General features: G+C 45.0%; 2 protein-coding genes across 4 annotated transcripts in view; one reads left to right on the forward strand and one right to left on the reverse strand.

Moving 5' to 3' along the window:
• gtf3c2 (general transcription factor IIIC, polypeptide 2, beta) overlaps positions 1-16001 on the forward strand; it is a 163802-nt gene extending 147801 nt beyond the window's left edge. Inside the window, exons 18-19 of one of the 3 annotated variants that reach the window (XR_011593856.1) lie at positions 272-648; positions 15884-16001. Coding sequence is in view for 1 of the 3 variants with exons in the window: in XM_070885142.1 (XP_070741243.1) it covers positions 272-505 (234 nt within the window). In the remaining 2 variants the exon portion in view is untranslated. Of the gene's footprint in view, positions 1-271; positions 5330-15883 lie in introns of those variants that run through there. The other 2 variants (XR_011593855.1, XM_070885142.1) reach the window with 2 other exon arrangements.
• Positions 16002-26849: 10848 nt separating this feature from the next.
• slc30a2 (solute carrier family 30 member 2) lies at positions 26850-196866 on the reverse strand. The gene is made up of 8 exons (XM_070884415.1): positions 196787-196866; positions 133391-133599; positions 124179-124325; positions 43074-43227; positions 37155-37371; positions 33181-33286; positions 30036-30170; positions 26850-26995 (listed from the first exon to the last, which is right to left on the reverse strand). Exons 1-8 carry the CDS (start codon positions 196864-196866, stop codon positions 26850-26852), a joined length of 1194 nt encoding a protein of 397 aa, XP_070740516.1.
• Positions 196867-288358: the final 91492 nt, after the last annotated feature.

Below are 288358 nucleotides of genomic sequence, written 5' to 3' on the forward strand. Positions count from 1 at the left end.
TTGCTACTTCCTTTTTCCAATTTTCTGTTTTCATCCTAGATATCTTTTTAAAGAATTTTTAAAACGTTAGTACATTTTTATTTTATTGATGTGCTGTCCCAGTTTCCAGAAGACTTTTTAAAGCTTTTTTGTTTACTTTGTTTTACTACTTTGCACTCTCTCAACTTATTACATTACTATATCTTGCTTTGGCAATTTCCTTGATTTCATGCATAAATCACAATTTAGCATTTCACTCAGTTTTGACGCCCATTATTTTTTTTCCACCCAGGTCCGTTTCAATCCCAATCTTGATGCCCACGGATGGGTCCTCTCAGCTGGGCAATCAGGTATTGTCCGAGCACACTGTGTGCGGAGCCTTAACACACACGTGAGCAGGAAGCTGATCAAGGAATATCGAGCACAATTTAGTTCTATGTTCCAACCTACAGAAGCTGAAGCAACTGAGAATCCCATTTTCTCTACTGTCGCACACAGTGTCGAAACAACAGTGCAAACAAAATGATGTGCATCAGCATAACTAGAGGACATAAAGACACAACTCTACTGGTGTGCCAGCACATTCAGTCTCCCAAGCAACAAATGCAATCGTGATGTGAAGCCCACCCACTGGTTCCTACCAGGGCACAATAACTGAACATGGCACAGGTATGCTTCTCTGCCAGTTCAGCTGTGTATTTTTTTCTAAAGTTTGTTATATAGAATAATATGTCTTATTTAAATGTGTTACTAGAGCTCAATCTGTTGAATCAGACACATGATTTTTCAAATGAAATAGGCAAACAAGTGCTTCTTTCACTCTCATCTTTTCAATTCTGCTGTAAAATTGAGGAAGCTCTTTTTTTTTAGTCCCTGCATTATACTTTTCTTGAATCTTAGTGAGATGTTTTTTTTTGGTGGCTTTTTTTAAACAAAGCTTAGACAAATGCAGTCTATTTGAATCTGTGTCTGATTTCACACAATTGGCTTTAGGCAGGTTTTTAGCTGCTAAGAACAGTTTTACAAAACCACTGTTGTTAAAAATCATGAAATGTCTCAATTATATTTACAATTTTTTTTTTTAAGTGAGCCAGAAACAGTGGTCCTTGTTTTCCTGTCCATTGGCAGAAGCCAGCACCCCCAATTTATGGCCAGCCATTAAGTATTCAGGTTCTTCTATGGTACAAAATCAAACGTCATTCGGTGCAAATAACTACGTTTTGTGGTCCAAGAGCTGGTTTTGTGGTTGGTGGCCTATTTGGAACCTGGTATAAGTAGACAACAGGTCAGATTTGTATTTAAGGAAGAAAACACAAATTTGAAGATTACCAAGAAAACATGACGTACAGGATTCTAGTTTTTTATAATAATGACTGCATTTAAAGTGAAATAATATTGCATTTGCATGGAAATAAGTTTAATCCTTTCTCTTGTCTTAACAATAATTGGTAGTGCAAGGTGAGAGACCAGTTAGCAAGACTCTTGAGAATTAGGTGCACCCTCTCTACATGATTGTGCCATCTCCCTGGCGCTATGCAGGTGGAAAGGGATTTGTGCCACTGTGGATGCATCAATAAAGTTTACTTTAGTTTCAGACAGAAGTGCCATTTTTCCTAGAATACATTGTTTTTGCCATTGTAGAAAAGTAATTCTGTTTTTGGGGAGTGTGGCGAGTCAGAACATGCTAGAGGGGAACCACTACATGAGGCATCAGTGTTTGATGTGCTTTGTAGCTTTTGTTTATTCTTAGTAAAAGTATGAATATTAGCTACACTAAAGGATTTCTGTTGAATAGATATTGCTGGAAACTGACTTTCCTTTTATATGTTGATCAACATTTTATGATTTTTATAACTTGGTTATTGTAAAACAGGCAATGGTCAATTTGCTCACACTGAGCATTGCTGTCATTTCCATACTGCTTTTTCAAGGTTAAATAATGCACTGTGTGTAAAATTAGGCTTTTAGCTGTGAACCTTTCTAAAGAATTTCTTGAACAGTTCATCCTTCCCCTCTTCCTCCCGCGACCTTGAAAAAAAATCCTGTAATGTTAATTCTGAATTTACAATTTTTCAAATCTTTTGTAAAAGTGATCTGTTTTATAATAATTATAATATAACCAGTGATGTATAACTTTTTAAATTTCTCTTGGATTTCTTGTTTATGTTGTGTATTTCATTTATTTGCTGCTGCATGTAGGTTGGGCATTCAAAGATCAGTAAATCTGTAACTTACTGATGTAGTTGGATGCATCTTGATGTACAACTACCTCAAACACAGAAAACAATTTAGACTTTTTGTAAAGTTTCATACGTGCTTTATTGTGATCAGAAGATGCAGAATTACTGGACTACATCCTTAATGATGTTTGTACATCCTACTCTTCAATTGTTTCATCGTACTATCTTTCCCACTGAGATTGCTTTATTCTGGGATACAAAAGATAGTTCACATAGTGCTTCCCTTGTGCATGTATGGCACACTTGCACACAGATGTGTGTTGAATGAATGGGAGAGATCTATATAATTTGTATGGCTGATGCATATCCCTCCCTACACTTCTATCACAAGGACCACCTGTCATATATTGAAATTTTAGATGCACTATGATCAGTATAGGTTTTTAATTACTGTCTCCTCTGCTGTGGTAAAATCACAACTTAATCATATTTCATTGTAGATACAGAAGCTGACAGAGACCTGCACTTTCAATACAGATGCATCTAAACTACCAGATATATACAAGTTGTTTTTTCTCAGTGTACAGTATGACATTAAAAACTGCTCTATTTTTGAAGGTTCTACCTAACTGCAGTAGTATGATTCTTTTTAGATGTACTATGTCATGCAACATTTTAATCTTTAATAATGTATTCACAACAGACTGCTATATTGAAAGAAAATTTGGCTTTATTCCTATTTGAAAACTCTTTAGATGGACAGAAGGCGCAGTTAAAATACAGCATGTGGCGAGGTAGTCTGATGGCTTAGATATCTCTACACCGGTGCTTTGTCCTACAGCATGGTATGCATTTCATTTATGCATTGATTTCCCCATCGGTAAATTTTCAGTCTTAGTAGGAAATACACTCACAATCTGTTGTAAATGCATTTCAGGTGCACATTAATAAATTGCATTTCTCACATTTTGTTACTTTTTCACCTCTGATCCTCCCTGGGCAAGACATCATACAGGTGACTTGCACCCAGGTCTCTGCCAATGCAGCTCTGTGACCATCCACGAACTGCTGATACATGCTGGCCCAGGGAGATGTTCCCCCTCACAAGTCCATTTGAGAGTCCCCTTCCTGGGTGATGTGACTGAAATCAAAAACTTCTGGATGTTAACCTACATTCTACCACTCTGAGCGTAGCATGTTAATAAACTAACACACTGCTGCTAGAATGTACTAAAAGTCTTGGTTGAGATAAGTACTGTACTTCCATTTTTTATAAATATTTTTTTCCTTAAGTACTGTCTGAATTCAGAATGATGCCTTGAAAGCTGGGTCAACAAAAATTTCAGCTTTCAAGAAAAAGTTAATCATTCCATTAGTTCATGTGTTAACAGAGCTCAGTCCCAATTGTTTTAAACTATGTGCTATTGTGTATAAATAAAATAATTTTCTCTTTTTTTTCCCTTCCCCCCCCCCACCCATTATTTTTGATTAACCACACGGGATCGTTCCCCTTTCCTCATTTGGCTGATCAATGGGGATATGACAATTGTGGGATTTAAAAAAAAAAGTATTCCATACATTTTTTTGCCCAATGTTGGTTCCACAGTGCGGCAGATGACTTATTTTCCCTCTTGTACTTTAAATGCCCTCCCCCCGCCACCCCATACTTTGTCAAGTTGAAGCTCTGTTTAATTTTATTTTCAATCTCGTCAGTATTATATGATTAGATTATGATTTTTTTTTTCTAGAGTTCCCTGAAAAGTTACAAATCACAGTTCCATAGTTATCACCATGTCAACATGCGCTGCTGAAAGGTGAAGAGTGGAATGTTACAAACTCAACTTCTTCATAGCTTAGATGCGCATGATTTAAAACACATGACAGGGGTTGTGTTGACACCATCTGTTAAAGAATTATTTTCAGAAATCGCAATGTTGTGGATGCAGTATGGAGATTAAAATGTTCCAGTATTGTTTCAGAAATATTTCTGATCCATTATAAATATGTTGTGGTCCAGTGCATAATATGCTTCTCCGTTACAACTTCAGAGAAGCTATAATCTGTGGTGCACTGGAATATTGGGCATGCTTGTTGATTGTGTATACATAAGGCTTTTGCATTGTTGGATAACTGGCCTTAATAATGAGGTGTAGCCAACCAGGTGAATTTGACTTTGAAATAGTATCCCAGGTAACAAGTATATAACCTTTTAAATATTTAAGTATGATTCTTATGAAAGGGTCAAATGAACCCTCTAAACAAATATCTGGGTAGTTACCATAAGGGTTCAGTCCAATACATTTTTAATTTGCAAAGTTTAATACTTTCATTTGCAAAGTCTTCGTGCAGTATTTTCCCCAAAATCTATATTTTTTATTCTTTATTTGTTGCAATGCTTGTCTTCAAGTCTTTTTTTTCTTTTGAAGTGATTACCAGTGGTCAGTAATTACCCTGCTACATTTAAAGGACACTGGTGAATCTTTCATATTGGTATGGTTTAGTTCTGTTATAAATATGTATAATGCATCAAGTCATTTATTAAAATATATCTTGGAGATACCTGTGTTTATTTAGGAACAAGAGTTTTAGATTTATTGCGCAATAAGACACCTTTTAAAATACTAGGTCAACAGGCCTAATTACCCTTATTTCCACAATTTAGTTAAAATCCCAAACAATTTTGTTGGCAAGATGGTAGCATTCTGACAGTTACATTACCCAATTCAGGATGTCTGATACAGTTGCTGTCCTGACTACAGAATTCTTCAATGCAACTTTTATTTTCGTCAAAGAAATTTCGAAGTATGAACAAAAGAGAGTTCATTTGAAAAGGGAAGTAGAAAAATTAGGTGAAAATTGTTATTTATTTCCATCACACATAATTTGTAAAAGAGAAAGATGGTTTCTGGTTGGCTATAGCCAAAGTAAATGCCCACCTATTTCCTAATTTGGTTTTGCTGGTTACTAATCCATGAGGATTTTATCTGAGGTCAGGTTATTTAATTTCCAGTTAATTTCTCTCCTGACTTGACATCATGTTCTTGTGATATTTACTGTAACTATGTCTACCTATATTTTAGTAATTGGAGTATGATTCCTACTCTGACATACTCGGGCTTTAACACTGTCTCAAACTCAGTGCTTATATCTTTTTATATTTAAATGTTTCTTTTGGCCCCGAAGTCATAATATACAATTAAAACACTTTGTTTTTTTTTATAAATCTGTCTGCTTTTTTCCCCAAGTTTATTTGAGTAACATTCTAGTGACTTACTAACTAAGATGCTGATTGTTTTTGTTATTGCAGGGGGTGACTATGGCCCTGCAATATATAGACGGGGCCATTGGCAATCATAAATAGAGTTTTCAGCCCTCCTGGAGACTCCAGGAATTAAAGATTTAATCTTGGGGACATTTGTTTAGCGTACCACCTGGAGAAAATGGGCTTTTTTGTGAATTGGGTTTAAAATTTTAGACGTCTGCTCCATAAGTGTGCTTTCTGTGTGAAATTGATTCATAAAGTCCAGGAAGGTTTATAACAAAAGAAATAGGAACACGAGTAGGCCATACGGCCCCTCAAGCCTGTTCCGCCATTCAATATCATGGCTCATCTGATCATGGACTCAACTCCACTTCCCTGCCCGCTCCCCATAACCCCTTATCTCCTTATTGTTTAAGAAACTGTCTATTTTTGTCTTAAATTTATTCAATATCCCAGCTTCCACAGCTCTCTGAGGCAGTGAATTCCACAGATTTATAACTCTCCGAGAGAAGACATTTCTCCTCATCTCAGTTTCAAATGGGCAGCCCCTTAATCTAAGATCGTGCCCTCTAGTTCTAGTCTCCCCAATCAGTGGAAATATCTTCTATGCATCCACCTTGTCAAGCCCCCTCATAATCTTATACATTCTTCTGAATTCCAATGAATAGAGGCCCAACCTACTCAACCTTTCCTCATAAGTCAATCCCCTCATCTCCGGAATCAACCTAGTGAACCTTCTCTGAACTGCCTCCAAAGCAAGTATATCCTTTCGTAAATATGGAAACCAAAACTGCATGCAGTATTCCAGGTGTAGCCTCACCAATACCCTGTATAGCTGTAGCAAGACTTCCCTGCTTTTATACTCCAACCCCTTTGCAATAAAGGCCAAGATTCCATTGGCCTTCCTGATCACTTGCTGTACCTGCATACTATCCTTTTGTGTTTCGTGCACAAGCACCCCCAAGCCCCGCTGTACTGCAGCACTTTGCAATCTTTCTCCAATTAAATAATAACTTGCTCTTTGATTTTTTTTTTTCCGCCAAAGTGCATGACCTCCCACTTTCCAACATTATACTCCATCTGCCAAATTTTTGCCCACTCACTTAGCCTGTCTATGTCCTTTTGTAGATTTTGTGTGTCCTCACACATTGCTTTTCCTCCCATCTTTGTATCGTCAGCAAACTTGGCTACGTTACTCAGTCCCTTCTTCCAAGTCGTTAATATAGATTGTAAATAGTTGGGGTCCCAGCACTGATCCCTGCGGCACCCCACTAGTTACTGGTTGTCAACCAGAGAATGAACCATTTATACCGACTCTGTTTTCTGTTAGTTAGCCAATCCTCTATCCATGCTAATATTTTACCCCCAACCCCGTGAACTTTTATCTTGTGCAGTAACCTTTTATGTGGCACCTTGTCAAATGCCTTCTGGAAGTCCAAATACACCACATCCACTGGTTCCCCTTTATCCACCCTGTTTGTTACATCCTCAAAGAACTCCAGCAAATTTGTCCAGAAGGCATTTGATAAGGTGCCACATAAAAGGTTACTGCACAAGATAAAAGTTCATGGGGTCTTGCTACAGCTATACAAGGTATTGGTGAGGCCACACCTGGAATACTGCATGCAGTTTTGGTTTCGAAATGTATAAGATTATGAGGGGGCTTGACGAGGTGGATGCAGAGAGGATGTTTCCACTGATGGGGGAGACCAGAACTAGAGGGCATGATCTTAGAATAAGGGGCTGCCCATTTAAAACAGATGAGGAGAAATTTCTTCTCTCAGGGTTGTTAATCTGTGGAATTCACCACCTCAGAGCTGTGGAAGCTGGGACATTGAATAAATTTAAGACAGAAATAGACAGTTTCTTGAGCGTTAAGGGATTATGGGGAGCGGGCGGGGAAGTGGAGCTGAGTCCATGATCAGATCAGCCATTTGCAGGCCCCAGTCTGTACTGATCTTAGCCGGGGTGGACAGAAGGAAGGTACTATTGGATTTGCCTCAATCCCTGGGGGAAGAATCAGCCAGGATTCCCTTTTGTGATCATCCTGTTACTCCTGCCAGATCAGAGGTCATGTCTCAATATCATGTGAGGACAGTACTGGGTTTCACTGTAATGTAGAGAGAAAGGATCTTCGCTCCAAAAATCAAGAAGTCGAATCATTTTGGGTGCAGCTAAGAAACAGCAAGGGTCAGAAAACTTTGGTGAGAGTTGTTTATAGGTCCCCAAACAGTCGTTGTAATGTAGGGCAGAGTATAAATCGGGACGTTAGAGGCGCATGTAACATGGGTAATACAGTAATCATGGGGGACTTTAATCAACATGTAGACTCGGCAAACCAAATTTGCAATAATAATGTTGAGGACAAGTTCATAGATCAGTATGTTGAAGAAGCAACTAGGGAACAGGCTATTTTAGATCTACATAAGAACATAAATAGGCCATTTGGCCCCTCGACCCTGCTCCGCCATTCAATAAGATCATGGCTGATCTGATCACAGACTCAGCTGCACTTCCCTGCCCGCTCCCCATAACCCTTTAATCCCTTATCGCTCAAAAATCTGTCTATCTCCGCCTTAAATATATTCAATGACCCAGCCTCCACAGCTCTGCAGGGCAGATAATTCCATAAATTTACAATCCTCAGAAGAAATTCCTCCTCATCTCCGTTTTAAATGGGCGGCCCTTTATTCTGAGACTATGTCCCCTAGTTTTAGTTTCCCCTATGAGTGGAAATATCCTCTCTGCAGCCTCCTCATTATCTTATCTTATATGTTTCAGTAAGATCACCTCTCATTCTTCTGAATTCCAATGTGTATAGGCCCAACCTACTCAACCTATCGTCATGTCAACCCCCGCATCAGTTCAAACTGTCACAGGATGGGAGAGTGGAGAGCACCAGTTCCAATTGTCACAGGACAGAGAGTGGAGAGCACCAGTTCCAACTGTCACAGGACGGGAGAGTGGAGAGCACCAGTTCCAACTGTCACAGGACAGAGAGTGGAGAGCACCAGTTCCAACTGTCACAGGACGGGAGAGTGGAGAGCACCAGTTCCAACTGTCACAGGACGGGAGAGTGGAGAGCACCAGTTCCAACTGTCACAGGACGGGAGAGTGGAGAGCACCAGTTCCAACTGTCACAGGACAGAGAGTGGAGAGCACCAGTTCCAACTGTCACAGGACGGGAGAGTGGAGAGCACCAGTTCCAACTGTCACAGGACGGGAGAGTGGAGAGCACCAGTTCCAACTGTCACAGGACGGGAGAGTGGAGAGCACCAGTTCCAACTGTCACAGGACAGAGAGTGGAGAGCACCAGTTCCAACTGTCACAGGACAGAGAGTGGAGAGCACCAGTTCCAACTGTCACAGGACGGGAGAGTGGAGAGCACCAGTTCCAACTGTCGCAGGACAGAGTGGAGAGCACCAGTTCAAACTGTCACAGGAGCATCCAGTCGTGCCCCGGTAGCTGCCCCCAAAGGAAGTGGAGTGTGGGAAATTGCACTCCGCTTCCATTGAGGGGTGGTAAGGCCAATTCTGCGGCGGGAGCAGGACTTCCACGTTGGGGGCTAAAATTCCCGGCCCCAGAAGGTTACCGCCCCCAAGATGGGAGCCAGTGCGGGGAGGCAGAGGGAAGATGAGGGGAGGCGGGGGGCGGGGGATGGAGGGGAGAGTGGTGGAGGTGAGGGGTGGAGAAACCCAGGGCGCGGGACAGGAGGGGCCACATTGCAGCGAAGGTCTTGGGGGGCGAAGTGTGTTGGAGGGGCGGGCCTGGGGGCTCTGTGCCTCGGTGCGGGGAGTGTTCACAATGGGGTGGACGGGTTGACTGCACAGATGGCGGTTGATGGATGTGGTGTGGTTGGCATTGCGGGGGCATGGCTCCGGGGTGGCCGGGGCTGGGGGCTCGACATCCGGGGGTGTTCTGCATTTGGGAAGGATTCTGACGGGACAGGGCGGGTTGGGTGCGGGGGAAGTGTTCCCAGTGTTGGGTGGGTCCAGAGCCGGTGGGGGGGTGGGCTGTTTGGGACTGGGATTGGGAGACTTCTTCACTCGGGGAGTTGTTGGCCTGTGGTGTTCCCTGCCGCGGAGAGTTGTTGATGCCAGATCATTGGATGTGTTCGGGAGGGACTTGGATGTGGTCCTTGCGGCTGGGGGGTGTGGAGGAGGCGTGAGGGGAAGGTGCTGGGGTGGGTGATCAGCCATGAATCTTGTTGAATGGCGGTGTAGGCTCGAAGGGTCGAATGGCCTACTCCTGTACCTATTTTCTATGTTTCTAACTCTGGAATCAACCTAGTGAACCGTCTCTAAACAGCCTCCTTAAATATGGAGACCAAAACTGTACACAGTACTCAAGATGTGGCCTCACCAATACCCTGTGCAGTTGCAGCAGGACTTTTCTGCTTTTATAGAAACATAGAAAATAGGTGCAGGAGTGGGCCATTCGGCCCTTCGAGCCTGCACCAACATTCAATAAGATCATGGCTGATCATTCACCTCAGTACCCCTTTCCTGCTTTCCATACCTCTTGATCCCTTTAGCCGTAAGGGCCATATCTAACTCCCTCTTGACTATATCTAACGAACTGGCCTCAACAACTTTCTGCGGTAGAGATTTCCACAGGTTAACAACTCTGAAGAAGTTTCTCCTCATCTCGGTCCTAAATGGCTTATCATTAGATTGTGACCCCTGGTTCTGGACTTCCTCAGCATCAGGAACATTCTTCCTGCCTCTAACATGTCCAATCACGTCAGAATTTTATATGTTTCGATGAGATCCCCTCTCATTCTTCTAAACTCCAGTGAATACAGGCCCAGTTGATCCAGTGTCATCTCATATGTCAGTCTTGCCATATTGGGAATCAGTCGGGTGAACCTTCGCTGCACTCCCTCAATAGCAAGAACGTTCTTCCTCAGATTAGGAGACCGAAACTGAACATAATATTCCAGATGTGGCCTCACCAAGGCCCTGTACAACTGCAGTAAGACCTCCCTGCTCCTATACTCAAATCCCCTAGCTATGAAGGCCAACATGCCATTTGCCTTCTTCAGCGCCTGCTGTACCTGCATGCCAATTTTCAAAGACTGATGTACCATGACACCCAGGTCTCGTTGCACCTCCCCTTTTCCTAATCTGTCGCCATTCAGATAATATTCTGCCTTCATGTTTTTGCCACCAAAGTGAATAACCTCACATTTATCCATCCACATTATACTGCATCTGCCATGCATTTGCCCACTCACCTAACCTGTCCAAGTCACCTCTTAGCATCCTCCTCACGGCTCACGCCGCCACTCAGCTTAGTGTCATCTGCAAACTTGGAGATATTACACTCAATTTCGTCATCTAAATCATTGATGTATGTTGTATGTAGCTGGGGTCCCAGCACTGAACCCTGCGGCACCCCACTAGTCCCTGCCTGCCATCCTGAAAAGGACCCATTTATCCCGACTCTCTGTTTCCTATCTGCCAACCAGTTCTCTATCCACGTCAATACATTACCCCCAATACCATGTGCTTTAATTTTGCACACCAATCTCTTGTCCCCCTTGCAATAAAGGCCAACATTTTATTTGCCTTCCTGATTACTTGCTGTACCTGTATACTAACTTTTTGTGTTTCATGCACAAGGTCCCCCAGGTCCCTCTGTACTGCAGCACTTTGCAATTTTTCTCCATTTAAATTATAATTTGCTTTTCTATTTTTTCTGTCAAAGTGGATAACCTCATTTTTCCTCATTATACTCCATCTGCCAAATTTTTGCCCACTTACATAGCCTGTCTATATCCCTTCGCAGATTTTTTGTGTCCACACACTTTGCTTTCCCATTCATCTTTGTATCATCAGCAAACTTGGGTACATTACACTCAGTCCCTTCATCATTAATATAGATTGTAAATAGTTGAGGACCCAGTACCGATCCCTGCGGCACCGCAGTAGTCACTGCCAACTGGAAAATTACCCATTTATCCCGAGTCTCTGTTAGCCAATCCTCTATCCATGCTAATATATTGCCTCCAACCCCGTGAACTTTTATCTTGTGTAATAACCTCTTGTGTGGCACCTTAATCGAATGCCTTCTGGAAATCCAAATATACCCCATCCACTGGTTTCCCCCTTATCCGCCCTGCTCGTTACATCCTCAAAGAACTCCAGCATATGTGTCAAACATGATTTCCCTTTCATTAAGCCATGTTGACTCTGCTTGATTGAATTATGCTTTTCCAAATTTTCTGCTCATGCTTTCTTAATAATGGACTCCAGCATTTTCTCAACGATGTTAGACTAACTGGTCTATAGTTTCTTGCTTTTTGTCTGCCTCCTTTTTTTAAATAGGGACATTACATTTGCGGTTTTCCAATCCGCTGGGACCGCCCCAGAATCCAGGGAATTTTGGTAGATTGCAACTAATGCATCCACTATCTCTGCAGCCACTTCTTTTAAGACCCAAGGATGTAACCCATCAGGTCCAAAAGGCACTTTTCTGCCTTTAGTCCCATTATTTTACCGAGTACTACTTCATTAATGATTGTATTAAGTTCCTCCCTCCTTATCTAGTATTGTGCAATGAGAAAGGGCTAATTAATAACCTTGTAGTAAAGGGGCCCTTAGGGAAAAGTGACCATAATATGATAGAATTTTATAAAGATTGAAAGTGATTTAGTTAAATCTGAAACTAGGGTTATAATTCTAAACAAAGCAAACTATGTAGGTATGAGGGGCGAGTTGGCTTAGGTAGATTCAGAACTACATTAAAAGGTATGATGGTAGTCAAGCAATGGCTAGCATTTAAAGAATTAATGCATAATTTGGAACAAATGTACATCCTTTTAAGGCATAAAAACCCCACAGGAAAAGTGGTCCAACCGTAGCTAAAAAGAGAAGTTAATGATGGTATTAGATCTAAGGAAGAGGCTTATAATTTTGCCAAAAAAGAGCAATAAGCCTGAGGATTGGGAGGATTTTAGAATTCAGAAGAGGACCAAGAAATTGATATATAATATAATGAGTAAACTAACGAGAAACCTAAAAACAGACACTAAAAGCTTCTATAGGTATGTAAAAAGGAAAAGATTAGCAAAACTAAATGTGGGTTCTTTACAGGCTAAGACAAGAGAAATTATAATGGGGAATAAGGAAATGGTAGAGAAATTAAACAAATACTTTGTGTCTACCTTCACGGAAGAAGACGCACAAAGCCTCCCAGAAATAGTGGAGAACCAATCTAACGAAAATGAGGAACTGAAAGAAATTAGTATTAGTATTAGTATTAATAAAAAAAGTACTGGAGAAACTAATGGGACAAAGCTGATTAAACCCCCGGGACCTGATGGCCTACATCCTAGGGTTTTGAAAGATGTGGCTATAAGAGATAGTGGATGCATTGGCTGTCATCTTCCAAAATTCCATAGATTCTAGATTCTGTAGCAAATGGAACCCCCGATTTAAGAAAGGAGGGAGCAAGAAAATAGGGAACTGCAGACCAGTTAGCTTGACATCAGGGAAAATGCTAGAATCTATTATTAAATATGTAATTACAGAGCACTTTGAAAATAATAATAGGATTGGGCAGAGTTAACACTGATTATGAAAGGGAAATTATCTTTGACAAATCTGTTGAGTTTTTTGAGGTTGTAACTAGCAGAATAGATAAGGAGGGACCAGTGGATGTGGTGCATTTGGATTTTCAGGAGGCATTTGATAAGGTGCCATGCAAGAGGTTATTAAACAAAATTAAGGATTATGGGATTGGGGGGAATATACTAGCATGGATTGAGGATTGGTTGACTGACAGAAAACAGTAGGAATAAACGGATCATTTTCAGGTTGGAAGACTGTAACTAGCGGAGTACCGCAAGGATCAGTGCTTGGGCCTCAGCTATTCACAATCTATAATCAATGATTTGGATGAGGGGACCAAATGTTGCTGATACAAAGCTAGGTTGAAATGTAAGTTGTGAGGAGGATGGAAAGAGACTTCAAGGAAATATAGACAGGCTAAGTGAGTCAGCAAGAACATGGCAAATGGAATTTTGGGCTCAATTATGGCCCACCCCTTTTTTTGCACACTTACTGGAGATGCGGCACTTTTCTCCGTTGATAATTGCTCCCCACTTTGGCTGCTGTCTGGCCTCTCCTCGGTTGTTGCGCAGCGTGGCCAGTCGAGTTGGGAGCGGACGTCTGCACATGCATATTGGAGTTGGGTCGTGATGTCCACGCATGCGCAGTCGCGCTGAAATTTGACAATCGACGATTTTTTAAAGGAAATGCTTGTGTTTTGCTGTCCGGTGAGTTTGCTTCCTGCAGCCTGTGTGTGCTCTGATGTCGGCAGTTCCCGCCCCTCTCCCTGGCCGAGTAGTCTCCCGGTCGTCCCGCCCCTCTCCCTGGCCGAGTGGTCTCCTGGTCGTCCCGCACCTATCCCAGGCCGAGTGGCCTCCTGCACCGGCTGGCCTGCTGTTGAAGTAGCTGCTTGTGTTTTGCCCTTGCTGCAGCCTGTCCGGTGAGTTTGCTTCCTGCAGCCTGTGTGTCCCTTCCCGGGCCGAGTTTTCAGATGAAGGTAGGACTTTGTTCTATTTTTTATTTCTTCTTGAAAGCTTATTACTTTTTGTGCTATGTTTTGTGCTTTGTTTAATGCTTTGTTATTCTTGGTGCAAGGTCCTCTCCGCTTCCCTTCCCGCCCCTATCCCAGGCCGACTGGCCTCCGATGTACCTACCTGCGCTGATTTCTTAACTCTCCAAGGGTTTTCTGAAGTGGCCACATACGCTGGCCTAAGTAGATTTGGAGTAATTATTAGCTGGCTAAATGGCCAAAACTGGCGTAGGTGGCTGGTAATGCCCCCTTTTGAGAAAAAAAATTAAACTAAACTAAAAAAAATCCTAACTAACTCACTTACACTGGCGCAAATTGAATGTGCATAATGGGGATTTTTAAGATACTCCAGAAAAATCAAGTTGCTCCAAAAAAAAACCGGAGAAACTCCTGGCCAAAATTGAGCCCATAATGTGGAGAAATGTGAAGTTATCCACTTTGGTTGGAAAAATAGAAAAGCAGAGTATTTGTTAAGTGGTGAGAGATTGGGAAATGTTGGTGCTCAGAGGGACCTGGGTGTCCTTGTACACCAATCACTGAAAGTTAACATGCAGGTACAGCAAGCAATTAAGAAAGCAAATGGTATGTTGACCTTTTATTACAAGAGGATTTGAGTATGAGTGAAGGGGCTGAATTTTCGGCTTCCTTCCGCCCTGTTAGCGTCCCAGATGGAAGGCAATGGCGGCGGTAAGTGCTTCCGGGCAAGCAGCTAGCTTCCAGCTGGGACTTTCGGTTGCAGTTTTGACGGGGCGCAGAGCAGTACCGCCCAGAAGAGGTGAGCCGGTGTGCAACGCCTCTGGTTGCGACACCAGCTTGATTTCTGGCTGTTGCCCGATCTGCAGCACTCAGAGCGCCCGGCTGGAACCACCTGTGAAAGCGGGTGGTTTGAGCTGTAGCGGCTGCAGTGAGGTAAATAATGTCGACCTCTGGTAAATGTGATTGTTTTGTTTGTTTTTTTTGCGATTTATGTTGTGGTGATGTGAGTTATTGGGAATGTTTTTGGTGGGGTTTTTTTAAGCTTTTTATTTTGCCCCCCAAGCACCCTCTTACAGCGCTCCGAGGCTGGCTGTTTAGCTCGGGATTTTCACTTGCTCGGCCAGCCAAGCGCTCTAAGAAAGGTGTGTAATGCCTCCCTTAGCACTCTGCCCCACACTTGGGGCCCAGCTGACGAATTTTGCTGACTGAGGTACAAACTGTTCCTGGGTTCAAACTTTACCATCCCGAAATGAGCAGAACCGAAAATCCAGCCCATGATGCCTTATTGCAATTATATAGGACCCTGGTGAGACCGCACCTGGAGTATTGTGTATAGTTTGGTCTCCTTACCTAAGAAAGGATATACATACCATAGAGGGAATGCAACAAAGATTCACAAGACTGATTCCTGGGATGGGGAGATGGTCCTATGATGCGAGATTGAGTATACAAGGCCTATATTCTCTCGAAGAATGAGAGGTGATCTCATTGAAACATACAACATTCTTACAGGGCCTGACAGGATAGATTTAGGGAAGATGTGGCCCCTGACCGGGGAGTCTAGAACCAGGGGTCACAGTCTCAGAATAAGGGGTCAGCCATTTAGGACTGAGATGAGAAATTTCTTCACTCAGGGTGGTGAATCTTTGGAATTCTCTACCCCAGAAGTCTGTGGAGGCTCAGTCTTCGAATATGTTCAAGGCAGAGATCACTAGATTTTTGGATATTAAGTGAATCAAGGGATATGGGGACAGTGCAAGAAAGTGGAGTTGAGGTAGAAGATCAGCTGTGATCTTATTGAATGGCGGAGCAGGCTCGAGGGGCTGAATGGCCTACTCCTGCTCCTAATTCTTATGACGAAGGGTCATTGACCTGAAACGTTAACTCTGCTTCCTCTCCACAGATGCTGCCTGACCTGCTGAGACTTCCAGCATTTTCTGGTTTTTTCCAGCATCCGCAGTATTTTGCTTTTGTATTGGACTGGAACCCCTCCTCCCTGCAACTCCCCTTTTTGCGTCAAATCCACATTAAAGCTTGATTCTGGATCTAGTGGGCTAGTGGAAGCCCTTCCATGGCGTGCCTTGGAATTCCAGGCCATGAGGCAAAACCTTTTTAAACGCATACACTACAAGCTTTACCTGCTTTGGGATTTTACTCCAATATACTTATCATTGGCCATCATAAGTTTACATCATGAATTCCAGCATACATTGCCATGATTTTCCCATAGCGCATAGTTGGAAAATTAGTCCGATTGTCCAGGTTCATGCATGAAGAATGATTAGTTGAGTAAGATACTGGAAGGAAGGTCAGCATCTTTGTGTCTGTAACTCAGCACGAAGGGAAGAACCTTGGAAGAGAAAACAAAGTCCACTCCAGCAGCGGTATAACAGCAGCTAATTTACAGCATCTGGCAGGCCGAGAGTACCTCCTTCAGTGGTCGATACAAAACAAAAAAGCATGCTTCATTTTTGTTACACCTGCACGTAACTGGAATGATCCACCTCATTAACAAATGGATAATCATTTTCTCTATAAAACATGATAAAATGTTTATTTAAAATTACATGCCATGCAGTTTATTCCAGATACATTTGATAAACTACAATTGGAAAAACTTGGTATTTCTCAGGTTATTAATGAAAATTGTTTATATTAAGCGGTACCAGAGAAAACATCCAAGAGTTTTTGAGACTTTATTGTGACAACAATCTATTGAAAATTCATGTCCAACACATATGAAGTTAATCTGCAATTGCTCAGGAATGGGCTCATCTGGGATTGCAAGATTGGTAAATGATAATGGGAAAACTGACTACTGTGAGCAATCATTTTTATTGACATGAAAATATTTTGAAAACACACAACATCTGATGTACAACACTCCTGTGCACGTGTACACCCACATATAAAACAGAAGGACATTCACCTCCATTTACAAAAACAGTACAACAGAGAACATTGGCTCCTGTAGAATTAGACAACCTTGTGTTACATGGGAAACCTCCTATACTTCAAAATTTGACGCACGGAACAAACACAGCACACACTTGCATAAAATTCACACCATAGTCATCGGACAGGAGCATTCACAAATAATACAAACAAATCCCAGTTCTTATTTGGCCACAGCCCATGGTTCAATCTAATTTTTGATTCCATACTATGTTACTTTTTTTGCACCTTGTACATGTTTTCATGTGTGGGTAAACTCTGAACACACCTACATGCATTACATTGCCTAAGATGGAGGAATTGACTCATTTTACAGGCTTCTCGCAGTTTCCTTTTAAAACAGTTAATTTTAATTTGAATGGGAATTAATTTATTTTAAAAGCAGTGTTTGAGTAATAATCCTGAATGAAATGCTGATTATAAAAGCTTTTATAGATTAAAAAAACTGCTGTTCCTGATGGAACTCAGAGGCTATGCATTTGAACCCCCGAACATCCTTTCTGTACAGACCTTCCCTAGGCATCAAAGATCAATAATAACAAGTTATCCTCCCTGTCTGGATTTTTTCAGTCCTGCAAAATATGCATAGATGCAGGAGCCCCTTGATTTGTTTAGTTTCGCCAGACATCTCTGCGGAGTCTGGCATTGCTGGGACTTAGTCTGAGAGATGTATGATTGCCCAATTATGATGGGGAGAAGTGATCTTGATCCATTCAGACCAGTATTTATCCTACTTTTTTTTTACTATTCATCCTTTTATAATCTTTGATGTAATAAACGCTGGCTTATATGGTACTAGATGTGACCTCAACACAGTTTCTGCAAAACAAAATACTCTGTGCAAGGTGAGATGTGCATCTTCTGTACAAATTTTGACTACATTTCCTTCTGTTCTTTTACTGTTCTGATTTGTATCTCCTCTGCTTTGGATTTTGTTCTATTTTCAACTATCTTGTGTATTTAAGTTCTACCTTGGGTAGGGTTTACATGAAATGATATAAAAACATCTAAGTCAATATGATCTTCTGGAATCAACATTTGGAAAAGGTGAATTGAGATTTGTAAGAATGAACATCTCTTTTTTTTTTTTAAGTGTTTGTTTTCTGTTAACTAAAACTAAATCGATGGAATAAGACTGACCATTTCAATTCCTCAGAATTGACATTTAGTTTGAAATATGGTGTTACATGTCTTATTGTACTTCAATAATATCACACTAAATTATTTGCACAACATGGATTGGATAGTCTCTCTAACTGAAAAATAAACAAAAATACTTCTAACTTCATAAAGTAAAGTCTTCATATATCAAAAATTAAATGAATTGGGCAAGAAACCTTGATCAATGAAATTTGTGAATATTGAGATATTGCTAGGAACACATTGTATGAGTGTATTCACAGTTTTGAGAAGTGACTATTTTGTAATAAACGTTCAGTGAACTGTGTTTAACAATAAACAGGTTTGTGTAAATGGATTTAAATGCAACAACATGTACCTGGCTTATTTCAACTGAGCTAAATAGTGTATAGCATCATACTATGACAACATAACTAGTGCATAGCATACTGGAACTGGTTTATTTAAACTGATCTAAATAGTGTATAGCAGTATACTGTAACAATATACAGTAACTGGTTTATTTAAACAATGCATAATGTAACTAGTTTAAATAGTGTATAACATCATACGATAGCAGCATAACAGATTAAATCATTCTAAATATTGCAAAATATTTATCATACTAGGCAAGGCTCTAATCAAAAAAACAATTATTTTGCTTGCCTTCTAGCAGGCATTTATTCTTCAATTATTCTTTGCCCAGCTGTAATGTGCTGAGGCATGTTTGCATATTGACATCATCATTTAAAGTTAGAAGAAAATCTGGATAGGTTTTCAGCATTGCCAATGCCTCATGCTTACCACTGTCACCGTCATCCTATTCCTCCTCACGTTAAACTCTTTCTGTAGTGAGGAACATAAATAATTTCTCAATCTATATCTCAACCCGCTGAGATTTCCAGCATTTTCTGTTTTTATCTCAATCTATATGTTCAGCTCAAATTTCAACATGTCCATGTGTCAAAGCCCATTTTGTCTTGTATTTAGAGGCCTCTTGCCTTAATTTACATTCTCAACAGCATGAGAAAGTACGTGAAATTGAAGTGACAGTAATAATTTTTCATGGTTTGCTTATCCACCTTGTTCTATATAGAGACTAATCTCCATTGCCTGCAAGATACCAGTGCTGCTTGTCTTTTCTCATTCTACGGTTGCAATTGTGTTAATTGTCAGTTGGCGCTAGTGTAAACACTTGAAATTTCATACCACGCCTTGATTCATTGGCCAAGGGTAGCTGATCATGTTCAGGGGCAAGTAGATGATCTTTGTTGCTCCAGTATACAAAGTGTCTTTCAAGTGAATGGGACAATTATCTGTGACTAAGTTAATCTTTCTTTTCTGTCTTGCTGTGCCCTTATTGAAGCCCTAGATTTACTGTGAAATGTTCTGTCATCCAAGCCTTTTTGCTATTATGTGTCATTGATGGTGTCTATGATCTTGAAACATCATGGATTCATACATTTTCCAATGCAAATTGGAGGTATTTTGTCATCATCCATGCTGGCATACGCCAGAAACACATGTTTTTTTTCCCCTCCAATCTAGGCATTTTTCTCCTTTGACACCAAGTGTTGTTTTTGAGAAGAGTTGGTGCAACAGGCCAAACTTGTCTATGAAAACATGCTCTGGACAGTAAATGTATAACAATGCACAGAGCTTGGTGTGGTGTCAATCTTCAGTCATTATAGTGTCCATTTAGCTCAGTAGTAGCACTCTAACTGAGTCAGACGGTTTTGACTGCAAGCTCCAATATAGACTTGCACACAAAATCTGGGCCAACACTTTAGTGCAGTACTGAGGGAGTGCTGCATTGTCGGCACTGCCGTCTTTCAAACGAGATGTTAAATCAAAGCCCTATCTCCCTCTTTTGCTGCATAAAAGATTCCTACCATTTGAGGAAAAGCAGGTTGTTCTACTATATTGGCCAACATTCCTCCCTCTACCACTACCATCAAAAACAGATTAACTGGCCAATCATATTTGCTGTTTGTGGGGATCTTTCTACATGTAAATTGGCTGTGTTTGTAAACTTAACAACAGTGATTACATTTCAAAACTTATCCACTGACTGTAAAACACTTTGTGACTTCTAGAGAATCTGATAAAGCTTTATATATTCGTGCAAGTTTTTTTATTTTTATTACTGGCATGACAGTTGGCCTCACTGCAAACCGTTTGAAACACTATCCCATATCCCCACTTAAAAATATGAATCTAGCCAGTGCTGCCTCTGCATTCATCACCAGAAAATAAATCTGTAGCATGAACTGTTTTACCTTTTTCACGAACAAAACACCGATGATGAGTATTTCTTCTTCATTCTCATTTGGGTAAAGTATTTTATCATGACTTCTTCCCCTTGTGGAAATTGACTACATCCTTTGCTTGTCTGAGGCTACCATCAACATTGGATCCTCGCTACAGTTTCACCATGGTTTTCAGTCACTTCAAAAGTGTATTCGACACCATGCTATACTTCTGAACTTAAGTTTTTCCCCCCCCCCCCCCAGCACTGCTGTAATTCTTCACTGTCTACTGTGATAAAATTCCCACATCCTTTGCTTCGCAATTTGTCTCCTGTCTCAAGATGAAAGTAACCAGAATTGGATTGCATATCAGATGGATTCTACAGTTCATAATAAACTTTGATTTTGAAAGTCAAGTGGACATTTCACCCTTTAGCTGCCTTCAATCAGGTTCTTGCATAACTACAAATAACAGCTCAGTGTGGTAGGCCACTGACTACACTGTCAACATTCAACTTGGCTTATATCACTTAACTGTGATACATGATGAGTAATTGACAATGGAGCCACAAAATACTTTGATACATCATTGTTATCTAGAGCATAGGCTCATGCTAACACTTTAATATATTGATAACTATCATATTTGTTACTTTTTTTATATATATATTATATATAATATAAATTATATATAATAGACTCCACTGCTTATCTGATTTACATTTATGGCCATACTGAAATGAACTAATCAAGTTATTGAAATGCTAGTTTAGGCATAATGATTAACCTACCTTGGGTTACACATAGGCAATTAAATCTAGAACTGGCAACTGGCTGTTGAATTTATCAACCATTTACAATCGGATAATTATTCAATGATTGGAATCTGATAGAGCAATTTAATGTGACATTCTAAAAAATGTTGTCTTGTCACTTTCGTATTGAATCAAAGATGGTAACTATATAACACTCCTATACTGAGACCCCTGCTGTAAAAAAATAACCTGGTAAAATCTTCCCAAAAGAAGAGAAATGTGATTAAATATTCCTATTGTCGTGCATCACATTGAAGCTCTAACATGCTGCTTCGTGGACTGTAGGATTTGGGTTCAGACCCAAATCGTGTACACGAGTTACCGTTCTCGGCCATGCAAATGTAAGGTTTATGGCAAGTGGCAGCAAACCTGATCCTCACTAAGAAGAAAGGGAAAGCCGGGGCTATCCATCCACAGTTCTTATTGGCTGATGGCAGAGTGACATTGTTGAGAGCAGACTGAGATCTCATTTGGCAATGTTGTATGGTGCAGCAAGTTTATAAGAAAGGGGAATATGAGAAAATATTTTTTTTTTAAGAAGCTTTGCTGTGAAATGCACCTCTCACTATTGCACGGTTTTTATATAATTTAATGTAGGTTTCCTGCATTACAGCGGTAACTACACTTCAAAAGTACTTCACTGGCTCTAAAGCACTTTGGGACATCCTGAGGTTGTGAAAGGTGCTGTATAAATGCAAGTCTCTTTATATCGTTGCCAATGAATAGTTCATATTTATTTGAAATTCTTCACCATTTAACGCCCCACCCCACCCCTGCTCTGTCCCATTTGTAGCCTGTATCCTTCAGATGGGAGGAAGTCAGCCTGAGCAATGGACATTGATACTAATTTCTGTTGACTAACTTAAGGCGCACCTGGGAGAGAAGGCTTGATCGCACTCATGCACACAATAGAGACACATGAACATCAAAAATAAATATCACTGCTGTGGGATGGGAAGGTGGTCAAGAAATGTAAAGGTGTTTGATATTCATCTTCAATCACTTATAAATTATTCTATCAATTCTTAACCATTTTCTCATCTAATAGTCTTTTATACATTTCATTAAATCTGTTTTGACAGGTTAGTCTATTGAGCACAGAATTTATTTTACAATGGGTTCCTTCCCAAGGAGGTATATGAAAATCCACAGGTATACAAAGGCACAACAGTACATGCATTATTACTAAGATTCATTTGGAGAGTTGGATTCCAAAATTGTGTTTGCAGTACATGGCTAAAGTTTCAGATTGACCATCCATTCAAGTAAGAAGCTGCCCAGATCTTATTGAGAACTGAACTGAGCTCTGTTAATATAAATACATCAATGTGACTGCTGCAGTTGTTCTGAGACCCATAGATTTCCACTGTGGCTACCCTTAAGGCACTTTTACATTTTGGTACTTCAGTAGTTAGGATCATGAAGGAGCCTTGTTCATGAACCAGCGCACATACCTCCCTCCCCCCCCCCCCCCCCCCACTATTTACGAAAGGATATACTTGCTTTGGAGGCAGTTCAGAGAATGTTCACTAGGTTGATTCCGGGGATGAGGGGGTTGACTTATGAGGAAAGGTTGAGTAGGTTGGGCCTCTGCTCATTGGAATTCAGAAGAATGAGAGGTGATCTTATCCAAACGTATAAGATTATGAGGGGGCTTGACAAGGTGGATGCAGAGAGGATGTTTGCACTGATGGGGGAGACTAGAACTAGAGGGCATGATCTTAGAATAAGGGGCCACCCATTTAAAACTGAGATGAGGAGAAATTTCTTCTGGGGGTTGTAAATTGTGGAATTTGCTGCCTCAGAGAGCTGTGGAAGCCGGGCCTTTGAATAAATTTGACAAATAGACAGTTTCTTAAACGATAAGGGGTTATGGGGAGCGGGTGGAGAAGTGGAGCTGAGTCCATGATCAGATCAGCCATGATCTTATTGAATGGCGGAGCAGGCTCGAGGGGCCATCTGGCCTACACCTGTTCCTTTATGTTCTTATTTCCAATACTAAAGTTATCCCAATGGCCTTATCCCAACAACAGAGTCATAGACACATGAAAATGTGGCTTTATGTGTTACTGAGCCCAAGTGATGTGAGATGAGTGGTGAACCTGTGGAATTCTCTACCACAGAAAGTAGTTGAGGCCAATTCACTAAATATATTCAAAAGGGAGTTAGATGAAGTCCTTACTACTCGGGGGATCAAGGGTTATGGCGAGAAAGCAGGAAGGGGGTACTGAAGTTTCATGTTCAGCCATGAACTCATTGAATGGCGGTGCAGGCTAGAAGGGCTGAATGGCCTGCTCCTGCACCTATTTTCTATGTTTCTATGTTTCTATGACACCCCTGAGGGGGTCTCAAACCATTGCACCTGTATCAGGAGATTATTTAAGAGTTAAATGGTCACTTAAGTGTTGCTGTAAACTGGAAACCTCAGAAGTATCAGTATAACTGCACTCTTAGATACAAGATTTCTTAAAATAAAACCTATTTTCAAAGTGCATCCATAAATTCTTGATTTGGTCCACTATTCCCAACAAAACACCACCGAATAATCAGCCTTGGCAAGACAATGATTGGAGGTAATTTGTCAAAGGTTATTTGTTTCTCTATATTCGGTGTCAATTTGTGGTTCACATTCATTCACTGAGAAATGTTTAGCCATATCCTTTGTGGACTTGGGATAAAGCAGTGTTATCTGTATATAAATAGACTTTGAAATGCGTACAGACTTTTGGCAGGTCATTAATGTTACAAGGGAACAGTAAAGGGCTTAGTTCCCTGAGGAACACCAGAGTCAATCACATTTGTGTTATGCAGTGATCCGTTGGCAACAACTCTGCTGTCTGCACAGATAAGATTGAAGCTATTTTGCCCCATTACTTGAGAAGTCAATTTCATGGAGTTTATTACAAAGTATGGCATGGATGATTGTTTCGAAGCCTTTTTTTTTTGAATCAAGAGATTATCTGTCGATGCCATAGTAAATCTGACTTGGTAAACTAACACAAAATGTACAAGTACAACATCTTTCAGAAAGCCCATCAATAGCCTGATTAATTTTGTGTTGTGTTGCTAAATGTGATTGTTATGTTTATAGTGTACTGTTTTCAGTTATTGCAGATCATTTAGTGGCCCCAGTACTTGGAATATTAACTAGGACACAGTAAGCTCCCTTTAAATATAAAAAACAAATAACCTATTTTACAGGTTGTGGAAAATATTACTGGAGAAAATACTAAACCACAGGAGATTACAGATCAAACCCACCAGTGCTGTCAACAAAGCATCTGCAGGTTATTGTGAAAAAAACCCGAGTTAAATATTTTTTAAAATTCAATTAGAGATTATTAAGGTGGGTTTGACACAAACTATTTTGAGATCTGCAGTATGTGTTCTACCAAGTATGTGTTCTACCAAGTATGAGTCCTGGCTCAGTGGGTAAAAATACAACTTTGTGCAGCACTATGTAAACAGACCAGGAAGACTCCAGTGTTCATCCCTGGTCTATGCTGAGTCACCCAGGATGGCACTGGTGATGCAATCTGATTTCAATATCCCTAGGGTAGGAAAAGGAAAAATAAATAGGGTCAAGCTTTTTGCTCCTGATCAGTGTGTAGACACTGGTTGAGAATAGGATCACCTTGCATTGTAGATCATTGATACTGACATTCACTGTGCAGGATTACACTTAAATGGCCACTTGTAAAAGGTACGATCACTGCCTTCAAGAAAAAAATTTAAAAATCAGAAGGAAAATTGGTTACAGGAAAAAGGTCAATTTAAGTAATACAGAACGGTTTCAAATGGAAGCTGTTCTGCCTGTCTCGGCTTTTTTTGATTTGAATCTTTTAACATGATTCGACCACAGTAATCTTCGACCTTGTTTACATTTGATTGGTCTCAGAATCTACCGCTAATCAACCTCCGTATGATCCTGCACAAATGTACGAAGGCTGAAAGGTTTACAGCTCTGCCAGTTTAATTAGACTTCCTTATAGGGATTTTGCATTTTTTAAAACTCCAAACACTAGATTGTGACCATTAGTAACCCAATGACAGCAGTGATCATTGTGGCCTGGAGTTATATGCAACATCAATAAAGATGCTGGAACCCTTTTGTTTTGGAAGTGAGGTCTTTAATAAATTGAGGTAAGCTGCGAGGTTAATAGCTGGGCTAGTTGGAATCTTACTTTACCAGCCTAGGGGGTTGGAACTAAAATTAATGTCTGCTCTACTGCTCCCAAGATGTGGATCTAGTTACAGAATTTATAGACCAGCAACCCTCTTTGCTGGCAGCCTGCACATACATGCCATATGTGGTCTCTGAGCTGCTTCTGGTGAAGTACAGATCAGCAGAGAGGAAACCAGTGCTGTTATCCAGGTTAGTGTCTTTCCATTCTACGTTTGATTCAATGGGGTAAAAGCAGGAGTGTTCCTCACAGCTTCACCGCACCCCTGAGGGCTGCTGCCCGCAGCATGGTTGCCAATTGTGGTTGGATGTATTCCTGGAGGTTTGATCAAATGATACTTGCCCACGGTTTGCAACTGTTGTTGCATTTACCAAGATAAAGTTAGGCCGCATGTGCTAAACGATTTCTTCCAACTGTTCAATTTGAGAGGAAACTCTGCTTTTCCACGTCTGGAACTTTCCCAAACTTCTTTCAGAAATCCCTGTCCACTATTAGTCATTCAGTATGCACTTACCATCTAAGCTGTATTAAAAATTCTTGGGGCCGTAGAGAACATTCGGGGTCACTCCACCCCCAATCCTCCCAACCCATTAAAACGTCCCCTTTTAAATCTACAGTGTTTATTTCGGAGCTTCACTCCAATCCCTCGGTCGCAAAGGATTTTGTAACTAGAACTCTTCGAAATGACGTGTAAAATATGTAAATATATCCAATTAAGCCCCCGCTACCGTTCTCCTCCCTTTCCCGGCCCCATCACTTCTGTGAGGGCTTCTGCTAGCAAGGCAGGTGGCCCAAATTGGATCCTTCGATACTGGGGGGGGCAGGGGGCGGCGGCGAGCTCCCCCTAAAGGCACAGCAGACACCAGCAGCTTGCCCAAATTATTCACATGATGCCCAAGGCGCAACTTTGATCATTCCTTGTGCCCAGTTCGCATGGCCTCGTGGCAGGAACGAACTTCGACCCCAATATACCTTCGTACCTTTATTTGGATTATCATCATCAATACTCTAAGTTTACAAAGTATATTTTTTATCCTGAACAAACCTAATAAGATTTTGTTTGTGCAGTTGGATATTCCAAATGTCACAAAAATAGCTGATTCAAACCAAGTCTGTGATGCTAAATGATGAGCAAAACAGGAATCTTTGAGTTCTTTTGTCTTGGATACGCTGCTTGTATTTAGGTAATCAATTTTTAGATCTTGAATGTATGCTCCCTTAAGTTGTGCCTAATAACTAATATAATATTACTTACCAAGAGTTGTTGAACCTGCACAATGCAATAGTGACCTCCACCCCAGAAATATCAAAAGTGCTACTAGTTTGGCTAGGGTTTCTACTTGCTCTGGAATCATTTGACCTGCCCTTCCTTTTTTTTTCTCCTTCTGTTGATTTTTTGCTTTGCAGAGGGAAATTGTTACTAACATTGTGTATTCCAATGCCCTTGGAAGCTGTAGTAGGTTTTTGGAAATCATGGAGAATACAGAGACAAATATACAACACGACAATAAATGGCACCTCCTGGGATCTTGAATTTGAAAGAAATCTCAGTCTTTTGGGTCTTGACACTGGCTGCAGTCTAACATGTCCTCTGAGAATGTTTCCACTTGAATTGTTGTGGTATGGAAGGTAAACTTGCTTCGAAGGATGTCTGTGGTTTCCTTCAACACAGTTTGAGCATCTGCATTCTCTTCTGTAATGTCAAGAGTATAATTATCAGACAGGCAGTGGATAGTTGTTCCAAGCTACAGATTTCTCTGGTTTCCTCTCCAAGCTCCCTCACTCTGTTTTAAAGAGATCATCTACAGAAATAGCTATTTGTTCCTTATTAGTTTGTAAGGTAAATTACTTTTGTTCTTTTGAGACAGACATTATATAACTGCAGCTAAAGAATTGCTAAGTGATACTAATCTGCTTAAAGAGATTACTGCATGGATTGCACTGTTGATACTAATTTGCCCACTCATTGAGAGAAATCTTCCATTAGACCACTGCCTTACACCCAGTCCCAGGAGGCCTGGCATTTCCCATTAACCACAACCTCATATAGGGAGCAGTGTCACTTCCAGATGCATCCTTCATAGAAACATAGAAAATAGGTGCAGGAGTAGGCCATTCGGCCCTTCAAGCCTGCCCCACCATTTTATAAGATCATGGCTGATCATTCACCTCAGTACCCCTTTCCTGCTTTCTCTCCATACCCCTTGATCCCTTTAGCCATAAGGGCCACATCTAACTCCCTCTTGAATATACCCAATGAACTGGCATCAACAACTCTCTGCGGTAGGGAATTCCACAGGTTAACAACTCTCTGAGTGAAGAAGTTTCTCCTCATCTCGGTCCTAAATGGCTTACCCCTTATCCTTAGACTGTGACCACTGGTTCTGGACTTCCCCAACATCGGGAACATTCTTCCTGCATCTAACCTGTCCAATCCCGTCAGAATTTTATATGTTTCAATGAGATCCCCTCTCATTTTTTTAAACTCCAGTGAATATAGGCCCAGTCGATCCAGTCTCTCCTCATCCTGTCAGTCCTGCCATCCCGGGAATCAGTCTGGTGAACCTTCGCTGCACTCCCTCAATAGCAAGAACGTCCTTCCTCAGATTAGGAGATCAAAACTGTACACAATATTCCAGGTGAGGCCTCACCAAGGCTCAGTCCAACTGCAGTAAGACCTCCCTGCTCCTATACTCAAATCCCCTAGCTATGAAAGCCAACATGCCATTTGCCGCCTTCACCGCCTGCAGCACTTGCATACCAACCTTTAATGACTGATGTACCATGACACCCAGGTCTCGTTGCACCTCCCCTTTCCCTAATCTGCCGCCATTCAAATAATATTCTGCCTTCATGTTTTTGCCACCAAAGTGGATAACCTCACATTTACCCACATTATACTGCATCTGCCATGCATTTGCCCACTCACCTAATCTGTCCAAGTCACCCTGCAGCCTCTTAGCATCCTCCTCACAGCTCACACCGCCACCCAGCTTAGTGTCATCTACAAACTTGGAGATATTACTCTCAATTCCTTAATCTAAATCATTGATATATATTGTAAATAGCTGGGGTCCCAGTACTGAGCCCTGCGGCACCCCACTAGTCACTGCGTGCCATTCTGAAAAGGACCCGTTTATCCAGACTCTGCTTCCTGTCTGCCAACCAGTTTTCTATCCACAACAATACATTACCCCCAATACCATGTACTTTAATTTTGCACACCAATCTCTTGTGTGGGACCTTGTCAAAAGCCTTTTGAAAGTCCAAATACGCCACATCCACTGGTTTGCCCTTGTCCACTCTACCAGTTAACATCCTCAAAAAATTCTGGAAGGATTTATCAAACATGATTTCCCTTTCATAAATCCATGCTGACTTGGACTGATCCTGTCACTGCTTTCCAAATGCGCTGCTATTTCATTTTTAATAATTGATTCCAACATTTTCCCCACTACTGATGTCAGGCTAACCGGTCTATAATTCCCCGTTTTCTCTCTTCCCTCCTTTTTTAAAAAGTTGTGTTACATTAGCTACCCTACAGTCCATAGGAACTGATCTAGAGTCGATAGACTGTTGGAAAATGATCACCAATGCATCCACTATTTCTAGGGCCACTTCTTTAAGTACTCTGGGATGCAGACTATCAGGCCCTGGGGATTTATCGGCTTTCAATCCCATCAATTTCCCTAACACAATTTCCTGACTAATAAGGATTTCTTTCAGTTCCTCCTCCTCGCTAGACCCTCGGTCCCCTAGTATTTCCGGAAGGTTATTTGTGTCTTCCTTCGTGAAGACAGAATCAAAGTATTTGTTCAATTGATCTGCTATTTCTTTGTTCCCCATTATAAATTCACCTGATTCTGATGGCAAGGGACCAACATTTGTCTTCACTAATCTTTTTCTCTTCACATATCTATAGAAGCTTTTGCAGTCAATTTTTATGTTCCCAGACAGCTTTCTCTCATACTCTATTTTCCCCCTCCTAATTAAACCCTTTGTCCTCCTCTGCTGAATTCTAAATTTCTCTCAGTCCTCAGATTTGCTGCTTTTTCTGGCCAATTTATATGCCTCTTCCTTGGATTTAACACTGCCTAATTTCCGATGTTAGCCACGGTTGAGCCATCTTCCCCATTTTATTTTTACTCCAGACAGGGATGTACAATTGTTGAAGTTCATCCATGTGATCTTTAAATGTTTGCCATTGCCTATCTACCGTCAACCCTTTAAGTATCATTTGCCAGTCTATTCTAGCCAATTCACATCTCATACCATCGAAGTTACCTTTCCTTAAGTTCAATACCCTAGTCTCTGAATTAACTATGTCACTCTCCATCTTAATAAAGAATTCTACCATATTATGGTCACTCTTCCCCAAGGGGCCTCGCACAACAAGATTGCTAATTAGCCCTTTCTCATTAGACATCACCCAGTCTAGGATGGCCAGCCCTCTAGTTGGTTCCTCGACATATTGGTCTGGAAAACCATCCCCAATACAGTCCAGGAAATCCTCCTCCACCGTACTGCTACCAGTTTGGTTAGCCCAATCTATATGTAGATTAATGTCTGATCTGAATTTGCATTACATCCTAAACCAGTGTTGACAAAAAAATCCAAATATCATAACTCCCGTAATAATGATCGCCACAATAAATACTTAACAAATGTTTCATATCTAAACAGGAAGATAAAATGAAATGGTAGTAACAAAGTGTGATGTCAGCATCACTCACCTATGGCAATGTGAACAGAAAGTACAGGCTGGTTTAAAGTCAAAGCCCAGAGCTGGAGACTATGCATGGCTTTCACTCCTTTAGTCGACAGAAGAACTTCCTTCACTGAATTGAAGTCCATTCCTTTTGGGGTACCTAAGCAGGAATAGTAGGATTTGTTTTAGTCATTTATTTCAAAGAATAAAAAGATTTGTTCAAAATAGCAAGTGATGCAAATAAATTTTCTAGTCAATTTTTTCTCAAGGAATTGTAATCCAAATTGCCATTGCCTTCTAAAATCATAGCAAAATAAATAAAATGTCTGACACCAGCAATTTGATCAATAGGGCATTAAAACAAGCTCACGATAACAAAGCCTTTAGTATATCAGCTGTTTATAATTTAGATTTTACTGTTCTTCACAATTTTGACCATCATTTGCACATTGTAAGGGTATAGGATGAGGAATTATAAACATTTCCTTAATTTAATAAGTATTAGTGTTTATGAGCATTTAGAGGGATTACTTTATGGTGTGATTAGCAACATTATGCAGCCACTTCTAGTTTAGATATTCTGTCAACACAGGAATGTACCCATGCTGACCAATGATAGTTGGGGAAAATCTAACACAATTCAGCATAATCTCTCCCCGCTCCCTCCTCAAAGAGAAATAAGAAACCATGCTGCCCTGTTCCAGTCAGCAATCTAGATGCATGCTTTCTGTGGCCATCTGTGTTAACATTAACGCAGTGTTAGCACCACATGCTACAGCTCCAATATTAGCACTTCAGGCACAATTACCACTGTGCATTGAGGGAACTGTGGGGAGTGTTAGCACTGAACTGTGGGGAGGGTAGGCACTGTGCATTGACTGAACATAAGAACATAAGAAATAGGAACAGGAGTAGGCCATTTGGCCCTTTGAGCCTGCTCCGCCGTTCAACAAGATTATGGCTGATCATTTACCTCAACTCCACCTTGCCGCACTATCCCCACATTCCTTAATTCCCTTCGTTCCCCAAAATTTATCGACCTCTGTCTTGAATATACTCAACGACTGAGCAACCACAGCTCTCTGGGGTAGAGAATTCCAAAGATTCACAACCCTTTGAGTGAAGAAATTTCTCCTCATCTCAGTACAAAATGGCTGACCCCCTAATTTGGGACTGTGACCCCGTGTTCTAGATTCCCCAGCCAGGGGAAGCATTTTCTCAGCATTAACCCTGTCAAGTCCCTTAAGAACTTTCTATGTTTCAATTAGATCACCTCTCAATCTTCTAAACTATAGGGAATATAGACATAGTCTACTTAATCTCTCCTCGTAGGGCAATCCCCTCATCCTAGGAACCAGTCTAATAAACCTCTGTTGCACTCCCTCTAAGGCAAGTATGTGCTTCCTTAGGTAAAGAGACCTGAAGTTTGCACAGTACTCCAGGTCTGGTCTCACTAATGCCCTGTATAACTGTAGTAAGACTTCTTTACTCTTGTACTCTAATCCCTTTATAACAAAAGCTAACCTACCATTTGTATTCCTAATTTGTACCTGCATGTTAACGTTCTGTGATTCATATACAAGGGCACTCGGGTCCCTCTGAATGCCAACATTTCCCAGTCACTCACCATTCAAATAATCTGCTTTTTTTGTTTTTCCTACTGAAGTAGATAACCTCACACTTCCCCACATTGTATTCAATTTGCCATGTTCTTGTCCACTCAATCAACCTGTCTATATCTCTCTGCAGCCTCTTTACATCTTCCTCACAGCTTACTTTCCCACCTAACTTTGTATCATCAGCAAACTTGGATATGTTGCACTCAGTCCCTTCATCTAAGTCATTAATATAGATTGTAAATAGCTGAAGCCCAAGCACTGAACCTTGCAATACCCCACTAGTTACAGCCTGCCAACCCGAAAAAGTCTTGTTTATTCCGACTCTCTGTTTTCTGTACAGTAAGCAATCCTCAATTCATTCCAATATATTACCCCAATCGCATGAGTCCTAATTTTGTGTAATAACCTCTTGCTTTGCACCTTATTGAATGTTTTTTGAAAATTCAAATACACTAAATCCACTGGTTCCATTTTTTCCATCCTACTAGTTACATCTTCAAAAAACTAACATATGTCAAACATGATTTCCATTTCATAAAACCATGTTGTCTTTGCTTAATCATATTACGATTTTCTAAGTGCCCTGTTACCACAACCCTAATAATAGATTCTAGCATTTTGCCTATTACTGATGTCCGGCTAACTGGCCTATAGTTCCCAGTTTTTTCTCTACAGCTACCTCTTTTAAAACCCTAGGATGCAGATCGCTGGTCCTGAGAGTATTCGGGGTCACTCCACAAGTCGCCACTTAGTCCCATTCATTTCTTTTGACTTGTACTGATTTCTTTGAACTGTGGGGAGTATTATCAGTGTGCATTGTAAGAGAAGTGTAGGGTTACCAATCCTCCTGGATTGTCCGGGAGTCTCCTGGAATTGCCGATCAATCTCCCAGTCGCCGCTGCTGGCATCCCAAGAGAAAAGTACTTGTTGAATAGTTCGCTCCTGCAAAGACCTTCTGCTATACACTACCTTTATAGTTGGACACGAGAGGACTTGATTTTTCCCACAAATGCATTCATTACTTGAATACTTAACAATGTAATAGTTCGGCAGAACCAGTCAGAATTGAAATGGAGATGTTTGTCATTATGGGGTCTGTAAGTGAACAGGAGCTGCTGATTGATGTTGTATGTAAAGTTGTTTTAAACCTTAAATCTACTTTTTGTCATTCAATTTAGTATTGTAATGAATATTAAAATAAATTAACTTAAGAGTGCATGCGCTTGGTGTGTTTACTCTTTTTACAGGGCTAATAGTTAGATTTTCTTTAACCGCTAGAAATCTGTATTTAGGTTTGGACAAATTGTATCCTCATAGCTAACTGTTATTTTAATCTTAACCACAGTCTCTGTACTTTTAATCAGTTAGTGCAATATTTTATACATGTTGTTTGATGAAGTGCATACAAATTACAATTAATTCTTTTTAAATGTAAGTAAACATTGATGATATATATACTACATCTTTTTCATTGACACATTTTCCTCCCAACCAAATCATCAATGTATGGATTGTATTTTTCTGAAGAAATTGCATCGAAGTATGTCCTACCTTCCATAAGTACACGGAAGACATCCTTTAAAATAGTAATGGTGGTACCCAAGACAAAAAAGGAGAAAAAAAATGTAGAGATAGGATCTGCGATTTTATAAGCAGGCTGTGATTGAAAAACAAACAATAAAAAAACAGGCTAGCATGGTGCTCATATTCAAAAAAGCTAACAATATAGACAAAGGCAACTACAGACCCCCATTAGTCTTCAGATATCATGTAAAATAATAACATGGATTATAAGGTTTATTTTCTCCCCATCTCTCCTGAAGGTGTGGCCTCCTTACTTGGGGTATGGGCAGTGATTCCCATGGACAGCCTTGGCCACATGTTCATTATTCACATGTATGACCCTTGACAGTGAATGTTGGTGATTAACCACAGGGGACATCACCGCTCAGGCAAATCCTGTTGTCACATGAAGTCTACCCGAGTCATTTCAACAGGGATCACTAAATTGCAATCAAGAATGAGAATTCTGCCAGATTTTCCCTTCCTAACCCAGCAGAGGTCAGATAACTCATCACAGGTTAGGGATCAAATCAAAAACTTTCCTGGTCTGTTTTGGTTCAACGGTTCACTGGATAAATCTGCTGAACCATTGGCTGAACCGGGTTTTGTTCATTCTTTTTACAGCACAATAACAACTTATCATTATTCTAAGCATAGTCATGCATAAGGCCACGTATATCAGATCACACGTGCTTCAGTTATTTCTCAGAAGAAGTTAATTAAATAGTGAATTCACCATTTCTTACCGATAATGAAATACTCCAGAATATGATAGAAATCTGAATGTTCTCCTCTCTCATCCAGGTCCTTACCGTTTAGTTTACAAGTAACTCCACTAACGGCGGTGTTTTCATCTGCTTTTAATGAAGACTAAAGCCAGTACAACCGCTGTGCTCATTTGGAGGTCGGCCAGCAGGGTGCAGTGGAGGACCACCCCCATTTTGTTCCCAGGAACCTATGTCACCCGCCTTCGGCCTGCAAGTCGGGCCGTGCCCAGCTCGGCCTTTGGGCCAGGTTTGTCGGCAATCCCCAGTTCCCAGCTCAGTCCCCTTCTTGCCAAGTCGGCCAAATCTGTAGTTCAAACTAGCCCCACAATTGGTGAAACCTAGCTCCACCACTGAAGAAAGAAATTTGCTTCTTTTCCTTGTCCTCTGAGAGATCTAAATATTTGAGTCCTTCCTGCTGGATTTCTCATTAACACTTGTTCAAATTTCAGGGTCCTTAGCTTTTCCCCTCATCAGATCTTGATGGAAAGCCTCCTTGTTTGGATTTATCTTCTAATTTTGGGGGCTCCTTCAACTGGTGCAATGGGATCTTTGACATCCACCTGAACAGGTAGGCAGGACTTGTGTTTAAAATCTCATCTAAAAGACAGCATTCTCTCAGTACTGCACTGGAGTGATGGCTAAGGTCCAGTCTTGGTGTAGGGTTGTCAAATTGAGACTGCTCTTTTAACAAAATACTTATTGTATGAGTTCCTGGATTCCCTATACCTTGAGGCTGCTCTAACAGCCTGGTTACTAGACAGCAATGGGGCTACATTCCAGGGGGTTAAATGGATTTTAAGGGCTGTCTTAAGATAATGCACAAAGAAATTTTATACAAGTGTTTAATTATTGTGCTAAAGAACATGATCTATGGAATTTCAGCCCAGTTAAGGTATTTAATATCTTCCCAGGATCTACCCTGTTGAATAACAAAAAAATTATTCCTGATTTCACTCCTAAATGGCCTAGCTCTACTGTTAAGATTATGCTCTCTTGTTCTGGATTCTCCCACCAGAGGAAAATGTTTCCCTGTATCTACCCTATCAAATTCCATTATCATTTTAAACACCTCAATTAGTTCACTCTTCTAAAATCAAGGGAATATTAGTCAAGTTTATACAACCTGTCCTTATCATTTAACCCTTTAAGCCCTGGTATCATTCTGGCCAATCTGCGTTATACCCCTTACAAGACCAATATAACCTTCCTGAGGTGCAGTGGCCAATACTGAATGCAGTACTCTAGATGGGGTCTGACCAATGCTCTGTATTGTAAGGGTTAAATGTTTCGTAATCAAGGCACAGCAAGAGGCCACGGACTAAAATGGTTTAAAAGAAAACCTGTGGGACTGTTGGCAGGAGAAAGAGTGCCAGCCTGGGGCAGGTGGTGACTCATAACTGATTAATGCAATTTCTGTGGTCAGGAGCGAGACCCTATTACCATTGAGACAGAGTTTTGATGCAATCAAGCAGAGAAGCCCATGGATTAATTGACTGGAGGGGAAAAACCAGTTCCCTATGGAGACACCAAGTCTGCGAAAATCAAGGACCATAAAGGATCCCACAAGACGTGCATTTTTGGATAGCGAGGCACAAAAGATAAGGAGTTATCTTTTGCCCTGCCGATTCCATGCACAGAACGAGGTGCGAATTGTGGCCATCCAAACCGATCCAGATCCATCATCACAGCCATTGAGACTCATCCAGGCGCATTAACTGAAAGCAGCCCAGCCGGAGACTTGTATAATTGACTTGTATAATATATGAAGGAGCCCACAGAAGTAAAACCGGTCAGAACAATAGGTCGAAGAAACATGTAAGAACATAAGAAATAAGAACAGGAGTATGCCATATGGCCCCTTGAGCCTGCTGCGCCAGTGAATAAGATCATGGCTGATCTGATCATGGACTCAGCTCCAATTCCCTGCCTGCTCCCCATAACCCCTTATCCCCTTATCATTTAAGAAACTGTTTATTTCTGTTTTAAATTTATTCAATGTCCCAACTTCCACAGCTCTCTGAGGCAGCGAATTCCAAAGATTTACAACCCTCCTCATCTCAGTTCTAAATGGGCAGCCCCTTATTCTAAGATCATGCCCTCTAGTTCTAGTCTCCCCCATCAGTGGAAACATCCTCTCTGCATCCATCTTGTCAAGCCCCCTCATAATCTTCTGTGGTTCAATAAGATCACCTCTCATTCTTCTGAATTCCAATGAGTAGATGCACAACCTACTTAATCTTTCCTCATAAGTCAACTCCCTCATCCCCGGATTCAACCTAGTGAACCTTCTCTGAACTGCCTCCAAAGCAAGTATATCCTTTTGTAAATATGGAAACCAAAACTGCACGCAGTATTCCAGGTATGGCTATAGCTATACCTCAGAACAACAGGTCAAAGGAACAACGACTACGAAACAAGCAGCTGGGACCCAACACCTTCCCTAGCTCCACGAGCCTACAATCGACAACAGCAGCAACTGGTTGGATGGGTGGGGGGGATTGTATGTCTTTGATCAATTTCTAAGAAGTCTTGTTCTGCAATTTTTAGTTGTTTTTTGTGTAATAAACTAACAGTTGGGTTTAAGCCTAAACTTTGCATTACGTGTGGTCCTTCCTGTATATTCCCGAGGTCTGAATCAAAGTAGAGTGGAAAACGAACACCCTAGAGTATAACTGAAGCTTCACTTCCTCATTTTTACATTTGAATCCCCTTGAACATTCCATAAGCCTTATTGATTACTTTTTATATCTGTGCAGTAGCTTTGTGATTTATGTACATAGACACCTAATTCCCTTTGCTCCTCCGTAGCTCTCAACATTTGGAAATATTGATGTATAAATGTTACTCTCCAGAGGAACTTAGCATTGTAAGAATTAATAAGAAAGTTGTAATTCCTCAGTGCTCTATTTTTAGTGCAGTGGTTAACACGATCATAGCAAATTCTTATAAATGCTAGCTTAGCAAAAGTGTTAACCTATTTTTGACTTCATTAAAATTGCATAGAGGGATTTGATGAAAATGCATTTACCAGTGGACCAAGAAGAGATCAAAGGAATTGCAATCCCTAAGTGTTCTGAACTACAACCGACAATATTTTTTTGATATTTTATCACTGAGTATTCGATTTACCTCACTGAAATGAACTCTTATAACTAAAATACAATATAAATACAGTTATTAGAGTACAGCAGGAACCTTAAAGAAGATGACAGTGGCTGCCACAAACACTCCGATGCTTTGAAACAAATCTCCAATGACGTGTATGAAGGCCGCTCTCACACTGGTGTTGCCCAGATGGTTTGGTTGGGAAGAGTTTTCATCGGCTCTGCTGTTTTCTAACTCCTCGTAACCAAATGCATGGCCATGGCCATGGCTGTGGGCAGGGTTTGATTGATGGAGTATGATAGCCATTCTGCAACACAAAAAATTCTTTTTATTTTCAAGGACTTTGGTGGATTAAATTTTGAGCTATTTCAGCATTTGAAGCTTTCACATCCCACAAACAATTTCAATGATGTGTCAAATTCAAAGACTATTGTATTATGATGTATACTAGCCTATCAGTGATATATTTTGTGATTCTGAGGCACTTTGAGCTATCCTAGTAGCATTCATCTATTTGACACATTTTTTGTTTGAATATTCTTAAGAACATAAGAACATAACATAAGAATTAGTAACAGGAGTAGGCCATCTAGCCCCTCGAGCCTGCTCCGCCATTCAACAAGATCATGGCTGATTTGGCCGTGGACTCAGCTCCACTTAACCACCCGCTCCCCATAACCCTTAATTTCCTTATTGGTTAAAAATCTATCTATTTGTGATTTGAATACATTCAATGAGCTAGCCTCAACTGCTTCCTTGGGCAGAGAATTCCACAGATTCACAACCCTCTGGGAGAAGAAATTCCTTCTCAACTCGGTTTTAAATTGGCTCCCCCGTATTTTGAGGCTGTGCCCCCTAGTTCTAGTCTCCCCGACCAGTGGAAACAACATCTCTGCCTCTATCTTGTCTATCCCTTTCATTATTTTAAATGTTTCTATAAGATCACCCCTCATCCTTCTAAACTCTAATGAGTAAAGACCCAGTCTACTCAATCTATCATCATAAGGTAACCCCCTCATCTCCGGAATCAGCCTAGTGAATCGTCTCTGTACTCCCTCAAAAGCTAGTATATCCTTCCTTAAGTAAGGTGACCAAAACTGCACGCAGTACTCCAGGTGCGGCCTCACCAATACCCTATAAAGTTGCAGCAGGACCTCCCTGCTTTTGTACTCCATCCCCCTCGCAATGAAGGCCAACATTCCATTCACCTTCCTGATTACCTGCTGCACCTGCAAACTAACTTTTTGGGATTCATGCACAAGGGCTGGCGCCAGTCACGCTGGCGCGGCGCCTAAATTCTGCCAACGTCCGCCGCGCGGCCGATGCCATCGAGTCGCTAAAAACAGCTCTGGGCCCTGACTCCGTTAGGTGTATCGAGGAGGCTCAAGCACGTGGGGAGATCCCGTCCGAACTGACCCCCGTCCGGACGGAATTCCTCATCGGCGCCAAACCCCGGAACCTCCCTCGGGGGCCGGCGCCTCACAACTTGAGCCGCCTCGGGGAAATCCCCTCCGTGCCTTTCAGTTCCGCGCGGAGGGGTTTCCTGTACGGGCTGCTCCTGCACACCCTCAACTTTGCCATCCTCGCCGGCCGTCCGGACACGCCATGGCGTACCATCTTGCCGTCCGGAGGAGGCGGGGGTCCCCGATGGAGGGCACTCTACGCAGGGGTCCTCCCACTATTCATCGGGGACTTGGCCTGGAGGGTGGTGCACGGAGCAGTGCCGTGCAACAAATTTTTAAGCCGGTTCACGGACTCCCAGGCCGCCTGCAATTTCTGCGGTCTGGAGGAGTCCGTGTTCCATGTTTTTATGGAGTGCACAAGGTTGCAGCCCCTGTTCCATTATTTGAAGGGGCTGCTCCTGAAATTCTGGCTGCACTTCAGTCCCACTCTCCTGATCTTTGGGCACCCTGTGCGGAGGGGAGCGGGTAGGTCCGAAGGCCTCCTCGTAGGACTGCTCCTGGGCACGGCCAAGGGTGCCATCAGCCGGTCCAGGCAGCGGGCGGTCGAGGGGGTCGTTCAACCTGACTGCCTGCCTCTCTTCCGCTCTTACATCCGGTCCAGGGTGTCCTTGGAGATGGAGCACGCGGTGTCCACCGGTACGCTCGCGGCCTTCCGCGAGAGGTGGGCACCGGAGGGACTGGAGTGCATCATCACGCCCGGCAACCAAATTTTAATTTGATTTTACGTTTTTTTAAGTTTAATTTGTTTTAATTGCCGGTGCTTTTAGTGTCCCCCTTCCCTTTTATAGGGGGCACTGGGGAAAATTGTGAATTTAGTGCCCAAAAAAAAACCAAAAAAGAAAAACACAAAAAAAAACAAAAAAAAAAGGGGGGAAAAAAAAAAAAAGGGCCTTGTAATGTCTGGAGTGTCACCCAGGTCGGGTGGCACCGTTTAATGTTTTTATGTTTTGCAGGTAAACTTAAAAGAGTTTCATGCACAAGGGCCCCCAGGTCCCTCTGCACCGCAGCATGTTGTAATTTCTCCCCATTCAAATAATATTCCCTTTTACTGTTTTTTTTTCCAAGGTGGATGACCTCACATTTTCCGACATTGTATTCCATCTGCCAAACCTTAGCCCATTCACTTAACCTATCTAAATCTCTTTGCAGCCTCTCTGTGTCCTCTACACAACCCACTTTCCCACTAATCTTTGTGTCATTTGCAAATTTTGTTACACTACACTCTGTCCCCTCTTCCAGGTCATCTATGTATATTGTAAACAGTTGTGGTCCCAACACCGATCCCTGTGGCACACCACTAACCACTGATTTCCAACCCAAAAAGGACCCATTTATCCCGACTCTCTGCTTTCTGTTAGCCAGCCAATTCTCGATCCAAGCTAATACATTTCCTCTGACTCCGCGTACCTTTATCTTCTGCAGTAACCTTTTGTGTGGCACCTTATCGAATGCCTTTTGAAAATCTCAATACACCACATCCATCGGTACACCTCTATCCACCATGCTCATTATATCCTCAAAGAATTCCACAATGGAACTAGATAAAATAAGCTTTTCTATATAATGTATATTTAATGTATAGACTTGAACCTTTTTTATGTCACATTTCTGCATTTTACTACTAATAAAACTCACATTTCACATTGCGTCATACTCGGGCATACATCGCAGTGTTAAATAATTAATTAGGAGGGAAAATTGCATTAAACCGGAATATTGTTCTTGAATATTCCAGTAATTGGTGACAGAGTTCTGAAAGCATCCTGTAATGTTGCATAAAGCTGCTAATTTGTGACTAATCTTTGAAGTAGATACTGATGGGGAGCATACCTCAGTCAACTGCTTCCCAGATAGAAAAATATAGACGACGATAGTCTAACTTCAAACTGAATGTATTATAGTTACGATTTATAATACAGTAAGAATTATTTTTAGAATCATAGAATGATACATCATAGGAGGCCATTCAGCCCATCATGCCTGTGGAGACGCTTTGAAAGAGCTATCTACTTAGTCTCATGTCCCTGCTCTTTCCCCAAAACCCTGCAAATTTTTCCACTTCATCGGATTCTCTTTTGAAAGTTATGATTGAATCTGTTTCCACCACTCTTTCAGACAGTGCATTCCAGATCATAATAACTCTCTGCATCATTTTTTTCCCCCCGTCACCTCTGGTTCTTTTGGCAATTACCTTAAATCTGTGTCCCCTGTTTATCAACCCTTCTGCCAATTTTGTACTCCTCAGCCCTCATCTCACTCCTCATTCTGGCCATTGCAGCGTACTTCTGCTGAAGTTATAGTGGAAGTATGCTGGAACAGCCATGGATTTCGGGGCTGACATGTTTTTAAAAGCCATACAGAAAATGTAAGCAAAATTGCTGAGAAAATAAAGACAGGTTTCAGATCAGAAATGAGTAATGTCTGTTCATGTTTTCTGGGTAACCAACGTCATAACACTTGAGGCCTTTTACCTTACAGACAACTTGTGGAGAGTATTGCAATCAGACCATCATTTCTAGATGAGCATCTAAAGTGCCAAATCATTTTCAGAAAAAGATTTCTTTTCAACTTTATGCCTCATTGGGAAATACATGACATGGGGCTAGAAATTCCATTTTTGGTCATAGCGATATTTTTGGCGGAAAAATACCACTATGACTCCGTTATGATTTAGAGATCTAACATTCCGCTAAAAATGTGTCCAGCGGTAAACTTCGTCGTTGCACGAGGATTCATGGCGCAAACCGCAAATTTTCTGCAACTTTTCTCCGGGGCCGATATCGCTGCGAGTTGGGCCTAGGGAGGGGGGAAAACACCCCCAAAAATTCCAAAAAATAAAAAAATCACAACACATTCACAAGACCCTTTTCTATCGAATTGCTGCAAAAGAATTAAAAATTAAAAACTTGAACTTACCTTTTTTTGCAGGTCTTCATACCTACCGCCATTCCAAGGGCTGCAACGCAGGTGTTCCCGGGCATTTTTTTTGGTCCTATTTTTTTTTAAATCCTATTTGGGTGCGCTGCGAGCCAAATATTGGGCGACTTTTTCTAGTCTTGCACACTGGCGGTCCGCTCCCCAGCAGTATTTAAAAATCACCAGTACAAGATTTCAGGGAATTTTACGCCGCACCGTTTTCTGCCAAAAACAGTGAAATATTGCCGAAAAACTCGGCGCAAGTTTGGGGAATTTCCAGCCTATGGTGTCGTACTGAGCCATACAGCACATGAAGGTCCTGGGTTTGACCCTGGACTGTTAGGTTAGCTGATCTCAGTAAAAACTTGACGATCTAGAAATGACATAGCATCCCATTTGGGGCGAGAACTTTTGCGGGTGCTACCCAATTCCAGCAGATGCAAACTTCTGGTTTAGTGCTCCAGGAGGGCAATGGAGCACTAAATCAAGCGCTCCCACTTCACTTGGAGCATGAAAGCAGGCAGGAGGGGCGGTTGCGGTACAGCACTGCACAATGTCCACTGCAGCGCTGCTGGAATTGGAGGCGGCTTTCCCTCCCTTAAAGAGAAGGGGCACTGCTGCAGGCTCTGCATTAAATTGACTTCCATGCTCGCCGACTGCACCTGCGATCCATGATGATCAACCCCAAGCACTCTAACATAGCGCACAGCAAATCAATTGCGCACAACAAAATGGTGAAAAAATTATCTGTGGGCACAATACAACAAATTTTTCACTTCCCGAAGTGGCATTACCTTTAAATACCACTCCCCAAGCAGCCGGCCTATCTTACAACGCCTCCTGCAGCTGCCAGGGTTGAAGCCCGGCGATGCTGCAGGGGCAGAAGCGAAGTTTGCATCTGGGCTGTACCAGACCACTGTGCACCAGATGACGATACGATCTCCAAGGCACAGTAGACTGTGGCGTTTGGGGTTACCTTTGCTGTAAACCTTCATGGCAACTTTGCGGGCGTTGGTACTCTCGTCGTGCCCAGTCGCAGAACCAGTAGCGCCCCATTATCGCCCACCCCCCCTCCCCCCGGGGATGCTAACGGAAGGCACAAAGGAGGCCAATTTCTCCCGCTAAAACTGGCCATAGCCCTTCAGACTAGAGATGAAAAGAAAAGAAACCAGGGTTCCAATTCATGATTCCCATCCAGTGGCTCCTGCAGGAATGTGCACAGGTGGATGTCAGGTGAGAGAGGCTAGGCTTGACTGTGATCCCCACCTTTCTGAAATAATGTCCCAACACTCTTTAGTTTCATGTGAAGAAAATGAAGTCTCGGGCACCCACGGAACCATGCCCCAATATGAGTCAGCAACTTCAGCAAAATATGAAAGAAAATATTTACATTTGTTACCTGCCTTCTTATTTAATTGCAGCTGCTTCTTATGTTTTTATTTTGAAACGGGAAGATTGAAAGTAATAACATACTTGTGTACATCAGAGCCATTCAATTTCACCATCATCAATTTCGATTATAGACTACATATTTCTGTTGGTAAAACGTGTTATGCAATTTTTGTTGGAATTCTGAAATCAAATATTATTTGTGTGATTAAATGCTCAAATATACATTAACATTGCTTACATGATATTGACTCCTACTGCACACCCAGATGTTATAAGCATAACATGGCTTTCAATCTCAAAGTCTTTGTTGATCAGTCGCTGGATAGCAAGGTAGACCAACACTGCTGTCACTGCCCAGATTGACAGTACAGAAAGAAGAGCCCCCAGAATCTCTGTTACATAAAGCAAAAAAACAGACATTAGAGCAAGGCAGTCCTGTATCATAGTACAGATCCCCATTGTTTCCACTTTCAGATTCCCACCAAACATACATTAAGTGACAATCAGAAGACCTATCTACTGCACCATGCCATTTGTCCCAGAAACATTTATTATGAATATTTTACAATAACAATCTATAAGATAAGCTATTTTAGTAGGGATGTTAATCTATTTGTTTAAATTAGGTCAACAGTTTTGTCAAAATCATAGAATTATAGAAACTTGCAGCACAGAAAGAGGTCATTTGGCCCATTGTGCCTGTGCTGGCTCTTTGAAAGTGCACTCGTGCTTCGTCCCACAGGTCCGGTTTTTGTCCATAACCCGGTAAGTTTCTCATCCTCAAGTATCTGCCCAACTCTCTTTTAAACTTATTTCTGAAATCAGCTTCCACCACCTTTTCCGGTAGAGCATTCCAGATCCTGGCAACTCTGTGAAAAACATTCTCCTCATCTCCCCTCTCAATCTTTTGCCAACGATTTTGAATCCATAACCTCTAGTTATTGACTCACTCTCCAGAGAGAATATTTGTCTCTCTTTACTCTATCAAACCTCTCATCATCTTGAAAACCTCTATAAGGTCAACACTTAACCTTCCCTGTTCCAAGGAGAACAGTCCTAACTTTTCAACCTTTCCTTATAGCTGAGGTCCTTCATCCTTGGGATCTTCCTGGTAAGCCTCCTCTGTCTGCTTTCTAAGAGTGATGTCCAGAATTGTCCACAATACTCCAGCTGAGGTCTAATCAGTGGTTTATAAAGTTCTAGCATGATCTATTTTTGCTTTTCTATTCTATGCCTCTAATTATAAACCCAAATGCTTTTTTAACAACCATATCAACTTGCCTTCCCACCTTCAAGGATTTGTGTACATGGACACCAAGGTCTCTTTGCTCATCTACACTTTTCAAAATCATGCCATTTACAGTATACTGTCTTTCCATATTAGTCCTCCCAAAGTGCATCACTTCACACTTCTCTGCATTGAACTCGATCTGCCATGCTTCTGCCCATTTCACCATCCTGTCTATGTCATCCTGAAGCCAATGAATATCCTCATCACGATCTACTACTTTGCCAATTTTCATATCATCTGCAAACTTTATAATGCTGCTCCCTACACCCGAGTCTAAAAATTGAAAAGAGTGAAAGACTCAAAACTAACTGTTAGGGAACACCATTGCAAACCACCTCCCAGTCAGATAAACCTCCATCCACCACCGCACTTTGCTGCCTGTCACTGAGCCAACATTGTATCTAATATATCCAATATAAGAGATAGAGGACTGGATTTTCCTTTTAAATCGCCTCTGCCCGATCCTTGCGGTATTCCGGCGATTGCGTCTTTTTCAACTGCCGGAATGCCGCTGGTGCGCGCTCCCGTGGTTTTCGGGTGCTCCATGTCGGTGGCGGCGAAGCGGTACAGGAGCGAAGTGCAGTGGGCGGTGTACAACAGAGGAGGCCAATCGACTCGGGAATCTTCGGCTCCCAAGTTGTGCGCACGTGTGCGTGGCTGTCAAGCTCCGCCCCCCCCCCCCCCCCCCCACAAGAGGCACCGACGAGAGGCCAGAGACTGCCGGCATGAGATCGCTGTGGGGGTGGGTGGAGGCGGGGCGGGGGGGGCGGAAGAGAGTGAGATCGCTGTTTTGGGGGGGTGGGGGGTGAGTGAGATTAGTGAGTGAGCGAGACTAAAGGAGTAAATAAGGCTTTATTAGACCATTTATATTCTTGCTTAACACTAGAAAATACTACAATCTATTTAAAAATACATCAAACTGTGGAGAACTATAAAGATCTGTGTAATATCAAACAAACCTGTCAGATCTGTGTCCATACCGCCCACTTAAGATCCAGTAAGACCTGCTTTTTCAGGGCGGTATTAAGGTCTGGTGGTAAACGGATCTTAATGATGAAACTTCCATTTTGGGCGGTAATATATGGGCGGACAGTATCGAATACCGCCCAGTGGTAATGACTGTGGAATTTACCGCCGGGTGGTTATCTGGCCGGTAAATGTTTTTTCGACGAAACTTTCTGGGCGGTAAATGGGCGATTTGAGACGAAACTCTAGCCCAGAGGAATTTCAGATGAACAAGATAACACATTTGCATGATTACAATGCATAAGTGTAATTTCCCCCATCTGAGATTTCAGTTAAATTAACAGCTGAGCACTATTTCAGCTGAGCTTGCTGATCACAAATTAACATCACATTTTATAGGCTTTACTCCAAGCTGATTGAATATTTATTTTATTATGAGATGGAACATTAGAGTTCAATATTAAGTTAACAGCAGCAACAAATTGTATTTATATAGCGACTTTAATGTAGTGAAACATCTCAAGGTGCTTCACAGGAGTATTTTGAGATAAAAATTTGACACCGAGCCACTTAAGTAGAAATTAGCGCAGGTGACCAAAAGCTTGGTCAAAGAGGTATGGTTTAAGAAATGTCTTGAAGGAGAAGAGAGAAATTATTTAAATAACATAAATTATTTAAAACAAAATAATAGCATTCTTTTTTTCTAACTGCCTGAATAAGATATTTGATACCAAAAATGGGAGAAGATTTCCTTTGTTAACTATTTGTATCATCTCATTATTTATTGTACTATTCACTATTTCGATTGTAAATGCATTCTCTATACTCTGGTTTAGGATTTTGCAGCAAAATCCTAAACCAGAGAAAATCTTCTCCTGAAGCGATTCAACATTATAGAGGTTAATGAGTTTCATTTAGATTGACAATAGTGATGCTGGTTACAGACTCCCTTGCGGAGAGAGAGCATGCCATATATATTCAATCACAAAACCATTGCTCAGCAGGAGGTATTTATCTGTTGGCACATTGTTGTAGCAATCGCCTTATTAGTCAAATTCCAGCTGTGAATGAGTTCAAATGAGCAGAGGAATTTGAAATGAGATTGGCAGAATTCTCAGTCCACTCCTCAATCTTGAGCTGAAAAATAACTATTTTAGCTTAGTGGCTTAATGAGAGGGAATTCTTTCTCTCCCCATAACTTAGTCGGTTGTGCTTGTGCCAGGATCCCTAAGTGTGTCTGTTGGATGTAAAACTGCCAGAACTCGCCAGCACCAATGGCCCTTAAAACCTACTAGAAATGGGTCTTAATGTTTTAATATCAGTTCTAAGTTTACCTTTCACTAGTTTGAATCTATGTCCTCTGTCCTACTCTCTATTTAACTTAAAGTAATATTCTAGATTTACCTTTTCCATTTTGGTAACAATCTTGCATATCTCTATAAGATCACCTCATGCACCTCCTTTTGACGCTAGCAAACCCAGGTTGCTCCATTCTTTTCTCGTAGCTCAAGCCTCTAAGAGCAGAATCAGTCTTGTGCCTCTCCTCTGCACTGCCTCTCATGCTTGAGTGTGTCTCTTGTGACCTGGTGGCCAGAGCTGGATGAGCAGAGCATTAAGTCATTTGGTGACAAAGGTGGGTTGAAGAGATATGGGCAGTTTTCTTTGTCATGTTCCTAAGGGAGCTAAGTGTCACTGTTGGAAAGGTAATCAATTCCCTCTGGGATCGATTACATTTTGTCTGCCAAAAAATATTTTCTTGCAGCCTTTTCAAGGGCCTCAATGGAACTCATGCCAGCTCTCAGCTGGCGAAATATCCAGTGAGACCTTACCAGGAAGTAATGGGCAAATTCTTGAGGTATCCTGGCAAATCCTCTGATACGTACGCTTATCACTATAATAAATCGGACGTGGCCCATGCTGGAGCTGATTACATTAAACCTAAAGGTCACGAGGTGAACGCCAAAAGTGAGCACTGCAGGGGGAGCCTGCTTTATATAGGGAGGCAGCACAAGGTGCAGTAATGTTTGAATCCAGTGCTTTCCCCATCTGTTGGCTATTACATGTAATTACATGGTACAATGCATGGTACAGAGCATGGCTGCAAATACATCACAACACTTCTCCCCCCCCCCCCCCAAGTCTTAGATGCGGTTTACAGGTCAAGCCTGACCGGGGGTCGGCGCTCTCTGGTTGAGCTGCGTGTGGGCGGCCTGACCGAAGTGTCGCTGCGGTTCTGGATGGACTGTCCGGTGTGATGGGTTCTGTCTCCTGATGAACTGCTGGTTCTGTTGCTTGAGGTTGGAAGTCGATGTCACTGTAGTCATCCATCCAGCAGTTCTGGATCATCGATGAACCTCAATTTGGTTTGATCGATGTGCTTCTTGCAGGTTTGGCCATTAGTGAGTCTTGCCACGAATAACCCACTCCCCTCTTTAGCTACGACAGTGCCTGCGAGCCACTTGGGGCCCGGACCAAAATTCAGCATGAAAACAGGGTCATCAACATTGATACAACGCATTGCAGAGTTGCGGCCATGATATGTACATTGCTTAAGATGCTGGTTTTCAACAATCTCACTTAAAACCGGGTGCACTAAGGACAATCTTATTTTGAGGGTCCTCTTCATGAGGAGATCGGCGGGCAGAACACCTGTGAGTGAGTGGGGCCTCGTCCAATATGCAAGCAGCACGCGAGACAGGCGGGTCGGCAAGGGGCCTTCCGTCACTCGCTACATGCCCTGCTTTATGATCTGTACTGCCCATTCAGCTTGGCCATTGGAGGCTGGTTTGAATGGGCTGACCTGACATGCTTTATCCCGTTACAGCACATAAATTCGGAACTCGTAAAACATGGTCCATTGTCACTAACAAGGACGTTGGGCAGGCCATGGGTGACAATCATTGTCCGAAGGCTCTCTATTGTGGCGGTGGATGTGCTGGACGACATTATAACACATTTGATCCATTTGAATAAGCATCAATTACAACTCGGAACATTTTTCCTAGAAATGGACCCGCGTAGTCTACGTGGATGCGGGACCAGGGTTTGGAGGGCCAGGACCACAGGCTCAGGGGGGCTTCCCTGGGTGCGTTGCTGAGTTGCGCGCACGTGTTGCACCGGCATACGCACGACTCTAAGTCTGCGTCGATGCTGGGCCACCACAAGTGCGATCTCGCAATGGCTTTCATCATTATGATGCTGGGGTGTGTGCTATGGAGATCTTTGATCAATGAATCTCTGCCCTGCTTGGGCAGGACTACGCAATTTCCCCCACAAAATGCAGTCGGCCTGGGCGGAGAAACATAGAAAATAGGTGCAGGAGTAGGCCTTTCGGCCCTTCGAACCTGCACCACCATTCAATAAGATCCTGGCTGATCATTCCCTCAGTACCCCTTTCCTGCTTTCTTTCCATACCCCTTGATCCCCTTAGCCGTAAGGGCCATATCTAACTCTCTCTTGAATGTATCCAATGAACTGGCATCAACAACTCTCTGTGGCAGGGAATTCCACAGGTTAACAACTCTCTGAGTGAAGAAGTTTCTCCTCATCTCAGTCCTAAATGGCCTACCCCTTATCCTAAGACTGTGTCCCCTGGTTCTGGACTTCCCCAACAACGGGAACATTCTTCCCGCATCTAACTTGTCCAGTCCCGTCAGAATCTTATGTTTCTATGAGATCCCCTCTCATCCTTCTAAACTCCAGTGTATAAAGGCCCAGTTGATCCAGTCTCTCCTCATATGTCTGATATGTCCTTACTATACAGTATAAATGCACACAAGGCCCATACTTGAGAGAAGGTCACTCTGTGACCAGTTACCTTTATTACCAAGACCTCAAGAGATGAAGGTGGGTGTAGCTTCCCCTTTTATACCTGAAAGTCCAGGTTAGGGGTGTCTCCCACAAGTTCACCCCCTGTGGTCAGTGTTCTCAAGGTGCACAACTTAGGTCAGCTTGTACATGGGTTACAATGATAGTTGAATACATGACATCACCTCCCCCCCCAAAGTCTTACTGGGATCACAGGTTAAGTCTCTCTGGTGGTTTACGCTCCCTTGTGGAGCGCCTGAGTTGGGGCTCCGGTTGTTGGCCGCTGGCCTGAGTGTCTGCTGTTTGCGGTGCCTCAGGCCTGTCTGGACTGCCCACAGTGACTGGACTCTCCTCCACTTGGTTCCGGTATTCGGTCACCTGTGGTGCAGTAAACTCTACGTCGTGTTCTTCCTCTGCTTTTTCGATGGGGTAGCTGAACCTCCTTTTAGTTTGATCCACATGTTTGCGGCAGATTTGTCCATTGGTAAGTTTAACTACCAAAGCCCTATTCCCTTCTTTAGCAATCACAGTGCCTGCAAGCCATTTTGGCCCTGCAGCGTAATTAAGATACAAAAACCGGGTCATTGACATCAATACATCGCGCCTTCGCATTCCTGTCATGGTAGTCACATTGTGACTGATACCTGCTCTCAACAATTTCTTTCATAGTAGGGTGTATAAGGGATAACCTGGTTTTGAGCGTCCTTTTCATTAGCAGCTCTATGGGTGGAACCCCTGTGAGCGAGTGTGGTCGGGATCTATTGGCCAACAGGAGGAGTGATAAGCGGCTTTGTCGGGATCTCCTTTGGATTCTCAGCATCCCCTGTTTGATTATCTGCACTGCTCGTTCCGCCTGGCTGTTTGAGGCCAGCTTGAACGGTGCCGTTCTGACACGGTTAATTCCATTTCCTGCCATGAAGTCCTGGAATTCAGTGCTTGTGAAGCACGGGCCATTGTCGCTGACTAAGACATCCGGTAGACCATGAACGGCGAACATTGCCCATAGACTTTCTACTGTGGCAGAGGATGTGCTTGAATTTAAAATGGCACACTCAATCCATTTGGAGTAGGCGTCTACTACAACCAAAAACATTTTTCCCATGAAAGGACCTGTGCAGTCCACATGGATGTGTGACCATGGCTTGGCGGGCCAGGACCAGGGGCTATGTGGGGTTTCCCTGGGTCCCTTGCCCAGCTGAGCACACGTGTTGCACCTGAAAACATAAAGTTCCAGGCCTACATCTATCCTGGCCACCAAACGTGTGAGCTGGCAATTGCCTTCATCATGACAATGCCCGGGTGCTCATTGTGACGTTCTCTGCCTCTCTGGGGCATGACTACTCGGTTTCCCCACAGTAGGCAATCGGCCTGAATCGAGAGTTCATCCTTGCGCCTATGAAACGGTTTAAATTCCTCAGGGCATGCCCCGTACGTAGCTGCCCAGTCCCCATTCAGGACACATTTCTTAAGTAAAGACAGTAGCGGGTCTTTATTTGTCCAGAATTTAACCTGATGGGCTGTCACAGGCGAGCCTTCGCTTTCGAAAGCTTCAACAGCCATGACCATCTCGGCATCTTGCTCAGTTGCCCCCTCAGTGGTGGTTAGTGGGAGACTGCTGAGTGCATCGGCACAGTTTTCAGTGCCTGGTCTGTGTCGAATTGTATAGTCATAGGCGGCTAACGTGAGTGCCTACCTCTGTATGCGGGCCGATGTATTTACATTCATGGCCTTGATGTCGGCCAAAAGGGACGGTAGGTGTTTGTGATCTGTCTCCAGCTCAAATTTCCTGCCAAACAGGTACTGGTGCATTTTTTTTACTGCATATACACATGCAAGCGCTTCCTTTTCTACTATCCCGTAGCCCCTTTCTGCCTGGGACAGACTTCTGGAGGCATAAGCTATTGGCTGTAACTGACCATTGGCATTCATGTGCTGCAACACACACCCGACCCCATAGGACGACGCATCGCACGTGAGAACAAGTTTCTTACACGGGTCATATAACATTTAACAATTTGTTGGAGCATAACAAATTGCATGCTCCATCAAAAGCCCTTTCCTGGCTGTCCCCCCAGACCCAATCGTGACCTTTGTGTAGGAGCACATGTAGCGGCTCTAATTGCTTGCTCAATTTGGGAAGAAAGTTACCAAAATAGTTCAGGAGCCCCAGGAACGAACGCAGCTCCGTCGTGTTACGGGGTCTGGGTACTCTCTGGATCGCTTCCATTTTGGACGCAGTAGGTCTGATCCCATCTGCTGCTACCCTCCTCCCCTGGAATTCTACCTCTGGAGCTAAGAGGACGCACTTCGCCTTTTTCAGTCATAGCCCTACCCAGTCCAGTCTGCGTAGCACCTCCTCATACATCAACCTGGCTGCAGGCTTCCTGCACATACGCGCCAAGTGACTGCTGACGTTGCAGTTTCTGCAGGTACATTGCTGATACCTGCAAGCTCTGGCTGGGTGTTTGCCTCCACACCTCCAGCATGAGCTGGAGGCCCCATTGTTGGAAACAAAAGCTCTTTTACCAGTCGATCGTCTTTGACTGTCTCTGGAACTGTCCTTAAGCACACCATTAACAGGTGTTGATGGCCCCATTACTGGCCGCATTGTCCATTGCAATGGCATGAATCACCGTTCAGCTAGCCATTGTATCTGTTGAATTCCCCCTTTGGGTTCGACTACATGCTGGGGCATGTCCGATTGCCCTTGTCTGCCTAGAGAACTGTGTGCCGCGTTAACTCCCTGGTCATTTGCCGCATTTGAGACAAGATTTTTGTCATATATCATTCTGGTCTCTTCCTCCCCTGAGATAAATGTCTGGGCTATCAGAGCTGCCGCTTCCAAGGTCAAGTCTTTGGTCTCAATCAGTTTCCTGAAAATCCCAGCGTGCCCGATGCTCTCAATAAAAAAAGTCTCGCAGCATTTCCGCTCTCCATGCATCTGGGAACTTACATAGGCTCGCCAGTCGCCAGAGATCTGCCATGAAGTCTGGAACGCTTTGTCCTTCTCGCCGCCGGTGCGTGTAAAACCAGTGTCTTGTCATGTGCATGCTGCTCGCCGGTTTAAGGTGTTCCCCGATCAACTTACTGAGCTCTTCGAACGTCTTGTCTGCTGACTTCTCTGGCGCTAGAAGGTCCTTCATCAGGGAGTCCGTTCTGGATCCACAAGCCGTCAGGAGATGAGCCCTGCGTTTGTCGGCCGAATCCTAACCCAGCCATTCCTTAGTGACAAAACTTTGCTGTAGTCTCTCAATAAAGTCGTCCCAATCATCACCAACACAGTACCTCTCTTCTGTGATGCTAGTGGCCATGCTCGCATGGTTTGAATCCCATTTTCTCATCGTCAATGATATGTCCTTACTATACAGTATAAATGCACATGAGGCCCATACTTGAGAGAAGGTCACTCTGTGACCAGTTACCTTTATTACCAAGACCTCAAGAGATGAAGGTGGGTGGAGCTTCCCCTTTTATACCTGAAAGTCTGGGTTAAGGGTGTCTCCCACAAGTGCACCCCTTGTGGTCAATGTTCTCAACTTATACATGGGTTACAATGATAGTTGAATACATGACAATGTCAGTCCAGCCATCCCGGGAATCAGTCTGGTTCGCTGCACTCCCCCAATAGCAAGAACGTCCTTCCTCAGATAAGGAGACTGAAACTGAACATAATATTCCAGGTACAAGGCCCTGTACAACTGCAGTAAGACCTCCCTGCTCCAATACTCGAATCCCCCAGCTATGAAGGCCAACATACCATTTGCCTTCGTCACTGCTAGCTGTACCTGCATGCCAACTTTCAATGACTGATGAACCATGACACCCAGGTCTTGTTGCACCTCCCCTTTTCCTAATCTGCCGCCATTCAGATAATATACTGCCTTTGTCTTTTTGCCCCCAAAGTGGATAACCTCACATTTATCCACATTATACTGCATCTGCCGTGCATTTGCCCACTCATCTAACCTGTCCAAGTCACCCTGCAGCCTCTTAGCGTCCTCCTCACAGCTCACACCGCTACCCAGTTTTGTGTCATCTGCAAACTTGGAGATATTACACTCAATTCCTTCATCTAAATCATTGATGTATATTGTAAAGAGCTGGGGTCCCAGCACTGAGCCCTGCAGCATTCCACTAGTCACTGCCTGCCATTCTGAAAAGGACCCATTCATCCTGACTCTCTGCTTCCTGTCTGCCAACCAGTTCTCTATCCACGTCAGTACATTACCCCCAATACCATGCGTTTTGATTTTGCACACCAATCTCTTGTGTGGGCCCTTGTCAAAAGCCTTTTGAAAATCCAAATACATCACATCCACTGGTTCTCCCTTGTCCATTCTACTAGTTACATCCTCAAAAAATTCCAGAAGATTTGTCAAGCAAGATTTCCCTTTCATAAATCCATGCTGACTTGGACCGATCCTGTCACTGCTTTCCAGATGCGCTGCTATTTCATCCTTAATAATTGATTCCAACATTTTCCCCACTACTGATGTCAGGCTAACTGGTCTATAATTACCTGTTTTCTGTCTCCCTCCTTTTTTAAAAAGTGGTGTTACATTAGCTACCCTCCAGTCCATAGGAACTGATCCAGAGTCGATAGACTATTGGAAAATGATCACCAATGCATCCACTATTTCTAGGGCCACTTCCTTAAGTACTCTGGGATGCAGACTATCAGGCCCCGGGGATTAATCGACCTCCAATCCCATCATTTTCCCTAACACAATTTCCCACCTAATTAGGATATTCTTCAGTTCCTCCTTCTCACTAGACCCTCAGTCCCCTATTAGTTCCAGAAGATTATTTGTGTCTTCCTTCGTGAAGACAGAACCAAAATACTTGTTCAGTTGGTCTGCCATTTCTTTGTTCCCCATTATAAATTCACCTGAATCTGACTGCAAGGGACCTACGTTTGTCTTTACTAATCTTTTTCTCTTCACATATCTATAAAAGCTTTTGCAGTCAGTTTTTATGTTCCTGGCAAGCTTCCTCTCGTACACTATTTCCCCCTCTTAATTAAACCCTTTGTCCTCCTCTGCTGAATTCTAAATTTCTCTCAGTCCTCAGGTTTGCTGCTTTTTCTGGCCAATTTATATGCCTCTTCCTTGGTTTTAACACTATCCTTAATTTCACTTGTTAGCCACGGTTGAGCCACATTCCCCGTTTTATTTTTACACCAGACAGGGATGCACAATTGTTGAAGTTCATCCATGTGATCTTTAAATGTTTGCTATTGCCTATCCACCGTCAACTCTTTAAGTATCATTTGCCAGTCAATTCTGGCCAATTCACACCTCATACCATTCGAAGTTACCTTTCCTTAAGTTCAGGACCAGAGTTTCTGAATTAACTGTGTCACTTTCCATCTTAATAAAGAATTCTACCATATTATGGTCACTCTTCCCCAAGGGACCTCGCACAACAAAATTGCTAATTAGTCCTTTCTCATTCCACATCACCCAGTCTAGGATGGCCAGCCCTCTAGTTGGTTCCTCAACATATAGGTCTAGAAAACCATCCCTTGTACACTCCAGGAAATCCTCCTCTACCGCATTGCTACCAGTTTGGTTAGCCCAATCAATATGTAGATTAAAGTCACCCATGATAACTGCTGTACCTTTATTGCACGCATCCCATATTTCTTGTTTGATGCTGTCCCCAACCCCACTACTACTGTTTGGTGGTCTGTACACAACTCGTCCTTGCGCCAGTAAAACGGCTTAAAATCGCCATGCATCTTTCCATACGCAGTTGCCTAGTTTCCACTTAATATACAGTTTTTCATCTGGGACAGCAGTGGGTCTTGGCTGGTCCAGATTCTTATCTGGCTCGCCATGACGGGTGACCCTTCGCCCTCAAAGGCTTCCATGGCCATGACCAGTTCTGCGGGCTGCTCCGCTTCACCCTCGGTGGTGGCGAGCGGGAGCCGGCTGAGCGCATCTGCGCAGTTATCGGTGCCTGGTCTGTGGCGGATCGTGTAGTCGTAAGCGGACAGTGTTAATGCCCACCTCTGAATGCGAGCTGAGGCGTTGGTATTAATGCCTTTCCTCTCAGAGAATAACGACATGAACGGCTTGTGGTCGGTTTCTAGTTCGAATCTCTGGCCAAATGGGTACTGGTGCATCTTTTTTTACCACATACACACAAGCCAGGACCGCCTTTTTGACCATGCTGTACCCCCTTTCAGCCTTGGAATGATTGTGGGACGCATATGCTACAGGTTGGAGCCTACCCGACACGTTCGCTTGCTGAAACACACACCTGATCCCGTAGGATGACACATCGCATGCTAAAACAAGATGCCTACAGGGATAATACCGTGCCAGTAGTTTGTTTGAGCACAATAAGTTTCTGGCCTTCTCGAAGGCAGTTTCTTGGTTTTTACCCCAGACCCAGTCATCACCTTTACGGAGCAGTACATGTAATGGTTCAAGCAAAGTGCTCAGCCCAGGCAGAAAGTTACCAAAGTATTTCAGTAGTCCTAGGAACGAGCGCAGCTCAATCGTGTTGTGTGGTCTTTGGGCCTTCTGGATCGTCTATGTCTTGGAGTCTGAGGGTCTGATGCCATCTACTACCATTCTCCTTCCCAGGAATTCCACCTCTGGTGCCAAGAAGATGCATTTGATTCATTTCAATCTTAGACCTACTCGATTTAGTCGGCGTAGCACCTCTTCCAGGTTATGGGGGTGTTCATTGGGGTCGTGTCCGGTGATCAAGATGTCATCTTGGAAGACGACCATTCCCAGGACAGATTTCAGCAGGCTCTCCATGTTTCGTTGGAAGATCGCAGCCGCTGAACGGATCCCGAAGGGGCACCGGTTGTATACGAATAGCCCTTTGTGTGTGTTTATGCACGTCAGCTTCTTGGACGATTCCACCAGCTTCTGGGTCATGTACACCGAGGTGAGGTCCAATTTCGAAAACAGCTTTCCACCCGACAGGGTCGTGAACAAATCCTCCCCCTTGGGTAGCAGGTACTGGTCCTGTAACGATACTCGGTTTAGGTTACTTTATAATCCCCATAGATTCTAATTGTCCCATCACTTTTAAGAACGGGGACAATGGGACTGGCCCAGTCATTAAATTCCACTGGCGATATGATGCCTTCACGCTGAAGCTGATCTAGCTCGACTTCTACTTTCTCCCGCACCATGTAAGGGACCACTCTGGCCTTGTAGTGAATGGGTGTCACATCTGTACTGAGGTGAATTGTCACCTTGGCCCCTGCGAAGCTGCCGATGCCAGAGTGACGGAAACTTGCCTAAGACCTGCGCACACGTGGCTTTCTCCACCGACGATAATGTTTTTACATCGCCCCGTTTCCCAGTTAAAATTCCGTAGCCAGCAGTTGCCTAGCAGCGTGGGCCCGTTACCGGGAACAATCCATAGTGGCAATTTATGCACAGAACCATCATACAGCACCTGAACCATTGCACTTCCGAGGACCGGGATAATCTCTTTGGTGTAGGTATGCAGCTTCGCGTCGATTGGGCTCAGTTTGGGCCTGTGTGCCTTGTTTGCCCATAACTTCTCGAAGGCCTTCTGGCTCATGATCGATTGGCTCGCACCCATGTCCAGTTCCATCGGTACCGGTATGCCGTTCAGTTTAACGTTCATCATAATCTGGGGACTCTTGTTGGTAAAGATGTACACTTCATGCACGTGCACCCCATGTACCTTTTCCTCCTCGGTCATCTCTGCGCGATCCTCAGGATCTACGCTTGACCTCCCATCCTCCGCTATGTATCGAGTTGTAGCACGTTTACACATTCGTTGGAGGTGCCCCATCATTGAGCAATTCTTGCAGACATATTGTTTGAACCTGCACTGGTTTCCGCGATGAGCCCCTCCACAGCGCCAACAGCTTGCTGTGATGGACTTGTATTCCCAGGTACTGATCTCTTCGCATTAGTCCATTGTTGTGGTGAGTGAGTCATCTCAGGTCGAGCAGAGGTCACATTAGCCCAGCTGGGAGCACTTCTCCTGTCTACCGACGAATTTAGCTTATTCACAGTGTTTGGCCCCAGGTGATTCCGAAGTTGTGAGTAGAGTAGCTTTGTTTCTTCCTCTCTGGCCATGTATGCCCGAGCAATCAGGATGGCTTTGGCTAAGTCCAAGTCTTCCTCTGCTAACAATTTGCGGAAAATCCCTTAATGCCCGATTCCCAAAACAAAGAAGTCTCTTAACATGTCTTCAAGAACTGTCCCGAGTTTGCATGGCCCAGCAAGACGCCTTAGCTCAGCGATGAACTCTGCCACGTCTTGGCCTACTCCACACCGGTAGGTGTAGAAACGGTACCTCGCCATGAGCGCACTGCCTTTCGGCTTTAGGTGATTTCGAACTAGCTCGCACAGTTCTTCGTAACTTTTCTTAGCGGGTTTCGTCGGGGCCAGTAGGTCCTTGATCAATGCGTATGTCCGTGATCTGCAGACCCTAAGGAGGACGGCCCTGCATTTTCTGGCATTCGCGGCTCCAAGTCTTTCACGACAAAGCATTGATCCAGCCAGTCAATGAAGTCATCCCAGTCTTCCCCGACGCAATATCGCTCGATGTAGTCAACGGTGGCCAAAGCTGCGTGTTAGTATCCTATTCTCGTCGCCAGTTGATATGTATGCTTATCACTATAATAAATCACACGTGGCCCATACTGGAGCTGATCACCTCGTGACCTTTAGGTTTAATGTAAACTCCTAATCATTGGAGAGGGACAAGTGGAAGACTAGCCCACTAATCTAACTGGAATTTACAGCACTTCTGGCTTGGAGTTTGTGCTTGAGCACAGAGCTTGGAGACAGTGCTGGGTAAATTGCAAATGAAGTGGATCGCAAACAAAGTGGAAGAATTTGATGAACGCGGGAATTTGGTGGAAAGGAGGCCAGACAGGTTGCACCTCAATAGAGCTGGGCCCAATGTCCTCTCGGTACGGGTGGGGGTTGCTAGTGCTATTGGGGAGGGTTTAAACTAATTTGGCAGGGGGATGGGCACAAGGGTGTAGTATTAGAAAGGAGAAACAAGGTACAAAAGGATTTGGAGAGACAGATAATACTAGAGTAAGAAATAGTACAGTATTAGGTGGGGTCAGACTAAGAGAGAATACACTAAGGTCTAAGATAGGTTTACAGTTCATGTGTGTGAATGCACAAAGTGTGGTAAATAAAGTTGGTGAGCTGCAGGTGCAAATAGGCACATGGGAATATGATGTTGTGGTGATAACGGAGACCTGGCTCAAAAAAGGGCAGGATTGGGTACTAAATATTCATGGATATAAGGGGGGGGGGGAGGTGGTGAAATTGTCCCCTGACAAAAAGTGGTGCATCTACCTTTACCTTTGTTTTTTCTCTGTCCCAATCCATGGGGCGGAGAGTCGATTGATATTCAGCACTTTGATTTTTTTCCCGGTTGGGCTGGTATCTGGGATGGCTGCGGGGCGGAAGTGCCCTTGGATCTGATGACATCAGCGCGACACGGACGTGCCGCATTACGCTGATGCATCACAATGTCCCTCCCCTTCAGTTAAAGGGGAGGGCCGCTGCGAACTCTGCAGTTAGTTTAGTTTAGCCCACTGGGCCACCAGGGAGGGTTTTGGCTGGGCCACCGACCTGGTACCCGAGAGGCGATGCCGGGCTGCCTGTTGGAGGCCCAGCCGAACCCGTGAACGTTATTGTCGGGCCGACCTTGGAGTCAGCCGACAATTAAAATAAAATGGTGGACGCGCCGCCCAGCCACAGCGACGGCTGCTCCGTCGTGCAATTTCCCACGCGGGCTGGAAAGGGGTCACTGTTGGTCGGTAGGAGTTTGACGTGTGCCCGATGGGGTTGCATCATCGGCAGCATGGTGACGATCACCGCTGGAAAACAAATGGAGAGCAATTTCATAAATGTCGGTGACTCTGCGGCGACTAGGCGGTGCGTCCTTACCGACCTCTCTGAAGTGGTCACAGCTCTTAAAGAAAAGGGCAATTTCAGCCCCAAGGTGTCCAGGAAAGGTAGGGAAGGAAAGAAAGGAAGTGTGATGGCAATATTGGTTAAGGAGAATATTACAGTGTTGGCGAGAGAGGATGTCCTGAAGGGGTTAAGGACAGAATCTATTTAGTTAGAGTTGAGAAACAATAGAGGTGCCATTAAACTACTAGGTGTATTCTGTAGGCCACTAACTAGTGGGAAGGATATAGAAGAGCAAATTTGCAGGGAAATTACAGAGCAGTGCAAGAACTATAGAGTAGTGATAATGGGAAACTTCAATTATCCTAAATATAGACTGGGATAGTAATAGTATAAAGGGCAGAGAGGGGGAAGAATTTCTGAAGTGTGTTCAGGAGAACTTTCTTGATCAGTACGTTTCCAGCCCAATGAGGAAGGAGGCATTGCTGGATTTGATTCTGGGGAATAAGGTGGGTCAAGTGGAGCAAGTGTCAGTCGGGGAACATTTAGGGAACAGTGATCACAGTATCATAAGGTTTAGATTAGCTATGGAAAAGGACAGGGAGCAAACTAGAGTAAAAAATACTTAATTGTAGGAAGGTCAATTTCAGTAGATTGAGAATGGATCTGGCCCAGGTAAATTGGAATCAAGGATTGGCAGGCAAAACTGTAATCGAACAATGGGCTGCCTCAAAAGAGGAGACGGTTTGGGTACATTCCCACGAGGGGGAAAGGTAGGGCAACCAAAGTCAGAGCTCCCTGGATGACGAAAGAGATAGAGAGTAGGATGAAGCAGGAAATCATCATCATCATCATAGGCGGTCCCTCGAAATGAGGATGACTTGCTTCCACGCCAAAAAAAAGGATGAGTTCACAGGTGTTTCAAAAGAAGAACCCGAACTACATCTTCAAACATAGAAAACATAGAAAATAGGTGCAGGAGTAGGCCATTTGGCCCTTCAAGCCTGCACCACCATTCAATAAGATCATGGCTGATCATCCACCTCAGTACCTCTTTCCTGCTTTCTCTCCATATCCCTTGATCCCTTTAGCCATAAGGGCCATATCTAACTCCCTCTTGAATATATCCAATGAACTGGCATCAACAACTTTCTGCGGCAGGGAATTCCACAGATTAACAACTCTCTGAGTGAAGAAGTTTCTCCTCATCTCAGTCCTAAATGGCTTACCCCTTATCCTTAGACTGTAACCCCTGGTTCTGGACTTCCTCAACATCGGGAACATTCTTCCTGTATCTAACCTGTCCAGTCCCGTCAGAATTTTATATGTTTCTATGAGATCCCCTCTCATCCTTCTAAACTCCAGTGAATAAAGGCCCAGTCGATCCAGTCTCCCCTCATATGTCAGTCCAGCCATCCCGGGAATCAGTCTGGTGAACCTTCTCTACACTCCCTCAATAGCAAGAACGTCCTTCCTCAGATTAAGAGACCAAAACTAAACACAATATTCCAGGCGAGGTCTCTCTAAGGCCCTGTATAACTGCAGTAAGACTTCCCTGCTCCTATACTCAAATCCCCCAGCTATAAAGGCCAACATACCATTTGCCTTCATCACCGCCTGCTGTACCTACATGCCAACTTTCAATGACTGATGTACCATGACACCCAGGTCTCGTTGCACCTTCCCTTTTCCTAATCTGCCGCGATTCAGATAATATTCTGCCTTCGTGTTTTTGCCCCCAAAGTGGATAACCTCACATTTATCCACATTATACTGCATCTGCCATGCATTTGCCCATTCACCTAACCTGTCCAAGTCACTCTGCAGCCTCTTAGCGTCCTCCTCACAGCTCACACCACCACCCAGTTTAGTGTCATCTGCAAACTTGGAGATTTACACTCAATTCCTTCATCCAAATCATTAATGTATATTGTAAATAGCTGGGGTCCCAGCACTGAGCTCTGCGGCACCCCACTAGTCACTGCCTGCCATTTTGAAAAGGACCCGTTTATCTCGACTCTCTGCTTCCTGTCCGCCAACCAGTTCTCTATCCACGTCAGTACATTACCCCCAATACCATGTGCTTTAATTTTGCACACCAATCTCTTGTGTGGAACCTTGTCAAAAGCCTTTTGAAAGTCTAAATACACCACATCCACTAGTTCTCCCTTGTCCACTCTACTAGTTATATCCTCAAAAAATTCCAGAAGATTTTTCAAGCAAGATTTTCCTTTCATAAATCCATGCTGACTTGGACCGATCCTGTCACTGCTTTCCAGATGCGCTGTTATTTCATCTTTAGTAATTGATTCCAACATTTTCCCCACTTCTGATGTCAGGCTAACCGGTCTATAATTACCTGTTTTCTCTCTCCCTCCTTTTTTAAAAAGTGGTATTACATTAGCTATCCTCCAGTCCATAGGAACTGATCCAGAGTCGGTAGATTGTTGGAAGATGTCTGTGCGTGGATTTTTTTTAACGTGTGGTGGTCGTTGCATACCAGCCACCCCGCGGGCTTGACAGAGCTTGGTCTTGGTCCAGTGGCAAGGATTACCCAAGACAACTGGAGACCTGCTCTGCTACACGGACCCAGTGCACACACGTATCGCAGTGTGGGCTGGCCCGTGCTGCCCCTGGGCCCCTGGCCCCGAACTCAAACAAAGGCTCATCTCCCTGTTGGTTCTTTTGCCAATTACCTTAAATCTGTGTCCTCTGGTTACCGACCATTCTGCCACTGGAAACAATTTCTCCCTATCTACTCTATCAAACCCCTCCAAAAAAACCCTGGACCTCTCAACCTTCTCTCCTCTAAGGAGAATAATCCCAGCTTCTCCAGTCTCTCCACATAACTGTAGTCCCTCATCCTTGGTACCATTCTAGTAAATCTCCTCTGCACCATCTCCAAGGCCTTGACATCTGCAAGTAGCTTTGGGAGAGTCGGACAAGGAAATGACAGCAGCGAACTAGCACAATGGGCCGAAGGGCCTGCGTTGGTGCTGTAACGTGATTAACCATGCAGAGAGTTTCTTGTTGACCAGGGCTTGTGGGCTACAACATTGTGGAGACCTTGAAGCTAAATTAGGCATCAGAAAGGATGGGCTGTGGTAGTTTCCTTCTGAAGAATTAGGAAGACTCTCCATGGACTCTCCATGACAAGGGTTAATTTTCCAGTTGAGGCGAGGCCCCGCACCAGCCCTGCAAATTGGAAATTGGCCTGTGCATCTCTCCCGGATTTCTGCGCAATGCGAGCCCAAAGTTCCAAGATGCATTTCTTGCGTGTAAAGCCCCCTCCGTTGGTGCGGGCCAGTACAATTACCGCTGTGGGGGCCGCCATGGAGAGAAGCAGGAACAGGGGGTGTATGACAGATGTCAGGTTGAGAATACAAATGGAAACCAGGCTGAATATAGAAAATTCAGAGAGGAAGTGAAAAAGGAAGTAAGAGGGGGAAAAGAGATTATGAGAGTAGACTAGCAGCTAACATAAAAGGGAATCCAAAAGTCTTCTATAGGCATATAAATAATAAATGGGTAGTAAGAGGAGGAGTGGGTTGATTAGGGACCAAAAAGGAGACCTACACATGGAGGCAGAGATTATGGCTGAGGTACTAATGTGTACTTTGCATCTGTCTTCACCAAGGAAGAAGATGCTGCCAAAGTCATAATGAAAGAGGAGGTAGTTGAGTTACTGGATGGGATAAAAATTGATCAAGAGGAGGTACTAGAAAGGCTGGCTTGACTTAAAGTAGATAAGTCATCAAGACCAGATGGGATGCATCCTATGATGCTGAGGGAAGTAAGAGTATAAATTGCGGAGGTACTGGCCATAATCTTCCAATCCTCTTTAGATAACAGTCACTTGGACAAGAGTGATAATAAGGAAAGCCAGCACAGATTTGCCAGCAAAGTTGAAACCCATGGAATAAAAGGGATAGTGACAACATGGATACGAAATTGGCTAAGTGACAGAAAACAGAGATAGTGGTGAACTGTTGTTTATCGGACTTGAAAAAGGTACACAGTGGTGTTCCCCAGGGGTCGGTTCTCGGAACACTACTTTTCTTGATATATGTTAATGACTTAGACTTGGGTGTACAGGGCACAATTTCAAAACTTGCAGATGACACAAAATTTGGAAGTATAGTGAACAATGAGGAGGATAGTGATGGACTTCAAGAGGACATAGACAGGCTGGTGGAATGGGCAGACACATGGCAGATGAAATTTAACGCAGAAAAGTGTGAAGTGATACATTTTGGTAGGAAGAATGAGGAGAGGCAATATAAACTAAAGGGTACAATTCTAAAGGGGGTGCAGGAACAGAGACTCCTAGGGGTATATGTGCACAAATTGTTGAAGGTGGCAGGGTAGGTTGAGAAAGCGGTTAAAAAGGATTCTGGCTTCATAAATAGAGGTATAGAGTACAAAAGTGTGGAAATTATGATAAACCTGTATAAAATACTGGTTCGGCCTCAACTGGCGTATTGTGTCCAATTTTGAACATCACACTTTAGGAAGGATTGGAAGGCCTTAGAGAAGGAGCAGAAAGGATTTACGAGATTGATTCCAGGAATGAGGGACTTCAGTTACATTGATAGACTGGAGAAGCTGGGGTTGGTCTCCTTGGAACAGAGAAGATTGAGAGGAGATTTGATAGAGGTGTTCAAAATTATGAGGGATCTGGACAGAGTAGATAGAGAGAAACTGTTCCCTTTGGCAGAAGGGTCGAGAACCAGAGGACACAGATTTAAGGTGATTGGCAAAAGAACCAAAGGCGATGTAAGAAAAACTTTTTATGCAGTGAATGGTTGGGATTTGGATTGCACTGCCTGAAAGGGTGGTGGAGGCAGACTCAACCTTATCTTTCAAAAGAAGTTGGATAAGTATCTGAAGGAAAAAGATTTGCAGGACTACGGGGAAAGGGCGGGGGAGTGGGACTAGCTGAGAGTCGGCACAGGCTCGATGGGCCAAATGGTCTCCTTCTGTGCTGTAAACATTCTGTGATTCTATGTCTACAGACTGTTCACAGCACAGAACGAGACCATTCGGCAAGAGCACTTCAGCTAGTCCCACTCCCTCACCCTTTCCCCGTACCCTGAAATTTTTATTCTCTGCATATTCTGTCCCAAATTCTGTCTGTCTCAGCAGCCAATACTCCGCCCTCTCTGGCCCCTGGAATTTTGTGGCCTATAATTCTAATTGAATTGGGATGCCCTCATGGCTCGGTTGGTAATTGTGTGGTTCTGGGTCATACAAGTGAGAACATTGCTAAATTTGACCCTTGGTCTGAGCAGAATTAGTTGTTACTTGGAGAGACAATACAGTTGGACTCAGTATTTCCAAGAAGATAAAAATTGAAAGGATTCCTATGGGCTGCTAGATATTTGTGAATTGTACCCAAAACCCCTCCCCTTCCTTCTGCTCCTTTAAGACCCTTCTTAAACTCCACCTTTGATCAAGCTTTTAGTCACTTCTCCTAATCCTAGAATCATAGAAGTTTACAGCACAGCTTATCGTGTCCATGCCAGCCAACAAGAGGCTATCCAGCCTAATCCCACTTTCCAGCTCTAGGTCCATAACCCTGCAGGTGACGGCACTTCAGGTGCACATCCAAGTACTTTCTAAATGTGCTGAGGGTTCCTGCCTCTACCACCATTTCAGGGAGTGAGTTCCAGAACCCCACAACCCTCTGTGTAAAGAAATTTCCGCTCAAATCCCCTCTAAACCTTCTACCAATGATGTTAAATTTATGCCCCCTGGTTGTTGACCCCTCTTCTAAGGGAAATAGGCCCTTTCTTTCCATTATATCTAGGCCCCTCATAATTGTATATACCTCAGTGAGATCTCCCCTCAGCCTTCTCTGTTCCAATGAAAACAAATCCAGCCTATCTAATCTGTCCTCATAGCTTAGATTCTCCACTCCCGGCAACATCCTCGTAAATCTCCTCTGTACCCTCTCCAGTGCAATCACGTCCTTCTTGTAATGCGGTGACCAGAACTGCAGTACTCCAGCTGTGGCCTAACCAGTGTTTTATACAGTTCAAGCATAACCCCCCTGCTCTTGTATTCTATGCCTCGGCTAATAAAGGCAAGCATTCCGTATGCCTTCTTAACCACCTTCTCTACCTGGCCTGCTACTTTCAGGGATCTGTGGATATGCATTCCCTTAGTTCCTCTACACTTCTCAGTATCCTACCATTTAATGTTATGTCTCGAATAAAGCAATGTGACTGAGTACTGTAGACATGAGTAAGTGTGACCTTAGTCTCTTTATTCCAACTCCAGAGTGCTGGTACAGCATGGGAGGCCTGCTTATATACAATGCTCCCAAGGGATGCTGGGATCCCTTGGGACTCCAACAGATACACCCTCTGGTGGCGATAGAATGCTGGTTATATAGAAACATAGAAACATAGAAAAATAGGTGCAGGAGTAGGCCATTCGACCCTTCTAGCCTGCACCGCTATTCAATGAGTTCATGGCTGAACATGCAACTTCAGTACCCCCTTCCTGCTTTTTCGCCATACCCCTTGATCCCCCTAGTAGTAAGGACTTCATCTAACTCCCTTTTGAATATATTTAGTGAATTGGCCTCAACAACTTTCTGTGGTAGAGAATTCCACAGGTTCACCACTCTCTGGGTGAAGAAGTTTCTCCTCATCTCGGTCCTAAATGGCTTATATTTAGGACCGTTGCATACATAAAATTTAATGTGTGTTCCTTTTCCTTGTTAGCCCTCCAAAAATGCATTACCTCACACTTCTCTGGATTAAATTACATTTGTCACTGTTCTGCCCAACTGACCAGTTCATTGATATCTTCCTGCAGTCTACAGATTTCATCTTCATTATCAACCACACAGCCGATTTTAGTATCATCTGCAAACTTCTTAATCATACCCCCTATATTCAAGTCTTGATCATTGATGTATATCACAAAAAGCAAAGGACCTAGTACTGAGCCCTGCAGAACCCCACTGGAAACATCCTTCCAGTCACAAAAACACCCATCAACCATTACCGTTTGCTTTTGCCTCCGAGCCAATTTTGGATCCAACTTGCCACTTTGTCCTGGATTCCATGGGCTTTTACTTTTCTGATCAGTCTGCCATGTGGGACCTTATCAAAAGCTTTGCTAAAATCCATATAAACTACATCATATGCTTTGCCTTCATCAACCCTCCTGGTTACCTCCTCGAAAAATTCAATCAAGTTATTCATACATGATCTTTCCTTAACAAATCCGTGCTGATTGTCCTTGATTAATCCGTGTATTTCTAAGTGAAGATTTATCCTGTCCTTCAGGATTTCTTCCAATAATTTTCCCACCATTGAGGTTAAACTGACAGGCCTGTAATTACTCGGTCTATCCCTTTCTCCCTTTTTAAACAAAGGTACCACATTAGCAGTCCTCCAGTCCTCTGGCACCACACCTGAAGCCAGAGAGGATTGGAAAATAATCGTCAAAGCCTCTGCTATTTCCTCTTTTGCTTCACTTAGCAGCCTGGGATACATTTCATCCAGGCCTGGGGATTTATCCATTTTCAAAGCTGCTAAATCCCTTAATAACTTCTCTCTCACTATGTTTATTTCATCTAATATTTCAAACCTCTTCTCCTCGATAGTAGTGTCTGCATCACCCCTCTCTTTTGTGAAAACAGACACAAAGTATTCATTAAGAACCATACCCACATCTTCCACCTCCACACACAGATTATCCTCATGGTCTGGAATAGGCCATGCCCTTTCTTTAGTTATCCTCTTGCTCTTAATATATTTGTAAAACATCTCTGGGTTTTCCTTGATTTTATTTGCCAAGAATTTTTCATTCTCTCTTTGCTTTCCTAATTTCCTTTTTAATTTCACCCGTGCACTTTTTATACTCCTCCAGAGATTCTGAAATATTGAGCCCTTAATATCTGTCATAAGCCTCCCTTTTTTTCTTTATCTTACCCTGTATGTTCCTCGATATCCAGGGGGCTCTAGATTTGTTTGTCCTTCCCTTTTTCTTTCAGGGCACATATTTGTCTTGAACTCTACGGATCTCCTCCTTGAATGTCTCCCACTGCTCTGACATGGATTTACCTTCAAGTAGCTGTTTCCAGTCCACTATGGCCAAATCACTTCTCAGCTTAGCAAAGTTAGCTTTTCCCCAATTTTGAACTTTTATTCCTGGTCCATCCTTATCCTTTTCCATAATTACCTTAAATCTGACTGAATTATGGTCACTAGCACCTAAATGCTCTCCCACTGATATTCCTTCCACCTGCCCAGCTTCATTCCCTCAATCCAGAACCGCTCCCTCCCATATTGGCCTGCTACATACTGGCTAAAAAAGTTCTCTTAAATGCATTTTAGGAATTCTGCACCCTCTATACTTTCACACTAATTTTGTCCCAGTTAATACTAGGATAGTTGAAATCCCCTACTATTACTGCCCTGCTATATATTTGCTCTTCTATCTCCCTCTCACTGTTTGGGAATCTATAGTACACTCCCAGCAGTGTGATCGCCCCTTTTTTGTTTTTCAGTTCAACCCATATGGCAGTGGTTCTCAACCTTTTTGTGTTCGCGGCACACTTTCGAATATTAGAATTTTTGGCGGCACACTTGAAGGGGTTAAAAGGTGAACACAGGTTTAAAAAAAAAACAAGTTTCAGAAAATTTAAAAAACATTTTATTAATCACAGTATATGAAAATATACAACACTGTACACATGTATGTTATTAATTATTTTTTATTCTGAAAGTAACAAAATAATAAACTAGAATAATAATTCCTCACATTAATTATAGATTAATTAGTATAACCAATAAGGCGACTCTCATTTCGTGTTCAAGTTCGCTAAGTTTTTCCTGTTTTTTGCATTTGATGTTCGTAAGAGTTGAGAATCCTAATTCGCAGAGATATGATGTTAAAAACTGCATCAGAATTATCAAGGCGTTTTTTGATATTGCAGGATATTCTTTAATAGAAATCCAGAACGGATCAAGAGACATATCTGAATGTTTCATTTTAAGACCGCGGTCTGTAGAAATAGAAGTCAATTCTTCTTCTTCTTGCAATGTAAAATCAAAATCTGACGTACTAATTGGAGAAAATGGATTTCTTACCCAATCATACTTCTCTACATCCAAAGATGGAAAATATTTTTTGATGTTGTCTTCTAGTGATGCCAAATGCTCTATCATGATAGGAGCAACCTTTTTAATACTGTGATTTGGTATCAAAGGGAACATTTCAAGATGTTTTTCTGTAGCTCTCTTTTTCCAGATAGAATTTTTTTTCTGAAAGGCTAATAGCTTGTCTGTAGAGGTGAGAATGTTTCATTTCGCCCTTGTACACTGGTATTAACGCTGTTGAGACAATTAAATATACCTGCCAAATATGCTAACTTAGCACACCACATTTCACTCTTAAGGTATTTGCAAAAGGTATCGTTTCCTTCTCTTTCAAAAAATACTGACAATTCTTCTTTAAGTTCAAATACACAGCATAAGACTTTTCCCCTTGAAAGTCATCTTATCTCTGTATGCAAAAATAAACATTCGTGCTGTGCATCCATAGCTTTGCAGAGCTGTTTAAACAAGCGAGTTTTTAAAGGTCTTGAATTTATATAATTTTCAATATTAACAACTTGATCTTACACAGATTTTAATTCTAGCGGTAATGTCTTTGCAACAAGTGCTTCTCTATGCAAAAAGCAATGGGTGAATAATAGATTTGGATTATGTTTTTTTGCGAGCATAATGAATCCTTTGACAAATCCCACCATAGATGGAGCACCATCCGTGCAGATTCCAACACGAGTCCCATGAAATTTTCAAGTCTTCTAAATATGAATTCACAGAATCAAATACATCTTGACCTCTAGTATTTTCTGAAAGTTCTCTACAGCACAGAAATTGGTTCAATATCTCGTTTTCATGAATGAAGTGAACAAATGCTAATAATTGTGCTTTACCACTAATGTCGGTGGACTCGTCGATTTGCAAAGCAAAATTCGAGTTTGCAAGTTTCTCGGCTATATTTTCTTCAATGTTAGATGACCTATCATTTATCCTTCTCCGAATTGTATCGTCAGACAGCGGAATTTTTGCAATTTCTTGTTCCGCTTCATCACCAAGCATTATTTTGACAATTTTACGATATGCAGGCAAAATAAATGACTCAGCTATAGTATGAGGCTTCATTTTCTGCGCTATTAATTCAACAACTTCACAAGAAGCAATTTGAACCTTATCTGACACCACTACACTTTTTACTGCATATATGTTAGACTCGTCTTTCATTGCTTTCATCCAAATTAATAATCAAATTTTAAGCTTTTCACATGAACAATTTAATACTATTATTTTGGATTGGGGGTGGCCATGGCCCAGGTGCCCCCCCTGATTACGCCCTTGGTACAGATGCACATACACACACACGTAAATATACACACACACACACACACACACACACACACAGAGTCTCATTCGATGGTAGGCACTCGCACTTCTCTATCAGTAATGGGAGGGAGTAAGGAAGTGGGAGGGCGGGGGCGGTGTTGAGTACTCAAAGAAAACAAATTTTGCCAAAGGATTTTGATCTGAGTATGGACATTTAAATTGTTTGTGTGTGTTGTCTCTTGTCATTATTACTTGTACAACTCTAGTACATAGTTTTTTTGATAATAGTGGAGATAAATAGATAGTTATTTGTCAATATTGGCAATGTTTACTACAGCAGTGGCATCATACATATAGGTAGATGACATATGTGTCTGTCTGTCTCTCTCTCTCTCCCCCTCCCCTTCTGTTTCAGAGTTAAATGGTTTGTGTTTCATTGTGAAATCCACTAAAGTCCACCATATTTTTACACAATTTGGCGGCACACCTGTGAAGGGTTCACGGCACACCGGTTGAGAACCACTGCCATATGGCCTCGTTTGATGATACCTCTAACATATCATCCCTCCTCACAGCTGTAATAGTTTATTTAATTAATACCGCGACCCCCCTCCGTTTTACCCCCCCCCCCCCATCCTGTCTGAAGATCCTGCAACCAGAAATGTTGAGCTGCCATTCCTGCCCCTCTTTTAGCCATGTCACTCTAATAGCTATAATATCATACTTCCCAGTGTCTACCTGTGCTCTCAGCTCTCTGCCTTATTCGCTATACTCCTTGCATTGAAATATATACCATTTAGTACCACCAAATCTCCTTGTTGACTACTTTCTAGCCTTTGTTTCCTCTGTCCTTCAAATTCACTTTCTACATTTTTGCTTTCCAATTACAGCCTTACTCCCCTCCCTTCTGAATCTATTCTCAGGTTTTCTATGTTTCTATGTTTCTATGTTCCCATCCCCCTGCCAAGCTAGTTTAAAGCCTCCCCAACAGCACTAGCAACCTCTCTGTGAGGATATTGGTCCTGGCTCTGTTGAGGTGCAACCCATCCGGCTTGTACAGGTCCAACCTCCCCCAGAAGCGGTCCCAATGCCTCAGGAATCCAAAGCACTTCCTCCTGCATTCATCTGCTCTATCCTTTTGTTTCTGTACTCGCTAGCTTGTGGCACCGGGAATAATCCAGAGATTATTACCTTTGAGGTCCTGCTTTTTAATCTCTCTCCTAGCTCCTTAAACTCAGCCTGCAGGACTTCATCCCTCTTTCTACCCATGTCATTGGTACCGATATGGACCTCGACCTCTGGCTGTTCACCCTCTTCCCCCAGAATGCCCTGCAGCCTGTCGGTGACATCCTTGACCCTGGCACCAGGGAGACAACATACCATCCTAGAGTCACGTCTGCAGCTGCAGAAACGCCTGTCTGCTCTGCTTACTATTGAATCCCCTAACACTATAGCTCTTCCATTCTTCTTCTTTCCCACCTGTGCAGCTGAGCCACCCGTGGTGCAGTGGACTTGCCTCTGGCAGTACTCCCCAGAGGCAACATCGCCCCCATCGGTACTCAGAAGAGAATACCGGTTGGAGAGCGAGATGGACTCATGGGACTCCTGCACTACCTGCGTCGTCCTCCTCTTCTGTCTGCTGGTCACCCACTCCCTCTCTGCCTGCACACTCTTAAGCTGTGGGGTGACCACCTCTAGAAACGTGCTATCCATGTAGCTCTCAGTCTCGTGGATGCACCACAGTGACTCCAGTCGCCGCTGAAGCTCCAAAACGCGGAGCTCGAATTGGTGTAGCTGGAGGCACCTCCTGCACATGTGATCGTCCAGGCTGCGCAAAGAGTCCAGGACTTCCCACATGCCACAGATTGTGCAATCCACAGGACTGAACTGCCCTGCCATCCCTCTAGTTAGACCCGGAACTATCAAGCAAAAATAAACTCTAGACCTTAGCAAAACACACCCAGCAATCAGCTGATTTAACTAACCTTTATTTAAAGACTAAGTGCTAACTTAACAGAAAAAAGAAACACTCACCCACTACTCACCAATCAGCTACTTCCCTTGTGCCGACGTTACTTTTAAACTCTGACATCCCTTTCGAATGTTGCCTGTTGAGTCTTGCTTTTATCCGCTCCGCCTCGCCTCAGCTCCCGTTGCTGCTCCCACACAGGTTCGCTGCCTCTATTTCTTTCTTTAAATTGATGTCCATTTTCCTTTCCCCTCTGTGAAATGCCATGGGACATTTTTCTAAAGATACTATCTCAATGCGAGTTATTACTGTTGCAGAAAGTGTGTGTATTCGGATGCCAAGTGCGAATGTAACTGTCCTGTAATTGAATAGCTCATGAGCACTCACTGTCCCAGTTTACATGCAGAATGGGCATTTGAGTGAGGTACTAAAGAAACCCTTACATCAGTCAATGCCTTCAGAAGAGGAGGAATGAAGAGAACTTTAAAAGATTCCTTTGTTTTACAGAAACTGGCTTTTAATATTTGAATTTCTCAGTGTCTTGTTAACTATAGTGAAGAAAATTTGGTAGCATCATACACCCTGTATCAGATATTCAATTAAGAAACCTAGGGCCCAAGTTTCAGCTGATGATTAGAACGGCGCACCTCCATCAGTTACATCGGCTGTTTCGGAAAAAAAGCACGCTGAAATCCTACCTCGGAATTTTCGTCACTTGTAGTACCATGGCATGGCGCATCGGAGGCTGAGGGGGGGGACGGAGCAAGTATCCTTGCAACCAGCAGGGGGGGGCGATGCTAGGGCCCAATGTGGTTTGCATTGTTGGCAGCCTTGCGCATGCACGTTATAACGTGCGCGCATGCGCAATGGGTCTTCGACCTTGGCAATCGGCCATTTAAAGGGAGAACGTGGCACCCTGTTAAAGCAAGCTGTAACTTTTGGGTGCAGGAATGGAAGGAGTGAAAAGTCTTTAAATGGTTCTTGGAGTGCAAATGAGTGCTGCATAGGTGCATGCAAGGTAAGGACTGTGTTTTTTTTTAAATTACTGAGTGTAAATCCAGTACAGCAATGCAAGAACGTGCAGCGAGAACGAAGAACTTCTTGCATGAAGAAGTGGAGACACTAGTTAATGTCATTGAGGGGAGATAGCAGGAGCTGGACACCAGCAACAGAGGCCGCACAAGGGTGGCACCCAAAGAAATGAAGAAACGCTGTGACCTAGTTGCAGAAGAATACTGCGGAGTGGTGAATACCAGGAGATCTGGGAGCCAGTGTAAAAAGAAATGGCAGGACCTTGGTCAAGTAGTTAGTGTAAGTAATATCTTCCTTTTCTCAATGGAATTGCAATTGTAAATGTGACCAGCTGTATATGTCTCACCCAGCAGAAAGGCACCCTCTCTAAAAAGTTATATTTTCATCCTTGCAGAAGAAATTGGCCCACAACAAAAGGGAAAGAACTAGAACAGGAGGAGGCCCGCCAAATCTGCACCAACTGACACACAGATGGTCGCTGCCCTGATGAGTCATGCCTGGGGAAAAGCAATCAGTACTGCTCAAGCTGGGCCCACACGTGTGGGAGAGGGTAAGTCCTGAAAATGCATCGTGATCCTTCAAATCAACGTGCTGCCTGGCCTGCTATGTGCGCGACTACTCATGTCACCCATCCGGCCCACTCCTGCGCTGCTAACCATTTGATTGTTTGATTATATTTTGCAGAACATGATGCCAATCCAGAAGATTCAGAAGAAGATTCAAATGCGTGCGATCAAGACCAAGATGGTGGGGGGGGGGAGGGGGGCATGGATATGTGTTCAGGGGAGAATGTTGATCGTAATATAGATCAGTCCATAGTGCAGGGCCTCACTCCCCCAGATAATACCATGAGTTCCCATCCAAAATTCAAAATTCCACTCTTTCATCCACCCCCCATCCTTGCGTAGCGCTTTAAGTTCTGATGTGGCATGCCATCATCTCCTCGCGTACTCATCCATGTTTAGTGATGTAAGTTCTGGTCAGACGTTCCATATCTTCTGAGGTTGCGGGTCCCAGTGGTGGTGGTGGAATGCACCTTGGAACACCCAGTTCCCCACTGTCAGAAGAAGCGGGTCCCAGTGGTGGAGGTGGAATGCAGCTTGGAACACCCAGGGCCTCACTGTCAGAGGAAGCGGGTCCCAGTGGTGGAGGTGAAATGCAGTGTGGAACACCCAGGGCCCCACCGACCCACCCTGCACCTCGCACTGGATGGGTGCCGCGAGGCAGAGCTGGGGCGAGAGGAATGAGAATCCAAATAGGCTCTACTGAGATACAGCGTTCAACAGATGCGCTTGAGGTTATTGCATTGGGTGTGGAGAGCAATGGCCTTACACATTCACTCGAGGGCACCGTCAGAGGGGTTGGTGATGAGTTAACAGCACTGTCTGGACAAATAGCAGTTATGCCACGTGAACTGAGTGCAGGAATGTCAGGAGCATCGCAAACGCTGGTAGAGGCCATCAGGGAGTTAGCTGCTGCAATAAGGGCACACATCCCGGCTAATCAAATGCCACTCCCACTGCAATCCCCCTATCAGCCTCTGTAGCGACCCAAGCTGGGCCCCCCCTCTCTCCCCACAGCCCCCCCCCCCCACCCCATCTCCTCACCACCACCACCCCACCCATGAGGCAGTGCACATTCACCGAGATGTGGATGAGAGCTGAGTGCAACCTTTCTTTGCTGCTGCTGTTATTGTAGTAGTTGCTGATGCCACTATTGTAACTGTTTTCAAATTGAAATTGTTTACTAAGTGTAATGTCTGTAGGCTTGTAATGTTTGTATCTCCACACTGTGGATGTCGACGTATTGTGTACTGCAACTGCAGGGTTAATAATAAACAGAACCAGGCAGATTCCAGAGGCTTCTGAGAGAGCTGCCTGCCATGTAGGAAGTTGTGTGTGCTTGAGCTCTGTGAATATATCACATTTGGCAACGAGGATGGGATTTTTCGGATGATTTAAAGCTTAAATTTTGTTGGGAAAGGGTTCAGCCAGCCGACAGAGAAACTTTGGAAGTTTCTGTTTTTGGAAAAAGCTATAAAAATCTGAGGTAAAATACAGCACACGGTGTGAACAGCTAGAGATTAAAATGACAGGTGTAATCGGACATTTGGGGGAAATACAGACATGACCGGGAATGTTTTAAAGCGTATGTGGATCAGCTAGAAATGTATTTCACTGCAAATAACATAATCGAAGTTCCAGACAATGCAGTCCAGAACCAGGCTGTGTTGGAATGTAAGAAAACGATCTTCTTATCGGAGGCAGGTCCGGCATAGTACGAAACCCTTGTAAATCTGCTTGTGCCTGACGAGCCAAAGGACACCACGCTTAAAGAGATTTTAACAAAGCTGGAGCAGCACTATAACCCCAAACCGTTAGAAATTGCTGAAAGCTATCGTTTTGGGATTTGGAATCAAAAGGCTGATGTAAGTATCAGTGATTACATCGTAGCATTAAAAAAGCTATCGATGCACTGTAATTTTGGAAACTTTCAAAACCGAGCATTACGGGATAGTTTTGTTTGTGGGGTGAAAAATGATGCGATCAGAAGGAAGTTATTGACGACGGATGACTTGACTTTTGAGATTGCTTGTCAGACAGCGAGGTCGATGGGCATGGCCGAACAATATTCCCAAGAATTAAATAATAATTATGGTCATCAGTCAACCGAGGTAAATCACCTGCAGGTTCAAAGTAAAAGATGGTAGGGGCCCAAAGTCTCAGAAAACTGGAAATTCTAACAGAGCGTTGAAGTCATGCTATAGGTGCCTGGGACAACACATTGCTCAAAGTTGTCCATACGTGAAGGCAGAGTGTTTCTTCTGCAGGAAGACTGGGCATCTTGCGAAGGCATGCCGACTGAAGGATAAACCAGCTTTTAAAGCTATGAGTCCAGTGTTCAAAGCTATGAGTAGAAATCCCAAGAGACTACATAGCATGGAAGAACAACAGGACAAGGAGATGTTAGAGTTACACGTCATCAGGAGCACGAGGTTAACAGACAGCAAATCGAAAAGCATCACAATCCACATAGATGTTGCGGGATTCAAGATACCAATGGAAATTGACATGGGTGCATCCGTGAGTGTAGTACCGGAGTCGCTGTACCTCGACAAATTGCATGATTTCCAACGGGAGAAATCCAAGATAGAGCTGTGAGGCTACTCGGGAGAGAAAATTCCTGTGGTAGGTTGTATCATCGTATCAGTGAAATATAAAGATCAATTTCAGAACTTGCCTCTAATAGTAGTGAAAAGAGACCAGTCTGCCTTACTAGGAAGAAATTCGTTGAGCTCACTGAAGCTGGATTGGAGTAAGATTTTCTGTGTGGAAGCGAGATTTTCATCAACGGATGAGGTTATCAAGAAGTATCCGAAGATGTTCTGCAAAATAGGTAGTCTGATCCAAGGCTTCAAGGCGAGTGTCAAGGTACGGAAGGACGCTAGATCGGTTTACTACAAGCCACGTTCCGTACCATATGCACTCAAGGAGAAAGTTGAGCAAGAGCTCAAAAGACTAGAGACTCAGAACATTATTTGTAAGATAGGTCAAAGTAATTGGGCTACACCCATTGTTGTTGTACCTAAGTCCGATGGTAAGGTAAGATTGTGTGGTGATTATAAAGTAACCATAAACCAGGTTCTAGAAGGTAATGTCCCCAATACATTGCCGAATATAGAAGATTTGTTCACAACACTGACAGTTGGTCAGGTCTTCTCAAAACTGGATCTTACGAATGCCTACTTACAGGCTTGAACTAGATGAGGAGTCCAAGTCATGTTTGACTATAAATACTCATCTAGGCCTATATCAATTTAATAGGCTACCGTTTGGAGTGTCTTCCGCCCCTGCCATATTCCAAGGGGTGATGAACCAGAATTTGGAAGATATTGAAGGGGTAGTATGTTATTTGGATGACATACTAATTTCAGCACCAAATAGGCAAATTCATAATATATTGAATGAAGTCCTTAAACGGCTAAAGAAGCAGAGTACGAGTGTCTGCTCGTAAGTGTGAGTTATTTAAAAACTCAGTGGAGTACTTAGGGTACAGAGTAGACAAAGATGGTTTATATCCAACCATGGAAAAATTGGATGCAATTAGAAATGCACCCACGGCCAGGAATGTCACTGAACTTCGTTCATTCTTGGGTCTTTTCAACTATTATGGAAAGTTCCTATCAAATTTGGCTACAGTATTACATCCACTGAAAGAACTTTTGAAAAAACAGGTCCATTGGAAGTGGTCAAAAGAATGTGATACAGCATTCAAGGAGTGTAAAAGCAAATTGGTAGAGAGCACCATGTTAGTTCATTATAACATATCTAAGGAGATTAAGCTAGCATGTGATGCCTCTCCGTATGGAGTTGGGGCAGTGATCTCTCATGTATCACGTAGTGGGGAGGAGAGACCAATTGCTTTTGCTTCATGCACTCTCAGTGCCAGTGAGAGTAATTATGCGCAAATTGAAAGGGAAGCTTTGGCATTAATTTTTGGGGTCAAGAAGTTTCACAAATACTTGTATGGTCATAAATTTACCATCGTTACGGACCATAAGCCCCTAACAGCAATCCTCCATCCAAAGTCCCCAGTTTCAACATGAGCTGCAGCCCGAATGCAGAGATGGGCTTTAATTTTGTCAGCATATACATATGATATTGAATACAGATGATCAGCTGATCATAGTAATGCTGATGCAATGTCTAGATTGCCTTCCCCATCACAGGTTACACCCGATAGGGAAGAAGTGTTTTATTTTTCATACATTGATGAACTGCCAGTCACAGCTGAAGAGATTGGTAGAGCAACCAAACGTGACCCAATGATGTCAAAGGTGCATGAGTATATTGCAAATGGATGGCCAAACCAGGTAACAGACAAAGATACACATCCATTCTTCATTCGTAGGAATGAATTATCAGTAGATAAAGATTGTATCATGTGGGGTGCAAGAGTGGTTATACCAAATAAATTCAGGTCCAAATTATTAGGAGACCTCCATGACCAGCACCTGGGAATGTGCTTGACCAAGAGTTTTGCACGCAGTTATTTATGGTGGACAGGTCTTGATAAAGATATAGAGTATATCGTGAGTCAGTGTACGACATGTCAATTGGTAAAAAAGCAACCACCACCAGTACCATTACAGCCATGGAAATGGCCTCCCAGGATGTGGCAAAGGCTACATATTGCTTTTGCTGAGTTAGAAGGACAACAATTGTTCATTGTGATTGATAGCAATTCGAAGTGGGTTGAGGTGTTTCCAATGTGGAAAATAACAAGTAAAACATTGGACATTTTACGAAAATTATTTTCTTCATTTGGCCTCCCTGAAGAAATTGTTTTGGATAATGGACCACAATTTCGTTCAGAAGAATTTGCACAATTCACGAGCAAAAATGGTGTGAAACATACCCTGCTTTGAATGGTGCAGCAGAGCGCACTGTACAAATTGTAAAATGTGCCCTCATAAAACAAATGTTAGATCCAAATCCAAGGAAACGACAGTTATCATTGGATCACAAATTGGCAAATTTTTTGACAACATATCGAAATACTCCTCATACAACTACTGGTAGAACACCAGCAGAGTTGTTTCTCAAACGACAGCCACGAACCAGATTCTTGTTGTTAAAACCAAATTTGGCACAGTCCATAGAAGAGACACAATTAAGACAAAAAATCATGATAGAGGTGGAGTAAAAGAGAGAAGTGTGGAATTAAACCAGAAGGTGAGAGTGAAGAACCATCACCATAAATGGTTAAAGTGGTTGCCAGGAAGAGTGGTGAAGATATGTGGTCCTCGCACATATTTGGTAAAGATGTTTGATAATGGACAGGTGAAGTTTGTTCATATTGATCATATTTTACCTACAAAGAAGGAAGGAGTTGAAGGTGGGAATGATTCAATTATTTCTGACTCATTAGATAGTTTTGATACACCAGTAGCAATCCTAAATCCAATGTACTGGAAACAAATCCAGGAGAGAATCAGAATGAAAGTCTGAGTCCGAGTCAGGAAAACAAAGAGCCTGAAGTTAGAGTGAGTTCAAATGAAAATCAAGGAAATTCCATGGAGGAAAACGTTCCTCAGGATGAGCCTCAAATGAGTGTGAAATCAACACCAGGTTTAGAAGGTTCTGTTCAAGGGCGAAGGTATATCCTCTTCGAAACAGAAAACAAGTGGTAAAGTTAAATTTGTAAATATGGAAAAATAAATGTTTATATCCTGTGTTATGTATAAACATGAAAGTTTGTTATGATGGCTTCTTCATTAAGGAGGGAGAAGTGTAACGTCTATAAACTTGTAATGTTTGTAGCTCCACACTGTGGATGTGGACGTATTGTGAACTGCAACTGCAGAGTTAATAATAAACAGAACCAGGCAGATTCCGGAGGCTTCCGAGAGAGCTGCCTGCCATGTAGGAAGCTGTGTGTGCTTGTGCTTGGTGAATATATCACACTAAGTTTTGTAACTTTACAAGTCTATGTGATCTTAGAGTTTTTAAGTGATCTTAGATGTAAATGTTCTCACATTTAATAAGTTGTTTAAATTTACTGCATTAAAAGTTATCTTAAGGTTTTTCAGTAATCTTGTTTTCAAATTGAAATTGTTGACTAAGTTTTGTAACTTTAAAACTTTATAAGTATTTGGAGTTTTTAAATGATAAAGAGTCATATCAAATTAAATTTTGATACAAGAATGATTTTATTGCACTAAAGTAAAGTACATTGTAAAGATTTCAATGAAATATATTATACAGTGAAACTGAATCATGACAAGAATGCTTTTATTATTGCACTAAAGTAAAGTACATTGCAAACGTTTCAATAAAGTTTATTATACATTAAAACTGAATCATGGTCCATTATCATATCACCATACAACATTTAGGAACACCTGCAAACGATAGACATCCCTCACCCCTTCAGTCATGCCTACCTCCCGCACCTAGCCATGACTGAGGGGAGTGCTGGTGTGGCGTGTTGTGGCTCGGAAATCTCTCCTGCTGCAGTGGGATGGGTGTCCGTGGGCCGAGGAAGCCAGCGACCGATTGTCCTACAGTATCTGAGACGCATAGATCAGTCCTGCTGCTGGCTGCATGGGGGTGGGGCAGGGGGGGGCGGGTGGGGGAGAAAGAGTGGTGTTAGGAGTGTAGGAGTGAGGAGGGACACACGGAGCGAAGGGTTGGGGGGTGGGGGTGGGGGGGAGAAGAGTGCTGTTGGGGGTGTGGAAGACAGTGGTGGGTTAGGGTGGGTTACATCACGTTACGCTTACAGTCAGTCCCTGACAGAGGCACGTTAATGCCAAACAGTTAGTGTTATGTCTTTGGATGCTCTGATAATGACTCCATGAGGCAATGTTTGCACTTGAACTATAGTGACCTTAGTCCATTTAATATAACTCCAGAGTGAGGATCACAAATGGTGGCCTGCCTTTTATACTAGGCCTGGCTCACCTGTACAGGTAACCTACAAATCTCCCACTGCAGTGCCCTCTGGTAGCACACCTGAGTGGCCATACAGCTGGTGTACAAGTTTTCCATAGTAGTGCCCTCTGGTGGCACATCACATGTAATAGTACAGGCAGTAAACATGTTTGGATACATGACATCACTCTCCCCCAAGTCCTTAGTGCAAATCGCCTTCATGCATTAACTGTGCTCTGGGCTTAGCTCTATCTGGTTGACCCTTGGAGGGTCGTTTCCATCTTGGGTGAGTAGATGGTGTTCCGTTGGCAGTAGAGGTGCTGGTGGTTTCTGTTTGCGAGTCCATGACCACTCCATTCTCTCCCCTCCCCACATATGGATTATGCTGGTGGTTCATTACATTCATATACATTCAAGTCCAGAAAAAAATTTTTGCATTTACATCATTACATTTGTGATACAGTTGTGAGGCAAGTACATTCTTGATACATAGTTGGACTCAGTGCTGGAGTCAGCGCCGGTGCGTGAGGACAAACTAGTTCCAGAACTGCTGAATGGTGTCCAGGTAGTCTGGTGGTGGCGCGGTGCCCAGTGCTGCCAGTGGGAACCCGGTTGGCTCAAATTGCCTGCTCTCGGGGCCTTTGCCATTGCTCCTAGCGTCGGGCAGATTCACAGGTGCCTGTGACCTCCCTGTCCTTTCCTTGCACCCTGGGTCGCTGCTGCTCCCGGAGGAGCAGTCGTCTGGCAGTGCACAGGGAACTGCTGACTCGCTTGCCTGGGCGTTATTTGGGTTGGGATCTTGGTTGGTTCTGGTCCCATTTGGGAGGACCGTTGAGGGTGACCCTTCATTCCCGGATGTAGCCTTAGTAGCGATAGGGTCTGGGGGCTGTGCCTTAGTGCAGTTTGCTCTTTCGGGCTCGTGGCAGTTTGTACCATCGGGTGCCGGAGAGGTGGAGCCGATCAGGGGCAGGGTATCGATATAGGTGCCGTTGCCCTCCTGAGATCGCTTGCTCTGCAGCTTGTCTATTTTAGCTGCTTGTGGCCACACTCCGTGATGCATCACTCTGGTCTCAGGGACGCAGGCTACAGTGTTGGGTAGCCCGCTGGACCTGTGTGCTCCCGATGGGTGTTTGCCCGCTACATAATCAGAATACAGTTGAAGGCCTACATCGCACAACATTTCATTACTCATTGTAGATAAACTGTAGCTCTGCTCACAATCGGACGACTTTTCTTTGCTTATTATATGTATAAAACTCTGATCAATTACACATTTTACATCTAACTCACAGTTGCTATTACATTGATTGAGAATGTGGAACTGTCCCTTTAAGTGCAGTGGGTTGCTGACCTCCTTTCAGAGGGCCTTGCTATCATAACCACATCCTATTCTTCGCTTGGTGCTACGTGTTGCTCCATCAGCGCTGCACCTCGTGGTCTGGCTGCTGCCATCTTTATCTTCAGCGCCTCACCTCATGGTTTGGGCGCCATCTTTCTTCCCTCCACGATGTCGACTGCTGTGATCCTCTTCTCCCCGGGTTCTGCCACCGAAGCTGGGAAATCGCCTCGGGATCCGATTTTCTTCCTCCGGAGTCCTGCCACTGGAGCCTGGAAGGTGCGTTCGGGTCGTCTCAGCTGGATCATCTCCACGCAGTCGTGCTGAGCGGTCTATGCCTCGGGTGCTGTGCTGGTCTGCTCTCTGGTGCCGGGTCCAACCTCAAGTGAGGGCTTGCTTTGCCTCTGAGCGCGGGGGACGTCGATCGCTGGAGGGGTGAAATCTTTCCAGCTCCAATGGATCTTCTTCATCCACCTTCTTCCGAGTAGCGTTGGTCCATCACCTGCAACAATCCACAGAGGTAACTTGTGCACCGTGCCATCATGGAGTACCTTTACATCCGCACTACCAACGACTGAGATAAGTTCATTGATGTGGGTGCGCAGCTTTGCCTGAACCGGGACCAAATTGGGTCGTTCAGCCTGATTGTCCCATAGCCTCTCAAAGGCTTCTTGATTTATTACTGACTGGCTCGCCCCCGTGTCCACTTCCATGAAGACTGGAATGCTGTTTATCTCGACTTGCATCCTCAACAGGGAACTCTCAGTGGTGCAGGTAAACATGCTATGTACCTCACCGTGGAACTGGGCTGCCTCTCTGACTATCGCTTCATAATCCGTGCTGGATTCATGGCCATCTGTAGACTCTTCATCAACACAGTGAGTCATATTTCTTTTACACTTTCACTGGAGGTGGCCCTTTGTGTTGCAGCCTTTACACACATAGTCCTTAAAACGGCACTGGTGAGCCCTGTGATTTCCTCCGCAACGCCAGCATGGTGCTACTCGATTAGCCCCCCTCAGCGGACTCTGAGTTAAGGGACTCGGAGGGCCTGTTCTCTCTCCCCTGAGGAGATTCACATTCTACAGTCCAGCCTCTAAAAGATGCCATTCTGTGTACAGTACTTGCTGGGTTTGAGTCCTGAGGATGAGTCATCCGCTTAGAACCGCAGGTTGAGGTCATGAATGCCTGGCTCATGGTAATGGCTTTCTGCAGTGTGATTGTGGTATCCGCAGATAGTAGCCTGTGAAGAAGGCCCTCGTGGCCAATTCCGATGACAAAGATATCCCGCAGTGCTTCGGTGAGGTGGTCGCCGAAATCACACGGTGCCGCCAGCTTCCTGAGGTCTGCAGCATATTTTGCGATTTCCAGGCCTTCGGGCCATCGGTGGGTATAAAACCGATGTCTGGCTGTGAGGATGCTCTCTTTGGGCTTAAGTTGTTCTTGGATCAGCGTTACAAGCTCCTCGTACGTCTTGGTCGTTGTCTTCGTTGATGCCAGCAAGTCCCTGACGAGGCCATAGACGGTGGGCCCACAACTGGTTAACAGGATAGCTCTGCGCTTATCAGCCAGTGTGGCCGGATCATCGCCTGCCAGGTCGTTTGCTGTGAAGAAATGGTCGAGCCTCTCCACAAAGGTGTCCCAATCATCACCATCGGTGAACTACTGCAACGTACCAAGGTTAGCCATTTTCGCGTGAAAGTCCTTAATCTCGTCGCCAATTATTATGTCTTTGGATGCTCTGATAATGACTCCATGAGGCAATGTATTGCACTTGAACTGTAGTGACCTTAGTCCACTTAATATAATTCCAGAGTGAGGATCACACATGGTGGCCTGCCTTTTATACTAGGCCTGGCTCACCTGTACATGTAACCTACAAGTCTCCCACTGCAGTGCCCTCTGGTGGCACACCTTAGTGACTATACAGCTGGTGTACAAGTTTCTATTAGTAGTGCCCTCTGGTGGCACATCACATGTAATAGTACAGGCAGTAACATACCTAGATACATGACAGTTAGTTCTTACAAATGAGAGATAATCTAGTCCGAGGTGAGTTATTCAAGAATTAGGTTGGACTAATGGGGTATGATTTTTTCTGAAGGATCAACTTAGCCACAATGAGCTGTTGATGTGATGTGTTTAATGCTTTAGTCCTTTGTGTTTAATGCTTCCCAGTTGGACTAATGGGGTATGATGTTTTCTGAAGGATCAACTTAGCCAGAATTAGGTGTTGATGTGTCTGTCTCAGCCGGGAGCCTACACTTGCTTATTTATAAAAAGAGAAACAACTGTCCTCACTCAGCAGATATAAGGCAAAATATCATCGCAAGAGGTTTTAGGCCATTTTAAGTGATGTGTTTAATATTTTAGTCCTTTGTGCTTAATGCTTCCCACCCCCTGTCTCTGGCTGTGCCTGCACTGAACTTAATTCTAGGTAAAGTTTTTCAGAACTTACAAAAGTGGACACTTACTCCATTCGAAGTTAGTTTGGAGTAGGTTTTCACAGTTTAAACTTGTGAAACAGGTGTAAGTCGTGGACACACCCACTTTTGAAAAAAAACCGGAACTAAAACGAAACTAAACTAACTCATTGAAACTGGAGCACACTAAATGTGGAGAATTACAATTTCTAGGATACTCCAAAAAAAAACTAGTTGCTCCAAAAAAATGGAGCCAATCCATTTGAAACTTGGGCCCGTAGAAACCATAAAGAGTAACCACATGAATCATAATACATTATGCTTCATTGATCTGATGGAATATTGAAGATATAAAGGCTATTTAGTGTATATTGTTTATTTGCATTTCCAGCAAATAAGTTACTTGAGATGTTTCGAGAAGACTAAAGCTCATGAAATTAATATGCAAATTACCGAGCTCAGTTATTCTCAAACTGTGTAGCAAAGTCCACAAGTGGGGCACAACAAGGAGCCTGATTCCCAATCTCCTGCCTGATTTCTGATCCACCTTCATTCAGATAGCAGAATTTCATGTGTTAACACATTTGTTATTGGTATCACACAGAGAGACATCAACCCTCATGACTGCTGTTGGAAGTGAAAACATTGGGGCAGAAAGGGCTGCGCGCAGGGCAGCCCAATTTCACAGAGGGGATCTAAAACAGGTGTTAGGCCCTTCAATTCCATATTCAAACAACCTCATTAATGTTTTATGGCGCAACCCAATTTTGGGTTGGACATTATTCAGGTGTCCTTGAGGTGCACAAGATTGGTCCTCACAACTGAGCCTTGTTATGCCTGTTTGATGCTTCTAAAGTGAGTATCACAATATTTTCATGAAATATGAAAAATGTATTTTGAAAAAGACAGCACATCTGATATAGAACATGAGAGCATAAGAAATAGGAGCAGGAGTAGACCATTTATCCCTTTGAACCTGCTCCACCATTCAATAAGATAATGGCTGCTCTTCTACCTCAACTCCACCTTCCCGCACTATCCCCATATCCCTTAATTTCCTTAGTTCCCAAAAATGTATCGCCTTCTGTCTTGAATATATTCAACGAATAAGCATCCACAGCTCTCTGGGGTAGAGAATTCCAAAGATTTACAACCCTCTGAGTGAAGACATTTCTCCTCATCTCAGTCCTAAATGGCCGACCCCTTATTCTGAGACTGTAACCCTGTGTTCAAGATTCCCCAGCCACGGGAAAGATTTTCTCAGCATTAACCCTGTCAAACCCTTTGAGAATTTTCTATGTTTCAATTAGATCACCTCTCATTCTTCTAAACTCTAGGGAATGTAGGCCGAGTCTACTCAATCTCTCCTCATAGGGCAATCCCCCCATCCCAGGAACCAATCTAGTGAACCTTTGTTGCACTCCTTCTAAGGCAAGTATGTCTTTCCTTAGGTAAGGAGACCTGAACTGTGCACAATACTCCAGGTGTGGCCTCACCAATGCCCTGTATAATTGTAGTAAGACTTCTTTACTCTTGTACTCTAATCCCTTTGTAACCAAAGCTAACATACCATTTGTATTCCTAATTGCTTGCTGTACCTGCATGTTAACTCTGTCATAACAAGGACACCCAGGTCCCTCTGAGTGCCAACATTTCCCGGTCTTTCACCATTCAAAAAATATTGCTTTTTTATTTTTCCTACTGAAGTAGATAACTTCACACTTCCCCACATTGTATTCCATTTGCCATGTTCTTGCCCAATCGGTCAACCTGTCTATATCTCTCTGCAGCCTCTTTGCATCCTCCTCATGGCTTACTTTCCCACCTAACTTTGTATTATCAGCAAACTTGAATATGTTACTCTCAGACCTTTCATCCAAGTCATTAATATAGATTGTAAATAGCTAAGGCCCAAGCACTGATCCTTGCGATACCCCGCTAGTTACAGCCTGCCTACCCAAAAAAGTCCCGTTTATTCCTACTCTGTTTTCTGTCCATTAAGCAATCCTCAATCCATATTAATATATTACCCCCAACTCCCATTGCCACCCCCAGTGGCAAATGGAATTTAATCAGAGAAATGTGAGGTAATGCATTTCGGGAGGGCTAACAAGGAAAGAGAATACACATTAAATGGTAGTATACTGAGAAATGTAGAGGAACAAAGAGACCTTGGAGTGCATGTCCACAGATCCCTGAAGGTAGCAGGCCAGGTAGATAAAGTGGTTAAGAAGGCATACGGAATTCTTGCCTTTATTAGCCAAGGCATAGAATACAAGAGCAGGGGGATTATGCTTGAACTGTATAAAACACTGGTCAGGCACAGCTGGAGTACTGCGTGCAGTTCTGGTCACCGCATTACAGGAAGGATATGATTGTACAGGAGAGGGTACAGAGGAGATTTACAAGGATGTTGCCTGAAGTGGTGACTCTAAGCTATGAGGACAGATTAGATAGGCTGGATTTGTTTTCATTGGAACAGAGGAGGCTAAGGGGAGACCTCATTGAGGTGTATAAAATGATGAGGGGCCTAGATATAGTGGATAGAAAGGGCCTATTTCCCTTAGCAGAGGGGTCAATAACCGGGGGCATAATTTTAAAGTAATTGGTAGAAGGTTTAAAGGGGATTTGAGGGGAAATGTCTTCACGCAGAGGGTTGTGGGAGTCTGGAACTCACTGGCTGAAAGGGTGTGAGAGGCAGAAACCCTCACTACATTTAATAAGTACTTGGATGTGCACCTGAAGTGCCGTCACCTGCAAGGTTACAGACCTAGAGCTGGAAAGTGGGATTAGGCTGGATAGCCTCTTGTTGGTCGGCATGGACATGATGGGCCGAAATGGGCCATAATTCTATGATCCCATAAATCCTAATTTTGTCTAATAACCTCTTGTGTGGCACCTGATCGAATGCTTTTTGAAAATTCAAATACACTACAGCCACTGGTTCCCCCTTATCCATCCTGCTAGTTACATCGTCAAAAAACTCTATCAGATTTGTCAAACATGATTTCTCTTTCATAAAACCATGTTGACGCTGCCTAATCATATTATTATTTTCTAAGTGCCTTGTTATCACGCCCTAATAAGAGATTCCAGCATTTTGCCTACTACCAAGGTTGACTGGTTTATAGTGCCCCATTTTCCCTCTTGCTCCTTTCTTAAATAGTGGGGGTATGTTGGCTACCTTCCAATCCTTGGGGACCATTCTAGAATCTAGGGAATTCTGGAAGATTAATACTAGTGCATCCACTATCTCTGCAGCTACCTCTTTAAAACTCTAGGATGCAGGACATCATGCCGAAGGGGTTTATTGCCACTTAGTCCCAATAATTTCTCCAGTACTATGTCTTTATTATACTGATTTCCTTAAGTTCTGTATCCTCTCTAGACCCTTCGTTCTCCATTATTTCCAGAATGTTTTTTGCGACTTTTACCCTGAAGACAGATACAAAATATTTGTTTAATGTCTCTGCCATTTCCTTATTGCCCATTATAATTCCTCCTGTCTCTGCCTCTAATGGGCCCACGTTTACTTTCGCTAATCTCTTCTTATTAATATACCTGGAGAATCATTTACAATCTGTTTTTGTGTCTCTTGCTAATTTACTCTCATATTCTATTTTCCCTTTATTTATCAATTTCTTGGTCCTCCTTTGCTGAATTCTAAAATCCTCCCAATCCTCAGGCATACTGCTCTTTTTGGCAACATTATAAGCCTCTTCCTTTGATCTAATACTATCTTTAACTTCTCCTGTTAGCCATGGTTGGACCACATTTCTTGTGGAATTTTTGTGCCTTAAAGGAATGTATATTTGTTGTAAATTATATAATTCTTCAAATGCTAACCATTGATTGTCTACTGTCATACCTTTTAATGTAGTTTCCCAATCTACCTTAGTCAACTCGCCCCTCATACCTGCGACGTTTGCTTTGTTTAGATTTAAGACACTAGTGTCGGACTTAACTAAATCACTTTCAAACTCAATATAAAATTCATATTATGGTCACTCTTCCCTAAAGGCCCATTTTCTACAAGGTTATTAATTACCCCTTTCTCATTGCACAATACTAGATCGAAAATAGCCTTTTCCGAGTTGGTTCAACATATTGATCTAGAAAACTATCTTTTATACATTCCATGAACTCGTCCTCCACACTATTACTGCAAATTTGATTTGCCCAGTCTATATGTAGATTAAAGTCCCTCATGATTACTGTATTACCCTTGTTACATGCGACTCTAATTTCCTGATTTATACTGTGCCCTATATTACCACTACTGTTTGGGGGCTTATAAACAACTCCCACCAATGTTTTCTGCCCCTTGCTGTTTCTTAGCTCCACCCAAATTGATTCTAATTCTTGATTTTGTGAGCTATGGTCCTTTCTCTCGACTGCCTTTGTCCCATCCTTTATTATCAGGACTACCACTCCACCTTTTCTATTTTGCCTAAATGTTAAGTATCTTCGAATATTTAGTTCCCAACCTTGGTCACTTTGCAATCACGTCTCCATAATGGCTATTAGATCAAACCTATTAATTTCTATCTGCGCTATTAATTCATCTATTTTCATCCCTGATTTTCAGATTCCTTACCTGCAGCATAATAGCTTGCTGCAAATGCAGATTGGAAAATCCCGGTTAGTGCCCCCAGCCCCCCTCAGAGAGGCAGCCCTTACTGCCTCATGGGGGGAATTTTAATGTGGGTGAATGCGTGGGGAAGTCGGCTCCAATCCACCTCATTTGACATTTAACTCTAGTGCATTAGGCTGTGTGCACGCAATCCCCTCGGGAGAGGCGGGTTGTCAATTTCAATATGTTAATCGCTCAATTCGAGTGATATTTCCATGTACTATGTAGGAAGTCAGGGACGCTTCCGGTGTCCCTGACGACTACGTGTGCGGGAAATGTATCCACATCCAGCTCCTGACGGATCATACTGCGACACTGGAGCTGCAGGTGGGTGAACTCTGGAGCATCCACGATGCTGAGAATGATATGAATAGCACATTTAGCGAGTTGGTCTTACCGCAGGAAAAGGGTACACAGCCAGATAGTAAATGGGTGACCAGCAGGAAGAGCAGTGCAAGGAAGGTAGTGCAGGGGTTCCCTGCGTTCATCCCCCTGAAAAACAGATACACCGCTTTGGGTACTGTTGAGGGAGATGACTCATCAGGGGAGAGCAGCAACAGCCAAGTTCATGGTGCTGTGGGTGGCTCTGCTGCACAGGAGGGCAGGAAAAAGAGTGGGAGAGCTATAGTGACAGGGGATTCTATTGTAAGGGGAATAGATAGGTGTTTCTGTGGCCGTAACTGAGACTCCAGGATGGTATGTTGCCTCCCTGGTGCAAGGGTTTAGGATAGTAAAAGCTTTTACAGATATATAAAATGGAAAAGAGTGACTAAAGTAAATGTTGATCCCTTAGAAGATGAGAAGGGGGATTTAATAATGGGAAATGTGGAAATGGCTGAGACCTTAAACAATTATTTTGTTTCGGTCTTCACAGTGGAAAACACAAAAACCATGCCAAAAATTGCTGGTCACAGGAATGTGGGAAGGGAGGACCTTGAGACAGTCACTAGGGGGGTAGTGCTGGACAGGCTAATGGGACTCAAAGTAGACAAGTCCCCTGGTCCTGATGAAATGAATCCCAGGGTATTAAAAGAGATGGCAGAAGTTATAGCAGATGCATTCGTTATAATCTACCAAAACTCTCTGGATTCTGGGGAGGTACCAGCGGATTGGAAAGCAGCTAATCCTAATGCCTCTGTTTCAAAAAGGGGGCAGACAAAAGGCAGGTAACTATAGGCCGGTTAGTTTAACATCTGTAGTGGGGAAAATGCTTGAAACTATCATTAAGGAAGAAATAGCGGGACATCTAGATAGGAATAGTGCAATCAAGCAGACGCAGCATGGATTCATGAAGGGGAAATCATGTTTAACTAATTTACTGGAATTCTTTGAGGATATAATGAGCATGGTGGATAGAGGTGTACCGATGGATGTGGTGTATTTAGAATTCCAAAAGGCATTCGATAAGGTGCCACACAAAAGGTTACTGCAGAAGATAAAGGTACGCGGAGTCAGAGGAAATGTATTAGCATGGATAGAGAATTGGCTGGCGAGCAGAGAGCAGAGAGTCGGGATAAATGGGTCCTTTTTGGGTTGGAAATCGGTGGTTAGTGGTGTGCCACAGGGATCGGTGCTGGGACCACAACTGTTTACAATATACATAGATGACCTGGAAGAGGGGACAGAGTGTAGTGTAACAAAATTTGCAGATGACACAAAGATTAGTGGGAAAGCGGGTTGTGTAGAGGACACAGAAAGGCTGCAAAGAGATTTAGATAGGTTAGGCGAATGGGCTAAGGTTTGGCAGATGGAATACAATGTCGGAAAGTGTGAGGTCATCCACCTTGGGAAAAAAAACAGTAAAAGGAAATATTATTTGAATGGGGAGAAATTACAACATGCTGCGGTGCAGAGGGACCTGGGGGTCCTTGTGCATGAATCCCAAAAAGTTAGTTTGCAGGTGCAGCAGGTAATCAGGAAGGTGAATGGAATGTTGGCCTTCATTGCGAGAGGGATGGAGTACAAAAGCAGGGAGGTCCTTCTGCAGCTTATAGGGTATTGGTGAGGCCGCACCTGGAGTACTGTGTGCAGTTTTGGTCACCTTACTTAAGGAAGGATATACTAGCTTTGGAGGGGGTACAGAGTCGATTCACGAGGCTGATTCCTGAGATGAGGGGGTTACCTTATGATGATAGATTGAGTAGACTGGGTCTTTACTCATTGGAGTTCAGAAGGATGAGGGGTGATCTTACAGAAACATTTAAAATAATGAAAGGGATAGACAAGATAGAGGCAGAGAGGTTGTTTCCACTGGTCGGGGAGACTAGAACTAGGGGGCACAGCCTCAAAATACGGGGGAGCCAATTTAAAACCGAGTTGAGAAGGAATTTCTTCTCCCAGAGGGTTGTGAATCTGTGGAATTCTCTGCCCAAGGAAGCAGTTGAGGCTAGCTCATTGAATATATTCAAATCACAGATAGATAGATTTTTAACCAATAAAGGAATTAAGGGTTACGGGGAGCGTGCGGGTAAGTGGAGCTGAGTGCACGGCCAGATCAGCCATGATCTTGTTAAATGGCGGAGCAGGCTCGAGGGGCTAGATGGCCTACTCCTGTTCCTAATTCTTATGTTCTTATGTCTCTGAGCGGCTGCAGGACATTTTGAAATGGGAGGGTGAACAGCCAGTTGTCGTGGTGCATATAGGTACCAACGATATAGGTAAAAAAACGGGATGAGGTCCTACGAGATGAATTTAGATAGCTAGGAGCTAAATTAAAAAGTAAGACCTTAAAAGTAGCAATCTCAGGATTGCTACCAGTGCCACGTGCTAGTCAGAGTAGGAATCGCAGGATAGCGCAGATCAATATGTGGCTTGAGGAGTGGTGCAGAAGGGAGGGATTCAAATTCCTGGGACATTTGAACCGGTTCTGGGTGAAGTGGGACCAGTACAAACCGTACGGTCTGCACCTAGGCAGGACCGGAACCAATGTCCTAGGGGGAAGTGTTTTCTAGTGCTGTTGGGGAGGAGTTAAACTAATATGGCGGGGGGATGGGAACCTATGCAGGGAGACAGAGGGAAATAAAATGGAGGCTGAAGCAAAAGATAGAAAGAGGAATAGTAAAAGTGGAGGGCAGAGAAACCCAAGGCAAAAAACAAAAAGGGCCACATTACAGAAAAATTCTAAAGGGGCAAAGTGTGTTAAAAAGAAAAGCCTGAAGGCTCTGTGCCTCAATGCGAGGAGTATTCGGAATAAAGTGGATGAATTAACTGCGCAGATGGCAGTTAATGGATATGATGTAGTTGGCATCACGGAGACATAGCTCCAGGGTGACCAAGGCTGGGAACTCAACATCCAGGGGTATTCAACATTTAGGAAGGATAGGCAGAGAGGAAAAGGAGGCGGGGTGGCATTGCTGATTAAAGAGGAAATTAATGCAATAGTAAGGAGGGACATTAGCCTGGATGATGTGGAATCGGTATGGGTGGAGCTGCGGAATTCCAAAGGGCAGAAAACGCAAGTGGGAGTTGTGTACAGACCACCAAACTGTAGTAGTGAGGTTGGGGACAGCATCAAACAAGAAATAAGGGATGTGTACAATAAAGGTACAGCAGTTATCATGGGCGACTTTAATCTACATATTGATTGGGCTAACCTAACTGGTAGCAATGCGGTGGAGGAGGATTTCCTGGAGTGTATTAGGGATAGTTTTCTAGACCAATATGTTGAGGAACCTACTAGAGGGCTGACCATCTTAGACTGGGTGATGTGTAATGACAAGGGACTAATTAGCAATCTTGTTGTGCGAGGCCCCTTGGGGAAGAGTGACCATAATATGGTAGAATTCTTTATTAAGATGGAGAGTGACACAGTTAATTTGGAAACTAGGGTCCTGAAATTAAGGAAAGGTAACTTTGACGGTATGAAGCGTGAATTGGCTTGAATAGACTGGCAAATGATATTTAAAGGGTTGACAGTGGATAAGCAATGGCAAACATTTAAAGATCACATGGATGAACTTCAGCAATTGTACATCCCTGTCTGGAGTAAAAATAAAACGGGGAAGCTGGTTCAACCATGGCTAACAAGGGAAATTAAGGATCGTGTTAAAGCTAAGGAAGAGGCATATAAATTGGCTAGAAAATGCAACAAACCTGAGGACTGGGAGAAATTTAGAATTCAACAGAGGAGGACTAAGGGTTTAATTAAGAGGGGGAAAATAGAGTACGAGAGGAAGTTTGCAGGGAACATAAAAACTGACTGCAAAAGATTCTATAAATATGTGAAGAGAAATAGATTAGTGAAGACCAACGTAGGTCCTTTGCAGTCAGATTCAGGTGAATTTATAATGGCGAACAAAGAAATGGTTCTGTCTTCACGAAGGAAGACGCAAATAACCTTCCGAATGTACTAGGGGACAGTGGGTCTAGTGAGAAGGAGGAACTGAAGGATATCCTTATTAGGCAGGAAATTGTGTTCGGGAAATTGATGGGATTGAAGGCCGATAAATCCCCCGGGTCTGATAGTCTAAATCCCAGAGTACTTAAGGAAGTGGCCCTAGAAATAGTGGATACATTGGTGATCATTTTCCAACAGTCTATCGACTCTGGATCAGTCCCTATGGACTGGAGGGTAGCTAATGTAACATCACTTTTAAAAAAAGGAGGGAGAGAGAAAACGGGTTAGCCTGACATCAGTAGTGGGGAAAATGTTGCAATCAATCATTCAGGATGAAATAGCAGCGCATTTGGAAAGCAGTGACAGGATCGGTCCAAGTCAGCATGGATTTATGAAAGGGAAATCATGCTTGACGAATCTTCTGTAATTTTTTGAGGATGTAACTAGTAGAGTGGACAAGGGAGAACCAGTGGATGTGGTGTATTTGGACTTTCAAAAAGCTTTTGACAAGGTCCCACACAAAAGATTGGTGTGCAAAACAAAGCGCATGGTATTGGGGGTAATATACTGACGTGGATAGAGAACTGGTTGGCAGACAGGAAGCAGAGAGTCGGGATAAACGGGTCCTTTTCAGAATGGCAGGCAGTGACTAGTGGAGTGCCGCAGGGCTCAGTGCTGGGACCTCAGCTGTTTACAATATATATTAACGATTTAGATGAAGGAATTGAGTGTGATATCTCCAAGTTTGCAGATGACACTAAACTGGGTGGCGGTCTGAGCTGTGAGGGGGACGCTAAGAGGCTGCAGGGTGACTTGGACAGGTTAGGTGAGTGGGCAAATGCATGGCAGATGCAGTATAATGTGGATAAATGTGAGGTTATCCATTTTGGGGCCAAAAACACGAAGGCAGAATATTATCTGAATGGCGGCAGATTAGGAAAAGGGGAGGTGCAATGAGCCCTGGGTGTCATGGTTCATCAGTCACTGAAAGTGTGCATGCAGGTACAGCAGGTGGTGAAGAAGGCAAATGGTATGTTGGCCTTCATAGCTAGGGGATTTGAGTATAGGAGCAGGGAGGTCTTACTGCAGTTGTATAGGGCCTTAGTGAGGCTTCACATGGAATATTGTGTTCAGTTTTGGTCTCCTAATCTGAGGAAGGATGTTCTTGCTATTGAGGGAGTGCAGTGAAGGTTCACCAGACTGATTCCAGGGATGGCTGGACTGTCATATGAGGAGAGACTGGATTAACTGGGCCTTTATTCACTGGTGTTTAGAAGGATGAGAGGGAATCTCATAGAAACGTATAAGATTCTGACGGGACTGGACAGGTTAGATGCGGGAAGAATGTTCCTGATGTTGTGGAAGTCCAGAACCAGGGGACATAGTCTTAGGATAAGGGGTAGGCCATTTAGGACTGAGATGAGGAGAGACTTCTTCACACAGAGAGTTGTTAACATATGGAATTCCCTGCCGCAGAGTGTTGTTGATGCCAGTTCATTGGCTATATTCAAGAGGAAGTTAGATATGGCCCTTATGGCTAAGGGGATCAAGGGGTATGGAGAGAAAGCAGGAAAGGGGTACTAAGGGAATAATCAGCCATGATCTTATTGAATGGCGGTGCAGGCTCAAGGGGCCGAATGGCCTACTCCTGCCCCTATTTTCTATGTTTCTATGTTTCTATGTTAACATGGATTTTGGAGTTTAACTTTGTCTCCATAGGTTCCCAGGCTTCCTGGAATTCGCCAGTGAAAGCGAGACGAGAAAAAAGCGGCAATTGAGGGTGCCAAAACCACGACATGGAAATATGCCCATAAGTACTGAGTACTCACAGCAGCTTTCGTACCTCTTTGTGTGAAAGGGTTTGTTCACATTACTTGTGCTGAGAGGTTACTTTACACACTTTGGAGGGTCGGAGGTCTGATCTGCACTTTGGAGCTCTGATCTATCATATCAGCATGGGTGCTGCTTACACTATGTTACTTTGGACCTCAGATGAGGACCAAGATGACCACCAGCAGCACCACCAGCAGCACAAGCAGCAGGACCTGCAGCTCCACAGGAGAGAGGGAATCAGCAGAGAGGTTCAGCATGCAGGAGGCCAAACCCGGCGCACAGGGTCTACAGGCACCGGATAAGCTTCCTCTAAATTTCAGAACCCCGGTGTCTCAGGAGGCTCAGGGTGTCGCATCAGGTGGTGGCAGACATTTGCAGGCTTCTGGAACAAGACCTGCTACCAACTGGACCTGGTGGCCATGCTTTCCCAGTGGCTGTCAAAGTCACCACCGCCCTCAATTTGTTTGCCTCTGGGTACTTCCAGGGCTGTTCCAGAGACATTTGCAGGGTCTAGCAGTCGGCGGCGCACATGCATGACAGGTGATTGATGAATTGTTTGGAAATTATGTCAACTTCGCCTGCGATTACGCCAATGTGCGTGCGCCCGGGTTTGCGGGTCTGGCTGGCTTCCCACAGGTGCAGGGTGTCATCGACTACACACATGTGGCACTTAAGGCACCCATAGATCATCCAGGAGTGTTTGTCAACTGCAATGGCTTCCACTCCATCAATGTCCAGCTGCTGTGCAATCACAAAAATATCTTTATGCAGGTGCGGACAAGATTCCCAGGCAGTGACCAGGATGCTTTTGTACTGCGGCAATTCCTCTTCCTTGATCTCTTTGCACCTCGAATCAGACTTAACAGATGGCCCCATGGAGACAAGGGATACCCAGTTAAAATGTGGCTGTTTACACCTCTCAGAAACCCAAGGAATGAGACACAATGAATGCCATATGATCACCAGATGAGTCAGTGAACAAGCCATCGGCATGTTTCAGGTTCCTGGACAGATCTGGAGGCGCTCTTCAGTACACACTAGCCAGGATCTCCAGAATGGTCGTAGTGTGCTGTGCTCTGCACAACGTTGCACAGCAGTGAGGTTTGGACCTGCAGGAGGAACAAGATGCACAGCACAGCCTTTTCGGACAATTCCAAATAGGAGGCAAAAGGTAATTCAGGCAATGCATCACCAGTAGCACATGTTGCTGCCCAGGATGACCTTATTGTAAGGTTCACTTGGGTTCCACCAGTCCACCCATCTAACAACAACATGCTAAATCCACTTCCCCACCTCCTGCCCCCTGCCCGCAATGCCATTAACACAAAGCAGTCTTGGTATCAACCAAGCCTTCCTTTCACAGCACCCCCATTACTCATTGTCAATTCATGTCCTCCAATTCATCACACAACTGAAAAGGCCACTTTCCAGCCAGCAACCAAGAATAGGCAAGTTGTGAAACATAAGAACATAAGAACATAAGAAATAGGAGCAGGAGTAGGCCATACAGCCCCTCGAGCCTGTTCTGCCATTTTATACAATCTTGGCTGATCCGATCATGGACTCTGTTGTATATGCAGACTATGGATGCAGTCTATATGTAGTCACTGTGTGATTGCATAAGATGGAGACTGGTTTACCTGATGTACTATTAATAAGGTTTACACTGTGTACATACATGCTGGCATCACTAGAGGGTGCAACTGATGGAGACCGGGGGTTTCCTGCCCTGGTGGCAGGGCGGCCCTGCATAAAAGGCTGCTCACCATGCTTGTACAGCACTCTGGAATTTGGAATAAAGGGCCAAGGTCACTACAGTTTGAGAACAACACATTGCCTCGTGGAGTCATTCATAAATACATTACAGACATAACAACTGGCAACGAGAATAAGGACTTTTACGCGATCATGGCTACCTTTGGCACAATAAAAGACTTTGCAGAGGGTGATGATTGGGATGCCTTCACGGAAAGGCTCGAGCAATATTTTGTGGCAAACAACCCGGCAGGGGAGATGGAAACATTGGCGGAGAAGCGCGAGGCTATACTACTGACCAGTTGTGGGCCCGAGGTCTACCGCCTCGTCAGGGACTTGCTGGCACCCACGAAGGCCAAGGATAAGACATACAATGAGCTGACTGAACTAATTCGCGACCAACTTAAACCAAAAGAGAGCATCCTCACGGCCAGGCACAGATTCTACACTCATCGCAGACCTAAGGGCCAGGAGATTGCAAAATATGCTGCCGATCTCAGGAGACTTGCGGCACCGTGTGATTTTGGCACGCACCTTAACGAAGCATTGCGAGACATCTTCGTTATAGGAATTGGCCACAAGGGCCTCCTTCACAAGCTATTATCTGCCGAAACCACAGTCAACCTGCAGAAAGCCATCGGCATCAGTCAGGCGTTCATGACCTCGACCTGCAGCACCAAGCAAATTATTTATCCTGTGGTTCAACCCCGGCAAGTACTGTACACAGAATGGTGTCTTTCACAGGCAAGACTGTAGAACATGGCTCTGCCCAGGGCAGAGAGCACAGGCCTCAGGGTTCCAGAACTCAGAGTCCGCCGAGGGGTGCTAATCGAGTAGCATCATGCTGGCGTTGCGGAGGAAACCTTGGGGCTCACCAGTGTCGGTTTGCTGAGTACGTATGCAAAGCCTGTAATACGAAGGGCCACCTCCAGCGCATGTGTAAAAGAAATATGACTCACCATCTAGCAGAGGAGTCGGTAGATGACTTTGAATCCAGCGGAGAGTATGATGATTTGGCCAGAGAGGCAGCTCAGCCCCAAGAAGTATATGGAGTGTATACCTGCACCACCGATTGTCCTCCAGTGAAAATGGAAGTTGAGATAAACGGCGTTCCAGTCTTCATGGAAGTGGACACGGGAGTGAGCCAGTCAGTGATGAGCCAGGATGCCTTCGAGAGGCTATGGAATGAAAAACGACCCGAGCTGGTTCCAGTACAGGAAAAGTTGTGCACTTACACCAAGAAGCCAATCCCAGTCCTTGGTAGTGCAGATGTAAGTGTAATCCATAATGGCATGGTGCACAAGTTACCTCTGTGGATTGTTGCAGGTGATGGTCCAACGCTACCCGGAAGAAGGTGGATGGGGAAGATCCAGTGGAAATGGGAAGACCTCTTCACTCCAGCAATCGATGTTCTCTGTGCTCAGAGGCAGAGCAAAACTTCACCTTTGCTTGGGCCAGGCATCAGAGAACAGACCAGCGCAGCACCTGAGGTACAGACCGTCCATCACGACTGCATGGCAATAATCCGACCGGAACGATCTAAAAATACCTTCCCGGCTTCAGTGGCAGGACTCCTGGAAGATCGAATTCACAGGTACCCTTCCAGCGTTTGTGGCAGAATCGGGGGAGAGAACGATCAAAGCAGTCGACCTCGAGGAACAAGGAAAGATGGCGTTCCTGTGCAGCGAGGGGCAGCGTGGCTGAAAAAAAAGATGACCGCGGCAATATCACGAGGTGCAACGCTGAGGGACCAACACGTGGTGTCTAACAAAGGATTAGATTGGGGTAAAGCCAGCAGGGTTCTCTTAAAGGAGACCTGCAACCAACTGAACTTAAAGAGACATTGCATGCACTGCAATCAATGTAACGAACCGATTAAGATTGTGAACAAAATATTGTTGCGAGATGTCGGGAATAGAGTGCCTCTTAGAGTAGCAAGCGAGGGAATTTGGGAGGGTAAAGGCGCTGATACTGATGCCTTGCCTCAGGTGACCCACAAGTTATAGGCCAGCGACCTCAGGAGGCTGAAGGCACTGATCCTGATACCCTGTCCCAGGTCTATCCCACGCTGCAGGCACCCGATGGCATCATTCGTCACGGACCTGGAAACGAAAACGACACCAATATGCGTAGTCGGCCACCGTTTCCCACCACCTGGGTGGAGACGATGCAGCCCCCAGACCCAGTCGCTACCTCAGCCATGTCCGGGAGCGAAAGGTCAGAACCAACGAGTTCCCCAAACGGGACCTGGAACAGCCAGGTTCCCAACACTGTGAGAGAGCAGGCAGAAGACTCTGTAGCCCTCAAAGGAGGACAGGGAGGCCACACACATCTGTGACTCTGCCCACCACTAGGCAACGGCAAAGGCCCCGAGTCCTGGCTAAGTGAGCGAACCAAGCCCATCCCGCTAGCAGGGGGCGCAGCGCTGCAATCAGATGACTAGGATCCCGTCCAGTTGCTCTGGAACTAGTGTCCTCGCATACCTGTACTGCTGCCTCAGTACCGACCATGACTGAACCATGAATGCAATCTACCCAATCCTGGCGCTTAACCATAAAACGTAATGAATATAAGTCACTGAACCAAGGTGTCACGATACAAACTGTAAAAAAAATGTTTTTTCTTCCTTTCTTTGTACTTGCACTGTGTTCGATCCTGTATGTTAATGTAACTGGCCAGCCGCATGATCTCGCTGTGGGGTGGGGGGGGAAATGGATGTATGTAGCCATGGACACACACATGGATCACACCCAGAACCCACTGGAACCTCCACCGCATCACCGAACCATCCAATCTGATAACCACTACCCAACGCTGTGGCAAAAGGACTTGGGGGTTAACAGGGAGAGAGCCAAGCCAAAGCACAGCCAAGGTGCAAGGGCCATTGGGATTTAAGTCTGGGGAGAGCCAAGCCAGAGCACATAGTGCAAAGGTAATTGGCACAAAGGACTCGGGGGAGAGTGATGTTGTATATGCAGACTATGGATGTACTCTATGTGTAGTCACTGTCTGATTGCATAAGATGGAGACTGGTTTACCTGATATACTCTCAATAAGGTTCACACCGTGTACATCCATGTTGGCACCACTAGGAGAATGCAACTGGTGGAGACCGGGGGTTTCCTGCCCTGGTGGCAGGGCCCTGTATAAAAGGCTGCTCACCATGCTTATACAGCACTCTGGAGTTAGGAATAAAGGACCAAGGTCACTACAGTTTGTGTACAACACATTGCCTCGTGGAGTCATTCATAAGTACATTATAGACATAACAGACTCAGCTCCACTTCCCTGCCCGCTCCCCATAACCCCTTAATCCCTTATCGGTTAAGAAACTGTCTATCTCTGTCTTAAATTTATTCAATGTCCCAGCTTCCACAGCTTTCTGAGGCAGCGAATTCCACAGATTTACAACCATCTGAGAAAATAAATTTCTCACCATCTCAGTTTTAAATGGGCAGCCCTTTATTCCAAGATTATGCCCCCTAGTTCTAGTCTCCCCCATCAGTGGAAACATTCTCTCTGCATCCACCTTGTCATGCCCCCTCATAATCTTATACATTTCGATAAGATCACCTCTTAATCTTCTGAATTCCAATGAGTAGAGGCCCTAACTACTCAACCTTTCCTCATAGGTCAACCCCCTCATCTCTGGAATCAACCAAATGAACCTTCTCTGAACTGTCTCCAAAGCAAGTATATCCTTTCGTAAATATGGAAACCAAAACTGCACGCAGTATTTCAGGTGTGGCTTCACCAATACCCTGTATAGCTGCAGTAAGACTTCCCTGCTTTTATACTCTATCCCCTTTGCAATAAAGGCCAAGATTCCATTGGCCTTTCTGATCACTTGCTGTACCTGCATACTAACCTTTTGTGTTTCATGCACAAGTACCCCCAGGTCCTGTTGTACTGCAGCACTTTGCAATCTTTCTCCATTTAAATAATAACTTGCTCTTTGATTTTTTCTGCCAAAGTGCATGACCTCACACTTTCCAACATTATACTCCATCTGCCAAATTTTTGCCCACTCACTTAGCCTGTCTATGTCCTTTTGCAGATTTTTTGTGTCCTCCTCATACATGCCTTTCCTCTCATTTTTGTATCATCAGCAAAATTGGCTACATTACACTCAGTCCCTTCTTCCAAGTCGTTAATATAGATTGTAAATAGTTGAGCTCCCAGCACTGATCCCCGCGGCACCCCACTAGTTACTGATTGCCAACCAGAGAATGAATCATTTATCCCGACTCTCTGTTTTCTGTTAGATAGCCAATCCTCTATCCATGCTAATATATTACCCCCAATCCCGTGGTGCAAAACAATCATATTTATGTCACATATAAAACAGAAACTTAACATTCTAACAATGTTTAGTGAAATGTATTCAACTATCATTGTAACCCATGTATAAGCTGACCTAAATTGTACACCTTGAGAACATTGACCACAAGGGGGTGAACTTGTGGGAGACACTCCGAACCTGGACTTTCAGGTATAAAAGGGGAAGCTCCACCCACCTTCATCACTTGAGGTCTTGGTAATAAAGGTAACTGGTCACAGAGTGACCTTGTCTCAAGTATGGGCCTCGTGTGCATTTATACTGTATAGTAAGGACATATCATTGGCGACGAGAAACTGGGATTTAAACCACGCGAGCATGGCCACTAGCAACAAAAAAGAGAGGTACTGTGTTGGTAATAATTGGGGCGACTTTATTGAGAGACTACAGCAAAGTTTTGTCACTAAGGAATGGTTGGGACAGGATTCGGCCGACAAACGCAGGGCTCATCTCCTGACGGTTTGTGGATCCAGAACGTACTCCCTGAGCGTAGCGCCAGAGAAGCCGGTGGACAAGACATTCGAAGAGCTCAGTAACTTGATCGGGGAAAATTTTAAACTGGCGAGCAGCATGCACATGGCGAGACACTGGTTTTACACGCACTGGCGGCGAGAAGGGCAAAGCGTTCCAGACTTCGTGGCAGATCTCCGGCGACTGGCGAGCCTATGTAAGTTCACAGATGCATGCAGAGCGGAGATGCTGTCAGTCTTTTTTATTAAGGGCATCGGGCACACTGGGGTTTTCAGGAAACTGATTGAGACCAAAGACTTGACCTTGGAAGCGGCAGCTCTGATAGCCCAGACATTTATCTCAGGGGAGGAAGAGACCAGAATGATGTATGACAAAAATCTTGGCTCAAATGCGGCAAACGACCAGGGAGTCAACATTGTTAACGCGGCACACAATTCTCTAGGCAGACAAGGGTAATCAGACATGCCCCAGCATGTAGTCGAACCCAAAGGGGCAATTCAACAGAGACAATGGCTAGCTGAACAGCGATTCATGCCATCGCAATGAACAATGCGGCCAGTAATGGGGGCCATCAATACTTGTTAATGGTGTGCTTAAGGACAGTTACAGAGAGAGTCAGAGATGATCGACTGGTAATGGACCTTTTGTTTCCAACAACGTGGCCTCCAGCTCATGCTGGAGGTATGGAGGCAAACACCCAGCCAGAGCCTGCAGGTATCAGCAATATACCTGCAGAACCTGCAACGTCAGTGGTCACTTGGCGTGTATGTGCAGGAAGCCTGCAGCCAGGTTGATGTACGAGGAGGACGGGCCCGATGTAAGCTCTACGAGACCAAATGAGTACTGGGGGAAATCGCTGAAAGCTGAAGTTCAGCGAGTTCATGTGGACCACATATACAGTTCATATACCAGGACGCCATCAATAATGATGAAAGTGCTCCTCAATGGCATCCCAGTATTAATGGAGCTAGACACGGGGGCCACAGCCAGTCCCTGATGAGTATCAAACAGTTTGAAAGGTTGTGGGTGTCCAAGGCCAGGAAGCCAAAATTATTGCCGATTGACGCACAGCTACGGACATATACAAAGAAGATGATTCTGGTGCTAGGCAGCGCCACGGTAGTCGTGACCCACAAATATTCGGAGAACAGGTTGCCACTCTGGATTGTCACGGGGAACGGGGAGGAGTTGGCTTGCTGTCATGAACTTGAAATGGGGCGATGTCAATGTAATTTCTTCTGTGGAGCGAGTATCATGCTCACAGGTCCTGGACAAATTTGACTCATTATTTCAACCCGGCATTGGCACTTTCATGGGGGCCAAGGTAGTGATTCACATAAACCCGGACGCCAGACCAGTACACCGCAAGGCCAGAGCGGTGCCGTATTTGATGTGGGAAAAGATAGAATGCAAATTGGACCGCCTGCTGAGGGAAGGCATCATCTCGCCAGTCGAATTCAGTGACTGGGCGAGCCCAATCGTGCCGGTGCTCAAGGCGGATGTGTCGGTCAGGATATGTGGTGATTACAAGGCCACCATCAATCGGGTGTCACTCCAAGACCAGTACCCGCTACCGAGAGCGGAGGACCTCTTTGCGACGCTATTCGGTGCCAAACTTTTTTCAAAATTGGACCTGACCTCAGCTTACATGACCCAGGAGCTGGCGAGTGAGTCGAAGAAGCTGACCACCATCACGACACACAAGGAGTTGTTTGAGTATAACAGATGTCCGTTCGGGATTCGTTCGGCCGCCGTGATCTTTCAGCGAAATATGGAAAGCCTCCTCAAGTCGATTCCAAAGACGGTGGATTTTTAGGACGACATCCTCATCATGGGTCGCGATACTGAAGAACACCTCCACAACCTGGAGGAGGTGCTACGCAGACTGGACTGGGTAGGGCTGCGACAGAAAAAGGCGAAGTACATCTTCTTAGCTCCAGAGGTAGAGTTCCTGGGGAGGAGGGTAGCAGAGACGGGATCAAACCCACTGCGTCCAAAACAGAAGCGATCCAGAGAGCACCCAGACCCCGTAACATGACGGAGCTGACTTCGTTCCTGGGGCTCCTGAACTATTTTGGTAACTTTCTTCCCAAATTGACCACGCTGTTAGAGCCGCTACATGTGCTCCCACGCAAAGGTCGCGATTGAGTATGGGGGGACAGCCAGGAAATGGCTTTTGATAGAGCATGCAACTTGTTATGCTCCAACAAACTGTTAATGTTATATGACCCGTGTAAGAAACTTGTTCTAACATGCGATGCGTCGTCCTATGGAGTCGGGTGTGTGTTGCAGCATGTGAATGCCAATGGTCAGTTACAGCCGGTAGCTTATGCCTCCAGAAGTCTGTCCCAGGCAGAAAGGGGCTACGGGATGGTAGAAAAGGAAGCGCTAGCATGTGTATAAAAAATGCAGTAAAAAAAATGCACCAGTACCTGTTTGGCAGGAAATTTGAGCTGGAGACAGATCACAAACCCCCAACGTCCCTTTTGGCCGACATCAAGGCCATAAATGTAAATGCATCGGCCCGCATACAGAGGTGGGCACTTACATTAGCCGTCTATGACTACACAATTCGGCACAGACCGGGCACTGAAAACTGCGCCGATGCACTCAGCAGGCTACCACTAGCCACCACTGAGGGGGCAACTGAGCATGATGCTGAGATGGTCATGGCTGTTGAAGCTTTCGAAAGCGAAGGCTCGCCTGTGACAGCCCATCAGGTTAAATTCTGGACAAATAAAGACCCGCTACTGTCTTTACTTAAGAAATGTGTCCTGAATGGGGACTGGGCAGCCATGTACGGGGCATGCCCTGAGGAATTTAAACCGTTTCATAGGCGCAAGGATGAACTCTCGATTCAGGCCAATTGCCTACTGTGGGAAAACCAAGTAGTCATGCCCCAGAGGGGCAGAGAGGTGTTTATCAGAGAACTTCACAATGAGTACCCGGGCATTGTCATGATGAAGGCAATTGTTAGCTCACACGTTTGGTGGCCAGGAATAGATGCAGACCTGGAACTGTGTGTTCGCAGGTGCAACACATGTGCTCAGCTGGGCAACGAACCCAGGGAAGCCCCCCTTAGCCCCTGGTCCTGGCCCGTCAAGCCATGGACACGCATCCATGTGAACTAAGCAAGTCCTTTCATGGGAAAAATGTTTTTGGTTATAGTAGACGCCTACTCCAAGTGGATTGAGTGTGCCATTTTAAATTCAAGCACATCCTCTGCCATGGTAGAAAGTCTATGGGCAATGTTCGCCGCCCATGGTCTATCGGATGTCTTGGTCAGCGACAATGGCCCATGCTTCACAAGCACTGAATTCCAGGACTTCATGGCAGGCAATGGAATCAACCATGTCAGAACGGCACCGTTCAAGCCGGCCTCTAATGGCCAGGCGGAACGAGCAGTGCAGATAATCAAACAGTGGATGCTCAGAATCCAAGGGGGTTCCCTACAAAGCCGCTTATCACGCCTCCTGTTGGCCAATAGATCCCGACCACACTCGTTCACATCAGATTATGAGGGAGCTTGACAAGGTGGATGCAGAGAGGATGTTTCCACTGATGGGGGAGACTAGAACTAGAGGGCATGATCTTAGAATAAGGGGCCACCCATTTAAAACTGAGATGAGAAGAAATTTCTTCTCTCAGAGGGTTGTGAATCTGTGGAATTTACTGCCTCAGAGAGCTGTGGAAGCTGGGACATTGAATAAATTTAAGACAGAAATAGTCAGTTTCTTAAACGATAAGGGAATTAGGGGTTATGGGGAGCGGGCGGGGAAGTGGAGCTGAGTCCATGATCAGATCAGCCATGATCTTACTGAATGGCAGAGCGGGCTCGAGGGGCCGTATGGCCTATTCCTATTACTATTTCTCAAAGACGGAGGGGGAGGTGAGGAAGTGCATAGACATATAGGAATAGGTGTACCTGCAAGGTAAGTTGGGTGAGGAGTGATGTGATAGAGTAGGCTTGAGAAGGTGTGAGGGGGTTGGGGGGATATGCACATCAGCATGTAGTTAAATGTACCATGGCTCTCGCCTTTCCTGCCTGCCTGCGTATGACAGGAGGCCAGTATGTCAAGAGAAATGAAGCATAGCAGCCTCCAGATGGACAAAAGTAGGACTGGTGGGAGTGGCGGTGGGAAGAGGAGAGTTTCAGGGAAGAGGAGGACTTGGATCCCAGATGGGGCTAGATTGGATTTGGGGGGCAATGCCAGCGCAGCCCCTCCTAATGGTGGGCAGGAGCTAGATTTTCCGATTGCAATGGGCAGATAGGTATCAGAGATATTCTATATTGGCACAGGTGTCCACTGGCTCCGTACACATGTGGTCGACTCCACTGTCCCTGCAAACCCCGACGGGGTCAACACTGGAAGTCAGCCATGGGTACGATCCCGTGTGCTTCCTACATTGTATCTTGGAGCATGGCACCTTGCTCCTGCTGCTGACCAAGTCCTCTATCTCCAACCATGCCTTCTTAGTGTCCCCAGCCAGCTTCTTACTCCCATCGCTAGGGAATAGTACATCCCTTTGGGTCCTCAGAGCTGCCAGCAGTACATCCGGGACTGCATCAATGAACTGAGGCGCAATCTTCTTCATTCTCCCATTTCCTTCCCTTTAGCTCCCAACTTCAAATTCTTTCAAACTACATGTTTGAAGTGTCCCTTTCAATACTGGAGTTGAAATTGCCTCATGTGGGTCATCACTCCTGCTGACATTAATTGGTTGGGAAACCCAGAAATGATATGGTAATTCAGTGACTGGTGAAAAAGCCACTGGGAGACACACTGCACTGAGTTCTGGGTTTCACATGTGCTACCGATACCGCCGCCTGCTCCCCCCGCCCCCCCGCACCCTACCTCACTCCCAGGGCACCCTGAACTTAAAATCCAGCCCTATATTTACACCTCATAGCTGTCATCTTTAGGCCTATCTGAATAGCATAGAAACATAGAAACGTAGAAAATAGGTGCAGGAGTAGGCCATTTGACCCTTTGAGCTTGCACCACCATTCAATAAGATCATGGCTGATCATTCACCTCAGTACCCCTTTCCTGCTTTCTCTCCATACCCCTTGATCCCTTTAGCCATTAGGGCCATATCTAACTCCCTCTTGAATATATCTAACGAACTGACATCAACAACTCTCTGTGGTAGAGAATTCCACAGATTAACAATTCTCTGAGTGAAGAAGTTTCTCCTCATCTCGGTCCTAAATGGCTTACCCCTTATCCTTAGACTGTGACCCCTGGTTCTGGACTACCGCAACATCGGGAACATTCTTCCTGCATCTAACCTGTCCAGTCCCGTCAGAATTTTATATGTTTCGATGAGATCCCCTCTCATTCTGCTAAACTCCAGTGAATACAGGCCCAGTCGATCCAGTCTCTACTCATATGTCAGTCTTGCCATCTTGGGAATCAGTCTGGTGAACCTTCGCTGCAATCCCTCAATAGCAAGAACGTCCTTCCACAGATTAGGAAACCAAAACTGAACACAATATTCCAGATGAGGCCTCACCAAGGCCCTGTACAACTGCATTAACACCTCCCTGCTCCTATACTCAAATCCCCTGGGCTATGAAGGCCAACATGCCATTTGCCTTCTTTACTGCCTGCTGTACCTGCATGCCAACTTTCAATGGCTGATGTACCAGACATAAGAACATAGAACATAAGAATTAGGAACAGGAGTAGGCCATCTAGCCCCTCGAGCCTGCTCCGCCATTCAATAAGATCATAGCTGATCTGGCCGTGGACTCAGCTCCACTTACCCGCCCTCTCCCCATAACCCTTAATTCCCTTATTGGTTAAAAATCTATCTATCTGTGACTTGAATACATTCAATGAGCTAGCCTCAACTGCTTCCTTGGGCAGAGAATTCCACAGATTCACAACCCTCTGGGAGAAGAAATTCCTTCTCAACTCAGTTTTAAATTGGCTCCCCCGTATTTTGAGACCTTAGTTCTAGTCTCCCCGACCAGTGGAAACAACCTCTCTGCCTCTATCTTGTTTATCCCTTTCATGATTTTAAATGTTTCTATAAGATCCCCCCTCATCCTTGTGAACTCCAACGAGTAAAGACCCAGTCTACTCAATCTATCATCATAAGGTAACCCCCTCATCTCTGGAATCAGCCTAGTGAAGCGTCTCTGTACCCCCTCCAAAGCCAGTATATCCTTCCTTAAGTAAGGTGACCTAAACTGCATGCAGTACTCCAGATGCGGCCTTACCAATACCTTATACAGTTGCAGCAGGACCTCCCTGCTTTTGTACTCCATCCCTCTCGCAATGAAGGCCAACATTCCATTCGCCTTCCTGATTACCTGCAAACTAACTTTTTGGGATTCATGCACAAGGACCCCCAGGTCCCTCTGCACCTCAGCATGTTGTAATTTCTCCCCATTCAAATAATATTCTCTTTTACTGTTTTTTTTCCCAAGGTGGATGACCTCACACTTTCCGACATTGTATTCCATCTGCCAAACCTTATCCCATTCGCTTAACCTATCCAAATCTCTTTGCAGCTTCTCTGTGTCCTCTACACAACCTGCTTTCCCACTAATCTTAGTGTCATCTGCAAATTTTGTTACACTACACTCTGTCCCCTCTTCCAGGTCATCTATATATATTGTAAACAGTTGTGGTCCCAGCACCGATCCCTGTGGCACACCACTAACCACCGATTTCCAACCCGAAAAGGACCCATTTATCCCGACTCTCTGCTTTCTGTTCGCCAGCCAATTCTCTATCCATGCTAATACATTTCCTCTGACTCCACGTACCTTTATCTTCTGCAGTAATCTTTTGTGTGGCACCTTATCGAATGCCTTTTGGAAATCTAAACACACCACATCCATCGGTACACCTCTATCCACCATGCTCGTTATATCCTTAAAGAATTCCAGTAAATTAGTTAAACATGATTTCCCCTTCATGAATCCATGCTGCGTCTGCTTGATTGCACTTTTCCTATCTAGATGTCCCACTATTTCTTCCTTAATGATAGCTTCAAGCATTTTCCCCACTACAGATGTTAAACTAACCGGCCTATAGTTACCTGCCTTTTGTCTGCCCCCTTTTTTAAACAGAGGCGTTACATTAGCTGCTTTCCAATCCGCTGGTACCTCCCCAGAGTCCAGAGAATTTTGGTAGATTATAACGAATGCATCTGCTATAACTTCTGCCATCTCTTTTAATACTCTGGGATGCATTTCATCAGGACCAGGAGACTTGTCTACCTTGAGTCCCATTAGCCTGTCAGCACTATCCCCCTAGTGATAGTGATTGTCTCAAGGTCCTCCCTTCCCACATTCCCGTGACCAGCAATTTTTGGTATGGTTTTTGTGTCTTCCACTGTGAAGACCAAAGCAAAATAATTGTTTAAGGTCGCAGCCATTTCCACATTTCCCATTATTAAATCCCCCTTCTCATCTTCTAAGTGACCAACATTTACTTTAGTCACTCTTTTCCGTTTTATATATCTGTAAAAGCTTTTACTATCTGTTTTTATGTTTTGTGCAAGTTTACCTTCGTAATCTATCTTTCCTTTCTTTATTGCTTTTTTAGTCATTCTTTGCTGTTTAAAATTTTCCCAATCCTCTAGTTTCCCACTAACCTTGGCCACCTTATACGCATTGGTCTTTGATTTGGTACTCTCCTTTATTTCCTTGGTTATCCACGGCTGGTTATCCCTTCTCTTACCGCCCTTCTTTTTCACTGGAATATATTTTTGTTGCGCACTATGAAAGAGCTCCTTAAAAGTCCTCCACTGTTCCTCAATTGTGCCACCGTTTAGTCTGTGTTCCCAGTCTACTTTAACCAACTCTGCTCTCGTCCCACTGTAGTCCCCTTTGTTTAAGCATAGTACGCTCGTTTCTGACACAACTTCCTCACCCTCAATCTGTATTACAAATTTAACCATACTGTGATCACTCATTCCGAGAGGATCTTTTACTAGGAGATCGTTTATTATTCCTGTCTCATTACACAGGACCAGATCTAAGATAGCTTGCTCCCTTGTAGGTTCTGTTCCATACTGTTCTAAGAGACAATCCCGCATGCATTCTATGAATTCCTCTTCCAGGCTACCCCGTGCGATTTGAGTTGGCCAATCGATATGTAGGTTAAAATCCCCCATGACTACTGCCGTTCCTTTTTCACATGCCTCCATTATTCCCTTGATTATTGCCCGCCCCACCGTGAAGTTATTATTTGGGGGCCTATAAACTACACCCACAAGTGACTTTTTCCCCTTACTATCTCTAATCTTCACCCACAATGATTCAACATTTTGTTCATTAGAGCCAATATTGTCTCTCACAACTGCCCTGATATCATCCTTTATTAACAGAGCTACCCCACCTCCTTTCCCTTCTTGTCTATCTTTCCGAATCGTCAGATACCCCTGTATGTTTAATTCCCAGTCTTGGCCTCCATGCAACCATGTTTCTGTAATGGCCAGCAAATCATACCCATTTGTAATGATTTGTGCCGTCAACTCATTTACTTTATTTCGAATTCTGCGTTCATTTAGGTAGAGTGTTTTAATCCTAGTTTTTAAACCATGATTTTTAGTTTTGACCCCTCCTGCAGCCCCTTTATATTCAGTGACACCCAGGTCTCATTGCACCTCCCCTTTTCCTAATCTGCCACCATTCAGATCATATTCTGCCTTCATGTTTTTGCCACCAAAGTGGATAACCGCACATTTATCCACAGTATACTGCACCTGCCATGCATTTGCCCACTCACCTAACCTGTCTAAGTCACCCTGCAACCTCTTAGCATCCTCCTCACAGCTCACACTGCCACCCAGCTTACTGTCACCTGCAAACTTGCAGATATTACACTAAATTCCTTCATATAAATCATTGATGTATATTGTAAATAGCTGGGGTCCCAGCACTTAGCCCTGTGGCACCCCACTAGTCACTGCCTGCCATTCTGAGAAGGACCTGTTTATTCCGACTCTCTGCTTCCTCTCTGCCAACCAGTTCTCTATCCATGTTAATACATTACCCCAAATACCATGTGCTTTAATTTTGCACACCAATCTCTTGTGTGGAACCTTGTCAAAAGCCTTTTGAAAGTCCAAATACACCACATCCACTGGTTCTCCCTTGTCCACTCTACTAGTCATATCCTCAAAAAATTCTAGAAGATTTGTCATGCATGATTTCCCTTTCATAAATCCATGCTGACTTGGACCGATCCTGTCACTGCTTTCCAAATGCACTGCTATTTCATCCTTAGTAATTGATTCCAACATTTTCCCCACTACTGATGTCAGGCTAACCGGTCTATAATTACCCGTTTTCTCTCTCCCTCCTTTTAAAAAAAAGTGGTGTTACATTAGCTACCCTCCAGTCCATAGGAACTGATCCAGAGTCGATAGACTGTTGGAAAATGATCACCAATGCATCCACTATTTCTAGGGCCACTTCCTTAAGTACTCTGGGATGCAGACTGTCAGGCCCTGGGATTTATCCATCTTCAATTCCATCAATTTCCCTAACACAATTTCTTGACGAATAAGGATTTCCTTCAGTTCCTCCCTCTCGCGAGACTTTTGGACCCCTAGTATTTCCGTAAGCTTATATATGCCTTCCTTCGTGAAGACAGAACCAAAGTATTTGTTCAATTGGTCTGCCATTTCTTTGTTCCCCATTATAAATTCACCTGATTCTGACTGCAAAGGACCTACGTTTGTCTTCACTAATCTTTTTCTCTTCACATATCTATTGAAGCTTTTGCAGTCAATTTTTATGTTCCCTGCAAGCTTACTCTCATACTCTATTTTCCCCCTCTTAATTAAACCCTTTGTCCTCCTCTGCTGAATTCTAAATTTGCTGCTTTTTCTGACCAATTTATATGCCTCTTCCTTGGATTTAACACTATCCCTAATTTCCCTTGTTAGCCACGGTTGAGCCACCTTCCCCATTTTTTTTAACTCCAGACAGGGATGTACAATTGTTGAAGTTCATCCATGTGATCTTTAAATGTTTGCCATTGCCTATCCACTGTCAACCCTTTAAGTATCATTCGCCAGTCTATTCTAGCCAATTCATGTCTCATACCATCGAAGTTACCTTTTCCTAAGTTCAGGACCCTAGTCTCTGAATTAACTGTGTCACTCTCCATCTTAATAAAGAATTCTACCATATTATGGTCACTCTTCCCCAAGGGACCTCGCACAACAAGATTGCTAATTAGTCCATTCTCATTACACATCACCCAGTCTAGGATGGCCAGCTCTTTAGTTGGTTCCTCAACATATTGGTCTAGAAAACCATCCCTAATACACTCCAGGAAATCCTCCTCTACTGTATTACTACCAGTTTGGTTAGCCCAATCTATATGTTGATTAAAGCCTCCTATGATAACTGCTGTACCTTTATTGAATGCATCCCTTATTTCTTGTTTGATGCTGACCCCAACCTCACTACTACTGTTTGGAGGTCTGTACACAACTCCCACTAGCGTTTTCTTCCCTTTGTTATTCCGCAGCTCTACCCATACAGATTCCACATCATCCAAGCTAATGTCCTTCCTTACTATTGCGTTAATTTCCTCTTTATCCAGCAATGCTACCCCACCTCCTTTTTCTTTGTCTATCCTTCCTGAATGTTAAACAACGCTGGATGTTGAGTTCTCAGCCTTGGTCACCCTGGAGCCATGTCTCCGTAATCCCAATTATTTCATATTCGTTAATAGCTGCCTGCGCAGTTAATTCGTCCACTTTATTATGAATACTCCTTGCATTGTGGCACAGAGCCTTCAGGCTTGTCTTTTTAATACATTTTGTCCCTTTAGAATTTTGCTGTAATGTGGTCCTTTTTGATTTTTGCCTTGCGTTTCTCTGCCCTCCAGTTTTACTTTTCTTCTTCCTATCTTTTGCTTCTGCCCCTATTTTATTTCCCTCTCTCTCCCTGCAGAGGTTCCCATCCCCTGCCATATTAGTTTAACACCTCCCCAACAGCACGAGCAAAAACTCACCCAAGTGTAGCCTAAAGGCCTGTTGAGAGACCTGGCGGTACTTTGGCAGGGAGATTCCTCAAAGATCTGCAAAGACCGCTCGGCGGCAAAAAAACAAATGTGGGCGGCAGCGTGCGGGAGCTCCCAATCACAGCGGCAAATGCAATCTTCGCCGAAGTGCCACCGAGGATTGAGTCGGGACCAGGGAGGGGGGGGCACATAAAAATAAAAATTTACACAAAATAAAACCCACTGGAAAACTTTCAGGGGACTCCCTCCACCTGAATCGCTGCAAAAAAATTAAAATAAAAAAAGTTTACGAACCTTTTTTTTGCAGGTCTTCATACTGGGGTTAGACCTGCCTCTATGCAGTGGTCCTTCCCCCTGCTGCTGCCAATGCCCGCCCGGAGGAATCTGGCAGCTCGGCGGGTGGGAGGACACTTACGCGCCTTGTGCGCTAGCAGACGTCAGCGGGCGGTTCCCAGTGGTCCTTCCCTACCGCCGGCGGGAGGCCTAGAGGAAACTGGCACCGAGGGCAGACCGCCCAGAAAACTTGACGGCAGCGGGCGGTGAGTGCACCAAGTTCAGGGCCAAAGTCTCTTTAGTTTTCTTTGTCCATAGCACAATTAGAATCATGATGAATGCAATGCTGTTTTGTCAAGAAATATAGTGCTCAGATCAGGGTACTTGTAAGAAGCAGCTAAAAATAACAATTTAGGTATTTGTGTCACACAGCCCGTTAAATCATTAATTTAGCAATCCAATCTAAATGAAAACCAACAAATACTTTACAGAAAGGTGTACTTTACACAAATACAGTTTGGATGTGCAAACGTGCAATTGTCTCCAGATGAAAGGTGACATTGGGTTAATTGGCCCTGAATATCCACAGACTGCGATGCCAGCAGTTACATGGGATCGTACCCATGGCTGACTTCCAGTGTTGACCCCGCCGGGGTTGGTAGGGTCAGTGGAGTCGACGACATGTGCACAGAGCCAGTGGACACCTGTGCCAGTAAAGCACATCTCTGACGCCTATCTGCCCATTGCAATCGGAAAATCTAGCTCCTGCCCACCATTAGGAAGGGCTGCCAGGGGACCGGAGCCTTGCTGGTGGTGGGCATGGGTTGGAAAATTGGTCATCCAACCTTGTGTGCCTAATTCACAGCCTTCTCAATTTTTCAAAGTGCAACTTTTGGGGCCTACAAGGAAGCTGTGCTGCAGGCAAATGCACACCACATTTAAATGGAATATTTATGCAAATTAGGTCACGTAGAGAATTTCACAACTGCAGGTGATGCTCAACGATTAGTACACACTTTCCAAAATACAATGGGCACATGTCAGCTATTGCCTCGGCCTGCTTTGGAGTGTTTCATATGTTGTTAAAGTCTGTTTTTTTGGTCAGTGAACATTCATATCCTGCATTCTTTTCCTCTATATTTCTGTCTTCAGTTTGGTAAGTCACATCTTACTGGTCTTTCCAATTACAGTTGCAGTATAAGTTGTACCTAAAAACTTTGGGTTTATTCATAGTACTGCGTGAATTGGATGCGAAGGATCAATTTATCAGGAAACAAAATCTTCAGGTCCAGAAATGTGTTTTTTGGTGCTTTTGTGCTTTTGTTCCCCTGCTGATGGTCATTGTGATGGGATGAGCATTTCTTGTAACTTTCTGCCACTAGTATAATGGAAATTTTAGGGTAGTTTAATGAGCTGTTCCCTCTTTCAATGGTCTTGCTTTATTTCCCATCAGGAGACTTTGTGTCCTTTATGAACAAGAAGCTGCAGCCATGCAGATTCCTGTCCCTGTAAATACCTTGTACAATCCTTGTACTAAATTGTTCGTACCCACTGCACTTTATTACTCTCTCCCAACTAGAGTGGGTGTTATTTACACACCACACTCAAGCTGGGCTCATAAGAACATAAGAACATAAGAAATAGGAGCAGGAGTAGGCCATTCAGCTCCTCAAGCCTGCTCTGCCATTCAATAAGATCATGGTTCTACCTCAACTCCACTTTCTTGCACTATCCCTATATACCTTGATTTCCTTAATATCAAAAAATCTATTGATCTCTGTCTTGAATATACTCAACAACTGAGCCTCCACAGCCCTCCAAAGATTCCAAAGATTCACTACCTGCTGAATGAAGACATTTCTCCTCATCTTAGTCCTAAATAAGAACATAAGAATTAGAAGCAGTAGCAGGCCATTCGGCTCCTTGAGCCTGCTCCGCTATTCAATGGGATCATGGCTGATCTTTAACCTCAACTCTACTTTCCTGCACTATCCCCATATCTCTTGATTCCCTAAATATTCAATGGCCGGCCCCTTATTCTGAGTCTGTGACCCCCTGGTTCTAAACTCCCCAACCAGGGGAAACATCCTCCCTTCATCTACCGTCAAGCCCTGTAAGAATTTTGTATGTTTCAATGAGATCACCTATCATTCTTCTAAACTCTAGAGCCTAGTCTACTCAATCTCTCCTCAAAGGACAATCCCCCCATCCCAGGAATCAGTCTGGTAAACCTTCGTTGCACTTCCTCTATGGCAAGTATATCCTTTCTTAGGTAAGGAGACCAAAACTGTACACAATACTCCAGGTGCGATCTCACCAGGGCCCTATATAATTGCAGTAAGATGTCTTTATTCTTATACTCAAGTCTTCTTGTAATAAAGGCCAACATGCCATTTGCTTTCTTAATTGCTTGCTGTGCCTGCATGTTAACTTTCAGTGGTTCGTGTACAAGGACCCTATGAACACCAACATTTCCCAATCTCTCACCATTTAAAAAATATTCTGCTTTTCTCCACATTATATTCCATTTGCCATGTTCTTGTCCACTCACTTAACCTGTCTTTATCTCCTTGAGGCCTCTTTGCATCCTCCTCACAACTTACATTCTTAGTATAAATTAACAAATTATTTACAGAAATAAAATAAGGGCACATGCAAAACAGTACAATATTTTGCACAATAATAGCTATAATTGGCCTAATCTTTAAAAACTGCATTCAGCTTCTGACAGCAATGAATGTAGTAAGGGTCTCTTTAGCAACAGCCTGTAATACACTTGACTCAGTTTTGGTCCTGTTTTACCCAGGACCACCTTGGTTTCCATGATTTTGTGGATCAGTCTTTCATTTTGTCTGTCTGCATTGACTCTACACTAGAGACTTAAAATGTTCCATTTGCTCTTAGAGTTCCTGGAATGCATTGCAAATTCCAGTTTGATACAAGAAAAATGAATATTAATGGCATAATGTTTTCTTTAAGAGCCCTAGTTCCAGAATACATGTTGTGCTGTATGTAAGTTGGTGGCAAACGTCAACTCCTAGAAGCCAGACATGCTGAAGCCAGGCAGCCAACTTAGACTTTCGCCAGTCTTAGCTTTATGTTTATATAGAGCATCTAAAATCCGGAGTTCTGACATCCGGACTCCGGACCGATCGGTGGCAGGGTCGTCCGGAATTCGTAAAATGTTCCGGAATCCAGACCCGCCAACCCTGCCGACCTCGGGGTCCTTCCGCTACCCGACCTCGGGCCTCGTCTCACCTCGCCTCGCTCGCCGCCGCTGCCCTTACCTCGGGGCGTCCTCGCCCACCTGCCTGAACAACATCTCTGCGACGGAGCCCGCCTGATTAGCTCCACCATGGCGGGGCCCGCCCGAACACCTCCTCCTTGGTGGGACCCGCCCGAACACCTCCTCCTCGGTGGGACCCGCCCGAACACTTCCTCCTCGGTGTGACCCGCCCGAACACATCCTCCTCGGTGGGACCCGCCCGAACACCTCCTCCTCGGTGGGACCCGCCCGAACACCTCCTCCTCGGTGGGACCCGCCCGAACACCTCCTCCTCGGTGGGACCCGCCCGAACACCTCCTCCTCGGTGGTAACCGCCCGAACACCTCCTCCTCGGTGGGACCCGCCCGAACACCTCCTCCTCGGTGGGAACCGCCCGAACACCTCTTCCTCGGTGGGACCCACCCGAACACCTCCTCCTCGGTGGGACCCGCCCGAACACCTACTCCTCGGTGGTAACCGCCCGAACACCTCCTCCTCGGTGGGACCCGCCCGAACACCTCCTCCTCGGTGGGACCCGCCCGAACACCTCCTCCTCGGTGGGACCTGCCCGAACACCTCCTCCTTGGTGGGACCCGCCCGAACACCTCCTTCTTGGTGGGACCCGCCCGAACACCTCCTCCTTCGTGGGGCCGGCCCGAACACCTCCTCCTTGGTGGGACTCGCCCGAACACCTCCTCCTTGGCGGTGCCAGCCCGAACACCTCCTCCTTGGTGGGGCCCGCCCGAACACCTCGTCCCTGGTGGGGCCCGCCCGAACACCTCCTCCTTCGTGGGGCCCGCCCGAACACCTCCTCCTTGGTGGGGCCCGTCCGAACACCTCCTCCTTGGTGGGGCCCGCCCGAACACCTCCTTGGTGGGGCCCGCCCGAACACCTCCTCCTTGGCGGGGCCCGCCCGAACACCTCCTCCTTGGTGGGGCCCGCCCGAACACCTCCTCCTTGGTGGGGCCCGCCCGAACACCTCCTCCTTCGTGGGGCCCGTCCGAACACCTCCTCCTTGGTGGGACCCGCCCGAACACCTCCCCCTTGGTGGGGCCCGCCCGAACACCTCTTCCTTGGTGGGGCCCGCCCGAACACGTCCTCCTTCGTGGGGCCCGCCCGAACACCTCCCCCTTGGTGGGGCCTGCCTGAACACCTCCTCCTCGGCGGTGTCCCGCCCGAACAGCTTTGCTTCGACGGGGCCCACCCAAACAATTCCTTGGCGGCAGGGCCCGCCCAAACAGCTCCTTTGCGGCGGGGCCAGCGGCCCGAACAGCTCCTCAGCGGGGACCCCCCACCATTTCTGACGTTCCGAAATCCGGAAATACCCGAACCTGGGCTCGGGTGTTTTCGGATTCGTGACATCAGAAAAACGATCCAAAGTCCAGAAAAACGCGGAATCCGAAATGACCTCAATTCTGAGGGCTCTGGATTCTGGACGATGCACCTGTACATAAAGCCAATTCTGCCTCTATCTAACTGTTCTATATGAATAAAGAGTCTGACTGGATACTGTGAGCTCAAAGTAAAGTGTGACCTTCATCTTTTATTGCAGGCCTCCAGAGTGCCTCTCCAGCCTGTGAGGCCTCCTTAAGTACCTGTGCTCCCAAGGGATTGTGGGATCCCTTGGGCCTCCAGGGGATGAGCCCTCTGATGGCTGTATAAGGTATATATAAGTTTCCATACATAACAACACTCCCCCCCCCGCTCCCCCCTAAAGGCAATAGTGTAACTATTTACAAGGTGAGTTGATCTGGGGCCTTTCTTTCCCTGGTTGATCGTCTCGGTGCAAATGCTGGTTTTGGTGAATCATTTGTTGGACCCTTGCTGGGCTGCTGTGCAGCTGGCCTTGCTGGGCTGCATGGTGTGGTGAGTCATGCTGGGCTGCTGTGGGTGATGGGTTCTGCTTCGTGGTCAAACGCGATGTCGGTTGCCACTGGTGGGTATGTTGGGGGGGTCAAATAATGTGGGGTCCAAAGTGGATTGCTCAGGATAGTCCGCGAATCTGAGTTTGATTTGGTCCAAGTGTTTCCAGTGAATGAGTCCATTTGAAAGTTTGACCCGAAACACCCTGCTCCCCTCTTTGGCCACAATAGTGCCGGGAAGCCATTTGGGGTGTTTTCCATAATTCAATACAAATACAGGATCATTGATTTCAATTTCGCGTGACACATTTGCACTATCATGATATGTACTTTGTTGAAGCCACCTGCTCTCTACCTCTTCATGTAGATCAGGGTGGACTAACGAGAGCCTTGTTATAAGTGCCCTTTTCATGAGCAGTTCAGCAGGTGGAATCCCAGTGAGCGAGTGGGATCTCGTGCGGTAGCTAAGCAGGACTCGGGATAGGTGAGTCTGCAGTCAGCCTTCAGTTACTCTCTTTAAGCCCTGCTTGATAGTTTGCACTGCTCTCTCTGCCTGACCATTGGATGCTGGTTTGAACGGGGCAGATGTAACATGTTTGATCCCGTTGCGGGTCATGAACTCTTTGAACTTGGCTCTGGTAAAACACGGCCCGTTGTCACTCACAAGGACAACAGTTAGTCCGTGCGTGGCAAACATGGCCCGCAGGCTTTCAGTGGTGGCAGCGGACGTGCTTGCCGACATTATCTCACATTCAATCCATTTGGAATATGCATCTATAACCACAAGGAACATTTTACCCAAAAACAGGCCTGCATGGTCGACATGAACCCTAGACCATGGTTTGGAGGGCCAAGACCATAAACTTAGTGTCGCCTCCCTGGGTGCATTGCTTAACTGCGAGCATGTGTGCACGCAGGACTCCAAGTCCGCATCGTTACCGGGCCACCACATGTGGGATCAGGCTGTCGCTTTCATCATTACGATGCCTGGGTGGGTACTGTGGAGGTCATTGATGAAAGTGTCTCTGCCCTTCTTGGGACCACTATCCAATTGCCCCACAGAAGGCAGTCTGCCTGTATAGACATTTCACTTTTGCGCCACTGGTACGGCTTTATCTCTTCCTGCATTTCCACTGGGACACTGGACCAGCTCCCGTGAAGCTCACAATTTTTTACTAGGGACAGTAAGGGGTCCTGGCTCATCTAGGTTCTAATCTATCGGGCTGTGACGGGTGATTGCTCACTCTCAAATGCTTCCATAACCATGACTAAATCTGCGGGCTGTGCCATTTCCACCCCGTGGTGGGCAATGGCAGCCTACTGAGATCATCAGCACAGTTTTCTGTGCCTGGCTTGTGGCGGATGACGTAGTTGTATGCGGACAACGTGAGCGCCCATCTCTGGATGCGGGCCGATGCATTCGTATTTATCCCCTTACTCTCGGAAAATAGAGATATTAGGGCTTATGGTCCATTTCCAATTCAAATTTTAGCCGAAACAGATATTGATGCATTTTATTTACCCCATAGACACACGCTAACGCTTCTTTTTCAACCATGCTGTAAGCTCTCTCAACCTCTCAGCCTTAGACAGACATCTGGATGCATAAGCTACCGGTTGCAATTTCCCAGATTCATTAGCTTGTTGCAATACACATCCGACGCCATACAACGATGCATCACATGCTAATACCAAACGCTTACATGGATCATACAACACAAGCAATTTGTTTGAGCATAACACTTTTCTAGCTTTAACAAAGGCATTTTCTTGGCTTTTGCCCCATACCCATTTGTCTCCTTTACGCAGTCAGGTGTGCAGTGGTTCTAACAGTGTGCTGAGACCCAGTAAGAAGTTCAGGAGTCCTAGAAATGACCGCAGCTCCGTCACGCTCTGTGGCCTCGGTGTGTTCTTGATTGCCTCCATCTTCGAATCGGTGGGCCTGATGTCATCCGCCGCGATTCTTCTCCTCAGGAACTCCACTTCAGGCGCCAGGAAACGCACTTCGAGCATTTCAATCTGAGCCCCACGCGGTTGAGTCGACTAAGAACCTCCTCCAGGTTCTGCAGATGCTAGACTGTGTCCCGACCTGTAACTAAAATATTGTCCTGGAAGACCACCGTGTGCGAGATCGACTTCAGTAAGCTTCCCATGTTTCTCTGGAATATCGCTGCAGCTGATCGAATCCAAACGGGCATTGGTTATAAATGAAGAGACCTTTGTGCGTGTTGATGCAGGTGAGGCCCTTTGATGATTCCTCCAGCTCCTGCGTCATGTAAGCTAAGGTCAAGTCCAGTTTCATGAACGTCTTTCCTTCCACCAGCGTAGCAAAAAGGTCGTCAGCCTTTGGCAGTGTGTATTGATCCTGCAGGGAGAAACGATTGATAGTTACTTTGTAATCACCACAGATTCTGACGGTGCCATCTCCCTTGAAGACTGGGACAATCGGACTGGCCCACTCGTTGAATTCAATCAGCGAAATGATGCCCTCTCTTTGCAGCCGGTCCAGCTCAATCTCCCTCTCTCTCATCATGTGCAGTACTGGTCTCGCCTTGTGATGGATGGGTTGTGCCCCCGGAATTAGGTGGATCTGCACTTTTGCTCCTTGGAACTTCCCGATGCCTTGTTCGAACAGTGAAGGGAATTTGTTTAAGACCTGGGCACACAAAGTGTCGTCAGCGGATGAGAGCGCTCGGACGTCATTCCCAGTTCCAGCGTATCTTGCCCAGCCAGCTCCTGCTGAGCAGCATGAGGCCAATCGGCCAGTACCACCCAGAGTGGTAACTTGTGCACCGCTCCATCGTAGGAGACCTTTACAGTAGCACTGCCGATTACAGGAATCAGTTCTTTCATGTAAGTTCTCAGTTTAGTGCGAATGGGAGTCAGGACTGGCCTTGAGGCCTTGCTGCACCACAATTTATCGAAAGTCTTTTCGCTCATAATGGACTGGCTTGCACCCGTGTCCAGCTCCATTGACACCGGGAGTCCATTTAATTCAACCTTCAGCATTATCGGGGGACACTTTGTTGTGAATTTGTGCACCCCATATACCTCTGCCTCCTCGGTCTGAGGCTCTGGTTCGTCGTGATCCGCCATGGATCTGTCCTCCTCTGTAACATGGTGGTTTGCAGGATTAACAGGGTTTGCAGCTCGCCTGCACATACATTGGTGGTGTCCCATTGTTCCACAGCCCTTGCAAACATACCCTTTAAAGCGGCATGAATGGAAATGATGATTACCCACACAGCGCCAACAAGGTGTTAATGGCCTTACATTCATCACCCTTGATGGTGGACTCTGAGACATCTGCAGACGTGCAGCTGCAGGCATGTGGGGCCTGCCCTGTACGTTGTGATTTGAAAACAATATCATTTTGTTCGCAGTACTTGTAACAACACTTGTGCGCTGAGAGATTTTCTTCGTGTTGTCACTGGTGGCAATCAACGTCTGGCTATCGCTATGGCCTTATTCAAGGTTGGGGTCTCCACAGTCAAAAGTTTGCGAAGTATCACTTCATGGCCAATGCCAAGTACGAAAAAGTCTCTGAGCATGTGCTCCAAGTGTCCTTCATATTCGCAATATCTTGGCTCGGCGACATAACTCGTCCACTTCCTAGCCTTCAGACCTTTTGTATGTGTAGAACTGGTACCTCGCCATCAGAACGCTTTCCTTTGGGTTTAGATGCTCCCGGACCAGTGTGCACAAATCATCATACGATTTCTCTGTGGATTTTGCTGGAGCAAGCAGATTTTTCATGAGGCCATACGTTGGTGCCCTGCAGATGGTGAGGAGAATCGCCCTTTGTTTGGCAGCGTTCGCTTCTCCTTTCAGCTTGTTGGCCACGAAGTATTAGTCGAGTCGCTCCACGAAGGTTTCCTAATCATCTCCCTCCGAGAATTTCTCCAGGATGCCCACTGTTCTCTGCATCGTTGGGTTCGTCATCTGTATCTCATCGCCAGTTGCTATGTATGAATATTCTGACTGGTACTGTGAGCTCAAAGTAAAGTGTGACCGTAGTCTTTTATTGCAGGTCTCCAGAAAGCCTCGCCAGCCTGTGAGGCCTCCTTAAGTACCTGTGCTCCCAAGAGATTGTGGGATCCCTTGGGACTCCTGGGGATGAGCCCTCTGGTGGCTGTCCAAGGTATATACAAGTTTACATACATAACACTAACTATGCACAATGGAATGTGTCACACTCGTGAAGATGCCACTTGTTCCATGGTATTCTTCACTTGAGTAAATCCCTCCCGTAGAAGGATGTGATGTCAAAAGGACACTATTGCACATTCTCCACCAGCAACTACTCATGGAGGGCTCAAGTGATGTGGAAAATGTATCTTGCTCCATATGAAGGCAGGCCCAGTAAGGAGATAATCCCTTGTCCCTATATGTGGCATGAGTTCACACACTGGCCAGGTTGTGTTTTCAGTGCTGTCACTTCTACTTTCTCCAACTTATTTAAGCTCCCAGTGCAGCTTCCTTGAATTTAGTGCTTAAATTCTCCTGGGTGCCATTAGCTATGCTAGTGCTGATGCTGGGGCAGAAGCAGTGCTATACACCAGCTACTGTGATGTGCCAGGGTCCATAGTGCTACTTGCTCTTGTCTCTTCTTGGGAAGAACCTATAGGAAGAGAGAAAGAAGATTTATGGTGGACCCCAAGGTAATGCCTTCAAAGAGACATAAGTTCATAAGGCACTTCGTGCATCATACAGCTGCTTAGCACATGTAGCTTCACTGGGAAGCATTAAGAAAGTGAATGTGGAAAGGATAATAATAATTGGATGATACTTGTTGAGTGGTGGCACCACACCACCAAACTCACCTTTGCCAATCTCTGCGATAGATTGTCGGTGGAAAATAGTGAGCGCCATCTCCTCATAATGGGTGAACTGCTTAAGCATGATTGTTTTCGAGCCTGTCCTGGTGCTCCCGCTGTGGCTATGTGCAGCCATGGCCTTTAAACAGAACATATTTAGGAAGATGACAGCAAATATCTGAGCACCCTCAATCAGTGTGCCCCAATCACTCCCTTCCCAGGACCAGGAATTTGCAAATGAACTAATGTAGTGTTTTTGCTGGCAGTACGCATTGCACATTGAACTTTGAATTACTATGTGCAATGTATTACTGAGCTCCACTGCAATTGGGCCTTTCACCTTCTGTTGTATGAGGAAATGGTGTGAGACAGAGCATCTAAGGCCCTTAAGGAAACTGCTCAGACCCAATGGAAGAAGGTGACCGTAGCAGTGAGTATTTCATGCACAACCCCATGCATACAACTCAGTGTTACAAGAAGTTTAATCATAGTCTGATACAGAAAAGAGGAGACATTTGCCCCATCGTGCCTGTGCCGGCTCTTTGGTCGAGCTATCCAATTAATTCCACTCCCCCGCTCTGTGATCAAACATGGGACACAATTTGCACACAGCAAGGTTCCATGAACAGCAATGAGATAAATGATCAGATTTTTGTGATGTTTTTTGTGATGTTTCTCGGCAGAATTGAGCCCACGACCTTATAACTCAAAAGTGAGATGACAACCTGAGATAATTATGAAATGTTTTTAAATCCTAGGGTTTTATAGCATGCTGTGTATACCCATATTTTTACTTATTATGAAAGGAAACTCTCTGCCTCAGTGTACTATTCCACTGTTAGTTGCATTTTCTATATATATTTTCATACTGAGCATTTTGGGGGTATAGTTCAATAAATTGGAATGGATTTGGCAACACATGAACTGACAGTAATTTCAAATCTAAGGACAGAATTTTGATTTTGGAATCTCTGGGCCCATCTGCCCGCACTTCAAAAGATCCTTTCTGTTTGTTTCTTCACGTAAAGAAACAAAGGCCCTGATGTTGACTGGGGCGGACTTCATAAGCGGTTGGGTCTGGAGGGGTGGGGGTGGCTTCCTGCTTGTGCTCCTTCTCCTCCTCCTGCTCTTGGCCCACAAGCAGTGCTGTAAAGGGCACTTACCTTTTCCCTGAAGCTGTCCTTGCCTCCCTTGAGCTGCCAGGTTTCCCAGTGCCTGGGAAATCTGGCCTGTCAGGGTTAAACCTGTAAATTAGTTTAAATGGGAGGCTCCCAGCTGCCTTATAATAGTTAAATGGCCAACCCGCCTCCTGGGAGCAGTTAGCTGCCCACCCCCTGTCCCTCCTCCATTAAACCCGGAAGTGGGCAGTCAGGTTGGAGATGGGTTGGGGTTGAGTTTGCGATTTAAACATTTTTTTTACATCTCACCCGACCTCAACCCAACCATTTTTGGGGGTTACAATTACCCCCAAAGGGTCTGCACACATTTCTTCAATTTGACCTTTTTGATAGGTAACGTCCCATCAAACCAGGGCAGTGTTAATCTTGACAGATTCTTATTAGGTCCCAAATACTGTGTTTTATTCAATACATATTTTAAATAGGATCAATTTGTCTGTTTATAAAACCCCACATCCAAAATGTTTACCTGCAGTTAACAAGCCACACTGTTCCTTCAGACTAAATATGTATTGATAAGAAGATCTGATTTTACAATGATGCAGAGTTCTTTTAGCAATAATCTCAACAGATGTTAAAGAGTTAGTACAAATGTGACAACTATAATAAAAATAGAATACATTATCTTCAATAGTAACAGAAACCTATATTTCTCAAAACAGCATCTGGTGTCTTCAATAAAAATGTTAAGCCAAAGTATTTGATCCAGGATGATGTCTTCTAAAGACACGATTTTAAGGAACAGATATTTGGTCAAAAGTATACATATAAATATTGTGATGTAAATTTTTCACCACAGAATAAAAGGATTCAATAAAAACCTCCAATATTAAGAAAGTAGCTGCAGGACAATTTTGGGGAAATATATAGAGAAGCAACTCACATATTATTTGAGATACTATTAAATTAAATTCATTCTGCTAAATAGAAACAAGAAGCGAATTTCATCAAACCTGATCTTTGTTCTTCTATTGCATTAATTGTCCATTTCAAGATGTTGTAAATATCCACCCACTTCTAAACATACAGTGAAGAAAAAAATCTCCTACCTGACCTATGCCAACCAAAATTCATTGTTTTGGTGGCAGGACGTGTGGAAATCCAAAGGGAAAAGAGGCTAACTAGCATACTGCCAAAATCCGTCAGTAAATGCGCTGCATCTGTCATGATGGCCAAACTGTGAGCAAAGTAGCCACCTGAAAGCCAAAAAAAAAACAAGACAAACCCTTTATTTATTTAATGTTACTTAGGAAGCTATACATAAGCCACGTATTAGCTGGACTTATAGTGAGTGCCTTAGATAGTATTTCTGTTGAGACAGCCATTATATTACGAACCACGATAGGTGAATCATTCTTTGCGGCAGCATCGCAACATGTTTTACATATTACTTCTGCAATAGGGTCGAATCAAAATACCCAAGGTGCTAAAAACAAGTGAACTGACTGCTGGAAAAAATACGTCAACAACCAAAGCGTGCCCTTTTACAATCAGTGTAAGCCTCCAGCCTTTCAGCAAGAGGTTTAAAGATCGACAAAGCTCTTTACTTCATATCGTCAGACACCACACATTATAGTTCATAGTGGATCATTTTTCAGCCACTATCATTTCCAATCTGCAAAGGGTTTATCACAGAGCCTGCCATTGAGGAAATACCATGCAACATTAATTTAACATTTGTTTATTTTTAGCATTGTCATTTTAAACTGGTATATTGTAAATATGTGCAGGTATTAATCAATGACAAAATGGATCAGTTCCTATGGATTGGAGGGTAGCTAATGTAACGCCACTTTTTAAGAAAGGAGGGAGAGAGAAAACGGGTAATTATAGACTGGTTAGCCTGACATCAGTAGTGGGGAAAATGTTGGAATCAATCATTATGGATGAAATAGCAGCACATTTGGAAAGCAGTGATAGGATCGGTCCAAGTCAGCATGGATTTATGAAAGGGAAATCATGCTGAACAAATCTTCTAAAAATTTTTGAGGATGTAACTGGTAGAGTGGATAAGGGAGAACCAGTTGATGTGGTGTATTTGGACTTTCAAAAGGCTTTTGACAAGGTCCCACACAAGAGATTGGTGTGCAAAAATAAAGCATATGGTATTGGGGGTAATGTACTGACGTGGATAGAGAACTAGTTGGCAGACAGGAAGCAGAGAGGCGGGATAAATGGGTCCTTTTCAGAATGGCAGGCAGTGACTAGTGGGGTGCTGCAGGGCTCAGTGCTGGGACCCCAGCTATTTACAATATACATTAATGATTTAGATGAAGGAATTGAGTGTAATATCTCCAAGTTTGCAGATGACACTAAGCTGGGTGGCGGTGTGAGCTGTGAGAAGGATGCTAAGAGGCTGCAGGGTGACTTGGACAGGTTAGGTGAGTGGGCAAACACATGGCAGATGCAGTATAATGTGGAAAAATGTGAGGTTATCCACTTTGGTGGCAAAAACACGAAGGCAGAATATTATCTGAATGGCGGCAGATTAGGAAAAGGAGAGGTGCAACGAGACCTGGGTGTCTTGGTACATCAGTCATTGAAAGTTGGCAAGCAGGTACAGCAGGTGTTGAAGAAGGCAAATGATATGTTGGTCTTCATAGCTAGGGGATTTGAGTACAGGATCAGGGAGGTCTTACTGCAGTTGTACAGGGCCTTAGTGAGGCCTCACCTGGAATATTGTGTTCAATTTTGGTCTCCTAATCTGAGGAAGGATGTTCTTGCTATTGAGGGAGTGCAGTGAAAGTTCACCAGACTGATCCCCGGGATGGCAGGACTGACATATGAGGAGAGACTGGATCTACTGGACCTGTATTCACTGGAGTTTAGAAGGATGAGAGGGGATCTCATAGAATATAAAATTCTGACGGGACTGGACAGGTTAGATGCAGGAAGAATGTTCCCGATGTTGGGGAAGTCCAGAACCAGAGGACAAATTCTAAGGATAAGGAGTAAGCCATTTAGGACTGAGATGAGGAGAAACTTCTTCACTCAGAGAGTTGTTAACCTGTGGAATTCCCTACCGCAGTGTTTTTGCCAGTTCATTGGATATATTCAAGAGGGAGTTAGATATGACCCTTACGGCTAAAGGGATCAAGGGGTATGGAGAGAAAGCAGGAAAGGAGTACTGAGGTGAATGATCAGCCACAATCTTATTGAATGGTAGTGCAGGCTCGAAGGGCCGATTGGCCTACTCCTGCACCTATTTTCTATGTTTCTATGAGTTCACCACAGGATTCATCAACCATGTTAAAAAATATATCTTTTTGCTCAATGGAAACATTGTGCTATTGAGCACTCACATAGTAAAACTGATTGTACATTTTAATAACTTTTTAATATTATATTCTGCTACCTTGGTTAAAGAAAGAAATATTCATGATGTTAATGGCCTTTTGAATTTAAGAGAATATTAAAGAGGCATCTGCTCGCCATATGATTAACATTTTGCCCAAAATCGGTGTATGCCTAATGCATACACTCAGTGACTCCCACAGCCTGACAGTCACAGTGCCCATCTAAAAACAACAACTTGTATTTATATAGAACCTTTAAAGTAGTAAAAATACAAAGGCATTTTATAGGAGTATTATAAGACATAAGGAGAAATTAGGAAAGGCTTGGTCAAAGAGGTAGGTTTTAAGGAGCATCTTAAAGAAGGAAAGTGTTGCGTATGCAATAACTCAACAGGCTTAGTACCGTGAACTCAATCAGGTGCGACCTGACTACTTTATTAGCTCTCAATGTGAGGATTAAACATGGAGGCTTTCTTTATATACAAGGGCTGCACGTGTGTGTCTGTGGCCCAATGACCTCCGACATTCGCTCCCCATGGTGGCAGGTAAACCCAGGCATACATACATTACATCATTCCCCCCCCCTCAAGGTCTTGGGCATCAGTCCTATTTACAAATTGAGATGGTCCAGGGCTTTCCGCTTCCTAGTTGATCGTCTCAGTTCAATTCCAGATCTGGGTGAGCTCTCCGAGTCATTCATGACTTAAGGCTGGGTAGCCGATCTAATGGGAGTGTCAGAGTCCATGTCGGGGATTGAAGGTCCAGATTCATTGACAATAGCAGGGTCTTCTGATGGCTGAATATGAATCGCTTGGTCATTGATGGTGTCTTCTTCAAGCTGTTCCGGTTCGTCTGTATGCCACAATTTCATCTGATCAATGTGCCTCCTGCATGTTTGCCCATTAGTGAGCCTGACAATAAGCACCCTGTTACCCTCCTTGGCCGTAACAGTGCCAGTGACCCACTTGGGACCTTGACCATAATTTAGCACATACACAGGATCATTAATAGAGATGTCGTGTGACACGGCAGTGCGATCATGATACCACTGCTGATGTTGACATCTGTTTTCAACGTGTTCGTTAAGATCAGGGTGGACAAGCGAGAGCCTGGTCTTGAGACCTCTCTTCATTAACAGTTCACCGGGGGGGACCCTGGTAAGTATGTGGGGTCTCGTCCTGTAACTAAGCAGTATGCGTGACAAGCGAGTCTGCAAAGAACCGCGAGTTACGCGTTTCAGGCCCTGCTTGATGGTTTGGACGGCCCGCTCCGCTTGACCATTGGACGCGGGTTTGAATGGTGCTGACCTCACGTGCTTGATACCATTGAGTCTCATAAACTCTTAAATTCCAAACTCGTGAAGTACAATCCGTTGCCGCTCACAACGATGTCGGGCAGACTATGAGTGGCGAACATGGCACGAAGGCTCTCAATGGTGGCTGTGGATGTGCTGGATGACATGATTACACATTCTATCCATTTGGAATACGTATTTGTTATGCATGGAGAAAGAGTCAGACTGAACACTGTGAGCTCAAAGTGTGACCTTAGTCTTTTATTGCAGGTTCCAGAGTGCCTCTCCAACCTGTGAGGCCTCCTTAAATACCTGTGCTCCCAAGGGATTATGGGATCCCTTGGGACTCCAGGGGATGAGCCCTCAGGTGGCTGTACAGAGTAAATATAAGTTTACATATATAACAACACTCTCCACCAAAGTTAACAGTGTAACTATTTACAATGTGAGTCGATCTGGGGCTCTTCTTGCCTTGGTTGATCGTCTCGATGTGAAAGCTGGTGTTGTTGAATCATTTGTTGGGCCCTCGCTGGGCTGCTGTGCAGCTGGCCTTGCTGGACTGCCTGGTGTGTTGGTTCCTGCTGGGCTGCTTCGTGGTGCAGTGGTGCCGGTTGCCACTGGTGTGTATGTTGGGGGATCAAAAAAGATAGGGTCCAAGGTGGGTTGATCAGAGTAGTCCGTGAATCTGAGTTTAATTTGGTACAAGTGTTACCGGTGAATGAGTCCATTTGAAAGTTTGACCCGAAACACCCTGCTCCCCTCTTTGGTTACGACAGTGCGCGGAAGCCACTTGGGACCTTGTCCATAATTTAATACAAATACATGATCATTAATTTCAATATCGCGAGACACATTTGCGCTATCATGGTATGCACTTTGTTGAAGCCGCCTGCTTGCTACCTGTTCATGTAGATCAGGGTGAACTAACGAGAGCCTTGTCTTAAGTGCTCTTTTCATGAGCAGTTCAGCAGGTGGGATCCCAGTGAGTGATTGGGGTCTCGTGCGGTAGCTAAGCAGGACTCGGGATAGACGAGTCTGCAGTGAACCTTCAGTTACCCTCTTCAAGCCTTGCTTGATGGTTTGCACTGCTCTCTCAGCCTGACCATTGGACGCTGGTTTAAACGGGGCAGATGTGACATGTTTGATCCCGTTGCGGGTCATGAATTCTTTGAACTCAGCATTGGTAAAACATGGTCTGTTGTCGCTCATCAGGACATCGGGTAAGCCGTGTGTGGTAAACATGGCCTGCAGGCTTTCAGTGGTGACAGCGGACGTGCTAGCCAACATTATCTCACATTCAACCCACTTAGAATACGCGTCTACAACCACAAGGAACATTTTGCCCAAGAACGGGCCTGCATAGTCAACGTGTACCCTAGACCACCGTTTGGAGGGCTAAGACCATAAACTTAGCGGTGCGTCCCTGGGTACATTGCTTAGCTGCGAGCATGTATTACATCTGTGCACAAAGGACTCTAAGTCCGCATCGATGCCGGGCCACCACACGTGGGATCTGGCTATCGCTTTCATCTCCACAGTACCCACCATGAGTACTGTGGAGGTCATTGATGAAGCTGTCTCTGCTCTTCTTGGGGACCACTACTCAATTGCCCCACAGAAGGCAGTCTGCTTGTATAGACATTTCATCTTTGCACCGCTGGAACGGCTTTATCTCTTCCTGCATTTCCACTAGGACACTGGACCAGCTCCCGTGAAGCACACAGCTTTTGACTAGAGATAATAAGGGGTCCTGGCTTGTTCAGGTTTTGATCTGTCGGGCAGTGACAAGTGATTTCTCACTCTCAAATGCTTCCATAGCCATAGCTAGATCTGCAGGCTGCACCATTTCCACCCCTATGGTGGGCAATGGCAGCCTACTGAGAGCTTTGGCGCAGTTTTCTGTGCCTGGCCTGTGGCGGATGGCGTAGTTGTATGCGGACAACATGAGGTCCCATCTTTGGATGCGGACCGATGCGTTGGTATTTATCCCTTTACTTTCGGAAAACAGGGATATAAGTGGCTTATGGTCGGTTTTTGATTCGAATTTTAGCCCAAACAGGTATTGATGCATTTTCTTTACCCCATAGACACATGCTAATACTTCTTTCTCAATCATGCTGTAGGCTCTGTCAGCCTTAGACAGACTCCTGGATGCATAAGCAACCGGTTGCAGTTTCCCAAAATCATTAGCTTGTTGCAATACACACCCGATGCCATATGACAACGCATCTCATGCTGGTACCAAATGCTTACATGGATCGTACAACACAAGCAATTTGTTTGAGCATAACAATTTTCTCACTTTTACAAAGGCGCTTTCTTGGCTTTTGCTCCAAACCCATTCGTCCCCTTTCCATAGTAAGACATGCACTGGTTCTAACAGTGTGCTAAGACCCGAGAAGAAGTTATCAACGTACTTCAGGAGTCCCAGAAACGACCACAGCTCCGTCACATTCTGTGGCCTCGGTGCGTTCTCGATTGCCTCCGTCTTCGCGTTGGTTGGCCTGAGGCCGTCCGCCGCAATCCTCCTTCCCAAGAACTCCACTTCAGGCTCCAGGAAAACACACTTCAAGCATTTAACCTGAACCCCACGCGGTTGAGTCGACTAAGAACCTCCTCCAGGTGCTGCAGATGCTCGACTGTGTTGCGACCTGTGACCAAGATGTCGTTCTGGAAGACTATGGTGTACGGGCCGGACTTCGGTAGGCTTTCCACGTTTCTCTGGAATATCGCCACAACTGATCGGATTCCAAACGGGCATCTGTTATAAACAAAAAGACCTTTGTGCGTGTTGATGCAGGTGAGGGCCTTTGATGATTCCTCCAGTTCCTGCATCATGTAGGCTGAAGTCAGATCCAGCTTCGTGAACATCTTTCCTCCCGCCAGGGTTGCAAAGAGGTCGTCGGCTTTTGGTAGTGTGTATTGGTCCTGCAGGGAGAAAAGATTGATAGTTACTTTGTAATCGTCACAGATTCTGACGGTGCTGTCTCCCTTGAGCACTGGGACGATAGGACTGGTCCACTCGTCGAACTCGATTGGTGAAATGATGCCCTCTCTTTGCAGCCGGTCTAGCTCGATCTCTACCCTTTCTCTCATCATGTACGGTACTGCTCTCCCCTTGTGATGGATGGGTCGTGCCCCATCCAGGTGGATCTACACTTTTGCTCCTTGGAATTTCCCGATGCCTGGTTCGAACAGCGAAGGATATTTGTTTAAGACCTGGGCACATGAAGTGCTGTCAAGGGCGATAGCGCTCGGACGTCGTCCCAGTTCCAGTGTATCTTTCCCAGTCAGCTCCTGCCGAGCAACGTGGGACCATCACCCAGTACCAGCCAGAGTGGTAGCTTGTGCACCGCTCCATCGTAGGAGATCTTTACGGTAGCACTGCCGATTACAGGAATCAGTTCTTTTGTGTAAGTTCTGAGTTTCGTGCGAACTGGAGTTAAGACTGGCCTTGAGGCCTTGTTGCACCACAATCTTTCGAAAGTCTTTTTGCCCATGATGGACTGGCTCGCGCCCGTGTCCAGCTCCATTGAATGGTGTCCATTTAGTTCAACATTCAGCATTATCGGGGGAAAATTCGTGGTGAATGTGTGCACCCCATGTACCTCTGCCTCCTCGGTCTGAGGCTCTGGTTCGTCATGATCTTCTGTGGATCTGTCCTTCTCTGCAACATAGTGGTTTGCAAATTTAGCAGGATTTGCAGCTCGCCTGCACACTCATTGGAGGTGTTCCATTGTTCCACAGCCCTTGCAAACGTACCCTTTGAATCGGCATGACTGGAAACGATGATCACCCCCGCAGCACCAACAAGGTGTTAATGGCCTTGCATTCATCATCCTTAATGCTGGACTCTGAGACATCTGCGGACGTGCAGCTGCAGGTATGTGTGACCTGCCCTGTACGTTACGATTCGAAAACAACATCACTTTGTTCACAGTACTTGTAGCAGCACTTGTGTGCTGAGAGATTTGGTTCTTATTATCACTGGTGGCAATGAACGCCTCGGCTATCGCTATGGCCTTACTCAAAGTTGTGGTCTCTACAGTCAAACGTTTGCAAAGTATGGTTTCGTGGGGAATGCCAAGTATGAAAAAGTCTCTGAGCATGTGCCCCAAATGTCCTTCAAATTCGCAATGTCTTGCAAGGCGTCTTGCTCAGCGACATAACTCGCCACTTCCTGGCCTTCAGACCTTTTGTAGGTGTAGAACCGGTACCTCGCCATCAGAACGCTTTCTTTTGGATTCAAATGCTCTCGGACCAGTGTGCACAGTGTGTACGATTTCTCCGTGGGTTTCACTGGAGTGAGCAGATTCTTCATGAGGCCATACGTTGGTGCCCCACAGACGGTGAGGAGGATTGCCCTTCGTTTGGCAGCATTCTCTTCCCCATCTCGCTCGTTGGCCACAAAGTATTAGTCAAGTCGCTCCACAAAAGTTTCCCAATCATCTCCCTCCGAGAATTTCTCCAGGATGCCCGCTGTGCTCTGCATCTTTGGGTTTGCTATCTGTATCTCATCGACAGTTATTATGTATGGAGAAAGAGTCAGACTGAACACTGTGAGCTCAAAGTAAAGTGTGACCTTAGTCTTTTATTGCAGGTCTCCAGAGTGCCTCTCCAACCTGTGAGGCCTCCTTAAATACCTGTGCTCCCAAGGGGTTATGGGATCCCTTGGGACTCCAGGGGATGAGCCCTCTGGTGGCTGTACAGAGAAAATACAAGTTCACATATATAACAGTATCCATCACCAGCAAAAACATTTTGCCCAGGAAAGGACCCGCATAGTCGATGTGGATCCTCGACCATGGTTTGGATGGCCACGACCAAAGACTTAGCGGAGATTCCATTGGTGCATTGCTTAACTGCATGCAAGTGTTGCACGGATGCACACATGACTCCAAATCAGAGTCAATGCCAGGCCACCAAACGTGAGACCTGGCAATGGCCTTCATCATCACAATACCGGATGGGTACTGTGTAAATCCCGTACAAATCTCTCCCTGCCTTTCTTGGGCATAACAACACGATTACCCCATAGCAAACAATCAGATTGAATGGCTAGTTCATCTTTGTGACAGTTGTAAGGTTTGGTCTCATCACACACTTCCCTGGGAATGGCTGACCAATCACCAGTAAGGACACAACGTTTTACAACTGATAAGATCGGATCCTGGCTGGTCCAGGTCCTAACTTGTTGAGCAGTGACAGGCGACCCTTCACTCTCAAAGGCATCCATGACCAACAGTAGGTCTGTGGGCTGTGGTGTTTCCACCTCCGGCGTGGGCAACGGTAAACGGCTCAATGCATCGGCACAATTCTCGGTGCCAGGTCTATGGCGAATGACATAACCATAGGCAGATAATGTCAGCGCCCACCTCTGGATGTGGGACGACACATTGGTATTGATAACTCTAAGCTCTGAAAACAATGATATGAGCAGCTTGTGATTGGTTTCAAGCTCGAAACGAAGCCCAAACAGATACTGGTGCATCTTTGTAACACCATATATGCAGGCTAAAGCTGAATGCATTGTTATAGCCATCCAGGGTAAGCCTGGGATACTTTGTCATGACCCTGTTCCGCACCAGCTGATGATGTCTATGGATATTTTTGGAAGATAGTGTGGAAAATTGAATCAAGCCCAATTTTACAACATGTACATCTTACTCACCTACAACTTCTCCAACCATAAATATTAGGCAAATAATGGCAGCAACGTAGAGTTTCCTTCTCGCTTGCAGTTTTTCTCTGTTTTCAATGTCTGATGTAGATCTGCTGTGGCAGTGTTGACTTGCATATCTCTCCAATTCAATGGAGTTGGCACTGCTTCCATTGTCACATGGGTAATTTGGGTAGACTTCTTTTGAACTGGAAAAGGGGCTGCAATGTAAGGAAAGCAAACTGATTAACTGAGATAATCATATTGACCAACGAAAGTAAATCTTGTACATTTCAAGTTATTTAATGTAAATTCATATTTGTTTAGCTCTACATCTGTTCATTGTTCAAATTTTCAAGCAAATTAACAAGGTATCTGTGCTTTATGTGTTTTTTCCAAAAAATGGCAATGGCCACCACATGTTAAAAAAAATCCACGCACAGGCATCTTGCACCCTTCAGGATGTAGTTCAGGACCTGGAATTTTAGGCCCTTCATTGGAACAACTGTGAACTTATCCCTTTTTGGTATGGAAGCAAGTCATCCTCGTTTCGAGGGACTGCCCATGATGATGATTTTGCATAAAATACTAAATTGTACTATACCACAACTTACAAAGTATCTACTCAGCATATGCACACTTGCAAATATACATACAAACTTACATAAAAGGGAGATTTATAGGCGAGTGATATACTAAAAAGTAAGCCACCTCCTGATGGTAGGCTGTGTAAACAGGTTCATGAGCTATGTAATTGTTATAATTGGTCACAGTGCCCCAGAATTTACATGGGGAAGAAAACACCAAGGTCCCTGCTACTGATCTCTATCCAGCGAGTTCTACTGGAAGCGTATGTATGGACATGGCGAGGGGTGGGACAGGATTGGGATTGGCTGTGTTGCCCCTATAAGAACATAAGAACATAAGAAATAGGAGCAGGAGAAGGCCATACGGCTCCTCGAGCCTGCTCCGCCATTTAATTCGATCGTGGCTGATCCGATCATGGACTCAGGTCCACTTCCCTGCCCGCTTCCCATAACCCCTTAATCCCTTATTAGTTAAGAAGCTGTCTATCTCTGTCTTAAATTTATTCAATGTCCCGGCTTCCACAGCTCTCTGAGGCAGCGAATTTCACAGATTTACAACCCTCTAAGAGAAGAAATTTCTCCTCATCTCTGTTTTAAATGATCGGCCCCTTATTCGAAGATCATGCCCCCTAGTTCTAGTCTCCCCTATCAGTGGAAACATCCTCTCTGCATCCATCCTGTCAAGCCCCCTCATAATCTTATACGTTTCGATAGACAAGAAGGGAAAAGAGGTGGGTAGCTCTGTTAATAAAGGATGATATCAGGGCAGTTGTGAGAGACGATATTGGCTCTAATTAATAAAATATTGAATCATTGTGGGTGGAGATTAGCGATAGTAAGGGGAAAAAGTCACTGGTGGGCGTAGTTTATAGGCCCCCAAATAATAACTTCACAGTGGGGCGGACAATAATCAAAGGAATAATGGAGGCATGTGAAAAAGGAACAGCAGTAATCATGGGAGATTTTAGCCTACATATCGATTGGTCAAATCAAATCGCATGGGGTAGCCTTGAGGAGGAATTCATAGAATGCATACTGGATTGTTTCTTAGAACAGTATGTTACAGAACCTACAAGGGAGCAAGCTATCTTAGATCTGGTCCTGTGTAATGAGACAGGAATAATAAACGATCTCCAAGTAAAAGATCCTCTCGGAATGAGTGATCACAGTACGGTTGAATTTGTAATACAGATTGAGGGTGAGGAAGTAGTGTCTCAAATGAGTATACTATGCTTAAACAAAGGGGACTACAGTGGGATGAGGGCAGAGTTGGCTAAAGTAGACTGGGAACACAGACTAAACAGTGGCAGAATTGAGGAACAGTGGAAGACTTTTAAGGAGCTCTTTCATAGTGCTCAACAAAAATATATTCCAGTGAAAAAGAAGGGCGGTAAGAGAAGGGATAACCAGCTGTGGATAACCAAGGAAATAAAGGAGAGTATCAAATTAAAAACCAATGCGTATAAGGTGGCCAAGGTTAGTGGGAAACAACAAAGAATGACTAAGAAAGCGATAAAGATAGGACAGATAGATTACGAAAGTAAACTTGCGCAAAACATAAAAACAGATAGTAAAAGCTTTTTCCGATATATAAAACGGAAAAGAGTGACTAAAGTAAATGTTGGTCCCTTAGAAGATGAGAAGGAGGATTTAATAATGGGAAATGTGGAAATGGCTGAGACTTTAAACAATTATTTTGCTTCGGTCCTCACAGTGGAAGACACAAAAACCATGCCAAAAATTGCTGGTCATGGGAATGTGGGAAGGGAGGACCTTGAGACAATCACTATCACTAGGGAGGTAGTGCTGGACAGGCTAATGGGACTCAAGGTAGACAAGTCCCCATGTCCTGATGCAATGCATCCCAGGGAATTAAAAGAGATGGCGGAAGTTATAGCAGATGCATTCGTTATAATCTACCAAAATTCTCTGGACTCTGGGGAGGTATCAGCGGATTGGAAAGCAGCTAATGTAACGCCTCTGTTTAAAAAAGGGGGCAGACAAAAGGCAGGTAACTATAGGCTGGTTAGTTTAACATCTGTAGTGGGGAAAATGCTTGAAGCTATCATTAAGGAAGAAATAGTGGGACATCTAGATAGGAATAGTGCAATCAAGCAGACGCAACATGGATTCATGAAGAGGAAATCATGTTTAACTAATTTACTGGAATTCTTTGAGGATATAACGAACATGGTGGATAGAGGTGTACCGATGGATGTGGTGTATTTGGATTTCCAAAAGGCATTCGATAAGGTGCCACACAAAAGGTTACTGCAGAAGATAAAGGTACGCGAAGTCAGAGGAAATGTATTAGCATGGATAAAGAATTGGCTAACTAACAGAAAGCAGGGAGTCGGGATAAATAGGTCCTTTTCAGGTTGGAAGTCGGTGGTTAGTGGTGTGCCACAGGGATCGGTGCTGGGACCACAACTGTTTACAATATACATAGATGACCTGGAAGAGGGGACAGAGTGTAGCGTAACAAAATTTGCAGATGACACAAAGATTAGTGGGAAAGTGGGTTGTGTAGAGGACACAGAGAGGCTGCAAAAAGATTTAGATAGGTTAAGCGAATGGGCTAAGGTTTGGCAGATGGAATACAATGTCGGAAAATGTGAGGTCATCCACCTTGGAAGAAAAAAACAGTAAAAGGGAATATTATTTGAATGGGGAGAAATTACAACATGCTGCGGTGCAGAGGGACCTGGGGGTCCTTGTGCATGAATCCCAAAAAGTTAGTTTGCAGGTGCAGCAGGTAATCAGGAAGGTGAATGGAATGTTGGCCTTCATTGCGAGAGGGATGGAGTACAAAAGCAGGGAGGTCCTGCTGAAATTATACAGGGTATTGGTGAGGCCGCACCTGGAGTACTGTGTGCAGTTTTGGTCACCTTACTTAAGGAAGGATATACTAGCTTTGGAGGGGGTACAGAGACGATTCACTAGACTGATACCGGAGATGAGGGGGTTACCTTATGATGATAGATTGAGTAGACTGTGTCTTTACTCGTTGGCGTTCAGAAGGATGAGGGGTGATCTTATAGAAACATTTAAAATAATGAAAGGGATAGACAAGATAGGGGCAGAGAGGTTGTTTCCACTGGTCGGGGAGACTAGAACTAGGGGGCACAACCTCAAAAGACGGGGGAGCCAATTTAAAACCAAATTGAGAAGGAATTTCTTCTCCCAGAGGGTTGTGAATCTATGGAATTCTCTGCCCAAGGAACCAGTTGAGGCTAGCTCATTGAATGTATTCAAATTACAGATAGATAGATTTTTAACCAATAAGGGAATTAAGGGTTATGGGGAGAGGGCGGGTAAGTGGAGCTGAGTCCACGGCCAGATCAGCCATGATCTTGTTGAATGGCGGAGCAGGCTCGAGGGACTAGATGGCCTACTCCTGTTCCTAATTCTTATGTTCTTATGTTCTTATGATAAGATCACCTTTCATTCTTCTGAACTCCAAGGAGTAGAGGCCCAACCTCCTCAACCTTTCCTCATAAGTCAACCCCCTCATCTCCGGAATCAACCTAGTGAACCTTCTCTGAACTGCCTCCAAAGCAAATATATCCTTTCATAAATATGGAAACAAAAACTGTATGCAGTATTCTAGGTGTGGCCTCATCAGTACCCTGTATAACTGTAGCAAGACTTCCCTGCTTTTATACTCCATCCCCTTTGCAATAAAGGCCAAGATTCCATTGGCCTTTCTGATCACTTGCTGTACCTGCATACTAACCTTTTGTGTTTCATGCACAAGTACCCCCAGGTCCCGCTGTACTGCAGCACTTTGCAATTTTTCTCCATTTAAATAATAACTTGCTCTTTGATTTTATCTGCCAAAGTGCATGACCTCATACTGTCCAACATTATGCTCCATCTGCCAAATTTTTGCTCACTCACTTAGCCTGTCTATGTCCTTTTGCAGATTTTTTGTGTCCTTCTCGCACATTGCTTTTCCTCCCATCTTTGTATCATCAGCAAACTTGGCTACGTTATACTCGGTCCCTTCTTCCAAGTCGTTAATATAGATTGTAAATGGTTGGGGTCCCAGCACTGATCCCTGAGGCACCCCACTAGTTACTGATTGCCAACCTGAGAATGAACCATTTATCCCGACTCTGTTTTCTGTTAATTAGCCAATCCTCTATCCATGCTAATATATTACCCCCAACCCTGTGAACTTTTATCTTGTGCAGTAACCTTTTACGTGGTACCTTGTCAAATGCCTTCTGGAAGTCCAAATATACCACATCCACTGTTTCCCCTTTATCCACCCTACTCGTTACATCCTCAAATCATTCCAGCAAATTTGTCAAACATGACTTCCCTTTCATAAATCCATGCTGACTCTGCCTGACCAAATTTTGCTTTTCCAAATGTTCTGCTACTGCCTCTTTAATAATGGACTCCCAACATTTTCCTAACCACAGATGTTAGGCTAACTGGTCTTTCCTGCTTCTTGTCTGCCTCCTTTTTTAAATAGGGGCGTTACATTTGCAGTTTTCCAATCTACTGGGATTTCCCCAGATTCCAGGACATTTTGCTAAATTACAACCAATGCATCCACTATTCCTGCCGTTACTTCTCTTAAGACCCTAGGATGCAAGCCATTGTCCAGGAGATTTATCTGCCTTTAGTCCCATTATCTTACTGAGTACCACCTCCTTAGTGATTGTGATTGTGTTAAGTTCCTCCCCCACTATAGCCCCTTGACTATCCACTGTTGGGATATTGTTTGTGTTCTCTACTGTAAAGACTGATACAAAATATTTGTTCAGAGTTTCTGCCATCTCCATGTTCCCCATTACTAATTCCCCGGTCTTGTCCTCTGTAACCAGATAGCTTACCAAGACTTACATATGAATGACGACAATTGGAGGAGGTACTGAAGAGCAACCAGGCAGCCAATTCGATCCCATCAATTTTACGTCGAGTGGCTTAGGTTAAATTCACACCCCTAAATTCTGAAATTTTGGGTTTAGAGCGATGGATGGGAATAGGTTGAAGTGGCTGGCCTTGTCCCCTCATCCTCAAAAAAAACAACCCTTGACCCCTCCGTCCTTGCAAGCTACCGCCCCATCTCCAACCTTCCTTTCCTCTCCAAAGTACTTGAATGTGTTGTCACTTTCCAAATCCATGCCCATCTTTCCCTCAACTCTATGTATGAATCCTTCCAATCAGGTTTCTGCCCCTGCCACAGTACTGAAATGGCTCTCATCAAAGTCACAAATGACATCCTTTGTGACTGTGACAAAGATAAACTATTCCTCCTCGTCCTTCTCGACATGTCTGCAGCCTTTGATGCGGTTAACCACTCCATCCTTCTCGAATGCCTCTCCACTGTTGTCCAGCTGGGTGGGACTGCACTCGCTTGATTCCGTTCTTATCTATCTAATCGTAGCCAGAGAATCAGTTTCAACAACTTCCCTTCCGGCCCCTGCATCATTACCTCTGGTGTCCCCCAAGGATCTATCCGTGGCCCCCTCCTATTTCTCATCTACATGTTGCCCCTTGGCAACATTATCCGAAAACACAGTGTCAGTTTCCACATGTACGCTGACGACACCCAACACTACCTCACCACCGCCTCTCTTGACCCCTCCTCTCTAAATTGTCAGGCTGCTTGTCCAACATTCAGTTCTAGATGAGCAGAAATTTTTTCCATTTGAATATTGGGAAGACTGAAGCCATTGTTTTTGGTCCCCGCCACAAACTCTGTTCCCTAGCCACTGACGCCATCCCTCTCCCCAACTTCTGTCTGTGGCTGAACCAGACTGTTCACAATCTTGGCATCATATTTGACCCTGAAATGAGCTTCCGACCACATATCTGCGGCATAACTAAGACCGCCTATTTCTTCCTCCGTAACTTCGCCCGACTGGGTCCTTGCCTTTGATTATCCGCTGCTGAAACCCTCATCCATGCCTTTGTTACCTCTAGACTTGACTATTCTAATGCATTCCTGGCTGCCCTCCCACATTCTACCCTATGTAAACTTGAGGTCACCCAAAACTCAGCGGCCTTTGTCCTAACTTATTTACTCTATTGAAACCCTTCATAATTTTGAACACCTCTATTAAATCTCTCCTTACCCTTCTCTGCTCTCAGCAGAACAATCTCAGTTTCTCTAATTTCTCCACATAACTAAAGTCCCTCATCCCCAGTACCATTCTATGAAATCTTCTCTGCACTCTCGACAAGGTTTTAACATCCTTCCTAAAGTGCAGTGCCCAGAACTGGACACAATACTTCAACTGAAGCCTGACCAGTGATTTATAAAGGTTTAGCATAACTTCTTTAATGGATATAGAATTGTAGCAGGCAAAGAGCAGACAGATAGGTAGTCAGAACACAATGCTGAACATAGTGAACTAATCAGTATTAGGAGAAAATTGGCCAGTGGGATAAAATGAAGACCAAGGGGGGGTCTCTGAGTTATGGACCAAAAGGGTCCCGGGTATAAATGCTATCAGGAAAGACGAAAAATAAAACCGATACTTCCAGTCGGAGTAACCAGATTAGGGAGGCAAGCAGTATTGTTAGTCTGGCCGGACGTTAGAGGAGTCCAAGGGCTTGGAAACAGTACACGGAATCTGATAGAGGGGTAAACATACCCAGACGAAAAAGTGTTTGCAATTAAGTTACTGAAAAAACATAAGATAAGCTGTATTTGGTGTGAATGTCTGTCTTTAAGCGAAAGTGTTCATGTGGAAGCTGTCTTAATTTTTGAATTCACAAAGAACAGCTTGTTTTTATTAAAAGATAATGATGCAACCTTGAAACTAGAGTGCTAAAAGGAAAACAAATTGAACATCTAATTGGGAAAAAAAAGTGTTTGCAATTGTCTTATGTAGTTTAAATGAACAAATTGGAGGGTAATTAACCAATGAAAGCCGCATTTTCATAATGGCCACAGTGAAATCTCGGCTTTGTTTCAAAGTGTGAATATTGGGAAAGAGATAAAAGACACTCTGTTGATAATGATTTTAAATTATGAGAAAGTTTCACTGCAGTAAAGGAAATTTAAATTTTAGATTTGAAAACCTTTTCAAAATAAAACACAAGATTTGCTCAGTGAACGGAACCTTAAAAAACGAAATACTGGAATGTATATAGCTTGTGTGAAAATGTAAAAAGTATGACAGTTTCCTTGATTGTTTTGACTATGATTTACAGAGCTAAGGAAAATAAGCTCTGGCCTTGAAGTCACAATTGCCAGTACTTTATTTTAAAGTGGATTTCAGTAAACAAAATAGCTATTAAAATTATGTGGTCTCGTTTTAAAATCAATTAAAAAATCTTTGGCATGTATTTGAATTGAAAATTTAGAAATAATTGGAGTTTAATCTAAAATGCTGTCTTTTCCACTGAGAATGTTTTATTTAAAGCTAATAATGATAGCTTTATTAATGATTTCTGCTGTTTTAATGGATTCCTAATTTCTAAGCAAGTTTGAAGGCACAAAAACTTGAGGAAAAAATTCTGATATCGGGAAAGGTTAAAAAAATTAGGCGAAGTCACGTAATGAAGGCGGGCTCTCTTACAAACCTGCAAAGGAATTAACCCTTTCCATTGAAGCTGTTTTATACTGGACATTATTAATTTGGGTTTCTTAATAAAAGAAATTAAAAAGCAAGGATGGCAGCCAGAAGACTCACCTGACAGACAGAGAAAATGATGTGATAGTCAGAATAAGAATAAAACAGAGAATGCCTATGTAATAATACTCGCCTGCTACAGAGGACAGATAAAAGAAATAGATACTCAACCAAAACAAATTCAAGAGTTAGAAGCTAAGATAAATAAGCTGGAAGAGATTAAAAAACGGGATCGGACGGATAATACAGTGCACAGCCATAGAAAAAAATGCAAAAATTGGAATTCCTCAAGCACGGGATATTTTAAGACGGGCTAGGAGAAGCCCATCAAAAGATAATTAAGTTGGGACTTAGAGTGTGGGATGAAACTTTGGAGGGGGCAGAACACGTAGAGGAGTTAAAGTCAGAACTGTAAAGTCTTTACACAATACCACAAATCCACACGAGGCACATTCTATGCACACTCCATGACCTGAACCTTTATTCACAGGACCAAGAAATGATGACCATGCGTGGGACCTCCCTTTACATACTTGGATGACCAGATGAGGAGTGTCTCCCACAAGTTCACTCCTTGTGGTCAAAGTGTGCATTTCTTACGTATATACAGTATTGCAGTGTTGTTACATAAAGGTTACATACATGACATCACCTCCCCCTCAACATCTTATTGGGATCATAGGTTAAGTCTCTCGGGTGGTCTGCGCTTTCTTGTGGAGCGCCGCAGCTGGGGCTCTGGTTGTTGAGCCTTGGTATGTGTGTCTGTCACCTGTGGTGATTCCGGCCTGTCCGGGCTGACCGCAAGGACTGTGTATGCTGCTGATTGTTCTTGTTGCTCGTTCAAGGGCGGAGGTGTGAATACCATCTCATGATCTTCCTCAGGTTCCTCAGTGTCCATGCTGAACCTTTTTTTTACTTGGTCCAGATGCTTGCGGCATTTCTGCCAAGTGTTAAGTTCAACCACTATGATCCTATTCCCCGCTTTGTCTATTACAGTACCCTCAAGCCATTTGGGCCCCAAAGCGTGATTGAGAACAAATATGGGGTCATCAATTTCTATATGGAATCAATTATTAAGGATGTCATAGCAGTGCATTTGGAAAGAGGTAATATGATAGGTCCAAGTCAGCATGGATTTGTGAAAGGGAAATCATGCTTGACAAATCTTCTGGAATTTTTTGAGGATGTTTCCAGTAGAGTGGATAAGGGAGAACCAGTTGATGTGGTATATTTGGACTTTCAGAAGGCGTTCGACAAGGTCCCACACAAGAGATTGATGTGCAAAGTTAGAGCACATGGGATTGGGGGTATTGTACTGACATGGATTGAGAACTGGTTGTCAGACAGGAAGCAAAGAGTAGGAGTAAATGGGTACTTTTCAGAATGGCAGGCAGTGACTAGTGGGGTACCGCAAGGTTCTGTGCTGGGGCCCCAGCTGTTTACACTGTACATTAATGATTTAGATGAGGGGATTAAATGTAGTATTTCCAAATTTGCGGATGACACTAAGTTGGGTGGCAGTGTGAGCTGCGAGGAGGATGCTGTGAGGCTGCAGAGCGACTTAGATAGGTTAGGTGAGTGGGCAAATGCATGGCAGATGAAGTATAATGTGGATAAATGTGAGGTTATCCACTTTGGTGGTAAAAACAGAGAGACAGACTATTATCTGAATGGTGACAGATTAGGAAAAGGGGAGGTGCAAAGAGACCTGGGTGTCATGGTACATCAGTCATTGAAGGTTGGCATGCAGGTACAGCAGGCGGTTAAGAAAGCAAATGGCATGTTGGCCTTCATAGCGAGGGGATTTGAGTACAGGGGCAGGGAGGTGTTGCTACAATTGTACAGGGCCTTGGTGAGGCCACACCTGGAGTATTGTGTACAGTTTTGGTCTCCTAACCTGAGGAAGGACATTCTTGCTATTGAGGGAGTGCAGCGAAGGTTCACCAGACTGATTCCCGGGATGGCGGGACTGACCTATCAAGAAAGACTGGATCAACTGGGCTTGTATTCACTGGAGTTCAGAAGAATGAGAGGGGACCTCATAGAAAAGTTTAAAATTCTGACGGGGTTAGACAGGTTAGATGCAGGAAGAATGTTCCCAATGTTGGGGAAGTCCAGAACCAGGGGTCACAGTCTAAGGATAAGGGGGAAGCCATTTAGGACCGAGATGAGGAGGAATTTCTTCACCCAGAGAGTGGTGAACCTGTGGAATTCTCTACCACAGAAAGTTGTTGAGGCCAATTCACTAAATATATTCAAAAAGGAGTTAGATGAAGTCCTTACTACTAGGGGAATCAAGGGGTATGGTGAGAAAGCAGGAATGGGGTACTGAAGTTGCATGTTCAGCCATGAACTCATTGAATGGCGGTGCAGGCTAGAAGGGCCGAATGGCCTACTCCTGCACCTATTTTCTATGTTTCTATGTTTCTATGTTTCTATACATCTCCCCCTTGAATTTCGGTCATGGTACTCGTTTTGGGATTGGCTCTCAACAATGTCGGACAGGACTGGATGAATGAGGGACAGCCGAGTTTTGAGTGTTCGTTTCATGAGTAGCTGCACGGGCGGGACTCCCGTGAGCGAGTACGGCCGGGACCTATAGGCCAGCAGGAGGCGCGATAGGCGACATTGAAGGGAGGGTCCTTGAATCCGGAGCATGCCTTGTTTTATGATTTGGACCGCACGTTCCACCTGGCCATTGGAGACCGGCTTGAACGGTGCTGTCCTGACATGGTTAATTCCATTACCAAACATGAACTCCCGGAATTCGTGGCTTGTGAAACATGGGCCATTATCGCTAACAAGGATGTCCGGCAAGCCGTGGGTTGCAAAGACTGCGCGCAGACTCTCCACAGTGGTGGATGTCATGCACGAATTCAAAATGATGCACTCGATCCATTTCGAGTACGCATCTACCATAATGAGAAACATTTTTCCCATGAACGGGCCCCGCATAGTCTAAGTGAATACGTGACCATGGCCTGGTAGGCCAGGGCCACGGATTGAGTGGGGCCTCCCTGGGGGCATTACCTAACTGGGCACACGTCGTGCACCTGCGAACACAGTGTTCCAGATCTGAATCAATTCCCGGCCACCACACATGTGACCGGGCAATGGCCTTCATCAGCACAATGCCTGGGTGCTCGCTGTGGAGAGTTCCCTGATGAATGCCTCACTGCCCCTCTGGGGCATGACTACCCAGCTGCCCCATAGTAGGCAGTTGGCTTGGATGGAGAGCTCATCCATCCGTCTGTGAAAAGGTCTGGCCTCCTCAGGGCATGCTCCGTGTGCGGGCGCCCAATCCCCAGTCAGGACACATTTCTTAATCAAGGATCGGAGGGGATCTCTGTTGGTCCAGATTTTGATCTGGCGGGCTGTGATGGGGGAGCCTGCGCTGTCAAAGGCATCGACAGCCATGACCATCTCAGCGCTTTGCTCCGCTGCCCCCTCAGTGGTGGCCTGTGGAAGCCTGCTGAGCGCATCAGTGCAATTTTCGGTGCCGGACCAGTGCCGGATGGAGTAGTCATAAGCAGCCAGCGTGAGAGCTCATCGCTGTATGCGAGCTGACGCATTGACATTGACAGCCTTGATGTCTGACAGCAGAAATGTTAACGGCTTGTGGTCCGTTTCTAATTCGAACCTCCTGCCTAAAAGGTACTGATGCATCTTTTTCACCCCATAGACACATGCGAGTGCTTCCTTCTCAACCATCCCCTATCCCCGTTCAGCTTGAGAGAGCGACCTGGAGGCATAAGCCACAGGTTATAGTTGGCCCTCAGCTTTACCCTGCTGCAACACGCACCCAACCCTATAGGACGATGCATCACACGTCAGAACCAATTTCTTAAGGGGGTTGTACAGGGTCGACAACTTATTTGAACAAAGTAGGTTCCACGCCCGACTGAAAGCCCGTTCCTGACAGTCCCCCCAAAACCAATCACAACCCTTACGCAGGAGCATGTGTAGCGGCTCCAACAATGTGCTTAAGTTCAGCAGAAAGTTCCAAAAATAGTTCAAGAGTCCCAGAAATGAACGCAACTCCGATGTGTTGCAGGGCCTGGGCGCTTGTCGAATCGCCTCCGTTTTGGATTCGGTAGGCCGAATCCCGTCTGCAGCAACCCTCCTGCCCAGAAATGCGACTTCGGAAGCCAAAAACACACACTTCGACTTCATGAGTCGCAGGCCTACCCAGTCCAGTCGGCGTAGCACCTCCTCCAGGTTGTGGAGGTGTTCCTCAGTGTCACGACCGGTGATGAGGATGTCGTCCTGAAATATGATTGTTCCGGGAATGGATTTGAGCAGGCTTTCCATGTTTCTTTGCAAAATCGCGGCCGCTGATCAAATACCAAACGGACACCTGTTATAAACAAACAATCCCTTGTGCGTGGTGATGGTGGTCAGTAGTTTAGATTCGTCGGCCAGTTCTTCGGTCATGTAGGCTGAAGTGAGGTCCAACTTGGTGAACATCTTGCCGCCTGCCAGCGTGGCAAAAAGGTCCTCCGCTCTTGGGAGCGGGTATTGGTCTTGTAGGGACACCCGGTTGATAGTGGCCTTGTAGTCACCATAGATCCTGACCGAACCATCCGCTTTTAGGACGGGAACGATGGGGCTTGCCCAGTCGCTGAATTCAATAGGCGAGATGATGCCCTCTCACAGCAACCGGTCCAACTCGTTCTCAATTTTCTCCCGCATCACATACGGCACAGCTCTGGCTTTGTGGTGCACTGGTCTGACGTCCGGGGTGATGCGTATCACTACTTTGGTACCTTTGAATGTCCTGACGCCAGGTTGAAATAGTGACTCAAATTGCTGTAGGACTTGTGAGCGTGAACTTCGCTCCACAGATGACATGGCGTGCACAACCCCACATTTCTCGTTCATCTCAGCTAACCAGCTCCTTCCCAACAATGCGGGACCATTGCCCGGGAAAATCCAGAGTGGCAGCCAGTTCACTGATCCAGTGTGTGTGAGCGCTAAGATTGTATTGCCTAGCACTGGAATGATTTCTTTGGTGTACGTCCGTAATTGCGTCTCAATGCGTTCTAGTTTGGGTCTGCTGGCTTTGAGTGGCCACAGCTTTTCGAATTGTTGAACACTCATGAGTGACTAGCTGGCCCCCGTGTCCAGCTCCATGCGTACAGGGATGCCGTTTAATAGGACTTTCATCATCATAGGTGGTGTTTTGGTATATGAGCTGTGAATGTTTGCCACATGAACCCGCTGAACTTCAGCGTCCATTGATTTGCCCCAAGCGTCATCCTGCCTCGCAGACCCCTCATCTGGTTCATCTGTCTCATATATTAGCATGGTTACAGGCTTTCTGCACATTCTGGCTAAATGGCCACTGAGGTTACAATTTCTGCAGACGAACTGTTGAAACCTGCAAGTCCTGGCAGCATGTCTGCCCCCACACCTCCAGCATGAACTGAGATTCCCATTGTTGTGAACAAAAGAGCTGTTACAAGGCATTCCTCGCTGATTGTCCCTTTGACTGCTCCTGAGCACCCTGTTAGTGGGTGTCAATGGCCCCATCCTGGGCCGCATTGTCCACTGGTGGGGCGTAAATGTCCGCTCAGCCTGCCATTGTCTCTGCTGGAGACTTACTCTTGGGTCTATTGCTGCCTGGGGTGTCTCGAACTGCCCTTGCCTGCCTGCAGGGCTCTGTGTCATGTTTATGATATTGACTCCCTGATCCATCGCCACATTGGAGGCAGAATTGCGTGCGTATATTATCTTGGTTTCCTCCTCCACCACTATAAAAGTCTGAGCCATCAATGCCGCTGCTTCCAAGGTCAAGTCCTTGGTCTCAATTAGCTTTCTGAAAATCCCAGCATGACCGATGCCCTCAATAAAGAAATCCCTTAGCATCTCCCCCCTGCAGGTGTCTGTGAACTTACAGAGGCTAGCCAAGCGCCGGAGGTCCGCAACGAAATCCGGTACGCTCTGTCTTTCCCGACGTTGGTGTGTATAGAATCTGTGTGGGGCCATGTGTACGCTGCTCACCGATTAGTTTGCTGAGCTCTTCGAAGGTTTTGTCCACTGGCTTCTCGGGTGCTAGCAGGTCTTTCATGAGCGCGTAAGTCTTAGGTCCACAGCTGGTCAGCAGATGAGCCCTTCGCTTGTCGGCCGCTGCGTCTCCCAATCAGTCCTTCATGACAAAACTCTGCTGGAGCCTCTCAATGAAATCCTCCCAGTCCTCACCAACACAGTACCGTTCATCTGTGCTGCCGGTGGCCATTCTCGTGAGTCGTTGATTCCCGTTTCTCGTCGCCAATGTAAAGTCTTTACACAATACCACAAATCCACACGAGGCACATTCTATGGACAAGGTCACTCCATGACCTGAACCTTTATTCACAGGACCAAGAAGTGATGACCCTGCGTGGAACCTCCCTTTATATACCTGGATGACCAGGTGAGGATTGTCTCCCACAAGTTCACCCCCTGTGGTCAAGGTGTGCATTTCTTACATATATACAGTATTGCAGTGTTGTTACATAAAGGTTGTTACATACGTACATGACAAAAACAAAGGGAGAAGATAGCAAAAATAGCAGCAGCAACAGTAGTAGCAGAGACGAAGTGGGAGGAGACACACCCCCGCGCAGCTCCCCTGATATGTTTTAGCTGTAATAAGGGAGGAGGCGCAGGAAGGTGAGGCCCCAAACAGGCAAAGAAATGAGCACCCTTTTGCAGTATGTGGATGATATCCTTATTGCCTCCAGTACAGAACAACACATACTAGCTTTAACTACAGTGCTAGGAGCTCTACAGAGTGTGGTATTAAAAATAAATCCTAGGAAGGTGCAGGTGGGAAGGAGCGAAGTAATATATATAGGATACATAATATCACACAAGGGAAGAGATAGATGCCTGCGGTCAGAAAGGAAGCAATCCGATCAATGCCCAGGCCAGGAACCGTGAAAGGGGTCAGTCAGGTACTAGGGCTATTCAACTACTGCAGGAAAAACAAGCTCTCAAGTGCTCCAGCCCTGGGATTACCTGACCAGAATAGGCCCTTCCACATCTATACCCACCACAGTAAAGATCATTACATGGGGACAGGCATAGGCCAGTGGCATAGTAATGTCGGGACACATACCCAGCATACCTGAGTAGAATTGCTTAACACAGGAAGGCTAAAACCGGTATCCAACGCGCGAAGGGCTAGGTGGGAGTAATGCAATTACCCCCCCCCCCCCCGCCAACGGGATGGTAACAATAAAAGACAACTGTAACAACTCTGCAGGATGGATCATTACGCAGGGAGATGAGCATCAGTGTAGCCCGACAGGAGAAGATGAGGGAAGTAGTCAGGCTTGAGGAAGCAGACATGGATCTATACGTAGATGGGTCTTGGCGCTATGTCAACGGGACACCACGGACGGGATGGGCCATGGTAGATAGCAGCAGACAGGTTAGAAGAGAAAGACGGCTAGTAGGGGGCTTATCAGCTCGAGTGGCTGAATTGGTGGCTCTCACCGAGTCTCTGAGGATGGCTAAAGGAAAAAGAGTAAACATCTGTACAGATAGTCGCTATACTTTTGGAGTAATGCATGATTGTATGATAGCCTGGAGTAGACGGGGATACATGACTTCAGGAGGTGGGACAATAAAACACTGATCAACATCAACAGGGAAATGCATGGGCAGACGAGGCAGCCAAGCGGGTGGTGGAGACAGATACACTGACTGGGGAAGCCCAGGTCAGGGCATTGGGCCTGAGGAAGTAAACATGCTTAAAGTACAGGGGGAAGCCACTCCACAGGAAAAGTAGGGGTGGAAGCAGAGAGGGGCCCATCAAGGGATCGACAGGATATGGAGGAAAGATGGGAATTTATATCACGGGTATGTCCATACAGGTAGAACCAACATAATAAGCTCGATATCCACATGCGGGTGGTGGAAGAGAATATAGAGAACCACTGTAGAAGGTGCCTGACATACACAAAATAAAGACAGGATACGGAGATGCAACTCTGTAAGCAGTTACATGACTTAAAAGCACAGGCTAGAGATCAGCAAGTAATCAAGGACTTAGAGAACGACACTAAGGAACAGAAGATCCAAATACCCCAAAGGGACCAATCAGGTGATGGTGAGGATGGTAAGGGACATGTGCACCTGCGTAGTTATAAGGGATATCGGCAAGTAGAAACACTGGACCCAGTTTAAAAAGCATGGTCACTAACTAACTGGTGACGACTGGGAAATATTGTTTTTTTGCAGGACTCTGGTGCTCTGGTAACAACGTAGGGTAACGCAGCTTCATATCAAGGACAACAGGCTGAGAGACGGCAAGGCCTGTATTACAGGAACTCGGGTGACATTAGTTGTGATAAAGAATCAAAAACACTGATGGTGACGGACAGAGCAACAAAAGACTTAAATAATGGGCATAAAACAACGTAACAAGCAAACAAAACAAGGTTGGGGATGGGCCAGCAATACGGGACCATAATTAGTGGGAATAAGACCGCGGTGTGTTTTATAATGAGGAGGGACAGAGATACTGCACCCAGGGGAAGGAGATGCAGATTTCACTCAACATCTATCTGGCTCATTGAATGTTTTCAAGTCAAAAATAGATAGATTTTTAAGCAATAAGGGAATTAAGGGTTACGGGGAGAGGGCGGGTAAGTGGAGCTGAGTCCACGACCAGATCAGCCATGATCTTATTGAATGGCGGAGCTAGAGGGGCTAGATGGCCTACTCCTGTTCCTAATTCTTATGTTCTTATGTTCTTATGTTCTTATGAATGGTGGTGGAGGGGTATCTCCCGAGATAAACCCACCAATACGGCCCCACACACTACTTTAGCACCAGTGAGCACTACCAGGGCCCTGACCACCACACACCCAGCGTCACAAAAGTGTCCAACCATGAACGGGGGATTGATAAGGCAGACCAAGGATAAGATACACTTCGGGGTACGTCAGTGAATAATTACTGTATTCCTAAATAACCATCCCTAACTTCTGCAGGTCAAACACCATAAGTATTATGTCTGCAATTACCATTGAATAACTCCACGAGGCCTTGTACTGTGAGTAAGAGCTGTGTGACTTCAGTCCATTTAATACGACTGCAAAGTGAGGAGCAGCATGGCTGTCTGTCTTTTATATCCCCTGCACACCAGGGCAGGAATCCCCTGGACCTCCAACAGCAGCGCCCTCAGGTGGTACATCATATATAGTTACATAGTGAAAACAAAGAGTTTGCATACATGACATCATTCCCCCTAAAAGTCTTTGATGCGAGTTGATTACAGGTTATGGCGAACCGGAGCCCTGCACTCCCTGGTTGACCGTCTTAGTGTCGCTTCTGGCCTGGGTGAGTTGGTTGGGCCACTGCTGTCTTGCAGTGCGACTGGTTGGGCTGGAGTGTTGGGGATGGTGGGATAATTCTCGTGGTTGGCAGTGAGGTCTGTTGTCGATTGGACGTGTGTCGGTGGCTCGCTGAAGATGAGGTCCTCTTCCGGTGGATGCACGACTCCAGGTCCAAGTCAATGCTGGGCCACCAGACATGGGACCTGGCGATAGCCTTCATCATGACTATGCCTGGGTGGATGCTGTGTAGGTCACGTATGAAGATTTCCCTGTCTTTCTTTGGCACAATAACGCGGTTGCCGCATAAGAGGCAATCTGAATGGATCGACATTTTGTTTTTGCGATGATGAAACGGCTTGATCTCGTCTTGCATGTCTCTAGGGACCGCTGACAAGCTCCCATGGAGGATGCAACTTTTTACAAGGGATAGCAGAGGATCCTGGCTGGTCCAGATCTTAATTTGGTGGGCCGTTACAGGTGACCCTTCGCTATCAAAGGTGTCCATGGCCAGTAGCAGGTCTGCGGACTGCGCTGTTTCCACCCCGCTGGTGGGCAATGGTAGTCGGCTGAAAGCATCGCCGCAGTTTTCAGTGCCTGGCCTGTGGAGGATCACATAGTCGTAGGCAGACAATGTTAGTGCCCATCTTTGGATTCGAGACAAAGCATTGGTGTTTCTGGAAACAGTGAGATTAGGAGCTTGTGGTCCATCTCTAACTCGAACCTGAGTCCAGACAAATATTGGTGCATCTTTTTTACACCGTAAACACAGGCTAAAGCCTCCTTTTCAACCATTCTGTAGCCTCTTTCAGCCTTTGATAGGCTTCTGGGCGCGTATGCAACCGGTAGGAGCTTGCCCACTGCATTGGCTTGCTGCAAAACACCCCTGACACCGTACGACGACGCATCACATGCTAAAACTAGACGTTTACATGGGTCATATAATACCAGCAACTTATTCGAACACAGCAGGTTGCTGGCCTTCTCAAAGGCAGCCTCTTGATGTTTACCCCAAGCCCAGTCATCTCCCTTGAGTAACAGCTTGTGCAATGGTTCCAACACTGTGCTCAACCCTGGAAGAAAATTACTAAAATAGTTGAGGAGTCCCAGGAACGAGCGCAGCTCCATTACATTTCCTGGTGTGGTTGCATTCTTGATGGCCTCCGTCTTCGAGTCCGTGGGTCTGATGCCGTCTGCCGCAATCCTCCTCCCCAGGAATTCTACCTCTGGCGCCAGGAAGACACATTTGGATCGTTTCAACCGGAGTCCAACTCTGTTTAGTCGACTTAAAACTTCTTCCAGGTTGTGCAGGTGTTCGGAGGTGTCGCGGCCAGTGATGAGGATGTCGTCTTGAAAAACGACAGTGCGTGGAACCAATTTCAACAGGCTCTCCATGTTTCTTTAGAATATAGTTGCAGCCGAGCGAATCCCAAACGGGCACTTGTGGTACACGAACAGTCCTTTGTGCGTGTTAATGCATGTTAATTTTTTCGATGACTCAACCAGCTCCTGGGTCATGTAAGCGGAGGTTAAATCCAGCTTGGTGAATGCCTTTCCCCCTGCTAATGTCGCGAAAAGGGCATCGGCTTTGGGTAGTGGGTACTGGTCCTGTAACGAGACTCGGTTGATTGTTACTTTGTAGACGCCGCAGATTCTGACCGTGCCATCGCTCTTTAGTACCGGAACAATCGGGCTGGCCCACTCGTTGAATTCCACTGACGATATGATACCTTCATGATGAAGTCTGTCCAATTTGATCTCCACTTTCTCCCTCATCATGTAGGGGACCGCTCGAGCCTTGTGACGAACAGGCCGTGCCTCGGGGACCAAGTGGATCTGTACTTTGGCGTCTGTGAAGTTGCCGATGCCTGGTTCAAATAAAGATGGGAACTTGCTCAGTGCTTGAGCACAGGAAGCATTGTCCACTGACAATAATACTTTGATGGCTTCCCAGTTCCACCAAATCTTCCCCATCCAGCTTCTGCCAAGCAGCGTTGGCCCATCGCCTGGTACAACCCACAGTGGCAGCGCGTGTGCCTCTCCATCATAGGATACTTTTACGTTCGCACTGCCAATAACTGGTATCAGTTCCTTGGTGTAAGTGTGCAGCTTTATCTGAATCGGGCTCAGCTTGGGTCTTTGTGCTTTATTGTTGCCCCACAGCTTTTCAAATGCCTTCTGGCTCATAATTGACTGACTCGCCCCCGTGTCCAGCTCCATGGATACAGGAACACCATTTAATTTTACTTTTATCATCATGGGAGGACTTTTTGTGGCGAGGGTGTGCACCCCGAACTCTGCTCCCTCGGGCTGAGTTGCCTCTCTAGCTTGTCCTTTGTGATCCACGCTGGATCGGGACTCTTCTGCTGACTCCATGCCACGTGGTGAGTCGCAGTACGTTTGCACATTCGATGGAGGTGGCCCCTTGTTCTGCAGCTTTTGCACGCATAGTCTTTAAATCGACATTGATGGGTCCCATGATTACCCCCGCACGCCAGCATTGTGTTAATCATTTTGCATTTACACCCTTGGTGGCCTAGCAGCAGCAGGCATGTAGGCTCTGCTCTGTACAGTTCTTATTAGTTCAACAGTTCTGCCTGCAATCGGTGTTATTTTACGTACAGTACCTGCCAGTGAGCTCCGATTCTGGTAGGAAGTCATCTGTATGGTATCGTGAATTAGTTCAGTCAGCTCATCGTATGTCTTATCCTTGGCCTTTGTGGGTGCCAGCAAGTCCCTGACGAGGCGGTAGACCTCGGGCCCACAACTGGTCAGCAGTATAGCCTTGCGCTTCTCTGCCAATGTGTCCGTCTCCCCGCCAGATCGTTTGCCACAAAATATTGCTCGAGCCTTTCCGTGAAAGCATCCTCTGCGAAGACTTTTAGTGTGCCAAAGGTAGCCATAATCGTGTGAAAGTCCGTATTCTTGTCACCAGTTATTATGTCTGCAATCACCGTTGAATAACTCCACGAGGCCTTGTACGGTGAGTAAGAGCTGTGTGACTTCAGTCCATTTAATACGACTACAAAGTGAGGAGCAGCATGGCTGGCTGTCTTTTATATCCCCTGCAAACCAGGTTAGGAAACCCCTGGGCCTCCAACAGCAGCACCCTCAGATGGTACATCATACATAGTTACATAGCGAATACAAAGAGTTTGCATACATGACAATATGCCTGTATAAAAACCTAACCCTGCGAGCACTTAAAGGCCCTGAATCAAAAACCATGAAGTTTAATGTGGAAAGAGGGTCAGGTAAAAAGCAGGACCAGGGAAAAAGAGGGATACGCAGCCGGATACGCGGCAGGAGTTGTGACAGTAAACACTACAGATGATCGAGTTGACGCCCTAACATGAACCTTACAGGGATTGTTGGAGAGAAATGTAGGAGAAACTCGCGTGCGGTACCATGACAATCTAGAAATGTAACTGAAGAGAACAACAGTACTAAGAGTCTCAGCATAGATGATTGTTATAAAAATAACCAAGTTGCTTTATGTCGAGATCCACTACAAATGATCAAAGATGACTGTGGATATGACCAAGTGGATGGGTGCACCTTGAGTATCACCCCCCTAACACAGGACTACAAAATTGTCGCTATTCCACGAGGAAATGAAGATTGATGTGTGAGCACCACGGCAACTAAAATGAAGAAAGGAACACCTCATGCACCATTATGGATACTGACTTCTGCTTTACTCCGCTTAACAAGACAGATATAAACAGATTTATTATAACCCCTGAACTAAAGGAGGAAACCATTGATGGGACAATGATGGACATTACCTGAGGAGGTTATACGAAGGCCATCGGGCCGCAAGGAAAACCGATACTCGAACTGAATGAGGAACAAACTCGACTGAATTGGACACAATGAAAGAGAATTCGACAAAATAGAGAAGACCCCAGGTGGAGGAAAGAAAGAAGAAACAGAGGATACTCCAGGCGGGCCATAATTTGAACACCGAGAAAATGTTTGGCTAGAAAGGACTTATACACGAACTATGCGGGACTCAATGTATTGGTTGTAGTGCAAGGGAACTCATCTTGCTAGTATTATCCTGTAAGAAGTATGACTTACGTAAGAGGCAGGCCCTAGCCCGTACTATAGTTAAAACGTTGAATAAAAGAAAGTTAGACAGTCCAGCAGAAAGGACTTATTTAGTATAACCTTAATGGGAAAGCCAACAGGTAGGTCCTGCAGCTCGGGAAGTAGCACTACCCAAGCGAAAGGACAACCCTGGAAGCTCACCCATGAGGAATTAATTGGGAAATAGCCTACCTTGGGTATATAGCCAAGCGCAATAAGGGGGGAATTGTAAGGGATATAGAATTGTAGCAGGCAAAGAGCAGACACATAGGTGGTCAGAACACAATGCTGAAGGTAGTGAACTAATCAGTATTAGGAGGGTCTGAGGAATCGATGATTGTATGTAACACTTGCTTATGTAGGTATTGAACACTTATAAAGAATTAAAACTGTATGGTTAATTCAATCCTTAACCTTAGTAACACATAACAAGTCAGCAGTTACAATTTTGATTAGAAATCTCTGAGGAAGAGATAAGAAAGCCAGTATTCAGGCTTCATATAGACTATGGCAAAGTGCAAATCATGGAACAACACAATTAGCATATGATGGGAGATGGACAATTGCATGTACCACTCAGAGCCAGTCTGAAAAGAGTCGACAAATCAATGTAACTCCGCTGATAGCACTAGACCTATCGATGATTTTGTAGGAGGGTAGGTCCTCTCCAAAACCAGTATAAATTATACTTGAAACCTCTTGTATTTTGAAGGTTCCACGATTGAACCTTCCCTTGCATTTGCTCAAAATAAAGCCGGTTGAACCTAAGGTTTTGTTTGTTTGATTCCGTGGTCGTTATCTGGAGGGCGAAGGGTGAGGTGTTGATTACCTATATCAGGTAGTCCGCCCCGATAGCAAGAAGTCTTCCTTTTGCCCCAACACTTTCTTTCTTTTATACTCTATGCTACTATTTATAAAGCCTAGGAACCTGTATACTTCTTTATCAGCCTTATCAACTTGTCCGGACATCTTCAAAAGATTTGACTATGTGAACGTACTCTGCATCTTTGAGGCAGAGGTTAAAAGTATTACTTTTTGCGTGCATTGTGGGACTGACTACCCATTATGAATGAAAACTTAACCCAAAGAAGGACTCTGAATTAGATCTGTTCAGATCGGTCTTGATTTAGTTGTATCCATTACCAAAACAAATATTTTATTGGTTGTAGTTTTGTGGCAATGTGATGCAACAAGGCAAGAGTTATATTTTGAATAGGTGCCACGTCTCCAAAGGTAGATGGTGCTTTTATGATTTTATTTGTTTGTAGTGTTCTTGTCGATATATTTAATTTCAATGAGTTGCTATGGGTCTGTGTTCTCTGGCATTTTAGCTGTGGATATGAATTTGCCTAACTGCGTAGTGTTGGGTATAAGAACATAAGAAACAGGAGCAGGAGAAATAAAGGAGACTATGAAGGTACGAGGGCAGAGTTGGGTAAAGTGGACTGGGAAAATAGATTAAAGTATAGGATGGTTGGTGAACAGTGGTGTACTTTTAAGGAGATATTTCACAACTCTCAAGAAAAATATATTCCAGTGAGGAGGAATGGGTGTAAGAGAAAAGAGAGCCATCCGTGGCTAACTAAAGAAATAAAGGATGATATCCAATTTAAAACAAGGGCATACAAAGTGGCCAAAACTAGTGGGAGGCCAGAAGACTGGGAAGCTTTTAAAAGCCAGCAAAGAACGACTAAAAAATGATTAAGAAAGGGAAGATGGACTATGAAAGTAAACTAGCACAAAATATGAAATCAGATAGCAAGAGTTTCTATAGGTATATAAAAAGGAAAAGAGTGGCTAAAGTAAAGAACGATACCGGGGAATTAGCAATGGAGACCATGGAGATGGCAGAAACTCTGAACAAATATTTTGTATCAGTCTTTACGATAGAGGACACTAATGATATTCCGATAGTGAATAGTGTAGGGGCTAAGGGGGGGGAGGAACTTAACACAATTACAATCACTAAGGAGGTGGTACTCAGTAAGATAATGGGACTAAAGGCAGATACATCCCCTAGACCTGATGGCTTGCATCCTAGGGTCTTAAGAGAAGTAGTAGCAGGGATTGTGGATGCATTGGTTGTAATTTACCAAAATTCTCTGGATTCTGGGGAGGTCTCAGCAGATTGGAAAACTGCAAATGTAATGCCCTTATTTAAAAAAGGAGGCAGACAAAAAGCAGGAAACTATAGACCAGTTAGCCTAACATCTGTGGTTGGGAAAATGTTGGAGTCCATTATTAAAGAAGCAGTAGCTGGACATTTGGAAAAGCAAAATTCCGGTCAGGCAGAGTCAGCATGGATTTATGAAGGGGAAGTTTGACAAATTTGCTGGAGTTCTTTGAAGATGTAACAAACAGGGTGGATAAAGGGGAACCAGTGGATGTGGTGTATTTGGACTTCCAGAAGGCATTTTACAAGGTGCCACATAAAAGGTTACTGCACAAGATAAAAGTTCACGGGGTTGGGGGTAATATATTAGCATGGATAGAGGTTGGCTAACTAACAGAAAAGAGAGAGTCGGGATAAATGGTTCATTCTCTGGTGAGGCCACATCTAGAGTACTGTGTACAGTTTTGGTCTCCGTATTTAAGGAAGGATATACTTGCATTGGAGACTGTTCAGAGAAGGTACACTAGGTTGATTCCAGAGATGAGGGAGTTGACTTATGAAAATAGGTTGAGTAGGTTGGGTCTCTACTGTGGAAATGTATTTTTAAAGTTGCATTACACTGTTTTTTGTACCCTTTTTGCCATAAAACAAAATGGAGTCCAGGCCCTGCTATAAAATTCTGCAGCAAACAGTCTGTTTGCATAAACATGCTAACCCTGACTGAAACTGCTGATAGCTGATTAATAACCACCAGACAACATTAAGACTGTCTTGCTGAGATAAGTACCACCCATTGTGCTCCCCCGTATTATCAATAGTCGCTATACCAGACCTTAGAAGGGCTGGATAAAGGTTGTAAAGATGCAGCACAAATTCACCCCCTAAGAGATAATCAAATTACCAGCCATTATCTCTTGTACAGAACTCATCCATAATATGCAGGAAGCGAAGTACCCAATCAACCACTATGGAAATCATGGGCCCAAATAACTGGCCAGGAAACTGGACAATCCTAAAACAATGAAAAGCCGTGATAGCACATTATCACACCCTAATCGAGTCATTGCTGTCTGGTCCACCAAAATCACTTACAAAAGAGACATTTGAGAAAAATGTAAAGACAAGGATGTGGTAATCATTAACTCTTTATCTGTTTTCGCTGACTGCAAAAGCAGAACCAATACACAGGATGGAACCATAACTTGTTTTTTACTGTATAAATACTTTGTGAAACTGTACCATATTGAGAATTGTCGCTTAGCCTTTGACTGAGCTGCAAGTAAAAATTAAAGGAACATCTACTGGAGCTGATTGTGTTAGAGTCGTTTATTGAGAGTCAAGATTTCGACAATACCCATTGGAGTTCAGAAGAATGAGGGGTGATCTTATTGAAACATATAAGATAATGAGGGGGCTCAATAAGGTGGATGTAGAGAGGATATTTCCACTCATAGGGGAAACTAAAACTAGGGGACATTGTCTCAGAATAAGGGGCCGCCCATTTAAAACTGAGATGAGGAGAAACTTCTTCTCTGAGGGTTGTAAATCTATGGAATTCTCTGCCCCAGAAAGCTGTGGAGGCTGGGTCATTGAATATATTTAAGGTGGAGATAGACAGATTTTTGAGCGATACGTGAGTAAAGGGTTATGGGGAGCGGGCAGGGAAGTGGAGCTGAGTCCATGATCAGATCAGCCATGATCTTATTGAATGGCAGACCAGGCTCAAGGGGCCAAATAGCCTACTCCTGCTTCTATTTCTTATGTTCTTATGTTCTTATAGGACTCTGTAGTAGTATAGTGATGGTATGTATTTGACTGCTCGTTGATCTTTCGACTTACTACCTGTTGTTTGTGAAAATTGATTTCAAATTTTGGATCGTGTGGAGGTAGAAAATAGGTAGCATCGCTAGGCCAGACTACAGGGAACAATCCCTGTGCCTGAAAAGGTAGGCCTGAGGCCGGATCGATATTGGTCCTCAGGCCTCATTTTAATAATTCCAGCAAGTTGCTGACACTTAATGGGCATCCCCAGGCAGGTGAACCAGATGACAATTTCAAACCGTAGTGACGCGGGCGTGGCCCTTAGGCTTTCCTGCGGAGAGGAGAAGGATAAGAGGGATGCTGAGCATGGGCCGGCAGGGGGCTTCAGTAGGGGGCTGTGGAACCAGAAGGAACATACTTGCTCCCTTCGGCTCCATAGAAAGGTAACTTAAAAAAAAATTAATTAACCTGTTTGATGGTGGACTCCAGTGGTGGCTAGGTCACAAGTAGAACCAAAAAAACTGAGAGGAGCTGGCCCGACACCTGGTCCACTCATCACTGACAAATTTCCTGGAAGGATCCTTAAACGGGTGTAAGCTCTTCATTAACATATTCAAGAGACCCAACACCTGTTTAAGGTGGGCACCTGAGATAAGAACATGAGAAATAGGAGCAGGAGTAAGCTATTCAGCCCCTCGAGCCTGCTCTATCATTCAATAAGATCATGGCTGAACTTCTACCTCAACTCCACTTTCCTGCACTATCTCCATATCCCTTGATTCCCTTAATATTCAAAATTCTATCAATCTCTGTCTTGAATATACTCAATGACTGAGCATCCACACCCCTCTGGGTAGAGAATTCCAAAGATTCACCATCCTCTGAGTGAAGAAATTGCTCCTCATCAGTCCTAAATGGCTGACCCCTTATTTTGAGACTATGACCCCTGATTCTGGACTCCCCAGCCAGAGGAAACATCCTCCCTGCATCTACCCGGTCAAGCCCTGAAAGAATTTTGTATGTTTCAATTAGATCACCTCTCATTCTTCTAAACTCTAGAGAATGTAGGCCTAGTCTACTCAATCTTTCCTCATCGGACAATCCCAAAATCTCAGGAATCAGTCTAGTGAACCTTTGTTGCACTGCCTCTATGGGAAGTATATCCTTAGGTAAGGAGACCAAAACTGTACACAATACTCCAGGCGTGGTCTCACCAGGGCCCTATATAATTGCAGTAAGATGTCTTTATTATTATACTCAAATCCTCCTGTAATAATGGTCAACATACCATTTGCTTGCTTAATTGCTTGCTGTACCTGTATGTTAACTTTCAGTGATTCGTGTACAAGGACACCCAGGTCCCTCTGAACACCAACATTTCCCAATCTCTTACCATTTAAAAATACTCTGCTTTTCTATTTTTCCTATCAAAGTGGATAACTTCACATTTCTCCACATTATATTCCATTTGCCATGTTCTTGCTGACTCACTTAGCCTGTCTATATCCCCTTGAAGCCTCTTTACATCCTCCTCACAACTTACATGCCCACCTAGCTTTGTATCATCAGCAAACTTGGATATATTACATTTGGTCCCCTTATCCAAATCACTGATATAAGAACATAAGAATTAGGAGCGGGAGTAAACCATTCGGTTCCTCGAGCCTGCTCCACCATTCAGTAAGATCATGGCTGATCTTCTACCTCAACTCCACTTTCCTGCACTATCCCTATATCCTTTGATTCCCTTAATATTCAAAAATATAGATTGTGAATAGCTGAGGCCCAAGCATCCTTACGGTACCCCATTAGTTACAGTATGCCAACCCGAAAATGACCCGTTTATTCTTACTCTCTGCTTTCTGTCCATTAACTAATTCTCAATCCATGCTAGCATATTACCCCCATCCCATGAGACCTAATTTTGTTTAATAACCTCTTGTATGGCACCTTGTCGAATGCCTTCTGAAAATCCAAACACACCACATCCACTGGTTCCCCTTTATCTATTCTGTTAGTTACAACCTCAAAAATGGGTCACTACTCAGTAAGATCAAAAATGTTTAAACAGCACTTTATCATTATACTTCTCATTGAATATTGACCCGTATGAAACAAATGTTCATACCAGCAAACAATAAATAATTCCCGTAGTTGACAAAATTTCAAGCTTTCCTTAGCATCATGCTTGCAGGGTCTGTTAAATGAAACCTATCCTGGGTATAGTTTAGTTGAACATAGTGACCAACTCATTACAGTGGTTTTGACAAACGGCCATTGACCTGAAACTATGGCATGGAAATCCCGGCCTTCCCGGGTCCGTACTGAGTGTCTACAGACCCAGGAAGGCACCGCAAAAGCCGGGTTTCAGTGCACAATGCAGATGCGCTGAAAACTGGCTTTTCCGATCTGTCAAGCTAGAGCTTGACAGATCTTCCTTATATCGCGTGCGAGGACATTTGCAAGGGCGAGATTGTGGTATTTACCCATATCTTGCCCAGCAAATGTCCTCAAAATTTTTGCACCTGATAAAAGCAGGCATATTGCTTACTTTTACAGGCGTAAGAGTTTAAAAACATACAAAAATATAATAAAATAACATTTTAACAACTCATTATTTTTTAAAACCCTGCCCACTACATTACATTTATTTTTAAATATAATTTAAAAACTTTTAAACTCAGAAGTGTTTTTTTCTCTAAGATATTTATTAACTTTAATTTTAATTATGCGAGGTGTGTTTTTTTTTAATTATATGTGTTTAGTGTGTTTGTTTTTTTTCTCTTTAATAGCATTGAGAACTCGTAGATACGGAGTTCTCATCGCTATTGATGAGAAAGCTGTGGAATACTGTACCTGATTGGCTAAGCAGTTACCTTCCGTGTGGGAACCTTGAGGACGGGAGCGCGCTGCGCAGCGCGGGAAGAGAAGACCTCCTCCCGGACCACCAAGTACTTTTGTAGAAATGTTTCAGGTCGGAGGCAATTGCCCGCGGGAGGCCCACGACCACAATTTCAGCCCCAACTCAGTTTCTCTTTCCACAGATGCTGCCTGACCTGAGTATTTTCAACATTTTCTGTTTCTATTTCAGATTTCCAGTATTTGCAGTATTTTGCTTTCATTACGGTGGTAATAGATTTGAGAATTTGTCCTCTATGGGGCTGCTTACTGGTGCCGTGATAGAATAGCTCAGACCTGAACAACCACAGCTTCACAGACTGAACTTGTAACCCTAAGTGATGTGTGCTATAGTAATTAGGGATGCAGAGCAGCAGGCTTGATTGGAAAGGTTCCAGATGCCCCAGGCATTTGGTTTCACAGCTGAATGTTGTTATGCTGTGCTTGCTGGCATATGCTCCAATGGGTACTACTGCAGGTAATTAATGCTTTTGTAACACACTGTAAATTTCAGTGACTGTTACCAGCAGCACTGCATTCTTTCAAGTCATTTAAAATTCTGTTTTTACTTTTTTTCCAGAGCAAATATCATGTATTTATTTTTCCTGCAGCCGCTCAGATATGAATGAAGAGGATAAGAAAAGAAAGAAAGACTCGCATTTATATAGTGCCTTTCATAACTACTCGGCATCCTAAAGCGCTTTACAGCCAATGAGGTACTTTTGAAGTGTAGTCACTGTTGTAATGTAAGAAACGCAGCAGCCAATTTGCACACAAATAGCAATGTGATAATGACCAGATGGATCTGCTTTTTAGTAATGTTGATTGAGGGATAAATATTGGCCAGGACATCGGTAATAACTCCTCTGTTTTTCTTTGAAATAGTGCCATGAGATCTTTTGCGTCCACCTGAGAGAACAGATGGAGCCTCGGTTTAACACCTCATCTGAAAGACGGCGCTTCCGACAGTGCAGCACTCCCTCAGCGCTGCACTGGAGTGTCAACCTAGATTTTTGTGCTCAAGTTCGTGGAGTGAGACTTGAACCCACAACCTTCGGACTCAGACGAGGATGCTACAAACTGAGCCACGGCTGACACTGGGTTGGTATCTGATTTAAAACAAACCATCTGTACACTAACAGCAAGGATAAGAATCTATAGAAATAAGACATGGCTGGTGAGCTTAGCAAGAATAACAGTCTGTAAATACCAGTGTCAGACATCCAGTTGTCCAAAAAAATAAATGCCTGATGAACACTTGGGGGAGACTTTTGCCTTCATTTTTGACGGTTTTCTCGGCGGTACAACTGTTTTTGGAAGAGAAACCACCCGACAAAAGTTTTTCCCTTACTTTTTAAATAGGACCGCCCACATTTTGAAAAGATCGCTGGGGAGCAAACCGCCCACGTGCATCTGCGTGCACCACTGAGAAAAGTGCCAGGATCGAAGTTTGGCCTCAGCGGAGGCCCGTACAAATCGCCAAGGAAACTGCCCACGAGAAGCAACCTGAAACAGGGCGGTAGATGAGTACACTGCAAAGAAAGGTAAGTTAAGGATTTTTTATTAATATTTAAAAAAAATCTAAAATGGTGATTACCTTTAAAACTATCTTGAGAATGTTTTTTTGAACTTTATTTTTTTTTAAGTGAAAATATTTTTGAGTTCCCCACCCCCACTAGGCCCAACCACAGCCTCGGACAAAATTTAAAATACTTACTGTCCATTCCGGTAAGAACCGCCCGTTTTCCATAGTTTCAGCATTAACCGCCGAGATCCATTTTCTCGCCAGGTAGTATTTCTTACCTTATTAATGGAAATCTTCTCTGGCGTTAATTGTAGAACATTAGCAGTGTTTCTGGATGGCAATCGGGCAGTGAGGAGCTTTGGGGAACGTCTAGCCCCTTATCTTTTTCCACTGTTACAGTCATTGGGTACAGTAATTTATCACCAATTCATTCATGCTTTTACAGCAACAGCAGTTATTCATCAATCACTCAGACAGCTTGAACCGTATATATCGATGCATTCTGCTGCACCTCAAACTGCTCTCGGTTTCATAAATAGCAGAGCACACGTCACAACTTTAATGCTGCAGATTATTTGGCTTTACTGAAAAGCTCTCCAGGTGCTAATAAATTCTGACTGATGTAAAGTTATGTGTACGGTTTTACTTTTATGTAGTCATTAATTCCATTTTTACAACTATTCTTCCCAGTCTTTGCTACATTGAACCTGTTTCACTTTTTCACTCCACAATTTTACAGTGTTGTAATACTGGAATCAGGATTTTCTTCCTGTTTTTGTATTTGAAAAACAAAAGAAAATCAGGAGCAATCCCTAGTCAAATCTTTTCCCTCGTCCTCTCTACCTTGTACTGAAATGTCCTTTTACATCAGAAATGCTATATATAAATACAAGAGGGTAGAGTTTCCGCTTTATGTGTAATCGGCAATCCGGGCGCAAATTGCACTAGTTTTCCAAATTGATTTTATGGTTCCATTTAAATACATTTACATAATCACAAATGTAAAATCTTCCATGAACTAGGATAAGTAATCAGCAGTATTTTAGGAAGTAAATGTTTTTTTTCTCTTTGCATTAAAAAATATTCCTTGATATATTTAAGTGGTAGCCTGGTGAAAATGGGTTTATCACAAAAAACAATTTGCAATAAGAGTGTCTAGTCCACCACCTGTGAGTAACCCGATTTTAAATCACTGAAAATTCTGAAAACAAATTATTCAGAACCATATTTTGGTTTCATTATTGTAGATTAGTCAGTTTTAGTAAATTAAATTAAAGTAAATTTTTTAATATTTGAAAGATTTTAAAAGGTGCCTATTAATGCCCTTGCACCTAAAATAACCCAACTTAACTTTAAGTTCCTCCTCGAAGGCTCGTCAACGGGCGTAACTCATGGAAACGCTTCACGATGTGGAGGTGTGGCCGGTTTTGTAAGCAGGGCCGGCTTCTAGCACAAAAGATTTGAGCTGAATGTAACTTGAATTTGAAATTCCTCGACCTTTTACGCTGCTTTGGGCAATTTCGGTCAAATTCTAATGGCAGCGGAAATTCTACCTCAAGTTGTCTTACAATGTGACAAAACATGCAGAGGAAATCTAATCACAGTGCATCATGTGGCAGGGACCCAATACTGTTTCAGTGCTATAGGAGGGCAAATATAGTGATGAGTCTTGCACATTATTTTATGAACACATTAAAGGGAAAGGAGAATTGCACCAATATGATCACGGTACTAATCATACCTCATTCCATGTTAGTGTGCGTATTCGCAGTTAACCTGACTACAGACATGAATTTTAATGGTTTTGATCTTTTCTTCCCACCTCAATATTCTCTCTATTTCTTCATTCCCATCCTTTCTTAAAAGTGATGACGTGCACTGGGATATGGTTCCACATGCAGTGGCTACCCTTTGGTACTGGAGACAATTATTCATGGTTCATCTTTACAGCTCCTGTCACAGTGCTTCATGCACTGGGATTATATATCAAGAATTCAGGTACATGCCCACATGACTTTCCATCCATTAAAATTCAAGTTTAGCTTGGATTGTCAGCAGCCTGTTCGATGGGGGGGAAGACCTAATCCTGTCTTCATTTGCCATTGATACACCCACAATGGCCAGCAGAGATCAGTTGATGTGAATCAGGAGTTGGGTCTTCGCTGATTTTTATTTAGTTTCCCCTTCCTAATCCAGGAACATTCGGGCCAGTTTTAGCACTCCCTGCCATCCAGATCAGATCAGTTAATTTAGTTCTGATCAGGAATTGAATTTGGGATCTTCCTAGTCTGTACAGTTCAGTACCACACCATTTAAGGAATTTATCCTCTGAGCCATGGGCGAATCTATACATACATTTAACCATAACTGTTAATCTAAGTATATAAAATCAGAATTTGTCAATAAAGCATTGTATGTAAACAGACCAGTGATGTGAGAATTTAAAAAAAAAAAGATAAAGGCCTTGATAAAATAAGGCTTAAGAAACTGCTTTAGAAACTAAGTTTAATGGTGGATTATTAACTGTTTCACGGAAAGCAACAGAGGATAATCACATGATGAGCTAGTCCAAATGGAAAGAGTTGAGTGGGGTATCCTTGTCATACCCACCAATCAGAGAATGTTGCCTTTATGTCTCCTATATCTCCTATCTTCTGACCAATTACCAATCCACGCCACAAGATTACCTCAAATTCTGTTCACTTCCTTGCTCTCTTGTTCAGCTATCCTGGTGTACCTGAAAGTACTTATTTTCTCTATCCCTGTAATGTGTTTGCTTCATGGGTTCTTTGCTTAAGAATTCATAGTAACACATTGCTATTAAGAACGAGTTGGTTTATTAGCAAAGATTTAACAATCACTCTACACATTGTCAGTTAATCCACCAGGCTCACAACCACCTGCCTCATCATGGAACCCCTGAACCCAACTGGCTGGGGTTTTATTGAGTCTTGTGAACATCACGTGATTGGCTAAGCCACTCACAACTCAACCAACCTGTGAGCATACTCTCAGGTGCATACATTACACTGCTTCCCCTTTTTTTTTTAGAAGCAAGGTATTTATACAATATTTCAAAAGATTACTTATGATTACAATTTTACAAATTCGACTGCTGAACCTGAGTTTCTCATAAGCTTTTAGCTCCCTCCTGCTACGACCTCCAGTCCTTTGCAGTTGGCTGGCTATGCCCATTTTCTATATTCTTATTTGACTCTGGAGACCGTCTTGGGGAATTTCTGTTTTCAGGGCATGTAGCCCAGGATTCCTGCCTCTATCTTCCTGTGTCCTCTTGAGTTTCCTTGGAACCCTTACATCCGTCCTAGTGTTAGCTTTCTTCCTAAGATCTTGATATTCACAGTTATCAACATCCTGTCTAGTTGGTTTGTGTTTCCTCATTGATCATCTCAATTGAACCCCAACTCCACCTCCCACCTCAGAAGATACCGAGTCTTTGCGAGATCGTCCCATACACTCAATCACCTTCAGTCGGCTGCATCTGAATTGGTGGGAATATGGATATTGTGACCGTTGTGTCCGTTGAAGTACTTGGACCTGCCAACTCACTCTGACCATCATCCAAGTCAGGCTCATAATTATCTACTCGTGGTACCGAAGGTGCATCACTCACTAGAAACATTTGATCCACATGAATCTTCCTGATGTAGTCACCAATTTTGACCAAGTACTACTTGGTGCCTCATACCTGAATAATTGTACCAATGTCGCATTTGCATGGACTTGCTCTTTTTGATGGACTGAGAACTCTGACCAGATCACACTTCTGAAAGCCTCTTCAGTACCGGAATGATAATGACGTTTCTGCACCGATTGTGCCTTCTCTGCCTTATCAGATAAGTTTGGTTGCAATAAACTGAGACGAGTCCTTGTCTATGTGTCATCAATAATTCAGCAGGTATGTACCCTGTTGTAGAATGAAGCATAGTCCTGTATTTGAAAAGAAAATTTGCTAACCTGTGCTTCATGCTCACCGATGATCCAGCATGTAGAACTTGTTTCAGCAAAGCCTCCTTGACAATCCTGACCGACCTTTCAGCTGCACCATTGAAGCAGGATGATATGGTGCTACCAATGTGTGTTTGATACCGTTGTGTCCGGCAAAATTCGCAAATTGCATGGACGTAAATTGCGGCCCATTATCTGACACCATTTCTTCAGGCAGGCTATGGCATGCATAAATATCGATTAGATATTTAAATATCGATTAGAACCAGAAAATTATCACTGCCCCTCTCGCAAAAATCAATATGTATTTTTTATAATGGTCTTGTTGCCCAAATCCATGTTTGCAGCAACGTTTTAGCTGGCATGATCCTGCAGTCTTGACAGATAGTACACTTACTTATTAATACTTTCAAGTCTTTATCCAACACAGATGAATAAACAAAACTTCGGGCCACCGCTTTCAAGCCTACGATGCCAGTATGCTCACCGTGAAGTTCCGTCAAGACTTTGGCCCGTAGTGCACTGGGAATGACTACTCTCGGGACCCATTTTAGATATCCCTTCTCACATGATAATTCGTGCCGACGATGATAAAAGAGTTTTATCCCCTCATCTAAATGCGTCTGATCTTCAGACCACCCTCGCAGTGTGTGCTCATAGGCCCGCTATAATGTGGCATCTTTCTGTGTGTGCTCTGCAATAACAGAGGCAGTGACCGGAAAGTCCTCAACAACATCTAGAGTGAAGATTGACTGTTCACGGCCAATTTCAGAATCTTCATAAGACAACCTTGAAAGGACATCCATCACTGCATTCTGCTTCAACGTACAATACTCAATTTTGTAATCGTACTGAGACAATATGGCATCCTGGAAGCTGCCATAGATGGAATTGCCACCTTTGGGCCTAGGATAGCTAGTAACGGTTTGTGATCGGTTACTAGTGTGAATTGGCATCCCAAAAGAATCTGGTGAAACTTTTTAATACCAAATATAATTGTCAAAGCCTCTTTCTCAATCTGGGCATAATTTTGTTCACTTTTTTTTTGAGCGTAATCGATGCAAAGGCAACCATTTTTTCCTGCCCATCTTTCATAACATGGCTGATCACTGCTCCCACACCATAACCAGAGGCATCACATGCTAGTCTTAGTTCACGAGTCAGATTATAATGGACGAGGAGAGCATTACAGCTCAAGCGTCGCTTGCATGTGTCATATGCATTCTGTTGCTCCTTGTCCCATATCCTTTCTTTAATAAATAGTTCAGGAAGAGACCGAGCATAATATTAGACCGTGCCTAAAAAGGATCGTAATTCAGTAATTTTTTTCGGTTCCGGAGTTGTAATGATGGCTTGCATTTTCTCATTAACTGGTTGGAGACCATTTTCATCAACCCGCAATCCTCGATAAACCACCTCACGCTGTATGGATGCACATTTACTCCTTTTCAGCTTCAGATTATGGTCATTGAACTGTCTGAATACTTCTAAGATAACTAGGTTTTCCCTCTCTGTGCTGGTGACTATCAACACATCATCTTGATTGCACAAACAGTGATTCATTCCCTGTAAGATTTGGTCCATGGTAGCCTGAAATATCTTTGGTGAGGACTTGATACCATAGGGCAACTTAGTTTATGAATATAAACCTTTGTGTGTTGACTGTCATATGCTGACTATCCTTGTCAATGTTGAGTTGAGCATAGGCACGGGAGAGATCCAGTTTCGTGAAGATTTTGGCTCCTGCCAGTTCTGCATACAGGTCCTGTGATGTGAGTAAAGTGTACTGTTCCTCAACAACTGCTCGATTCAGGATATTTTTAAATCCCCACAGAGCCAGACTGTTTTGTCTGCCTTTGGATCTACAACTAACGGGGTGGCCCAGTCACTCCTATCTGTCTTCACTAAAACTCTGTTTTTCTCCAACTTATCAAGTTCTCGCTCAACCTGTGATTTTAAAGCATATGATACCGGCCTTGGTCTACAAAAAATAGGTTTGACATCTGACCTAATCCAAATATGTGCATTGTATCCCTTGATGCCCTCGTATGAGTCCTCAAACATATTAGCATATTCCTCCAGCAGAGTATCTAGCCGAGACTTAATCATTTCTGTACTACAGACACTGTACCAATCTAAACAAAGCACTCTCAGCCAATCTTTGCCCATAGATTTCAGCTGATTGACGTATTTCGCTGTAATAATAATAATAATAATAATAATAATAGGTAATCTTGCTTGTTGCCCCTGGTATTGTACTATACACTCCATTTGTCCAAGCATCTGCAGTTTTTCCCTGAATATGTTTTCATCTCTGCTGAGCTCGCTTTCAGTGGTATGCCCCTGAAATTCTTTCAATACACATCCTGACTCATTATTGAGCAATCAGCCATTGTATCTATTGTCATATTAATCAATCGATTATTAATCAGTACTAATGTTCTGAAATCCTGACATAAGGAATGTAATGCATTGCCCTTCACTACATATACACGAAAACCTACACTGTTCTGATCGATTTCCACCCAGTGAAGTCTTTGATTATCTTTGGCCCTGTCCTTGGATTTATGGCTGCAATGTGTCCCCTTACTTGGCACCGGGAGAATCTTGCCCACTTGAACCAACACTGTTGTGAGGTATGGCTGCCATTACACCTATGACATCTATTCTCCTTGGTTTCATAACTGTCCCTCAGACTAGGGCTGACCCTCTTCTGCGTTTCTACAGCCTGGTAACTGAACTGTTACTACTGCCGGTAATGGATGAAATTCCTTAATATTTTTTTCTGCCATCTCCTTGGAGGTGGCTATCTTGCAAGCGTTATCAAAAGAGAGATCATCCATACCTAACAACATTGATTGGGTGCGTTCATCCATTAGTCCACATACAAATTTAACTCGAAGAGCCCTATCTAGGAATCCTCCAAAATTACAGTGTAGAGATCATTTTCTTATGGCAACAATGTATTCACTGATGGTTTCATCAGGTCTTTGGTTTCTCATTGCGAACTTACAGCTCTGCGCTATTTCTAAAAGCTGTGGATCAAAATTATTCTCCAATATTTGTAGTATGTCTGAGAATGAAGCATCCTTAACTTTTCTCGGGGTTAACAAATTCACTACGATACCATAATTCTTTGCACCAATCATGACTGACAGAATAGCTTTCATCTTCTCATGCACTGCTTGACTCCTTATTTGTGAACTTGCCATACCTGCTGGGACTCCATTGACATCATTATCTCTAAAAAAACATTTGCAATCTTTCACTGCAGGAGCTAAACAATTCCTTATTCTTGTCAAAAGCTCCCAAATTACTGACATAACTCATCACATCCATATTACCTTCTTAGCTTAATAGCTGTTAATCACTCTTAATAATCTTGAATTGCTTTCCAATGACTCTAAATAGCTTTCCACAAGCTCTTTTTGTCAGTTCAACGCTGTTCAGTACTCACAAAAAAAAATGGTACTACCAGACTCTCATTCAGGAGTCACGCTGCTGGTATATCTCCTTACTGTGCTCCATTTGCATTTGCCTTCTCATAACAGGAAATTCCACCAAGAATTTCTTCATGAAGAAAGTCCCATCCTCGTCACCATTTTGTAATGTATTTGCTTCATGGATTCTTTGCTTAAGAATTCATAGCAAAACATTGCTATTAAGAACTAGTTGGTTTATTAGCAAAGGTTTAACAAATACACTACACATTGCCAGTTCATCCACCAGGCTCACAACCACCTGCCTCATCGCGGAACCCTTGAACCCAGTTGGCTGGGGTTTTATTGAGTCTTGTGAACATCACGTGACTGGCTAAGCCATTCCCAACTCAAAACCTCAACCAACTTGCCATCTTACTCACAGGTGCACACATTACAATCCCCTTAAGTATCTTATATACCTCTATAACTCTATGACTAAGAAAGCAATAAAGAAAGGAAAGATAGATTACGAAAGTAAACTTGCGCAAAACATAAAAACAGATAGTAAAAGCTTTTACCGATATATAAAACGGAAAAGAGTGACTAAAGTAAATGTTGGTCCCTTAGAAGATGAGAAGGGGGATTTAATAATGGGAAATGTGGAAATGGCTGAGACCTTCAACAATTATTTTGCTTCGGTCCTCACAGTGGAAGACACAAAAACCATGCCAAAAATTGCTGGTCACGGGAATGTGGGAAGGGAGGACCTTGAGACAATCACTATCGCTAGGGGGGTAGTGCTGGACAGGCTAATGGGACTGAAGGTAGACAAGTCCCCTGGTCCTGATGAAATGCATCCCAGGGTATTAAAAGAGATGGCGAAAGTTATAGCAGATGCATTCGTTATAATCTACCAAAATTCTCTGGACTCTGGGGAGGTACCATCGGATTGGAAAGCAGCTAATGTAACGCTTCTGTTAAAAAAAGGGGGCAGACAAAAGGCAGGTAACTATAGGCCCGTTAGTTCAACATCAGTAGTGGGGAAAATGCTTGAAGCTATCATTAAGGAAGAAATAGCGGGACATCTAGATAGGAATAGTGCAATCAAGCAGACGCAACGTGGATTCATGAAGGGAAAATCATGTTTAACTAATTTACTGGAATTCTTTGAGGATATAACGAGCATGGTGGATAGAGGTGTACCGATGGATATGGTGTATTTAGATTTCCAAAAGGCATTCGATAAGGTGCCACACAAAAAGTTACTGCAGAAGATAAAGATACGTGGAGTCAGAGGAAATGTATTAGCATGGATTGAGAATTGGCTGGCTAACAGAAAGCAGAGAGTCGGGATAAATGGGTCCTTTTCCAGTTGGAAATTGGTGGTTAGTGGTGTGCCACAGGGATCGGTGCTGGGACCACAACTGTTTACAATATACATAGATGACCTGGAAGAGGGGACAGAGTGTAGTGTAACAAAATTTGCAGATGACACAAAGTTTAATGGAAAAGTGGGTTGTGTAGAGGACACAGAGAGGCTGCAAAGAGATTTAGACAGGTTAAGCGAATGGGCTAAGGTTTGGCAGATGGAATACAATGTTGGAAAATGTGAGATCATCCACCTTGGAAAAAAAAACAGTAAAAGGAAATATTATTTGAATGGAGAGAAATTACAATATGCTGCGGTGCAGAGGGACCTGGGGGTCCTTGTGCATGAATCCCAAAAAGTTAGTTTGCAGGTGCAGCAGGTAATCAGGAAGGCGAATGGAATGTTGGCCTTCATTGCGAGAGCGATGGAGTACAAAAGCAGGGAGGTCTTGCTGCAACTGTACAGGGTATTGGTGAGGCCGCATCTAGAGTACTGCGTGCAGTTTTGACCACCTTACTTAAGGAAGGATATACTAGCTTTGGAGGGGGTACAGAGACGATTCACTCGGCTGATTCCGGAGATGAGGGGGTTACCTTATGATGATAGATTGAGTAGACTTGGTCTTTACTCGTTGGAGTTCAGAAGGATGAGGGGTGATCTTATAGAAACATTTAAAATAATGAAAGGGATAGACAAGATAGAGGCAGAGAGGTTGTTTCCACTGGTCGGGGAGATTAGAATTAGGGGGCACAGCCTCAAAATACGGGGTAGCCAATTTAAAACCGAGTTGAGAAGGAATTTCTTCTCCCAGAGGGTTGTGAATCTGTGGAATTCTCTGCCCAAGGAAGCAGTTGAGGCGAGCTCATTAAATGTATTCAAATCACAGATAGATAGATTTTTAACCAATAAGGGAATTAAGGGTTATGGGGAGAGGGCGGGTAAGTGGAGCTGAGTCCACGGCCAGATCAGCCATGATCTTGTTGAATGGCAGAGCAGGCTCGAGGGGTTAGATGGCCTACTCCTCTTCCTAATTTTTATGTTCTTATGTTCTTATAAGTCCTCTCAGTGATTCCTCTTTTTGAGGCTGAAGAATCCTAACTTAATTAGAATTTAATTAATTAATCAATAGAGCTACTGCACCTCCTTTTCCTTTCTGTCTGTCCTTCCGGATTGTCAAATACCCTTGAATATTTAATTCCCAGTCCTGGGGGTTTGCTAGTGCTGTTGGCAAGAGTTTAAACTAGCTTGGCAGGGGGATGGGAATCTGAAAATAGATTCGGTAGGGAGGGGAGTAACGCTGGAATTAGAAAGCAAAAATAAAGAAAGTGAGTTTGAAAGAGAGAGGAAACAAGCAGGAAAAAAGGGTAAAAAAAACAAATTTAAAGGCACTTTGTCTAAATGCACGTAGTATTTGCAACAAAATAGATTAGTTGACGGCACAAATTGAGACAAATGGGTATGATCTGATAGCCATTACCGAGGTGTGGTTGCAAGGTAACCAGGACTGGGAATTAAATATTCCAGGGTATTTGACAATTGGAAGAACAGACAGAAAGGAAAAAGAGGTGGGTTATCTCTATTGATAAAGAATGGAATCATTGCAATAGTGAGAAACGATATTGGCTCAAATGATCAGAATGTTGAAACAGTTTGGGTGGAGATAAGGAATAATAAGGGGAAAAAGTCACTTGTGAGCGTAGTCTATAGGCCCCCTAACAGTAGCAACTCTGTTGGTCGGAGCATAAACCAGGAAATAGTGGGGGCTTGTAAAAAAGGAACAGCAATAATCATGGGTGATTTTAACCTCCATATTGATTGGACAAATCAAATTGGTCTGGGTAGCCTTGAGGAGGAGTTCATAGAGTGTATAAGGGATGGGTTCCGTGAGCAATATGTAACGGAACCAACCAGGGGGCAGGCTATCGTAGATCTGATCCTGTGTAATGAGACAGGATTAATAAACAATCTCCTAGTAAAGGATCCCCTTGGAATGAGTGATCATAGTATGATTGAATTTCAAATTCAGATGGAGGGTGAGAAAGTTGGATCTCTAACCAGCGTACTAAGCTTAATAAAGGAGACTATGGAGGTATGAGGGCAGTGTTGGCTAAAGTGAACTGGGAAAATAGATTAAAGTGTAGGATGGTTGATGAACAATGGTGTACATTTAAGGAGATATTTCACAACTCTCAAGAAAAATATATTCCAGTGAGGAGGAAAGGATGTAAGAGAAAAGAGAGCCATCCATGGCTAACTAAAGAAATAAAGTACGGTATCCAATTAAAAACAAGAGCATACAAAGTGGCCAAAACTAGTGGGAGGACAGAAGACTGGGAAGCTTTGAAAAGCCAGCAAATAATGACTAAAAAAATGATTAAGAAAGGGAAGATAGACTTTGAAAGTAAACTAGCACAAAATATAAAAACAGATAGCAAGCGTTTCTGTAGGTATATAAAAAGGAAAAGAGTGGCTAAAGTAAATGTTGGTCCCTCAGAGGACGAGATCGGGGAACTAGTGATGGGGAACATGGAGATGGCAGAAACTCTGAACAAATATTTTGTATCCGTCTTTACGGTAGAGGACACTAACAATATCCCAACAGTGGATAGTCAAGGGGCTATAGGGGGGAGGAACTTAACACAATCACAATCACTAAGGAGGTGGTATTCAGTAAGATAATGGGACTAAAGGCAGATAAATCCCCTAGACCTGATGGCTTGCATCCTAGGGTCTTAAGAGAAGTAGTGGCAGGGATTGTGGATGCATTGGTTGTAATTTACCAAAATTCCCTGGATTCGGGGGAGGTTGGAAAACTGCAAATGTAACGCCCCTATTTAAAGAATAAAGCAGGAAACTTAGACCAGTTAGCCTAACATCTGTGGTTGGGAACATGTTGGAGTCCATTATTAAAGAAGCAGTAGCAGGACATTTGGAAAAGCAAAATTCGGTCAGGCAGAGTCAGCATGGATTTATGAAGGGGAAGTCATGTTTGACAAATTTGCTGGAATTCTTTGAGGATGTAACAAACAGGGTGGATAAAGGGGAACCAGTGGATGTGGTGTATTTGGACTTCCAGAAGGCACTTGACAAGGTACCACGTAAAAGGTTACTGCACAAGATAAAAGTTCACGGGGTTGGGGGTAATATATTAGCATGGATAGAGGATTGGCTAACTAACAGAAAACAGAGAGTCGGGATATATGGTTCATTCTCTGGTTGGCAATCAGTAACTAGTGGTGTGCCGCAGGGATCAGTGCTGGGACCCCAACTATTTACAATCTATATTAACAACTTGGAAGAAGGGACCGAGTGTAACGTAGCCAAGTTTGCTGATGATACAAAGATGGGAGGAAAAGCAATGTGTGAGGAGGACACAAAAAATCTGCAAAAGGACATAGACAGGCTAAGTGAGTGGGCAAAAATTTGGCAGATGGAGTATAATGTTGGAAAGTGTGAGGTCATGCACTTTGGCAGAAAAAAATCAAACAGCAAGTTATTGTTTAAATGGAGAAAAATTGCAAAGTGCTTCAGTACAGCGGGACCTGGGGGTACTTATGCATGAAACACAAAAGGTTAGTATGCAGGTACAGCAAGTGATCAGGAAGGCCAATGGAATCTTGGCCTTTATTGCAAAGGGGATGGAGTATAAAAGCAGGGCAGTCTTGCTACAGCTATACAGGGTATTGGTGAGGCCACACCTGGAATACTGCGTGCAGTTTTGGTTTCCATATTTACGAAAGGATATACTTGTTTTGGAGGCAGTTCAGAGAAGGTTCACTAGGTTGATTCCGGACATGAGATGATTGACTTATGAGGAAATGTTGAGTAGGTTGGACCTCTACTCATTGGAATTCAGAAGAATGAGAGGTGATCTTATTGAAACGTATAAGGTTATGAGGGGGCTTGACAAGGTGGATGCAGAGAGGATGCTTCCACTGATGGGGAAGAATAGAACTCGAGGGCATGATCTTAGAATAAAGGGTCGCCCATTTAAAACTGAAATTAGGAGAAATTTCTTTTCTCAGAGGGTTGTTAATCTATGGAATTCGCTGCCTCAGAGAGCTGTGGAAGCTGGGACATTGAATAAATTTAAGACAGAAATAGACAGTTTCTTAAACGATAAGGGGATAAGGGGTTATGGGGAGTGGGCAGGGAAGTGGAGCTGAGTCCATGATCAGATCAGCCATGATCTTATTGAATGGCGGAACAGGCTCCAGGGGCCGTATGGTCTACTCCTGTTCCTATTTCTTATGTTCTTATGTTCTAATGCAGTACTGAGGAATTGCTGCACTGTTGGAGGTGCCGTCTTTCGGATGAAAAGTTAATTTCAGGCTTCGTCTGTCCTCTCAGGTGGCGCAAAAGATCCTATGAGCCTACCTAGAACCAATGTCCTAGGGGGAGTGTTTGCTAGTGCTGTTGGGGAGGAGTTAAACTAATATTGCAGGGGGATGGGAACCTATGCAGGGAGACAGAGGGAGACAAAAATGAGGCAAAAGCAAAAGACAGAAAGGAGATGAGGAAAAGTGGAGGGCAGAGAAACCCAAGGCAAAGAACAAAAAGGGCCACTGTACAGCAAAATTCTAAAAGGACAAAGGGTGTTAAAAAAGCAAGCCTGAAGGCTTTGTGTCTTAATGGAAGGAGTATCCGCAATAAGGTGGATGAATTAACTGTGCAAATAGATGTTAACAAATATGATGTGATTGGGATTACGGAGACGTGGCTCCAGGATGATCAGGGCTGGGAACTCAACATCCAGGGGTATTCAACATTCAGGAAGGATAGAATAAAAGGAAAAGGAGGTGGGGTAGCATTGCTGGTTAAAGAGGAGATTAATGCAATAGTTAGGAAAGACATTAGCTTGGATGATGTGGAATCTATATGGGTAGAGCTGCAGAACACTAAAGGGCAAAAATCGTTAGTGGGAGTTGTGTACAGACCTCCAAACAGTAGTAGTGATGTTGGGGAGGGCATCAAACAGGAAATTAGGAGTGCATGCAATAAAGGTGCAGCAGTTATAATGGGTGACTTTAATATGCACATAGATTGGGCCAGCCAAACTGGAAGCAATACGGTGGAGGAGGATTTCCTGGAGTGCATAAGGGATGGTTTTCTAGACCAATATGTCGAGGAACCAACTAGGGGGGAGGTCATCTTAGACTGGGTGCTGTGTAATGAGAGAGGATTAATTAGCAATCTCATTGTGCGAGGCCCCTTGGGGAAGAGTGACCATAATATGGTGGAATTCTGCATTAGGATGGAGAATGAAACAGTTAATTCAGAGACCATGGTCCAGAACTTAAAGAAGGGTAACTTTGAAGGTATGAGGCATGAATTGGCTAAGATAGATTGGCTAATGATACTTAAGGGGTTGACTGTGGATGGGCAATGGCAGACATTTAGAGACCGCATGGATGAATTACAACAATTGTACATTCCTGTCTGGCGTAAAAATAAAAAAGGGAAGGTGGCTCAACCGTGGCTATCAAGGGAAATCAGGGATAGTATTAAAGCCAAGGAAATGGCATACAAATTGGCCAGAAATAGCAGCGAACCTGGGGACTGGGAGAAATTTAGAACTCAGCAGAGGAGGACAAAGGGTTTGATTAGGGCAGGGAAAATGGAGTACGAGAAGAAGCTTGCAGGGAACATTAAGGCAGATTGCAAAAGTTTCTATAGGTATGTAAAGAGAAAAAGGTTAGTAAAGACAAACGTAGGTCCCCTGCAGTCAGAATCAGGGGAAGTCATAACGGGGAACAAAGAAATGGCAGACCAATTGAACAAGTACTTTGGTTCAGTATTCACTAAGGAGGACACAAACAACCTTCCGGATATAAAAGTGGTCAGAGGATCTAGTAAGGAGGAGAAACTGAGGGAAATCTTTATTAGTCGGGAAATTGTGTTGGGGAAATTTATGGGATTGAAGGCCGATAAATCCCCAGGGCCTGATGGACTGCATCCCAGAGTACTTAAGGAGGTGGCCTTGGAAATAGTGGATGCATTGACAGTCATTTTCCAACATTCCATTGACTCTGGATCAGTTCCAATCGAGTGGAGGGTAGCCAATGTAACCCCACTTTTTAAAAAAGGAGGGAGAGAGAAAGCAGGGAATTATAGACTGGTCAGCCTGACCTCAGTAGTGGGTAAAATGATGGAATCAATTATTAAGGATGTCATAGCAGCGCATTTGGAAAATGGTGACATGATAGGTCCAAGTCAGCATGGATTTGTGAAAGGGAGATCATGCTTGACAAATCTTCTGGAATTTTTTGAGGATGTTTCCAATAAAGTGGACAAAGGAGTACCAGTTGATGTGGTATATTTGGACTTTCAGAAGGCTTTCGACAAGGTCCCACACAGGAGATTAATGTGCAAAGTTAAAGCACATGGGATTGGGGGTAGTGTGCTGACGTGGATTGAGAACTGGTTGTCAAACAGGAAGCAAAGAGTAGGAGTAAATGGGTACTTTTCAGAATGGCAGGCAGTGACTAGTGGGGTACCGCAGGGTTCTGTGCTGGGGCCCCAGTTGTTTACATTGTACATTAATGATTTAGACGAGGGGATTAAATGTAGTATCTCCAAATTTGCGGATGACACTAAGTTGGGTGGCAGTGTGAGCTGCGAGGAGGATGCTATGAGGCTGCAGAGTGACTTGGATAGGTTAGGTGAGTGGGCAAATGCGTGGCAGATGAAGTATAATGTGGATAAATGTGAGGTTATCCACTTTGGTGGTAAAAACAGAGAGACAGACTATTATCTGAATGGTGACAGATTAGGAAAAGGTAAGGTGCAACGAGACCTGGGTGTCATGGTACATCAGTCATTGAAGGTTGGCATGCAGGTACAGCAGGCGGTTAAGAAAGCAAATGGCATGTTGGCCTTCATAGCGAGGGGATTTGAGTACAGGGGCAGGGAGGTGTTGCTACAGTTGTACAGGGCCTTGGTGAGGCCACACCTGGAGTATTGTGTACAGTTTTGGTCTCCTAACTTGAGGAAGGACATTCTTGCTATTGAGGGAGTGCAGCGAAGATTCACCAGACTGATTCCCGGGATGGTGGGACTGACCTATCAAGAAAGACTGGATCAACTGGGCTTGTATTCACTGGAGTTCAGAAGAGTGAGAGGGGACCTCATAGAAACGTTTAAAATTCTGACGGGTTTGGACAGGTTGGATGCAGGAAGAATGTTCCCAATGTTGGGGAAGTCCAGAACCAGGGGTCACAGTCTAAGGATAAGGGGTAAGCCATTTAGAACCGAGATAAGGAGAAACTTCTTCACCCAGAGAGTGATGAACCTGTGGAATTCTCGACCACAGAAAGGAGTTGAGGCCAATTCACTAAATATATTCAAAAGGGAGTTAGATGAAGTCCTTACTACTCGGGGGATCAAGGGGTATGGCGTGAAAGCAGGAAGGGGGTACTGAAGTTTCATGTTCAGCCATGAACTCATTGAATGGCGGTGCAGGCTAGAAGGGCTGAATGGCCTGCTCCTGCACCTATTTTCTATGTTTCTATGTTTTTACTTTAAAGAAGAGCAGGTGAGTTCTCTCCTGTATCCTCAACCATGGCATTATCATATGATTTCGCATCATTTACATAACACGGCCTAATAAGGTGTGGGTGCTTTGTCTGCCCAAAGAAAATGAGGTTGGAGAATAGGTTAGGTGCTAAAGGAAATGAACTTCTTATAGAATGGAACTCCTGACTATTTACTGCTACTAACATCTAATTTATGCTGCTTCATCAGCCAGCCGGGAGTCGAAAATGAAGACATGGAAATGTGCATGAAGAAAAATAGAAAATTGAAATACAGAACAGATAAAAAAGTATCTGAAAAGAGGAAGATTCATGTTTCAGTTAGACATCCTTAGGGTACATGTTATGAGCTTCTGCTCCCAGTGCAGAGCCACTCTAGAAGGGCCATAGATTGAAGGATTGAACATAGGTCAGCATGCTTGGTCTGTAGCGCTCCCAATTTTCCAGTGATTAATTTGAATCACCTCACAGAACTTTCCCTCTTTACACAAAGCTCAGTTCAGGCCAGATGAAGGGTTTCTACCTGAAATGGTGACCTGTTTTTTCCTTTCCAATGCTGATGGATTTTTTGCATTTTCCATTTTTACTAAGATTTTTGAAGACTTTGTTTCTTTTTATCTGAAATGCTAATGAAGAAATTTTTGTTTAAAATTGCTGTTCAATTTGTATATGTATAATGACTTGTTTATGATATTCCACAAATTGTAATCTCAATGCCACATTTCTATAAGGTGGAATATTAATTTGTTTCAATAAAATGCAGCCTATTTTTGGATTATTGGTAATGAGTCCATTTAGAATTTTGATTCGCTCAGAATTTCTACATCGAATTCTTGTGTACAGTACTCCGTAATATGAATTACAAAGTCCCAGCTCAGAGCTACAAATATGAAACATTCAGCTCATCAAATCCCAGCCAGCAGGTTCAACGATCTGAAAAGCAGCTGAACTACCAGTTAGTATTTTGCCAGATATCATGAAGCAATATGATCTTTTTGCACACAATGCTATTTTGGGAAATATAAGCAATGCGTCTACTTGCATTAAATTGCCACACTGCCTACTCTAAATGGGTAATTGCGAAGTATATGGAATTGCAAAGTTTTTGTATAAAATGGTCAAAGCTTAAGAACATAAGAACATAAGAAATAGGAACAGGAGTAGGCTATACAGCCCCTCGAGCCTGCTCCATCATTCAATCAGATCATGGCTGATCTGATCATGGACTCAGCTCCACTTCCCCTTATCCCCTTATCATTCAAGAAACTGTCTATTTCTGTCTTAAATTTATTCATTGTCCCAGCTTCCACAGCTCTCTGAGGCAGTGAATTCCATAGATTTACAACCGTCTGCAAGAAGACATTTCTCCTCATCTCTGTTTTAAATGGGCAGCCCCTTATTCCAGGATCTTGCCCTCTAGTTCTAGTCTCCCTCATCAGTGAAAACATCCTCTCTGCATCCACCTTGTCAAGTCCCCTCATAATCTTATATGTTTCAATAAGTTCACCTCTCATTATTCTGAATGCCAATGAGTTGAGGCCCAACCTACTCAACCTTTCCTCATGTCAACCCCCTCATCCCCGGAATCAACCTAGTGAACCTTCTCTGAACTGCCTCCAAAGCAAGTATATCCTTTCGTAAATATGGAAACCAAAACTGCACGCAGCATTCCAGGTGTGGCTTCACCAATACCTTGTATAGTTGTAGCAAGACTTCCCTGCTTTTATACTCCATCCCCTTTGCAATAAAGGCTAAGATTCCATTGGCCTTCCTGATCACTTGCTGTACTTGCATACTATCCTTTTATGTTTCATGCACAAGTACCCCCAGGTCCTGCTGTACTGCAGTACTTTGCAATCATTCTCCATTTAAATAATAACTTGCTGTTTGATTTTTGTTTCTGCCAAAGACACATTAGTGGTTACAAGACTCAGATCATAATAGAGCACGACATGTGGTGGAATATTGAAAACATATAAGTCACAGATAAAAGTAAAGTGTTTTAGGTTATGAATTTGTATATGAAATGTGACTTGAGAACTGACATAGGAGAAGAAAGAAGACACTGGAAATAATTGATATTTTACCAAAAACAAAAACTGACAAACTATTGCACAATAATAATTCTGCACCCTACTCTGATTTCTCTGTCCTTGACCACACTGTTCTAATGAAGCTCAATGGAAGCTCGAGGAACAGAACCTCATGTTTCAATTAGGCACTTTACAGCCTTTGGACTCAACATCGAGTTTAGCAATTTCGGATCATGACCACAACTGTTTTTTTGGACAGCAGCTTTTGGTAATGATTCTGCTATTGCCATTTACACCTACTCTAGACCAATGTGCCCTACGAGCAGCTCGCTGCTGGTCCCGCGCAGCCTGGGACCGGCTTTTTCAATGAACTGTAAATGGGTCGCGCTGTCTCTTAAAGGGACAGCGCGCCCCCAAAAATGTACAGGGACCATTGCTCTAGACACATCTTTTGTTTCTTTATGTGTCTCATTACAATCCCTCTTTTGCCTTGCACCATCATCCCTTTTGTCATTCAATCTCTCCTGCCTTCCACTCTAGAATCATAAAATGGTTACAGCACGGAAGAAGGCCATTCAGCCTGTTGAGCCCATGTTGGCTCTCTGCAAGAGCACCACGGCTAGTCCCACTCCCCCGTCTTACCCCATAGCCTTTCAGATACTTATCCAATTCCCTTTTGAAAGCCGCAATTGAGTCTGCCCCCACCATCCTTTTAGGCAGTGCATTCCAGATCCTAACTACTCGCTGCGTAAAAAAAATTAAATTCTTGTGTCGCCTTTGCTTCTTTTGCCAATCACCTTAAATCTCTGTCCTCTGGTTCTCGATCCTTCTGACAATGGGAACAGTTTCTTTCTATCTACTCTGTCTAGACCCCTCATGATTTTGAACACCTCTATCAAATCGCCTCTCAACCTTCTCTGCTCTGAGGAGAACAACCCCAGCTTCTCCAGTCTATCCATGTAACTGAAGTCCCTCATCCCTGGAATCATTCTCGTAAATCTCTTCTGCACCCTCTCTAAGGCCTTCACATCCTTCCTAAAGTGCGGTACCCGGAATTGCACACAAGACCCCAGTTGAGGCTGAACCTGTGTTTGATACAGGTTCCTCATAATATCCACGCTTTTGTACTGTACACCTCTAATCATGAAGCTCAGGACTCTGTAAGCTTTTTTAACCGCTTTTTAACCTGCCCTGCCACCTTCAACGGTTTCTGCACATATACCCGTAGGTCTCTCTATTCATCCACCCCCTTTAGGATTGTACCCTTTAGGTAATATTTCCTCTCATTCTTTCGACCAAAATGTATCACTTTGTAGTTTTCTGCATTACATTTCATCTGCCACGTTTCCACCCATTCCACCAGCCTGTCTATGTCCTTTTGAACAAGGGTGTAACATTTGCAATTCTCCAGTCCTTTCACACCACCCCCATTTCTAAGGAAGATTGGAAGATTATGGCCAGTCCCTCGGCAATTTCTTCCTTCGATTCTCTCAATGTCCTGGTGAATTATCTCATTTAAACAGCCAGTCTTTCTAGTACCTAGTCTTTATCAATTTTTGTCCCAGCCCGTATCTCCTCTACCTGCTCCTTCACTATTCCTATGGCAGCATCTTTCTCCTTGGTGAAGACAGATGCAAAGTACTCTTTTAGTACCTCAGCCATACCCTTTGCCTCTATGTGTAGGTCTCCCTTTTGGTCCCTAAGCGGCCCCACCCCTCCTCTTACTACCCTTTTACTATTTATATGCCTATAGGAGACTTTTGGATTCCCTTTTATGTTAGCTGCCATTCTATTACCTTCTGAACTTTCTATATTAAGTCTGATTCTCAGATGTATTCTCGACCTGAAATCTGTCATACCGCTCTTTTCCTGCTTCATCTTACTCTCTATCTCTTTCGTCATTCAGGGAGCTCTGGCTTTAGTTGCCCTACCTATTCCCCTAGTGGGAATGTACCTCAACTGTACATGAACTATTTCCTCTTTATAGACACCCATTGTTCCCCTACAATTTTGCCTGCCAATTCTTGATTGCAATTTACCCGGGACAGATCCATTCTCATCCCACTGAAATTGGCCTTCCTCCAATTAAGTATTTTTACTCTAGATTGCTCCCTGCCCTTTTCCATAGCTAATCTAAACCTTATGATACTATGATCACTGTTCCCTAAATGTGCACCTACTGACATTTGCTCCACTTGACCCACCTCATTCCTCAGAACCAGATCCAGCAAAGCCTCCTTCCTCGCTACTGATCAAGAACGTTCTTCTGAACACACTTCAAAATTTCTTCTCCCTCTCTGCCTTTTACACTATTACTATCCCAGTCTATATTAGGGCACTTTAAGCTCCCCATTATTACTACGCTATAGTTCTTGCACCTTCATGTAACTTATCTGCAAATTTGTTGCTCCATATTTTTCCCACTAGATGGAATATACCTAGTAGTGTAATGATACCTCTATTATTTCTTAACTCTAGCCATATAGATTCAGTCCTTAACCCCTCCAGGACATCCTCCCTCTACAGCACTGTAACATTCTCCGTAACCAATATTGCCACACTACCTCCTATCTTTCCTTCCCTAGCTTTCCTGCACACCCTATATCCAGGAATATTTAATAGCCAATCCTGCCCTTTTGTGAGCCAGGTCTCCGTCATTGCCACGACATCGTGGGGCCGAAATTGCCCCCCCCCCACCCGGTTTCAATGGTTTTTACTGCAGCTGTGGTTGAGGTCGCCTCTTGAGTGAAATTCCGTTCTTTATTGTTTTTTTAAAAATTTGGATCTAGAAGTCGCTCTTAATGGGGGCAGTGAATACACTACAGGGACGGATACGCAGTGGTGGCAACACCTGAATGGGCGGAAGTTGGCAGTGCGGAGTGATGTCATCATGGCGCTGCGTCACCACGGCTCTCCCCTTCAATTAAAGGGTAGAGCCTGCGCGATTTTAAAACTTCGGCCCACTGCCACCAGGGAGGGTTTCGGCCAGGCCAATGGCCAGGCACTCAAGAGTGGGTGCCAGGCTGCCAACCCGGGGGCATAATTGTTGGGCCGACATGGCAGTCGTCCCACACAAAAAATCATTGTGGCAGCGGCAGTAGTTCCTCCCCTTTAAAGGAAGCCACACCGCCATTGCAGGAAGCCACAGCCTCACTGGACCGCCGGGGAAAAGCTTGTTATAGCACCGCCGGGCGGGCCGAAGACTTTCAGAGCGGAATGTCAGCGTCGGGGGTGGGGGGGTTGTGGTAGATCGGTGGTGCACATGGTAATGACGCACTTACACGGATCGGCAGTAGTGGAGCGGTGGGCGGTGTCATGTTTGTAACTACAATGTAACACCGCTGTATTACTGTATACACTCAACTTAGAGGCACACTTAACCACAGGGAGTGAACTTGTGGGAGACACTCCTTACCTGATCACATAGGTATATAAAGGGAGGTCCCATGCAGGGTCATCACTTCTGGAGTCCTGTAATAAAGAGTTAAGGTCACAGAGTGGCCTTGTCCCTGGAATGTGCCACGTGTGGTTTCATGCTGTAGAGTAAGGACTTTATATTGGCGACGGGAAACGTGAATTCACGACCCACAAGAATGGCCACTGGTAGCACAGATGAACGGTACTGTGTTGGGGAAGACTGGGACGATTTTGTCGAGAGGCTTCAGCAAAGCTTCGTTACTAAAGATTGACTGGGGGATGCAATGGCCGACAAGCGACGGGCTCATCTCCTGACCAGCTGCGGGCCAAAGACTTATATGCTCATGAAGGACTTACTGGCACCCGAAAAGCTGTCGGACAAAACCTTTGAAGAGCTCAGCAAATTAATCGGGGAGCACCTCAAACCGGCGAGGAGCATACACATGGCTCGACACAGATTCTACACCCACCGACGTCGTGAAGGACAGAGCATACCGGACATACAGGGCTGCCTGGCTTCACGTTACAGCATTTTTCTGTGTTTAGGCATGGCCCCGTTCTAGCTTATAATAGCTCAATCAGTCTGAAGGCAAACAAGCTTTAGGCCTTCTGGAAGTTTTGCTTTCATCATCTTTTCATTAAAGACATTTGACTCATGCTGGAGGTGTGGGGGTAAACACTCAGCCAGATCTTGCAGATTCCAACATTTTGTCTGCAGAAACTGCAATCTCAGTGGCCATTTACCTCGAATGTGTAGAAAACCTGCAACCAGACTGATATATGAGATAGATGGACCAGAAGAGGGTTCTGTGAGGCAGGATGACTTTTGGGGCAAATCGATGGATGCCGAAGTTCAGCGGGTCCATGAGGTGAATATTCACATTTCTTACACCAAAACGCCACCAATGATGATGAGGGTTTTGTTGAATGGCATCCCAGAACGCATAGAGCTGGACACTGGGGCCAGCCAGTCACTCATGGGTGTTCAGCAATTCGAGAAGCTATGGCCACTCAAAGCCAGTAGACCCAAATTAGAACATATTGAGACACAATTACGGACTTACACTAAGGAAATAATTCTGGTGCTAGGCAATGCAATGATGGCTGTCACACATAATGGGTTAGTGAACCAGTTGCCACTCTGGATTGTCCCGGGCAATGGTCCCGCTCTGTTGGGGAGGAGCTGGTTAGCTGAACTGGAAATGGGTGGATGTTCACGCAATGTCCTCGGTGGAGCAAAGTTCGTGCTCACAAGTCCTACAACAATTCGAGTCACTATTTCAACCAGGCATCGGGACTTTCAAAGGCACTAAAGTGGTGATACACATCACCTGGATGCCAGGCCAGTGCACCACAAAGCCAGAGCGGTGCCGTATGTGATGCAGGAAAAAATAGAGAGCGAATTGAACCGGCTGTTGCGAGAGGGCATCATCTCGCCTGTTGAATTCAGCGACTGGGTGAGCCCCATCGTTCCCGTTCTAAAAGCGGATGGCTCTGTCAGGATCTGTGGCAACTACAAGGCCACCATCAATCGGTTGTTCCTACAAGACCAATACCCGCTCCCAAAAGCGGAGGACCTCTTCGCCATGCTGGCAGGCAGCAAGCTGTTCACCAAGTTGGACCTCACTTCAGCCTATATGACCCAGGAACTGGCCGACAAATCCAAACTACTGACCACCATCACCACGCACAAGGGACTGTTTGCGTATAACAGGTGCCCGTTTGGCATTCGATCAACGGCCGCGATTTTTCAACGTAACATGGAAAGCCTACTTAAATCCATTCCAGGAACGATCATATTCCAGGACGACATCCTCATCACGGGTCGAGATACCGAGGAACACCTCCACAACCTGGAAGAGGTGCTACTGGACCGGGTAGGCCTGCGACTCAAGAAGTGTAAATGTGTGTTTTTAGCTCCTGAGGTTGAGTTTCTGGGCAGGAGAGTTGCTGCAGATGGGATTCGGCCCACCGAATCCAAAACAGAGGCAATTCGACGAGCACCCAGGCCCTGCAACACATCGGAGCTGTGTTCATTCCTGGGACTGTTGAACTATTTCTGGAACTTTCTGCCGAACTTGAGCACGTTGTTGGAGCCGCTATACGTGCTCCTGTGTAAGGGTTGCGAATGGTTTTGAGGGGACTGTCAGGAACGGGCTTTTGATCGGGCGTGAAACCTACTTTGTTCAAACAAGTTGTTGACCCTGTACGACCCCTGTAAATGTTTAATTCTGACTTGTGATGCATTGTTCTATGGGGTTGGATGCATGTTACAGCAGGGCAATGCTGAGGGACAACTACAACCTGTGGCTTATGCCTCCAGGTCGCTCTCTCAAGCAGAACGGGGATATGGCACGGTCGAGAAGGAAGCGCTTGCATGTGTCTATGGTGTAAAGAAAATGCATCAGTACCTCTTCGGTAGGAAGTTTGAATTAGAGACGGACCACAAGCCACTCACATCCCTGTTGTCAGACAGCAAGGCTGTCAATGCCAACGCATCAGCTCGCATACAGCAGCGGGCCCTCATGCTAGCTGGTTATGACTACTCCATCCGGCACCAGCCCGGCACTGAAAACTGCGCTGACGCACTCAGCAGGCTCCCACTGGCCACCACCGAGGGGGCAACTGAGCAAAGTGCTGAGATGGTCATGGCTGTCGATGCCTTTGACAGTGCAGGCTCCCCCATTATAACCCACCAGATCAAAATCTGGACACACAGAGGATCCCCTCCTATCCTTAATTAAGAAATGTGTCCTGACTGGGGATTGGGCGCCCGCACACGGAGCATGCCCTGAGGAGGTCAGGCCTTTCCACAGGCAGATGGATGAGCTCTCCATACAAGCCCTGCCTACTATGGGGCAGCCAGGTAGTCATGCCCCAGAAGGGCAGGGAGGCATTCATCAGGGAACTCCACAGCGAGCACCCAGGCATTGTGATGATGAAGGCCATTGCCCGGTCACACGTTTGGTGGCCTGGAATTGATTCAGACCTGAAACACAACCTGTGCCCAGCTAGGTAATGCCCCCAGGGAGGCCCCACTCAGCCCGTGGCCCTGGCCCACCAAGCCATGATCACGCATTCATGTTGACTACACGGGCCCGTTCATGGGGAAGATGTTCCTCATTGTAGTAGATGCGTACTCAAAATGGATCGAGTGCATCATCCTAAATTCATGCACATCATCCACTACCGTAGAAAGCCTACGTGCGATCTTTGCAACCCATGGCTTGCCAGGCATCCTGGTTAGTGACAATGAACCGGGTTTCACGAGCTATTAATTCCGGGAGTTTATGTCGGGCAATGGCATCAACCACGTCAGGACTGCGCCATTCAAGCCGGCCTCCAATGGCCAGGCAGAACGGGCATTTCAAATCATTAAGCAAGGTATGCTCAGGATTCAAGGACCCTCTCTACAATGCTGCCTATCGCGCCTCCTGCTGGCCTATAGATCCCACCCGCACACGCTCACGGGGGTCTCGCCCGCAGAGCTACTCATGAAACGGACACTCAAAACTCGTTGTCCCGCATCCACCCAGTCCTGACTGACATAGTTCAGGGCAAGCGCAAGTCACAAAATGAGTATCATGACCGTAATTCAAGGGGGAGATGTATAGAAATAAATGATGCTGTATTCGTCCTCAATCATGCCATGGGGCCCAAATGGCTTGAGGGTACTGTAATTGGCAAAGAGGGGAATAGGATCATCGTGGTAAAACTCAACAATGGCCAGATATGCCGTAAGCATCTGGACCAAGCATGGACACGGAGGAACCTGAAGAAGACCATGAGATGGAGCTCACACTACTGCCAGCGAGCGTGCAACAAGAACAATTGGAAGAATGTACAGTCCCTGAGGTCAGCCCGGACAGGCCGGAATCACCACAGGTGACAGACACTCACGTCAGTGTCCAACAACCAGAGCTCCAACTACGGCGCTCCACGAGGGAGTGTAGACCACCTGAAAGACTGAACCTATGATCCCAATAAGACTTTGGGGGGGGGAAGATGATGTCATGTTTGTAACTACAATGTAACACCACTGTATTACTGTATACACTCAACTTAGATGCACACCTTGACCACAGGGGGTGAACTTGTAGGAGACACTCCTTAACTGATCACACAGGTATATAAAGGGAGGTCCCACGCAGGGTCATCACTTCTGGAGTCCTATAATAAGAGCTAAGGTCACAGAGTGGCCTTGTCCCTGGAATGTGCCTCATGTGGTTTCATGCTGTAGAGTGAGGATTTTACAGGGAGGGGGGCGGGAGGGATCGGGGCAATTGGGTTATCAGTGGCCATTCCATGAGAAGTCAGTGGCCACTCCACTCCACAGAGTGGCCGCCAATTTGCGTTGGTAACAAGCCTTAAGGAGAGCGGCAATTTCGGCCCCCATATTCCCATGTGGCTACTTGCGCCTGCAGCTCACCAACCTTGTTTACTATGCTTCGTGCATTCACATACATACACTGTAAACCTATCACAGACTTTCTTTTTGTTCTTTCATCCCTTCCCTTCTTTCTCTGCCTCTGTATTGCTTAAAACCTGTTGAATCTCTAACTTTTTCCAGTTCTGATGAAAGAATATCTACCTGAAAATGTTAACTCTGTTTCTCTCTCTACAGATACTGTCTGACCTGCTTAGTATTTTCAGTATTTTCTGTTTTTATACCAACACAAACTAAATTTGACATCACTGCATCGTTGTTAAATATAATATAAAAATAAATACAGAGAGACTGAATTTCCTCTTAGGTTACAACGGGGAACTTGCATAACCTCTTCTTCTTAGGCAATCCCTCAGAGTCGAGGATGACTTGCTTCCACACTAATATGAGTTCTCAGGTGACTGATAAGACCAATGCAGGATCTACAGTCTCTGTCACAGGTGAGGAATAATCTGAGTTCATGGGAAACAATAGCAGTACGGCGTTCCGGTCTGTCGCTGTTGGGGTTGTCCATGAGGGTCCTGACATTCCAGGTCTCGAACTTCATTTTAAAGGTTGGAAGATGCCTGTGCGTGAATCCTTTTAACATGGGGTGGCCATTGCACACCAGCTCCCACACAGGCTTGATAGAGCAAGGTCTTGGTCCAATGGTAAGGGGATCCAAGACGATTGGAGACCAGGCTCTGCTGCATGGGCATATCACACACACACACATATTCCTACTGTCCCCCTCCCTCCTTTCCATAGGTCCTCTCCCCCTTGGTTTCAGAGAACGCAGTGTAGGCCTCCCTCAACCTCACTGTTGGCTCATGCTGCACCTTCCCTGGGCCCCGACCTCACTGCTGGGCCCCGTCCTCGCTGCAACTCTCCCTGGCCCCACTCCTCCCGACCTCACTCCTGGACCTCAATCTCGCTGTTGGGTCTCGACCTCACTCCTCCTGGCCTCGCTCAACCTCACTGCTCCTCCCGACCTTGCTCCGCTTGACCTCGCTCCTGGGTCCTGACCTCACTGCTCCTCCCGACCTCAGTCCGCTTGACCTCGCTCCTGGGTCCCGACCTCGCTGCTCCTCCTGACCTCACTCCACCCAACCTTGCTACTGGGCTCGACCTTGCTCCTCCCGACCTTGCATAAGCTAGGTGGATGGTGGCATGAAATATGCATGCAGGTATATTATAGTGAAGGCTAATTGATGGAAATAAAACTCGTCCTGCCCATCATCCAACTTTTGGCAATGCTCACAGCTTGTAGCTACCTGTATAAAATATGCAAATGAACGTCCTGGGATTTGGCCTGCTCCAGTTGATTTTTAAGGTAAATTATAGTGTTATTTTATGGAAATGTTTTTTTTTCATTTTATGTTTATTATTGAATACATTAGTTGGTTTTGAAAAGTAGTCCATCAGTTATGTACTTTGGGTTTTTTTCTTGCAAATGTTTTCTTCATTCTTGGCTGCTACTGGCACTCTATGAAGTGGTGGGGATGAAAATTACTTTGGAATTTCTAAACATGGTGCATCATTGAGATGAGAAGAAGCTCATGAGAGCCCAACAAATACAGATGCAACAGTTGGTCTGCACCCATCTCTAGTCTGGGCCCCGCATTTATAGATCTCTCCAGAACTGTTTGGACATGTCAAAGGATACATGTCTTCACTGCTTCTGTGTTACAAGAAGGACTACCATAGAATTGTACCATCTGCTGTAAGGTAACCTGCAGACAATATCTGGAACAGAGACAGCTCTTCCTGTAAAAGGGAGGATTACCACACCACGACACTTTCATGCCACCTTTCTAATCTACTGCAAGGGATAAATATCTGGCCCACCTGGCAGTCTGTAATGCATCCCTGTATCAAACAGGTAACGAATGCTGTGTTAGAATGGGGCAATACTTTCATCACTTTTATTGTGGAAAAGAGCTAGGCAGAGGATTCCTTGGGAAGTGGAGTTCCCTCAAGTGCAGGGCAGTGAAGTGGTACCCTTGTGTACATCAGAGCTTCTCACATCAACCCAATGGCCGACATGAACAGAAAAGTTTTCCATTCAATTAGTACTCAGGTGTTACCTGACCACAGAAACATCATTATACATGTCAATGACCTTTACCCATAAACCAGCTATTATCCCTTCATTGCGTGGCAATCTATAGCACCAATATTGTTTTTTGAAGGAGAAGAAACATTGGATGGATGGCTGTTCAGCGACCTTTGCATCCACGGCTGCTGGACCCATTGAGAAACCACCTAACCAAAAAGGAGCACCTCCATCTGGATGCCTCAGCAGCTGTTTGCTGTTACTTTGCTACCACCTCCACCTTCAAGAAATATTTGCCACGCAGTTTTTGCACAAGACAGGTGTGTATGTGCAAAATCCCATTTTTGCTATTATCAGAGATTGTGGCTATATGCTTTTACTAATATTTAAAGTTCAATCTCTGGAAAGCATGACTTTTGTGTCTTCTCTGACCCACCTCATTTGCACATCAGCATACCATATAACTAAGTAAAGTAATTTCAATATGAGCATATAAAAACATTGGGTGGCAGCTAAAGAGAATAAAAATTACCTGCAAAAAACTAAGTAGATCTAAAATTAAAAACCTGGTTAATCAGAGCCATATCAGGAGACAAGGGGCTAGAAATTCAGCAAGTTTGCGATGGGGGTTTGGTGCTATTTAATCTTTTTTGGTGAAAACCCAGTTGACGGAAAATTCGGTGACGTTTTGCAGCGGCGGTTTTCAAATACCGTTGGAGAGACGAACGCCGCCGTGCAAGACCCAAAATAGTGTTTTCGCCAAAAATTTGGCTCACAGCGCACCTGTATATTGCGCAAAAAATACCAACATGTAAAAAGTTGCGTTGCAGCCCTTGGAGCAGCGGTAAGTATGAAGACCTGCAAAAAAGGTAAGTTAAAGTTTTTATTTTTTAATTCTTTTGCAGCGATTCGATAGATAGTGCATTGTAAATGTTTTGTGAATTTTTTTTTCCAATTTATTTGAGGTGTTTTGCCGCCGTCCCTAGGTCCAACTCACAGCGGTATCGGCCTCGGAATAAACTTGGCGAGGATCGTGGTTTGCTCCGCAAATCCTCGTGCAACGCTGATTTTTACCGCTGCACCTGATAACGATAGTGTTGCGATAATGGTAATTTTGGTGAAAAAATACCATTATCGCTGAGAACCAAATTTCTAACGAGTCATACAAAAGCTGGAACTATTCCAAGCACTTATTGTTATCATAATATAATTGCTAAAATCTAACCTATCTTGTTCCTGTGTTTGCAATCCTTAGCATTGTGATTACACAAGGTGTTCTATGTATATTTTGAAGAAAGAGTTCCAGCTTGTGAAGGACCATCCTAGACTATCGGGTTCCACTGGACTAATGAAGTGTCATGGGATTTTTGATTTTGTTCTCCAGATTACTGTGGGAGATTATGGCTCCTTTTCTTCATGGAAGTATATTCTATAATATCACCGTGGAAAGGGTATTGGAGAGCAGGCAACTATTGCGCACAGGACTGTATATTGCTTACAGCTGGATAGATTGATTTCACTTGAAATGTTTCTGTTATAGATTAAATTCTAATTTGTTCTGTGTATATCTTGAAATTGTCAATATAATTGTTTTTTTTAAATGGCAGATAAGCACATGTGTGTAATCATACCTCACAGAACCACAAAACACCACCAGCAGCTTGTCTGCTAACGTGAATAAAGAATTTATAAATTAACTGGTCATTTTACATTTTGTAAATAAATAGTTTATAGTTATTTTGCAGTTAAAATTATTTAATGCAGATTTAATGTGAACACTCAAAGAGCAATCGTTACACAGAGCTGTGTTGTCACATTGTTTGAATGGACATTCCAAATGCAGACCTTTAACATTAAAACATACAATGTGACCAAAATCTATAGCCCCAAAGATGTATTTATTCTGACTTCTGTGGCCTACCTCCAAGTCGGCATATCAGTCAATCAATCAGTAATGCAGTAACCCAAGCGTTGCAACTCGCACAATTCAAAAAACACATTATTAAATCAGGTGATTTAGTATTTTGGTTGGATTCAGTCTTCTTTATTGTGTTCAAGATTTCAGCTTTATAAAATTTTAGAAACAAAGATGATTCTGCAAAGCAAATATATTTACATGTACAAGTCTTTCTGTTGCAGAGAATTTAAAACACACAGCTGTAATTGGGAAATTTCCTTTAGGATTGTTGAACTCTTAATAAGAAATAGCCTTGCTGAATTTTCAATATCCTCTCGAATATTATTTTCTGCAAAAGATTGTTTTTAAACAATAATGAGGGTTATAGACAAATTTACCGGTTATAGTTGTATCCCTTTTTGACTGGTCTTGCTTTCCAACAGCTTATGTGTTGTCGTATAAACATATTCTTTGTGGTGAAGATTTTTTAATTTGTACTTCTCACTGCCAATTGTGTTCTTGTTTTACCATCAGAAAATACCATTTAGAAAATGTTAATCACTTTCAAGGATCTTTAGAAAACTGTAACATTTTAATTCTGGAATCCTGCGGATAAGCAGACTTTACAACATAGCTGCGTTTTCTATTATGCAGAACCATTTGCAGAAGGTAAATATAATTATATTCTGCATGTAACTAGTAAATTCAAACATGAAATTAGAATATTTCCTTTCTCAACAGATCGGTTCAGCCTTAAAAAAAAACCCTCATATGTGTGCTGTATTAGGTCTACAGCCTCCCTCTCCTAGCCACTAAAATGAGGGTTTCGGCAATTTTCTTTCAAAGATAGCAGTTGAAATCTGAAATGATGTGACATTTGTAAGTGTTTTTTGGGGCGTGGGGGTGGGAGCGAGATATCCAAACCGTTATAATAGGAAAAAGTCTAATCCTCACGCAATAGATAGCATACAAATTATTTAAGTGTATGGGTTCCGCGATTTAATAAAAAAATGTTTTATTCAAATATTCTTTGATAATTTTCTAGATGGGAATTTAAACTTCGTGCAGTGCTTCCATTCCGATAGGTTTTTTATGTTCAATATTAAAGCTATCAATGTTTTTTCTTAATTTATTAGCATTGTATTTATTTACAATACAAGGATGAGAGTCGCCAGATCTCACCAGACCATAATGCCGGCTGTAGCTAAATTAGCTATTGATTTGTCCCAGCCCTGATGCGGCTGGTTTCACGCAACTGCCCAGCTCTATTTCACAGCTGAAGTACAGCGTCCTTTTCCAAGCTCGCCATAAGTCTATATTAAGTGTATATATTTCCACTTCTGAATCATGTCAATTAGACAAATCTGATTGAATTGACGGAACTGTTCCAGACTGATTAGATGATCAAGGAAAACTGAGAGGTGAAATGCAGCAGCCACTCTTTTGCCCAAGCTCAATATCCTTGAATTTCATCAGTGGACTGAAATCCAGGTGATGACCAAGGTATCCATGATACCATTTTCATTACAATTTGTCCATCTAAAAACTAAATTAAATAAACCAATCGATGATTACTGTCCCAAATACTGGAATATCATTGACCAATGTTTCAGTTTTCGTGGTATGTTACAATATGTCACGGGACACCTTTCTGCCCATAATGAAGAGCGCAGTGTTGAGTTGATTTTTAAAATCTTATCCGATAGTTTAAAGTCAGTACACTGGATAAAGATTATTGGTCGCTCGTCAGTCTCTTTGGTAAACCTTAAACGAATACATGTTTGTCAAATATCATGGCGTATTTACTAAATATTTGAAACCATAGGCTAGAGCTAATCGTTCCCTATGTAGAAACTGCCCATATTCATGAATTATTCTTAAGAGCACATCACCGTGACATCGAGAGATAATGGGGAATACGTTCTTGTGCGTGTCAAGTTTAAGAAAAAAATCGTGGCCAAACTGTTATTCTAATATAATGGTAGTCCAGTAGTAAAACGTTGGTTCTCTAACTTTGCACACAGAGGGAAATAAAGGCCAGTATATTTATTGTTCTGATTTAATTTATGTTATAATTATGTTTGTTTCAAAATCGTGTTCTGTGGGTCCTATTATTCTTCCATCTCATGCAACTGAAATTGTGGTCAATATATCCAACGCCCCATTGAACAAGGAGTAGATAACTTGTTTTGAATAGGTTCTAAGTGCCAAATATCTTGAAAGTGACGAGCTGTTTGTGCAGTTTCTACGTTTGAAAATTAAATATTTTAATTAAAAGTTATCAAATGAGTCACATTAACAGATAAGCTTAGTATACAGAGACAATTGGCGATTTAAATAAACAAACTCATGGCTGGTGAACATGTAACGAATTTCTAATGTCCTTCTATAATAGCATCAATCATTAGTATTGCCTTTTGCATTATCTACTGAATGATCAGTTCCCCAAGCTATTAATCACAGATTGTCTGAAATGAAACCAGGCGTGAAAATGAATTTCTTCACACAAACTGCTCTCGCAGGGATCTGTTCCGAGAGTAGATTTTAGCACAATTACGATGCAAACAAAACCCAGCTGGGAAAAGAGCCGAATTCTACATTTACTTCGGAGGCCTTTGAACAAGAGATCATGAAACCGTAAATGGTCCATGTAAAGTGTGTGCACAAGTTAGATTGCATTAATTATATCAAATGTAATGCTAATTATGTGCATGTATTATATTGGCCACAAACTACCGTAAATAATCAGCATTTAAAAACTGAGCATCCGAATTGGCCACCTTCTCCCGCTAGCGCACTGTTGTAGACTGCAGGATGTGATAGCGCGACCAGGAAAATAGATACATCAACTGGTTCCAAAATCTTCCCAGCATATTTCAATTTAAACTATATTTAATCCAACAAAATCATAAGTGGGTAAAGCAATGGAACGAGAATTTAGGTGTACCTCCTGAAAACCTTCAGGGCTGTAGTGCTTCAGTGAAACGATTAAAAATCCAGTCTTACGTTAAACCTAACAATTTGAAATTATTCCATCACATTACCAGTATAGCGTTACATAGTTGCTAAACATTTACTCAATTTACTGAATAACGAGACAGCCAAATAAATATCCGCTCACAGCCAACCGTAATAGCATCATCTCCGCGTAATGCTAGCTCGTTTAACATAAATGTTTAAAATGCAAAAAAATAATTTTGTGGGATAACTACTAAGATGTAAAACACATTCCACCTCCCTGCAATCGGTTGCTGAGGTTAAATAGCCGGCAGAGAGCAATTTTCTTTCAATTAATTCATTTAGTATTAACTGTATATCAATGTATCAATGCAAGCGCATTTCAAGCTATAACTGTAACGTAACATTGACAACCTGTTATGTTTTTTTTACCTTTTCAGGCGGAGGCTGTACATCCTTGCCTTATTTTCAGTTATCAGATTAGCCTTTTCTGAATCCACAAACTGTTCCATATTTCCAACTGCTACAGTGCAGCACAGTGGAATATGGACAGCACTAATCGGATATCCTTCTGACTGAATTGAATCACTTCAGTGAAGATTCTCTGTGTTTAAAAGTCATCTCACATCATAACGCATTTCACTGAGCAGAGCTGTAAAATGCAGCGTTTCTTCTGAAGCGATTCCGACTGCGTAAAGTTTCTCTTGCTGGGCTGAAGCTCCTTTGACTGAGGGGCTTTTCCCGCTGTGCTATATGTTAATGGTAGAGCGAGTCGTGTGCAAAGGGAGATCCGAGCTGTTTTGATTTAAAGGAGTTCTCTGAATGCACACCGTGCGACGTGTGCCGACACTGTTGTCACATCTTTCAGACCAAAAGGCTGCCGAGCGCGTATAGTCTCCTTCCCCGAAGACTGGCGACAGCACATGCCACCTACCGCCTTCTGAATACCTACTGGCATCTCGATTCCCTTAATGTGCAGGTTTTATATGTAACCTTCCCAGCTCGATAGTATTTGTATACTAGGTTGTTCACTGTCATAGCATTTCTGCAGCTCAACGGCGAACTTGTTTAATGTCGCTTGCGTTACTGAGTTTCAAATGACATACAAACATAACCTGGACCCCGCTTCATCTTTCGTCTAAGGATAGCCTCGAAAATATATCTGGCTGTTTCCCTACAATACAAATGTATTTTACCAGAACATACGAGGAGTTCAACAGGTATCAGAGCATTTAGTTACTAGATATAGGAAATCGGTTTCAGGGGCGTACATTCAATCCAGCTTTACTTATTTTGTAATATGAACTCATCAAGCGCTGAGGAGGATCAGATCGTGCAATATCTCACTTAAGTATATGGGAAGAATCAGTCGCTATAACCAGGCTGGCCAGAGTCTCCCTGAGAAATCTTGGCAATCTCTGCAGCAGTATTTCCATTGTCATTCTTCCATTCAGGTTTTCCTTGTCTAAGTCTCATCATCACAGCTTTGGGTCTTCACATGATCTTTCCCCAGCTGGCACGCATTCCATCATCTTCTGAGGGCAATGATCTGCAGCCATGCAGCATACAGTTTCTGCATACTGCAGTCTTTTCAGATAACTCTGCAACTGAACATTCTTCAATTTTTCAGCATTGTTCACTATGTCCTACCCTGATGGGAGGAAACATCCTGCCTTCCTAGTGCTTCCACAAGACAACAATCTTCTGCATCCAAGTCTTCATCAAGGTTCACCTGTCAGTATCATACAGAATTGTCACCCGGACACTGACCTCACAGACCAGCCTTTTCACACCCATACCATGATTCACTTCCTCCAGAATGGTTTGGATAGACTGACAAAAATGTTTCCAGCTAAAGCAACATGCTTCTTTCAGATCACCCTTTGTGGAGTCCACATGCCTGACACGAGACTCCCTAAGCAAACGCTCTACTTGGAACTCCTACAAGGCAAGCGAGCCCCAGGTGGGCAGAGGAAATGCTTCAAGGACACCCTCAAAGCCTCCTTGATAAAGTATAACATCTCCACCGGCACCTGGAAATCCCTGGCCCAAGACTGCCCAAAGTGAAGGAAGAGCATCCAGGAGGGCGCTGAGCACCTCGAGTCTCATCGTCAAGAGCATGCAGAAAACAAGCGCAGGCAGCGGAAGGAGAATGCGGCAAACCCAGGCTCCCCACCCACCCTTTCCTTCAACCACTGTCTGCTCCACCTGCTACAGAGACTGTAATTTCCGCATTGGACTGTACAGTCACCTGAGAACTCGATTTCTAGGGACTGCCTATGATGATGATGTGGAGTGCACAAGTTGGCAAAGCAAACACACATCCTCCTCCTTACCATGTTCCAGTGAATTTGCACATCTGCAACATCAGATGGATTCCAAGGACAGGAATGGCCACCCCCTTGATGCTGAGGCTTCAAGCTGCAAAAAATAGGAACAGGTAGTCATATGACTACTGAGCAAACTTGTCATAAAGGATACTATAATCATTCCGCAAGCAACAGATTATTGCATGGAGGTGTTATTTACATAGCTCAGACAGGTATAGTACTGTGCAATACAGAAAAAAACAACAGAATGTAACAGAGTGAAGCCTATTCAAAAATCTATGTATACACAAGTCTAGCATACCATGCAATGTCCTTGTCCACATTAACCTTACTTTCAGTGCCACAATTTTTATGTCATGCTTTACATGTCAACATTTATAATGCATTAATATTTGTGTCACACCTGTCATTATTAATTTATATGTCAACATTTGGCTATCTTTTTGAATATAAAGCCTTGCAGGCCACAGGACAGTAGAACACACTGTTGCACCTTTTATGACTGCCTGCCATTTTGTTTCTAAACTCAATTTTCAGTTTTTGCAGCTTCCCAGCATCCATTGTTTAAGTTTAACCTGGTCCCCCATCCAATTCTGGGGACAAGTTGGACCTAGACCTTATCTACCCGATCCCTTTGCCCAATATTAGTCCTCGGGTTGTGGTCTACCCAGAACCCACTTGCCCAGTTTCCTTATCTCAGTAGTAGTGTTCAGCCCTCAAGCCCTGAACCTAGACATAATCACCCAACCCGTTTGCAACCACCCCATTGGGATTTTGGGCCCACCATGGTTTCCTGTAGTGGTGCTTGTGCCTGTCTGCTCCATGCTACCTGAAAGGCACTATATAAATGCAAGTTCTTTCTTTAATGAGATACCCTCCCACTGACCTTGCAAGCTACAGTGGGATCAATGCCGATGGGTACAGTCAGGCGCAATTCCGGTATTATCACCAGGATCACATCCTGAGTAATTTCATGATCTTTTCAACTGGCACTGAGAGGAGATTACAATGGCACTGGACTTGGGTTGTCAAGGATAGGACATTTACCCACATTCCACTGTAGCATGAATGGAATATGACTATGTAGGATTACTTGTTTAGGGTCACCATTAATGCTCTAGGTCCTTTTCTGTTATTCATTCTTAGGATGTGTGTGTTGCTGACAAGGCTGGCATTTGCAGCCCATATCTAGTTGCTCTGAGAAGGTGATGGGCTTTTTTGAACTAATCTATGTGGAGAAGGTTGGCTGTCGAGGCCACTTCAGAGGGTAGTTAGAGTCAACCAACATTGGTGTGGGACTAGAGCCACATATAGTCCAGCAGGTATCCCATTAGTGAACCAGTTGGATTTTTAAGAACATTTGACTTTTACTGATTTTTTTAAACTGAACTCAAAATCTCAAAATTCCCTGGTAGGATTTGAACTCATGTGGGGGCAGGTAATTTTAACCCCCCAAAATGAGTGGGTTGGGTGGAAAGTTAAAGTGTTAAAAATGTGAATCCCGACCAGAAACCACCTCCAATCCACCCACTTCCGATTTTAACGGAGGTGGAACAGGAGGACGGGCAGCCAACCTACTCCCAGGAGGTGGGTCGTCCATTTAAATATTATAATGATGTTGGCATGCCTCAGATTTAAGCACCATTTTAAATTTCACAGTAGCTGGTCAGGTTTTACAGGCTTTGTGAAACCCATCAGCTAATGGAAGGCGAGGACTGCTGAATCCAGGAGATAAGTGCCTTTACACCTACCTTCTACATCCAGTGCCCCTACCTAACTCACTCTGTGAATGGAGAACTCTCAACCCATGAGGCTTCTGATCCCCCTACCCCAAGCCTCCGACTGCCCCCATGAGGCCTTCAACCCCATGCTCCTTCTGCGCCCCCCCCCCACCCCCAATATCGTCTGCCTCCCACCGGCCCTCCGATTATGCTCCCACCAGACGTCTGGATTATTAGTTCAGTAACATACTACACATAAACAACACATGTACTTATTGGTATTTTGAAACTATTTCACCAAATAATTTCCTGTTAGGTAAATAGCAAAGTAGCTATGTTAGTGGAAGAATTAATTTGTGTACCTAAAGATATTTCACATGCATAATCTTATACTATGGATGTCAGATGGTTTAAAACATTTTAAAAAGAGCCAAGAAAAAGTAAGGGCTATGAATTTGTGGTTTATGAACTGGGAGCGTTCACCGTCATTCCGCCTTTGAAACTGACCGCAACTTTGGGAATTGGTGCATGCGCAGTCACTTGCGGAAATCCCTAAGTTGTGGTCAGTTATTGACAGCTCCAAAGCAGGCAGAGTTTGCACTTCATCGTAAACCCTTACAATGGTCCCGCAAGTTCTAGGTTTCCACACGCGAAAACCTGGAACTTGCGATCTGTCAAGGTTTGCCTTGAGAGATCGTCCGCATGCGCCCCAAAAATAATTTTGCTAGTGTAGAGTTAGGCTATTTGTCCAACTACTGCCCAGTAAATGCCCACAAAACGGTTACGCCTAAGCCTGCTTTTACCAGCGTAAGGGCTAAAATAAATGTTGAATTCAAATTTTTTAAATGATTAAAACATACACATAATTTAAAATTAGTTTATCTAAATTTTGGCCTGGATTAAATTGTTTAAAATTATTTTTCAAAAATTTTTATTTTTATTTGAAATGCTTAATTAAAGCAACTTTTAATTAATTTTGAACATGGGAACATCGGGCTCAATTGTCCCCAAAGTTGTTTTTTGGCGTACTTGAAGAGTTTCGCCCGTTTTTTGGGGGCCCCAAGTATGCTAAAAAAAAATTCCAAGTTTTCCGTTTGATTTCTTCATTTTGGCACCGCCTAGCCAGTCGTTTAATTTTGGGGTGGAGCCTTGATCTGCGCCAAAAAGATCGGGTTGCCATGGTAACCAGGGACACAATGCGGGCTGAGGCTGGAAAGTGACACAGCCAGTTCACAGCAACCTGCACAAGCACATTACAACAACTTACCAAGCATAAGCACATTAAACATTGCAGCAACCTACCTCCATTAAATTATTAAAGTCCCCCCCCCCCTGCCCTATGCTGGTGCCGGTCCCCGCTCTTATCCAAGACCGAAGGGCCTTCCAGTGCCAGTTCCGGTCCCCGCACCTACCATGGCCAAATGGCTTCCTTCCTCCCAGTCCCCGCACGTATCCCAGGCCGAACGGGGTCCCGCTCCCCGCACCTATCCCAGGCCGAATGGCCTCCCCCCAATCTCCGCACCTATCCCAGGCCGAATGGCCTCTCCCCCCAATCCCCGCACCTATCCCAGGCTGAATGGCCTCCTCCCTCCCGGTCCCTGCACCTTACTATACCCAAGTCTCTCCCACTCTTATCTCTCCTGCTATTGCTGTCCAGGCATCTGCTCCACTGATTTACTTACCTGCACCAATTTCCTTAACTCACCAGAAGGTTTTTCTACAGAGGCCACATATACTGGCCTAAGAAGAACTGGAGTAACTCTGAGCTGGCCAAACTTGCCTAACTGCCCAGAATTGGCATGGGTGGCAGGTTTCGCCCCCTTTTACTTAAAAAAAACGAACCTAAAAAAAATCGTAACTAACTGAGTTAGGCTAATGCAAATTGATTGGGGAAACTTGTATTTTTGTAACTTAGGCCAAAAGAAGCGGCCAAAAAAATGGCGCAAATCACTGGGAAAATTGAGCTCAATATTTTTATTTCAGTTTTGTTAATTATTTATTTATTTGAGGATTCCTCATAAGCTTATGGGGATTCTGTTCGTAAATGGAATCCCCATAAGCTTATGAGGAATCCCCCTTTCTAATTGGTTGACCTGACCCACGTGATCCCAGGGATGTTTCCGAACTGCCTGCATCCCTGGCAAGCGTGGGCCTTTACATAGGCATATGCCTGCAGGTCCAGGACCCAAAGACTCAGAAGCCGGAGAGCCAGCAGGTAGGTTGGGATTTATTTTTGGGTCAGAGGAGTACTCCAGAGGTACGGCTCCAACCGCAAATATCGGCTCAATGAAATGAACAAGATAAGACTACAGTGTTTATTCATATATGTCATCAGCAAGTTTACGTTGTTTTCAACACCCTAATCTTGTGCCTACACTCCACTGCCACATTTGGGAGATTGTGTAATTGTGCCCCTGGATTCACTAGGAACTGCAGAAATTCAATTAGTATCAACTTGTGAAGTGATTTGGAGAAATATTTATAAGCAAGCATTTCCTTATTACATTTAGTTTTCTTCTAAAGATGCAATATGATTGAAATACAATTAGACTTGGTAATTGTTACTCATTGGGAGTGATAATCACTCATTTTAGTTAAAAATGTGATGTATTTTGATGCCTGACGGTTTTAAAAATAAATGCAGCTCCACATTTGTTTAACTGGGGTTCATCATCATCATAGGCAGTCCCTTGGAATCGAAGAAGACCTGCTTCCACTCTAAAAATGAGTTCTTAGGTGACTGAACAGTCCAATACGAGAACCACAGTCCCTGTCACAGGTGGGACAGACAGTCGTTGAGGGAAAGGGTGGGTGTGACTGGTTTGCCGCACGCTCTTTCCGCTGCCTGCGCTTGATTTCTGCCTTCTCTCGACGATGAGACTCGAGGTGCTCAGCGCCCTCCCAGATGCACTTCCTCCATTTAGGGCGGTCTTTGGCCAGGGACTCCCAGGTGTCAGTGGGGATGTTGCACTTTGTCAAGGAGGCTTTGAGGGTGTCCTTGAAATGTTTCCTCTGCCCATTTTGGCTCGTTTGCCGTGAAGGAGTTCCGAGTAAAACGCTTGGTTTGGGAGTCTCGTGTTAGGCTTGCGAACAATGTGGCCTGCCCAGCGGAGCTGATCGAGTATGGTCAGTGCTTCAATGCTGGGGATGTTGGCCTGGTCGAGGACGCTAACGTTGGTGCGTTTGTCCTCCCAGGGGATTTGCAAGATCTTGTGGAGACATCGTTGGTGATATTTCTCCAGCGACTTGAGGTGTCTACTGTACATGGTCCATGTCTCTGAGCCATACAGGATAGTGGGTATTACTACAGCCCTGTAGATCATGAGCTTGGTGGCAGATTTGAGGGCCTGATCTTCGAACACTCTTTTCCTCAGGCGGCCGAAGGCTGCACTGGCGCACTGGAGGTGATGTTGAATCTCTTTGTCAATGTCTGCCCTTGTTGATAAGAGGCTCCCAAGGTATGGGAAATGGTCCACGTTGTCCAGGGCCACGCCGTGGATTTTGATAACTGTGGGGCAGTGTTGTGTGGTGGGGACAGGTTGGTGGAGAACCTTTGTCTTACGGATATTTAGTGTAAGGCCCATGCTTTCGTACGCTTCAGTGAAGATGTTGACTATAACTTGGAGTTCATGTCACTTTCATTAGTCACCGATGTTACTCCTACTATTTCTCTGATGTTGATAGCTTTGGATATAATAACTTCAGAGATTGTTTCTTGCTGAAGTTTCAGTTTCTTGTTCATTAACAAATGTTCTTGACTGAACAATAATGATCTGCAACTGGTACATAAAAAGTACACTTTTGTGGCAGAAATGTTATAGAGCAGCTCCTTGGCCCCCCCAATCCAAAGTTTCTGCTTTTCAGTACACGTAGAATGGGTTGGCAAAATAACTGAAGCATGTTGCATGCTGCATAATATTACCATTGAAAGAAGCATATTAGGTTTGCCGAAGAAGTCTTGCAATAAGGAAGACACCAGGAAGAGGATAAAGGGGACATGAACCTCTTATAGCACATCAGCTAATGCCCGAAATGATACAGTTGCAACAAGAGTTCATCAATTATTTCTTTCCCTTTGAGGCCTACACATAGCATTTTCTGCAAAGATAAGGGCACAGTGCAGAAGTCTATAAATACAAAGTAAATATTTTTTTCCTAATATGTACAGAATAATTTTTTACATTTTAATTTTTATATAAAAAGTAATGACTGCAATGTTTATGAATATAACAGTGCACATCTGCAGAATGAGAGGTCGCTTGAGACCATCTAGAAACATAGAAACATAGAAAATAGGTGCAGGAGCAGGCCATTCAGCCCTTCTCGCCTGCACCGCCATTCAACGAGTTCATGGCTGAACATGAAACTTCAGTACCCACTTCCTGCTTTCACGCCATACCCCTTGATCCCCCGAGTAGTAAGGACTTCATCTAACTCCCTTTTGAATATATTTAGTGAATTGGCCTCAACTACTTCCTGTGGTAGAGAATTCCACAGGTTCACCACTCTCTGGGTGAAGAAGTTTCTCCTTATCTCGGTCCTAAATGGCTTACCCCTTATCCTTAGACTGTGACCCCTGGTTCTGGACTTCCCCAACATTGGGAACATTCTTCCTGCATCCAACCTGTCCAAACCCGTCAGAATTTTAAACGTTTCTATGAGGTCCCCTCTCACTCTTCTGAACTCCAGTGAATACAAGCCCAGTTGATTCAGTCTTTCTTGATAGGTCAGTCCCACCATCCCGGGAATCAGTCTGGTGAATCTTCGCTGCACTCCCTCAACAGCAAGTATGTCCTTCCTCAAGTTAGGAGACCAAAACTGTACACAATACTCCAGGTGTGGCCTCACCAAGGCCCTGTACAACTGTAGCAACACCTCCCTGCCCCTGTACTCAAATCCCCTCGCTATGAAGGCCAACATGCCATTTGCTTTCTTAACCGCCTGCTGTACCTGCATGCCAACCTTCAATGACTGATGTACCATGACACCCAGGTCTCGTTGCACCTTCCCTTTTCCTAATCTGTCACCATTCAGATAATAGTCTGTCTCTCTGTTTTTACCACCAAAGTGGATAACCTCACATTTATCCACATTATACTTCATCTGCCACGCATTTGCCCACTCACCTAACCTATCCAAGTCACTCTGTAGCCTCATAGCATCCTCCTCGCAGCTCACACTGCCACCCAACTTAGTGTCATCCGCAAATTTGGAGATACTACATTTAATCCCCTCGTCTAAATCATTAATGTACAATGTAAACAGCTGGGGCCCCAGCACAGAACCCTGCGGTACCCCACTAGTCACTGCCTGCCATTCCGAAAAGTACCCATTTACTCCTACCCTTTGCTTCCTGTCTGACAACCAGTTCTCAATCCACGTCAGCACACTACCCCCAATCCCATGTGCTTTAACTTTGCACATTAATCTCCTGTGTGGGACCTTGTCGAAAGCCTTCTGAAAGTCCAAATATACCACATCAACTGGTACTCCTTTGTCCACTTTATTGGAAACATCCTCAAAAAATTCCAGAAGATTTGTCAAGCATGATCTCCCTTTTACAAATCCATGCTGACTTGGACCTATCATGTCACCATTTTCCAAATGCGCTGCTATGACATCCTTAATAATTGATTCCATCATTTTACCCACTATTGAGGTCAGGCTGACCGGTCTATAATTCCCTGCTTTCTCTCTCCCTCCTTTTTTAAAAAGTGGGGTTACATTGGCTACCCTCCACTCGATAGGAACTGACCCAGAGTCAATGGAATGTTGGAAAATGACTGTCAATGCATCCGCTATTTCCAAGGCCACCTCCTTAAGTACTCTGGGATGCAGTCCATCAGGCCCTGGGGATTTATCGGCCTTCAATCCCATCAATTTCCCCAACACAATTTCCCGACTAATAAAGATTTCCCTCAGTTCCTCCTCCTTAATAGACCCTCTGACCACTTTTATATCCGGAAGGTTGTTTGTGTCCTCCTTAGTGAATACTGAACCAAAGTACTTGTTCAATTGGTCTGCCATTTCTTTGTTCCCCGTTATGACTTCCCCTGATTCTGACTGCAGGGGACCTACGTTTGTCTTTACTAACCTCTTTCTCTTTACATACCTATAGAAACTTTTGCAATCCGCCTTAATGTTCCCTGCAAGCTTCTTCTCGTACTCCATTTTCCCTACCCTAATCAAACCCTTTGTCCTCCTCTGCTGAGTTCTAAATTTCTCCCAGTCCCCAGGTTCGCTGCTATTTCTGGCCAATTTGTATGCCACTTCCTTGGCTTTAATACTATCCCTGATTTCCCTAGATAGCCACGGTTGAGCCACCTTCCCTTTTTTATTTTTACGCCAGACAGGAATGTACAATTGTTGTAATTCATCCATGCGTTCTCTAAATGTCTGCCATTGCCCATCCACAGTCAACCCCTTAAGTATCATTAGCCAATCTATCTTAGCCAATTCATGCCTCATACCTTCAAAGTTACCCTTCTTTAAGTTCTGGACCAATCTACATACAATGTTATTAGCTGCCTACCTTTACATGTTCCAGACCAATACGATTCTGTCTTTATCCATCTGTGGGGGAGTCAGTGATGAGGGGTCATCAATTTAAATTGTCAGTAAGAGAAGTGAGGAAAGAGATTAGGAAAAGTGTCTTAATACAAAGTTATTAGAGCATGGAATGATTTGGTACAGATCATTGCATCTTTTAAAGGAAAGTGAATAAATATTACATAGAATTTACAGCACAGAAACAGGTCATTCATTTCAACGTGTCTATGCCAATGTTTATGCTCCTCACAAGCCTCCTCCCACTTACTTCATCGCATCCTATCAGCATATCCTTCTATTCCGTTCTCACTCATGCACTTATCTAGCACTTATCTAGCTTCCCCATAAATGCATCTATGATAGTCGCCTCAATTACAACAACAACTTGCGTTTATATAACTACTCAATGTGGTAGCAAATTCCACATTCTCATCACTCGGTAAAGAAGCTTCTTGCGAATTCATTATTGGATTTACTAGTGACTATCCTATGTTTATAATCCCTATTTTGGAATTTATTCTGGGCCAAAGGTCCTCTAAGGCTGCCTCCCCGCTGCCCTCGCTCAGAGCTCGCCTCTTTCTCCAGTTTCTCTCCGATCTCCCCTCATGACCTTTCCAAGTTCATCTTGTCCATGAGGCCCACTTTCTGCTCCCTCGACTCTATTCCCATTAAATTGCTGACCACCCAACTTCCTTTTCTGGCTCCCAAGTTTTCTGATATTGTTAATGGTTCTCTCTCCTCAAATACTGTCCCCTTCTTCAAATCTGGCGTCATCACATCTCTCCTCAAAACAGCAACACTTGACCCTCTCCGTCCTTGCAAACAACCGCCCCATCTCCAACCTCCCTTTCCTTGCCAAAGTCCTTGAATGTGTTGTTGCCTCCCAAATCCGTGCCCATCTTTCCCGGAAGTCCATGTTTAAATCCCTCCAATCAAGTTTCCGCCCCGCCACAGTACCGAAACGGCTCTAATCAAAGTCACAAATGACAACCTTTGTGTCTGTGACAAAGCTAAACTATCCCAGTCTTGGCCTGTCTGCAGCCTTTGTCATGGTTGACCACTCCATCCTCCTCCAATGTTTCTCCACCGTCGCCTAGCTGGGTGGGACTGCACTCGCCTGGTTCCATTCTTACCTATCTAATCACAGCCAGAGAATCACCTGAGTGGCTTCTCTTCCCGCCCCCGCTTCGTTACCTTTGGTGTACCCCAGGTGCTATCCTTGACTCCCTCCTATTTCTCATCTACATACTGCCCCTTGGTGACATCATCTGAAAACACAGCGTCAGTTTCCACATGTACGCTGATGACAACAACAACAACTTGTATTTTTATAGCGACTTTAATGTAGTAAAACATCCCAAGGCACTTCACAGAAACGTTATAAAACAAAATTTGACACTAAACCACAAAAGGAGAAATTAGGGCAAACTAATGGCAGGGATTCTCAAGAGGCCGGAATTAGAGGAGCGCCGATATCTCAGGGGGTTGTGGGGCTGGAGGAGATTACAGAGATAGGGAGGGATGAGGCCATGGAGGGATTTGAAAACAAGGATGTGAATTTTAAAAGCGAGGCATTGCTTACCTGGGAGCCAATGTAGGTCAGAGAGGTCGAGAGGCGGAGAAGTTGGGGGTGTCGTCACCCAGCTCTACCTCACCACCACTTCTCTCAACCCCTCCACTGTCCCTAAATTGTCTGACTGCATGTCCGACATCTAGGGCTGGATTTGGGACTTTTTGGATTTCAGGACGTTAATCACGGCAGGGTGTTAAAGTTAGCGCCCTGAAAATAGTTTGCGCCTCTGACTGCAAGTTTTGGCGAAAATGTAAGTTGGAGGAGCATTGGCGTTAAGTCAGGCATTACATAACGGACTTCGTGCACCTGAGCCAAAACTTGTGGTGGTAAAGAAGTTTCATTGTTGTTTAGTGCCCTGCAACATAACGTTGTATATTGTATGGTTTTATTTTGGTGGGAGATGTTTTTGTGACTTTGCTGCAGTAACATTTATGACTCATCATTTGCCATTGGTATCTTGTGCATCATTCCAACGTTCACCGGAGATATGCCTTTATGGGGACACATAGTGTGTCTAGTATTAGCTCCATCCGTCAGTTTCCTCCAATTAGGAGAGCAGGTCCATTATGAGCTGGCGACGTGCAACTTTTGGTCCAACAGCATCACCACGCTGCCTTCTCCGTGGATGGTGTGGTTGTCCATTGGGGACCTCGTCAGCCTCCTCTTCGTCGTCCTCCTCAGCCTCAGATGGGCATGTAATCCCTACAGGCAATGCTTGGCCCCTCATGATGGCCAAGCTGTGCAACATGCAGCACACCACAATGAATTCAGAAACCTGAATCTCACTGAAGATGTAAGGGCACTCACTGTAATGGCTGATAAAAGTGAAGTTTCCAAGCTGGAACTTCACACAGCATTATGTGCACAACCGTTGTAGCCAATGTTGTTATGTCTTAAATAAAGCAATGTGAGTGAGTACTGTAGACTTGAGTAAGTGTGACCTTAGTCTCTTTATTCTGATTCCAGAGTGCTGGCACAGCATGGGAGGCCTGCTTATATGCAGTGCTCCCAAGGGATGCTGAGATCCCTTGGGACTTCAACAGATGCGCCCTCTGGTGGCGGTAGATTGCTGGTTACAAGGTGTTGCATACATAACATCACTTCCCCTCCTCCCCCCGCCCGCAAAGTCAATAGTACACTTATTCACAGGATGAGATGATCTGGGGCTTTCCACTCCCCAGTCGATCGTCTCGGTACAAACACAGATGTAGGTGAGTTGGTTGGGCCTTCGCTGGGCTGCTGCGCAGCTGGCCTTGCAGGGCTGCTGGGGATGATGAGTTCAGCTTCGTGGTCAACCGTAATGTCGGTTGCCACTTGTGTGTGTATCGGAGGGTCGATGTTGGTGGTGTCCTCTTCAGGTTGCTTGTGGCTGTCTGTGAATCGCAGTTTAGTTTGGTCCAAATGCTTTCTGCAAGTTAGTCCATTTGCAAGTTTGACCTCAAACACCCTACTCCCTTCTTTGGCTGCGACAGTGCCAGCAAGCCATTTGTACCATGTCCATAGTTGAGTACAAATACAGGGTCATTGACTTCAATATCGCGTGGCAAATTTGCGCTATCATGGTACATGCTTTGTTGATGCCGCCAGTCCTCGACGTGATCATGGAGGTCAGGGTGGACTAGAGAGAGACTTGTTTTGAATGCCCTTTTCATGAGCAGTTCGGCAGGGGGAACCCCGGTGAGCGAGTGGGGTCTTGTGCGGTAGCTGAGCAGGACTTGGAACAGGCGGGTCTGCAGGGAGCCTTCCGACATGCGTTTCAAGCTTTGCTTGATGGTTTGGACTGCCCGTTCTACCTGGCCGTTAGATGCGGGCTTGAACGGGGCAGATGTGACGTGCTTGATCCCATTGCAGCTCATGAATTCCTTGCATTCAGCACTGGTGAAGCATGGCCCATTGTCGCTGACAAGGACATCAGGCAGGCCGTGGGTGGCAAACATGGCTCGTAGGCTTTCGATGGTGTCAGTGGATGTGCTTACAGACATTATGACACACTCAATCCATTTTGAATAAGCATCCACAACAACCAAAAACATTTTGCCTAGGAACGGGCCAGCGAAGTTAACATGGATCCTAGACCACGGTTTGGAGGGCCATGACCACAAACTTATCGGTGCCTCCCTGGGTGCATTGCTCAGTTGAGAGCAAGTGTTGCATTGGCGCACGCAAGACTCCAAATCTGAGTTGGTGCCAGGCCACCACACATGGGATCTGGCTATAGCTTTCATCATTGCTATGCCTGGGTGGGTACTGTGTAGGATGCGTATGAACATTTCCCTTCCTTTCTTGGGCAAAACCACGCGATTACCCCACACAAGACGGTCCGCTGGAATGGCTTGATCTCTTCATGCATCTCCACTGGGACGCTGGACCAGCTCCCATGGAGGACGCAGTTTTTTTTACACGGGACAGTAAAGGATCCTGGCTGGTCCAGGTCCTGATCTAGCGGGCCGTAACGCATCCATCACAAAGAGCAGGTCTGCAGGCTGTGCCATTTCCACCCCGGAGGTGGGCAATGGTAGCCGACTGAGAACATCAGCGCAGTTCTCTGTGCCTGGCCTATGGCGAATTACATTGTTATATGCAGACAGCGCGAGCGCCCATCTTTCGATGTGAGCAGAGGCATTGGTATTAATGCTTTTGCTCTCTGAGAATAGCGATATGAGTGGCTTATGGTCAGTTTCTAACTCGAACTTAAGACCAAACAGATACTGGTGCATTTTTTTCACCCTGTAAACACATGCCAGAGCTGCTTTTTCAATCATACTGTAGGCCCTTTCGGCCTTGGACAAACTCCTGGATGCATAAGCGACCGGTTGCAATGTTCTCGATTCGTTTGCTTGTTGTAACACACACCCGACCCTGTACGAAGATGCATCGCAAGCTCGCACTAAACGTTGACGTGGGTCATACAGAACAAGCAGTTTGTTGGAACATAACAGATTTCTGGCTTTCTCAAAAGCAGTCTCTTGTGATTTCCCCCATACCCAGTCATCTCCTTTGCGTAGCAACACATGTAGAGGTTCTAGCCAGGTGTTTAACCCGGGTAGGAAATTACCAAAATAATTGAGGCGTCCCAGGAACGACCACAGCTCCGTCACGTTCTGTGGTTTTGGCGCGTTCTTGATGGCCTCCGTCTTGGCGTCGGTGGATCTGATGCCGTCTGCCGCGATTCTTCTCCCTAAGAACTCGACTTCTGGTGCCAGGAATACACACTTCGAGCGTTTCAATCTGAGTCCCACACGATCTAGCCGACTTAGAACCTCCTCCAGGTTCTGCAAGTGTTCGATGGTGTCCCGACCTGTGATCAATATGTCGTCCTGGAAAACCACGGTGGGCGGAACCAACTTTAGCAGACTCTCCATGTTCCTTTGAAAAATAGCCGCGGCCGATCGAATCCTAAATGGGCATTTATTGTAGATGAACAGACCTTTGTGCGTGTTGATGCAGGTGAGGCCTTTTGAAGATTCCGCCAGCTCCTGCGTCATGTAGGCCGAGGTCAGGTCCAACTTGGTGAACGTCTTCCCTCCTGCCAGCGTCACAAATAGGTCATCTGCCTTGGGTAGCGGGTACTGGTCCTGCAGTGAAAAACGGTAAATCGTTACTTTATAGTCCCCACAAATTCTGACCGTGCCATCGCCCTTGAGAACTGGAACAATCGGACTGGCCCACTTGTTGAACTCAACCGACGTGATGATGCCCTCTCGTTGCAGCCTGTCTAGCTCGATCTCCACTTTCTCTCGCATCATATATGGCACCGCACGTGTCTTGTGGTGGATGGGTCATGTACCAGGAACCAAGTGGATCTGTACCTTCACCCCAGAGAAATTTCCGATGCCTGGCTCAAACAATAACGGGAACTTGCTCAAAACCTGGGCCCATGAGGTATCATCGACAGACGAAAGCGCTCGGATGTCGTCCCAGTTCCAGCGGATTTTTCCCAGCCAGCTTCTGCCGAACAGTGTGGGGCCACCTCCTGGTACAATCCATAGTGGTAGTTCGTGCACTGCTCCATCATAGGAGACTTTTACTGCTGCACTGCCAATTACAGGGATCAGCTCTTTAGTGTAAGTTCTCAGCTTGGGATGAATAGGGCTCAGATTGGGCCTTTGTGCCTTGTTGCACCACAGCCTCTCGAAGGCCTTTTTGCTCATGATAGACTGATTCGTACCCGTGTCCAATTCCATGGATACTGGAATTCTGTTCAATTCAACTTTTAACATGATCCGTGGACATTTAGTGGTGAAGGTGTGTACCCCGTACACTTCTGCCTCCTCAGTTCGAGTCCTTAGTTCAGTTTGATCCGCCATGGATCGGTCTTCCTCCGCAACATGGTGGTTTGCAGGGTTTGCAGCTCGTCTGCACATTCGCTGGAGTGTCCCATTGTTCCCCAGCCTTTGAACGCATTGTGTTTGAAGCGGCATTGATGGGCTCGATGATCACCTCCGCAGCGCCAACAAGGTGTTAATTGCCTCGCATTCACACTTGATGGCGGACTCTGAGTCATCTGCAGGCGTGTACGTTATGCCAGATGCATTCCTGCCTGAAAACGACATTACTTTGTGTACAGTACTTGCCAATGCATCTTTATGCTGCAAAATTTGTTTGGTATTATCGCTGATGGACATAAATGCCTGGGCTATCATTATGGCTTTGCTCAGGTTCGGTGTTTCAACAATCAATAGTTTGCGAAGGATAACCTCATGGCCAATGTCAAGCACAAAAAAGACTCTTAGCATTGTCTACAGGAATCCACTGAATTTGCAATGTCCTGCAAGGTGCCTTAGTTCGGCGACATAGTTCGCCACTTCCTGGCCTTTAGACCGTTGACATGTATAAAATTGATACCTTGCCATCAGAACGCTCTCCTTCAGATTGAGGTGCTCCCGGACCAGCGTTCACAGTTCTTCATATGATTTGGTTGTTGGTTTTACCAGAGCAAGAAGATTCTTCATGAGGCCATAGATTGTTGCCCCGCAGACGGTGAGAAGGATCGCCCTTCATTTGGCATCATTCTCATTCCCTTCCGGCTCGTTGGCCACAAGTATTGGTCGAATCGCTCCACAAAGGTTTCCCAATCGTCACCTTCTGAGAATTTCTCCAGGATATCAACAGTTCTCTGCATTTTCGCGTGATGATTTATTATCTATTACTCGTCGCCAGTTGTTATGTCTCAAATAAAACAATGTGACTGAGTACTGTAGACTTGAACAAGTGTGATCTTAGTCTCTTTATTCTGATTCCAGAATGCTGGCACAGCATGGGAGGCCTACTTATATGCAGTGCCCCAAGGGATGCTGGGATCCCTTGGGACTCCAACAGATGCGCCTTATGGTGGCAGTAGAATGCTGGTTACAAGGTGTTGCATACATAACAAATGTGACCTGCGATGTAGGATCCTCATCCCTCCATTTAAAAATGTTGCCAATACCGCCTGCCGCACCCTGGGACTGCCTGGGTTTTTCAGCCGTTTGCTGGGGCGGGCGTTAAATGAAACGTTAAGGCCGAATGTTCCATCTGGGGCGCTAGCGCAGTGTTGCACGATGATTGATGTCATCATCACGCGAAAAACAGAGGGCGGGGCAGTAGGATTTTGCGCGGCGCAAACCAATAGTCGAATCTTCCAGCCGGAGTGTAAATCCTGGAAGCCGAGCATAACGCATAAAACAGCAATTAACGCCCCATCGCGGCGCTACCCGAGGCGCAAATGAACCGAAAATCCAGCCCCTAGTACTGAAATGATGAGCAGAAATTTCCTCCAACTAAATATTGGGAAGACCGAAGCCATTGGCCAGAATTTTTATCTTGGAGTCGGGTCTGGTGTGTGCAGGCTACAAAGCGGGTCAGGAACGCAATGTTCTGCTCAGCGCGATGGTCAGGGTGACTTCAACTTAATAGCCCCAGTTAAAGAAGTCGTGCGCATTTCCTGGCCCAATTAAATGGAGCAGGTCTGACAACATCATTGATGTAAAGTCCTGTCCCCTCAGTACAGATTCACACAGATTCACAGAAGTCAAGGTCACTCTGGACCTGCACCTTTATTTCACAGCTCTGGGATGCTGCACTTGCCTGAGACCTGTCCTTATATACCTGTTTCTTGCAAGTGCACCTCTGGTGGTAAGGTATGCTGGTGGTTACAGGTCATATCTTATTACAGTCATGTATAGCATGTTAGGATACAGTTATATATAATAATGTAAGATACATGACATCACCCTTCCCCAAGGTCTTATTGTCTTTATAGGTTCAGTCTCTCAGGTGGTCTACGCTCTCGCTTGTTTGCCTTGGTGTCTGTTTTTCTTTGGGTGTGGTTGCTGGTATCTCACCTGGGCTGTCTGTTTCGATTGGTGTGATTGTTGTTCACTCGCCTGGGCTGTCTGTTGGGATTGCCCTTTCCTCAGGTTGTTCCCTCTGTCTGTCCACCAGGTGTGGTGCGAGTTCCACATTGCAGTCTGCCTCTGGTTCCGCGGTGTTGTTAGTAAATCTGCTTTTGACTTGGTCTACATGCCTCCGGCAAGTTTTGCCATTGTCCATTTGTACTACCAGTAGCCTGTTTCCTTCCTTGCCCGTTACTGTCCCTGCAAGCCATTTGGGACCCCTGCCATAGTTTAGTACAAACACTTTGTCCCCTATCTTATTCCATCTCCCCCTCGAATTTCTGTCATGGTACTCAGTCAGCTTACGGCGCTTTGCCTCAACGATTTCGTGCATGTCTGGGAGGATTAATGAGAGCCTTGTTTTTAAAGTCCTTTTCATCAACAGTTGCGCGGGAGGGATCCCAGTCAGTGAGTGCGGACGAGATCTGTATGCCAGCAGCAGTCGCGACAGGTGACCCTGCAGCGTGGGACCTTGGATTTTAAGCATGCCTTGTTTAATGATTTGCACTGCTCTCTCCACCTGGCCGTTGGAGGCCGGCTTGAACAGTGCCGTCTTGACGTGATTTATGCTGTGGTCAATTATAAAGTCTTGGAATTCTGCGCTGGTGAAGCACGGACCATTGTCACTGACCAATATGTCAGGGATTCCGTGCGTTGCAAACATAGTTGCGAGGCTCTCCACAGTGGTGGAGGTTGTGCTCGAGTTTAAAATGGTTCATTCGATCCACTTTGAAAATGCATCTACAACTACGAGGAACATTTTGCCCATGAATGGGCCCGCATAGTCTACTTACGAAGAAAAGAGAAGTATGATAAGATGCAACAAAGTTCACAGCCTTCGGCCCGTCGGGAACTCCGCAACGACGGCTGGTCAGGAGCCTTGGGGGTCCCAGCACCGCTCGCGAATCACTGTCCAAGGTGAAGTTCAAAGAGCTACTGGACAGTTCCGTTCCTTTATACCATTGAACAAACATGGGTGCATGTGGCTTATGGCCAACTCCTAATCTGTAAGGCCCCAACTGTTCTTCCACAAAGCATGAGACCTCGAGGCGCCGATCGTCCCATAAACAAGATGGTGTGCGCATCAAGGTCTCTCTCTCTCTCTCTGCATCAACAACATTCCACGAGGCATGAAGCAGAAAACACACTGTAAATGTCGAATATCATAATTAACCCTATGTGATTAACCCTATACAATACAATCCACCCTTGATATTTAGACATTCTAAGTAATATAATCGAGTTGAAGGCGTAAGGCATCAGTTACACGATGAGTATGCGCAAGCACCGCCCGCAATCTACACCAAAGAATACATACGAGCAGTAATATCAGTAATAACGCGACGAGTAAAACAACGATAGGATGTATTAACAGCTTCAAAGCGGCAGATGTTTTTGGGGATCATCCGTAAAAGATGTCCCACCAATGGTGTACCGTAAGGTCAGTGACCGTTGTCGCAACTCTGACCAAGGCGCCTTCACTGTAACTCATAGCAACTTGCAGAGTATGAAGAGTACGCCCTCGTTTGCTCAATTCGTCAGTGACCTTTTGGTTATCTTTTAGAAATTGAGCTAAACGAGTTAGGTCTACAGTGGGAGGAAGGTTAGTAATGCCTAGGACGGTGCGATGGCGCTCAACATTTTTCCATCGTCCCAATGGTATACACATCTTTAAAGCAAGCATTTAGAGGAGGATCTTTACGGGCGCCGTCAAGATAAATGGGATAGACACTAGTAATACAAACATGATTCATATAAAATTGTATCATTGTATGGTGCAAGTGTCCAAATACATGTTCCCGCTGTCTGCTGTAGGGAGCATGGTTCAAACACAGGTATGTGCAAAGGACACACCATACCGAAAGGCCATATTTGACAATCTTGAGCTTGGTGAGTTCTATTGCTAGCATCAATCCATCCACCCTTGCACTCAGGTACCCACAGATTTTGGCCATACAGGTGGGGAAGCACTATAAACTGGCACCAAATGTTGTTTTTTGTGATATTGACTATTTTCATAGTAAAGTTACCCCTGGTCATCACAAAATGTGTATGTTGCATATCAGGTTTTACCCCTAGATTTCTATTGCCGAAGTGGAATATTTTGCTCCAACTATTTGCATGCCCTGACATGGCAATACATTCTAACTCGGCCCTTAATCGGTGCCGGGTTACTTCTTCAAACATGCATTGTGTGTGATGACCTAATTCTTGTTGTCGCCCGGTGACACTCCCTATCTCTTGAGTAGTTTTATCTATGTGTTCCCACCGCATTACGTCCGACAGCCAACTTGAAAACATCTGTTCTGTGAGACTTCTGTCCCATGCATTTCGCAATCGAATTGCATCTCCAGTGAATCTCCCTACCTTTTGTATTATGTTTTGTAAGGTCTCGATAGTGTCATTGCTTGATGTAATGTTGCGGGCCCAACTCCTTAACCATGTGACGTTGTGCAATAATGACACATTGGAATGCACATTGCATACCATTGTCATATCTTTTTGCCACTTAATTGATAACGTGATGTTGGCCCCCGTACTTACTGTTAATAGCACCTGTCCTGGGCCTCCCCAGTACCCGCATGCGTCACAAGTGACGCTCCAGTGTCCTATAGTGCAGACTTGCCCGGAAGGACAGGTAAAATTGTCTTGTGTACGATCAGTATTAGCTAACCGCCACCCTATACAGCCATCCCATGCTGTGTTTGAGGATGGAAGTAGCACAGTCACAGATAACGAGACACAGAGATTTGCCAGCATGAGTTGGTAAGTCGCCATTTTGGGCAGAATTCCTGTGGGAGGAAGCAGAAGTATATTAATTCAGCCCCTTTTAGTCAATTTACCCTTGTCAACACAGAGAGGAATATCTTGACCAGTCAGGAGCACCCAATAAGTGTTTCCTTCTCCTTTCGCTAAGATTTCCCCTGCTTGTAAGGGTTTCTGGGGGTACTGCACCCACACTTTTCCTCCTTCACAAACTGTGTCCTGAGTCTGATTTTCTTTTTCAATAGTAGGGACACTAACTTTGCCTAACATGTGGCTTATGGGAGTTCCCCCCCACAATGGTCGGTGATTCAGATTGCACACTGCTTATGGTAAGACCTTTAACCACCCTTGCAATGTGTTAGTGGGAGTTAATATTTTAATCTGTTGCCTAATTAGTCCATTCATCCCATTGTCTACCGCCCACTGTTGCACTTTGACCTGTGAAGTGCGACCCATTATCAGACTGTACTTCTGCTGGCTCACCTTAGTATGTGATTAAATTCTCCAGTCCTTTAATCATACTTTGTTAATTCGCTTTAGTCACTGGATAAGCTATCAAGAGTACAGAATAGGTATCAACAGCCGTGAGCAAATATTGGAACCGTTGTTGCAATGGTAAAGGTCCTACATAATCAACTTGCCATATTTGTGCTAGTTGAGTCCCTACTTAATATGGGCACCGGGTTGTCATTGTAGGGGAAAATGCTTCACCTTTTGATAAATTTCACAGGTGTTTATGATCTGTTTAACACCGTCTGTAGTCAAATGTAACCCCCTATTTCGTGCCCATTGTATCGTACCCTGAATGCCCAATGTCCAGATAGGTGCTTTCCCTACAAGTCTTTCCCAGTTATTTGCCAGTTATGTTCATGCCAGTTTCGCATCCAGCTCGCCATGCCATTGGCTACTGCCCATGAGTCAGTCTGTATGTGTACTTGTTGCTGTTCCTCTTCTAACGCATGTTAGGACTACAGCTGCTAGTTCTGCTAGCTGGCTGGAGCCTCCCACGCCCTCATCATGCACAATTTTCATCTTCTGGGCTTTGGACCATATTTGTTCCCATTGTCTGGGTTTTTGGATTGAAGGCAGTGGCTCGCCATCGCCAAAGGCCATTTCGCCAGACCGCTGAGCTATCTGTGAACCAAGCATGGCTACATTCTTCAGGTGTTAGCTGTTCAAAAGACACGCCCCAGGAGATCGGTGACTCTTTGGTTAAACTGACGGACGACTGCGTAAGTTCACTCTCAGCTGTTTGTGGGTATTCAGCCACATTGTTTCTCAAATGGAGTGTAACGAGTAGCAGCATCTGTCAATTTTCTAAACCAGAACCCTAACGGTATACGAGTGCCATGTTGAACCTGCCACAAACTCCATACTGCAGTATCATTGGTAACGGATACCTGTAGCTCAAAAGGCTGCGCAGGCACTCGCGGGGCTAGGGGTAAAGCTTGAGCTACGGCTTCTTTGGCTGCAGCAAAAGCCACCTGCTGTTCCTTTCCCCACTCCAAGTGGGCCTTTTATCGTGTTACGGCATACAGCGGTTTTAATAACATCGTGAGGTGAGGTATGTGTCTCCTCCAGTAACCCAGTGGTCCCACAAACCGTTGTGTCTCAGTTTTATTCGTGGGGGTGGCCATTTCTTGAATTTTATTCTTCACAGGCTCGGGTATGATGCGCTCACCCCGAGACCATTGGATCCCCAGAAAATTGACAGTCTGGCTAGGGCCCTGCATCTTCTTCGGATTTATCTCCCAGCCCCTGTCTCGCATATGTTGGACTAAAGTAGCTAGGGCTTCTGACACCACTGCCTCGGTGGGACCCCTTATTAGTATATCATCGATGTAGTGTGTCAGTGAGACATTAGGAGCCAACGTGCACATGTCCAGGTCCTGGGCCACCAATCCGTGGCATAGGGTAGGGCTATGTAGGTAACCCTGAGGTAGGCGTTTAAACGTGTCTGGAGAAAAATGCAATGGCCAGGTCGATTACCGCATGCCACTCCGTACCTTCTTCAGACAGCCGCTCTGTTATAGCTACTACATCTGGGACAGTGGTTGCCAGGGGAGGGGCAAATTTGTTCAGTTGTTGGTCGTCCACAGTCATCCTCCAACTTTTGTCAGGTTTCTGCACAGGCCAAACAGGGCTATTGTAGGGGGACACCGCATGTCTAATGATACCTGCCTCCAAGAGCCCTTGTATGGTTTACCCTATTTCTTTGTGTCCCCAGGAATTTGGTACTGTTTCATAGTCACTATACGCGATGGCTGTGGTATTACCATTGGTTCCCACTTTGCTTCCCCTGCAATCACAGTGATCGCCCGTATCCCGAATGAGAATCGCCAGAACGAGGTGTTGTGTGTGGTTCCCTTTAAAAGGTCCATCCCAATAATATGTTCCTTTACTGCCGATATTAAGACCGTTACCCAGCGTGGAGGCCCATTTCTCAACGCCATTCTGATAGTTGTTCGGACAGCGGGCGTTTCTGCCCCTCCGAACCCATTAATCATCATACGCGTTCCTGTGTGTTTTCTATGATTTCCATGGATAATAGTAAATTCTGCCCTGTGTCTAGTAAAGCAACATCTCTTGGTATGTTCCCTCACCGCCAATGTATCGTAATCGGAATGTGTGACCTCAGGTCCCCGGGAGCTTGGGTTGATGTGGTTCTAACGGGGAGTACTCCCCGATCCTGGCCACACTCCTAATCGAGGGGATTACTAACCTTCCACAGCTCTTCTACGTTGGGGTATAGGCTAGCGGGAGGTGGTTTCTCCACATCCGCAGACTTATCGCTATCCGACTTAGTCTCCCTTACCTCCCTCCTTTCACCCTTCCCTGTTCCCGGGACGCAGTGTTGCTTCCACATAGAATACATCGCTCCTGTTGGGATTCCATCAATTTTTTCCTTGGGGACCCCTGCCTTCAGTAAAACCGCGAACATGTCCCTCCGTGTAAGTCTTTTTTTGTCTTTCCTGACCCTGTACCTCGCACACTATCTTCTACATCCTCTAACTGTCCTAACAATAGGCAAGCATGCCCCACCCGCTGCCCTTGGGCTGGTCCCAATAATGCGAGTAGCGCACCCCTCATCATAGGAGGGCCACTCTTCATCAGCCTGCTCCACATTCCTGCCGTAAAGAGCTCCTGATCTGGCCCCCCATATGGTTGGTAATATAATCCTCCCTGTGTTGCCATGTTGCGCAACTGTATCGCACCCTCTGCCATAGTATTCCAAGGTTTTACCTCCCCTTCCCAATCAACGGCAGAGGGATATTTTTGCCAGACCCCTATAGTAACCATGTCCCATAGCGAACCTGTGCCCTGGACATTCCGTAGCACTGCTGTGATATGGTGGTCAGTAGTCATAGTCCCCATTTTTGTTAACTCTTCGGGGTTAAGTATTACGCCTGATGCTCCCTGGTCCCAAATCCGGGTTAGCCATTCTGACAATGATTCCCCGGGTTTTTGGCAAAATCGAGACCCTATTTCTTGTGACTCACTAGTGGTGAAGTCACGCACCCCTCTAGTGGTTACCGACTGTTCCCCATCTTGCTGATTCGTCTTATTTGTCATAAGGGGTCTAGCTTCCGTGCTCGGAGCGTATGGGGGAGGGTCTTTAGTTTCCTCCCGTTCCCCCCCTCTCCATCTGTCCTCTCATATTCTAAGTGAGAGCAGTACCAGATGTCTCCGTCCCAACGAGCCGGATCCCAAGTGGGTCCAGCTATTAATGCACGTACCTTTGACCGATCTAGCTGTAATTTCCGTCGTCTGGCTTTCTTTTTATTTTGTACTGTCGCCAGACGGCATATTAAAGTTTCTGATTGTTCATTGACTTTATCCGCCCGTTCTTGTGCAGTGCAGACCGCTTCAGTCAGAGTCGAGTTTTGACTTTCCAAAACCTTAACAGCTGTTTTTAACTGTAGGTTTTCTGCCTCACTTTCCTTAAGTCGTTTACACATCGCCCTTAATGCTGTCAACAAAATCCATCCCATTTCTGGGGGAACTACTTTTCTCCTGTGGGAAGCCCCCTTCCTCCAGGAGAGACAGTACCGCGTGGGGTATGGTTCTATCTTTGCTCTGTTCCAATAACTGCGTATCCCAATGTTGCGGGGGTCCAAACCGGGCTAGCACATTGGCAAGAGAGCCAAAACCCTCATCCCTCGTGCTCCACCCTGATATTCTATCCTTCTCTCCCGCAGGAGGAGACTGCTTCTTGTCTTTTCTCTTAAACATTCTACCAGATCCTGTTCGTGATGCCAAAATGTTTTGGATCAATAATAATAGATCCAGGTTCGGGATCTGGATGAATGTTAAATAAGAGACTAGACAAATGAAGTAAAAATATAACACCGTTTACTGAGAGAAAAGAAACATAATACAGTTTACGAAGAAAAGAGAAGTATGATAAGATGCAACAAAGCTCACAGCCTTCGGCCCGTCCGGAACTCTGCAACAACGGCTGGTCAGGAGCCTTGAGGGTCCAGGCACTGCTCGCGAATCACGGTCCACGGTGAAGTTCAAAGAGTTACTGGACAGTTCTGTTCCTTTATACTATTAAACAAACATGGGTGCATGTGGCTTATGGCCAACTCCTAATCTGTAAGGCCCCAACTGTTCTTCCACAAAGCATGAGACCTCGAGGCGCCGATCGTCCCATAAACAAGATGGTGTGCACATCAAGGTCTCTCTCTCTCTCTCTCTGCATCAACAACATTCCACGAGGCATGAAGTAGAAAACACACTGTAAATGTCGGAATATCATAATTAACCCTATGTGATTAACCTTACACAATACACTATGTCACTCTCCATCTTAATAAAGAATTCTACCATATTATGGTCACTCTTCCCCAAGGGGCCTCGCACAACAAGATTGCTAATTAGTCCTTTCTCATTACACATCACCCAGTCTAGGATGCCAGCCCTCTAGTTGGTTCCTCAACATATTGGTCCAGGAAACCATCCCTAATACACTCCAGGAAATCCTCCTCCACCGTATTGCTACTAATTTGGTTAGCCCAATCTATATGTAGATTAAAGTCGCCCATGATAACTGCTGTACCTTTATTGCACGCGTCCCTAATTTCTTGTTTAATGCTGTCCCCAACCTCACTACTACGGTTTGGTGGTCTCTGCACAACTCCCACTAGCATTTTCTGCCCTTTGGTATTCCGCAGCTCCACCCATACAGATTCCACATCATCCAAGCTAATGTCCTTCCTTACTATTGCGTTAATTTCCTCTTTAACCAGCAACGCTACCCCACCTCTTTTTCCTTTCTGTCTATCCTTCCTGAATGTTGAATACCCCTGGATGTTGAGTTCCCAGCCTTGTTCACCCTGGAGCCATGTCTCCGTGATGCCAGTTATATCATATTAATTAATTGCTGCCTGTGCAGTTAATTCGTCCACCTTATTATGAATACTCCTCGCATTGAGGCATTGAGCCTTCAGGCTTGTCTTTTTAACACACTTTGCCCTTTTAGAATTTTGCTGCAATGTGGCTCTCAGAAAACAGCCATATGAGCGGCTTATGGTCAGTTTCAAGCTCAAACTTGAGGCCAAATAAGTACTGGTGCATTTTTTTCACCCTGTAGACGCACATCAGAGCCTCTTTTTCAACCAGGCTGTAGGCCCTTTCGGCCTTGGACAAATTCCTGGACACATACGCGACCGCAAAATCCCTGATTCATTAGCCTGTTGTAACACACACCCGACCCTGTATGACGACAAATCGCAAGCTAGCACTAATCGTTTACAAGGGTTATACAGGACGAGCAGTTTGTTTGAACACAACAGATTTCTGGCTTTCTTAAAGGCAGCCTTTGTGAATTCCCCCACATCCAGTCGTTATCCTTGTGCAGTAACGCATGTAGGGGTTCTAGCATGGTGCTTAACCCAGGTAGGAAATTACCGAAATAGTTAAGGAGTCCCAGGAACGACCGCAGTTCTGTCACATTCTATGGTTTTGGCGCGTTCTTGATGGCCTCCATCTTGGTGTCAGTGGGTCTGATGCCATCCTCGGTGGGTCCTTTGTGCCATAGGATATAGTTGTCATCCGGTGTCTCACAATTCACAAGTGAGCAAGAGCAGATGGTGTTGAGAGGGGCAGCAGTGGAGACTACTCACTAAAAGGTGCAGGACGCTCCAGGCTCTGCTGAGATGCATGCAGACACTGAGCCTCGGGGGCCATCGAAACTGTTGTGTCCTTATACACTACAGCAAATCAACACGAGGCACATACTGGAGACAAGGTCACTCTGTGACCTGTACCTTTATTCACAGGACCAAGAAGCAATGACCCTGCGTGGGACCTCCCTTTATATACCTGGATGACCAGGTGAGGAGTGTCTCCCACAAGTTCACCCCCTGTGATCAAGGTGTGCATTTCTCAGGTGTATACAGTATACAGTGTTGTTTCATGAAGGTTACAGTTATGTGAGGTTACAACATGACATCCTCTCCCCCCAACGTCGTTGGGTCAAAGATTGAGTCTTTCAGGTGGTCGACTCTCTCTCGTGGAGTGCCGCAGTTGGGGCTCTGGTTGTTGAGCCTTGGCATGCGTCTTTGTCACCTGTGGTGATTCCGGCTCGTCCGGGCTGACCGCAGGGACTGTGCATGCTGCTGACGGTTCTTGTTGCTCATTCACTGGCAGTGGTGTGGGCAACATCTCATGATTTTCCTCAGGTTCCTCAGTATCCATGCTGAACATTTTTTTAACTTGGTCCAGATGCTTGCGGCATATCTGCCCATTGTTGAGCCTGACCACTATGACCCTATTTCCCTCTTTACCAATTACAGTACCCTCGAGCCACTTGGGCCCCACAGCGTGATTAAGAACAAATACAGGGTCATCGATTTCTATCCATCTCCCCTTTGAGTTACGGTCGTGGCACTCATTTTGGGACTGGCGCTTGCCCTCAACAATGTCTGACAAGACTGGATGAATGAGGGACAGCCGAGTTTTTAGCATACATTTCATGAGTAGTTTCGCTGGCGGGACTCCCGTGAGCGAGTGTGGTCGGGACCTGTAGGCCAGCAGGAGGCGCAATAGACGGTATTGAAGGGAGGGTCCTTGAATCCGGAGCATGCCTTGCTTTATGATTTGGACCGCACGTTCCGCCTGGCCATTGGAAGCTGGCTTGAACGGCGCTGTCCTGACGTGTTTGATGCCATTACCTGACATGAATTCCCGGAATTCATAGCTAGTGAAACACGGGCCGTTGTCGCTAACTCGGATGTCCGGCAAGCCATGGGTCGCAAAGACTGCACGCAGACTCTCCACTGTGGTGGATGTCGTGCACGAATTCAATATGATGCACTCGATCCATTTCGAGTACGCATCCACAACAATGAGGAACATTTTTCCCATGAACAGGCCCGCGTAGTCTACGTGACTACGTGACCATGGCTTGGTGGGCCAGGGCCACGGGCTGAGTGGGGCCTCCCTGGGGGCATTGCCCAGCTGGGCACACGTCGTGCACCGGCGAACACAGTGTTCAAGGTCTGCATCAATTCCCTGCCACCATACATGTGACCGAGCAATGGCCTTCATAAGCACGATGCCTGGGTGCTCGCTGTGGAGTTCCCTGATGAATGCTTCCCTACATCTCTGGGGCATGACTATCCGGCTGCCCCATAGTAGGCAGTCGTTTGGATGGAGAGTTCATCCATCCATCTGTGAAACGGTCTGACCTCTTCAGGGCATGCTCCGTGTACAGGCGCCCAATCCCCAGTCAGGACACATTTCTTAATCAGAGATTGGAGAGGATCTCTGTTTGTCCAGGTTTTGATCTGGTGGGCTGTGATGGGGGTGCCTGCGCTGTCAAAGGCATTGATAGCCATGACCATCTCCGCACTTTGCGTCGCTGCCCCCTCAGTGGTGGCCAGTGGAAGCCTGCTGAACGTGTCAGCACAATTTTCGGTGCCTGGCCGGTACCGTATGGTGTAGTCATACGCAGCCAGCGTGAGAGCCCATTGCTGTATGTGAGCTGACGCATTGGCATTGACAGCTTTGCTGTTGGACAACAGGGATGTTAACGGCTTGTGGTCCATTTCTAACTCGAACCTTCTGCCAAAAAGGTACTGGTGCATCTTTTTCACCCCATAGACACGTGCGAGTGCTTCCTTTTCAACCATCCCATACCCACTTTCTGCTTGGCAGAGTGACCTGGAGGCATAAGCCACAGGTTGGAGTTGGCCCTCATCATTATTCTGCTGCAACACGCACCCAACCCCATAGGATGATGCATCGCATGTCAAAACCAATTTCTTACAGGGGTCGTACAGGGTCAATAACTTATTAGAACAAAGCAGGTTCCGCGCCCGATTGAAAGCCCGTTCCTAACAGTCCCCCCAAAACCAATTGCAACCCTTACGCAGGAGCACATGTAGCGGCTCCAGCAATGTACTTAAGTTCGGTAGAAAGTTCCCGAAATAGTTCAATAGTCCCCGAAATGAACGCAACTCTGATGTGTTGCCGGGCCTGGGCGCGCGACGGATCGCCTCCGTTTTGGGTTCGGTGGGCCGGATCCCGTCTGCAGCAACCCTCCTGCCCAGAAACTCGACCTCTGGGGCCAAAAACACACACTTGGACTTCTTTAGTCGCAGGGCTACCCGGTCCAGTCGGCGTAGCACCTCCTCCAGGTTGTGGAGGTGTTCCTCGATGTCTCGATCCGTGATAAGGATGTCGTCCTGAAATACGATTGTTCCAGGGATGGATTTTAGCAGGCTTTCCATGTTCCTTTGAAAGATAGCGGCTGCTGAACGAATGCCAAACGGACACCTGTTGTAGACAAACAGCTCCTTGTGCGTGGTGATGGTGGTCAGTAGCTTGGATTCTTCGGCCAGTTCCTGGGTCGTGTAGGCTGAAGTGAGGTCCAACTTGGTGAACAGCTTGCCGCCTGCCAGTGTGGCAAAAAGATCCTCCGCTCTCGGAAGCGGATATTGGTCTTGTAGTGACACTCGGTTGATAGTGGCCTTGTAGTCGCTACATATACTGACCGAGCCATCCGTTTTTAGAACAGGGACGATGGGGCTTGCCCAGTCGCTGAATTCAACGGGTGAAATTATGCCCTCTCTAAGCAACCTGTCCAGCTCCTCTCAATTTTCTCCCGCATCACATACGGCGCAGCTCTGGCTTTGTGGTGCACTGGTGTGGCGTCCAGGGTGATGCGTATCCTTACTTTGGTGCCTTTGAAAGTCCCGACGCCAGGTTGAAATAGTGACTCGAACTTTAGTAGGACCTGTGAGCATGAACTTCGCTCCACAGATGAAATGGCGTGCACATCCCCCCATTTCCAGTTCATCTCGGCTAGCCAGCTCCTCCCCAAAAGCGCGGGACCATTTCCCGGGACAATCCAGAGTGGCAGCCGGTTCTGAGCTTCCTAAAAATCCCGGCATGACCAATGCCCTCAATGAAGAAATCCCATAACATCTCCCCCCTGCAGGCGTCTGTGAACTTGCAGAGGCTGGCCAAGTGGCGAACGTCCGCAACGAAGTCCGGTATGCTCTGCCCTTCCCGACGTCGGTGCGTATAGAATCGGTGTCGGGCCATGTGTACACTACTCGCTGGTTTGAGGTGCTCACCGATCAGTTTGCTGAGATCCTCGAAGGTCTTGTCCGCTGGCTTCTCGGGTGCGAGCAGGTCTTTCATCAGCGCGTACGTCTTAGGTCCACAGCTGGTCAGTAGATGAGCCCTTCGCTTGTCAGCTGCTGCCGCTCCCAGCCAGTCCTTCGTGACAAAGCTCTGCTGGAGCCTCTCAACGAAATCGTCCCAGTCCTCACCAACACAGTACCGTTCCTCCATGCTACCGGTGGCCATTCTCTTGAGTCGTTGATTCCCGTTTCTCATCGCCAAATGTTGTGTCCTTACACACTACAGCAAATCAACACGAGGCACATACCTTTATTCACAGGACCAAGAAGTGATGACCCTGCGTGGGACCTCCCTTTAGAGACCTGGATGACCAGGTGAGGAGTGTCTCCCACAAGTTCACCCCCTGTGGTCAAGGTGTGCATTTCTCAGGTGTATACAGTATACAGTGTTGTTACATGAAGGTTACAGTTATGTGAGGTTACAAACATGACAGAAATAGAGGGTGATCTTGGAGGGGCAGCAACAATTGCATGAGGTTCTGGCATCTTTTGCAATCTCGATGTCTGCAAATGTGCAGAGAATGGAGGAGTCCATCTCCAACATGAGCAGCACCATGTCGCAGGCAATGGTGACGATGTGCTGTTTCATGGAAAGGATGGCCACCTGCAGGGAACAGCTAATATGCCAGTCACATGAACACATGCTAGTTGTGGACAACAGATGGTAGACACTCATAGACCTCATCTCTAGGAGGGATATAAATGTAGACTTTGGCATTCATTGCCCCACTGCTGAGGGATGATGGTGAGAGGAGACATTGAAGTGGGGGCTCTTCTCAAAGCACTCCCACTTCTCCCCAATTGCTTCCCCCTCAGTCAGAGCCCCACATGCTTTCTCAGATCCTGATGGCTGAGTCTGCAACTGCACAGTTGCAGGAGGAGCAAACTTTGCCAGGGCTCTCACAGGCTCCGAAACCCAGAGGATAGCCGTCAAAAGTGTCTAACAAGTTACAGCAGGGAAGTGAGCAGCCTGCCTCTACCTCTGCTGAAGCCACAGGAGTTGCACCTTGTAGAAGCACTTGGAATAGATAAAAGACACAAAAGTAGATGCACAAGGGTATGCACACGGGTGTATGAAAAAGTGTTAGTGCTAAGTTTCAGTTCTTTTGATGACATACATAAATGTATTTCGTTGCACCACTTTCCGGTCTTGTCCAATTTTGCTTGCTACCTTGGAATGGCTTTGTCACTTGGTGAATGTGAGACATTGCATAACCGTGAGCACTGGGGTTTGGATGAGAGGAATAGCTTGGTCATTGTAGGTGTTGTTGGTGAGGGAACTTCGTACAGCAAATGGCAGCCACGTGGCTGCATTGGAGCAAGTTAAGTAAATCTGACCATGATGAGGCTATCCTGGGTCTCCTGGGCAGCAATGTGCACCGCTGCTAGTGCCATCCCCACCTCAGGATCCTCCTCCTACTCCTCTCATCTTCCACCTGATCCTCCTCCTCTTCTGAAGAAACTGCGCGCTCTGCGCCTTTCTCCTCCTGCAGCTCCAGTCCTCTCTGCTGTGCTATGTTGTGCAGCACGCACAAACAACAATGATTCTGGAGGCCCCAGATGCAGTGTACTGAAGGGCTCCTCCAGATCTGTCAAGGCATCTGAAGAGCATCTTCAGCATGCCTATTGCTTGTTCTATGACACATCTGGTGGACATGTGGCTCTCATTATAGTACTCCTTGGCCTCAGTACTTGGCGTCCTCAAGGGTGTCATGTGCCACGTCTTCAGTGGATAGCCCTTGTCTCCAAGTCTGTCTGGAGGCATGAAGAACTGAGGGAGGTTAGGCTGGCACAGCAAGAAAGAGTCATGACAGCTGCCAGGGAATCTGGCGCACACATGTTTAATCATCGTTTTATGGTTGTAGATGAGCTGTACATTGAGGGAGTGGAAGCCCTTGCAGTTCACACACACTCCTGGGTAATGATGGGGTGCCTTCATGGCCACATGTGTGCAGTCAATGATGCTCTGCACCCGTGGGAAGTCAGCCAGAGCCGCAAAGCTGAGAGCCCGCTCAATAACACTGGCTTCATCAGTGGCAAAGCTGATATAATTAGTTGACATGTGAAACATGGCATCGGTTACCTGGGTGATGCATCTGTGGGCGACCAACTGCGAGATGCCACAAATATCTGCTGCAGATCCCTGGAAGAAGTCTGAGATGAAGAAGTTGAGGACTTTGACAGCCACTGGTAAGGAGTGTCTACCAGGGCCTCAGAGCAGCAGGTCTTGTTCCAGCAAGCTGCAAATGTCTGCGACATCCTGGCATGATAGCCCAAGCCTCCTGAAGCACTGCTGCTCCATCATGTTGAGGAAGCTCATCCTCGGCCTGTATACCCTGTGTTGGGGGTGTCACCTCCAATGTGCTGCAGCCCCTCTCTGTGGTGCTCCCCTTTCTCCTGTGGAGCATCAGGTCGTTGAGGAGATGACTGCTGTGGCTGGTGTTGGTGGTGGTGGAGCTCATCTTGGTCTAATTCTGAGGATCAAGGTGAGACAGTATAAGTGGCACCCAAGCTGATGTAGTAAATGGCAGGTAAAGTGGAGATCAGAGGGCCAAACCTTCTATGTTCTCAATCCTCTAAACAAAATGGAGTGAGCAAGAGCCGTTCCATGAGGCGAGTAATGAGGTGTAATGGAGTATTTTTGTGCTTTTCCCAGTTCTCAATGAATGGACTTGCCAATGGCTATCGAGCTTCTGTCTCCTTTTCATAGGCGAGGTACCTGAGCAGTTAATGATTTGAATGAGGTTGCCTGCCTCTGCCGATCGGGTTCGTGTCACACCTTCAAAGCCCGAGTTAAATGCGCGACGTGGCAACTTGACAGCGGGTTGCCGATGTGCTCACAATTTCCGGGATTTTTACTGACAACCCGCCCCCAAACCCGCCGCTCGGCAAAGGGAAATTTTCGGCCGTTGTCTTCTGTCCCCACCACTAACTCCGTTCCGTAGCTATCGATTCCATCTCTCTCCCTAGCATCTGTCTGCAGCTGAGCCAGACTGTTCGCAACTTTGGTGTCATATTTGACCCTGAAATGAGCTTCTGACCACATATCCGCGCCATAAATAAAACCACCTATTTTCACCTCCATAACATCGCCCGTCTCCGCCCCTGCCTCAGCTCATCTGCTGCTCATCCATGCCTTTCTTACCTCGAGACTTGATTATTCCAATGCACTCCTGGCTGGCCTCCCACATTCTACCCTAGGTAAACTTGAGGTCATCCTAAACTTAGCTGCCAGTGTCCTAGCTCGCACCAAGACACGTTGACCCCTGTGCTCGATGACCTCTACATTGGTTCCCTGTTAAACAACGCTTCAATTTTAAAATTCTCATCCTTGTTTTCAAATCCCTCCATGGCCTTGCCCCTCCCTATCTCTGTAATCTCTTTTAGTCCCACAACCCCCCGAGAAGTCTGCGCTCCTCTAATTCAGCCCTCCTGAGCATCCCTGATTTTAATCGTTCAATCATTGGTGGCCATGCCTTCAGATGCTTAGGCTCTAAGCTCTGGAATTCCCTCCCTAACCCTCTCTGCCTCGCTACCTATCTCTCCTCCTTCAAGATGTTCCTTAAAACCTACCTCTTTCACCAAGCTTTTGGTCATTTGCCCTAATTTCTCCTTATGTGGCTTGGTGTCAAATTTTGTTGTATAACACTCCTCTGAAGTGCCTCGGGATGTTTTACTATGTTAAAGATACTATATAAATAAAAATTGTTGTTCTAGTTGTTTAATTCCTTTCACTGTTCTTTGTCCCAAATCGGATGGGTTGCACCTCAACAGCGCCGGGACCAATATCCTCGCAGGGAGTTTTGCTAATGCTGTTGGGGAGAGTTTAAATCAACTTGGCAGGGGGATGGGAACCTGAGAACGAATTCAAAAGGGAAGGAAGTAAAGCAGAAGTTGGATAGCAAGAATCTAGAAAGCGAATCTGTAAGACAGAGGAAACAAGGTCTTCCTGTGCTGAATGGTATAAACTTTAATGCAAGGAGTATAGCAAATAAGGCAGATGAGCTAAGATCACAGGTAGATACTTGGGAGTATGACATTATAGCCATTACAGACATTATAGCCATTACAGACATGGCTTAAAGAGGGGCCGGTTTAGCAGATTAATATTCCTGGCTACAGGATTTTTAGACAAGATAGAGAGGGGGGGTAAAAGGGGGAGCGGTTTGCTATACTAATTAAAGAAACTATTACAGCGGTGAGGAGGGATGATATGTTAGAGGGATCATTAACTGGGGCTACATGGGTGAAATTGAAAAATAAAAAAGGGGCGATCATACCGCTGGGACTGTATTATAGACCCCCAAACAGTGGGAGGGAGATAGAGGAGCAAATAGGTAGGCAAATTGCTGTGAAGTTTAAAAACCATAGGGTAGTAATAGTAGGGGATTTTAACTATCCAAATATTGATTGGGACAAATTTAATGTGAAGGGTATAGAGGGTGCGGAATTCTTGAAATGCATTCAAAAGAACTTTTTAATCAGTATGTAGCAAGTCCAAGCGAGACAGGGCGGTCTTGGATTTAGTTTTGGGGAATGAAGCTGGACGAGTTGAAGGGTGATAGTGGGGGAGCACTTGGGTGCCAGTGACCATAATTCAGTCAGATTCAAGTTAGTTATGGATAAGGACAAGAATAGGCCTGGAATAAAAGTTCCGAATTGGGGAAAAGCTAATTTTGCTAAGTTAAGGAATGATTTGGCCATAGTGGACTGGAAACAGCTATTTGTGGGTAAATCGATATCGGAACAGTGGGAGGCATTCAAGGAGGAGATCCAAAAGGTTCAGGCCAAACATGTGACCTTAAAGAAAAAAGCTGGGAAAAATAATTCTAGAGCCTCTTGGATGTCTAGGGACTTACAGGGGAGGATTAAGAAAAAAAGGGACGCTTATGTCACATATCAACGGAAAATACTTTAGAATCTTTAGAGGAATATAGAAAGATAAGAGATAAAATTAAAAAGGATATTAGGAATGTTAAGAGAGAGCATGAGAAATTATTGGCCAGTAAAATTAAGGAAAACCCTAAGATGTTCTATAAATATATTAAGAGGGTAACTAAGGAAAGGGTAGGGTCTATTAGAGACCATGAGGGTAATCTTTGTGAGGAGGCGGAAGATGTTGGTAGGGTTCTTAACGAATACTTTGCATCTGTTTTCACAAAGGAAAGAGGTAATGCAGATACTGCTTTCGAGGAGGACTGTGATATTCTGGATGAAATAAATATAGTGAGAGAGGAAGTATTAATGAGTTTAGCAGCTTTGAAAGTAGATAAGTCCCCAGGCCCAGATGAAATGCATCCCAGGTTGTTGTGCAAAGTAAAAGAGGAAATAGCAGAGGCCTTGACCATCATTTTCCAGTCCTCTTTGGATATGGACATGGTGCTGGAGGATTGGAGGACTTCTAATGTAGTACCCTTGTTTAAGAAGGGAAAAATGGATAGACCGAGTAATTACAGGCCTGTCAGCCTAACATCAGTGGTGGGAAAATTATTGGAAAAAATCCTGAAAGACAGGATAAATCTGCATTTGGATAGGCAAGGATTAATTAGGAACAGTCAGCACGGATTTTTTAAGGGAAGATCGTGTTTGACTAACCTGATTTAAATTTTTGAGGAGGCAACCAAGAGGGTCGATGAGGGTAGTGCGTACGATGTAGTATATATGGATTTTAGCAAGGCTTTTGATAAGGTCCCGCATAGTAGACTGGTCATGAATGTTAAAGCCCATGGGATCCAGGACAAAGTGACAAGTTGGATCCAAAATTGGCTTGGAGGTAGGAAGCAAAGGGTAATGATTGATGGATGTTTTTGTGACTGGAAGGATGTTTCCAGTGGGGTTCCGCAGGGCTCAATACTGGGTCCCTTGCCTTTTGTGGTATATATCAATGATTTAGATTTGAATATAGGAAGTATGATTAAGAAGTTTGCAGACCACACAAACATTGGCTGTGTGGTTGATAATGAAGAGGAAAGTCATGGACTGCAGGAGGATATCAATCTATTGGTCAGGTGGGCAGAGCAGTGGCAAATGGAATTTAATTCAGAGAAGTGTGAAGTGATGCACTTTGGGAGGGCTAATAAGGAAAGGGTATACACATTAAGCAGTAGGCCACTTAATAGTGTAGATGAACAAAGGGACCTTGGAGTGCTTGTCCACAGATCCCTGAAAGTAGCAGGCCAGGTGGATAAGGTGGTTAAGAAGGCATATGGAACGCTTGCCTCTATTGGCCAAGGCATAGAATATAAGAGCAGGGAGGTTGTGCTTAAATTGTATAATACTTTGGTTAGGCCACAGCAGGAGTACTGCGTGCAGTTCTGGTCGCCTTATTAGAGGAAGGACGTGATTGCTCCAGAGAGGGTGCAGAGGAGATTTACTAGGATGCTGCCTGGAATGGAGAATTTTAGTTATGAGGACAGATTGGATAGGCTGGATTTGTTCTCATTGGTTGAGAGGAGACCTCATCGAGGTGTACAAAATATTGAGGGGCCTGGATTATAGTGGATAGTAAGGGCCTATTTCCATTGGTGGAGGGAGCTATTATGAGGGGGCATAGTTTTAAGGTGGTTGGTGGAAGGTTTAGAGGGGATTTGAGGGGGGCTTCTTTACGCAGAGGGTTGTAGGGATCTGGAACTCGCTGCCTTGAAGAGTGGTGGATGCAGAAACCCTCACCACTTTTAAGAGATGGTTGGATGGGCACTTAAAGTGCCGTAACCTGCAGGGTTACAGACCTAGAACTGGTAATTGGGATTAGCCGAGATGACCTTTCGTTGGTCGGAGCAGATATAATGGTAAGTACTGCCGGGAATAAAATACGGCCAAGGTGATCTCCTGGATGGGTCGGAGAGGAATTTTCCCAGATTTTTCCTTCCTAAATTGGCCTGGGTTTTTATCTGGTTTTTGCCTCTTCCAGGAGATCACATGGCTCCAGTTGGGGTGGAGTGTCGATGTTTTTAGTATAAGGGGTGTTGCAGTGGTGTGGGGCGGACTGGGTGGGCTGGATGCTCTTTGCCTTTCCGTTATTGTTCATGGGTTTGTATGTAACCTTTAGGGCTGCTGATGAAGAGCCGTGCGGCTCTTTGTCGGCTGGCGCAGACACAATGGGTCGAAATGGCCTTCTTCTGCGCTGTAAATTTCTGTTTCTATGTTTCTATGTTTCTAAATGCAGAGTGGTCTAAGCATCAAAAGAAGATTTTAAACACCCAAAAGGTCTCAATGCTGATTCTCCTTGATACGTCCTTACTATACAGTATAAATGTACACAAGGCCCATGCTTGAGAGAAGGTCAGTCTGTGACCTCTCCTTTATTCCACAGCACTCAAGTGATGGAAGTGGGTGGAGCTTCCCCTTTTATATCTAAAGGTCCAGGTTAGGCGTGTCTCCCACAAGTTCACCACCTAGTGGTCAGTGTTCTCACAGTGTACAACTTAGGTCAGATTATACATGGGTTACAATGCTGGTTGAATACATGACATCACCTCACCCCCAAAAGTCTTATTGGGATCACAGGTTTAGTCTCTCTCTGGTGGTTTACGCTCCCTTGTAGAGCGCCTGAGTTGGGGCTCCGGTTGTTGGGCGCGGCCTGAGTGTCTGCTGTTTGCGGTGCCTCAGGCCTGTCCGGACTGCCCACAGTGACTGGGCTCTCCTCCCATTGGTTCCTGTGTTCAGTCACCTGTGGTAGAGTGAACTCTATATCGTGTTCTTCCTCTGCTTCTTCTATGGGGTTGCTGAACCTCCTTTTTGTTTGATTCAAATGTTTGCGGCAGATTTGTCCATTGGTAAGTTTAACTACCAGAATCCTATTTCCCTCTTTGGCAACCACAGTGCCTGCGAGCCATTTGGGCCCTGTAGCGTAGTTGAGGACAAAAACAGGGTCATTTACATCAATACATCACGCCCTTGCATTCCTGTCATGGTAGTCATATTGTGACTGGCGCCTGCTCTCGACAATTTCTTTCATGGTGGGGTGTATAAGGGATAACCGGGTTTTGAGCGTCCTTTTCATTAGCAGCTCTGCGGGTGGAACCCCTGTGAGCGAGTGTGGTCAGGATCTATTGGCCAACAGGAGACGTGATAAACGGCATTGTAGGGAACCCCCTTGGATTCTGAGCATCCCCTGTTTGATTATCTGCACTGCTCGTTCTGCCTGGCTGTTTAAGGCCGGCTTGAACGGTGCCGTTCTGACATGGTTAATTCCATTGCCTGCCATGAAGTCCTGGAATTCAGTGCTTGTGAAGCACGGGCCATTGTCGCTGACCAAGATGTCCGGTAGACCGTGGGCGGCGAACATTGCCTGTAGACTTTCTACCGTGGCAGAGGATGTGCTTGAATTTAAAATGACACAATCGATCCATTTGGAGTAGGCATCTACTACAACCAAAAACATTTTTCTCATGAAAGGACCTGCGTAGTCCACATGGATGCGTGACCAAGGCTTGGCGGGCCATGGCCAGGGGCTAAGGGGGGCTTCCCTGGGCTCATTGCACAGCTGGGCACATGTGTTGCACCTGCAAACACAAAGTTCCAGATCTGCGTCTATCCCTGGCCACCAAACGTGTGACCTGGCAATTGCCTTCATCGTGACAATGCCCGGGTGCTCATTGTGGAGTTCTCTGATGAACACCTCTCTGCCCATCTGGGGCATGACTACATGGTTTCCCCACAGTAGGCAATCGGCCTGAATCGAGAGTTCATCTCTGCGCCTGTGAAATGGTTTAAATTCCTCAGGGCATGCCCTGTACGTGGCTGCCCAGTCTCCATTCAGGACACATTTCTTGACTAGAGACAATAGCGGGTCTCTATTTGTCCAGACTTTAATCTGACGGGCTGTCAAGGGTGAGCCTTCGCTTCCGAAAGCTTCAACAGCCATGACCATCTCAGCAGCATGCTCGGTAGCCCCCTCAGTGGTGGCTAGTGAGAGCCTGCTGAGTGCATCGGCGCAGTTTTCGGTGCCATGTCAGTGCCGAATTGTGTAGTCATAGGCGGCTAACATGAATGTCCACCTCTGTATGCGGGCCGATGCGTTTGCATTTATGGCCTTGTTGTCGGCCAAAAGGGACATTAGGGATTTGTGATCTGTCTCCAGCTCAAATTTCCTGCCAAACAGGTACTGGTGCATTTTCTTTACCGCATATACACATGCGAGCGCCTCCTTTTCTACCATCCCATAGCCCCTTTCTGCCTGGGACAGACCTCTGGAGGCATAAGCTACCGGCTGTAACATGCTGCAACACACACCCGACATCATAGGATGATGCATCGCACGTTAACACAAGTTACTTACATGGGTCGTATAGTGTTAACAGAGTGTTGGAACATAACAAATTGCGTGCTCTATTAAAAGCCCTTTCCTGGCTGTCCCCCCAGACCCATTCGCGATCTTTGCGTAGGAGCACGTGTAGCGGCTCTAGCAGCATGCTCAATTTGGGAAGAAAGTTCCCAAAGTAGTTCAGGAGCCCCAGGAATGAACGCAGCTCCGTCGTGTTACGGGGTCTGGGTGCTCTCTGGATCGCTTCCGTCTTGGACGCAGTAGGGCTGATCCCGTCTGCTGCTACCCTCATCCCCAGGAATTCTACCTCTGGAGCTAGGAAGACGCACTTCGCCTTTTTCAGTCGCAGCCCTACCCGGTCCAGTCTGCGTAGCACCTCCTCCAGGTTGTGGAGGTGTTCTTCAGTATCGTAACCCGTGATGAGGATGTCGTGCTGAAAAACCACCGTCCCTGGAATCGACTTCAGGAGGCTTTCCATATTTTATTGGAAGATCGCGGCGGCCGAGCGAATCCCGAACGGACATCTGTTGTACTTAAACAACCCTTGTGTGTCGTGATGGTGGTCAGCTTCTTCAACTCACTCGCCAGCTCCTGGGTCATGTAAGCTGAGCTCAGGTCCAATTTTGAAAAAAGTTTGCCACCGGATAGTGTCGCAAAGAGGTCCTCCGCTCTCGGTATTGGGTACTGGTCTTGGAGTGACACCCGATTTATGGTGGCCTTGTAATCGCCACATATCCCGACCACCCCATCCGCCTTGAGCACCGGCACAATCGGGCTCGCCCAGTCACTGAATTCGACTGGCAAGATGATGCCTTCCCTCAGCAGGCGGTCCAATTCGCCTTCTATCTTTTCCCGCATCACGTACGGCACCGTTCTGGCCTTGTGGTGTACTGGCCTGGCGTCCGGGTTTATGTGAATCACTACCTTGGCCCCCATGAAAGTGCCAATGCCAGGTTGAAATAATGAGTCAAATTTGTCCAGGATCTGTGAGCATGATACTCGCTCCACAGAGGAAATTGCATTGACATCGTCTCAATTCCAGTTCATGACAGCAAGCCAACTCCTCCCCAGTAGTGTGAGACCATCCCCCGGGACAACCCAGAGTGGCAACCTGTTCTCCGAATCTTTGTGGGTCATGACTACCATGGCACTGCCTAACACCGGAATGATCTCCTTTGTGTATGGCCGTAGCTGTGCGTCAATCAGCGATAATTTTGGCCTCCCGGTCTTGGACGCCCACAACTTTTCGAACTGTTTGATACCCATCAGGGACTGGCTGGGCCCCGTGTCTAGCTCCATTGATGCTGGGATGCCATTGAGAAGCACTTTCATCATTATCGGTGGCGTCCTGATGTATGAACTGTATACGTGCTCCACATGAACTTGCTGAATTTCAGCTTTCAGCGATTTCTCCCAGCGTTCATTTCTGCAATTTCTGCAGGTATTTTGCTCATCTCTGCAAACTCTGGCTGAGTGTGTGCCTCCAGGCCTCCAACATGAGTTGCGGTTTGAAACAAAAGGTCCCTTGCCAGTCGATCGTCCCTGACTGCCCCTGTTATTGTCCTTGAGTGCGCCATTAACAGATGTTGATGGCCCCATTACTGGCCGCATTGTCCCTTGCAATGGCGTGAATCGCTGTTCAGCTTGCCATTGTCTCTGTCGAACTCCCCCTCTGCGTTCGACTACATGTTGGGGCATGCCCGATTGCCCTTGTCTGCCTGGAGAACTGTGTGTTGCTTTAACAATGTTGAATCTCTGTCCCAACCGTTCCTTAACACAGTACCTCTCGTCTGTTCTGCTCGTGGCCATGCTCGCGTGGTTTAAATCCCAGTTTCTCGTCGACATTGATACGTTCTTACTATACAGTATAAATGCACATGAGGCCCATGCTTGAGAGAAGGTCAGTCTGTGACCTGTCCTTTATTCCTTAGCACTCAAGTGATGGAAGTGGGTGGAGCTTCCCCTTTTATATCTGAAGGTCCAGGTTAGGAGTGTCTCCCACAAGTTCCCCACCTAGTGGTCATTGTTCTCACAGTGTACAACTTAGGTCAGATTATACATGCATTACAATGCTGGTTGAATACATGACACTCCTTGTCCTCACATGTGCCTCATTGTAGCTGGCCTCAGCTGAGTCCTGGAGACGAAGCAGGGTGGTCAATATTGCAGCAGGTAAGCAAGATCTTCAGCAAATACATATCCAATCTTTGTTTTCCCTGGCAGATATGATTATTTCAGGGTGAATTTAAATTAACTCCTCTGATATCTTGTCTTCATCGGCTTCATGATTCTTATATGAATGACCCATACCCTTTCTGTTCATGTATGCTATAGCATGATCCAAAGGCATGTAAAGAGCTACTATCCATCACATTTTGAAAGAAATAAAACTGTGGAAAAACTGCTTTTGTCTTTACTGTTGTTGCTGCTGTGAAAGGGATTGGATTTAGGTGGCTGTCTGTGAAAAGACAGCATCTGTCGCATCGTTGATTGCACTACAAATTAAACCACATATATCCCTGAGGGACACTGGAAAGATTTGTCATGTAGAACTCAGCACTGTTATTTTAACTGCAGGTGGAACAACAGTCCCAATCATGGTATACAGTAGGTATTTTTTGAAGAGGTGGCATATGTAACTGACAGCCTTCTCTGGCACGGCCTCTCTGAGTGCCCAATTTAATGGCCCATGGAGCGTGTGTTCTATGGGTAACCAAGGCTGGGAACTCAACATCCAGGGGTATTCAATATTCAGGAAGGATAGACAGGAAGGAAAAGGAGGTGGGGTAGCGTTACTGGTTAAAGAGGAGGTTAACGCAATAGTAAGGAAGGACATTAGCTTGGATGATGTGGAATCTATATGGGTAGAGCTGTGAAACACCAAAAGGCAGAAAACGTTAGTGGGAGTTGTGTGCAGACCACCAAAAGTAGTAGGGAGGTAGGGGATGGCATCAAACAGGAAATTAGGGATGCGTGCAATAAAGGTACAGCAGTTATCATGGGTGACTTTAACCTACATATTGACTGGGCTCACCAAACTGATAGCAATACGGTAGAGGAGGATTTCCTGGAGTGTATTAGGGATGGTTTTCTCAACCAATATGTCAAGGAACCAACTAGAGAGCAGGCCATCCTAGACTGGGTCTTGTGCAACGAGAAAGGATTAATTAGCAATCTGGTCGTGCGAGGCCCCTTGGGGAAGAGTGGCCATAATATGGTAGAATTCTTCATTAAGATGGAGAGCGACACAGTTAATTCAGAGACTAGGGTCCTGAACTTAAAGAAAGGTAACTTCGATGGTATGAGACGTGAATTGGCTAGAATAGACTGGTGAATGATACTTAAAGGGTTAATGGTGGATAGGCAATGGCAGACATTTAAAGATCACATGGATGAATTACAGCTATTGTATATCCTTGTGTGGCGTAAAAATAAAACAGGAAAGGTGGCTCAACTGTGGCTAACAAGGGAAATTAGTGATTGTGTTAAATCCAAGGAAGAGGCATATACATTGGCCAGAAAAAGCAGCAAACCTGTGGAGTGGGAGCAATTTAGAATTCAGCAGAGGAGGACAAAGGGTTTAATTAGGAGGGGGAAAATCGAGTATGAGAGGAAGCTTGCAGGGAACATAAAAACTGACTGCAAAAGCTTCTATCGATAGGTGAAGAGAAAAAGATTAGTGAAGACTAATGTAAGTCCCTTGCAGTCAGAATCAGGTGAATTCATAATGGGGAACAAGGAAATGGCAGACCAATTGAACAAGTACTTTGGTTCTGTCTTCACTAAGGAAGACACGAATAACCTCCCGAAAATACTAGGGGACCGAGGGTCTAGTGAGAAGGAGGAACTGAGGGAAATCCTTATTAGTTAGGAAATGGTGTTAGGGAAACTGATGGGACTGAAGGCCAATAAATCCCCAGGGCCTGATAGTCTGTATCCCAGAGTACTTAAGGAAGTGACCCTAGAAATAGTAGATGCATTCGTGGTCATTTTCCAACATTCCATGGACACTGGATCAGTACCTATGGATTGGAGGGTAGCTAATATAATGCCACTTTTTAAAAAAGGAGGGAGAGAGAAAACAGGGAATTATAGACCGGTTAGCCTGACATCGGTAGTAGGGAAAATGCTGGAATCAATTATTAAAGATGTAATAGCAGCGTATTTGGAAAGCAGTGACAGGATCGGTCCAAGTCAGCATGGATTTATGAAAGGGAAATCATGCTTGACAAATCTTCTAGAGTTTTTTGAGGATGTAACTAGTAGAGTGGATAAGGGAGAACCAGTGGATGTGGTGTACTTGGACTTTCAAAAGGCTTTTGACAAGGTCCCATACAAGAGATTAGTGTGCAAAATTAAGGCACATGGTACTAGGTGTAATGTATTGACGTGGATAGAGAACTGGTTGGCAGACAGTAAGCAAAGAGTGGGAATAAACGGGTCCTTTTCAGAATGGCAGGCAGTGACTAGTGGGGTGCCGCAGGGCTCAGTGCTGGGACCCCAGCTATTTACAATATACATTAATGATTTAGACAAAGGAATTGAACATAATAGCTACAGGTTTTCAGATGACGCTAAGCTGGATGGCAGTGTGAGTTGTGAAGAGGATGCTAAGAGTACAACCATGCCAAAAATTGCTGGTCACGGGAATGTGGGAAGGGAGGACCTTGAGACAATCACTATCACTAGCGGGGTAGTGCTGGTCAGGCTAATGGGACTCAAGGTAGACAAGTCCCCTGGTCCTGATGAAATGCATCCCAGGGTATTAAAAGAGATGGCGGAAGTTATAGCAGATGCATTCGTTATAATCTACCAAAATTCTCTGGACTCTGGGGAGGTACCAGCGAATTGGAAAGCAGCTAATATAACGCCTCTGTTTAAAAAAGGGGGCAGACAAAAGGCAGGTAACTATAGGCCGGTTAATTTTACATCTGCAGTGGGGAAAATGCTTGAAACTATCATTAAGGAAGAAATAGCGGGATATCGAGATAGGAATAGTGCAATCAAGCAGATGCAGCATGGATTCATGAAGGTGAAATCATGTTTAACTAATTTACTGGAATTCTTTGAGGATATAATGAGCATGGTGGATAGAGGTGTACCGATGGATGTGGTGTATTTAGATTTCCAAAAGGCATTCGATAAGGTGCCACACAAAAGGTTACTGCAGAAGATAAAGGTACGCGGAGTCAGAGGAAATGTATTTGCATGGATCGAGAATTGGCTGGCTAACAGAAAGCAGAGAGTCGGGATAAATGGGTCCTTTTCGGGTTGGAAATCGGTGGTTAGTGGTGTGCCACAGGGATCGGTGCTGGGACCACAACTGTTTACAATATACACAGATGACCTGGAAGAGGGGACAGAGTGTAGTGTAACAAAATTTGCAGATGACACAAAGATTAGTGGGAAAGTGGGTTGTGTAGAGGTCACAGAGAGCCTGCAAAGAGATTTAGATAGGTTAAGCGAATGGGCTAAGGTTTGGCAGATGGAATACAATGTCGGAAAGTGTGAGGTCATCCTCCTTGGGAAAAAAAACAGGAAAAGGGAATATTATTTGAATGGGGAGAAATTACAACATACTGCGGTGCAGAGGGACCTGGGGGTCCTTGTGCATAAATCATAAAATGTTAATTTGCAGGTGCAGCAGGTAATCAGGAAGGCAAATGGAATGTTGGCCTTCATTGCGAGAGGGATGGAGTACAAAAGCAGGGAGGTCCTTCTGCAACTGTATAGGGTATTGGTGAGGCCGCACCTGGAGTACTGCATGCAGTTTTGGTCACCTTACTTAAGGAAGGATATACTAGCTTTGGAGGGGTTACAGAGACGATTCACTAGGTTGATTCTGGAGATGAGGGGGTTACCTTATGATGATAGATTGAGTAGACTGGGTCTTTACTCGTTGGAGTTCAGAAGGATGAGGGGTGATCTTATAGAAACATTTAAAATCATGAAAGGGATAGACAAGATAGAGGCAGAGAGGTTATTTCCACTGGTCGGGGAGACTAGAACTAGGGGGCACAGCCTCAAAATACGGGGGAGCCAATTTAAAACCAAGTTGAGAAGGAATTTCTTCTCCCAGAGGGTTGAGAATCTGTGGAATTCTCTCCCCAAGGAAGCAGTTGAGGCTAGCTCATTGAATATATTCAAGTCACAGATAGATAGATTTTTAACCAATAAGGGAATTAAGTGTTACGGGGAGCGGGCGGGTAAGTGGAACTGAGTCCATGGCCAGATCAGCCATGATCTTGTTGAATGGCGGAGCAGGCTCGAGGGGCTAGATGGCCTACTCCTGTTCCTAATTCTTATGTTCTTATGTTCTCATGTAAGAGGCTGCAGGGTGACTTGGACAGTTAGGTGAGTGGGCAAATGCATGGCAGATGCAATATAATGTGGATAAATATGAGGTTATCCACTTTGGTGGCATAAACAGGAAGGCAGATTATTATCTGAATGGTGACAGATTAGTAAAAGGGGAGGTGCAACGAGACTTGGGTGTCATGGTACATCAGTCACTGAAGATAGGCATGCAGGTACAGCAGGCAGTAAAGAAAGCAAATGGCATGCTGGCATTCATAATGAGAGGATTTGAGTATAGAAGCAGGGAAGTCTTACTGCAGTTGTAGAGGGCCTTGGTGAGACCACACCTTGAGTATTGTGTGCAGTTTTTGATGGGTTCATAATAAAGGATGAAACTGAGTACTGTGTACAATGAGCAAGTGTGATCTTAGCTCATTTAATAAGACTCCAGAGTGCAGGTACCTCGTGGGTGGCCTGCTTATATACAGTGCTCCCAAGTGATGCTGGGATCCTTTAGGACTCCAACAGTTAGGCCCTCTGGTGGTAGTGTGATATAGGTTGCAAAGGGTTAAATACATAACAGTTTTGGTCTCCTAATCTGAGGAAGGACGTGCTTGCTATTGAGGGAGTGCAGCGAAGGTTCACCATTCCTGGGATGGCGGGACTGACATATGACGAAAGATTGGATCGGCTCGGCTTATACTCACTGGAATTTAGAAGATTGAGAGGGGATCTCATAGAAACATATAAAATTATGACAGGAGTGGACAGGTTAGATGCAGGAAGAATGTTTCCAATATTGGGGAAGTCCAGAACTAAGGGTCACCGTCTAAGGATAAGGGGTAAGCCATATAGGACCGAGATGGGGAGAAACCTTTTCACCCAGAGAGTGGTGAACCTGTGGAATTCTCTACGACAGAAAGTTGTGGAGTCCAGTTCGTTGGATATATTCAAAAGGGAGTTAGATGTGGCCCTTACGGCTAAGGGGATCAGGGGGTATGGAGAGAAAACAGGAATGGGGTATGGAAGTTGCATGATCAGCCTTGATCATATTGAATGGCGGTGCAGGCTCGAAGGGCCGAATGGTCTCCTCCTACACCTATTTTCTATGTTCCTATGTTTCTATGGCAGTGGCAAGGTTCAGTTTGTGTGTCATTCCTAATGGCCTCTGCACTCACAGGCTTTCAACTCCTCTTCCTCCTCTAGCACTTCATTGGTTTTGGTGCATGCTGTTCTATCCATGCTGATGTGGCCAAAAAGAAAAAACTGACTCAAACCAACTTGCTGCTGAGGGCTCCATATCAGCTTAATCAGTGATTTACAGAAATGTAAAACCAACTCCTATTTGGAGAGAACCACGGAATAAACATTACCAGGGTAAGGCTGCTAAATTTATCTAGATCGCACATGTATTGACATCTCTTAACTTGGGCTGGAACAAATCTTTAGGGGCATATTTTTCTGTTCCTGGCCATATTGGATCGCCTTGGCATCGCAAATACAGGAAAATAAGGCACAGAGGATTGTACGATTTTCCATCCATGAAGATGGATGAAAGATCAGGCAGGTTCCTTCACAGGCATGCGATCCTCTCTGCCCAACTCAGATGATCCAATATGCCCAGGTGTAGGAACAGAAATTCTGCTCCATAATATCAAAGTTTGGTGATGACCCAAATTAAGGGCCATGAAAAAATGTGCGGAAGAATGCAGGAGGTCATGGACAAATTAGCGACATGGACAGATATTGCAGGGAAATTGGAAGTGATACAGTTTGGGGAAAAAGAAGTGTAAGTTTACCCTAAAAGTAAGATTCTTAACAGATGGAAGTCCAGGTGAAAAAGTCCATAAAAAGGCAAATGGGATTTGAGGTTTTTATATGTATAAAGGCAGTTACAAATTTTGGATCCAGCATAGATATTCTCTCAGGTTCAGCAACACTAGTCACTCCTGTTACGTTCAAGAGTGTGCCTGTAGTGCCCAACATTAACCGATCATAGTGTAACCTGGGAGCATAACATTTGGGTCCCCTTGTGATCTGAACTGATTATCGTGCCTTTCACCCGTATCCTCACATGCACTTCTTCAATCTTTCAGTCGGCAGACTCAAAACATTTTAGTGACACAGGGCTAGATCTAAACTGCTAAGCTGTTTTATTTTACAGACAGCAATGGTGTCAGAACAATGATATGCAATGGATGAATGATTTGTCTGTGCAAAGGTGTGTTCAGGATAGCTAACTTTTATGGCTCCCCAATAATAAGCTCAGATTAGACAGATTAAGTCTAGAAGATAACCAAAAACCCAGGGTACGTATGTTGCAGTGTAACGTCTGGTGAATTATTGGGTCCCAACACCAAGTTAACTAACACTTGTAATCAAATCCTACTTCATCCATTTAACTTCAAACCCTGACTCATGAATAAGGAAAATAATAAAACACACTGCCTTGTCCTGGGATAGTGGGCTGACTAATATTCTGCAGGCAGGAAGAAACTTTCCAGTGCCTTCTGTCAGGAGGCTAAATAAGTGGGGTACAGTCCATGAATGGTCAAACAGTAAGGAACAGCCTTGCTCGGTGAAATGGCCTTTCCTCGTTTGATGCTTTGCTATGTTTTCTGAGTGGTAATTTTCCACTTTTACAATTCCATCACAGGGCAGCACACGCAAAGAGCACATATCGGAATATCAGGCATGGACGATAGCATGCCTGTTGCACAGTTTGCTGAATTTTCCATCCATTAAGGATGTAAAACATTTAGGAAGTACAGTAATGGCATCAAGAAATACAAAACAGTACTGCAACCTTTACACCTATTTGCTTGTCTTCTCGGTGGCTTCTCTGTTTTTTTAATCTAAAACCAAGCTGCAGTAGATAGTTAGGTTGAGCTGGTTCTAGTGTTCCCCTAGCTTGTATACTTCTAACACAGAAGCCCTAGTTAGAAGTGGAATTAATTCTACTTGCTTACACTATCATTGTTATGTCTTTAATACTCATGAATGACTCCACGAGGTCTAGTATTGTACTTGAGCTGTTGTGACCTTAGTCCCATTTATTGTAACTCCAGAGTGAGGCACAAGCATGGTGGGCAGCCTTTTATACTGGGCCCTGCGCACCTATGCAGGTGACCCTCAGGTCTTCCACCGCAGTGCCCTCTGGTGGCACACCTTATGTTAGTATACATGATCTACATACATGACAATCATTGATTTCAAATCCATAATTTGTTCACCTGCAGAGCTCGGATGTGAAGTACTGACCTATACCCCAAGAACACCAATGGACTGATTCATTATATTGTGTTAATTTTTGCAGCCTTTCTCAAGGAAAGAATTCCTTCATGTCATTTATTAATTATGATTGTAGCATTGCCGTGCAAGGGACAGCATATTGGGTGGAATTAGTACATATATATCACAGGCATTCACTGCTGATTCAACTCGACTTTTGCTGGAATTTCTAACTCCAGCTGAGCCTCTTCTCACATTACATTTGGCAGCAGTTTAAAAATGAATGTAAACAAAATGTGTTACATTAACAATGTTTCTATAGAAGAAACAGCCTGGTGTCATACCAGGTCACTGTGCTACAGAATGATAGATGCAGGTTTGCAACCACAGTATTTTAATTGGTGTACAAATAGCCTCGTTCTGTGGTGTTACTTGGTATGATTACATTGGGATGAGGGTGAGTGTGAGGGGTGGTTAGTCAGAGTATGTACATATAAAGAGAGGGATGCGTGGACGTGCAAGGTATGTTGGTGTGAGCAATGATGTGCAGGAGTAGGCTTGGGAAGGCAGAGTAATGGGGATGTGTTGACAGGCACTTCAGGATGAGGACGAATATGACTTTGCACACACCTTTCCTGTCCTTATGAGATCATTGAAGAGCTTCCTGCACTATATCCATGGCCTCCTTACAACATCCCTGCTGTTGACCTCCTCAGCAATTTGGAGCCAGACTCCTTTCGTCTCTTGGGGAGGTCTCTTCCGCCCATCAGCAGGGACGAGGACCAACCTGCGTGCTGTGACTCCCTCTACAAGAATATGTAGCGATTCATTGGAAAAGCAAGATGCAGCACTCTGTCATTGTGAACTCATTTTTCTATTTCTCAGCAATGACACACTCCTCTCCAATACTCCCTCCCACTCCTACATGAGCCTTCAAATGCAATGTGGCTGCCTTAAATATCCCGCTAGAAGTGACATCATCAGACCTGCACCATTTAATAGGGCCTAGAAACACACATGTCTGGAAGCCCTTGCGGTTCACAAACACTCCTGGGTGATGTGGTGGTGCCCTGATGGTCGCATGTGTGCAATCGATGACGCCCTACACCCGTGGGAAACCAGCCAGAGCGGCAAAGCCAAGCGCACATTTAGTACAACTGGCTTCATCGGTGGCAAAGTTCCCCTAATTGACTAAATGGGTGGTAAATGGGCAGATATATGCCGAAAGTCTAGCCCTATGTCCTCCTGAAGTCTGTTACTATCCTCCTCACTTTTTACTACATTTTTGAGTTTCATGTCATCTGCAAACTTTGAAATTATGTTTATATATCCAAGTCAAGGTCATTAATGTAAATCAAAAAACCACTGCACACTGAAAAACAACTGTCCACCACAACTATTTGCTTTCTGTCCCTTAGCCAAATTTGTATCCATGCAGCCACTGCCCCTTTAAGAAGTTTATTGTGCAGTACTTTGTCAACTGCCTTTTGAAAGCCCATATACACAATCATCAACCCGCTCCATTACTTCATCAAAGAATTCAATAAAGTTACTCAAACACGATTTGCCTTTAACAAGTCCGTGTTGGCTTGCATTTGCTAACCCATGTTTTTCCAAGTGCCAATTAATTTTGTCCCAGATTATTGGGCTGGATTTTAAGACCCAAAAACAGGTGGGTTGGGGTCGGGCCAGATGTTAAATTTAAAAAAATCTCAAACCTGACCCCAAGCCACCTCCAACCCGCCCACTTTCAGGTTTATCAAAGGCGGAGCAAGGGGGATGAGTTGGCAATTTAAATATTTTTATAAGATTGGCAGCCTCTGATTTAACCTGTTTTACAGGTTTATCTGTGCCCAGTCGTGTTTCCCAGGCCGCGGGAAACCTGGTAGCTTAAGGGAGGCGAGGACTGCTTTGGGGAGAAGATAAGTGCCTTTACAGCAATCATTGTGGGCCAGGAGGAGCAGGAGCGCTTCCTCCTGTCCTCCCCCCAACCCATTAGACTCCCCCATACAGAGACCCCCAGGACCCACAATCGGACACCCCACCTTCCCCGGGGTCAGGGATTGGCCCCATTGCCCCCTGGGGTCGTGGATCTCAGTTAACTGGTCCTGCAGCCTGCTCGAGAGACTTTCCAGCCCAACTGGAAGCCAAGTCTGTCAATCAGGCTGACTTCCGGGCGGGGAATCTGTAAAGGACAAAAGACATACGTTTTGGAGTTAAAATTTCACAGCATGCGGGGAAAACCGGACTTCCATGTTTCCCGTACGAAACTCCGTCCCCCTTCCCCCAACCTTCTTATCCCACCCTTTTAATATCTAGGCCATTGTCTCAAAAAGTATCCCTACCATTGCCATGAAGCTGGCTGGCCTGTAACTGCCAGGTTTATCCCTCTCCCCTGTTTTAAACAGGGGTGTATCATTTGCAATTGTCCAGTCCTCTGGCACTGGTCCCATATCTGGGGAGGATTGGAAGATTGTGGTGAAGTCCTGCGCAATTTCCACTCTTACTTCCCTCTGCAGCCTAGATGCATCCCCAGAAACAATGCTGGCTTATATTTGACACTTAAAGAAAGAGGAATCAACAAAGTAATATTTTTGTAATGGAAGGGTTGTTTGCACACAGCAAATGGTTAAAACAGGAAAGTACTTTTTAATTATCTTACTTTTTCACAAATACAAAAGATATCATAGGTGCATTTCCAAGATTTGGCGCTCCCAATGAGAAGCAACACCTTCAGAGAGGACCACCTACAATTTCTCAAGATGCAGTTCCAATGCAGTGGTTCCTACTGGGAATGCTAGATCACAGAATCATCCCTCACACTACTTAACCGACAATATGGCAAAAAAGCAGCTCGAAGAGAGAGCACAGTTTTCTGTAGAACCAGCAAATCAGCTGACTTTGACGTCTTGTAACTGTTTGAACTGAGACCTGGGCTCACTGGCACTGTGCCAAGGCTCCACAGCAAATTCCCTCCCCATGTTAGGCAGGCGCGTCATTGGCTGCTCACCCAAAATTACATAGAATTTGCAGCACTGAAACAGGCCATTCAGCCCAACAGATCTAGACTCCACACATAGAAACATAGAAACATAGAAAATAGGTGCAGGAGTAGGCCATTCGGCCCTTCGAGCCTGCACCGCCATTCAACAAGATCATGGCTGATCACCCACCCCAGCACCTCCCCCCCACGCCCTCTCCACACCCCCAACCCCCCCCAATGTGGCCCCTGCTGTCCCCCGCCCTGGGTTTCTCCGCCCTCCACCACTCTCCCCTCCAACCCCTGCCCCCGTCTCCCCTCATCTTCCCTCTTCCTCCCCACACAGGCTCCCATCTTGGGGGCGGTAACCTTCTGGGGCAGGGAATTTTAGCCCCCAGCGTGGAAGTCCTGCTCCCGCCGCAGAATTGGCCTTACCACCCCTCAATGGAAGCGGAGTGCAATTTCCCACACTCCACTTCCCTTGGGGGCAGTTACCGGAGCACGACTGGATGCTCCTGTGACAGTTGGAACTGGTGCTCTCCACTCTGTCCTGTGACAGTTGGAACTGGTGCTCTCCACTCTGTCCTGTGACAGTTGGAACTGGTGCTCTCCACTCTCCCGTCCTGTGACAGTTGGAGCTGGTGCTCTCCACTCTGTCCTGTGACAGTTTGAACTTGTGCTCTCCACTCTCCCGTCCTGTGACAGTTGGAACTGGTGCTCTCCACTCTCCCGTCCTGTGACAGTTGGAACTGGTGCTCTCCACTCTCCCGTCCTGTGACAGTTGGAACTGGTGCTCTTCACTCTCCCGTCCTGCGACAGTTGGAACTGGTGCTCTCCACTCTGTCCTGTGACAGTTGGAACTGGTGCTCTCCACTCTCCCGTCCTGCGACAGTTGGAACTGGTGCTCTCCACTCTCCCGTCCTGTGACAGTTGGAACTCGTGCTCTCCACTCTCCCGTCCTGTGACAGTTGGAACTGGTGCTCTCCACTCTCCCGTCCTGTGACAGTTGGAACTAGTGCTCTCCACTCTCCCGTCCTGTGACAGTTGGAACTGGTGCTCTCCACTCTGTCCTGTGACAGTTGGAACTGGTGCTCTCCACTCTCCCGTCTGTGACAGTTGGAACTGGTGCTCTCCACTCTCCCGTCCTGCGACAGTTGGAACTGGTGCTCTCCACTCTGTCCTGCGACAGTTGGAACTGGTGCTCTCCACTCTCCCGTCCTGTGACAGTTGGAACTGGTGCTCTCCACTCTCCCATCCTGTGACAGTTGGAACTGGTGCTCTCCACTCTCCCATCCTGTGACAGTTGGAACTGGTGCTCTCCACTCTCCTGTCCTGTGACAGTTGGAACTGGTGCTCTCCACTCTCTGTCCTGTGACAGTTGGAACTGGTGCTCCCCACTCTGTCCTGTGACAGTTGGAACTGGTGCTCTCCACTCTCCCATCCTGTGACAGTTGGAACTGGTGCTCTCCACTCTCCCGTCCTGTGACAGTTGGAACTGGTGCTCTCCACTCTCTGTCCTGTGACAGTTGGAACTGGTGCTCTCCACTCTCCCGTCCTGTGACAGTTGGAACTGGTGCTCTCCACTCTCCCATCCTGTGACAGTTGGAACTCGTGCTCTCCACTCTCCCGTCCTGTGACAGTTGGAACTGGTGCTCTCCACTCTCCCGTCCTGTGACAGTTGGAACTAGTGCTCTCCACTCTCCCGTCCTGTGACAGTTGGAACTGGTGCTCTCCACTCTCCCGTCCTGTGACAGTTGGAACTAGTGCTCTCCACTCTCCCGTCCTGTGACAGTTGGAACTAGTGCTCTCCACCCTCCCATCCACACGAGCCTCTTTCCACCCTACTTCATCTAACCCTATCTGCATATCCTTTTCCTTTCTTACTCATGTACTTATCTAACTTCTCCTTAAAAGGCATCTATGCTATTTGTCTCAATTACTCCATATGGTAGCACGTTCCACATTCTCACCACACTCTGGGTAAAAAAGTTTCTCCTGAAATCATTATTGGATTCATTAGTGATTGCCTTTATATTTATGGCCCTTTGTTTTAGACTCCCCACAAGTGGAAACATTAGTTAAATCATTCAAATATTTATTTGTACTCGGCTCAGGAAGTAAGTAGAAAGTCAAGAGGGCAATCAAGGAGTGGGTAAAAGCCCACCCTGTGAAAGATCTGCCATAGCCATCACCAAGAACACTGATTTCTACCTCACAATATATTCTGCCTTTATCCTCATCTTATTCTCACCATTTAAAGCCTCATTTATCCCTTCATCCCTTCTAGGCTTGATTATTCCAATGTTCTCCTTGTTGGCCCTTCAAAAACTATAATTCGTTCAACACTCCAAGGACTGAATCCTACCCCATACTAAGGCCGGAATTATACCAGTGCTGCGAGTGCAAATTTAAAGGCGGGTCAGCTGTCAAAATGGCAGTGATTGACAGCGGGGCGGAAGTCCGCTTTCAACCCGCCTCCATGTCAGTTTCCCAAGAGCCGAGTCTACCTATACCTCACAAACCTGACACCAGAGAAATCAAAGGCAAAAATCAAAAAGGGCCACATTACAACTAAATGGACAAAGAGTATTAAAAAAACAAGCCTGAAGGCCCTGTGCCTCAATGCGAGGAGCATTCGTAATAAAGTGGATGAATTAACTGCGCAGATAGCTGTTAACGGATATGATGTAATTGGGATAACGGAGACATGGCTCCAGGGTAACCAAGGCTGGGAACTCAACATCCGGGGGTATTCAATATACAGGAAGGATAGACAGGAAGGAAAAGGAGGTGGGGTAGCATTACTGATTAAAGAGGAGATTAATGCAATAGTAAGGAAGGACATTAGCTTGGATGATGTGGAATCTATATGGGTAGAGCTGCGAAATACCAAAGGGCAGAAAACATTAGTGGGAGTTGTGTACAGACCACCAAACAGTAGTAGTGAGGTTGGGGATGGCATCAAACAGGAAATTAGGGACCGTGCAATAAAGGTACAGCAGTTATCATAGATGACTTTAATCTACATATAGATTGGGCTAATCAAATTTGTAGCAATACGGTGGAGGAGGATTTCTTGGTGTGTATAAGGGATGGTTTTCTAGACCAATACGTCGAGGAACCAACTAGAGAGCTGGCCATCCTAGACTGGGTCTTGTGTAATGAGAGAGGATTAATTAGCAATCTTGTCGTGCTCAACCCCTTGGGGAAGAGTGACCATAATATGGTAGAATTCTTCATTAAGTTGGAGAGTGACACAGTTAATTCAGAGACTAGGGTGCTGAACTTAAAGAAAGGTAACTTCGACAGTATGAGACGTGAATTGGCTAGGATAGACTGGTGAATGGTACTTAAAGGGTTGACGATGGTTAGGCAATGGCAGACATTTAAAGATCACATGGATGAACTACAACAATTGTACATCTCTGTCTGGCATAAAAATAAAATGGGGAAGGTGGCTCAACCATGGCTTACAAAGGAAATTAGGGAGAATATTAAATCCAAGGAAGAGGCATACACATTGGCCAGAAAACGCAGCAAACCCGAGGACTGGGAGAAATTTAGAATTCAGCAGAGGAGGACTAAGGGTTTAATTAGGAGGAAGAAAATAGAATACGAGAGTAAACTTGCAGGGAACATAAAAACTGACTGCAAAAACTTCGATAGATATGTGAAGAGAAAAAAATTAGTGAAGACTAATGCAGGTCCCTTGCAGTCAGACTCAGGGTGAATTCATAATGGGGAACAAGGAAATGGCAGACCAATTGAACAAATACTTTGGTTCTATCTTCACTAAGGAAGACACAAGTAACCTCCCAAAAATACTAGGGGACCGAGGGTCTAGCGAGAATGAGAAACTGAGGGAACTGAGGGAAATCCTTATTAGTCAGGAAATGATGTTAGGGAAATTGATGGGATTGAAGGCCAATAAATCCCCAAGGTCTAATAGTCTGCATCCCAGAGTACTTAAGGAAGTGGCCCTAGAAATAGTTGATGCATTGGTGGTCATTTTCCAACATTCCATGGATTCTGGATCAGTACCGATGGATTGGAGGGTAGCTAATGTAACCCCACTTTTTAAAAAAGGAGGGAGAGAGAAAACAGGGAATTATAGACCGGTTAGCCTGACATCGGTGGTGGGGAAAATGCTGGAATCAATTATTAAAGATGTAATAGCAGCGCATTTGGAAAGCAGTGACAGGAACGGTCCAAGTGATCATGGACTTATGAAAGGGAAATCATGTTTGACAAATCTTCTAGAATTTTTTGAGGATGTAACTAGTAGAGTGGACAAGGGAGAACCAGTGGATGTGGTGTATTTGGACTTTCAAAAGGCTTTTGACAAGGTCCCACACAAGTGTGCAAAATTAAGGCACATGGTATTAGGGGTAATGTATTAACGTGGATAGAGAACTGCTAGGCAGACAGGAAGCAGAGAGTGGGAATAAATGAGTCCTTTTCAGAATGGCAGGCAGTGACTAGTGGGGTATCGCAAGGTTCAGTGCTGGGACTCCAGCTATTTACAATATATATTAATGATTTGGACGAAGGAATTGGGTGTAACATCTCCAAGTTTGCAGGTGACACTAAGCTGGGTGGCAGTGTGAGCTGTGAGGAGGATGCTAAGAGGCTGCAGGGTGACTTGGACAGGTTAGGTGAGTGGGCAAATGCATGGCAGATGCAGTATAATGTGGATAAATGTGAGGTTATCCACTTTGGTGGCAAAAACAGGAAGGCAGATTATCTGAATGGTGACAGATTAGGAAAAGGGGAGGTGCAACGAGACCCGGGTGTTATGGTAAATCAGTCATTGAAAGTAGGCATGCAGGTACAGCAGACAGTAAAGAAAGCAAATGGCATGTTCCTCTTCATAGCGAGAGGATTTGAGTATAGGAGCAGGGAGGTCTTACTGCAGTTGTACAGGGCCTTGGTGAGACCACATCTTAAGTATTGTGTGCAGTTTTGGTGTCCTAATCCAATTCTTGCTATTGAGGGAGTGCAGCGAAGGTTCACCAGACTGATTCCCGGGATGGCTGGACTGACATCTGAAGAAAGACTGGATCGACTAGGCTTATATTCACTGGAATTTAGATGAATGAGAGGGGATCTCATAGCAACGTTTAAAATTCTGATGGTACTGGACTGGTTAGAATCAGGAAAAATGTTCCCGATGTTGAGGAAGTCCAGAACCAGGGATCACAGTCTAAGGATAAGGGGTAAGCCATGTAGGACCGAGATGAGGAGAAACATTTTCACCCAGAGAATTGTGAACTTATGGAATTCTCTATCACAGAAGGTTTTTGAGTCCAGTTCGTTGGATATATTCAAAAGGGAGTTAGATGTGGCCCTTACGGCTAAAGGGGTCAGGGGGTATGGAGAGAAGGCAGGAGTGGGGTACTGAAGTTGCAGTACTGAAGGGTACCGTTATATCTCACCATTCACTGCAACTCACTAAACAACGTCCAAAAGTACACATACATCTATCCAAGAAGGCAAAGGGTTGAAAATAAAGATTTCAATATTTGACAACACATCAACATAAACTTTACATCTTTTTTCTTCGGCAGTCCCTCGGAATCGAGGATGACTTGCTTCCACACTAAAAATGAGTTCTCAGGTGACTGATGAGTCCAATGCAGGACCTACTGTCTCTGTCACAGTTGAAGCAGACGGTGGTTGAAGGGACGGGTGGGTGAGGTGCTTGGGTTGTCGTGCATTCCTTCCGCTGTTTGCGCTTGGCTTCCTCTTGCTCCCGACAAAGATACTCGAGGTGTTTAACACCCTCCCAGATGCTTTTCCTCCACTTTGAGCGGTCTTGGGCCAAGGATTCCCAGGTGTTGGTGGGGATGTTGCACTTTTTCAAGGAGGCTTTGAGGGTGTCCTTGAAGTGTTTCCTCTGTCCACCTGGGGCTCGCTTACTGTGTTGGAGCTCTAAGTAGAGCGCTTGTTTTGGGAGTCTAGTATTGGGCATACAGACGATGTGGCACGTCCATCGGAGCTGATCGAGCGTGGTCAATGATTCAAAGCTGGAAATGTTGGCCTGAGCGAGAACACTGATGTTGGTGCGCCTATCCTGCCAATGGATTTGCAGGATTTTGCGGAGGTAGCGTTGATGGTACTTCTTCAGCGATTTAAGGTGCCTGCTGTGCATAGTCCATATCTCTGAGCCATATCGGAGGCGAGTATCACCACTGCTCTGTAGACCATGAGCTTGATGCTGGGTTTGAGGTCCTAGTCTTCAAACACACTCTTTCTCAGGTGACCCTGAAGGCTGCATTGACACGCTGAAGGCAGTGTTGAACTTCGTCATCGCCATCTGCCCTTGTTGTCAGTAGGCTCCCGAGGTATGGAAAATTGTCCATGTTGTCCAAGGCCTCATCATGGATTTTGATAATCGGGAGGCAGTATTGTGTGGCAGGGGCAGGTTGGTAGAGGACCTTTGTCTTACTGATGTTTCGTATAAGGCCCATGATCTTGTGCGTTTCGGTGAAGATGTTAACGATAGTTTGGAGTTCGACCTCCGAGTGTGCGCAGATGCAAGTGTCGTCTGCATACTGTAATTCAATGACAGAGGATGGGACGTCCTTGGATCTGGACTGGAGGCGACGGAGGTTGAACAGTTTCTCCTTCTATAGATTAGCTCCACTTCAGCGGGGAGCTTACTGAGGGTGAGATGGAGCATTGCACCAAGGAAGATCGAGAAGAGCGTTGGTGCGATGACACAGCCTTGCTTGACCCCGGTCCGAACGTGAGTTGGGTCTGTGGTGGATCCATTTATTAGGATTATGGCTTGCATGTCATCATGAAGCAGACGGAGGATGGTGACAAACTCTTGAGGGCAGCCGAATTTGAGGAGGACACTCCATAATCCCTCACGGTTGACAGTGTCGAAGTCAAAGAAGGCCATGTACAGTGGTTGGTGCTATTCCCTGCATTTCTCTTGAATTTGACGCACGGTGAAGATCATGTCTGTTGTGCCCCTTAGTGGGCAGAATCCGCATTGCAACTCTGGAGGAGCTCTTCAGCCACTGGGAGAAGGTGATTGAGGAGGATTCTTGCGATAACTTTCCTGTGGCAGATAGCAGGGAAACTCCTCCATAATTACTGCAATCGGACATGAACATTGGCTAAAAGACCCAAGTGCCTACCCTTGTGTGTTGTTAGTTGGTATGATTGGACAAGGATGAGGGTGAGTGCAAGGGATGGCTAGTGAGATGTGGATGTGATAATGTAGATAGAGAGAAAGGGAGGTGCAAGGTAAGTTAGTGTGCGTAAGGATGTGCAGGAGTAGGGTAGGGAAGGCAGAGTGATGGGGATGTGATGAATGACACCACAGGATGAGGTTGAGTGTGTCTTTGCAGTAACTATTCATTATCTACTGAGATCATTGAAAGGTTTGTGCCACTGCAGCCAGGTCCACCTGACAACATCCCTGCTTCTGCCCTCCTGTACAATGTGCAACCAGGCTGTTTTGATATCCTGGGGAGGTCACTTCCTCCCATTCGAAAGGAAGAGAATCTTCCTGCATGCTGTAACTCCCTCCATAAGCACCTGGAGGGAGTCATGAGAGAGCCTGGGTGCAGCTGTGCACCTTTGTGCAGTGATTGTCAGAGTTTGCTTTAGTGTCCCCCTCCCCTTTTATAGGGGGCACTTGTAAATTATGGTTTTAGAGCCCCAAAAAAAACACCAAAAAAATCTACAAAAATACAAAAAAAAAACAACAAAAAAACAAAAAAAAAAGGGCCTTGCGAAATGTTTGGAGTGTCCCCCAGATCGGGGGTCACTTGATTTAATGTTTATTTGTCTCCTCTAAAAGAGTTGTCAGAGTTTGCAGCACCCCAATGCTGCAGAACACTGACAGCACAGCTGCCAAAATGAATGTGGACTTGGTCCTTTTAAGGATACCGACTGATGATGTGTCATCAGACCCGCTTCCTTTTAATTGGCTGGGAGCCTCACAGGGCAGGCTTAACAAGCCCAATCAAGGGAAAGTCATGGGTGTGGCTGACATGGAGCCAAGAGCGGGGTCACAGCCCGCCCCAGATGCCGCCCGCCTCTGGCCCGACCCGGTAGGAAAAATTGAGCCCGACATCTGGCTCACCCCTCGCCCCTATATTTGCCAAACCAATATTGGCTCCTTTTCCCGCAATATCTTTGTCCTCATGTACATGTTCCTTCATAGCCTCATCCCTCCCTACCATTAAAACTTCCTCCAACCTTATGTGTCAGTTCATTGTCTCCACTCTTCTGACTCTGACATCCTTTGCATTCCCTTCTCTCTACTTATTCTTTGCTGGTAGCGCCTTTAACACCTCAACCTCTCATTTTGGAATTCAATGCCTAAAATCCTCTGCCTTGCTATGTCTCTTCCCTCTTTCAAAAGCCTTCTTAAAACCTATCTCTTTGCCCTTGCCTTCAGTCACCATTAGCTCTTGATGTCCAGCTGTTCCCTTTAGGATGCTTTATTACATTAAAGGTGCTATAAAAATGCAAGTTGTTGTTCTGTTATGAATAATTTATTAGGGGTAATTTAACAAAAACACAAAAAAATCAGGGATGGTAATGTGGGTCCCCCAAATTTCCGACATGCGCTCCTCACAGGTGAGGCTCCGTGTCGGAAGCACGATTTTGTTAAGCAGTATTTCATCATTATAGGCGGTCCCTCGAACGAGGATGACTTGCTTCCACATGAGTCACAGGTGTTTCAATGAAGGACCCGATGTTCCAGTCCTGAACTCCAGTTGAGGGAGTGGAAGATGCTTGTGGATGGATTTTTTTTAACGTGTACTGACCGTTGCATACCAGCCACCACACGGGCTTGACAGAGCTAGGCCTTTATCCAGTGACAAGGGTTAACCAGGACGACTGGAGACCTGCTCTGCGCACCTCATTATAGATGGAATAAATAAGCAATATTTTTAAGAAGTGCACAATAGATTAATTTAGTTGTTACCAGCGATGAGGCAACAATTAAGAAGAGATTTTAGGGCTTTTTCACAAGAGCAGAGGTGATGAAGGTGTAAACTAAAAAAAAAATCAAGATTACAAAGGGTCATGATTTTGTTTTACAATATCATTGGCCAGTGAAACAAAGAACACAAATTTAAGATGATTGCAAAAAGAATTAAATGGAGATCAGGAAAAAATATTTTACACAGAGGGAGGTTAGAATGCAGAAGTCTGCTACAAATTATTAATGTTCATAAATTCTTGTAAAAGAGAAATATTACAAGGGTATGTATGGGGAGCAAGGAGAGTGGAATTAAACTAGGTGGCTAACATGAAAAACACTAACACATAATTAATGTGCCAAATCATCCTTTTCTATACAGTAACATCATATGTTCCTGGCATGCAAAGCTTTGAATGGCTAATCTAGTATAAATTTTTAACAATGAAATTATATGGAATGTAATGGACACCAGAAATTATTACAAGGCAGTAAATGAAACACAGGAAGTACCAGTTAGCTCAACTTGCAAAAGTGAAATGCAAGAGGTTTATAAAAGCAACAGGTATCAGGATAGACATATTTAACCAGAGAATTCCAAGGATTCGATACACAATACTATCCTCAATGAAGATTTAATTATGATGTAATCAATGAAAGTTTAATGACTAATATGCTGCAGGTGAGTAGTAGAAAATAGTTCAATCTATATTACATAAAATTAACAAAAGAAAAAGTGTCAATTGTTTCTGCTTACGAATATTGGGTAAGTGTCTCCAGATTATTCTGCAAATTTAATGGAACTTTCTCTCCCAAGTCGAAGAGCTTTTCCAATGCTTCATAAATGAATATAATGCAAATAAGAGCAGTATTTATGCGCCTAATGGATGGTTAATAAATGATTCAACAACATTATTGCAGGATTTTCTGACTGCCTGCTCGGTTCATGTTAATAATTAAGAAACCATACTGAATAAATTTGTACCAGTCAGTGTGCTATAACAAACAGGAGGAAAGTTAACTCTGCTTTAACACGTAACCAGTGCACTAAGTAAATTAATTCCCCTAGGTCTTAGAAAAATAATCTCCAACCATGTAGGAGGAATTTCATTATAAAATTTATTAACACAACCTTCTGGAAACTTGCTATTTTATATCTCAAACTCGGCAAAAAACCTCTCAGCAAATACCACCTACGAGTTTTATCAGCATGTGGTTCACAGATTCCAGGAGTGACTCTATCCTTTTGGCTCAGAATGCTGATTGGCAGGCTTTAGAGAGTTGAAAATTCAATGCTGTGTGCTCTGTATATTAGGTATTTTTATAAACGTTGGGAAGATCATTTTAAGCCCCCGCCACAAACTGCACTCCCTTGCTACCGATTCCATCCTCAAGCAGCATTTCTACCTCAGGCAATTGAGCTCCCTCAACCTCAATGAGTGAGGCTAAACTTCACTAGGGATGCCATTCAAAGAAAGACTTGCATTTATATCACGCCTTTCACAACCACCGGACATCCCAAAAATCTTTACAGCCAATTAAGTAGTTTTGAAGTGTAGTTGCTGTTGTAATGTAGGAAACGCGGCAGCCAATTTGTGCACAGCAAAGTCCCACTTGAGGGATAAATATTGGTCGGGACACTGGGGATAACTCCATTGCTCTTCTTCAAAATAGTGCTATGGGATCTTTTACATCCCCCTGAGAGAGCAAACGGGGCCTCGGTTTAACGTCTCATTGAAAGACAGCACCTCCGATTGTGTCAGCCTCGATTTTTGTGCTCAAATCTCAGGATTGGGACTTGAACCCACAACCTTCTGATGCAGAGGCAAGCATGTTACCCACTGAGCCAGGGCTGACACTTCAGTAATTGTGTCCTCAGCTGGAACCAGACCCATAGCCAATTGACGATATCATTGTGCCTCCAGTGGCAGTAAAAGTAACAATGCCACAAAACCTTTATGCTACAGAATCCTTCTAGGCACTAGTATGAGATTTTGACAGGGATTATACATGTCATATACTTGGATTTTCAAAAGACCTTTGATAATGTACCACATGGTAGGCTCATGACAAAGGTTAGAGCATGAAGAGTCAGGGACAAATAGTTGAATGGACAGGAAATTGGCTAAGAAATAGGAAGCGGAGAGTAGGGGTAAAGGGTAGTTATTAACATTGGAGGAAGGTAGAAAGGATCAGTGCTCGAACCACAGTTATTCATAATTTACATGAATGATTTGGACTTAGGAACAATGGGCTAGAACCTCCACTTTTGTGCTTATCGCCCAAAAATGGGCGTTATTTCCGTCGTGGGTGGTATAAAAGGGTTTTCAGATCGCCGGCTTCTCGCCCATTCTCAAGGCACCTAGTCTCCATTTTTGAAAATGGGTGTTACCGCGAGCGATATGAAATGGGCGTTAGCATTAAAATTTTTTGACTTTCTGCTATAAAGTGTGGCCGTCCTTAGTAACGGCATGGCAATGCTCGATTCCCGTGATTCAGGAGGTCAAGGGTCATCATGGCATGCGCAGAAGAGGAGACAGAGAGAGAGGGAGCTCAGAGGGACTGAAGGCGTGTCTGGGTGTGGTGTGGCTGCTTTGGGAGGAAGGAGGGAGACTTTAGAGCTTCACGGCAAGTAGGCAAACAAAAGTTAGCTGTTACCAGCCACATATTTGCCCAAATTTGGCCTATAATGGAGAGAGAGGAGGAGGCATCACAGCGCGCTGTGGAGACTGACGCTGGAGAGAGCAGTGAGGTGAGAGAGGAGCCAGGAGATTCTCGGATGAGGCAAATGCCTCCCTCCTGCAGGAGGTCGAGTCACACTGGGGTGATTTGACATAGGTAGGGCATGGGAAGCCCACCCCAAAAGCGTACCAGAGGATATGGACCGAGATAGCAGAGGTGGTCTCGTCGGCGACCAACGAGGTTCGTGAGAGCAACCAATGCCGCAAACAATGGAACGACCTTGTGGGATCCGCAAAAGTAAGTGCTACATTGATTTACATGTACTTATGTATTTATATAATTTGATTTGTAACAGTCATGAGTGATTATCATCAGATGTGAGGTCTTTCACTTTTACAGGGAATGTTTTACTCAAAGCCTGCGGTCACGGTTTACGTCTTTAGATAAAGAATGATAATTTTCATAATAATCATGATTATATCTGTTGGTTATGTGCTGTATCAGTCTCTGTGACAGTACCTAGCAATGATATCACGCAGTGATCTCATGCCATGTCGTCCTGTCACCTTTTACAGAAGAAGCTATCGACGATGAGGTCTGTGCAGAGGGGAACGGGTGGGGGGCCACCAATCACCAGCAACATCACTGAGATGGAGGAGTGGGTGCTCGCACTCGTGGGGAAGCACCCCCGGACAGCCATGGATGCATCTGCAGACCCTGAAGTGATGCCACTTGAGTAAAGTTTACACCATTGCATGATGTGAATAGATGCCGCACCCACTCATATCTGAACAATAATATATGATAGATGATTTCTAGAATTGTTATAGAAATAATGATGGCCTAATGAAAATCATTGCAATGCACAATGTGTTGATGGTCATGAAATGTGATGTCTGCGATGATTTTGAGAGCGGTGGTGCTTTTGTCGTGCATATGCTGTGTGTAGCGCTGGACTCACCTTGTGACCCTAGCACCCCCTTCTCCTCTAATAACCTCATTTGTGTTTTGCAGCTCACCCAGCAGCGCATTCCAAGGCAAGACCACCGAGGCCAGAAGGTGGGGGTCCGGGGCCCGACTCTCCAGACGATCCAACATCTGGTGCTGAAGAGCTCCGATTCTCGCTGGTCAATCCACTGGGTCTGTTCTCCACGGATGAGAGCGCGGACTTCGAGGAATCTGCATTGCCATGCTCCAGAAGCCATTCCACCCCAAGGCCATCTAGTGGTTCTCTGGTCATTCCCGCCTCCACTCTGGAGGTACCGGCCCCAAGCACCTCGCCACAGGGCACCCCATTTGTCCGCAGGACGGTGCCGACACCGCGGAGGTCTCGTGGACAGAGCAGGTCAGTTCCACGAGCGCCACATGAGAGTGGAGAAATGGTACAGTTGTCCAGGAGGACTGTAGGCATTGGTGACCAGCTCATCAAGGCATGGGGAAGCATATCCCAACAACTGGCCACCATGACTGAGTACATTCCGCAGATGGCGGAGGCCCTGGATGCAATAGCCAGGAACACTGCTGGCACAGGCCTCCCAGGGTCCCCGAGCACAGCACTCTACTCCTAGGTTCCGCACCACCACTGCGAACGACAGATGAGAGCAAGGACCAAGAACCTACTTCTGCATCAGAGAATGTTGCCCCCTCGGCACCCCCCGCTCTCGAACCCATGCAACCACCACATCTGCCTTCATCCCCCCCAATGAGGCACCGCCTGAGGAGCTCCTCGGCCAGGCGCCGTGGAGTGAAGAAGGGAAGAAGTAGCGGTGGGGAGAAGAAGGGGAGGGGGGAAGGAAAGTGAGGTGTATGTGCGCAGGTGATGGCGTGTTTTATCTCCATCTCGATATATGCAATTTGTTGTAATGTATGGGGGCAGGGGACCACCCTCCTGCTTTGCCTTTGTATTCTGTGTTGCTGGACATGTTCAACATTTGATTCATGTCAATGGTGGAAAAAGTGGGGTGTGGGCGGGGGTTGGGTGTTATTGCCTGTAATACTTATGATTTCAGATCAATATTGGCATAACATTTTTGTTATTGAACATAACCTTGTTGCACATTGTCTCAGATAGCTGCACCGTTACACACTGGTGATTCCTTAACATGAAAGGGTTAAATCCAACAACATCAATCAACGTAAACTTTAACTGGCACCAAGGTGATGGGCATCATTGATGTCTGAGCTGCACACACACAGCAGTGTGTCAGCGTTGTCACTCACATCAACGCTCTTTCAGGCAAATCGTTCAAATATCAGCTCCTCACGTAAGAGTCTTGCAGCTATGTAGCCACCACGGGCCCTTTCCTGCGGTCTGGAGGGGATCGTGGGCATGTTTGCATAGCCAGCCTGATTGTCTGGCCCTAGGTCAGTGTCCAGCCCCTCGTCGTCCTCTTCCTCTCTCTCCGGAGGTGGAGCATCAGTGCCTTCTGGCAATTCTTGACCCCTCATGATAGCCAGGTTGTGCAGCATCGAGCACATGACCACGAATTTACCTACTTGCTCAGGGTTGTATTGTAGCTTCCCTCCTGAGTGGTCAAGACATCTGAAGCGCTGCTTAAGCACAGTTATTGTTTGGTGGCCCCATTGCATTGAAAGTATAATAGCGATTGATCAGAAGCAATGATTTCCTCACTAAAATACACCTGGAGTTAATCCCCAATAGTCCAGAGTCTGAAAATATGTCTGTTCAGATGTTCACTTCACCTGAGAAGAACTCCAGAGTCAATGCAAACTCTCCCGATGTTGAGGCAGCCTTTTGAATGAAGTGACCTGCGATTTAAAAAATGCCAGCCACACCGCTGGCGTTCGTTCAGAATAGTTACACTTTTTCTGGGCGTCTTTTTGGGCGAGCGATATTGTGGCCGATATGTGTGCGAGGTGGTGAAAGTGACAGTGGACGATCTCCTTGGCATTAGTTTTGCCAAATGTGCTCTTTATGACCAAAAAAAGTGGGCGGGTGGAATTATTGAATCTCGGCGATACTTCCGTGAGGAAATATTCTGGCCGTTGATTTCACCCATTCTGATGATTCTGCCCAAAAAAAGTGGGTGGGCGGTATTTTTTCCCGGCGTTACGCACATAGGGAAAGTAACGCTCGGCGATAAGTTTCCTAAAAATGCCCGTCAGTTTCCATTTTGTGCCAAAATGGCCGATATATGGGCGGTATACGTCATTTGAGCGGTAAAATGGGCATTAAGTGGGTGTTAAGCATGCAAAAAAAGTGGCGGTTCCAGCCCATAAACTCAATATCAAAATTTGCAGATGATTCCAAACTGGGATGTATAGCTAACACTGAGGAAAAAAGCAACATAATACAAGAAGACATTAGAAAACTTGCAGATTGGGCAGTTAAGTGGCAAATTAACTTTAACATAGATAAATGTGAGGTGATGCACTTTGGTAGGAAAAATTGAAACATCAAATACACTTTCGAAAATAAGAAACTGACTTGGGTAGAAGAGAAAAGGGATCTAGGGATACAGGGGAATAATTAATTAATAGCAGGAACGCATGTTAGCGACGGAATTAAAAATGGTAACAAAGCACTGGGGTATAGAATTCAAAAGTAGGGAAGTTATGTTAACCTTATATAGGGCCCTGATCAAGCTGCACTTGAGTACTGAGCACAGTTCTGGTCTCCATACTAAAAAAAGAGCATAAAAGCACCGGAGAAAATGCAATAAAGATTTACAAGCATGATACCAGAACCGAGAGATTACAGCTTTCTGGAAAGATTGAACTGATTGGGGCTTTTTATTTTAGAAAAGAGAAGACTTAGAGGTGACCTGATAGAGGTCTTTAAAATTATGAATGGGTTGGACAGAGTAGATGTGGAGAGAATATTTCCACTTGTGAGACAATCCAAAACTAGGAGCCCTGAATGCAGGATAGTTACTAATAAATCCAATGGGAAAATAGGAGAAATATCTTTACTCAGACAATGGTTAGAATGTGGAACACGCTACCATCGGAAGTGGTTGAGGCAAATGGCTTTGATGCTTTCAAAAGCAAACTAGACGAGTACATGGGAGAAAAGTGAATAGAAAGATATGCTGAAAGGCTGAGATGAGGTAGACAGAATGGGAGGCTCATGTGGAGTACAAACACCAACACTGACTATTGGCTCAATGGCCTGTTTCTGTGCTGTAAGCTGTTGTCTTCGGTCCCCGCCACAAACTCCATCCCTCTCCCTGACAACTGTGTGAGGCTGAACCAGACTGTTGGCAACATTTGTGTTGTAGCTGACCCCAAGATGAGCTTCCGACCTCCTATTGCACCTTCATTAAGTCCATCATAACATCCCCCGACTCCATCCCAACCTCTGCTCATCTGCTGCTGAAACCCTCATCCATGTCTTTGTTATCTCTAGACCTGACTATTCCAACGTACTCTTGGCTGGCCTCCCATCTTCCACCCTCCATAAACTTAAGCTCTGCTGCCCGTATTTTAATTCGCAGCGTCCCATTCACCCAGCACCGCTGTGTTCGCTGACTGACATTGGCTCCCGATTGGCAATGCCTCGATTTTAAAATTCTCATCCTTGCTTTCAAATCACTCCATGGCCTCTCCCCTCCCTATCTCTGTGACCTCCTCCAGTCCTACAACCCTCCGAGATATCTGCGCTCCTCCAATTCTGGCTTGTTGCGCATCCCTGATTTTAATCGCTCCTCCATTAGTGGCTGTGCCTTAAGCTGCCGAGGCCTTAAGCTCTGGAACACCCTCCCTAAACCTCTCCGCCTCTCTACTCTCCTCCTTACAGATGCTCCTTAAAACCTACCTCTTTGACCAAGCTTATAGTCATCTGCTCTAATATCTCCTTATGTGACTCGGTGTTAAATTTTGTTTGATAACGCTCCTGTGAAGGCTTTCGGACATTCTACTACATTAAAGGCAGTTGTTGTATATTCTATCGATGTGACTATTTGTACGAATGATTTTCTCGTTCTTCTGCGCCTGCATGTTCTGGACTCCACCCTCCGCCCGAAATCGAAGCCGGAAGTGGGGCCCCACAATTGGCCACGTTGATTCCGACCCTGTTGCTCGACTGAGCCGCTCGCCCTGAGCCCCTCGCCAAGTCGCTGGGCCGCCGAGCCCCAAGCCGCCCTGCTGAGCCACCGAGCCCTGAAACCCCCGCCAAGTCACTGAGCTGCTGGTCCCTGAGCCCCTTGCTGAACCGCTGAGCCACTGGCCGCCGAGCCCTGAGCCGGGGGGAAAGCGGCAGCGGGGAGAGAGCCAGCAGGTGACTGGGGGAGAGAGATCGAGAGAGAGATCCTGGTTGTAGGGGGAGTGGGTGAGGAGAGTCTGGTTGTTGAGGGGGGAGGAGGAAGAGAGCCTGATTGTGGGTGGGGGGGGAGGGGGAGAGCCTGGTTGTTGGTGGGGGTGGGGGGGGGGGGAGAGAGCCTGGTTGTTGGTGGAGGTGGGCAGGGGGGTGGGAAGAGAGCCTGATTGTTGGTGGGGGTGGGCGGGGAGGGGGAGAGCCTGGTTGTTGGTGGAGGTGGGGGAGGAGGGGAGGAGGGAAGAGAGCCTGGCTTTTTGGGGGGCGGTGGAGAGAGAGAGCTTGGTTGTTGGGGGGGAGGGGAAGGAGAGAGAGACACGGGGGCGCGAGGCGGGAAACATAGAAACATAGAAAATAGGTGCAGGAGTAGGCCATTTGGCCATTCAGCCTGCACCACCATTCAATATGATCATGGCTGATCATTCACCTCAGTAACCCTTTCCTGCTTTCTCTCCATACCCCTTGATCCCTTTAGCTGTGAGGGCCATATCTAGCTCCCTCTTGAATATATCCAATGAACTGGCATCAAAAACTCTCTGCGGCAGGGAATTCCATAGGTTAACAACTCTCTGAGTGAAGAAGTTTCTCCTCATCTCAGTCCTAAATGGCCTATCCCTTATCCTAAGACTATGTCCCCTGATTCTGGACTTCCCCAACATCGGGAACATTGTTCCCCCATCTAACCTGTCCAGTCCCGTCAGAATCTTATACGTTTCTATGAGATCCCCTCGCATTCTTCTAAACTCCAGTGAATAAAGGCCAAGTTGATCCAGTCGCTCCTCATATGACAGTCCAACCATCCCTGGAATCAGTCTGGCGAATCTTCATTGCACTCCCTCAATAGCAAGAACGTCCTTCCTCGGATTAGGAGACCAAAACTGAACACAATATTCCAGGTGAGGCCTCACCAAGGCCCTGTGCAACTGCAGTAAGACCTATACTCAAATCCCCTACCTATGAAGGCCAACATACCATTTGCCTTCTTCACGGCCTGCTGTACCTGCATGCCCACTTTCAATGACTGATGAACCATGGCACCCAGGTCTCGTTGCACCTCCCCTTTTCCTAATGTGCCGCCATCCAGATAATATTCTGCCTTCGTGTTTTTGCCCCCAAAATGGATAACCTCACATTTATCCACATTATACTGCATCTGCCATGCATTTGCCCACTCACCTAACATGTCCTGAACACTAAAGGGCAAAAATCGTTAGTGGGAGTTGTGTACAGACCTCCAAACAGTAGTAGTGATGTTGGGGAGGGCATCAAACAGGAAATTAGGGGTGCATGCAATAAAGGTGCAGCAGTTATAATGGGTGACTTTAATATGCACATAGATTGGGCTAGCCAAACTGGAAGCAATACGGTGGAGGAGGATTTCCTGGAATGCATAAGGGATGGTTTTCTAGACCAATATGTCGAGGAACCAACTAGGGGGGAGGCCATCTTAGACTGGGTGTTGTGTAATGAGAGAGGATTAATTAGCAATCTCATTGTGCGAGGCCCCTTGGGGAAGAGTGACCATAATATGGTGGAATTCTGCATTAGGATGGAGAATGAAACAGTTAATTCAGAGACCATGGTCCAGAACTTAAAGAAGGGTAACTTTGAAGGTATGAGGCATGAATTGGCTAAGATAGATTGGCTAATGATACTTAAGGGGTTGACTGTGGATGGGCAATGGCAGACATTTAGAGAACGCATGGATGAATTACAACAATTGTACATTCCTGTCTGGCGTAAAAATAAAAAAGGGAAGGTGGCTCAACCGTGGCTATCTAGGGAAATCAGGGATAGTATTAAAGCCAAGGAAGTGGCATACAAATTGGCCAGAAATAGCAGCGAACCTGAGGACTGGGAGAAATTTAGAACTCAGCAGAGGAGGACAAAGGGTTTGATTAGGGCAGGGAAAATGGAGTACGAGAAGAAGCTTGCAGGGAACATTAAGGCGGATTGCAAAAGTTTCTATAGGTATGTAAAGAGAAAGAGGTTAGTAAAGACAAACGTAGGTCCCCTGCAGTCAAAATCAGGGGAAGTCATAACGGGGAACAAAGAAATGGCAGACCAATTGAACAAGTACTTTGGTTCAGTATTCACTAAGGAGGACACAAACAACCTTCCGGATATAAAAGTGGTCAGAGGGTCTATTAAAGAGGAGGAACTGAGGGAAATCTTTATTAGTCGGGAAATTGTGTTGGGGAAATTGATGGGATTGAAGGCCGATAAATCCCCAGGGCCTGATGGACTGCATCCCAGAGTACTTAAGGAGGTGGCCTTGGAAATAGCGGATGCATTGACAGTCATTTTCCAACATTCCATTGACTCTGGATCAGTTCCTATCGAGTGGAGGGTAGCCAATGTAACCCCACTTTTTAAAAAAGGAGGGAGAGAGAAAGCAGGGAATTATAGACCGGTCAGCCTGACCTCAGTAGTGGGTAAAATGATGGAATCAATTATTAAGGATGTCATAGCAGCGCATTTGGAAAATGGTGACATGATAGGTCCAAGTCAGCATGGATTTGTAAAAGGGAGATCATGCTTGACAAATCTTCTGGAATTTTTTGAGGATGTTTCCAATAAAGTGGACAAAGGAGTACCAGTTGATGTGGTATATTTGGACTTTCAGAAGGCTTTCGACAAGGTCCCACACAGGAGATTAATGTGCAAAGTTAAAGCACATGGGATTGGGGGTAGTGTGCTGACGTGGATTGAGAACTGGTTGTCAGACAGGAAGCAAAGAGTAGGAGTAAATGGGTACTTTTCGGAATGGCAGGCAGTGACTAGTGGGGTACCGCAGGGTTCTGTGCTGGGGCCCCAGCTGTTTACATTGTACATTAATGATTTAGACGAAGGGATTAAATGTAGTATCTCCAAATTTGCGGATGACACTAAGTTGGGTGGCAGTGTGAGCTGCGAGGAGGATGCTATGAGGCTACAGAGTGACTTGGATAGGTTAGGTGAGTGGGCAAATGCGTGGCAGATGAAGTATAATGTGGATAAATGTGAGGTTATCCACTTTGGTGGTAAAAACAGAGAGACAGACTATTATCTGAATGGTGACAGATTAGGAAAAGGGAAGGTGCAACGAGACCTGGGTGTCATGGTACATCAGTCATTGAAGGTTGGCATGCAGGTACAGCAGGCGGTTAAGAAAGCAAATGGCATGTTGGCCTTCATAGCGAGGGGATTTGAGTACAGGGGCAGGGAGGTGTTGCTACAGTTGTACAGGGCCTTGGTGAGGCCACACCTGGAGTATTGTGTACAGTTTTGGTCTCCTAACTTGAGGAAGGACATACTTGCTGTTGAGGGAGTGCAGCGAAGATTCACCAGACTGATTCCCGGGATGGTGGGACTGACCTATCAAGAAAGACTGAATCAACTGGGCTTGTATTCACTGGAGTTCAGAAGAGTGAGAGGGGACCTCATAGAAACGTTTAAAATTCTGACGGGTTTGGACAGGTTGGATGCAGGAAGAATGTTCCCAATGTTGGGGAAGTCCAGAACCAGGGGTCACAGTCTAAGGATAAGGGGTAAGCCATTTAGGACCGAGATAAGGAGAAACTTCTTCACCCAGAGAGTGGTGAACCTGTGGAATTCTCTACCACAGGAAGTAGTTGAGGCCAATTCACTAAATATATTCAAAAGGGAGTTAGATGAAGTCCTTAGTACTCGGGGGATCAAGGGGTATGGCGTGAAAGCAGGAAGTGGGTACTGAAGTTTCATGTTCAGCCATGAACTCGTTGAATGGCGGTGCAGGCTAGAAGGGCTGAATGGCCTGCTCCTGCACCTATTTTCTATGTTTCTATGTTTCTATGTCCAAGTCACCCTGCAGCCTCTTAGCGTCCTCCTCACAGCTCACACCACCACCCAGTTTAGTGTCATCTGCAAACTTGGAGATACTACACTCAATTCCTTCATCTAAATCGTTAATGTAAATTGTAAAGAGCTGGGGTCCCAGCACTGAGCCCTGCGGCACTCCACTAGTCACTGCCTGCCATTCTGAAAAGGACCCGTTTATCCCGACTCTCTGCTGCCTGTCTGCCAACCAGTTCTCTGTCCACTTCAGTACATTACCCCCAATACCATGTGCTTTGATTTTGCACACCAATCTCTTGTGCGGGACCTTGTCAAAAGCCTTTTGAAAGTCCAAATACACCACATCCACTGGTTCTCCCTTGTCCACTCTACTAGTTACATTCTCAAAAAATTCCAGAAGATTCATCAAGCATGATTTCTCTTTCATAAATCCATGCTGACTTGGTCGGATCCTGTCACTGCTTTCCAAATGCGCTGCTATTTCATCCTTAATGATTGATTTCAACATTTTCCCCACTACTGATGTCAGGCTAACTGGTCTATAATTATCCATTTTCTTTCTCCCTCCTTTTTTAAAAAGTGGTGTTACATTAGCTACCCTCCAGCCCATAGGAACTGATCCAGAGTCGATAGACTGTTGGAAAATGATCATCAATGCATCCACTATTTCTAGGGCCACTTCCTTAAGTACTCTGAGATGCAGACTATCAGGCCCCGGAGATTTATCGCCCTTCAATCCCATCAATTTCCCGCCTAATAAGAATATCCTTCAGTTCCTCCTTCTCACTAGACCTATTGTCCCCTAGTACAATCGGAAGGTTATTTGTGTCTTCCTTAGTGAAGACAGAACCGAAGTATTTGTTCAATTGGTCTGCCATTTCTTTGTTCCCCATTATAAATTCACCTGAATCCGATTGCAAGGGACCTATGTTTGTCTTCACTAATCTTTTTCTCTTCACATATTTATAGAAGCTTTTGCAGTCTATTTTTATGTTCCCTGCAATCTTCCTCTCGTACTCTATTTTCCCCCTCTTAATTAAACCTTTAGTCTTCCTCTGTTGAATTCTAAATTTCTCCCAGTCCTCAGGTTTGTTGCTTTTTCTAACCAAATTATATGCCTCTTCCTTGGTTTTAACACTATCCTTAATTTCTCTTGTTAGCCATGGTTGAGCCACCTTCCCCGTTTTATTTTTACTCCAGATAGGGATGTACAATTGCTGAAGTTCATTCATGTGATCTTTAAATATTTGCCATTGCTTATTTACCATCAACCCTTTAAGTATTCTTTGCCAGTCGATTTTAGCCAATTCACGCCTCATACCGTCGAAGTTACCTTTCCTTAAGTTTAGAACCCTAGTTTCCGAATTAACTGTGTCACTCTCCATCTTAATAAAGAATTCTACCATATTATGGTCACTCTTCCCCAAGGGGCCTCGCACAACAAGATTGCTAATTAGTCCCTTCTCATTACACATCACCCAGTCTAGGATGGCCAGCTCTCTAGTTGATTCCTCGACATATTGGTCTAGAAAACCATCCCTAATACACTCCAGGAAATCCTCCTCCACTGCATTGCTACCAGTTTGGTTAGCCCAATCAATATGTAGATTAAAGTCGCCCATGATAACTGCTGTACCTTTATTGCACACATCCATTATTTCTTGATTGATGCTCTCCCCAACCTCACTACTTCTGTTTGGTGGTCTGTACATAACTCCCACTAGCGTTTTCTGCCCTTTGGTATTCCGCAGCTCCACCCATACCGATTCCACATCATCCAGGCTAATGTCCCTCCTTACTATTGCATTAAATTTCCTCTTTAACCAACAACGCCACCCCGCCTCCTTTTCCTTTCTGTCTATCCTTCCTCAATGTTGAATATCCTTGGATGTTGAGTTCCCAGCCTTGATCACCCTGGAGCCATGGCTCCGTGATGCCAATTACATCATACCCGTGAACTGCTGTCTGCGCAGTTAATTCGTCCACCTTATTCCGAATACTCCTCGCATTGAGGCACAGAGCCTTCAGGCTTGTCTTTTTAACACACTTTGCCCCTTTAGAATTTTGCTGTAATGTGGCCCTTTTTGCTTTTTGCCTTTGGTTTCTCTGCCCTCCACTTTTACTTTTCTCCTTTCTATCTTTTGCTTCTGACTCCATTTTATTTCCCTCTGTCTCCCTGCATCGGTTCCCATCCCCCTGCCATATTAGTTTAACTCCTCCCCAACAGCACTAGCAAACACTCCCCCTAGGACATTGGTTCCGGTCCTGCCCAGGACAGATCATGTTCTTCCAACCCACTTCACACCCACACCTGATTTCTCGGAAAGCTCAGTGCATCAGGGACATCGTTGGGATGGTTGAAATCCAGAAGTCATGACACTGTCACTATTCATTTCATACCCAATAAACATGTTAACAATCCACACACAATGCCCCATCTATGGCGGGGCGGGTGGGTGGGTAAGTGGGTGGTGTAAGGAACTTTGGCTGGGGGAGGAATGCAGTTGCGCTGGGGTAAGGATGAACAGCACTTGTCTGCAGTTCCATTTCATCCTTCGCCTCATTCGGCGCTTTAACCAAAAACTTTTTTCCTTCCTTTCAGGTGTCAAGGATCGTAAACTTCAATAACTCTTGGACACGAACGCCCCTCCGGAACCCTCTTCCCCCACACTTCCCTCTGATCCCATCCCTTCTTCCAATCTCTCCCCCTGCTGTGTTTTCACTATCCCCTCTGACCTTCCCCTCTCTGACCCCGAACGATCAGTCCTCAGCAAAGGCCTGAGCTTCATTCTCTTACGGCCCCACCTCAATAAATTTCGAGCTTGGCACAATGCTAAGCTCTTTTTCTGCCGCCTTTGCCACCATGCCCATTTCTTCGGCCAGGAGTCTTCCCCCTGCACAGTTGACCCTTCCTCCCTTTTTCAGAATTCTCGCTCTACCTGGACCCCTCCCTCTGGCCTCTTACCCTCTCTGGACCTCTTCATTGCAAACTGCCGACAGGACATTGGCCGTCTCAATTTCTCTATTCCCCTCACTCACTCCAACCTACCTCCTGCTGAACTTGCAGCACTCCACTCGCTCAAATCCAATCCCGACCTTGTCATCAAACCAGCTGACAAGGGTGGCGCTGTTGGTGTTTGGCGAACCGACCTCTACCTTGCAGAGGCTGATCGGCAACTCTCTGACACCTCCTCCTACCTCCCCCTGGACCATGACCCCACCACTGAACATCAAGCCATAATTTCCCTGACCGTCACTGACCTCATCTCCTCTGGAGATCTTCCCTCCACAGCCACCAACTCATAGTTCCCCAATCCCGCACAGAGCGCTTCTACCTCCTTCCCAAGACGAGGAGGCCGAGGTAAGTAAAAAAAAACTTACCTTGGAGTGGGTCAGGTGCTCTCAGACAGGGCACTGGAGTTCATTGTTAATCTTAACTCTATTTTCAACTTGTGTTGGTAATTTTAGTGGTTTAACCATCTGAATTTCCAGATCCCTTTGTTCCTTTGACAATTTAGTTTCTTACTGGTCGGACTGGACTAAAATTCGAGCGCCAAGCGGCCCCAACCCAAGCACCAAGATGCCCCGATACGAGCGGCCCCGACCTCAGTGAGTCCAAGAGGCCCCGACCCGAGCGGCCCAAACCTCGGTGAGTCCGAGCCAGTTATTTACAATATACATCAATGATTTGGATGAAGGAATTGAATGTAATATCTCCAGGTTTGCAGATGACACTAAGCTGGGCGCGGTGTGAGTTGTGAGGAGGATGCTAAGAGGCTGCAGGGTGATTTGGACAGGTTAGGTGAGTGGGCAAATGCATGACAGATGCAGTATAATGTGGATAAATGTGAGGTTATCCATTTTGGGGGCAAAAACACGAGGGAAGAATATTATCTGAATGGCGGCAGATTAGGAAAAGGGGAGGTGCAACGAGACCTGGGTGTCATGGTACATCAGTCATTGAAAGTTGGCATGCAGGTACAGCAGGCGGTGAAGAAAGCAAATGGCATGTTGGCCTTCATAACTAGGGGATTTGAGTATAGGAGCAGCGAGGTCTTACTGCAATTGTACAGGACCTTGGTGAGGCCTCACCTGGAATATTGTGTTCAGTTTTGGTCTCCTAATCTGAGGAAGGACGTTCTTGCTATTGAGGGAGTGCAGCGAAGGTTCACCAGACTGATTCCTGGGATGGCAGGACTGACATATGAGGAGAGACTGGATCGACTGGGCCTGTATTCACTGAAGTTTAGAACAATGCGAGGGGATCTCATAGAAACATATAAAATACTGACGGGACTGGACAGGTTAGATGCAGGAAGAATGTTCCCGATGTTGGGGAAGTCCAGAACCGGGGACACAGTCTAAGGATAAGAGGTAAACCATTTAGGACTGAGATGAGGAGAAACTTCTTCACTCAGAGAGTTGTTAACCTGTGGAATTTTCTACCGCAGAGAGTTGTTGATGCCAGTTCATTGGATTATATTCAAGAGGAAGTTAGATATGGCCCTTACGGCTAAAGAGATCAAGGGGTATGGAGAGAAAGCACGAAAGGGGTACTGAGGTGATGATCAGCCATGATCTTATTGAATGGTGGTGCAGGCTCGAAGGGCCGTATGGCCTACTCCTGCACCTATTTTCTATGTTTCTATGTTTCTATGAGAGGCCAGAGACTTCAGTGAGTTCGGAAGGCCAGGAGTCCGAGGAGCAGGAGGGCTGGAGGTAGGCGAGGAGCTCACATTCCTCGTCCGGGCAGGTAAGTAGTTGGCTGATTGATTGGTTAGTAACTCTCTCTCTTTTTCTTTTTAATTCGATTTTAATTAGATAAGACTAATTAGAGGGATGGCAGGGCAGCTCAATCCTGTGGACTGCACATCCTGTGGCATGTGGGAAGTCCTGGACGCTTCGCATGGTCGCGACAACCATTGTGCAGGAGGTGTCTCCAGCTTCAACTACTCGAGCTCCGTGTTTCGGAGCTTGAGTGGTGACTGGAGTCAATATGGTGCATCTACGAGGCTGAGAACTACATGGATAGCATGTTTCAGGAGGTGGTCAACCCGCAGCTTAAAAGCATGCAAGTAGAAGGGAAATGGGTGACCACCAGACAGAGTAAGAGTGCAGGAGTCCCTCTGTGAGTTCATCTCGCTTTACAACCGATATTCTCTTCTGAGCACCGGTGAGGGTGATAGTGCCTCTGGGGAGTGCAGCCAGAGCCAAGTCCAAGTCCATGGGTGGCTCAGCTACACAGGGGTGAGGGACGAAGAATAAAAGAGCTGTAGTGGTAGGGGATGCAATAGTGAGGGGAACAGACAGGCGTTTCTGCGGCCATAGACGTGACTCCAGGATGGTATGGTGCCTCCCTGGTGCCAGGGTGGATGGACGCAGGGCATTTTGTGGGGAGAGGGTGAACAGCCAGAGGTCGTGGTCCATATCGGGACCAACAACATAGGTAGAAAGAGGGATGAGGTCCTGCAGGCAGAATTTAGGGAGCTAGGAGAAAAATTAAAGGGTAGGACCTCAAACGTAATAATCTCCAGGTTACTATCGGTGCCACGTGTTAATGAGTATAAGGATAGAAGGATAGCAAGGGTGAACACGTGGCTGGAGAGTTGGTGTAGGAGGGAGGGCTTTAAATTCCTGAGGCATTGGGACCGCTTCTGGGGAAGATGGGACTGGATGGTTAGCAACTCAACAGCACCAGGACAAATATCCTCATGGGGAGTTTTGCTCGTGCTGTGGGGAGAGTTTAAACTAGCTTGTCAAGGGGATGGGAACCTGACAACAAATTCAATAGGGGAAGGAAGTAAAGCTGAAATTGGACAGCATGAATTTAGAAGGTGAATCTGTAAGACAGAGGAAACAAGGGTTAGTAAGTAGTAATCAGGAAAGTCTTCCTGTGCTAAATGGTACATACTTTAATGCAAGGAGTATAGCGAATAAGGCGGATCAGCTAAGAGCACAGGTGGACATAAATGGTACACATTTCTTTTCAAGTTAACTGTTGTCAGCTATTTTTTGTATTATAGCTATTACAGAGACATGGTTGAAAGAGGAGCAGGTTTGGCAGCTCAATATTCCTGGTTACAGGATTTTTAGACAAGACAAAGAGGGGGCTAAAAAGGGGTTGGGGAGGTCGCGGAATTGATTAAAGAAACTATTACAGTGGTGAGGAGGGATGGTATGTTAAAGGAATCATCAAATGAGGCCATATAGGTTGAATTGAAAAATAAAAAGGGGGCGATCACATTGCTGGGCGTGTATTATAGACCCCCAAACAGTGGGAGGGAGATAGAGGAGCAAATATGTAGGCAAATTACTGTGACGTTCACAAACCATAGGGTAGTAATAGTAGAGGTTTTTAACTATCCTACTATTGATTGGGACAAATATAGGGGCTAGACTTTCCACCTCAGATCGCTGGGCTAGTGCCCATATATCGCCCAAAAAGTCAGGCTATCGCCCATTTTGCTTCAAAAGTGGAAAGTTGGGCCGGAACATCACCGGAAAATTGCCGGCCAAACATTCCTGTCACATCGCCGAGGTGATCGCCCACACATCGCCCAGCGCAACTTTCGGCACATCGGCCACACATCGCTGGGCTGATCGCTCACCGAGAAGATCGCTGGACAGCGCTGGAGAAAAGCTGCTTTTACCTGGCCTTCCGCACAGAACTCGACACCACAGACGCCATTTTCAACGTCGAAGGAAGTGGGGAGGCTGCTTAAACAAGGGGCTTATAATTTGTGAGTTATTTAAGGGCCTTTTACTGATAGATCCACTCAGATTTATACTTATATTTATATTTATAATTTATGTTTTATTTTTTTTTAGGACAAAGGGCATTTATAACAAATATGATAATGATGGTGATAATAGTGATAGTGATGAGGCCTGTAGCTTCTGTATCATTACTTGTACATGCTCACATGCTGGTGTCTGAAGTTGAGTTAAGTAAAGGGTTTAGTGAAGGGGCCAATCGAAGAGGTGGCAGACTAATGCAGAGGTGGAGAAGGAGAACGTACAGCCGACAAACTTACAGGGAAAAGCAATCTTACCTCAACTTGTCTGATAATACGTGCCTTAGGAGGCTGCGCTTCTGGAAGGAGGTCATCGATGAACTATGCCAGCTCATCAAGGGGGATCTGCAGCCTACCAGGACTGCATTGCCCATTGAGGTAAAAGTTACTGTGGTATTATACTTCTACGCATCGGGCTCCTTTCAGGCCTCAGCTGGCGACATTTGCGGTATCTCTCAGCACGCCACACATTGCTCCATTCGAGTCCTTTACGCTCGCAGGATGGACTTTATAAGCTTCCCTATGACCAGGGAGGCACAAACCAGGAGGACTTTGGGTTTCTTGAGACTAGCAAATTTCCCCAAGGTGCAGGGAGCAATAGACTGCACGCACATCACCCTGAAAGCACCTTTACAGAACACGGAGGTGTTTCGTAACCGAAAGCGATTCCACTCCCTGAATGTGCAGCTCGTTGTTGACCACAACCAAATAATCATGGCAGTTAATGCTAAATTTCCAGGCAGCATCCATGATGCGCACATCCTGCGTGAGATTGCTGTCTCTGACCTTTTTGACAGTCAGCCAGAAGGTCATGGTTGGATGCTGGGGGATAAAGGATATGGCCTTGCCAGCTGGCTCATGACACCCCTGATGGAAGCCAAGAAACGTTACAACAAAAGCCACATAGCTACACGCAATATCATCGAAAAGACAATTGGAGTGCTCAAGCGGGGCTTCAGATGCCTGGACCACTCTGGAGGCGGCCTACAGTGCTACCCTGACCAGGTCGCTGAGTTTATTGTATTGTGCTGCATGTTGCATAATCTAGCTATAAGGAAAGGACAACAAATGCCAGATGGGGCTGCTTGTCCACCTCAGGAAGGAGTGGAGGCAGAAGAGGCAGACGATGAGGAACAGGAGGAGAAGGCTAGTGAGGACCTCGGGGAGGACAATCAGTCTGATGACAAATCCATGGCCCCACCCCCCCCTCCCCACCCACCCCGGAAGACTGGAGAAACCCCGTGGGAGTTACGCAACTGCAAAGCTGTTGCGGCTAGCAACTCATAAATGAACGCTTTGCATGAACTTACATTGGGGACAGTCACTGTTACAGTTACAGTTACGGTTAGACAACAGTTGCATTTGCGTTGAGTTACATTTCATCATTGCCTGGTCTGGCGTGGCCATTGTTGTACACCAGTTGCATTCATGTTTTACCTTAACTTAGGTTATTAGAAGACGCTGCACAACAAGTGTAAAATTCAATACATTTTTTTATTAATTTAACAATACTGTAACAAATTTTTTTTGAACTGTAGCTCCTCCCCTCCAACCCCCAACAATCACTCAATAACAATAAAAAAGAACAATAACAAGAACAATAAAAGACCCCCTTCCCTACCTGCGGCCACATTTCCCTCCAGATCTTGTATCCCCCCACCCCAACCCCCCGCATCTTAACCCCATCCCGTTTTGGTCCCAGGGTAGTGTGACAAGTCTGGAGTGCAGCGGGCGACGGCAAGACTTCCTGCTGCGGTGGGGGTGATGGTGGCGCGATCGCCTGTTGGGGGGGTGTTGGAGGGGATGACGAAGCTGGGGTATCGCCTTCCGAGGCAGAAGGAAGTGCTTCCTCCTGACTCGCTTGTGTGCTGGTGCTCGTGGTATGTCTGGCGGCAGCACCTTGGGGTTCAGTACCGTGTCCCACCAACAACGCATGCCGCAAGGCATCGATGGAGGTGGTCTGTGCATGCATCTCCAGAGCATCTGCTGCAAAACCTCCGCTTGCACAGCACACACCAGGGGACATGTCTTTCATGAACACCACGAACGCCTGGAGATGCTCGCGATTAATCGCAACAGTCTCCTCGCACAGTTTGGTCAAGCCCTCTATCCAATCGGCCAGAAGAGGCATTTACTGACCTCGCTGACCCGACCTCCGTGGGGCCGGCGTGTGCACTGTTAAGCGTCTTGGCGTCGCAGGCTGCCCGCCACTTGGTCCCGCTACCTCTTCAGTCCAAACCAACAAAGTGGCCGCAGGTCCCACAGGTACATCAGCTACATCAGCCATGGTGATGGTAGGGGCATCCTCCTCTGATTCCATGGTATATTCCTCCTCCTCCTCATAGTCGCTGCTCTTTTCCTCCTGCCCTCCCGTTGTGAGGGCCACCTGCAGCTGGAGGAGGAGGCGTTCCGGTCGTGCTTCCGCCTCGCTGCGCATGGCTGTTGGTGGACCGGCAAAACACAAATGAGCCTCATCTGAAAAGAGCTTAGGCTTTTCCGCCCCTCCTCCACGTCATGAGGAAATTCGAGGATGATATTGTTTTACTCTAATCACTTCCCTTGTTTTACACTCTCCTTCCTTCCTCTCTCTCTCTCTCTCATTCTCTCTCTCTCTCTCCCTCCCCCTCCCTTTGCCTTCTGCGCATGTGTGGATGACCCCTGACCTCCCAAAATGCGGGAAAACCTGTTTACCAAAAAAAAACGCATGTGCAGAAGGCCGTTGCTAGGGAAGCTTTGTCTTCCACATCACTGGGCTATCGTTGGGCCATTTCGCATCGCTGGGCTATCGCTGAGCCCAAAGTCGTGATCCTAAAAATGGTCGCTGTTCCAAGGCTGTAACATCACCCATTTTTTGGGTGATAGCCAGCTAAGTGGAAAATCTGGCCCTATAGTGTTAAGGGTATAAAGGGTGCAGAATTCTTACAATGCATTTAAGAGAACCTTTTTAGTCAGTATGTAACAAGCCCAACACGGGAGAGGGCCGTTTTGGACTTCGTTTTGGGGAATGAAGCTGGGCAGGTGGAAGTGGTATTAGTGGGAGAACACTTGGGTGTCAGTGACTATAATTCAGTCAGATTCAAGTTAGTTATGGATAAGGACAAGGATAGACCAGGAATAAAAGTCCCAAATTAGGAAAAGCTAACTTTGCTAAGTTGAGGAGTGATTTGGCCACAGTGGACTGGAAACAGCTACTTGTGGGTAAATCAGTGTCGGAATAGTGGGAGACATTCAAGAAGGAAATCCGGAGGACTCAAGCCAAACATGTGCCCTTAAAGAAAAAGGGTGGTAATAACAATTCTAGAGCCCCCTGGATGTCTAGGGACTTACAGGGGAGGATTAAGAAAAAAAGGGAAACTTATGTCATATACCGATGGCTAAATATTGTAGAATCTTTGGAGGAATATAGAAAGTTCAGAGGTGAAATTAAAAAGCATATTAGGAATGCTAAGAAAGAGCATGAAAAATTCTTGGCAAGTAAAATTAAGGAAAATCCAAATATGTTCTATAAATATATTAAGAGCAAGAGGATAGCTAAAGAAAGAGCCTATTGGAGACCATGAGGGTAATCTTTGTGTGGAGGCAGAAGATGTTAGTATGGTTCTCAATGAATACTTTGCGTCTGTTTTCACAAAGGAAAGGGGCAATGCACATACTGCTATCGAGAAGGAGTGGGAAATTCTAGATGAAATAAACATAGTAAGAGAGGAGGTATTAAGGGATTTAGCAGCTTTGAAAGTAGATAAGTTCCCAGGCCCGGATGAAATGCACCCCAGACTGTTGAGCGAAGTAAAAGAGGAAATAACATGGGCCTTGACCATCATTTTCCAGTCCTCTTTGGATTTGGGCATGGTGCCAGAGGACTGGAGGACTGCTAATGTGGTACCCTTGTTTAAGAAGGGAGAAATGGATAGGCCGAGTAATTACAGGCCTGTCAGCCTAACCTCAGTGGTGGGAAAATTATTGGAAAAAGTTCTGAAAGACACGATAAATCTACATTTAAATAGGCAAGGATTAATTAAGGACAGTCAGCACAGATTTGTTAAGGGAAGATCGTGTTTGACTAACCTGATTGAATTTTTTGAGGAGGTAACCAGGAGGGTCGATGAGGGCAGTGCGTCGATGTAGTGTATATGGACTTTAACAAAACTTTTGATAAGGTTCCACATGGTAGACTGGTCATGAAGGTTAAAGCCCTTGGGATCCAGGGCAAAGTGGCAAGTTGAATCCAAAATTGGCTTAGAGGTAGGAAGCATAGGGTAATGGTTGATGGATGTTTTTGTGACTGGAAGGATGTTTCCAGTGGGATTCCACAGGGCTCAGTACTGGGTCCCTTGCTTTTTGTGTTATACATCAATGATCTAGATTTGAATATAGGGAGTATGATTAAGAAGTTTGCAGATGACACTAAAATTGGCTGTGTGGTTGATAATGAAGAGGAAAGTCATGGACTGCAGGAAGATATCAATCAATTGGTCAGATGGGCAGAACATTGGAAAATGGAATTTAATTTAGAGAAGTGTGAGGTAATGCACTAAGGAAAAGGTATACACATTAAATGGTAGGTCACTTAGAAGTATAGATGAACAAAAGGACCTTGGAGTGCTTGACCACAGATCCCCGAAAGTAGCAGGCCAGGTGGATAAGGTGGTTAAGAAGGCATACGGAATGTTTGCCTTTATTGGCCGAGGCATAGAATACAAGAGCAGGGAGGTTATGCTTAAATTGTATAATACTCTGGTTAGGCCAATGCTGGTGTATTGTGTGCAGTTCTGGTCGCCGTATTATGGGAAGGACGTGATTGCACTAAAAAGGGTGCAGAGGCGATTTACTAGGAAGCTGCCTGGAATGGAGAAGCTTAGCTATGAGGACAGATTGGATAGGCTGGGTTTGTTTTCATTGGAACAGAGGAGGCTGAGAGGAGACCTCATTGAGATGTTTAAAATTTTGAGGGGCCTGGATTTAGTAGCTAGCAAGGGGCTATTTCCCTTGGTGGAGGGGTCAATTATGAGGGGGCATAGTTTTAAGGTGATTGGTGGAAGGTTCAGAGGGGATTTGAGGGGAGGCTTCTTCACGCAGAGGGTTGTGGGGGTCTGGAACTCGCTGCCTGGAAAGGTGGTGGATGCAGAAACCCTCAGCACATTTAAAAGGTGTTTGGATGGGCACTCGAGGTGCTGTAACCTGCAGGGTTACGGACATAGAGCTGGTAATTGGGATTAGACTGGATAACCTCTTGTTAGCTGACGCAGATACGATGGTAAGTACTGCAGCGAATCGGATATGGCCAGAGCGGTCTGGACTAGTTTCGATCGCCTGGATGGATCGGAGAGGAATTTTCCCAAATTTTTTTCCCCAATTGGCCTGGGTTTTTTAATCTGTTTTTTTGCCTCTCCCAGGAGATCGCATGGCTCCAGTTGAGGTGGAGTGTAAAATGTTGCGGTTGTGTGGAGTGGACTGGTTGGGCTGGATACTCTTTACCTTTCCGCCATTGTTCATTATTCATAGGTTTATATGTAACCTTCAGGGCTGCTGACCGAGGTCGTGTGGCTCTTTGTCGGCCGGCGCAGACACGATGGCTGAAATGGCCTCCTTCTGCGCTGTAGATTTCTATGTTTCTATGGGGCTAGACTTTCCACTATGATCGCTATCACCCAAAAATGGACGATATTTCTGGCCTTAGTGCTTTTATTATTTTTCAGGATCACTGGAATATCGCCCATTTTAAAAACTGCTAATTTTAACTTTTTAATTTGGGCGATAGCCTTAGTAATGTGAAATAGGCGATAGTGATGTATTCAGTCGTGGAAGGCTGGTGTCCATAGCAATGGCCGTTCTGCGCATGCGCAGTTTTTTTCAGGCAAATAACTTTTCCCGCAATTCAGGAGGTCAGGGGTCATCTGCGCATGCTCCGAAGGCAAAGGGAGGGAGAGAGAGAAGAAATGTTTTTGAGGAGGCATTTTTTGAAGGAGTTGAGAAGCACATAAGATGGAGATGGAGCATGAGGAGTCAGGAGAGAGTGTGGAGGAGGTTGCAGGGAGAAGGAGGGTGAAAGCCTTCTCCGAAGAAGCAAACGAGACCTTAGTACATGAGGTGGACACTCGGTGGGGCCAATTAACCTGATGTGGGCGTGGGATTTATCAAAGATAATGGGCAGATATCACCGCTGTTGTCTCATCTGTGGCCCACGATAGGCGAGAGGCAGACCGCAAGTGCTGGAACAGCCTTGTTTCATCAGGAAAAGTATGTATAAAATTATTAAATTTATAATTGTAATGATGCACTGACTCATTACTTAGAATGTAAATCTACTTGATTGTAATTAAGCTGGGTAATCTTGGGTAGCTTCCCTGTTAAGATTTGGGTACATCGCCAGGCTGATTGTCCTCCCCGAGGTCCTCATCCTCCTCCTCATCCTACTCTTCCACCTCCCCTCTCTCCTGAGGTGGACCGGCAGTCCCATCTGGCAATTATTGTTTTCTCCTGATAGCTAGGTTATGCAACATGCAGCACACCACAATGAACTCAGCAACCTGCTCAGGGTAGTATTGTAGGTTGCCTCCTGAGTGGTCCAGGCATCTGAAGCTTCAGATCTCCAATTGTCTTTTCGATGATATTGTGTGTGGTTATATGGCTTTCGTTGTAGCACTTCTCGGCTTCTGTCTGGGGTTTATGCAGGGGGGGTCATGAGCCAGCTGGCAAGGCCATATCCTTTATCCCCCAACATCCAAACGTGACCATGTGGCTGACTCTTAAACAGGTCAGACACAGTGCTCTCACGCAAGATGTGTGCATCATGGATGCTCCCTGAAAAATTTGCATTTACTGCCATGATTATTTGCTTGTGGTCAACAATGAGCTGCACATTCAGGGAGTGGAATCCCTTTCGGTTCCGAAACACTTCTGCATCTTGTAAAAGTGCTCGCCGGGCAATGTACATACAGTCTATTGCTCCCTGCACCTTGGGGAAGTTTGCTATTCGCGAGAAAGCCAAAGCGCTCTCAGTCTGTGCCTCCCTGGTCATAGGGAAGCTTATAAAATCCATCCTACGAGCATAAAGGGCTTCAATCACCTGTCGAATGCAGCAATGTGTGGCATGCTGAGAGATACCGCAAATGTCACCAGCTTAGGCTTGAAGCGAGCCCGATGCACAGAAGGAAAAATGCCGCAGTAACCTTGACCTCAATGGGCAGTTCGGTCCTGATAGTGCTGGTCGGCTGCAGATCTCCCTTAAATAGCTGGCATATCTCACTGATGACCTCCTTTCGCAGCCTCCTAACACAAGTCCAGGTATGATCGCTTATCCCCGTAACTGCATTGGGTGTAACATCTCCTCCTCCTCAGCAGTCTGCCACTTCTTCGATTGGGCACATAATGCTCTTCAATGAACCTTCTCCCATCTCTATTCTGCAGAATGTGAGTAGTCATCAATACTGGTTGAGAAATTACAGGCCCCATCACTATAAATCACTATAAATTCCCTAATCTGTCTTCTTAAATTGTCCTCAACAAATACAAATGTGATTAGATGATTGGCAAGAGTCAAAAAGGCCCTTAAAATCACTCACAAATTACTTCTCCTCCCAACCACTTCAAGCAGCCTTATATTAAAGATCCTCCGAGTTACAAAATGGTGTCCATACTGCTGTTAAGGTCAAGTGAATGTAGCTTTTCTTGAGGGTTTTTTGGGCGAGCGATCATTTGGGCAAATTATGGGCGAAATGCTGAAAGTAGCGCTCGGCGATAATCTGGGCAATAATCAGGCTCTAGTTTCCATTATAAACAGTATCCTGGGCCTTGCACGAGGATGACGTTGTATTTTTTTAAGGCCGGGCGATACAGCTCATTCCTGTATGCCGAAAGTTGCGCCGGTGATAAATGGGCTATAATCGGGCGCTAGTTTCCATTTTTCATCAAATATAGACATTAGCCTGAATCATAGTGCTTACATGAGCGCTAAATGGGCTATGATGTGCTGAAAGTCTAGCCCATAGTTTCTTTCTAAGATCCACAAATAAGATTGCCCCAGTAGGCCCATCATTTCAGCTTGCTCTTGCCCCATAGAACTTATTTCTTCCTATCTCGACTATTTTTTCTCTCCTTGTCCACTCTCTTCCCACATACATCTGCGACTCCTCCGACACCCTCCGTCACTTTAATAGTTTCCAGTTTCCCGGCGCCAACCGTCTCTTTTTCACCATGGACGTCCAATCCCTCTACACTTCCATCCTCCACCAGGATGGCTTGAGGGTGCTCCGTTTCACCTCGATCAGAGGCCCAACCAGTCCCCATCCACCATCACCCTCCTCTGCCTGGCTTAACTTGTTCTCACGTTGAACAACTTCTCCTTTAATTCCACTCACTTCCTCCAAATTAAAGGTGTTGCTTTGGGAACCCGCATGGGTCCCAGCTATGCCTGCCTTTTCGTGAGATATGTGGGACATTCTTTGTTCCAGTCCTCCTCGGGTCCCCTCCCTCACCTCTTTTTCCGGTACATTGATGACTGTATCGGTGCCGTTTCCTGCTCTCGCCTGAACTTGAAAATTTTATTCACTTTGCATCCAATTTCCACCCTTCTCTCACCTTCACATGGTCCATCTCCAACTCTTCCCTTCCCTTCCTCGACTTCTCCGTCTCCATCTCTGGGATAGGCTTTCAACCAGTATCCACTATAAGCCGAATGACTCCCACAGCTACCTGGACTACACTTCCTCCCACCCCGCATCCTGTAAGGACTCCACTCCATCTCATCACATCTGATCCGACGGCGCCACCTTTCACACTAGTGTCTCTGACATGTCTTCCTATTCCTCCTCGAGGATTCCCCTCCACCGTGGTTAACACGGCCCTCGACCGTGTCCATTCTATTTCCCACACCTCTGCTCTCACCCCTTTCCCTCCCCCTCACAGCTATAACAGCGCTCCCTTTGTCCTCACCTTTCATCCCACCAGCCTCCACGTTCAACGGATCATCCTCCGCCATTTCCGCCACCTCCAGCGTGATCCCACCACCAATCACATCTTCCCCTCCCCTCCCCTCTCAGCATTCCGAAGAGACTGCTCCCTCCGTGACACCCTGGTCCATTCCGCAGCCACCCCCAGCACCCCCTCCCCTTCCCACAGCACCTTTCCATGCAAGCACAGGAGATGCAACACCTGCCCTTTTACCCCCTCCCTTCCCACTATCCAGGGCCCCAAATACTCCTTCCAGGTGAAACAGCGATTTACTTGTACATCTTTCAATTTAGAATGCTGAATTTGCTGCTCACGATGTGGTCTGCTCTACATTGGGGAGGCCAAGCGTAGATCAGGTGATCGCTCTGCGGAGCACCTCCGTTCAGTCCGCAAGTGTGACCCTGAGCTTCCAGTCGCCTGTCACTTTAATTCTCCATTGCATTCCCACTCTGACCTCTCCATCCTCGGTCTCCTACACTGTTCCAACGAAGCTCAACGCAAGCTCGAGGACCAGCACCTCATCCTTCGTTTAGGCACTTTACAGCCTTCTGGACTCAACATCGAGTTCAACAATTTCAGAGCGTAACATCTGCCCATCTTTGGCTCCCTTTCCCGCCCCCACTCCGCGCCTGTTTCTTTCTTTCTTTTTTCTCCTTGTCTCTAATGGCAGTTGGTCATTATCCCGCCATTCACACACTATCGTGACTAATGTTTTTCTAACTCCTGGCATTACCATTTCAATTTGGCCCCTTTTGTCTCTCCAATCTCTTCTGTCTTCCAACCTATCACAGCCCTTCCCTTTTGTTCTTTATTCCCCTCCCCCTTTCAGTGCTTGTTGAGAATCTGCTCTTTCTGAACACTCTTCAGTTCTAATGAAGGGTCATCGACCCGAAATGTTAACTCTGCTTTCTCTCCACAGATGTTGCCTGACCCACTGAGATTTCCAGCAAGTTCGGATTTTATTCCAGATTCCAGCATCCGCAGTATTTTGCTTTTGTGTTGTGTTGTTGAGGCAGCACTTGCACTGAGGTAAGGAGGGACTTCGGCTGGGGGAGGGATGCACTTGCACTGAGGTAAGGAGGGACTTCGGCTGGGGGAGGGATGTGTCCTTTCTGACTATTGAAGTCCAAATGGATCATGTTACAATGTGCAAAGTTAGGCTGGGCAGTTCCATTTATACATTCCAGAGAAACTTTAGGGTGTGGCTCATCCTCCAAGGGGACCAATTAGCAATAGGTCATGTGATAATGAAGAGCCAATCAGAGAAACGGCTGCAATTCAGTTGGTACAAATAAACGCATCCATATTCTATGTAATTCTATGCAATGCAATTAGCCAGCAAATGAAAAGGCAGGCACCATTGAGAAAAGTTACGACATTGTGCTCTCAGAGAACAACCTCTCTAAATAGGAGCGTGCGTCAGAGATAAGGCTTTGAAACTATAATCCTAATTCTCTAACCTGCAGTCCCATCTAGCAAGGCTCTGCCTCTGGAATTTGCCCCAACTTTCGATCAAGTGTGTAGTATTTCCATGATACAGGACTTAATTGACTGCACCCTTATAGTCAGTCAAGAGCATCAGGGGAGCACATGGGGTTCACTAACGGGATAGGTAGGCGATTATATATATTTATATATATATTTATATATATATATCACTACACATTTTGCACGGCACCAGTACACAACTTCTGAGTCCCTCAGCATTCAGCTTACAGTGAGATATATTTGACAGGCATGGCCAACATAGAGAAGACATTTAGACTGCTTAAAGAACAACTAAAAGTTTGGACCACTCAAGGATGCCCTATAATAAGACACAAAGAGAGTTTGCAGAATGGTTGTGGTTTGCTACAGGCTGCAGGAGAAGGATAACACTGATGAATAACTGGAGCCAGCAGAAGAAGAGCTGCCTCCCCAGGAAACAGCACAGGCACCCAGACACTGATTGAAAATGTCATCTCTAGAGGTATGCAAAGAGACATAGCAGCAAGTATTGCCGCTAATTTGAAGAAGTCATAAATATTTATGCTTCACTTCAACATTTTTTTTCTGTTACCTTTTTCTATTCATTATTTTTCTTGTTAAAAATAAATAATTGACAGGTTGTATGGCTTTATTTGTGGATTGGCCTTGCATCCTGAAAAGAACACTTGGTTGAGCTGTCTACTGTCTACAACATGCTGCAGGGCCTCTGGTAAATCAGACTTTGCATGAGTTAAAAATAGCACTCTATAGCTGCATAATCCTATTCTGTGCTATTTACACTGGTTAATTGGCTTTTCAGCTCATTATTGAGTGACTCTGCAGAATTATTGCAGGTGAGTTCCAATTCATTATTCAGTTGTACATTAGTTATAATGGCCCCAAGTTTCCACATGATTTGCTTCTGATTTTTAGGAGCAACTGGTGTAGAACGCAGTATCTTAGAAATCGGAATTGTCGTCATTTAGTTTGCTCCAGTTCTAGTCAGTTAGAACAGTTTCACTTTGGAACAGAATTTTTTTTTCAAAAGGGCCACTTACGCCTGTTTTCAAAGTTTCGTCAGTGAAAACTTACTCCAAACTAACTGAGAATGGAGTAAGTGAAGATTTTTGTACGCTGGAAAAAACCTTGTCTACACTTTAGAAAATCAGGCGTAGGTTACAAATCAGGCGTAGGGAATGGTGGGAGGGGGTGTTTAAAGGGAAGTTTACAAACATTAAACACTTCAGTTTTACAAATAAAGAGCCATCATCAATAATAAATGATAAATACATCAATAAATCAACCAATAAATCAATCAAAAAAAATTAA

This window comes from Pristiophorus japonicus, chromosome 7 (genome assembly GCF_044704955.1).
Source record: "Pristiophorus japonicus isolate sPriJap1 chromosome 7, sPriJap1.hap1, whole genome shotgun sequence".
In the NCBI taxonomy this organism is placed as follows: domain Eukaryota; kingdom Metazoa; phylum Chordata; class Chondrichthyes; family Pristiophoridae; genus Pristiophorus; species Pristiophorus japonicus.

Coding starts and splice junctions, on each gene's coding strand:
- slc30a2 (XM_070884415.1), bottom strand. CDS start 196,866: ATGGAACAGTTTGTGGATTCAGAAAAGGCTAATCTGATAACTGAAAAT. Junction 133,600..196,786: donor TACAGCCTCCGCCTGAAAAG/GTAAAAAAAACA, acceptor CTTACATTGCAG/CCCCTTTTCCAGTTCAAAAG. Junction 43,228..124,178: donor TTTTGGTTGGCATAGGTCAG/GTAGGAGATTTT, acceptor TTTATGTAACAG/AGATTCTGGGGGCTCTTCTT.